Below are 248,136 nucleotides of genomic sequence, written 5' to 3'. Positions count from 1 at the left end.
AGCATTTTACACCACATGAATTTATAGAATATTTAGGATAATATTTACATTTATTACATTTGTTGCAAGTTTTTTTCAAAGGGTAAATGCATTGGAGCTATTAAACTCCACCATTACTTAGAACATTATATAAGACCATATACGTATCTTAAAGGGATAGTTTAACCAAAAATCTGTCATTTATATATGTTCATGCCATTTAAAACCTGTATAAGACTATCTTCTGTGCAACACACAAGAAGATATTTTGAGAAATGTCTCAGGGGTTTTGTGTCCATATAAGTCGATGGAGCCAGTGTTGTTCGGTTACCGTTCTTCAAATAATCTTCTTTTGTGTTCTGAAAAAGATAAAAAGGTTTAGAATGACATGATAGCGAGTAAACAATGAAAAAAAAACAGAAAAATGGATTTTCAACCAAAAACAAGGGACCAAAATATTGAAAAACATAGAAGCCTGTCATTAGGATAACGCTATTCCACAGACAAAGCATGAAGCATTGCGGACAGTGCTGTATGGATAATGTGTTTTCTAAAACACTTCCTTTTGTGTCCCAGATTGGTGTTTACTGAGAAGGCTGTGGAGATAATATGATTGGGCCAGACATTCTCTCTATCTAACAGTGCTGTGCTGGCTGATGTGGCCTGGAAACAGATGGAGCATCTGAGTCCATCATGTGTTTATGGTGGTGATTACCTTGAGTATCAGCCTGCAAGGCCACATTCAATTAGCCTTCAGCCTCAATAACGTGAGCAGTTCCTTCAGGAAACCTGTAGATATTTTACGCTCAGTCACAGGAAGTCACGGACATTATTTGATTGTTATGCTTATGGAAAGTGTTAGTAGCGCTGAAGATATTAAACCCATACCTCCAAGCAAGTTATTGCCATGTCCTTTAATCTAAATGTGGGTTAGATACAGCTATATTTAGCAAAAGAAGTCACTTTTTAACTAGGTAGTGTTGCAATTGGGTCATTTGTTGGTGGATAATAATGCACAATTTTCTCTACTGATACCGACTCAGCTCGTTTAGCCATTTTTAGTGTGCAGTTGCACCATGTGTTTTCACATTAGCTTCAAATGGCCTAAATTTAATTTAAAAATGTTATATCCCCTCTATCATTATGTGAAACCCAGGGCAACTTGTCAATCACCCGAAAAAAAGAATTCATGCATATTTTTGTGTGTCCATTATTTCATTTATTTTCTGCGGTGAACGATTGTGATGAATGACATTTATTTATATATTTGTTAAAAAGAGATGGCTATTTAATGAGAGAATCATCTTTCATTTGTCCAGTGTCTGAAGGTCTATAATAAGCTCCCTCGGCAGTCATTTAATGTCACAGCTTACCTGTGGGCAAATTGGGTTACGCCCCATTATGGAATGCAGTGACATTTAAAAAAAGAGTTAGGGGCAGAGACTCTAATGAGTTTAGTTTGGGGAAGTTGAAATGTCTGCCAGAAAAGTTGCATAACAGTTGAGTGATTCATTGTTGGTAAACAGTCAATTTTCAGTCAGATGTAAACCACTTTGTTGTCTCTATGCATCATTAGTGTAATGTGTTTTGGTTTCATTGGGTGAAATATCAAAATTTATGTTTGACCTTTCATATGCTGCATTTTTTGGGGGGGAATTATCGCAAGAATTACACAATAGCACACAAGCAAGTTATTTTGTACTGCATTTTAGGCTGGAAGTAATCTTTTTACAGAACAACAGTTCTCATACAAAAGTTAAATTGAGTAAGTTTTCGCTTTTCTAAAAAAATATATATGCATATTTTAAAGACAATAATGCCAGGAGTCTGATGCATAAACATTGCAATCACACATTTCAATGCCTGCACATATTGGAATTGGAATAGAAATAAACAACATATAAAATATGTATAATATATATAATACACTTTTGTCTGTGCATACACTGTAAAACTTTGCTGTAGTTTTTGCAGCAGGTTTGCAAGTAACTTACTGTAGATTTAATGTACAATTTTGTTTTGAGCATAAACTTACACACAAACTTACAGTGTATGCAAGATAAAATCAAAATCCCTCTTTGCATGCTTTAAAGATATAAAATAAAAAGTTATATAAAGATACATAAATAAAAATTGTATACAGTTATTTTTGTTATTTCTGCTATTGCTAATGGAAACAGCTTTAAAGTCTGAATAAAGTCAACAATTTTGTGCCACAGAGCAAAATGGAGACTGACATCCTCTATGGACCCCGCAAACAAAATGAAAGAAAAAAAGATGTCCCTTTGCTGTTATACTTAATGTTAAAAGGCCAGAACTAATGGTTGTAACTTTTGCCTCTCTGTGGTGTACTGGTGTAAATATTTTAAATAATTGGTGTCGCCTTAGAATAATATAAATAATTCATACTTTTTACAAAGCCACAATTGCCATCTATAATAGGACCCTCATGAGCTTGTGGTCTTCTTTATATAACAACCCATATTACAGCCTCGCCATTTCTTACAGAAACCAACTGAGAAATGCTGTCGTTCTAAATGTAAAATACTCTCAACTCAACTCAACTTTATTTATATAGCGCTTTTACAATTTTCATTGTTACAAAGCAGCTGTACATGAGACACATTGACTACAAGCAAAACAATCAAAGTTGTACCTGCAAAAACAAGAAAAGGTTGAAAACACAGAAGACAGACACACCCACACACAAAACACTCCACACACACAACACGCACACGCACCAACACACACACCCACACACAAAACACTCCACACACACCACACGCACCAACACACACAGACTCAGAGACACACACACACACAGATGCGCACGCACCAAACACGTACGTACACAGACAAGTACGCACACACACACACGCTCAGTGAGAGCACACATTTAGGATAAAGGAGAGAGAAGCACAGGTCAAATATAACAGATAATAAATTCCTATATGCAATATTAATTAAGTAAAACTTTAAGATTCTAAAGCAGCCCCCCCCGGTCAGGCAGTATGCAAACGGTGGCGAGGAACCCAAAACTCTAATCGAGAAAAAAAAACTCAGGAGAACCCAGGCCCAACCAGGGGATTCCAGTTTTGGGATTCCAAATACAGCAGTTTTAAGTGCGCCATGCAATCAAATACAACAACTGAGATGGAGCATACGGTGCCACATTAAGTTATCCACTTATCCATCTTAAGGAAAGCAAACGGGTCACCTTGAGGAATGCTTAGCAAAGGCCCTTGGAAACGCTTGGGGTTCTGTGATTTCCTCAAAGTAAAATTTGGAAGAGAGTTAACTGATTAATATGTATTTGGGTTTTGTTTTCATGTTTTATAAAAAGCCTGCAGGGTTTCATTCTTTGCCAATTACCCTATACAGAAAATGGACTACAAAAAAGCCTTGATGCCTTTATAATAATAACTGCATCACAAAAACAGTAATCGCTGATGAATGACGAGACGCATTAATAAAAGTATGTAGTGTAAAGAACAATCTTTTCTGTGATGCTTTCTGTAATGCATTTTACTCAGTTATCATAAAATATTCAAAGTTGGAATTAATGTTTGTTATATAGCATCTGTTTCCAAATGCAGTCTGTGTAAGTGTGCTCGGGAGACTCATTTGGTGCGGTTATACTGTTGTTTTGTAATGTATTCAATTTTGTTAAAGAAGATGCTTATTTTAGATCTAGCCCCATTTTCGTTTCCACATTATGCCAATTATCTACATTAGTTTGTTAGTGGAGACCACAAGTGCATATACTGTGGGGATGCAGACCATATTGCTCCCATAAGACCGCAGAATTAGCCATCGGTCTAAAAAGGATTGAGGCCATAAATAGGAGGATCAAGGGAATTATGCCCTGTAGTGTATTTAACAGCTTTAAAAGAATTGTTGGGTAAACACAGGAACTGTATTAAACCACATTGGAATACATTAAAGCAGTGGTCACCAACCCTGTTCCTGGAGATCGACCGTCCTGCAGACTGCAGCTCCAACCCTGCTTCAGCACACCTGTCTGTCATTATCAAGCAAACCTAAACACCTTGATTAGATAGTTCAGGTGTGTTTGATTGGGGTTAGAACTAAAATCTTCAGGACGGTCGATCTCCAGGAGCAGGGTTGGTGACCACTGCATTAAAGGGATAGTTCACCCAAAAGTGAAAATTCTCAACCTCATATAATTTCAATCCTGTATGACTACTTTCTTCTGCAGAACACAAAAGAAGATATTTTCAAGGATGTTGGTAAACAACATTGGCTCCATTGACTACTGTTTGGACACAAATCCAATGAGACGTTTTACAAAATATCTTCGTTTGTGTTAGGAAAGTCATACAGTTTTAATGACATGAGGTTTAATAAAAGAATGACAGAATTATATTTTTGGCTGAACTGTCCCTTTACGGGAAGAGTCAGTGTTATAATTTACGGGTTGAATTTTCGTCTCACTAGGCTGAAATAAAAAAATTGCAAAACATTATTTAATGTAGAAAAACTGCAATCTACTGCAATCTTTTTAGTTTTGCAATCTGAAAAACGTGTTGCCTGTATCATTACTCATCTTTTGCAAATACAATTGTGCAAGTTGTATTTGAAAACATGACAGGCTTTGGAAAGCTTTCTAGACAGAGAATAGTCAGAAAAATTGCGTTTGGAGTAAGGGTGATAAGATCCACAAGATTGTCACTTGTCATAAACCTTCAGCCTGTAACTTTAAGCCTATTTCTTTTCTCCAGAACAACGACTGTGTTGTGAAATTTTTACTGGCTGAGCAAAAGTCATGTTAGGACATGTCTGCTTCTGTGCTTTTACCACAACACTACAGCAGAAACTAAAGAACAGCTGGCCTCACCTTGATGATGTCTAAATAATGATAACATTCTGAGTTAAAGGAGGAGTGGTTGATTTGGAAAGGTACAAACTTTAGCCTGCTAGCACTGAAATTATAATCCCACCCTCTATGCGATTCGTCGTCCAAAGCCACGCCTCCTCCAAACACATGAATGTATTTCATAAATCCACGTGACGAATTACAAACTGAATCCATTGAATTCTTCTCGAAGCATGTACTTAACTGTCTAAAAGAAAGAGAGCAACCTTGGTTGTTTGCCTGACCCTTTGCCTGCCGGAGCTGTCTCCATCGTGTAAAAACTGAACCGATGTTAATTCCAGTTTTTCCTCTTTCATGATCCAGACGTTTTTTCGTCACTGCTTTTTCAAAAACCGACTTTCGTTTCGTAGATTTACTTGTTGTCGGTACAAAATACGTTGGATGAAAATGTACATATGACCAGTCACAGCGTTTGGCCAGAACGTTTTGATTGGGCGAATGTTTTTGGCCCTACGCCTTTCACAGACGATATATAATTATAACAATATTATTTGACCACTATACTTCTTGATTGCTATCAGGATGTAAAGATATTTACAACCAGCATGACAAAAAAAAAATTCTGGACAGGATCACATATTCTGTCTTTAAAACTGTGGGTGGAGTGAATTAGGCGATGATGATATAAGGTTAAATGAAATGTGACTTTGATATATTTTGATAGTCTTCAAAGTGATCATCGTCAATGATGTGCACACTAAAAGTAAGTAGATTGATTGGGTGCTATAACGGGCAAATCAGAACTGTCATTAAGTCGAGCTGCAGGACAGCGTGGACCGTTCAGCAGAAACATCCTCCAGACCCATGATAAATGACAGTGTGGTGATTTATCTTATAAAGTTCTGTTAGTTTATTCAAAATGACAACAGAGTAATATAAATGTTTTGCTTCAGCAGTGCATGTTATCACCTGCAGTGAAACAATCTTTTTTCCTTTTTACATTTTTTTAAAAGGGGGTGGCTATATAGTACCAAATAGCATTGTGTTGTTTTGTTGCTTATGTGTTTGTTACATGTCTGCTAGTTGTTTACTTTCTGGCTAAAGTCAAGTTTTGGAGTACCGTAAATTTCTCTCTCATAATTCCAGGATTAATAAATCAATGAGCCATGCAGCAACACAAATAATGAATTCAGCATATGACGGTAAAAAACAGCTGAAGTTTGGACCTAATGGGCCAAATGTAAATAAACACACAAATTCAGGCCAAATATAATAGTGGCACATTTAGCAGATGTGTTTTTATCTCTACCTTAAAACTCTTTAGGGTGTATCAAGGAAATCATTTAGGTCATGGGGTTCTGCTCTCTCACAAAAGGCTGGAAACCCCCTGTCCTAAATAATACAATGATGCTTTAACATTTCCCTTTACCCAGAATAGCAGGCTGTATAATTCATCTTTGTTAAGCGTTCCAACAGATCTTTATGAACTCATCTCCTCTACAAGCAGTAGCTCGCGTGGCTGCGATTGCGCTCCTCATTATTTGTGTCAGAGTATGTTAATATCAGTGTTTGCAATTATTAACATGTTCTGGTCATTTTTGTATATCTGCATGAAGATCCCCCGCCAAGTGCAGCTCTAAAACAGCATTTCACGGAACACCAGATGCCTTTGGTATTCCCCTCCTCAGGTTCAGAAATCCATCAAAGTGAGACTACTGTACCATAAAATGACCCAATTGGTAGGAGGCAGGGGAGATTTTCAGCAGGAGGCTGAAATCCACAAACTTGTGACAATCTCATTTGGATGCTTTACTGGAGAATGCTTCATGAGTGCTTCTGTGCATTTCTTTGGTATGAAGCTCTCAAAGATTAACTTTTGCTTCAAGGAAGAGGACGCAAAGACAAAAGGCTCAGCACAAAATCTAAAATGCTAATTTAGCAAATCTAATGAGCTGCAGTAAAAAAGTGAAGTAAAAGCAGTGGCTCTGTAAAATTAAGACATGCATTCCCATGTGCTGTATTAATAAAAACGTTAGATTGGTAGATTAAAGTATCAGCTTTGTCTCAGAAATAGAGACAACGTTTCTCTTAAAATAAATCTGCACCCTGCTAAGAGAATTTAAGAAAATACGATTTTTGTAATTTTCTTTAAGATTTTTAAATTAATAATACAGTATGAATACAGTAGACAGAGATATCAAATTAGTGTTAGGATAAAATGCATGATAAGATGCGTTTTAAATAATTTGGTACGTTAAAATTTCATTGAGTTTTATGGGTCATAAAACATTGAAATCTCCTCTAAAAAATGTAACATTTTCAAACCAGCTCAAATGTTCTTGTTTGTTGTTCTGCCTGAGCATTAGTTCACACGCTCACACAATGTAAAGAAAACGCATTTTTATCATTTAATCCTATGAGCTCTTTTCCCATAAACCAGACGTCTCATTGCATCGGTGTGCTGGACTTTGAGGGAAATTCCAGGAAGGTCACAGTCCTGATTAAAAAGTCAATGTTGGGGCATCGGGCCAGCAGGCCAGAACAAAACTGCCTTTGTGAGGTTAAACAGAATAAAAACTATAAAGGTATTGCACAGAACAAATCAACTGTTCCTATATGACACTTATAACTCTTGTTTCAGTTGCTGGAGACAAGCCCGTGATGTCGTCTGTTAAGCAATCCAGTGTTCTGGAACATTCAGTTCAAGCCCGTATCATCTGTTGGCAACAACTATGCCAAATTTAGGACAGAGAAGATTTTCAGGATGTTACTGGCAGGTATGTCACCATGTTTACCTCATTTACCTCATGATAGTGTATGTTTTTAAACGTTTGGTGTTTTAGTGGACAAAAAATGTAATCAATGACTTGTGTTCTTTATACACTGTCTGGACACTTAAAGATGTATGAATGCCATTGCATTAGATATTAAAATATTAAACCAAGTGGCAGTTGTTTAAAAGAAATCGAACACAACCACATTTTCAACCACGCATTTTACAAAAAAGATCATTTGTTGGCTTTAAATTAGATTAAAACTAATTTAATTGCATTAAAACAAATATTTTTTTCCCTGGTCGTTTAACATTTTAGAAAAATAGCCTGTAGTTATGTGTTGAAATACACCTGTTTACTTTGGACTTGAGGGGAAATTATTTCAAATGAGACTACTTAATAATGTCTACAGGTGCAACTTTGTTTTATATTTTTATTTTGTAATGCAATTACTTTTATAGATTAAGTGTGCCCTTATAGGGCCAGACATCACTTAAAGCGATAGTTCACAAAAAAAATGTTACAATTTATTCACCCTCATCTTGTTCAAAACATTTTTATGACTCTTTCTTCGGTGGAACACAAAAGAGATTTCGAGAAATGTCTCTGTGGTTTTGCGTCTATACAATGGAAGTCAATGTTGTTCTAAACCATGTTCTGTTTTTGCAGAGGAAAGTCATACAGGTTTGGAATGACATGAGGTGTAAATTTTAGGGTGAACTATCTCTTTAATTCTAAAAAAATCTAAAATATTAACTGTAACAAATAGCAAAAAATTTATGCAAAATTGTTACATTTAAACAAAGCACATATTTTACAGTAATTACTAAAACAGACAATTGTTTGTTTAAAACTGATTACACATCGGCCACAAACTGATATATTAGTATGACATTACTGAAAATATGCAAGTATTATGGTACGTAAATGCACAGCAGCAGAATTATTGATAAACGTTTTGTTTTTATCAGTAACAAATAATTTTCATAAGAAATAGGAACAGACTGCATCAATCCACTATTTTTCATTGATCTGAGATGGCCCTTTATATATTAAAGCATCTAACATCTGCCTCTCTAAATCTACAGGTGGTTCTCAGCCACAGTCGTCATACTCAGCAGAGGGCAATCTCAGCATCTTATATCTGAGCTTCAGTGATGAGTGATGTGTTGTTCTGTAACTTAATTAGAGGACACACAGTCTAAAGATTTTTTTTTCGTGAATGATTTTCTAATTCACTTTAGGAATGTGCAGAGGCATCCTGAGCCGTCAGACGGGACATTCCTCATTACTCAATACACCTGAGGAATCTGACAGGTCCTGTAATGAGATTCTCACTCTGTGGTTTTTCAGTCTCATACTAAACAGCACAGGGACCAGGTGAGTAACTCTGAACAAGGTAAACGGGATTAGGTTAATTTAATAAACATAGACGAGCATGACAGTTTCACAATTGTCCTGTTGGTGTTCTTTCGAACATGCTAAAATTATCAACCTGACTTAACAACCTGTTCTTATGACATGACCGTCAGTGGTTCCGGTTTTCATAAAATTACAGTATTGAACTGAAGCTCAAGATGACTTTATCTAAATACTTTATGGGATGGGGTGGAGTTTAATCCTAGTTTTGAAGCTAAAGCTATCAGTTTCTTTGAAGTTGAACCTCAGGTATTAAGATTCTTGATAGTTACTTTTCAAGGGAATTTTACCGAAACAGACATCTTGGTCTTTCTCTCATTTTTAGTCATAACACGTATCTGCGGCTCACCTTTATAGCAATATCACTCCTATCTACCACTTAGAAAAAAATGACATTTCTAAGATGAAGTTTGTTATATCAGTAGATGAATGAAAGTGAGCTTTGGGACGTTGCATTGAAGGCCGTGAGTTATTAGCCCAGCTAATAAGCCCCCGATCGTATCCACTGCATCAAACTACAAAGTGTGGAAAGTTTGATTCTGCGTCTGATAATAAATCGTGACTGTACTCAGTTTTGGATGAAAAAAGCTATTCTTTAAAGGGGACATGATGCACCACGCTTGAGTCTCTCCATCATTTTTGACATTCTGTCAAGGTTAAGGATTCTGTTTACGAGTCAACTTGTTAATGTCGCTGTTCTCATCGTTTTATTGCCAGCCACCGAATTCATAAAACTGGAGATAATGTTGGTAATTTGACAAGAATCAGACAGACATCAGTGTCTTTGCAGACTGGATATCAGAAGCCTCAGACAAGGAAATAATCTGTTTTTAATACATGAAACATTTTTATATCTGTGTGCACTGTACAGTACTTGATGAATTATATTTTAGTTTTATTTAACTGATAGGACAAAAATGGATTATTTATTTATTACATATATTACAGCCATCCAGTCGGGGGTGGATGTTGCAGGATGAGAGCAAGGATGAGGATAGTCATTTTAGAGGGAGTGAGGTATTTTTTATATTTTTAAAAATTTGGTTTCATTGAATATAACTGTAGAATGGCATTAAGAATAAACAAATAAATAGATCAATTGTTATAATTTAAATAATGTGCAATCATTCACAACAAGACTATGAATGTCGTTTGCACTGCAGGATTTTCAGAAACTTTGCATTTGCTCTTATTCAAAAAGATTACATTTTCTTGCACATGCTTCATGTTAATCACAGTAAAGATTCTCCAGAGTTCTTTACTCTTGAAACTTCTGTGTAAAAAGATCCATGTTTTTTAGGCCTCTCTTCAACAGGGTGGCAAGATGACCTATTGGCATATTCTCATTTATTTAATCTAAAAGGTGGCATAGCATTTAAAAAGCAAAAGGTTAATGGCATTAAAATGACTTCTTCGAACAGGTTATTGATTAAATGCTCATTAAACTTTGAATGTTTCCCGGCTGATGCAAATGTAATGCTCTAAGTTCTGCCTCGTAGCCAAATTCATCTTCACATCCTGGCCAGTCCAGCGGTTTTGTTGATTTAACCATTTACTACCTAACCATATCCTCCGTTTATTGGAAATACAATGAAAAATACAACCACGAACCACCCACAGTTAAGTGTGTGATTAATGCATGACAATTTGTTGAATGAAGACCTCTTGCAATATATATGAGTTCATTTTCAGTGAGATGCATGAAATATGGAGTTGTGCAGATCATCTTCAGCCTTGAGAAAAAAACACTGTGAGCTGACAGACAATTTACAGTAATTCATATTGCTTCATTTCAGTGTCAAGTTCAGTTATGTTTGCACTTTACAAAAAGGTCCCATTTGTTAACTACTTTAGTTAGGATGAACTCACAATGAACAATACTTCTGCATTTATTAATCTTGATTAATGTTAACAAAAGCAATTATGTTGTAACTTGTACCCAGAATTTGCTTAATCAGTTTTTTAGGGGGCCTGAGATGAAACAAGGGGGAGCAGTGTTAATCAGGCTCGTTACTTGCTGGACATTCCTGTAAAAATAATGTTCACCTTCAATCAAACCATCCTGATCTCACGGATATTCATAACTATTTTACGAGATGGCTAATTCGTACGTTGTGAATCGTACAAAATCGCGAGTTCACTTGAAGGTACAGTAGGTGTTTGGAGCTGGGCGGTAAGCTCAAGCAATGTTGTGGGCAAAAGACATGACATTGTGACTCACGCCCTACGTCTTTTTTATTCTGCCTGACTGAATAATCTCATTTGTATGTTGTGGTGGATTACACCCACTCCAGACACAGGGCTGGTTATTATTTCAGTGACAGCCAAAATAAACAGGATAGACTCAACAAGTAAATGCAGCACAGGCACTGATAGAGTGATCGGAATCAGAGTCTAGAGAATAGTTTAATGAATCTGAGCACACACACAAACCTGTGGGTGATATTTCCCCTGAAGATACTTCGGTGTAATGGTCTCACGCTTTCCAGAAGCATATTTCACATGAAATGACAAATGTAAAAGAAGTGCATTGCAGGTTTGCATATTATTTTCTTTGCCCTCGAAAACAAACCCTTACAGAAAAGACACATGAATTTCACATGTTTTTTACATGTTTTGCATATACATGTAATACAGTATGTTATCCCATGGGTTTTTACATGTTATCCCATGGGTTTCACGTGGGAATTCACATGGAATTCACACCAAAATGTTCCAAAAACACACATTTCACATGTGATCACATGTGTTTTTTGCACATGTGAACTTCGTGTGTCTTTTCTGTAAGGGAAATCAAATGCTTTTGGAATGAAAATAAAACCTTATGCTCCCTGAATGATAAATGCCATTTTTAGGTGACTTTTCTAGCATATACTGTAGGGTTTAGTACTGTATACTGCAGGTGATCAGTCTGTCTAATTTAAATGTACAGTGCTTGATAAATTTAAGGAATCTGTCAAAACTTGTACAATTTTATTGTAATTTATTAGGCAAATAACAAACTAAAACAACCAAATAGTCTGTATTTATGTTTTTATACCCCAATTTGAGTCAACACTGTCAAAAACTTCTCTCAGAAATCAGAAATGAATCAAGCATCACATTCAGCCATTATTTTCTATTTAGGATTGCAGGTAAATAACTGTAATTGGGCATCTGAATAAACAAATAATAAAGTGCTTTACAATTTTTTTCTGCTTTTCTTGTAAACCTGTAAATTCAAAAATTCATGAAAAACAACATCTATATTTTATCATTAGAAATACTGCTGTGACTAGCAAAGATCTGATAAATTCTGGCTGATATGGTCTCCCCTTTGGGAATATATAAAAGTACATACAATTGGGTGGAAGGAATAGTTCACCTTCAAAATGTAATGAAATGAAAATTCTGTCATCATTTACATGCCATCTTTTCATTTCAAATCTGCAGAACACAAAAGAAGGAACCCAGAAAACCCTTGGTCCCCATTGACTTGCATTGGTTTTGTGTCCATAAAATGAAGGTCAATGAGGACCACCAGTTTTTGGTTACCAACATTTTTCAAAATATCTTGAAAAGGTATAAAATCACACAGGTATAAAATGACAACAGGGTGAGTAAATGATGACAGATTGTTTTTATTTTGATGGTGAACTATTCCTTTTAGGACTGTAAATCACTCAATGCATTAGTAATGATAACTATAATAAACTAAACACCTGAAATTAGACAGTTTGTAGCTTCCTAAATATACAGTATAAAGCAAGCATATACAAATGATCCTCTGCCCTCATCTGTGCTTAAATGACTGAAAAGAGCAATTATGAAAGCTGACAGGCTCCAGAACTTGCAGGCACTTTAAAGTTGGGCTGAACGTTTTGGTCAATGGGTTTTGCAAGTATAAGAACTTTATGTGCCAAATTCATAATTGATTGCACAGAGGTTCATTTGACATGTTTAAATGGAAGCCTTAAATCTTGTGCAAGGTTCAAACATGGCAGATAAGCAATACCTAAGACCTTGATAAAAAGACTGAAAGCCAAAACACAAGAGAGGATGCAAGGTTTATGATGTGTCTTTGGTCAGTGTGATACGACTAATAAGAAACTATAAACTTTAAAGAGTGCATAAAGAAGCACATGCTTTGAAGCCAATTCTGAAGATTAGCAAAACGTATAAATTATTAAGGTGCAAATTCAGGTACAATGACATCATGTTTGCTGATATGTCTCTGCAGGACGAGGTTTTGGGAAGAGGACACGTGTGTAATGGGGTACATTGGCAAAGCAGTTAAAATGACTTACAGCCCCTTTAAGCAGCAATTCAGAAAGTGTCAGAATGTTATTTATTGACTCCAGATTGTTAAGTGAATATCTAAGTGCTGATGTTAAAATCCACATGCGCATAATGTTTTAGCAATTCCCATTTGGATAAATTGCCTTCAATGCCTTATAAAGTAGATCACCACATTTTCTCATCTTGCTTTGACTTGTCTGTCCTTTATAGAGACAGCCAAGAATGGAAATGGATATATCACAATCTAATGTTGGTATGATGCCATTGCAATTCATCCTTTCTGTTCATTATTTTCCGGTTTGGAACAAAAACAGTCTTGGTTGTCATAAGGCTACATTATATGTGAGTTGCATAAAAAGTAAAAAAAAGACTGTTTAATTGTATAAGGCATTTATGAAGAGTTGCATTTTCAAAGCTTGTGTAATGCTCTTCGACTCTTGAATTCAGATCCAAGTTTCAAGCTGCAGCACATCTGCAGTGACCTGTAGCAAAATTAGACCAGATAAATGGACTGTTGGACTGCGGGGCATACACAAGACATGTCTGCTGTCAGGCGCAGCAGTCATATTTTTGTGACAAAGTGTATTTTCCCCATTCCACTGTGCAGTTTTATCATAAACACAAAAACAAACAATCTTGGAATATGTTTTATTGTTTGTTGTTACTGATTATGGAACATGTTGAAATTAGTTTTCTATTTCTGGATGGACATCAAGAGATGGGAAGCTGTCTGATTCAATCTATTAACCTTTCACCACTTAAAATGTACAAGTAAATGAATACTGAGTATTGCTATTGGAGGAAAATCTTTGCTATTTCATAGCTCAGGGGATTTGATGGAGTTCGCATTTTCGATACATACTGCAAGATGTTGTTGTTTTTCTAAACTTGCTTACGTGAAATAAAAATAGAATCAAATGAGACATTTGTGAAAATAAATAGAGTATGTAGATGTCAAATTAATGTAAATTGTATAGGTAAAATAATCTGTATTTGGGTGAATTTGATGATAAAGTTGACATTGACATCTTCAACAATCTGAGCTCAGTTTGTGACATTGTTGAGGTCTCTCTTGAAACTTTAATGGGGACATTTGTGAGATTTCTGGGACTTTTTCTCAGGAGGAATATCTAACATAACAGGTGACTACAGCAAAAGTTTCCATTTGCTCTCCATTTAATCTCATTGATGTCTAAGTAAAATAATTGACATATTAAGAAGATCTCATCTGTGATTTTTCTTTTTTATGAGACTTCTATCATGCTATGCACTTCATTTGAATTAAATGCATAAAACAGTATATATACAGTATACTCTATATAGACATCATATAGACATCTTGGTGACACAGTCAGCTTTTTGTTGCAAGTGTTAAGTAACAACCCGGCAAATGTGCCAAATTTGTTAATAATAACAATATTATAGATAGATGCTTGTGGCAGGTGTATGAGGAAAAATAGGCGTCATTCACTACGTGCTTCTTTTTTAAATATATGCCCTTTATATTGTCTTTAAAACCTCCACAGACAAACACAGACATCATTTCTGAGTCGAGGACAGGTTCTATTTTAATAAGTGTCTCTGGAGACTTCAGACCAGGTGTCTTTTGATAGAAGGGTGTCACAGGAGCAGACGTTTTTAGAGTGTGTAGATGAATAAACACACTCCCATGAGCTGGGAAATCAAATCATGAGCGCATGCATTGTAATAATCTACTTATGGTGCATGGACATATTTTGCTACCCTTTGAACACATCACTTAATATTATCACAGCTGTTACTCTGCTGCTGTGATGCACCATTTACCTTCAATGCTGTGCATTATTATGGGATATGATGTATATGTATGGAGCTTGCTAATACATCATTTCTCAGAATACATTTTTTCATGACTGTCATATCTCTGTACTATACTATACTAAGTCAGAAAACTGAATAGCAAAGCAATGCAGCATTACATGTGTTTATAGAAAAATTACAACAAATTTGCAACAAAATAGTGTCATGAAATATTTGAAATTATGAATATACATGATATTCTGACTGAAAAGTATATAATTTAAAATAAAATATATTTACTGATCTAACTAATTTGTGAATCTATGTGACTCTATTTATCTGAAATATTTACATTGTATGATTTGGTTGGGTTTGGACACTTCCACAACAGTCTTACCCATGTCACTTGCATTATTCTGCTATTAGCCCTCTGCAGCTCGAAAGATTATAGCAAAAGTGTTTTTAAAGAGGCGTGTAATTGGCTATTTCCGGTGTATACAAATCTCCAGCCCAAGGGATGTTTTGACATCAATAACTGCTATGTTCCATCTGTGAAGACAGTGGGCAGTCTTTGCTGTTTTTCAGCACCGGTCTCATGCATGAGCAACCACCTGCACATGAGCTGTTGAATGTTTTCATGACAGTATCACATCCTGGCACATTTGGGTGCTGGTTCCATGTAGGCTTGAGGAAACACAAAGATGATGAAGCTTATCTGCAGTCATCGATGGAAAATCGACCCCGTTGGTGCCCTAAGTGAGCCTTAGAAAATTAGATTGCTGAAATGATATCATGAAAGCAGCCACAACGACTTCTGCTTGGCAGTACACCAAAGCTCCCGCAGATACGTATATTCCCAGTGGGCTTCAAGTATGGCATAGAAATGTCTTTAAAGACGGTATATTTTTGGCGGGGACAATGTGCAGCAAAAGAGACTGTGAGGTCATTTTTTATACACCTGTACATTTACGCCTGTATAGCATATACTGAAAAAGTAAAGCCTTTTAAATGTCATTATACTGTCAGAATTGTAGTCATAACTTACCAGTGCTTATATAGTGTTGGGTGTAACTAGTTACTAAGTAATTAGTTACTGTGATTTAATTACTTTTCCCTTGAATAAGTAAAGTAAGGAATTACTCAAATTTTTGTGTAATTTAATTACAGTTGATGTAAAATAAATACTATGTGTAATATGTGTGTGCAAAAGTGGAATTGACATCAAATTTCAAAGTCTAACTTTAAAATCCGTGCTTTAATGTATAATTCTCACATTTGTAATACTTTGGTCTGTTAACAATATTACTTGATGTAGCTTTATATTATTTATTTGAATGAATTAAAAGAGCCGCTTCATGTCTATCCTTGAATCACTTAACTAATCAATGTTCATATAGAATATAGAAAGTAATTAGTAATAAGTGATTAAATACTTTTTGGAGAGAGTAATTTGTACAGTAATCTAACTACGCTATTGAATATGTAATTAGTAACTACTAATTAATTACTTTTTCAGAGTAACTTGCCCAACACTGCTTATATGATCACTTTTAACCAACAGAAATCTATATTCATAAATTCTGTGTAATGCTGCATGTTAAAAATAGCGGCCTGGAATTTTTGTCCTGTAAAAAGGCTGACCCAGTTGTTTTTATATTCATACTTGAGTCATTACAAAATGAGGAAGTACCTTTACTTAAAGTCCCAGTGTGCTGTTTTACACCCGGGGGTGTTAGGGTCTCATATTTTATGTCGCAAAATACCAACATTGACTCACATTTAAGTCGTGTGCTTATAACCATTTTAACTTGTATTACAGCTGTGGGTTAGGTTAGATTCTTTTTTTCTTCCAGTTTCTGCCTCACCTAAAGATGTGGAATTTCTTCTGGGTTGTAAAAAAGGAAAAGAACCCCACCTGAAAAAGTTTAAATTCAGGCAACAGTCCAACAGATAACAAACCCATATACACTCCCACATCTTAAAGCCGTTATGTTGATCATTAGCAACACCACAACAACATTCCTTCCGTCTAACTAACCACACTTGTGTGTCCAAGCATCAGTGGTTTTGCTACAGTTAGCTGTGGGTAGGAGCAATGGTGAGGTGTGAAATTCTGAGGCACTTTGAGCAAACTGTGATCGCCTTATCAGTGAACCATTTTAATGGGATTTTCTGTTCTGCCCGCTAGTGCTGTTTTGCTCTTCGCTGTCTGTGTGTCTCAACTTCTGCTTACATGCAAAGTTTGTTCCTGGTGAGAGAGAAGATTAAAGCAAACAGCACACAGTTCACGCAGGGTCTCGGGCCCGCGGTATAAACAGGCATAGCCAACAGTATGTCTAAGTGACTTGAGGAGGCAAGAAATATGTTTAGAAGGTTCTCACGTTCTCCGTGTGTGCATATAAAGTGGTTGTTAAGCAGTAATGATAACATTTTGATTATTCCTCATTTGCAGATTTCTGCGTGACTGTGTTATTTAATTTAGTTTTACAAGATTAATGAACACCCAAACTGTTTGTTAGCAAGATAATGAAGTGCATTGTTAAGCCATCTTATGATAGGCAACCCATTTAAATACATCAAGTTTTCTAACAAAAATGTTTCTAAAACTATAGACCTGAACACCTAAAAAGTGTCTTTGCATGTTGTGTTGTTGTGCTTAAGGTTAATCTGAAGTTGAGCTATGAGACCAAATTGAGTCAGGAGCCAAGGAACATATTAGGTTAAATATTAACAAAATATTATTAAAGGATGAAATTTTAGGCAATGTATGCTTTCTTTCATGTGAGCTTTTTGTTTTCTATTGACTTTTTTGTTATTTTAATAAAACCCATATTCCCCGATATGCTAGTTTGCCTTTTTGCCATAATTGTGTCTAATAAATAGTTGAAAAAATAATAAGTTTGTGTTTTCTCTATTTTACACTTCATATTATGAGATATATTTAATCTAACCGGACGTGGCAATAAAATCAAATATTGTACTTCATTTTGTAAGCAAAGTATCAATTAATATGATTTTTTTGTTTATTATTTTGCATGCAATACACGCAGTGAATTCCAACAGATGGACAGATATTGGACCATCCGTTAAACTCGGCAGGACAGTACCGCGCGGGTCTCTAACAAGGAACATGGTTGCCATCTTCATAATACCACCTTGCAATATTGTCAACTGTTAAAAACACAATTTGTTCAATCATGCAATATGTTTAATACATGTTACAGTTTGGGGCCCCCAAGTGGTTGAAGGCCTCTGGGCAGATTCTTTCTTATCTTGTTGGTTATTTAGAGTTTGCAATGAATAGTGTCTCCTGAATACTTACTGACATTTTACATAACTGTGATATTTACTAGAGATTACTGTGAGCAACATGTGCACTATACAGTTTCTGTTCAGTTTTTTTGGTCAGGAGTACATGATATTTTGTTTAAATATCCTGCCCGCTTTGTAGATACTAGAATTGGGAACAATTAATTTAATGCTTAATCTACTTGGTTTGTATAGATGAAACACTGTTTATTCTCAAAATAACACACGTTATTGTTCATCAAATCCTACCGGTACATCAAAAGAGATGCGCTTAATTGGAAAAAAGAACAGGTTGTTTGATGTGCTTATTTAGCTTGCGTTGCATTAAAAAACCTTCGGCTTTACATCTGATGTTCATCGGCTCTCAATGAGCTCAGAAAGGATATAGAGAGACTGAAAATTATTCTGAATATTACAATAGATGTATAGACAGGACCACTGGCCTGAAATGAGCATTAATTTCCAATAAAGTATACATGTATGGGCTGTGATGAGGCTTTGGGTTATATATCGTAGTTTAACATATCTGTAAATCATAATCTTTATTTATTTGTAAGCCTTGGAAGTATTATTCTGTTTTAACTGATAATTGCCCATTTAAATCTATAGGTACTCCTGAAAAAGTGTATAATCAAATCTGTTTCTTTGTATTTATTGTTTTAATAATTCCATCCAAACATGCAAAACAAATCTTCTTACACATTCTTTACGAATCTTTACATTCACATGCACTCAGTGCTTTAGTTTCAGCCCATTTGTATTTTTTTAGTAAAGCTTTTTTATTTTTCCCAGGATTATCTAATGGCCTCCAAAAACCAGGGGTCTGAATGGTCTCTTTGAAGGAAAGAATTTCATGGCTTGCAGCAAGCTGATAACTGGGAAATGTTTCTCTGTCTTCATTGGAGAGACTCAATTATTTATAAAAGGCTTGTTGTGTAAAATGACTGAGATGGAATGATGGACTGATAGCTTTCAGATTGCTTAGATGATGATCTCTTTTCATCTGCACTTTTGTGAGAGATAAAGATCAGACCAACTCTGAATATAGGACATACAATTTGTTTTTAGTCATTTCAATTGAACCCTTGATGTTCATTCTATAGAGTGATATTCTTAATCTGCTAAAATAAGGTTATGTAACCAACAAACGACACAAAATTTAAGTGTTTAGCATTGATCCAAGTGCAGTTGTCCTTGATAGAGGAACTCCAGAAAATACAGTTTTGGGAAAACCTTTCAATTGTTTAAAGGGGTCTATGACAGGGTTAAAACGAATATTATCGTTTGTTTTAGATGTAATGCAATGTGTCTACACGATTTTAGGTTCAAAAACGCTGTATTTTCCACATTCCGTGCATGTTTGTATCTCCTCTTTGCCCCACCTCTGAAACGCGCAGATTTTTTACAAAACTCATGGCTCTGAAAACTGAGGTGTGCTATGATTGGCCAGTTAACCAGTGCGTAGTGATTGGTCGAATACTGCAAGCGTGTGATGGAAATGTAACGCCTCTTACCATATTTGGAACATCAGGTTCCAAAACAATTGTACTGAGGTACGCCCATCTTACTTGTGTATACCACGAACTGATGTAGATTTGTGGGGGTGTGGCAGGTCTGGGTGAGCATTCGCTTTTAGATAGAATGCATATTTTGTTCCGACACTTTAATTTTTGCAATTTTATGTGTCTTATACATGCATGGGCAACTTATAACACACCAAAGACACAGAAAAACAGGTATTCGCGCCATATGACCCCTTTAGGCATTTGTTTTGAATATAAATTTTTGCATTTCATGTCCATTCATTGTCAAGTTTCTGAGAACAATATTCAAAATTCCCCCTGAAAAGACAATGATTGGCATTTGAATGCCCTTTGCATCTTCTCTCCAAGATTTACCACTGAATATTGTAATCAGCGTGATTAAAGCAGAGTGTTGCTCTTGTAGGTTTTTTACAATGATTGTAACAAATCTACAGCCCCAGAATGTTATGTGCAATCTTTGCCTGCCCAAGCTAATGTTCAAAACCTCATTCACTGGAGAACTTGACTGATACTATGCAAAAAAAATCAGCTTGATTTCTTTGTGAGAGATTCTTTTGTGATACCAAGGCTGCAATTCTTATTCTCCATGGATGATCTCCTACCTGGGCATGTCCCACATCAGTTTATCATTGAGAGAGGATGGGAGGCCTTTTTATAATAAATCTGTGTGCCTATCACTTTGAAAGAAAAAGAAAAAGAAATATTTAATGTCTAATTTTTTAATGCATGCTTCCTAGATTACCAGATACATTTGAAAATATATCGAAAAAGACTTAACATAACATCAATGTGGTTGTTTACTGCAAAAATAAATTTACTTAAAGTGATACTTCACCCAAAAATGCTATGGGAGTCAATGGGCGTTGAGATCGGTTATAAGCATTATTCCAAACATCTTTCTCTGTGTTCATCAGAAAGAAGAAATTTATACACATTTGGAACAACCTGAAGGTGAGTAAATGATGACAGAATTTTCATTTTTGGGTGAAGTATCCCAATTCCACATAAACCCAAATGTCAGTATGGGTGACATGCTCTCCACAGTATTGTATAATTCCATTAAAAAAGTATTTACCGTAGTAAATATCAAAGTACACTGCCGTATTTTCCATGTGGGATCATGACACGTTGTGTGTTTACAAACAGGAGAGAGGCAGCAGTTGCAATAGCCCCCATCTGGCCCTTTAAACCCCCCAGCCGGTCGCGCGACTCCCGCGGCGGCATGTGAGTGGGCTGACGTCACGAAACTTTTCCAGCGGTCTGTGCGTGTGCGCGCGTGTCTGTGTGTGTGTGTGTGTGTGGATGATGAGAGAGTGCGAGTGTGGAAGACAGCGAGTGAGTCCACTGCTCAGGACGGGCAAAGGATTCTTGTTTTCGGTGAGTTAATCGGGCACATTTGCTTCATATTTCGCTGAACGAAAAGCGGACCGTTTTGCGCATCGCTTTTTTATAGAAACTGTAAGTCCTGAAAAGTGAGTGAGAAACGCGTATAAAAGTTTCTTTTGAAATTCTGTTGGCTGGGTTGCTCAAGTAGTTTCAGCCATGATGAAAACGACATCGGTTTGTTTACATTAACAGCTGTGAGGAATGTTACGGGCGTGATTTGTAACGATGGGATGCGGTGAGCAGGTTCTTTTTGCAACATGGATGCAACTGTTCTCGTCTGTCTGTCTGTCTTTGCTACTTTGAGATTTTTTAGGAAAGATTAACAAATGCATTTGTGGGTTGGATGGAGATGCATGTCTTAAAGCTTTGCTTAGGTTTAAATATGCAAAGTGAAGATAACCGACGAACCTGAAAACTGGTTGTGGCGTTTGATTGATACTATATCGCAGTTGCCAAGTTTTGATGAATTGGATGCAAACGGGGCTGTGTTTAATGCTTAACGTTTGTTTACAGCATCTCCGTTATTTTACGGTGTTTTATGCATGCAGTCATAATATTCTTTCGTATAGGATTTGATGACAGCCTATGGTTAGTTCAGTTTCTCATAGTTGAAAGCGTTTTTGGACATGTGGGAAGGACGCAGTGGCAAAGTCTGTCTATGCATACCTCTAGAGGCCATTTCCAGGCTGTAATCTGCATGACAATTCCTTATGAGCCAGTCAGATTTACAGTTCCGCTCCGAGAAAAGCAAATCTATCACTAATAAATTCTTCCTGCTGCGCATCCTCCGTGCATGTATACAGTGTATAGGAAGTAAATACATAATGTGTTTATACATACTGTATATTATAGATAAAGAATCCATTGTCTTATGGAAAGACACATACAGGTTGCATACAGGTGTGAAAGAGTTAGATTGGATTACCTGTGTTTAAACATTAGGGTTATTTCTGTTATGAAAAATGTCTCTATGTATGAACCTCATCCCTTTCTATGAATGTTTGTACATATGCAAATGATGTGTTGCTAGTCTAATGGAAAAACGTTATTGCTGTGTTCAGAGATGTTGCATCTGGTGCTTTGTTTAGCTGGTATGTGTAATGTTTCCTTTCAGCCTGCAGATTAATGTAACGTTTTATTGATATGAAACATAGGCTGTTTTTGTCACATAGGCTGATTAAATTGCATTAATGCCTGATGTATTTCGTTATTCAATAGAGACAATATTCCTTTTGATTTCATTTTCATCAAAGAAATGTAAATGGTATTTTGTGTTATACAGTCATTAAAGTGTACTCTGTAGTCATGTAGTAAGACAAAGTTTAAATGTGCAAGCTGTTTGTTTTCTGTGATTTGCTGATTTGCAAGTTTTATAGTTCTAGTTACAAAGTGAAGGTTATCCGTGATGCTGAAAACATACACATAGACACACTAAGAGACTGTTGCTAAATCGGTCAGAAGCACTCATAGAAGCGATAGTTTTCATATTAATATACGATACCCTAACCCCACCATCATAGAAACCTGTTGATTATTAGTTCCCTTTCTGTCGGTCTCTCGACGTTGTGTCGAGCCGACAGATGGGCTTCGTCCCTGAGAACCAATCGCTTCCGACTTCTTAGAAAAGGCCAATGAAATTGGCAAATGAAATTTGCATGCCGGACTCCGCCCCCGGATATCCGGGTATAAAAGGGAGACGGCGTGCCTCATTCATTCACCTTTTTGTTCTTCGGAGCCTTCGCTCATGATCAACAGACTTCGCTACAAGTAGCAACTACAAGACTGCCGGTTCTACGACGTGGTGCAGCGGACTACGACGTGGTGCAGTCCCTTCCTGTGGCAAATTCCCCTGGGCATCTCGGCGGTTCCAGAAGTGTTCGAGTTTTTTTATCTAAAAGAGCAAATTTCTCCAGCGTGGCATGTCCCGCTGTTCTCGTGGGTGCAACACACTCATCGAGGAGGGGGGCGGACACGATGTCTGCTTCCAGTACGCTGGGGCAGATGTTGTGGATACGTCCTGCCCGCACTGCGGGCGGTTGACGATTCAGACTTTGTGTTCCCACGGGACTCAGCCACCACCTCGTCTGCTTCCTGTTCCGTGACGGCAGGACTACGGCCCTGCCGCCCGCTACGGTGAGCAGCGAGGGTGATATGAGGATTACTGTGAGCGCTAATCCGTCAGCCACTGGCTCGCGGACCGTTCGCACCTCGTCTCGCTCGTCTGACCGTTCCCCATGAGATGGTCCCACCGTCTTGTTCCTCAACCACGTATCGGATACGGTACGTGATGATGAGATGTCTGTTGCAGCATCGGAGGGTGACTTACTGGCATCAGACTCCTACGATTCCTTGAAGCTCCCTCCCTCGGGGGGTCGAGCTCAGGAAGAAGCGGGAGTCAAAATGTCAGCCATGCTTTCCCGGGCCGCCGGCATTGGGTTGCGGTGCACCGCACTGCCTCTTCCAACGCTCGCGGTGGATACACGGTATCTCGGGCTTGAGAGCGGCTTCAAGCCGCACTCGCCCCCAGTGCCGTGTTCCCCCGGAAGTGCATGAGGAACCTAGTACGACCTGGAACGCTCCCCTTCGGCGCGTACACGTCAACTAGTTCCATCGCCCTTTCTTCCCTCGATGGTGGGGCAGCTAGAGGATACGTCGATGTCCCCCAGGGGCTCGACCTAGACTCCTGTCCAAAGCAAGTAGGCTTTTCGGCATCTGAGGTGTCGAGAGCTTACTCTGCTGCGGGCCAAGCTGTCCCCTCTCTCCACGCTATGGCCATCCTGCAGGTCCATCAGGCCAATGCGCAGAGAGAGCAATGCGTCGATCCGGGACGGTTCCTGACCCGTCCCAACAGCCCACTTCTAAGAGTTTTCTCTCTCTCTGGGCGTTTATCACAGCCGCTCTCACCCTCTACACGACGGTGTTCGGCAACTCGACGTTGCGTCACGGCGAGACCCAATGTCGAGGATAATCAGCAGCCTAAGCACTCTCAATCGACGGTGCGTTGTGCCACATCATCGTCTGGGTATTATCACAGCCGCTCTCACCATCTACACGACGGTGTTCGGCAACTCGACGTTGCGGCAAGACCCAATGTCGAGGATAATCATCAGCCTAAGCACTCTCATTCGATGGTGCGTTGTGCTACATCATCGCCAGGCAGGTAAAACTGCAGAGCCGATCTCCTCTCCGGGGGCCCCCCCACGGCGAGGGATCCGCACTGCCAGCCATCGAACCACCCCCGGGAGGTCGATGAAGCAGAACGTAGCCCTAGCCTCCCTGTCTCGGTCCCTGGGAGCCTGACAAGAGCTTCCCAAACCGTCACGGTGACTACGGGATACGGTCCGTCTCGGCTACGCGATCCAACTCCCCAGTCGCCCGCCCAAGTTTCGGGGCATCCTCTCAACCTCAGCAGAGGCAAGGATGCTCCCGTGCTTCGGGCCGAGGTCGCCACCCCTCTGGTGAGGAAGCGATCGTGCTCGTCCCTCTAGCCGAGATGTTCAACGGGTTTTAGAGCCCGTACTTCATCGTCCCAAAAAAAGCGGGGGTCGCTAGATCTGCGTACCCTGAACAGGCACCTACTCAAGCTGCCGTTCAGGATGCTCACGCAGAAGCGCATCCTGGCATCTATCAGATGTCAAGATGGATTCATGGCAATCGACCTGGAGGACGCTTACTCTCATGTCTCAATTCTCCCTCATCATCGCCCGTTCCTACTGTTCGCTTTTGAGGGTCAGGCATATTAGTGCAGAGTCCTCCCTTTCGGTCTGTCCCTGTCCGGCGGACAGCACAACTGCCATAGCGTATTCAACCGCCAGGGTGGCGTTCGCTCACGGCATCTAACACGACTCGCCCGATGCCTCCTCCTGTGGAGTCCGCAGGTGAGAAGATCCCTGTGAGCCACACATATCCCAGGCGACCCGAACCAGACAGCCGATGCGCTCGCTCGTCAGTTGATGCCTCGCGGAGAGTGGCGACTCCACCCACGCGCAGTCCAGCTCATTGGGTACAGTTCGGGCGGGCTCAGGTAGACCTGTTCGCCTCCCTGGACACCACCCATTGCCCGCTAGGGTACTCCCGTCCGAGCCCCCCCTCGGCACGGATGCTCTAGCGCACAGCTGGCTGTGGGACAAACGGAAGTACGCCTTCCCCCCAGTGAGCCTCATTGCACAGACTCTGTGCAAGGTCAGGGAAGAGGAGCATCAAGTGTACTAGTTGCGCCATACTGGCCCAACCAGACTTGGTTCTCGGAGCTAATGCTCTTGACGACAGCTCCCCCCTGACGAAGGACCTGTTTTCCCAGGGGAAGGGCACGTTATGGCATCCCAGGCCAGACCTCTGGAACCTCCATGTCTGGCCCCTGGATGAGATGAGGAGATCCTGAGTGGCCTACCCCCTGCGGCGGTTAGGACCATCACTCAGGCTAGGGCCCTGGCCACTAGGCGGCTATACCTGTAAGTGGTGCCTCTTCTCATCCTGGTGCTCTTCTCGAAGAGAAGACCCGCGGAGTTGCTCGATTGGGAACGTGCTGTCCTTCCAGAGACTCGAGAGTAATCTCTCCCCTTCCACACTGAACGTGTATGTAGCTGCTATTGCCGCTCATCACGACCCAGTTGCTGGTAAGTCTCTAGGACAGCACAACCTGATCAATTGGTTCCTAAGGGGTGCGGGGAGGCAGTGCCTCACCCGCGCTCAGTACCCTTTTGCGACCTTGATGCGGTCCTGGAGCCCCTCGGAGATGCCGCTCTTTCTCACCTCATGATGAAGACGGCTCTCCAGATGGCGCTCAAGAGGGTAGCGGACCTAAAAGCATTCTCCATGTCCACAGATTGCCTAGAACTCGGGCCAGGTGATTCTCACGCTATCCTGAGACCCCGGCCCGGCTAAGTTCCCACCACTCCCCCTACACCAGGTGGTGAACTTACAGGCGCTCCCCACCGGGGAGGAAGACCCAAGCCCATCCGGGTTTACAGCCACCGCGTAAAACTGGTATCGGCTCGAGTCTTGCAGGCATCAGGCAAGACTGGCGGTCAGTAGGGTGTACGCCTATGACAGTACCTTCCCCCCTTTCTCCTAAGGGGGTCAGCGTACTAACTAGCCTCCCTTCTTCCCCCACTGGGTGAAGAACAGGCACTCCATCCATCACTAAGCAAGCACCTCCTGCGGGCGGGCTGGGCAGAGCAGTCGTGAGAGGTCTCAGGCTCCTCAGAACTAAGGTGAATGAATGAGGCACACTTTTATACCTGGATATCCGGGGGCGGAGTCCGGCATGCAAATTTCATTCGCCAATTTCATTGGCCTTTTCTAAGAAGTCGGAAGCGATTGGTTCTCAGGGACGAACCCCATCTGTCGGCTCGACACAACGTCTCGTTCCCTCCATCAGGGAACTGAGGTTACATCCGTAACCAAGACGTTTTTTTTAATACAGAGGACCACTTCAGATGTGTTCACCAGTAAGTTGTTTACATGTTTCACTATATTAACTTCCCAGTTTTCCTGTATCTCAACTGGTAGAGCATGAAACCAGTAACGTCAATGTCGTAAGTTCAGTTCTCAAGGATTGTACATACTGATAAAGTCTAAAGCTTTATTGCACTCTAGCTGTCAGTTTTGATAAATGCGTCCGGTGCTTTTATAGAAGGAGTATTGAAATGGCATAAAGACTGTTCAACTTTTTGTCAGAGCCATCTTTATTCATGGCATAATAGTATTCTTCATTTCTTCATTTCAACTCATGTCATAGAGCGGGTTGAAAGGCATAATCAGGTCCATTTTCATTTCTGTCATCACTACATGTACAAAATGATGATTTGAACATCTCTTCATCTGTCCGATGTACTTCTTAAAGTAGCAAATTGCAAATGAGGTCTTCTACATGGAGAAGAATGAGGTAAATATCCAGTGACCTCATTGCTGGTACAGACAGTGAATTGTTTGAATATAATGGCTCTGTCATGAGCAGCATGAATCTTTGACATCGTTCTTTAATTACTTGACCTGCAGTTCAATGTCCAAAACTGTGGAAAGAATAGGTTAGAAATGCAACTAAGCATAAATGTTACAAGTATTGTAATCAACATGAAGTATGTATTGATAAAATCTAAGAGGGCTGCATATTATATAGAAGTTATTAAAATACTGTCTGCAAATCACAACACTCACCTGACTATGAAAAATCATGCACTAAAAATAAAACAAATGTTTTAAAAACTTGAATAAAGACATCACATGGGTATTTAAACCATCAAATCTGGATATCTGTGCTGTTAGAACAGTAAAAACCTTTGGTAAAAACATTTTTTTCATGGTAAGGTTGCCATTTTCATGGAATTGCCCACTTGTTCTTAAATAATGTTAATGTTTTCAAATATAATTTAATATATTTCAAATTTATTACAAACATTATTTTGTTGCCAATTGTATAGTGCATTATATAGCAAGTTTTCGCATACCGTTATTCTTCAGTATCCTGCAGCCTTAGGTAAGACTTTTTTGTCAGTTCTTTCAAACCAATCTTAAAGAAACGGTTCACTCAAAAAGAAAAACATATTCTGCCATAATTTATTTACTTTATGCCATTCCAAACCAAAATTTGAAGACATTTAAAGAATTTGTGAGTTCTAGCTCTCATTTTAAATATGGTGCTTTTAAACTGATTTGATGTCAATGACATGTAGTCACGAGACACGCGAGAACCAATGACATTTTACTGTATGTCCGGCACCTCCGAAGGTGTCATATTTGATTTTAGAGCTACTGACTTCATAAAACTTGGAATATTTCATATTATACTGACCACTTTTACAATGCTTCTTTTGTGACCGCCGTAGTCCCCATTTATTTTATTATCCTAGCCCACCTATACCATATATTGTTAGAAAATTCAGCAAAAAGACACTAGGCTGAATAATTTATGACAAAATTTTCATTTTGCTTGAACTCTTCCCTTTAGGATATTGCCACTGAAATCCATAAAACCACCTACTCTATAATGCCACAGGGTTAATGTTATTTTTATTTACACTTACTCTTAATCTTTTGGACTTTTACTGCGGTTCTCATACACTGACAGACATTTGTTTACACTGCATTTGTTCTATACAGTAAATCTGTCATATCGTAATTAGGTTGTTACCTTTGTTGACCTCAGAGGAAATACTCCCTTGAGGATATATTTATACTTGGCCAAGCATTATGGTCACTGAAGTGTTCTAATGTATTCCTATTATTGTGGCCCTTACCAAATGACTAAAGAGGTTTGAAGTTTCTACCCTGCAGCGTTAGGTTTTACTTAAGCACAACTTTGGGAGGCCATAAGACATTGCTCATAGGATATAAATCTTATTACATTGGTGGCTTCTAGGTACAGCCTTTATTTGGGATTCAGGATTTACACTTGGCTGACTACCATGGGCTGTTTATTATGTGATGCATCATTGTTTCTTGAAATACTGTGTTGTCTAAAAACATTGCTTTTTGAATTAGTTTTGTATTTTTTTCTTCTTGATTTAAAAAAGATAAAACCATACATTTCTCATCTGTGCTGTTCCTTGTTACTCAGGTGTGGTTTGGAGTGAATCAAGCATGCACTATTCTGTCTGTTTGTAAATCTTTCATCCATTGATTTTCCACTTGAATTGGAAAGCATTATTTTTGTTGACATTTCCAAAAGCGCAGCTAAGCATTCTCCAGCAGTCTGACATTGACCTTATAACTGTGAATGAAAACACAATAGCACAGCTCTTCATTTGAGTGCATCTACTTCCCCTTTTATACAATTAACAATAGACCAGTCTTTATTGTTTACAATTTAACCATAACTGGAAGAATGTTTTCAGATTAGTTAAAAAAAAAAAGTTTATAAAAAACTGTTTCATTAGCAGATTATGGGTTTGCCATTTCACGGCTGTCTCTTTAGTTAAATAAACAGCAATAAAATATTCAAGGTTCAGGATTTTTATTGTCATATGTACCTAGGCACAATTAATTTCTTATTTTGTTCTTTACCTCACGAGAACATAGGGTAAAAGGGCAACGGACATTATAAAAGGTAAATAAAAATGTAAGTAAAATTGCAATAAGAAGTCAAAATTAAAATGAACAAATGTTTGCAATAACAAGAAGTAGCTACAAGAAGGAACTTGGAATATTATCATTATTATTTCATATTATTACAAATGTTCAGTTTCAATAGTAGCACTGTATACAATTACATTAAAGCATTGCACAGATATCTTCCCCCTGACTTACAGTCCATTTATTGGTAAACTAATCAGTATGTGTTTCTTTCGGAATCAAACCCACAACCTTTGTTTTGTTAAAGCAGGGCTCTTAATGTGTGAGTAAAGTTTAGGTTCCCAGAATAATGCATTAGTATTCCAATGAAGCACAATCACTTTAAACTTCTTTTTACTGTATAGCCTATAGTTTTAGCATTGGGTTTGCCATTTGCATCGTTCAAATTGCAACGCAATACATCTAATTCCAGACGCTCTGACATTTCCACTGCACCTTTGGTCTTTATACTGTATCTAATTACCTTGATTTAAAGTTATTTATGTGGGGCCCTAATCAGTATGTGCCAAGCTGTCCCCTAGCTAGAACCATAAAAATCATTCTGATTCAACCCAATGAGATTTATTTTTCTTCATTACAGGGCTTGTCGCCACCGGGACTCGATTTGCACCGATTTTATGCAGCTGTTGATGGCTAGTCCTGAGATGTCAACATGAGGCAATTTACTTTCACTATTCTAATGTAGTGAAGAGTTGATGATGCACCTTAAGAAGCATTTCTTGTGAGCTGCATGTGTAGCGTGAGCTATCCGATATTTAATGTCTTATGTTATTCAGACAGGAGTAGGCCAGTTTTACAGGGTTTTTACTGGGCAAGGGCATGCGAACAAAAGGCAATTGCCTTTCAAACCATGTAATGTGACACATCACAACCCTGTTTCTCTAAAAGTTCATGCAATTTCATGTAATTATTCACCTCTGTTAAATGACTGATAATTCACACACCGCTGTGATTTTATCTGAGTGCTGCTTTAGTGGCACTTTTCTCAAAACAGTAAATCCATTATCATGTGTAATGTCACGCTTTTGCTGCAAAAGGCCAGGGGCCTCATTTATACAAAGCCTGTATGATTAGATTTGATCCTAAACTTCATGGGTTTAATTCTGTGTTAAAACCAGTCTGAAATTTTAAAAGCATGAACCAGGTTACTAAGTTTTCTGTGCTTATGCACCATGATATTTGAGATATACTTTCTAATGGAATATTTATGTATATATGCAAGTTATCTTCAAATTATGATAATGTGAATATAAAATAAATGGTCCATGAATTAATGTATTATTGATTATGAAAAATGATCACTAATTAGGTAACGTTTTTTGGAGGACTGCACATTCTTAAAGTTTGCTATGAATGGCCATATGTGCCTCATTAATGAAGAATATTTGTGTTCATTCTGTAGGTAAAGTATATGCATGTATTGATTTGCACATTATTTTAAGATGCTTTTAAGCAGAATGCACTTAAACATTTATCTTCTGTACAGAGACATTTTATTAATCATTTGTAGGAACATTTAGGAAATTATCGTACCTTCACAGTTTGAATAAATTTACACGCAAGTTTATAAATGAGGGCCCTGGTTCTATAAAAGCACCACAGAGCTATTTGCAAAATAAATTGTGCTTGCAGTTCTATTTCCGTTTTGTAATGGTTTACAGTGGTGACATGAATACGCACAGTCTCTAATTTACGTTTTTGAAAATGTCCTTTTAAATTGATCTTTTTGCCTGAGCATTCATGCAGAGTTGATTAAGGTGATGTTGATGAGTACAGAAATGAAATATGTGAAACTATCTACAGAGGGTAGGGAAGGGAATTTTTGCCTGAACATTAGCAGTGCAGACCCAGTTGGGGTGGTTCGTGGAAACTGTCTTAAAAATGAATTGGTGAAATAGTATGTTTTGAGAATATCACCACAGGTGATGACCTCCAGGAGACTAGTCCTCTGTGACAGATGAGGTTAACACCAGTCAGCGTGTGTGCAAAGATGCTGTGCTTCAGCTAGTGGTTGAAGACAGACTTTTTTTTCTTAAACCAGCTCTGTGGACTGGCAGGTTGAAATGGAATGCATAGAAACAGATTATATTTAATACATATACCGTAGAACATTTTATTAAATGCAAGAAATGAAAGTTTTTTTCAATGCAGTGAATAGTAAGCGAGGCATTCATGCTTTACAGAAGACACAAGAATACCATAGAAGTATCAGAGTAGTCCAATACTATTTGTGTACAATATTCCAATTCTCCTGAAGCCATGTGAAAGCTTTGTTGTGAGGAAAAGACCATAATTTTGGTCATTATTCACTGAAATCCACCATGCTTTTATGATGCATGATGCATTTTCTCAGCTTGAATGCCTCAGTCTCCATGCATTGTACAGTAATTGCATGACAACAAAACCAGTACAGTACCTCAAAATGTATTGCATTGTTTTCCACAAAAGAAGACATTTATACTGTTTTATTGAGCAGCATGGTGTGCATAAATAAGACAATTTCTTCATGCATGTTTCTCTAGAATCAGTGATGGTGTTGTCTATCCGTTTTCAACATATGAACAAATACATACATGTCTAATCTAACATAAGTCTGCTGTTGGCTGTTGCAGATCACTTTGTTCACCTTTTTGTTCAAAATGACACAAAAATTTGCCAAGGAATGTTTTTTGGTGTGTTCATATTTTTACCCTTATTAAATGGCCAAAAAGTCAATCAAACTTAGCGGCTTGTGTAGTATGTACTTTGTGCGAATAGCAACGTAAACGTCAGCAGTAATGTCTTTGTAGGTGTGTATCTTACTTGGGGCAAGAGAGTCTTAAATCTCTAGACACTCAAAGTTATTAGAATCATTCAACCCTGAACTTGAGCTGCTTTTACCTTCAGAGTCTTTCCCATGAGGCTGTATGTCATTCCTGACACATGATGTTGAAGTGTAGGACTGTGGTGTTGTTTCTATATCCTATCCTTAACCACTACTTAGAGACTCACCTGAGATTTACCTGCCTTTATCATAGACTGGTTGTTTGATTTAGATTTATTTGGCTTTGTTTTGGGGATGATCTTTAAAAGAAAAGCAACTTTTTTGGTGGCAGTTTTTTAAGAGAGATCATGGCAATATCTAGTTTTGTTAGTGTCTCTGTAAGATAGCCTTTTGCATCTGCTTTTCAGAACTATGCTATAATTAAGTCCAAACGCACACAATAGGCTATGACTACTGGATAATCACAGTGTTTATGCTCTGTGTGAATACCCTCTGTTTCACATTGTTTTTGACCTTTTGGGAAATTAGACCCAAATCCCACTGCGTTTTAGCAGATCTATCATGTTTCACCTTCAGGGGGTTTTAGTCATTAAAGGTGTTTTTTAATCATTTATAATACACTGTGACTTTGTGGCAATATCAAAATAGCAACATTAGTTTAGCTAATAGGGGAATGAACGGTCTGTTTGTCTGGTCAGTGGCAGATGGGGGAATATTTGGGAAAGTTCATTATTTTTAGCATTTAGTGATGCTAGTTGCGCGCACACTCACACACACACACACACACACACACACACACACACACAAAACACGGACATAAACAGAAAGCAATTAGAAAGACCTATCAACACTTGAGTGTTAAGGACCCTTCATACCAAGGACATTAACAATAACAATAAAGATTTCATTTTTTCTTTTTGGAAAGATCCATTTTTAAATCCATTCAAATTAAAGTGTATGCTCAGTAAAATGCCAAACGAGCAGAACCGAAAAGATTTTGAAGAGTGTTGGCAACCGGTACAACAACGGTACCCATTGACTTGCATTGGTTTTGTGTCCGAAGGGGTAACGCCATTGTTCATTTATTCTTCAAAATATCTTATTTTGTGTTCTGCGGAAGCAAGAAAGTCATACAAATTTGAAATGACAAAAGGCTGAGTAAAAGATGACAGAATTTTCTTTTATTGGTGATGTATTCCTTTAAAACTGATATATTGACTGATATTAAAGGGGTCATATGGCGGAAGTACGTGTTTTTCTGTGTCTTTGGTGTGTTATAAGTTGCCCATGCATGTATTAGACACGTAAAATTGCACAAATGAAAGTGTGGGAACAAAAGATGCATTCTATCTAAAAGCGAATGCTCAACCAGACTTGTCTGAAACGCCTCGCGTAACCACACCCCGTCGAATCTACGTAACTTCGTAACATGATTTGACTAAGACCGCCCAAATCTACACGTAGTTAAGGTGGGAGTAATTGTAAATCTCATTGTATCGCCTGTCAGTACAATTGCTTTGGAACCTGGTGTTCCAAATATGGTAAGAGGCGTTACATTTCCGTCACACGCTTGCAGTTTTCGTCCAATCACTACGCACTGGTGAACTGGCCAATCATAGCACACCTTGCTTTTCAGAGCGATGAGCTTTGTAAAAAATCAGCGCGTTTCAGAGAGGCGGGGCAAAGAGGAGAGAGATACAAACATGCACGGTATGTGGAAAATACAATGTTTTTTAAACTTTAAATGGTGTATACACATTGTGTTACATCTAAAACAAACAATAATATTCGTTTTAGCCGTGCAATATGACTCCTTTAAAACACACTCATATGGAAGTATGAATAAAGTTAAATTTATCATCAAATTTAAGACCACACACATTTTGTACTGGAATTTTCTGTATATAGTCTGACAGCAGTCAACCTGTTACTGCGCTTTCTCAGAGCCAGCGTGTTTAGTTCTGTATGGCCTTTTACCGACTTTGATACAGAGTGTATAGTATCAGAAAAACAGATCAGTTAACACGAATGGCATTCTTGTTTCTTTTATTGCAGTGTCAAGATAAAGAATCCCATCACCACCCACTGTTGCTTCTCCCTGCACTTCTGGCTTCCTCCAGTAACCTCAGCGTGCTCTCTGCTCTTTTGTTCTGCGAGCCAGGACATTTAGTGTACCTTGGTTGCCCTTTGCGAAGACAGGTTGGCAGTGTACTTTACAAATCAGCACACACTGCTGTGTGTTTGGATTTGTGTTCAAGTAATTTCAGTGGATGTGTAAATACGGCATACACAATTAAAGAGATAGTTCATTGTCTATCATTACTCATTCTCATGTTCTTCTAAACCTGTAAGACTTTTTGTACTGTGGAACACAAAAGAAGATGTAAAGCAGAATACTTGCGACTTAAAGTTCATTGCATGGATAAAATTGCAGTCAGGTTGTCTTCCATGGATGAACAGAAGTTGTACGTGCTTGGAATGGCATGATGGTGAGTAAATGACTAAAGTATTTTCATTTTTTGGTGAGCTATTCTTTAAGATTGAATCGTACATATGAATAGTATGTGACAGGACAAATACAGTTTTGTCTTTTTATCCTATTTGTCACATTTGTCCAGTATCTATTTTCTCGGTTTGTGTCATACTCTAATCCATTTGGAGAAAGATTTTATAGCAACACTGTGTTTGACTGAATTTAAAATGGTCTTAGGATCTCTTTCAATTTCTATAAAAAAATCAATTTCTTCCATTTGTTTGAGCCGTCAAACTGACCATTCTCTCAACCTGTGGTGTGAGTTGGTGCAGGGCTATCTGTTTGTCCAACTAATGGCAGTCAGAAGAGTGTAATTATTTTGCGATTCTGTTTAGTGCCGCTGATGAAAGAAAAAATTACACACTTCTTCACCTATAAGCATTTTCTTTCATTTTTTACAATTGAAAGAATTATGAAAGTTTTCTTGCAGTCATGCACTAATAAAATCAAGCGTTTAATCCTGAGAGATTTGTCTTAATTCCAGTCAAAAGATTTAAGTGATTCTGTGATGTGATTACATAATAAGTGTCTCGGTATTCTTTAATGCACAATAAACCCATTGCCCAAAAAAGCAGGATCAATGGTGTTCTCTGATAAATCCTGTTTTCCAACCAAATGATGTGACAGATTATTTAGATGATCCCACTAAGAATTTACTTGTATTTTTTTAACAAAATAAATTTCTCGTTTGAGTGTACCGACTTGAGTAATGGCATGTTATTGTTTTACATTTGTGCAGTGTGTACAGAGAAGTCTGCGTTTGTGAAGAAGGTGTGTATTTTTCAAATAAATCTATTACTAGAAGGGAAAACTGTTTTCTAGTTGCTGTCAGACTTATGATACTGGGACTCCATAGGAAGCTTACTTTCATAACTGAAATAATTATTTTCTGAGATTGCTGCAGTGCATCATGGGATTGTGTTTTCCCACAAAGGATACAAGTGATGCCATATAATGCAGAAATTTGGTGAAAACAACAATCATGCTCTCTACCCTTTGGAACCGTGTCAGGAGCACACCTATAAATTCTTTACAATGCTGCCCAAGAAAGATACTTGCTGAAAACAACTTTGAATATGAATTTGATGTTGTAGGATTTTTCTTTACTCTCTCAAAAACATTGTACGTTCCAGCCATTGTTTAAACACGCTAGTGTTGTGGACCAAATTTCTCCCACCAATGTCTCTTCGGTTGTAGTTGCACTCTAAATGTATTGACCTTGGTTGTTTTCTGCATCTACGGTAGACTCCCAGCAGCTGTGAGACATCTTGTCAACCAACCTTTTCTCTTGTGTGTTTTATAAGCTCTTTTCCTTTTTTCACTTATTGCCAGGCAGCGATGTCTCATTACAGGCCTCTTCATCTGTCAGAGCTCCACCAGTGTCTGATATAAAAGGCTCTGCATGATGTGTATCATTCTGTTCATGTGACCTTGTATAGCCCAACGTAACTCTTTAGCCCGGGCAACAGGGCATGGCTTCTCTCGGCTTACATGACCAGATTATTTTATGTATGTGGCAGCTCGATGATTTTCATACAGGCAATTGTGTTCTTAATCGTCAAATTGCTTTTTAGGACACTGTAGAAACAACATGATAAAATACACAAAATGTTCTGTATATGGTTACATTTATTGTTGATAGTAAACAGAACTTTGGCATTCAGAATAATATTTTTTCCTAAATTATTTACAGCATTATCCAGTATGTGCTCATTTAAAATAACCTTACAAGAAAACTATGAATACATCTAATTCAATCAGAATTGAATGTCAGAGCTGATCTTTTCAGTCAGTGTGTTTTTGTTCGCTTATACGTACATACATCTGCTTAAGTGCTAGTGGCGTATATGGCAAACACGACTCGAGTGCCTAGAGTTTTGTCCCTTCAAAGACGAAAGCAAACTCATCTCTGCTCATTTTGTACCAAATGGCATCCTTTATTTCTGTATGTCTAAGCACAGTCTCTGTATTTCTTGTTCTTATCCCTTGCTTGGCCATGTGATTTATGTATCGATTTCAGATTCATGCAGTTAGAGACCTTGTGTGCCCTGTAGTTTATACCAGAGCTTGCTGAGAAATGCATTAGGATAAAGGAGTCCGTCTCCCATGTTGTTTGTGGGCTTGTCCTGCATCTCACCCTGTATTCAGACCCTTTTAGTACATTTTCAGTGAGAGTCGCCGTATATAATTTAAAGCTGGTTATATGGAACATGGTGGCAGTTCTGTAATAACTCATAAGAAGTAACTGGGCTCTCTCTCTCGCTGCTATTACTGCTATTTACTACTTTGTCAGAGTTGACGCATTTATCTAAAAGGGACTTTGCAGTACGAGATGGACGGCACTCCTGGGGTGGCCTGTAGCACCATGGTGATGGTTTATTGATCATCTTTCGGGGGCTTTGAATCTGACTGCACCCCTAAGTCATGAGCTCAGATCTTTAACTGCCATGCCATACTATCTTAATGTTATCAGACCAGTTCTGCTTTTTGATATGTGGGTGGAAATGTTATCCAGAAATTAATGTTCATTAGAATGCTAAATCATATCACTATAGATATCCAATCCTCTTTGAAGTTCTACCTTAGGTTCTCACCAAAGTAATGTTCAAAGCATAGACACACGAAGACCTCCAATGATATTTTTGCAAAAAAATATGAATTATTTCTCACTAGTCACAGCCCCTAATTGATTTAATTTCTGCTGTAATTAATCTGAATTGAAGCTATCAGATCAATTAATTTCCTCAAGGAAATTAGGCTTTTCTAACTATATTAAAACCAGCATATTGTCAGTAATCAAACTGAGATATTAATGTTTGTGCAATTCTTTGCCTCGGAAATTTGGCTTGATAAAATAACCCCCTGTCAGTACAGATAAATGGGCGGTTGTAATGTATTACACTACATATTTTCCTTTTGAAAACAAGACCGTTTTCAACTATAGATATAGCTGTGTGTTTTGTCAGGACTGACTTTAGTAATGTGCTCATTTCTCCCCATATTTATTGGAGAAAATATGAGGGCTCTAAATATCGCAAGATTGATATACGCTGTACCATCACTGTCACAGAAAATGGCCATGGTTGTTTTTCAAAATGTATTTTTTGACACACAGTAACGCAAGATGAAGGATCAATGGGAGAACTGACCCTGCAATGTTCAAGCATCTCCGTTTTACTCTTCCTATCATCGTGTGAAGAAACGTCTAAACTAGGTAAATGTATAAACACCTAGTATGCGAATAGCAATAAAAAATTATGTTTTATATTCAGACAGAAGCAGGGACCTAATGTACAAAGACTTGCGTTGATTCCATACTAAAACATTGCTTACGGACAAAGCTGTAAATGTGCGTACGCACAAAAATACTCACGCCAGACATGAAGTTGGCGTGGAGGAACGCACATTCTCACGTTAATTTCACTGTTAGTACATCCGACCGTGAGCGTGAAAGCTGGCGTACGCAGCGTTGATACATGAGGCCCAAGGTGCTTCAGTTTAATGGAACTTACAATAATAGGAGACAAAAAATATTTATGTAAGTGTAAGGCAGAGATGAAAAAGATATAAAGCTAGAGTAGAGGTGATCATTTTGAGAAATTAGATTATGGGATGGGATTTTATTTGTGTATAAAGTTTTTTATGGGATGTGTCTTTGTTTTATGGTAATGGTTTTGTTTAGTGCCTGTGGAAGAGGGGATTTCAGATGAACTCAACTGATCAAGTGGAGGTTTTAAAGCTTTAACCATAAAGCAACAGACAACGTGAAGGTTCTAGAGTCGTACCACATAGAACTGTGTGACGAACAGAGTGTAATGTAATCCCTCTTTAGTCTTTAGTTTATGTTTTTGTCTCTTTTTCCTCTTTCATCTAGTGCAAGCATGTATACTTGTTTAAATGATCGACCTGTATGAATCTTAAACATCTCATGAGATAGAGAACACACAAAAAAATATTTTGGTACCCACCCATTCACTTCTATGGTATGTACATAAAACCAATGCATGTCAATGGGTACTGCCGTTGTTCGGTTACCAACGTTTTTCTTAATATCTTCTTTTGTGTTCTGCAGAAGAAAGAAAGTCATTTGAAACGACAAGAGGGTGAACAATCTCTAAAAAAATATGCTTAACACCAATGCTCAAATATGAATAATTTTCTAATGCCAAGATATTTAGGATTTGCCAGATGGTAAAGGTAAAACATTCTCTTTTAGAACATTTTTTTTGTGGTTTCAGTATTTTTGCTTTATAATTCCCACAAACCTTCATTCTTTCATTCATTATACATAAGAATATCCTCATTCTATGTGGAAAGAATCCATTTTCATCCCCGTCTCTTCTTACCTCGTGGTTTCTGCCGGCAGAGACACTCGCCCTCGCTGAAATGCTAAAATTCAGGTGCGGTTTAATCGATAATGTGAATGCTGTGGGTGTGAGTTTTCAGCCAGAGGTCTCGGCGTCTGCAGTTCAGAGTTGAGGTCTGATTAATTCCATTCTGCTGCTCTTGAAATACTGCTCAACTTAACTTGACTCAGTTGACACATGAAATCAATTATTCTAACTGGGTCAGGCAGTAATGAAGCCCCTGCCTCAGATTAAAACCCTCCTTCTTTCTTCTCGCACTGGAGTTAAAAGCTGTGAATTTTAAAGAACAATGACACAGAAGGGCCTTTTGGAGTGTTAAGGTTCAGACTGATTTGTTTCTTTCTCAGACTGAGACTGCATTTTTACAGAGTCTTCCATGCTGTTTTTCCTGGAGGGATGACTGTCTGGAAGTGCTGACCTAAGTTATTAACAAATATTTGTAACTGGTTTGTTAGATAGGAAGGATGTGTCTGGTTTTTGGACGACTGAATTCAGCAGTTTCCAGAATATTGTGTGTTGGGGTCTGTGTGGCTGGGTTTGAGAGTCTTTATCTGCCCATGACAGAACATTACAGCTCTTAAGCCCATTGCACATTGAGTCCGAAATTTGCGTCCGAAATTTCCGCACGTTATAAAATAAATACGACCTCACGTTGTGTCAATCACATTTAAACACTGCCTCCGATATTTTCATCCGTCATAAAAAAATTCGGACCGGGTTTGATTTTCTGCGTTTTCGCATCCATAGCAAGCATTCTGAGTGACCTTTTATAACAATTCAGAGACACTGTACAAACGAGAGGCAAATAAGAAAAAACGCATACGAAAATTTCGGACTGTATGTGCAAAGACCTTTATGGTTAAATGGCTTTACACATGTACTATCTAAGTGCTTAGAATAAGGACCTAGCTGTGTTTTAAAACAATAGCAGTTTCTAGCAAATAGCGCTTTCCCAATTCTTTGACTGATCAAATTTGTGACTGCTTCTACTTTAAGAGAAACATGTGGCCATTGTCATTCACTGAATCCATTAGTTCAGTTTTGAGCTTTAGAGGTCCAGCCTGTAATTTTTTGGAGGATCTATTGAGAGAAATGCAATATAATATACATGTCTTCAGATGAGTATAAAGACCTTACATAACGAAGCGTTATGTTTTTATTACCTTAGAATGAGCTATTTCTATCTACATACACCGTGGGTCCCCTTACATGCAATTCACCATGTTAGCCCTAAACGGACAAACTGCTCTACAGAGCGCGTTTCGTGAATACGTAGTGAAAATGTGAAGACATCTTATTCCTGTGTCAGCCACCGTAGTGCTTCGAAAGGAAGGGACGAGCGGTGGGATGAGTTGTTGGTTGCAATTCGCAACCTCACTGCTAGAAGTCGCTAAATTTCATACACCGGACCTTTAAGCCTTGTTCATTTAAAAGGGCTATAAGAAAATCTGCCTTTGGTCTTAATGACGGTTAGATTCTGTCCTCCCACAGGAAAATATTTTCAAGTGCCAGACGTTCTTTATAACATTTTAGAAGTGCTGACATCTTCAAGTTAAATGAACAAGGCTCTGAATGTTCTGCTTGTGTGTTTGAGGAGCTGTCAGACTACTTCATGGAAAGCAAACGAAGACAAAACGCCTGTCCTACGGTGTGGGCTTATTGCTGATGACAGCACAGAGATGAATTATTCTGGAGCACTTCTCAGGGCAGTACCTGTATCATAGTGAGGGTCTGTAACTTTTACACTGACATAGTCCCCGCAGTCACTCCTGCCAGTGTTTTATGAGCCTCCTTGACTTAAGTTGTATTTAAGCTTAGCCTCATTGCTGATCAGACTGGTCCATTGCTGATCCATTATCAGACTAATAATGGAAAATACGCTTTATAACATTATCACAAATCATGCAAAATACACTATCATATTCCCGTAGCAGTATAAAATAAACAGGTAGGATGAGTTTATAGCACAAAAAAAATGACGTAACATTGATGTGTGCATGCCTGGTAGGGTAATCTAACGGGTAGGATGAAATTTCAGGACACCTGCAACATTTCTCTACTGCATAAAAGCTTTATGGTTTATCTACGCGCTTTACCTGATGAAAGAAGTCACTGGTTTGTGCGCGTGGCGCGCCTGTGTGTGTGTGTGTACGCGTGCAGGTTTTTTTGGCACTTGTCGGGTCTGGAACGAATTCCCTCCCTGTCCGTATCCGCAGATTGATCGTCTGCGCAACGTTGCATGAAGTCAAACACAGCCGATATTATCGGATATCGTGATGATTTTTAAATCAATTATCAATTTTTTTTTTAAACACATCGCCCAGCCCTAGTGTACACGTGCCATTTATTCCATTAAGTCACCATTTTGGTCATATAACCTGTTTCGTTTTTGTACAGAATACAAGAGATTCCAAGTCTCTTGTTTAACACTTCTGTGAATTTCTAAAGAAAGCATAGTGGAAAACTACCATATTGTAGCTTTTAGTTTTCCAGGTAAAGAACTTCAAGTGAACTGAACTAAACTCAAATTTGGGTTAGTTTTTAAATTAGTTGAATGCTTTAAGCGTTCCTGCCTCCTACCCATGTGGTGAATTTAGTTGTTAACAGATGTGAGAATTTGAGCTTTTGTGGAGCGAATGAAAAAATGCCCAGTGTGGTCCCATTTAAAAACATTCCTCATGGTTCTCACGTTTATTCCGACATTTATTTCTACCTAATAAGTGAATGTTATGTTCTAAATAAAACACACAGGCACCACATATGTGTTTTACTTTAAGAAGACTAAGCATTTAACCTGTGTTAGTAATGTACAGTATAAATGAATACATATATACAGAAATATTTCTCCCCAAAAGTGTTCCATCAATTGAAATATATAGAGGCAAGAACATTTTTAATTCATATTTTCTAGATCCTTTGGAATGAACACTGATCTAGTTTGTAGTTGCCGATGTTTGTCTGAACCCCGGCTGCACTATTTCACTATTCTTTTACATGTGTTGTCTCCAGTGTTGTGGCACATAGCTGCAGTGCTTCTTTGCATTATTAACAGCATTAAACGTTCTTTGATTTGATATTTGGCTTTTATGTAGCATGATTTGTTCCAATATCTGAAGCAAAATGTGTTTTTCTGCACATTTGTCTCACGGGAAATACGTCTCATTCATCATCTTTTGTATATGACAAACTCTGACCTACATCTGACATCCAGTAAACAGAAGCTCTGGTGCACCTTCAGATTTCCAATTTTGTCGCTAAAGATGTGCGACATTTACATTGCTAGTCAATTTCTACCTTGGATATGTACATATCAAAATGACACATGATGTAAAATCATTTGATCTTTATGAAAATTGTTCTCATGTTTGCAACACGTGTTCTCTCTCTCTGTGGTTCCTCAGCAAACTACCACTAATTGGCAATTATGTGTTTTCAGTGTAGTGTTGATACATTCTGTATTACTCTCGTTAGTGTGAAACCAACACAACATACTGTATTCTCATCTGTCTAGACAGAAATGTGTGGTGTGAAGAGAGACTGGGTTAGACGTTGGTAGGTGTTCTGATACTCTTGGTCCTCTTGATCATGATCTATTGGCTCTGTAGCCACGGGTACATTCTGCTTGACGGTATGAGCTGGCTGTAATTCAGTTTCCACAGATATAGAGCAGAAGCCTCTGATTCCCTCACAGATGGACTGCAGTATATGACCCTGTAGGGCCAGGCCAAGTAGGTTATGATAGAATATGAGAGTACATTTTGACGCTACTGCAGCCACAATACATTTTTATATCCCAACTATTGTCAATACTTGTATTCTGTGACATCGCTGATGCATAAATGCAAAAAATATTGTTGTTCCTAAATAATAATATAAATATTACAGTACAATCATTTTAGGTGAAAAAAGATGTTTCACAATGCACTGCTCTAATTCTTCCTATATCGAACAAAATGATCAACGGACAGACTTTAATAACCATAATCTTGATATCATGTTAATACTCATATGATACACTCTTAAAAATAAAGGTGCTTAAAAGGTTCTTCACAGCGATGCCATAGAAGAACCAGTTTTGCTTCCACAAAGAACCATCTCTTTCTTACTTTTTTATAATCTGAAGAACTTTCTTTCGCCACAAAAACCCTTTTGTGAAACACAAAGGTTCTTGGGATGTTAAAGGTTCTTTATGGAACCATTTAAACAAAAAAGAACCCTTTGAAGCACCTTTATTTTTTTAACAGTGTAATATCATAAAAATTGAGCACCACTATCTGGTTGACACTCAAATGTAGTAATGTGTGATTTACTGGCAAAAAATAAACCAAATTAAAGATGCATTAAATAAATAAATTCAGTATAATTAAAAAAATTCAATAGACTTCACTATTTATATGTATAATATTATAGTATTATGAATTATTTTCAACTATTTGTGTAATGAAAACATTTCAAATAATGCTTTTTAAACTATGCATTTCAATCTCTGTGTCAGTCTAAACCTGGATTTCTAAGCATATATAACAAAATTTATAAATGTAAGATGTCAAGCATTTAATGTTGTATATCTACTTGAAGGCAATTTTAAAAGCCTAAGCGTTTCCTGATAGAAGTCGCGCCAGTGTCAGCTATTCAAAGCGAACACACAATAGGCTTCTATGAAGCGTGTGCTATTTCAGTTGAATGGATGGTGACTTCATTTCCAGCTAGCTTTGTGCTGAATGGTCAGCTCAATTTTCTCAGCAATCAGCTACAACAATTCATAAGTGTATTTTTGAGATTTTATCCTATATATCTCCGTTTAAGATCCTCTGGAGGTTGGAAACACCTTAAAGTAGGATCAGCTGGAGCTTTTGCTTATAGATCAACAAGTGAAAATGCCAAAATGATGTGTAAGTTTAGGTGAAGCACCTGGAAAAAGGAAAATATGACCTTACTGTAATACGTTAAACATTTATCTTTTGTGAAAGGTTTAATGACAAAACACAGGTACTTAGTGAAATATTTACCTGTTTTAGGCATATTTAAAGTCTATATAGAGAAACATATAAAGCAAAATAACTTTTTATAGAATTTGCACTACACAAAAAATAAATGGATATTTATTCGGATTATGTGTATAAAACAATAAAGATTTACATAAAACTGTAAGATCCACCTTGTGGAGCTTTTACTGTATTGGCTGTTATGTTGCAACTATGTTTTGCTCTCCAGGTCCCCACAGCTGTCATGTGACTGAAAACTATGAAAACATGCATGAGCTTTGGTCTGGTCACTCGCACCGGTGCGCCTAAATATCTTTTCACAGACTCGCACAGTCATTTTCAGAAACGGACACGTTGTACAAGCCTGCGGCAATATTGCTTCGGCTCGGAAGTGACATTTTCTTGCGAAGAGGTTACTGATTTATATCTCACAAGACTTGATGGCATTCTAGAGGAATGCTTTATTGAAATATCACCGTTTTCCATGGTATTCCTTAGTGGAAGTGAAAATAGAGACAGAAATACCGTACGAGTACAGAACTTTAAAGTTGGTGTGAAAATTTGTCATGTAGAAGCAACTGAGATATTAGAAATCTCATTATAGATCTTGTAGTTATTACTCTAAGCAATTAAATGAAACCTATGTACACTTAGTTTCTAAGATTGTTTAAACCCTTCAGAGCAGATTCGAGTTTGCCAGACTGAAAAAGAGGTTTTACATTTTGTTCAATATAAACCAGATTGCAGTGAACAGACAGTGGGTGATCTGGAGACAAACCCTCACCTCATAATAATATTAGTCTGTTGCTCTCTTAGATGCTATCATGTGCTGTCTGTGAAATCATAATTCATGCTTGTTTTGCAGCAAAGTGTTTCTAAATGACTAACTTGTGTGTGAAACAGCATGGGTCACTATTGAAACATATTTCAATAGTGTTTTTCTAATTTCAGAGACATTAGTAGACATTGACCTTTCAAACTGAATCATGGTGGTCGTCCTGGGGCTGGTTGCATAATCTGCTTAGACTAGTTTTAGAGGTTAGTCATCTAATTTTTTTCTTCAAGACTGGTCATACCTTCTTTAAATCAGTTACATAAAAAGGTAGATTGGGCTAGTTGAAATATGAAAAGTAAGACTGATTATTAGTCCTACTGATTGCTAGTCAGTGAGATTAGTTGTTAAAATGCTGTCTTAATTTAGCGGCTAAGTTTATGCAACTGGGCCCTGGTGAGCTACTTTAGAGCCCCATTAAATGTTGAGAACCATGTTTTCTTTGGTAATTTTCACCTTGACAACAAGCTCTGTTCTAGTTGTTGAATTGATTGCTACTGCTACTTGAATTAGCTTGAAATGCCAATAGCTGACCTAACAAACTTGTCTGCTTCTTGACCTTGGTGTCGTGATATTTTTAGATGGTGTGGTTCTTTTGTAATTATGGCTGATCGACACAATCATCATTAATGTCAGAAAACACTTCAGCCTTCACTTCAGGAGGATGTCTATGATGCCTTAAAACATGCCCTACGTAAATAGAATCCTCTGTTTCTTGCTCTCCATCATTTTATTATTAGAGTTATAATAATATCGTCGTTGTCGGGCGGAATCCTCGCATCGCCAAACCCATTATTTTTCAGGAAATTAAAAAAACTGCATATTTTTTGAGTTATTAAACATTGTATCGTTAAAATTGGTATTATACCTTATATTGCTATCATATACTGTTGTGTACCAACATTAACACAATATTTCCCCAAAGCCATGTTTAATCGGAGATACAAGGTTTATGACTTGGGAGCAGGGATATACGAGATTACGCTGTCATTGATAAGAATGGTACGGACACAGACGTCGCTGCTGCCAGCAGTGTTCATCAAAGGCTGCGGTCACGTTGAGCCTTTTGACAAGAGAGGAGGCTTTAAGAGCTATTGAAAGCTAATGATTGTGGTTACATACATCTTCCTAAACTCTATTTTAAAGGTTTAAGAACTATAAGTGATGTAATACAAAAAACGATGAGCTGACTAGGCTGTCTAATAGGCAGAAATTAGCCGAATCTGCTCGCAAACTTACCTTCGTGGCTCACGGGCTTCCTTCTGCACCGAAGCATTACAGCTATCGATTTTTAACAAAACAGACCTACTCAAATGTTTCTAACCGATCCCCTTTTCCGTCCGCCTTAAAACTCCGAACCGGACCGGCTGCGCACAGTGACACATTTCAAAAATTGCCGCCGGAACGGTGACGTAATCCGCTTCGATTTTGAAATGGCATGGCTTCTGGTGTCTTGTGACTGTTTGCGTCATAACGTTTGCCTACGTTATGTAATGGCATTGGCTGTCCCGCTCCAATTGATTCACACGCTAACCTTGAGTGTATACGGTTGAATGAAATGCGACTGGGTGCATTCCTGGAGCGCGATCATCGGTAATTAAAACCTTATGTGCTCATCACACAATGATATCATATGTGACCCTGGACAACAAAACCAGTCTTATGTGTCAATTTTTACATAATCTGAAAGCTGAATAAATAAGCTTTCTGTTGATGTATGAGTTGTTATAGGACAATATCTGGGCGAGATACAACCGTTTAAAACTCAGGAATCTGAGAGTGCAAAAAAATCAAAATATTGAGAAAATTACCTTTGAAGTTGTTAATCTGGGGCACTGTGGCAGGCCATCCACTCACAAAAATAAAGTTTTTATATATTTAAGGTAAGAAATTTACAAAATATCTTCATGGAACATGATCTTTACTTAATATCCTAATGATTTTGGGCATAAAAGAAAAATCGATCATTTTGACCCATACAATGTATTTTTGTCTTTTACTAAAAACGTTCCCGTGCTACTTAAGACTGGTTTTGTGATCCAGGGTCACATATGGTCATAAGATTCTGAATGTAACGTGACCTGTTTTTAATGCTTTTATACTGTTTTTGGTCAGTGTTTGCAATAAATACTCGCAGCTGACTTGTATTTGCTTGTTCCGTGTTTTACAGTATATGGTTGGGAAGTGGGCAGGTTTAGGTTTAGGGTGGGAGTGGGGTTAGGTGCTCTAAAGCCCATTGCACATTGAGTCCGAAATTTGCGTCCGAAATTTCCGAACGTTATATAATAAATACGACCTCATGTTGTGTCAATCACATTTACACACTGCCTCCGATATTATCGTCCGTCATAAAACAATTCGGACCAGGTTCGATTTTCTGCGTTTTTTGCATCCGTCAAGCATTTTTAGTGGCCTTTTATAACAATTCAGAGACACCGTACAAACCAGAGCCAAATACGAAAAAACGCATACGAAAATTTCGGACTGTATGTGCAAAGACCTTAACGTTTTTACTTGTGCATGTATCTGCTTCGTAACTTTTAATAAAACACATTAGAACTGAGAAAAAAAACATGCCTCTAGGAGACATTCCACTCGAAAGATGCAGCGATTTGTACCTGGAGCTACATATTTCATCAGATCTTTCAACAGATCTCATCCCCATTGACTCCCATAGTATTTATTTTCCCTACTATGGCAGTAAATGGGGGATGAGATCTGTTTGGTTACTGACATTCTTCCAAATATCTTTATTTGGAACAAAGGTTTGTAAATGATGACAGAATTTTCTTTTTTAGGTGAACTATCCTTTTAACTGTCAACATTTCTCTCTAATGTCAGCCAGGTGTATGTAATATTTTGACTGCTCCAGGAGTCAGGACCCCTTGAAGCATGTGGTCCAAACTGCAGAATAAGTACTTTTACCTCACGAAATGGAAAATGCCACAGTCTTAAAAGCATTGCTCTCCCCTCCCCGCGTCTTCCCACACAAGGTGGAGGGGGACGGTGATGGAAAGCAAAACAAATTTTTATATAATAAAGTAAAAGAATCCTTAAAAATATTCTCAGACCTGGTGTTGCCAATACTAACATGGCCCCACCCCACTTTACTTCTGCCTGGAAATGAGCAGAAAGCAGAGCTCTACTTTTTCTCTTTGCTCAGTATCAGTAAATGAGCTGAACATCTTTGTGTGTTTTTGCCAGTATCTTGGTCATCTGTGAATTGTGACATGTGGAATAAGGCTTAAGTGTCACATTTCAGTAAAGCATAATAACACGGCTAGCTGCCAAAACTCCACTGCCTTGCACTCGACCTTGCGCTGTGGCTGAAAGTATGAACCAGAATTTTTGTGGTTTGTCTTTTTTGTTTCTGTGGTGTCTTATTCTGTTAATGTCTCTATTTGAAAGACTGTCATCGCTGACCAAATTTTAATTTGGTAATTTTAATATATATTTTTTGGCCTTTTTGCCTTTATTATTTTCACAGTGCAGTGTGAATGAGGACAGAAAGCAAAGTGGGAGAACGAGGGGGGTGGGTCCAGGAAAGGACCTCGAGCTGGGACTCGAACTCGATGCGCAACCGGGCGACGTCAGAGCGCTAACCACAAGGCTATGTCATTTGAATATTTTTAATTTTAATGCAGCACTTATTTTATTTTCAATGAGCATTATTTTAGAACCATTAAGACCATTGTCCATTGTAGAAATATTTTTAATTTTTAATAACTCCGTTTGCAAAAAATGACTGCTGTGTTCATATTGCCATGTTCAATAAATGTGTATATTTGCATTTGCACTATTTCTACATCATAGTAGTTGTTGTACTGCTTTTAGTTGATAATAGTTTTAATTTGACAAAATTACAATAATGACAGTAATCGTTATGATAATGTTATATTATTATATTTTTTAAAAATACATTGTAATCATCTTAAAAATGTAAACTGATGATGCACTACAGTAATAAGAATCGCTTTTTTGTACAAAAAAATTCAACAAAAGAAAAATGCAAAACTCAAAAGTCAGAGAAGTATGTTTAATTTTATTTTTTTATTTCAAATCCATTTTCTTTGTCATGATTTTTATATGACCAGAACATATCTGCCCACAGTCTTAATGGACAGCATTTCAAAACATAAATGGACTAAACAACTATTTTACCCTCTAGTCATGACAACATATTACTATCATTCTGTCTCCTTTTCTCTCTTTCTGTTTTCTTCCCTGTTTTGTGTCACTCTTTAGACACGTTGTTGAGCTTTCAAACCCACCACTCCTCTCACTTCAGAATTGCACATAACCCCATCTGGCCCACAGCTGAAAGCTATTAAAGCTCTGCAAGAACTTCCTCTCCAGTATCCCAGTTTTGTGTGAGAGCGTACAAGTCGCCCCGGCTTTGCTTTTCACCTATCTTTCTGGGCTCATCATAAAGCGCTTTTTGCCGGCTCTCCCTTTCACCTAACTTTGGCAGAAGACACTGGTGGGTGTTCTGGAATCTACCCTCATTATTTGGTAAGAATGTTGGCCTTTTTTATGTAGAGAGGTCTGACAGAAAGGGCAGGAGTGTTTAGAGCCGGGCTCCGAGCTCAGTGCACAATAACAACTCATCCATGTGAGGAATGCAGAGAGTTGCATGAAAAAACATCTTTGTTTGCTATTTGAGTTCGGTCTGCAGGATTCTATAGAAAACAAAGGATTCATTTTGTTCTGTTTCTTTGTGGAGTTATGCTGGGGTAGTGAAGCATGTTGTTGTAAATGCTGGCTGAGTTGGCGCAGATATGGGTCATATCTGTGGAATTCTCATCAGCTTTGAACGGTCTTAATTTTTGTTTTTTTTGGGGGGGGGGTGCAGATGTTTAGTGGTTTGCATTTTTCTGTTCTTCCTCACTGCTGCATTCTTTGCTTACGTACGGTGCTTTTGAGCATTTGGAAATGCATTTTTGAACAGTGTGAGGCAACAATTATGAGACCATAGGCTAGTTTTTTTTTAAAGTTTTAAATAGCAAGATGTTTGATGTGTTTACTCTTTTAAGGAATATCTTTTCATTATACTTATTTCTATATTGAAAATATACAATATAATTTTCTATTATTGTTTAATAAACAAAATCTGTTTTGATTTATGTTTGCGTAGCTGAAAAGAATTGTTTTCATTTAAAAATTTGCTGTTACCTAGCATTTTTTTAATGTAACACGGTGTCTACACCGGACGCAACCGGTGCGACGCAACGCGACACGACGCATGGCTTGTTTTAATGGGATTTCCGCATCCAGTGTGGACAAAATTAAAAATTATAATGGGTTTTAATGCGTTCTATTGTCATCGCACCGTTCCGCGGCGTGTCAGGTGGAGACACGGTGTAAAGATAATTTTACAAAACAATTTATTTTTTACTATTGTTGTAGATTAAGTTTTTAATCCATGTGACATATATTCTCATATTTACTCAATAGCTCAATATTGTATCCGCAGTTGGCTATTCAAAGTGTTTTCACCTACACACAGTAAAACATGTTTTTCAGTTTCCCCTGAGACTTTTTTCATTTAAAGCCAGAAAGGGTCTAGACAACCTCAAACTTCCACAAAACCGAGGTGAACCCTGCCGCCCCACTCGGCGGTTATGAATAGCTGAGCTGGATTCTTAGACATACCTAAGCTAGGGTTCACATTGAGGATACTAAATATTATCAGCGGAACATTGCGGCTCAGCATAAAAGAAGGTCTCCGGCTCTTCCGTGGTGGGAAGACTGACCAACCAGGCAGTGATAAAGAAAGAACAAACACAGCTGCTGTCAGTCATGCAGGTGGACAGCACAGCCAGGTGTTTGCCCAGGTGTGACCGGCCAACATAATATAGCTTAGCAGATAAACTAGCCATCATACCCACAGGGCTTATTTTAGTTCTCAGTGGAAAGTTGTTTAAAACAACATATGATGCACTCTGTGGCTCTTTTCTTGTGAAGCTGTAGTGCACATGTGTGAGAGATCATTGGCCGTAAATAAATGTCAGCCTTTTTCAGAAGAATTTTTTGAAGTATGACAGAAGTCATGGTTCATGAAATCTTTCCACTTCTCGGTCTCCGCAGTTTGTTGGCGGCGGTAACGCGACACACTCGTGACAGCACCTGCTCAGTCAGAGATGACCGTCGTCCTCGTGGGTTTGACTCGGCACGGCTCTTTTGACAGCTCAATTGCCCATGAATAAAAACAGAAGTGTCATGTCTTTGACTTTTCTTTTTAGCCCCTTTTGCTCTTAGGGACAGTTCCTAAACTGTCAGTCTGAAATGCAAATGCATGTTTGCATTGCTTTTAAAGACACTTAAACTAAAAAATGGCAGTTTATCTCTATATTTTATTTTTTGTTTTTTTGTTGTAGGCTTGAATGAATTGTTAATAGGTTTAACTAACATACACTGGCACATAATTGTGAGTTATTAAAGTGAAGTAACAGAAGCACTTAACCATAAAATTAAGTAGTTTTATTTTGAATTTTGGGTTAGTAGTGTATTTTGCATGCATTTGAACTTTGAATGCTAGATACTAGTGAGTATGCACTAGTAAGTATGCCAGAATGGTGTTTCTGCACATTTTCCCTATCTTTTCCCAAAGGGGTTCACGAACCCCTGGCGGTTTGTGAGGGAATTACAGGGGGTTTGAAAATCGCAAAGGAATGTTACGGGTTTAATAATAACAGTAGTCATGTAAAATACCCCTGTTAGAAATGATAAAACAGATAAAAATGTTAAACATACAAATGTGCTATTACATTATTGAAATATTTATAAAAAATCTCAAGGGTACTTCTAGTAAATAATTGAAGGGGTTTAAAGGCTGAAGTATAGTTCCCTTTTTACGTGTATGCGAGGGACAGCGTACAGTCAAAATTCTGTACGCACGTACTGAACGCGCCCCGCCGGAATTTCGATACCTCGCGTACAAAGTACGCACAGGTCGCGCATGCGCATTCCATTTCTTGCAGTAATTAGTTTAACCACCAGGTGGCAAAAGTGTCCTGGGAGCATCGATTCAAGGTAGTAGAAGAAAACCTGACCCCTGTAGGCCCGGAGAGGTATTGCAATATGTCGCAATGGCGTCAATACCCGCACACGTACGAGTCGAAAGCAGTATACTTTGCATGCTCGCGCACAAGTGAAAAAAAAAGAAGTATGCCACATGCATAAGTGGTTTAGCTGTCAAAATAAAGTTTGAAAACCTCTGCTTTAGGGTCAGTAATTTTTTTCTACTTGTCGTTGTGCACAACTTTACAATGAATGTTTAGAAAGCTGTCCGGTTCACACCGATCTTGCAGTTATTCAGATTTTGATATGCACAACACACAACACAAGTGAATACAAAGACCTGCATTTGTGCAGCTGACTCAAACCCTGCGCGTTGCTAAGATATTGTCTTCATGTAAATAGTAGGGAGTAAATTAGGTTCAAATGTGTTTGTGGATTTTTGTCATGAAGCCATAAATTGCATTCTCCCATGCCAAGATGTCATCCTTGAGTACTATAATTGACTGCTTCCCTCCAGTGACATGCCACACCCTTCTCATGAAAACAAACCATATTATAGACATCACTTGTAACGCTGCATGTTTTGCAAGATGCTGTGCAGAAGATCTGATAAACCTTAAAGAACAGAACAGTGCTATGCAACTTGAAAAATATTGTTGCTAAGGAAAAAAGCAAGGGAGCTTAATTTCCAGAACAAAAAAGTATTGAATTGACAATGTTTATTGCTGTTAAGTTGTGTGCACACAATAAAACTGCCATGTTCTCTTATCGATTGCATTTCGCCATTAACATGGTTAGCGCCTCCAGAGGTTCTGTAAATATAAGTAGGTAGGATATGTAGTGACAAATCCCGGGCGGGAAATCCGTGCAAACTGCTCTTTTACACTCTTAGTTACAATTACAAACTTCCGTAATATGATGTATTTTGAAACAGCATATTTAAAAAGAAATAAATGTACTGTACACTGTGATTTTATCCATCAGGAATTGACTTGATCATAAAACTTGGTCTCAACGACAGAGAAAAGGCCTTAACGGATAATAAGTATTTGTGACATAAGCTAAAAAGAAAAGTCACTTCTGAAGCTCAAGTTATTACATTTTTGATGAAAGACTTTGAAGACAAACATTTTGCAATAACGTGCTCCAGCCAATCATGCACCGTAACACCAGAAACATGCATTAAGGTAAACAGGGTCATTTTGATTATTTCGATTTCATATTGCCTTTAAAATGAGTTTCCCTGAAGAGGAGTGCCTTTATGAAGAGTGATGAAAGGCAGTTGACATTGTCTTGGAAACATCAGTGAAACCAGTAATGCACGCACAGACCCCTCGGGGAGGTCTCGCTCTTGATCTCCTCTTTCTCTTCTTTCATCATCCATCGGCTGCTTTTCTTCGCTGTTGTAATAGTTCTGCCCATTGGGGTAAACGTTTGATTAGTCTGTGTCATTGCTTGTGTAAATCATTGGTTAAGCTTCTCCCTTGATGTGTGACATTTGCCTGAGAGGGAGGCTTAAGAACTCGCGGTATAGGGAAGTTCTTTTATATGAGTTTCCTTCTTTTTTTTTCTGTAGTGCCTTGTTTAACTTCACTATTGCTCACTGACTTGGGAAATGTACCGCAGTCTTTCAATCTGGAAAAATACACATTGAAATATTTGAACGAAAAGGTGAATTTTAAAAAGTGGTCGACTGCTAGAGGTTTTCAGATTAAAACAAAAGAGCAAGCTTCTAAAATGCCGATGTTCGTGTGATTAAAAGCAAACACAACAGAGTAAATTTATATATCCGCTTTCTTTCAAATAGGTAGAGGTGGCACATTCCAGGAAATCCCAGCTGAGACGGAGTGTTTTCAAGCATGAACCGGGCATTTAACAGGAAAAAAGGTGTGTATTTTACTGGCTCTCTATTTTTTTTGTGTCTTATTTAGTTCTTAAATATAACAGGCCTCTAAAACTCTTTAGATCCCATTTATATTGTGACTTATTAAAGCAGATCAAATCATCATCAAATGAAAACACTGAATTTACATGCATCCACATCGAGTTGCTGATGTATCTAAATAACTCCTTACATCTCTTTTTTGGCACTTTTAAATTGTCAAACTAGTGGTGCTAGTGCAAGTGCCAACCTTCATTTAAAATGCCAGAGTTTAATAACTTACCATTTTGGGGTTGTGCATTTCAAAAAGGTTAAAATGAAGGGAAAGAGAAGATGCTCTTGAAAAGAGGAGAGGACATAATGATAGTGGGCGGAGTTTGTCAGTTCTGATATGTTCTTATCTGCTTGTTCTGATCCTGAGGTAGTCAATGTTATATTATTGTTTATGAAAATCTTCAGTTACAAATTTGAATGTGTAAACCAGACATTCCTTTGTTTGTGTCCTTTTATCTCTGATTTTCATAATATATCAATGGCTGGAATCAGATCTGTTTGTTGTTTGTAACCGTACTGTGTTTATCACCACCTGTCCGGACCTTCTTTCCAAAATGAATTAATGGATTTTTGATGTAATAAACCCTATCGGCCGGTCCTGGCTCCCATATGGCAGGGAATGCGCCGGTGATATTTCTGTGTTAAAAACTGTCTCGCTTGCTTTGAAGATTTTGACTGTAAACACAAATGCCAACAAAAGCTTTCCATTCCCTGAAAGCCCTTGAAAGACATGATACTTCCTAGATGAATATGAAACATCTGAATATGAATTAGTTATTATTCTATCATTAACCCCAAAAATGTTGAAACCGGATTTCATAATGACTTAACGGAATAATCTTTCTAGCGCAGTACAGAGCAAAACTCTTGTGGCCACAACACATTTCATTCCACCGCCTAGCACGGATGTTCCAAGCGCCTCTAGTCTGGCACACAGGACAGTTTTGTTATAGGCCGTTGAGAACTCCAATAGCCCATCTGGCTGTAAGACAGCATTAAATTCTTCCACTGACACAAAAAGCTCTATCCAGGCTACTTATGAACAATACCGACATTTACCAAAGACAGTAATCATTTTACGACCATGCATTCATCAACCAGCAATGATTCTCAGAGAGGTCTAATGAAGTCTGACTAATGCTATCCTGCATTAAAAGTTAGGCGGTCGATTCGTCATTGCTCGGTCAGGTACTGTAAATGCTTCTCTCTCGTTATGTTTCTGATAAGCTCATAAATATTTTTCCTCCTGCAGAGTTCAGTAATGGCCATTTGCCTTAGGCTAATGAACTAGAAAAGGAAACCTTATCTCGAAGATGGTTGAGTGTTATTCCATATACTGTAGTCTATATAATGGATGAGGCAGACAGATACAGTAGAATTACAGTACTTGAGAGATCTTGATCCCAGTCGTGATCATTAGCTATTTCTAATACATTACATGAAAACAATAGCACAAGTCAGATGAGGTTAAAGATCTGCGCCCCATTTTATAGATGTAGTTTGAAACTTCATGAAGTAGCATTTTAAGAGGGTATGTTTAAATATCTGCAGTCTGTAACCTATGCATCTTTGGCGGTTTCTTGGTTTGAAACATAAAATTGCAGGTTACTTCATGTTTTTCTTCATGTTTCAAGTTGATTTATGAGTAACCTGTTTTGAAAACTCTTTAGTTTTCAACACTGATCTTTTATGTACTTGCTCAACCCTGCTGAAATAAAAACAATAGAACCCTGCCCGAAACACATTATGGAATGGATTTAATGGTTATGATGGGAACTGTATTGATTTTAATGGAAATTATAATGGGGTCTACTGGTATGTGATGGATTCTATTGGTGAGTTGTTATCTGGCAGATTAATCCTATTGGAATAAAGCATATAAGGCTAAACATACCCTAAAAAGTAATTTTGTAATGGTTTTAATGGAAAATAGCTAATCGATCATGATGGAAACCATTAGAATTTCTGTGATGGCTTCTTTCGGGTTTCTGTTCTTTCTTCAGTAGGGAATAACTGATTAATGTTGACCTTTTTTCATGCTTTAGACAAGACAGTAGAGATTGAGAGGAAAGCATGGGGTGAAGAACAGGGAATGGGATCGGCAAAGGACCTCGAGTCGGGATTTTAACTCGGGTCGCCAGAGGTGCAGTGGCACTATATGTCAGTGCGTTAACCACTAGGCTATTGGCACCGACGATTATGTTTATTTTAATAAAAGGGTTAATAAAACTGTAGCTTTGAATTACAAACGAATAAACAAATAAGAGATCTTTTAAACTTTTTTTATCAAGACAACTTTATAATGCTTTGGGTTATCTGTCTAAACATAAAGCTACAGGTTAAACTGCAGTTAGTCAACAGGTACACGCTGTTAGTTTCAGTATTAGATGGTTGTTCATCTACAAAGGCCACGGGGCAGAAAATGTTTGCGTGATGACAGAAATAATTGGAGCCATATCCTTTCCAGGCATACAGTATGCATCCAATTACCAGGCACAGAACATTAAATATAACAGTGCTTGTTATTTAGACAATAATAAAATCAGGTTTGAAGCCGCGCATGGTTTGCTTGGATAGGTCGGATGGCATGAAATATTTCCCACTTTTGAATAATGAATTACTGGTGTGATTTTTGTATTCTCCTTTTTTAAGATCTGAAATGATTGCCTTCAGTTAATTAGTTAGAATCTAACATTCCCAAAACACTTCGCGCAGTACCCTGTAAATAACCTCTGCAAACCTCTATCAGATTCTGCTTCCTAATTGCATATCGCAGCTCTTCTTGTTTATTTTTGTCCTGCTAAATGCTCAGAGAAATGTCTGATCGTGTCATCAGTGCAGTGCCGACGGCTCCGGGCTTTCATAATGCTTAGCTGGAGATGAAATGCCCCGCGTTTACAAGTAGAAATATTCATCTCTCTTTAATGAAAAATTGTCCGTGTGCTTAAAAGAACTTGCATTCAAAGCTTAATCTCCTTCAATTGAAATGCAACACAATGGCTTTGTGCCCAGAGCATTTCTTTACGGTTTGTAAAGAGTGGCACATAGTAACGGGGTTTTTGTAGTAGATCATTCTTATTGTATTCCTGACATAATGTCTTCTTATTACCATCCAAAGCTCAATGGATAAAATCAGTCAGGTGTAAAATTAGATACTGAGGTTACCGAGTCTCTTGAATTCATGCCGAAGCGCTCTGAAGCGTTTGTTAAGACGTTCTTCTTTGGTCTGAGTCATATTTATTATTTATTCACTAATCATTAGATTTTGGTAAACTACGTAATTCACCGCCCTTTTGGTTTGCTTTCAATAGCATCAATGGACCATTTTTAATTGTAGTTCTGGACTAGACATAGAGTTGAAGATTATTACTAAATAACTTCGTTTTCTTTAGGCAAGGTGTCCTTTTGTGTTCCACAGAAATTGAGTTTAAAATGATCCGTAGGATCTGTAAATATTAAATAATGATATTCTATATCATTTATTAATGTTTGGCATATTTTCATAAAGTAGGAGGTCTACCAGACTGTCAATTTTAAATAATACGACACTTTCATATATTCAGTGTTTTCTGGTGTAATTTTTGAATAGATATTAGATCTTTTGTTTCCACCTACGTATTCCTCAATTTGATTGTTTTCTCTTCCACAAATAAAGGAAGAAACATTTCTTGAGTCAGTTTTGATCAGCTACAACAACCAGAGGTCACTTCCAAGAAACGCTGACAATTCCGAGCGTGACATTTTGAGGTGTGCGCTCTTCATTTGACCTATGAATCACACGCACCCAGTGAGAAATTTCAACAGGCAGGTGCACTGTACCCTGACAGTCAGTGACACATTTTCAATAAGCAATGGATTCATGAAAATTACTGCGAGATAAGAATATACAAACTTCTTGTCTGGATCCTACCCAATTATCTTCAAAGACCAGGTATAAAAATCTTGCTACACCTAGACATGACAAATTTATACCGTAATTGCTGTGAATGCCTGAAATATGCTCTCTAACATTTAAAGTGATCCCTGTCTTTCCACGACCAATATTTCACTTAAAAAAATAATTTCATTTTACAGACCGGAATAAACTTTCACTGGGTTTTCATCTTCTAAAGATTTACGGTTAATTGCCGAGCGCTGGGTTTAATTAAAATCGACCGCTGCTCTCTTGAAATACCAGCCATGGTTTGACGTCCTCCGGGGTCTTGGGTTCGATCTTCTTGAGTTTTACTTGGACAAATGGGAGATTAATTGGTCATTGTTTTCTTGTAAATGGCTGAATGGCTGAAGTCCAGGATACCATTATATGACACTCTTTCAAAAGCTTCACATCTGTAGTACATTAAAGCGAGTTTTAAAGAGACAATTTGGAAAAAGACTGCGAAGAAGAATTTGAAGAGTTTTTTGAGAGCATTGATTTTTTTTCGATTTCATTTCTAACCGTAACCGAGCGCTTCGTTCCTGGCGATTAGGCTCACTGCTCTGTCCTAATTTGAGTGCTTTTAGATTTTTACCCTTGGGTTTCAGTCCATGGATTGAAAACAAGAAATGTCCTTCTTTTTTAGCACATTTTCTCCACAAATCTGATGTTCTTTTAACTTGTTGTCTTCTGCCTTTCGAAGAACAACATGGCCCATGTTTCAACGTTTAACAAGAAAACATCCTGCTGTGTCTGAAAACCTTTAAAGGGGTAGTTCACCCCAAAATAAAAATTCTGTCATCTTTATCTACTTTATCAAAATATCTTCTTCTGTATTCTGCAGAAGAAAGTAAGCCATACAGGTTTGAAAGTACAAGAGGGTAAGTAAATGATGACAGATTTTGTTGAGATTTGTGAACTATCCCTTTATACACTGCTTTCTGTGGCAGTATATGGACGTTCTTGTATAACATTCAGCTCCGATGGCATCACCTGTTTTGTGTGTCCTGTAAGGTGTATCTTTATAGATTATAAACCAATAAATGTCAGTCAATAGAAATATTTGGTTTTTATTGAAGATTATTTAATGGTCTCCAACCTGAATTTGTGACACTGCTTTTGAAAACCCAGCTAAAGGCTGAAATACGCTACACGACTTTATAAAATATAAAATGAAACAGAAAGGTTCGTTGGATGTTATAGTTTCTTTATGGAATTTAGATTAAAAGGTTCTTCTATGGCATCGTGAAGCATCTTTATTTTTAAGAGTGCACTTGCAGACTTTTTGAAAGTTTGCAGAAAAAAAACACACTACACGATAAAATCCGCAGACTGGCGCAGACTTTCTGCAACAAGTCCAGACAGAAAATCTGAGCAAAATTTTTGTAGTGTATTGCAGACATTATTTTTGTGAAATACGTATAAATATTATACTACGTATAAACACTTACGGGGAACACAGGCAACATGGCAAACATAGTCAAAGGCACACGACTGGGACCGCGAACAGAACACCAGTATACACACGTAATCCACGAACACAAGACAAAGAAACAAGAGGGTATTTAAAGGGAAGACAAACGAGGTATAATGACACAGGGCAGGTGTGGGTAATTAAACACTCAGGGGAAGATAACAAGGAAACGAGAGGAGTGGGGCCAATGACAAGACACTGGAGAGAAACGCATACCATTGCCAAAAGGACAATAATATGTTTCTCTCCACACATAACCAAAGGCTTTGCCATGGCTCTGCTACAGGACCAAGAAAAACATGACTAAGGAAGCAGAGCCATGACAGAAGCCCCCCCTTTAATGAGCACCTCCAGGTGCTCACCAAGGGGTAGACGGACGAGACAAGACAGACTGGGAGACAGACAGGACAAGACAAAACAAAGAAAACAAAATCAATGGCAGACAAGACAAAATAACAATGGGATTGGGGTGAGACAATAAAAATAACAAACATGGGAGGTGGGGTGGGGCCAAACTAGGGCCCATAGGGGGCAGTCCATGGGGGTGGGGAGAAGTCCCAGTCCCGGGCTGCGCTCGAGGGCGCGGAGTCCTGGGGGACTTAGGAGGAGACCTGGGGGGAACAGTCTTTGACCCTGGGGGTCTCCCCGTGGCCTGCTTGGCTGCCGGACTAGGGACCGGCTGGAACTGGCTTGACGCCGGCTGGAAGACCGGCTGGACAGGGCTTGACGCCGGCTGGAAGGCCGGCTGGACAGGGCTTGACGCCGGCTGGAAGGCCGGCTGGACAGGGCTTGACGCCGGCTGGAAGGCCGGCTGGACAGGGCTTGACGCCGGCTGGAAGGCCGGCTGGACAGGGCTTGACGCCGGCTGGAAGGCCGGCTGGACAGGGCTTGACGCCGGCTGGAGCCGGCTGGACGGGCTGGACGCCGGACTGGAGCCGGCTGGACTCCGGACTGGAGCCGGCTGGATCTACCGGACTGGACGCCGGCTGGATCACCGGACTGGACGCCGACTGGATCACCGGACTGGACGCCGGCTGGACACCGGACTGGACGCCGGCTGGACACCGGACTGGACGCCGGCTGGACACCGGACTGACGCCGGCTGGACACCGGACTGGATCGCCGGCTGGACCACCGGACTGGACGCCGGCTGCACCGGACTGGACCGGCTGGCACCGGACTGGACACAAGACTGGACACCGACTGGACACAGGACTGGACACCGGACTGGACACAGACTGGACACCGGACTGGACACAAGACTGGACACCGGACTGGACACAAGACTGGACACCGGACTGGACACAGGACTGGACACAGACTGGACACCGGACTGGATGGACCGGCTGCACGGACTGGACGCCGGCTGCACCGGACTGGGATGCCGGCTGCACCACCGGACTGGACGCCGGCTGCACCGGACTGGACGCCGGCTGCACCGGACTGGACGGCATGATGCACCGGACTGGACGCCGGCTGCACCGGACTGGACGCCGGCTTGATCACCGGCTGGGACTCGCCGGCTGCACCGGCTGGGTTGGAGTCCGCGCCCCCCTCCGCTGCCTCTTCTTCGTCAACCGAACGCAGGGCCTGTGGTCGGCTGCGAGGCAGCAGTGGAGGGCGTGGCTAGCTCCGCACCGGAGAGTCTGTAGACACCTCCCCGGACGCCCTCCTTCCTCGCTTGCCACGGAGGGTCGTGGACGGTGAGATGGATCGGCGGAGCTGGAGGTGGGCGGAGCTGAGTCCCCCAAGGTCACGGTGGCCAGGACGAGGTCTTCCGGGACAGTAGCCAGCGGAGAGGATACCCAGGATGGCGTAGTGGGCCCCTACCCATGGTTCGTCCCGGTTGACCACGTACCTGAGCATGTCACCAAAGTACAGGGGACTCAGCATCCTCATCTCGCTGGGCTTGAGGGGTTCGGTGAGACAGCTGTTAAAAATTACGGTAAGATCCTTCTCACCGAACCCTGTCTCTGCCGCCGCATCCAGGAAGGTACGGGCAAACTCCCGTACCCCCCTATCTCCCTGGCGAAGCCCGAACAATAACCGGGTCTGGCGGGCTCGCAGGGAACTGTCCATACCTGCTGGGTTCGTAGATGGCTGTTGGATTCTGTCACGGTTGGCAGTGCAAGAACCCAAGCGCAGGTAGGCAGTGACGGGGTTAACAAAACAAGACTTTAATAATAAATACAAAACACAAACCAAAAACCCACGATGGGGTGCAAAACAGAACAAGGAAAAGAACACGGAAACAAAACAAGAAATCAAAACAAAACACTTCCCATAAGAGGGCAAAAACTGAACTAAATCAAAAACGAGACACTACGTATAAACACTTACGGGGAACACAGGCAACATGGCAAACATAGTCAAAGGCACACAACTGGGACCGCGAACAGAACACCAGTATACACACGTAATCCACGAACACAAGACAAAGAAACAAGAGGGTATTTAAAGGGAAGACAAACGAGGTATAATGACACAGGGCAGGTGTGGGTAATTAAACACTCAGAGGAAGATAACAAGGAAACGAGAGGAGTGGGGCCAATGACAAGACACTGGAGAGAAACGCATACCATTGCATTGCCAAAAGGACAATAATATGTTTCTCTCCACACATAACCAAAGGCTTTGCCATGGCTCTGCTACAGGACCAAGAAAAACATGACTAAGGAAGCAGAGCCATGACACATTCTACATACACTCTTAAAAACTGTGTTTTTAAAGGTTCTTTGATGTCATAGAAGAACGTTTTGGTTCCATAAAGAACCTTTAACATCCCAAAAACCTTTGTGTTTCACAAAAGTTTTTTTGTGGCGAAAGAAGGTTCTTCAGATTATAAAAAAAGTAAGAAAGAGACGGTTCTTTAAAGAACATTTGACTGAATGGCTCTTTGTGGAACCAAAAATGGTTCTTCTATGGCATCACTGTGAAGAACCTTTTAAGCACCAGTGTAATGTAAAGAACATTCTGTGAAAATTAAAATTAAAAAAGTATTTAAAATGTCATCTTTAATACTGACTATCAAGCATTAAAATCAATGTTTAGGAAGCCAACCTCCAGTATTTGTGCAATAAAATGAAATGTAGTGTCAATAATGAATTTCAGAATTATGAATATAAATGTGAGTACTGTATTTTTAAATTTATCATACAATTTATATATATAGCTGTGGAAAAAATTAAGATACTGTTTGTTTATAGATATGCGTTTAGGTAAAATTATCATGTCTTTTACATTGCTGTTTGAATGACTCACTCCCGAGGTCTGGTTTTGTTGAGATTTAACAGACACTGGACTGAAGTGACCACAACACATCTAGAAATGCTGATTAAATGAAAATTTGGAATGCTCCATGGCTGTATATTTATTATATACACACTTAACCTATTTTTGTCATTTTCTTTGTCATTGTCTCAAACGGGGTCACATTTGATAATATTTGATTTTTGGAAAGTTGTGGTGCTTTGTAGCCCTGTCTAAAACCACTTTTCTTAGGAGGTACGTTTACACAAACCTGTATATGCTGTCTGTTAAGTCATTGACTTTCTGGGTAGGGAGGCAGCTGCTCTCGGGTACGGACGTGGCTTTGATGTGTCCTCCTCTGTTAATTAAGTGTTTGTTGATGCAGACAGCATCAGCAGGAGAGGTGGATGCTTTGACTCCTGTAGCTTGTTTGTCACAGTTAGAAATTACAGGTTTCTCTAAGTGGCCGTACAGGAAGAAGCATGAGTTGCCTCATGAGAGCAGACGGGGGTCAGATGTTATGGACGGAAGACACAATCTCAGTAATTTGCTTTTGACAGGTCTACAATGTAGCTTTATCTGTAAGATGTCTAGCTCATTCGTTTGAAATGGTTTTATTGAACAGTTATGTGAGGATTTAATGCCAATATGATTTGTCGTTTAAACACCTTTAGACAATGAGGCTCTGCACATTAACACATCAGCATCAGTTGTAGTTTTCTTTGCAGAATTTGGTGTGAGGTATAACACGTTTTCTTGACAGGTCTTGTTACCTTGATTCAAATGAATAGCAACTGATTATATATAGACTGTTTGTCAGAAAGCAGATTCCTCATTAAGATATTGCTCACTTCATAAAGCACCTTATTAGTTTAATAGTGTTCTGTCTCTTTCTAGATAAATCATGGATGCACACTCCAGAAGCCCTGGCCAAGCATTTTATAGCATACAATTCCAAGGTATGTGTCATGAACCTCTTGAGATTTTTCTTTATTATGCTGTCAATAACACATTTTCATTTAACCTAACACTGATTGTGCGCATATAGACCGCTATCAATAACGTGTTATACAGTGGTGCCTATAAAGTGATGTTCGGAGGACATATTTGCTTTTAATGACTCCTTGAATTCTCCTTAAAACTGAGTTTCACTTTATACTCCAAGCACAACTACAGAACATCCATCCATAAAAAAAAATAAAAATAAAAATTAATAAAATAATCTTAAATAAATAAATTATTTTTTATTTAAATCTTTAATGTATGAATTAAGGGTGAATGTATGTTATGTTATGTTATGTTATGTTATGTTATGTTATGTTATGTTATGTTATGTTATGTTATGTTATTAAAGCAATAAGCCCCAAGAAGCAGTGGGTTACAGTGCATTTTATAACAGCTAAGGGCGTTGTGGCACGACGTGAAGCGGAGTGCCTAAAACCCCGTAGCTGTTATAAAATGCACTGTAACCCACTGCTTCGCTGGGCTTATTGCTTTTATAAAACGGTTATTCCATATGCTTAGCAAGGTTTCATAAAATAAAGTAAATAAAATGATATTTAGGCTATGTGGTGCGGTCAGCCGTTATATATTGGGGTATTTTATAACGGCTTAGAACTCCGCTCAGCCAATCAGAATCAAGGACCAGAACTGACCGTTTTATATGTTGTTATGTTATGTTGTGTTGTGTTGTGTTGTGTTGTGTTGTGTTGTGTTGTGTTGTGTTGTGTTGTGTTGTGTTGTGTTGTGTTGTGTTGTGTTGTTCAACATCACTTTTGGCACTAAAGTTGTGGGCTCAAGAAGTATAATATTTTATTTTACATGTGGTGTTTCTCTTTTTTTTTTTTCAAGCAACATGGGTCCCCATTGACTTCCATTATAAACACAAAAAGACATTTCTCATGAGGGATCTTGAAGGTCCAGTGTATGAAGCATGAAGCATGTATGAAGTGTATGAAGCAAATCCCTTTTGAAGCACTACGGTGGCTGACACAGGTCAAAGATGTCATCACATTTTCGCTTCTTTGCTGAAGGAGATAACGTATTTTATGGACACGCTCCATAGAACAGTTTGTCCGTTAATTGCTACTGTAAAAACAATTCCATATAAAGGGACCCGCGGTGTATGTAGATAGAAATAGCTCATTCTGAGTTAATAATAACATAACGCTTCATTATGTAAGGTCTTCATACGTCTGAAGACATAGTAATGTATATTGCATTTCTGTCAATAGATCCTCCAAAAAATTACACATTGGACCTGTCATACTTATTATCAGAAATACTGTAAATAACTGAGACAGAGACGTCCTATCCCTAACACCACATCCGTTTTCATCCCACAAAACAATGAACTGGTTTGTGTCTCTTTTGCTATTCATCAACATCCTGTGAGAAGAGCATCACACATACTCTGTCATTGCTGTTTAACGCTCTGTTTCACCAGAGTGATGTGATCTTCTACTCTGAACTGAGAACCTGTCTGTGTCTGTGTGAGATGTCGTTCTAAATCCCTGACCAAAACACAACTCCTTAGATTTTCAGAACTTCTATCTGCATGGACTGCATCTGTAATTGAGAAAAGAATAGACAGAGAAAGTGAATTACAGAAAAAACTGGTGTTCTGCCAGCATAACGGGTGATAGATGAACAAAGGTTGGATGTCTATGACGAAAACCTCTCCGAACAGCCAGAGGGGCCGCAGTGATCAGAAATAAAAGACCCTGTACACGGTGTAATGTTGAGTATCTATCACTTCTGCCTCACTTGCTGTCCTACCGTGTTCGCTTGCCCTTGAGTGTGGACAGCATCGATCATATCTACGTGCTGCACAGCGGCACAGCCTGCAAATTTGGGACCCCCACTTTTTAAGAATTTAAACACTATATTTTAATATATTTTGCATTAAATTGTTATAAGAAAAGGTCTGCACTTCTATATGGCTAGCACCCAATGTTCTGTTTCAGCAAGGGCTGCTGGGTGAATGTTACTGTACACCACCTGATAAATATTCATGAGCCAAGCTGATAAGATTTATAATGTATTCCCCTAAAACCTTTCTGTGATTGTTCCAACTCTCCTTGTGCTAAATCACTCTGTAGAGGGCTTGTTTTTTACTCCAGATTTGAAATGAATGCAGACATTTTTCACTGAATAAATTTGTGACCATGTGGATATGAACTGCAAATATGTCAGGATGGAAAGTCAGATATGCCGTCTGTGAATCTTTATTGTGAAATTATTATATTGTTTTTTTTTTCCACATTACAACATTAATACATTGGCCACTAGAATAGAAGTCTAATAACAAGCTGTACACCATTACTGTATATTATGTTTTGAGACGTCAGAAGTGCATGCCAGCAGAACGTCTGAACAAAGCCTTGACCACATGGACTGCATAAAGGTTAATAGCACCATCTGTTGGAAATGAAATGTAGTGTTGTTTATTGCTTGTATTTCAAATAATCTCCAATGTGTTCCGGATTAAATGTTTTAGTGATCATAAAAAGCCTTTGAATGAGTGTGAATGAGGGTTTGAAATGATAATTAAACATACCATTTCAGAGTTTCTACACAATTGAAAGAAGAACCGGTGATGTTGATCTTCTCCCTTTATGTCCAGCGTAACAGAGCTCAGATGTTAATGATATACTTTTTTCAGAACTATGTCTGCTGTTTTCTAATTCTATATTCATTTACATTTAAAATGATTCTTTTTACAGTTTCTGGGGAAAACAGAGGTGGATCAACCCAAAGGTACAGAAGTTGTAAGGGATGCTGTCAGAAAGCTGAAGGTAATTTAATCTCGCTTGACATTAGTTGCACACGGAGGGTTCTTGTACCTGAAAACAGGAAGAGGGGTGTTATTATGTCCTGTTGGCACCCTCCAGCTGTTTCAGAGTTTCAATGGAGGATGACCTTATCCGAGACCTGTTTAATGATGCATGCAGGTGTTTTGTTCTTATCAGCTCTCCTCTTGATACAGTGTGAAGGACTTTGGTAAAATAGGACATGCTGTATCAAGTGATTTACATTTATTTAAAAGAATAATAATACAAAAAAATGAATATGTTGCATTGTGTAACATGTCTGCATCAGACTGAATTTGAATTTAGTAATCCAGGTAGGCTATTTAAAATGTAAAATGTAACTTTATTTTTGTTTATTATTTAACATTTGGCATTCAACAATGAACATAGTATTTAAATGGTGTGATGGGTGGATTTTCTGTAAAGCTGCTTTAAAACAATGCAACACTGTAAAAAGCACTAAATAAATAAACTTAACTTGAATTGAATTTTAGTTTGTCGAGATCATTTAACAAGTTTTGTTATTAGACAAGATTAATAAACATTGAATTTTGCTCCTTAAACATTTTTTACAAGTAGTACTATTAAACTTCTTTATATGTGTATAAGTAGTTGACAAATAAACTGTACATGTGTCCTATGGTGTGACAGCAAAAATTTAGAAATCAAAAAATATACCGTTTATATCATGTGACCCTGGACAACAAAACCTGTCTTAAGGGTAATTTTTTAAATTGTGATTTTTACATCATCTGAAAGCTGAATAAACAAGCTTTCTATTGATGTATGGTTTGTTAGGATAGGACGAAATTACAACTGAGATACAACCGTTTAAAACTGGAATCTGAGGGGGGCAAAAAATCAAAATATTGAGAAAATCGCATTTAAAGTTGTTAATCAGAGGTGCTGTAGCAGGCCATCCACTCCCAAAAATAAAGTTTTTATATATTTACGGTAGGAAATTTACAAAATATCCTCACGGAACATGATCTTTACTTAATATCCTAATGATTTTTGGCATAAAAGAAAAATCGCTAATTTTGACCCATACGATGTATTTTAGGCTTTTACTAAACATGTTCCTGCGCTTCTTAAGACTGGTTTTGTGATCCAGGGTCACATATTAATAATATTATTATTTATAATATAAAATAGAATTAAAGAGATATATCTCCATTGTTATTTTTTCTCCATTTATGCCGTCACATTACCCAAATCCAAATAATTAAAAGCATCTTTGTTAAGGTTTACTGTAGGTTTGGATTTTTGTTCATCTTCTTTCTTCTTGTTTCTTCTTTCGCTTGTTTTGTAGTTTCAGAGGCACATAAAAAAATCTGAAGGACAGAAGATCCCAAAAGTGGAATTACAGATCTCCATATATGGAGTGAAAATATTGGATCCTAAATCCAAAGTATGTACTGTACATATCCTAACAATTGTATTTACTATACAGATTGTGTCTCACATGAACCACTTTGTCTAATAAGATCCAGTTGAAGAGCTTGTGTTTTGTCAATGCCGTGTCAATATCCTGTTTTCCTCTTCACAGGAAGTACAATACAACTGTCAGCTGCACCGAATATCTTTCTGCGCAGATGACAAAACGGATAAACGGATATTCACGTTCATTTGCAAAGATTCAGAGTCCAACAAACATCTCTGCTATGTGTTTGACAGCGAAAAATGTGTAAGACAACAGATATCATCATACTTCTCGTACTCTATACTGTATAATGAAATCTGTGATTGTGTCTCTCTTAAAGGAACAATTCACCCAAAATGGAAAATTCTGTCTTATTTACTTACCTTCAAGTTGGTCCATATCTGTATACATTTCTTTATGATGAACGCAGAGAAATATATTTGGAGGAATGCTTGTAACTAAACAGTTCTTGGCCACCATTGACGACCATCGTAGGAAAAATGCTTTGTACATTTCTTTATTCTGTTGAACACAAAAGAAGATATTTTGATGAATGTGGGAAAGCAAACAGTTCTCGGACACTTTTGACTACCGTTGTAATTTTTCCTACTATGGAAGTCAATGGTGGCCAAGAACTGTTTGGTTACAAGCATTCCTCCAAATATCTTTCTCTGTGTTTATCAGAACAAAGAAATTGATGTCATTGTTATTTTGGGGTGAACTGTCCCTTTAACATGATTTTGTGAAGATGCAACTCAACCAATGATCACACATTTATCCGTGGATCGCAGGCGGAGGAGATCACTTTGACCATCGGCCAAGCGTTCGACTTGGCATACAAGAAGTTTCTGGAATCTGGTGGAAAAGATGTGGAAACAAGGAAGCAGATAGCAGGCCTCCAGAAAAGAGTGAGCATGATATACAGTTTACCCAAAATAGACTCCTGTATTCTGTACATGCTGAACAATAATTCAGAGGACTCACAAAACCTTTCAGATTGCACCTAATGAAGCCACATTTATCCTTACAGATTCAAGATCTTGAAGTTGAAAATTCAGAGTTGAAGACGCAGTTACACGTCTTAGAGGAGCAAATGATGATTGCTCAAGTCCCCCCTGTAAGCATTGCATATACACAACACCTCATTGCTGTATACAATTCTGTTTGTTATCTACATACAGTACAATATAAATAAATCATGCTTAAAGCTTTTTCTGGCTTAAGAAACAAACACTAAAACACTGCAATAGAGCTCTAGAAAAAGCCATCCTGACTGTCCCGATCTTTCCACAGCTTCTTCATATTAACTCTTCTAATGAGGCCTATATGCTTCAGAGACCGTCATCTCTGTTCTGGTGTCACAACGTGACGTCTTTCTCTTGTCTCGAAATCTCCTCTGTTACGCTAACGCCAATGAGCTCACCCGACTCTAACCTTTCCTCTGGTCTTCTGACACCTCCGCCTGCTAAAGCAGCTGACTCAAAGCCTCCCAGCGGAGTCAGTGTTCCTCACCCTCCTGTTAAGCACTCCTCTATTTACTTTTCTTCTGTTTGTTGATTGTTAGTGTCGGTGGTTTCTGCTAAGCACTGAGGTCATGGAGGTATCACAGGGCTTGTAGGGCAGCATGGTTTGGTTTTTCTGGTTAGAGTTTGTTCTGAACCTCTAACCCTAATGCCCGGTTTCAGACTAGTCCCAGACCAAAATGAAAGTTTGAGCTGTCTTAACTAAAAATAACTTGCCCAAACATATCTTAAAGCATGCAATTGCCATTGTTTTATCTCAAGATGCACACCAGTAATGTTTTTATCTAAGGCATTTTTTTGAAAAAAACTATATATATATATATCATAATTTACCTCCTGGATTAAGCTAAATCTTGTCTGTGAAACCGGGCCTAAATCTGTTAACCTCTACAACTCGGTTTGAAATGCTTAACTGATAATTTCAGCCTTAAGCCCATTGCACATTAAGTCCGAAATTTGTGTCCGAAATTTCCGCACGTCAAAAAATAAATACGACCTCACGTTGTGTCAATCACATTTACACACTGCCTCCGATATTTTCGTCCGTCATAAAAAAATTCGGACCGGGTTCGATTTTCTGCGTTTTCGCATCCGTAGCAAGCATTTTGAGTGACCTTTTATAACAATTCAGAGACACCGTACAAACCAGAGGCAAATACGAAAAAAACGCATACGAAAATTTCGGCCTGTATGTGCAAAGACCTTTAGGCTTGGTAAGCCTTTTTGTGAGGACAATTATATTTGATAACACTTTACAAAAAGGTTGTATTAAAAAATTTAAATAATGCATTAGTTATACATTAGCATGTATTAATCTTTGTTTGTTCATTTCAGCATTTACTAATACATTTTTTAAATTAAATGTCGAACTAGTTAACATTAGTTAATGCACAATGAAATAACATCAACAATTGTATTGACATTAACTGATATTAACAAAGATGAATACATTCATAAAAACAATATTGTTTATTGTTAGTTCATAGCATTTACTGTTAACAAACACAGCCTTATTGTGAACTGTTACCTTTATTTGAGGTTTGGAAATTTTGATCATACAGATCTCTTTGGGGGGCTAACCACGCAAGACACTTTCTTGTTATCCTCTGCACTGTTTTTTTAGTAAAGTAGTTTTATGTAAATGTGCTAGGTGAATGTCAAATGCTTTTCCTTTACATTGTCAACTACAAGGAAACAGGAAAGACTAAGAATTAGAATAATTAAACAATATTAATTGCATGTCTAAACGTATGTTTTGTGGTACCGATGTTTTAGTATGTAGCACTGCTAAACAGATGGATTTGTTTAAATCGGTTATGTTTTTGCAGGGAGACGGCATGTCCTCAAAGACGCCCACTGACATATTTGACATGGTTCCATTTTCTCCCGTGACCCCTCTGATTCCATTACCAGCAAGTAATGGCTCAGCCCCTCCGCCCCCAGCGAGGTCCACAGACATGAGTAAGTTGTTCCTGTTTTTTCCTCCACTGTAGGTTGCAAAATGTTGGCTCATGAGGCCACAAGATCAGGTTGTGTAGGAATGCATATTGTAGAAGTCTTTCGTATGCTGTAGATCAATGGGCTGTACAAGGAATGAGAGCTCACAGGTTCAGTCACGGGCTGTCACAGTTAAGGGGTAATGCACAGTCAGCCGGTCATTATTGCCAATGTAAACGTGTCATGGTGATCAGGGTCGTGATGCGAGGCGGAGAGTTCATACGGAAGGATTTAGTTTGCGATAATGACTGTACATTATACTGCATATTACACAGCTGCTTAGCAAAAAATATGGATATGACTATTTCTTTTGAGTTTTAATTATTTTACTATGTGAGAACTAAAGAGACAGAGGAGTCATGAGAGATGTGAAACTGGCACTAGTTACTTAAAGGTATAGTTCCCCCCAAAATGAAAATTCTGTCATCATTTACTCTGAGTAATAAATTATTCCTCAGAACACAAAAAAATATATTGTAAAGAATGCTGGTAATGGAACAACGGTGGTACCATTGCATTGGTTTTATCTTCACCATAGAAGTGAATGGGTGCCGCCATTGTTCGGTTACCAACATTCTACAAAAAAAAAAAAAATTGTTCTGCAGAAAAAGTCATACAATTTTGTAATGACATGAGGGTGAGTAAATGATGACAGATTTTTCATTTTTAGGTGATGAAAAATCTCTTTAAAATATCTTAATGAAAAGAAGTTAGACTTTTATATAAATGACAAATACACTATCGTTTTCTTATACTGTAAGATGTGTCGCAATGTTGTATTACTCGCAGTTGCCTTTTCTTCTTCAGGGAAAGACCTGTTCGGTGCCGAGCCGTTCGACCCGTTTACCTGCGGGGCAGCTGACTTCCCCCCTGACATCCAGTCTAAACTGGATGAGATGCAGGTGACTGAATTATTAGCAAATCGTCTGGTGTGAATGAGCAGCTAATGGAGCTGACGGTAGGCACTGCTGCAGTCAGTCTAGGAAACAATGTGATCATTAGATTTCACTTCGGGTTTGTTGCACCACTAAACCTCAAATCCCAGATTATTTTGTGAGGGGTGGCCCAGATTAGATTTATTTGATTTCATTTTAAACATGGTTTAACAAATCAGCAATGAAATCCTTCACCTGTGATTAGCTGCCATGATGAATTTATAACTGTAGCTAAACCGCATTTGTTTTGAATTACTAGATGTTAAAAATTTCAAAAAGAGTTGCTCAGTTTGCCAGTTACGTAAATATTTATATAACTTGCCAGTTTGTGTTTTGTAACCAACAACCTTTTTTCTTTTGTGCCTTTACTGCTTGCAGCGGCAGAGATGGTTTGTATTTTCCAACAATTTTTGTTCATTTCAGTCAGAATCTCTTGTGTCTATTTTGGCATACTTAAATGTTTGATGTGTCTCCAAAGTTAAATTATTTACAGCACATGCAACCGAGTGTCTTTCCTATTTACTTAGCAAATCTGTATTAAGGTTTATTTAGATGTGTATTTTAAATATATTCGAATGTATTTCACTCTTAGGCCATAGACTTGAAACATTACTTTTGTTGACATGAATGTGTAAGAAACTAAAAGCCACATTGCGTCGGACGATTTTAGTGCAAGAATATTGCAAGAAAACATTAATAATCTACATTAATAACTTTTCTGTGTACACAACATTTGATAAAACGGAACAATACTTTAAACTCTTACTTTAACACTGAGAAGACAAAACAATTTTTCTTCAATGACCGTTAGTGAAAACAAAGTTTGTGTAAAAATAGAAATAACTGGATACTAATAGTGCTCATTTGTCTTGGTTTGTTTTTCAGGAGGGGTTCAAAATGGGACTAACAGTAGAGGGCGCTGTCTTTTCCCTTGATCCTCTAGATGGTCGCTGCTGATGCCAAGATGACGTTTTTATCGCGTTCATGTTAAACCATTTGTATGAAAGTGCCAAACTCGGGTTTACAGTGAAGATGTCAACGTCTTTTTTCTTATGTATTTGCATTTGAACTTGGTTTACGAAAAGTATATTGAAAAATCTCAAGCGGTAGATCACTATTTTTGTAAGAACTGAGACAGTAATGTAGTTTTAACTCCCCTTGCTTGAACAGGCGTTGAAGGATGTAGAAAAGACGTCCGACTGCACACTCTGTTATCAATTTACACAAACAAAGCAGCATTTTTTAATAATCTGTATGGCAGAATGCAGCTATGTCTCGCATCAACTCATAAAACTTTCTCTCTCTGTCTGTCATTACTGATAGTTCCCTTTACATTATTTTGTATCTATATTTTTAACACGTAATACAGTATAGCATAATAATACAGGGGTTATTAAACTCGCTCCTTTTGTATTAAAAAAGATTAATGAAGATAAAGAAGTAAAATTGTGTTGTTTCTGTTTATTGCGATGGATTCATTAAAATGCAGTATTTTTTAACAAAACAGCAGTGCCGTAATTGCAGGACTGGATTATTTCCACATTAACGTGTACTTGTATTGCAGTTTATTTTGTAGTATATATTTTAGTATTCTCTTGCACAAGGAAGCACTTTGGAGGAGCTGTGTCTATGTATTATTGTCAATTCACTTTGTAAGCATTATTTTAGCCTTTGCTGTTGTAGCCATTAAAAGGAAACGGTACAGATGTAATGTGTAATTTGTTTTATAATATAAACCTTTACTTTCATCTCACAAAAAAACCCATTTGGTATGTTTTCTTTAACACATCTTCACCCACATGCCATAGTATTAGTCATTTGTTTCATTTGAATGTATATATTGCAATCTTAACAGTAAAATATTAATTCACTTATATATATATTTTAAACTGTTTTCACTTTTTTTTACTTCATTTTCCAGATACACTTGGATAAGTGATTGAATGCTTTTATTCACATCTCTGTCAAATACATGATCTTAAACATTAATACACAAACTTCAAATGATTTATCAATTATTATTCATCATTTCTTTTTCAAACGAACATTTTCTGGCTTTGGACTGCATGTGTTTCATTCATTTATCTTGTGTACTGGTCCCGCTGTACTGAACACCACTTCTTAGAGCATGTTATCCCATTCTTACATTCATTGTGCTGGAAAGATGTTGTTTTCCATCCTTTTGAACAAAATTTTGAACAGAAGTGTTTTCATGTTGTTGCACAAAGATTTGTCAAGTTTCAATCAGTGCATTTGTTGTAGAAACTTTTCCCTGTCTGGGTTACATCTATACAAATCATAATTTCATAACATTAGGATAAGACTCAAAAGCAACTTTTATGTAAAAAATACTATACTACTACTATACTAAACTAATCAGTAACTATTCTATAGACAGTAAAGTCACTATTTACAATAACCCTTTATCGTATTATAGCCTTTTTTCTTAATCAAATTATTTTTATAATATATACTTTAAACAGAAAGGACAAAAGTTAAACTAAAAAAAAGTTAAAGTAAAACTAGTATAATCCCAGTCGTTTCATTATTTACTCAAAAATGTAAACCCTTTAAAAAAAATTATTCAAAAGTTAGTAAACAAATCCTGCATAAATAAATCACTCTTGTTAACCAGCGTTTGTTGTCAACAAGTTTAGTCTGAAACATAAAGAGAATATAATAAAGCAAAGCAATACCTTACAAATGTTTTAAATGTGTCCAAAGCAGCAAATGATGCTATCCATTGTCATTTTATTGTGTAAAAAAGTATTTTCATGCCAAAAAAGCAAGAAATGAAACATAGGCATTTTTAAAAGAGGAATAAGGGGAAGGAATATAGCTTGATTCGATAAAATCAGAAATGATAATAGGCATGTTTAATTTTGCAAAGCAAATACAAGAGATTAGCTTTAAGACAAACCAAATGGCTTAAAAGAATTATAAATGCTAATCAGATAAAATAATAATCATAGAAAAAGTGCAAGAATGATAGGTTTTCCTGCATGCTTTGGAAAATATGACAACCTAAAGACTTCCAGAATTGATTCTCTATTTACCTGCACCTGCATTTCGCTACATTGTGCCTTAAAGCCATTAGAATGTAAAACTAACATTATAAAAAGAGGAAAAGCATTCCTCCAGCATTGTCCTGGTGTTTTCGTGTTTGAAATAGAAAAACAAATGCATCTTTTCATAATTGTAGTCTGAGATGGAGTTATTTTTATTGCCATTTTCTTACCCTACTATGTACCTTTTCATGGGAGAAATTCAATTCATACAGCTCCTTATCGGTATTCATGTACAACAAGTCTGTTGTCAGCTTTTGCCAGTTTATAGAAACGAGGTAGCTTGCACTTATGTATAAACGATTTCATCTTTAATTGTCAGTTAGGTTCAAAGCGTATTACAAGGTGAATGTACCAGGATACAAGTGTTTTTCAAAAGAAAAAAAATTAACTGAGTGCAACGTCCTCTATAGCACCATGTTTGTTTGGAAAAAACCAACATACTGTAACAAAAAACAAGCAAATGAAAATACATATTTTTTAATAACAACTAGTGTTGGTACAGTGTGAAGCATGATTACTTTTACTTTGAAGCAATGGCCATCACAATTTGAAACAGCAGTTGATGGATAGTCTTGTATCAAAAGAAAATCTTTTAAATTTAATTTCCTATTTCAAGGGATCAATCTGTATTAACCGTGTTGAGCTGTTGTTTTCTTGGAAGGCACAATAAATATCTTGCTACAGGGCCAGAAAAGTCCAATGTTCTGTATGTACAAGGCTGATCTTGTCAGCAGTCACTTTAAAAGTCTGAGGATTTTGCATCTCAACTCCTTGATTTATAAGAAGCAGACAGGCCCGACATCAATTCCAAACTCCTGATTTGAACCTCCAATGTCCACAGGTGCAATATCCACAATAGGTAACCGTGCTGTTTTCTGGGTCCTATATTCAAAAACTGTCTTGCCCCACTTACCATTCGCTTGCTGTGGAGAGAAGGACAGAAGTTGTTAGGTATGTATGGGTGCACTTCATTACTGTGAAAAGGCATTTTCGTGTTTGGTCTTTTAGAATAATTTGTGTCTGTGTAGCAGATCTAACCTGACTGTGTTTCAAAAAATAGTGAGCTGTAGCAGTCAGTAGCTTACTAGGTTTTGTGACTGAGCTTGTCTTCGCAAAAGATGTCTTTGTGTACTTACCGAGCAGCTGTCTTCAACCACAGTGTATCTAAAGCGGTTATTTCCCTCAGCTTTAAGCTCAACATCATTTGAACCTTTGAGGATCACTGCCTTCTTGAGGTTTCCAGTTGATTCATCCTTGTAGCCCACAGTGTTCTTGCAGTGGTAAGTGATGGTTTGTGAGGCTTCTTTAGAGAGCAGACGGATGAAAGTCATCTGAACTGTGACTGTGTTGGCTGGCTGGTCTTTGTTCCCGTACGTGAACTTAACACAAAAAAAAACACACAAACAAAGAAATAAATAACAGGCACTTCAGTTATACTTTGTTGTGATTCACAGAAATGTAGAAAACACTGAAAAAGCTGATTTGCTGGTCTCAGTTTGGTCTATCTGGTCTCCCAGCCTGGCCAAACTGGCTTTCAGCTGGTCTATCTGGTCGACCAGCCTGACTTTTTCGAAAACCAGCAATCCACACCAGACAAGCAGTGTTTTTGCAGGAAGAGTTTAAACCGTTAGCAATATATGAATAAATATGCTTACATAGATTCCACCATTCATGTTGGCTCCAAACCACACTGGTTTGCTTCCCGGGGAGCTCCACCATGTTTTTCGAGGGATGCTGGAGGGAATGGCAGAGATGCATGTCTCGCCTGTTTCCATATTGCAGTGTACTTTAATGGCATCCTCTGCACTGCCCTGGTTTGGATCCACCCAGTATTCACCTAAAATGAGGAGATGAAACATTTGAGGATGTCTGTACACCATGGATATTCTGGTAATATTAAGGTTAAACCTCAACGAGGATGTAGGAATGGTAGTACCATTGTAAACATACTCAATAAAGTATTGCAATGTTTGGCACATCTTCTGCTCTCTTTCTCTAATGTAATTTTAATCTTGTCATTCTTTTTGTAAACTTACCACTCTTCTTGTCAGGGTAGCATTGTTTCAAGTCCTCGCAAGTTCTGGCAGGATGTTTCTTGCTACCATCAGGGCTCTTCATACTGTCAATCTGGCTGCTCAGAGCCTTCAATGTCGCTTGAACTCCAGGGTCAGCCTGAAACACGGTAGTTGAGTTACTTTTGGGAAGAGCTTCATCCTCACTGAACTCTGGGGGTGGAATACCAGCATCATAATCTTGAGGCCCACCAAAGAGGTCTTCCATAGCTGCAATGGGAGGACCAGAAGGTCCAGGTGGGCCAGGAGGACCAGAATCTCCAGGAGGTCCCTAGTTATGAAAAGGTGACATAAATGAGTTGATGTCTTTGATTGTGTTGATTATGTGAGATGGCATTGCAGTTGCACTTACCTGTGGTCCCATGTCACCACTGGATCCTCTTGAACCAGGAGGTCCCATAGGTCCGTCTACTCCAATGTTCCCTTCCTTTCCTGGTGGTCCAAAGGGCCCAGGAGGTCCCTATAAAACAATTTAGTTGAAGTTAATTACATTTTAGTTCAGCTTGTTGTTAATCACTCACATTAACCAAGTTTAATGCGTACCCTTTGTCCACTTGGACCAATAATGCCTGGGGCTCCCTGTTCACCAGTTGTGCCCTAAAAAAATTATATAGAAGGTTAACAAAAAGCACTCTTATAATAATGCACACAATGATGTATGCTTCACATAATCTTTGTCTTTGAATTTGGAAGAAATATTTGTTAAAAACTTACAGGTGGTCCGGGAAGACCCTGTAAACCTGCAAATCCTCTATGACCCTTCTGTCCTCTTTCTCCATGGTCACCCAAATCTCCCTTATCACCTCTTGGTCCTTGTGGTCCCTTGAACAGATGATTTATTATTTTTATCAGCAACTTTAAGGTAAATTAAATATCTTAATTTGCTGTGATATTAAGTTATGATATGATATATATCTTACTGTGAGTCCTCGCTTTCCAGCAGGACCTGGGGGTCCTGAAGGTCCCCTTGAACCCTGTGCAAAACAAAAAACAAGGTTCTGTCTGCTTTCCATAGCATTCTAACACATAAGGACATGGAATTCAAATATGCTTACAGGCTCTCCACGTTTTCCTCCACCACCTGTAGCACCAACAGGACCAATAGGTCCAGTTAATCCCCGAGATCCAATCAAACCCTCTGGACCTGGATCTCCACGATCGCCCTTAAAACACAATAAACATCACTAGACTGACACAAAAGCTTTAATTTAATATTTGTTTGACCTTCTGTTTTTTGTCCTCACCCGTTCTCCTATGACACCTTCTTTTCCTGGTGGGCCATCAGATCCAGCGGGTCCCTAGTGATCCAAACGTAGCGTTATGTCAGGCAACTTCATTCTGTGCAATTGTAATTTTGTTGCAAATGTGTTAAAATGTATTTTACATCAGGTCCAGGATCACCACGGGGTCCGTTAGCTCCAGGCACCCCAACAGGGCCAGGGGGTCCTTTGTCTCCTGGAGCTCCTGATGTGCCCTGTTTTCCTGGAGGACCCTTCACGAGAAATTGAGAGCAGGTAAAATATAAGAGCTGGTAATAAATTATGTTTAGAACATGCACCAGAGAGGATAATAAAAAACATTATCTGATTCCATAATGTCATGAATACTAACTGCTGGTCCATGAAGTCCCGGCATTCCACGTTCACCTCTTTGACCAGGAAGGCCTACAATACCCCTCTGCCCTGTTGTCCCAGCAGGTCCTGGTGGACCGTCAGGGCCCTAAAGAAGAAACCGTTGGTTGAATTGTCTTTGTATTGTCTCTTAGTATTTTATGTAGGAAATGTCTGGTGTATTTACTGGTGGTCCATCTTCTCCAGAATCTCCTTTGTCTCCAGGGCTTCCAGCAGGACCAGGTTGACCTCTCTCTCCCTGTCGCCCAGGTGGTCCGTGATCTCCTCGAAGACCACGTGGACCTTCTTTTCCTGGGAGACCAATTGGACCCGGCTCACCAATAGGGCCCTAAGAGAACAAAGTCTGGTTTGAAAAGTGTTTTGATTTTTTTTCCTGATTTGTAATTGGGAATTCAGGAGTCCGTGCAACTTACCGTTGGACCAGGTGGGCCGACTCTTCCAGGTGATCCAGGGAAACCCGTTGGGCCCTAAACATTGAGTCAAATTAATGGGCTAGGTCTTAACACCTATATTATAGTAATGCCTTTTATTTTTATACTTACAGGTGCCCCTTGTGTTCCTCTTCCTCCCTTTGGCCCAGCCACACCAAATTTACCCTATAGTAAAATGTCAAAGGGTGATTATTAGCTCAAAAGAAATGCTCAGCTTCTCAGAATCAACAAAAATCTGATTTATCACAAATGTTTTCCCACCTGTGACCCTGGAGGACCAGCTAACCCTTGAGGGCCAGGAGATCCAGCATCACCCTTTTGTCCAGGCTCTCCTGGTGGTCCTTTCACACCAGGCTGACCATCAGGACCCTATTGTTTTGAAAGTATAACAGGTGCAGAGCAATAAAAATACAGTTACTCAGTGAACTAAAGTAAACTGTCTGTCACATTTGCCTCTTTAAATTGACAGATTTGTTGATTGCTTACAATTGGTCCAGGAAAGCCCACGGCGCCAATCGGCCCAGGTTCACCACGGGATCCCTAATGGTTCATTCAAATATGTGTCATTAAACAAAGTTATTTGTCATTAAATCATAATTACATCACTGTATTTAGGTATTGAATATCAACTCACTGGCATTGCTCTTGATCCATGAGGTCCGGGTGGTCCCTTAGGACCCGATTCTCCCTGTAAAAACATTACGTTCAAATTGTGTGGTTCTTATAAAGTAAACCATATAAAGTTGGGATAAATGTGTATGTACCTTTTCACCACTTGGACCAGGGGGTCCTGCAGGGCCAATTGGGCCTGTTAAACCCTACAAGAGTAAAACAAAATTAGAGATATTCACATCTGAGAGAAAGAGAGAGATAGTCCTTTTGTATGCTGCATCTGTGATTGGATCTGCATGAACAAGTCTGATGAATTGTTTTCAAGTTCAAATTCTGCTTCTTGTATTTACTCAATATTTAAATGTGTTCATTGCAACTTTTTTATCTACATTCTCCAAGTTCTAACATGTCAGCGCTGCTTGGCTCAAGTATTGAGGATGCTTTCTACCGACGTTTGGCAATCTAACCAAACTTTTTTAATGTATCTATGTTATTTACCCTTGCACCGTCACTTCCTGGAGTGCCCTCTGATCCTTTCTCACCCATAGCTCCCTAAAAATATGAAGAAGTTAGTTTAAAACCTACAGATGATGACTTGAATATCCATGCATATGCTGTGAAGTTATAGTTGCATTAATACTCACTCTGTCTCCTTTTGGACCAGGTGGCCCAGAGATCCCCCTTTCTCCTGGCATACCCTGCAGACCAGGAGGGCCTAGATCACCCACAGTACCCGGAGGTCCTGGGCTGCCCTATAATTCAAGAGACATAACATTTAAAAAGGAATTCTCTTACATTTTATTTGAATTATGTCATATTGGAATAAGAAATAAAAAATTGTGTTCCATTACAATTAGAGTTCTACGATCAATAAGATGCATTATGCATCTGTGATATTGGTATGTTGTTTATTGATGTGATGTTATTAACTACAGTTATTTTATAGTAAATACTGTAATTCTAAGATAATTGAAATTGAATAAGGCATAATTTTAGTTTTAGCTTAACAGACACTGCTTAGTTACGTACCTTCGGGCCATCTGGACCAGACGCTCCTGGAATACCTTTGACTCCAGGCAGACCATTAGACCCAAGCTCTCCTCTTTCTCCAGGAATTCCACGTTCACCCTGTTAAATGAGTCAGCTGACCATTACAGACCTGCCTTTCTTGATGACAACAAGAAGCGATTTAGTGCAAACACATACCCTTGGTCCAGTTTGGCCTACAGGGCCACCTTCTCCAGGTATGCCCTAAACAAAAGGTAACAAATGATCAGTATTGATTAACATTGGAAGATCATTTGACATCTGTCCGTTGTCTGTTTGTCTGCAAATTTTAAGTCTGACACACAATAAATTGTCTATAAAGTTGAAATGTTTGTACCTGATCGCCAGGTTTTCCTCCCTCTCCTGGAGCACCTGCTGGTCCTGGCAAACCCTGAGAAACAAGCAAAGAGACTGATGTTTATAAAGGGAAGTCCCAAAAAAGATCGATCTTCCAATGATCAAATAGTCAATATTAAATAACCTGGAAACCGTGCATTCCAGGAGGTCCCTGTTCACCTCTGTCACCTGCTGGACCCTGAAAAACAAGAAACAAAATCCAAATTAACATGTACTCATCTTATAGCACAACATTATTATAAGGAACTTTGATAGCAATGCAACACAAATGTATTGGTTTTGTAATTTGGAGACAATAAAGCATACTTACATGTGGACCTGGTGGTCCAGCTGGACCTACTTCTCCGTCTTTACCAGGTGGACCCTAAAAAAAAAGCCAAGGTTCTCTTTGATTTTTTTCTTTATTTTTTTTTCTGAAAATGTGCATTTGCAAAATGCTTGTGGGCATTTTCAATACATTGTTATGTGGTTACAAGGTTAACTTAACTTAAAGTTAGCTTAACTTAAATAATTAATCTCAAACTTTAAGGACTCTGTCCGGCTTGTAACTTCGAAAAGTAATAGGACAAATCTTACAATAAGATTTTAGGTATTATTTATATTGTTTTTGGTTGCTGTATGAGAAATAGCAAACTGTTTACTGAAAAATACATTATAGCCTAATTAAATTTTTTGTTACTCACCCTCTGTCCAGGTACTCCTGCAGATCCCTGTTCACCAGCCTTCCCTGCATCTCCCTAAATTGTTAGAATTTTGTGTTTAGGTGTTTAATCTCTAATCATGAATAATTAAAAAGTTATTCAATAGATCCTACTCACACTAAAACCCTTTGGACCAATTATCCCCATCTGTCCTGCTGGGCCTCTTGTTCCAGTTGACCCTGCAGGCCCTGGACGCCCGTCCTCACCTGGAGGACCCTGTAGAATGTAGTACACGTGTCATTACTTTTTTCCCTTTGAACTTGTGGACATGTTATTCCAAAAATGACTGAAAAATGTACCAGTGGTCCTGGCTTTCCTTCGGCCCCCTGCACTCCAGGTGTTCCTGTCAAACCCTAAACGAACGCAAAAGATTTAAGATATTAAAAGGCACTATGATAAATATACTTTTTAATTTTACATTTTTAATTCTTTTTTTACCCTTGCCCCTGGTAGACCAGGTTCCCCTGTTCTTCCTGGATCTCCAGTGGATCCTTTTGGTCCAGAAGTTCCTGTTATTCCACGGTCACCTTGTGCACCCTAATAATAAATGATAAATGTGAGCAAAATGTCATTATTTCAGTTACTTATTAAATCAAGAAATTACTTTGCTATTAAAGTCATTTTCTCATTACCTTCGGACCCTGTAAGCCATCCTGGCCAGGGAAACCACGGTTTCCAGGAGCCCCCTAAATTGGACAATAAAACCCATGAAGAATGAATGAGGTTTTATAGATTACATACGTTTCCATCTGCTGTTGCAAAGCTTTGACAGAAAAATTTGACTCACTCTCTCACCAACAGGTCCGGGTGGGCCAATAGAACCAGGATCTCCTCTTTGTCCACGTTTGCCCTCCTCTCCCTGAGGTCCAATCACACCTTGTGCTCCTGATGGACCCTACAAACAAATGCATTACATTACAAGGTTTGAGTTTTGATATTAAAGTTCTTTATAGTTCTTCACCCCTTTGGCCTTATATTAAAAATCTGTTCAAGCATCCTAACACGGCAACATTAATTTAACCCGTACCGTATATAATTTACTGGATGAATTGAGGATGTGATAAGTGTTTGTTTTATCATTTTGAAAATCCATTTAATCCCTTCAATCTTGTAACCAGGAACCTAAATAATATTTATAAGATATATAACTGTATAACTAAGATATATAAACTTACAAATTCGCCTTTAGGTCCAGCCTCCCCTTTAAATCCAAGAACACCAACATCTCCCTAGAGAAAACACCAAAAGGTTAGAGGTCAGATGGGTTTTGGAGATTCCGGTTTTCAAATGATTAGTTGATCTCACATTTTAATGCACAAATGTACATCTTTTACATTATGTGTTCTTTGCATTATTTAAACATAAATCCTCAAATCCAAAACCATAACTGAGATTCCATTAAGATGGCATTACCCCTTGACCTTTGATCCCAGGCTGTCCAGTGCTTCCCTGAGGTCCTGGTGGGCCAGGTGGACCAAGCAGACCAACAGGACCCTGAGGACCAGCATTTCCCTGGAACAAAATAACATTGTTTACTGCCAGCATTATTTACGCAAAATATTTTAGGCATTTTACATTTACATTTATTCATTTGGCAGATGCTTTTATCCAAAGTCACTTACAAGTAGGAGAGCATATAACATTTTGTCAACAGGCTAAACAGTACCATTAGTTTACAAATTTGGACTTTATTGTATGTAGTACACATTTTTTTAACATACCACTGGACCTTTGGTACCGGGACCACCATCAGTGCCCACTGTCCCCTGAAAGTGTAGAATCATACTCAATCAAGTTCATTAGGCATGATCCGAAATCCTAAATCACTGACGCACAAAAATAAAAACCATACGCTGTTGCCAGTTGGTCCAGATCTTCCTTGATGTCCTGTTTCTCCTCTTTGTCCCTGTGGTCCCTCCGGCCCCCTCACACCAGTGGGTCCTGGTTGACCCTGGACACCAATTATACTTTAATTAAAACATCTTGAGCGATGCTTCTGTAGTGTTAAAGTTCAGCTGAACTACTGTATGAATATGAAGGCATGCTTTGCATATAAATACTTAATATATAATTCATATAACGTATATACTGTACAGTACTGTATATAGATACCCACCTTCATACCTGGACTTCCAGGATACCCTGAAGCACCACTTAGTCCCAAAGGACCCTGCAATGGAAACAGTTTACATTTAGACATCACTGAGGTTTGCATTGGTTGGTACATTATTTCACACTTTATTATATTCAACAATTGGACCTTACCATTGGACCTGGTTTGCCAACATTTCCTTGTGCACCACGTGTACCCTGAAATACAAAAAAACTATAAATAATAGAAGTCAAAATACAATTGGAAGTTAACAGAAACTTTTTTAACTCACCGGTGTCCCAGCCGCCCCTGGACGTCCTCTTTCTCCTGACATTCCCCTGGGACCCTGCATTGAGTAATAGTTGATTTTAATTTATTTGTCAATAAGACTAGAAGTTATCTGGTTGCAATGTGAGAATGAAGATCATCTGTGCTTTTATATAAATTTGTATTATACACTAACCATAGGTCCAAGGGCACCCATTGCACCAGGCCCACCAGATTCACCCTAAAATAAATAATAAATCAATCAATATCATGCATTCAGATAATGTAATAGAAATTTTAAATGCATATAAAATGTTTGCTCATCAAAACTGACAGATAAGATTTAAAATGGCTACTAAATACTGATGCAGACTTCACAATGAAATGAAAATGAAAGACAAAAATGAACCTTTGATCCCAAAGCACCACGTTCACCTTTAAGACCAGCTGTACCTTGGTATCCCTAAACGATGAAAGAACATGATATGATCCTCCATCATTTCATTGGACCTTATAAAGTAGTCATGAAGTATTTTCTACATGAATAATTAAAATATACTTGTTGCCTACTTAAGCAAGGGCACAGTGTGTTGAATATTTGGTTGGTGCTTGGGCACAATAAAAGTGCAAATGAATAATTTATTGTTGAACATGATGATAAATCACTCACAAAACACCGCCTTCTTGTTTTGAAATGTGTAGCAAGGATTGCTTGCATAATAAATCTGCTGACTTGCAAAATATTATGTGGTACTTAAGTTGTTCTTTTTCGTTTGGTGGCAGGTGTTTCTTGCGCAAACTAAAGGGAAATTCAGTATTAAGGGAACAGCACCATTGAGAGGATGGTCCCCAGACCCATAAAATGAAAATCACACACTTGACAGGTGAGGCTGATGATATCAAGAGTGAAAATGTCTCTGTTTTTTGAGTTATATACTGTACAGTTCAGTCATAAAGTCTGATTTTACATTCTTTTCAATGAGGTCTGGAATATTTTCAATTTGTAAATCTTTAATGAGATGTATAAACAACTCACTCTGTGGCCCTTTAAGCCTGGAGGTCCCGGTGTCCCTGGAAACCCTCTTGATCCCTAAACACAAAATCAGACATCAGGGTGAATACAATCCCCATCCGATGACAAAAGCTGCTAATAAAGAACATGTCAGTTATTACCGGAGATCCAGGAAATCCCATTTCTCCAGCACTTCCTGGAGTTCCAGCTTCCCCCTGTGACAAAACAAACATTTCTGTTGAATTTTCCCAAATTTCTGCTTTTGGGAACCATAGAAACATTTGAGTATTTGAGTATTGAGGAGCTTGTATTTACTCACATCCTCACCGGGTTTCCCTAGAGGACCCTCCGGACCCCTCGGGCCAGAGCCACCCTGTGAAAGGAAAAACCGCAATTACCAAAAGATAATTAAAAACAGCAAAGATGCATTATGCAGATGGTGTGAAGCATGTCTGTACTTGAGTAATGAAATGCGATCCATACAGACACGAAAAGCTAAATTTGCATTATTGATGGGGGTAAATTGACTTCTAGTGATTCTCATGCTTGTCAATGATATGTGGTCCCATGCGGTGTATGAAATCTTTAAATAATGCGTATTAAAAGTTACTTAGGTTTTGATTTAAAAGTCCACCTGAGCAAAAAAAGTTTACTTTTGCTGATGTTTTTGTGCTGTATAATGAGTACAAACATCTAGTTAAGAATTGTCCTAAATAAGAAATTTTATATTATATATATTTATAATATTGTTTGGACATGCTGTAACATGTTTTAAACATTGTAATTTCATGCAGTAGTGTGTTACCACAACCTCATTTCGTGGGGATTCGTAGCTATTTTACAAGTTGGCTAATTCGTATGGATTTGTACAATGTGAAGCATACAAAAACGTACAATTAGGCCTACTAGAAAAAAGCGATACGGAAGCCCCACCCCTAACCTCGGCCCTAAACCTAACGTCACTGGCACGAAAGCAAATTGTACTAAAATGTACGAATGACTTCTTAAAGAGAATTTTTAAGTACATGTATAAAACCACTTCAATAACGTCATTGCTTTGAGAATGTGAATGGCGAGGGATGAGGTCTTCCTTTATTAAATGAGCCATGAAAGTTGCCTGCAGTATGTGAACAAGTGTTGGTCCTGGCTGATGTTTGGTTTGAAATAAAGAGCTTAGGGTAGACTCCAGTAATGTAATGTACTGCAGTAAAGTGTGTAGTTATGACAGGCAGTTCAATATGTTCACTCACCATTGGCCCTGGATCACCTACATCACCAGGAGGTCCTTGAGATCCTGCTGCCCCCTAAAGGAAAAAGGGAAAGCTTTAAAGCTGCTGGGAGGAATTTTAATTGAAATATCTGAAATGTATGTTTTTGTATATTTTGCATATCAAATAATAATACATACTGGTGCTCCATTTGGTCCAGGTGGTCCTCTTGCTCCTCCCTCCCCCTGTTAAAAAAAGTCACGGCTTCAGAAGCAATGTGCAATGTGGCACACCATAGCATCCAAAAGAAATGCAATACTCTGAATAATAGTATGCTCGGTTTAAGAAAAATGTTTTGTTGTTTTTGATGAATTACAGAATAAGCTTGTGTTAACGCTTACACGAGTTCCAGGCATCATGACATGTTGGGCTCCTGTTTTGTCATCAAATCCTCCAGCCATATGTGAGGCAAACTGGCCCTAAGTAACAGAAGACATTTTAAATACTTAAACAAAAGACCAGTTTAATTTATCATTGACGCTTGCCCATTTGCTAAACATGATGCATTTCACACAAAATCGGAAAAGACTTAAAAAATCTCTGCCATTTTTTGCTGTATAGCTGTATTGTATTTTAGTATTTTTTTTATCTCCGATAACTGTGTCTGGGTGAGACTTTTTTGGGCAGTGACCACCTGCATAATGTTTAAGGTTTTAAAAAGTTCAACCAACAGTATGTGACATGTAGGCATATTTATTCATTTGCTCTATTGTAGCTGCTGTGTTTTGTGAAATGCAATATGTCCGCTGCTTATTTTATTGTATTGTAACCTTTCTTTTAATTGGCCTGTTGTAAATTCATGAATCTGTCAATTTAACACCGAATCATGGTGATACTTACTCCTGGGGAATGTCCTTGTGGTCCGGGCTCTCCCGGATGTCCGGGAACACCAGGCTCTCCGTCAAATCCTGGGGGACCTTTCTGACCCTACATAAGACATTAAAATCTGATTAAGATTCCAATTACACAATGATTCACATCTCCAAGAACAATGCTGAATGCATGTGCATCGTCTTACAGGTCGACCCTTGGGTCCGCTGTCTCCTCTAAACCCTGGCGCTCCTGGAGGTCCCTGTAAAATCAAACATAACAAACCTTAATGCAAAAGAGATTTGATAGCGTTCACTCGTTAAACGATTCGGGGAAATACACAGAACGGTTCTCTGTCCCCATCTAGTGTCTGAAAGCACCTGAGCCGGCATGAAATTACAAATATTTAAAAACCTTTACAAAATATTTTTTAGGTCTTATGCTGCGTTTCAGACACCTCGGATTTAGGATATTTTCCATCTCAACCCGGAAATTATTTCTGGATATGGGCTGTTTTAATGTTACTAAAATACTTTGAATGTTTTTAAATACTTTAATGTTACTAAATGAAGAAGTTATTTTCCAGTTTGAGGTGGGTAATCTCCTCACTCCGACGTGTCTGGAACTCAACATTATTCCAGGAGGATGGTGTTTTATTGGTTCCCATCAGTCTGGTGTGGGCAGATGTCAGACTGGAAGAATTTCAAATGGTCTTCAATGCACCATTACAAACAATTTGAAATGATGTGCTGTATTAATTCACAATGATGGTCTCTACAGACTTTTGAAATCCCACATTTTTTATGTGTTTTCAGTCTTTCGACATAACAATTGAAAATGTTTGAATTGCGCAGCATTAAGTTTTATAGGCATTCCAGCTCAAACATGCACGTGCCAAGATCATGGGTTCCAAGATCATTCACACGTCAATAAAATACATTATACTTATTAGGAAGTCTTAAAAGCAAGCTTACCATTGATCCAGGACGACCTCTTATTCCAGTAATCTTAAATCAGATTAAAATAAGAATATTATAAGAAAATATGAATATTAATACACTTTAAACCAATAATACCAGATACCCCTTCTCATTTTCAATTATAACTTAAATGATAATTCAAACATACTGTTGGGACATCTCCGGGTTCTCCTTTTTGACCCTGAAAATATGAACAGTACAGTTACTGGGCTGATACATACAGTATACGTTTATTTAATATATTATTAGAATATATATAAAAAATATTGGCACGGCATATGTGTAAATATATTGTTTACCCTGGCAATTCTGCCTCCTGAAAATCGAAAATGGACAAAATAGCTGTTGTTAATATATGTACAGTATACATAATCAAGGTTAATGTGATTTTGTTTTGATCCAGAAGGATTTCACGATGGCTATTCTTACCTGGTCTGGGCTTGCCGGCTTCTCGTGCCCCACTCTGGCAAACAGGACAGCACTCTCCATCTGGAACCACTACCTTTTCACAGTTAGACACTTCATCACATTGCACCTCGTCGCACAAGATGGTCCCGCTGTCACAAACACAGATCTTGCATGGCTCAGGTTTCCAGATGTCTCTGTTTGAGTACACCTGCCCATTCTCTAAGCAGCTCAGCTCGTCCTCTACAGGGAAAAAAGGTAAAAAATATACAGTATTATGAAATAATATGACTGAAAATGACTGGAAAAGGTGATCCATGCTCTCCTGAAAAGGCTTTTGTGGGCAGACATGAGCTAATGCTTTCAAGGCAGTCTGATTCATAAATCCTGTTTCCAGCAAACCTCTGCATCCATTTACCTCACAGTCTGTCATTAAAACACTTTACAATAAACTATTTCCCAATAACATAAGCCAAAGGAGCCACTGTGTTAACAACTGTGGCAAACATCATGGATGTTAGAATTCAAGGTTGCACCTGTAGCACCAGGTGGCACCCTTGAGCTTTAACCATCTACCTTTATCAACCTTTTGGTTTGTCTACCTACCTTAACTTAAAATCTTCACCCTGAAAAGGGCCTTATTGAACTGCATATACAGTATATATATATATATATATATATATATATATATTATTTTACATTTATATTGATTCTGGGAAACTGATTAAAGGATACTACACCATAGCTGACAGCAAGAATTCTGAATCTGATCACAATACTGTAACAGACGTGCATGAATAAATTTCGTTTAAATGCGTGAAACTGATGCATTAGTCAAGTGAAGCTGATATATTTGTGACCTGAGGAAATGAAAGCATCGGGGATGTGTGCCAAGTAACCAGAATCAAATCTTTTCATGAACACATGGCTGATGTCAGCCTCATATTGTGGGGCTGTAGTTTCTTTGTAACTTTAAACAAAATTATATACATATACAGCTAGAATAAAAAACGTATAAGAATCAATGTAATTGACAATTGTATCTAGCAAGAGGGCAAATGTAAACATTTGACTTTTCATTGTTACAGTCAATATATTCAGTGACATAACATTCTTACATTTGACAGAAAACAAACTAAAATATAGTTGCAAGCAAGAATTACTAACCCACCTATGGCATTAATGTAACATGGTAACTTTACAAACAAAATTAGTTTAAAACCATGAACAGGATATATAGTACAATTACTTATAACTTTTGACCAATAGGTGGCACTTTCAACAACTTGTGTATGGTAATGTGCCAATGCTCCAAAGTGTTGACCAGACTGAAGATTGTCTGACCCAAATTTCTCTAAGATCTGATCAAATCTGTATAGGATGGGTTTGACAAACTGTATTTTATCCAAATGGCAGACATGCAATATGATGGTAAAGTTGAGTATCAATGCATTTTGCATGATCAAAGAAATCTACATCTGTTGAAATCGTAACATTAGGCCAAACTACAACACATATAACCTTTGAAATAGCAGTACAATACACATCTGAGGTAATAAAATGAATCACGAAGATTCTGACTCTTAGACAAGAGAACTGAGTGTTTCATAAAGATGTTCAAGCCATTATAGATCTATGGAACTGGTTTTTGTGGTTAACAAGTCACCCCTGAAAACCGTCCCATTAGGAGTGAGGGGAAAACTCAGTCTTTCCCCCGGTTTGCTAATTCATTGCATACGCTGCACTTTCTACAGCAATTCCCAAAATCCCCAGTGATGATGATGATAGCAAAGGCATGACTCTGTGTGGACTTATGACGTACATTTTCCAGCAGCCTTCTAGTCTGGCCTGACCTGACCGCACTGAACATGCTCAGAATTACTCTGTCAGCTCATGTCTGTGGTTCCTTCCCTCACGTTTCTCAAACCCAGACTTCTGTAGGAAGGTTCTAGGGGGTAGTTTATTCTTTATTTTTTACGTCCCCACAAATATACTGCATGGCGGGGAATTAACTGTGACATAAATCACATGAATTTTCCTTCGGTTTATGTGGAAATACTCATAACTTGCTGTGTTCAGGGGCTCTGTTGTTGGAACAAGTTTGTACGGGTTTGAAAATGACCTTATGGAAACAATGACTCATCCGAGTTTGTCTTTCCAACTGCGAGTATAGATGGGAATCTGTGGGAATGGGAATTCAATAAATGCGAGATTTTCATCTGAACATCGAACAATGTGAAAATGTGATCACGTTTATCTCAGGCCGCTGATGTCTGGAATCCCTTTTTTTCTGAAGGGAACATCTGTTTTTACAGTAAGGCAAGTAAAGTTACATTTTACCTCCAGGGAAACTTTAAAGGGGCTCCTTTCCTGCTTTTTAGGCGTTGACGTTCAACAACAGAAATAAATCCTGTCTGAAAGACCTCTGACCTCTCTTGTAATTAGCTGATGGAGTCCTCACACAGAACTGCCTCTTTTCGAGAAGAAGAATTTGTGTGAAAATGGGACGTGAGTGATTTGTAAACATTGTAATTGAGAGTGTCACTCCAGACAGATAAACCTCAAAGTGACTGTAAACCTATGATTAACTTAAGTCTTGACTCCCAGTGCTTGTGACTTTAGTGACGAGATAAACATGGATGATTTTCAAACGAACAGTCATAGCGGAACAACCTTTAAGGAGCAACCTCATTTGTACAAGGAAGCATTGGTTTCCTTTGGTTCGGACATGTCTTTTACCCTTTTTCAGGCCTGTGCTTTTGATGATATGCAGAGCTTTGCCAAAAGCTTTTTTTTTTGACTGAATAATTTGATTGCCACATCACCCTATACTCAGTAATAGCTGAGAATCACTGGCAGCATTCTAGTTGGAAACAAATGTAATATTTTAAGACATACACGGCAAAAAAACCTGCAAAAAAATTTCTTATGTTCTTTAGTAACATGTTTCTTAGTAAAAATAAAAAAAATCAAGAAACACTTGACAAAAAAATAGAAAAAGATTTTAACATGAATACGAATTTTAACATGAATTTAGTTTTACCTTTTTCTTAAGTACCTAATTTACGTTTATTTTCTTACCCCGTTGATGTATTTTTTTGCCTGTTTTAAACAAACGTACTTAATTCTAATACAGTTTTCATAAAACGATTAAACATACATTAAATCTCTTACGTAATTTTTCTTGTCACCTAAATGCATCTTTTGCTTCTTAAATGCATTCTTATTTTTAGATACTTGTACTAGAAAACAAGACAAAAATGCTTTGTAAGAAATTCATTTTTTTACAGTGTATATGCAGAAAATTAGGTCCGGAGGCATTTTCATGGATAAAATCCTCTACATTTTGAGGTGGAACCCTGTCCCCTCAGTTGCAATTCACTACCTGGACTCCGTCCCCCGACGTTCCCCCCATTTCCAGCCCTTCCCTATACTCAATCTTATTATTTAACCTATTTATTCTAACCTAATAAACATACCTCAAATAAGACATATTTACTTAGTATTAAATACATTTTTAATGACAAAGCAACACAAAACCATCTGTACGTCTACTTTTATGAGATTTTTTTGCACCATGTGCACAATAAAATATTTCCCATCAGTCTTCCTGGGACAAAATTATAAGGTTGGACCCCCAGCCCCCTACACTCAGCAGTGTACAGACTTGTTTAGTAGGCCCCCGTCATCACAGGGCCCGGGACAACGGCCATGCTCACAAATCCAGTCTTGTGAACTACATCGTGGTTTCACATTGTTGCACTTTTGTGCCACAGAACTACTTTCTCTTCTGTTTTTTTCCCATTGCTTTCACCACATGTCTGAGATATCATGTAATTCATGGTGTCATAAAACACTGGTCAGAGACTGAGCTTGCCTTTGCGGTATGTAGAGGGCAGAGAGAAATCCAGCCCTTACAATAAAAAGTATACTTTATATATAAATTAATTTTATTAAGCATACGTAAGCAAAGTTCAAGAATATTTTTAAGTATACTTTGTGAAGTACTAGTTGTAGTATACTTGTAACTAAGTGTTCTGTTTCTAAAAGTGGGCCACTTGTTTAGTTCATGGAATTTTAAGGATACTTTATGTGTAACGGTAGTAAATGTTGAGGACAGAACGTTTACAACTGTGGTTTTCTGAGAAGTACATAAAATAGTAAAAAATATATATTTTTAGTTTAAAATAATTATACAGTACATATAGCAAGTCAGTAAACACAAAGATGAAACAGTAATTTCTTTCTAAGCTTCCACAATAGAACGTGCAGGACTACATGTCAGCAGAAGCTCTTTATGAATTCAGTGTTTTTTTATGAAGAAAATAGAATGTGACCTTAAATGTAGACCCACAAATTCTAGATAGAGACAGAAAGAAAGATCACAAAGGCATCGCAAAGTATAAGGGATTAATGCTACTTCACACATTCCTCCTTTATATTTTTAAACATGCCAGGGGCTAGACACCTGTGTTTTTTCAGAGCGATTTAAAATTCAAGGAGTCACTATGGCTGAATTAATATTTACACATTCTGAACTCCTGCTCTTTCAAACAATATTAGTGTAAGTGTTCACATGCCGGAGAGCAAATGTTTCTTTTACTTGAAGTTTCAGAGAACAAGTTTCTCTAATAAGACCACTAAGAAGTCTCATTCTTGGCTGAGATTATCAAAATCTCATGACATGATATACTTATTGCTTGTTTGCCTGACCTTCTTTCATTTATATTAAAAAGTAAAGCAAGAGTAAAACTTGGTAAAGGAAGATTTGTGTTTTTAGCAGATCATTTTCAAGGCAAAAACCATTTTTTTCCAGGCTATGGATTTTTAATCTCATGCATCCTGTGTGGAACGATCCCACTCACTCTTTCCAGAGATTGGAAACATCCCACCCTCACGATTCTCTCTGTAGCTTGTTTCCTCCTCTCTGCTTTGTTAGGATGTTGTAAGAGCGCACACAGCTGGTCTGTCATGATTCTATCTTATTGTACACTGTGTTGGATAAAGAACCTCGAGGCATCAGCGAAGATCTTTAGTATAAACATTTACTTCATGTGACCCCACACAGCATCACTATAGTGAAGTCTTTCTTACCTTGTATTAATTTAAGACTTCAACCATCAGCTTTAACTGTTGTCATAAGTTGACTTGAAAGATAAAAGCTGGAAAAAAAGTTCCTTTTTGGGCATGAAAACATCCATCTACAACAAAAGAGCCATTTGGTTTAAATTAGTGATGGAATAAATTCTCAAAGGTCGGGTTTAGATCTTTCAATGAGATGAGCTATTGAGAATGTTCTTAGAGAAACAAGACTGCAGACTACTCCATCAAGTCTATAGATTGTTTTTTTTTTGCTTTTTCTAAGAAACAGTTCTTACAAGATTATACATTTTGGATATCAACTACCTGAAACATAACCCCCTGTGCAGGTTTATTTAGGCCCTTTCATAGACCCATAACTGTAACTGTGACCTTTGACCCCAGTATGGGAGAAACCTAATTACGAACTTAATAAAAAAAAAGAATAATACAACAGAACCTACCTCACATACTTACCTACAGAATAACCCCCCCCTTCTTTTGTTGCAAAACCTGTGAAGCACTTACCTGACTGGGTGATCCCTCGTGTGTGGCACATGGTTATTTACCCTCCTTATGATTGATAATCCTCTGCATGTAAAGCTGAAGTAATGAATATGTTGCTTTAAACTGATTTGTTACAACAAGACCCTGCTAGTTTATTGTTTAAAAAAGACTTCCTTATGTTCATAATGAAATGTTGTTTTCTTGTTCTTTGTATTTGCAATAATATGTCCTTTAGCACATTGTAAATCTAGTCAAAGCAATTCAATATGGGATAGTCCATAAGGAATGTAATGTGGGAACGTTGACATTGTGTAAGATCTTCCTATTTTCTGTCACAGAGGAAAACTGAATCTTTCCAAACTCGATTTAACAAATATGGGAACAGTAGTTCAGAGTCCTTCAAAGCAAATACATCTGTATCTCTTTTATATGATTTGGCTCAGCTTCCTCATACATCTCTCCTCTTCAGAGCTTTTGAATATTTCTCTGCACATTCATCTGCAGTTAGTCTACTGTATATAGGATCAGCCTCAGGGTTATTTAAAGGAGTAGTTCACCTTCAAAATGAAAATTATGTCATCATTTGCACGCCCTCTTGTCATTTCAAACCGGTATGACTTTCTGTCTTCTGCAGAACACAAAAGAAGATATTTAAAAAAATGTTGGTAACAGAACAACCCAGACCCCCATTCACAAGTGAATGGGGGGCTGTTAACGACATTCTTCAAAATATCTTCTTTTGTGTTCTGCACAAGAAAGAAATCATACAGGTTTGAAATGACAAGAGGGTGAGTAAATGATGACAGAAATTTCATTTTGAAGGTGAACTACTCCTTTAAGCACTTCTGTTCAATTGACTCATAATTACCCCAAAATACATCACAATCCAGCATGCATCCTGACGGAGAAGGTTAGTAGAGAAACTGATCTCAGTATCATTCCAAAGCCTTTTAACAACGTTTTTAGGATCAACATTATTATATTTATCAATTAGAACTCAAGTAAAACAAGAGTACAAAAAGGTTTTCTTTGAATAAACCGGTTTAGTGAGCTGTTAACCCAGTGAACCACTGTGCCGGTTATCAGTTCTAGTTATGAAACTAATTGTATATTTTATATTTATTTCACATTTATGTTTTAGAAATGTATTAATTGCTTGTTTGTTTGTTCCTCGAGATGAGTGTCACATCTATGTCTGTTTCCCTGTTTAGTTTTCTCCGTTTTTACCCTTGGCCTATATTTTGCCACGATACCTTACCTCCACCTCGCTTGTTGCACCCGCACCTGATGATCATTCCCTGGACACTATTTATACCCTGTGTTTTGTCTTGTTCTTTGTCTAGTATTAATGTCCTTTTGCGTATGTCTGATGCCCGGTCTGGATTTGCCTGCTTTTTGGGGTACCTGGTTCTCCCGGACTCTTTATTAAAGTCTGTATACTGGAACTTTGAGGTGTGCTCTCCTGTTTTTGACACGAAGTGTGACAATGAGACAGTACAATTATGCTTTGGTATGTTTTGGAGTAAAGGCTGTCAAACGATTAGTGGCATCCAGAATAAAAATTTGTGTGTACATATGTCTGTGTACTTTGCATATTCATTTTGTATTTTTGAACACAATAACATACGCATACATGTATATATATTTAGGAAATTACATATAAACGTTTATTCGTTTTTATATTTTTCTTTAATATATGCATGTTTGTGTATGTGTTAATAAATACAAAATGAATATGCACAGTACACAGACATATATTATGTAAACACAAACTTTTATTCTGGATGCGGTTAATCGCGATTGCGTAATATTCTGATGATGTACATAATGCAGTTTTTAAAACAAATTGTTTAAACCAAATTGCTTGGTGGTATAAGAAGAGACGGTATATGTTTTAACCATTACGAGACAGCAGGGAATGATATCATTGGTCAGACATTACTCCGCTTTCTCTCCAGAGGAAATGCCACTGTGAGAGATTTCCGTGCTGTGACCATACAAACGCCAGCTGACTTACAAGGTAAAAACCTTTTCGCTCAGTTTTCACGTTTTAAGCTGTCTGCACCAGGATCACATTTTAAGTGTTTCAAATTAACATTTACATTTACGCATTTGGCAGACGCTTTTATGCAAAGCGACTTACATTGCATTGTACTACACATTTGTTTCTGACTATGTGCAATCTCCTGGGATCGAACCCCATGCTCGCGCCATGCTCTAACCACTGAGCCACAGGAAATCAAATCAATTCAGTGCAATTTATCAAATGTCCCAACACTGTACGTGAGAGGACTCCCCTTATCAAAAAGTATACTTGAAGTTCATTTTTTAAAGTATACTTAAGAGTAAATTTAAGTATATTTCTGAGTAGTACATAAAGTATATTTCTAAGCAGAAGACTGAAAGTATACTTTCCTATTTTAAGTTTAAAAGAAGTATACTTATAGCGCTGCAATATAGACTCCATTTTCAGTAAAGCAGTGTGTGCAATAAAATGTGTTAAAAAAAGAGAGGAAGCATTTTTCATGCTGTTTGTTGCAATAAAACTATGAACAAGAGGAATTACAAGAAAAACTATGTTATTATGGCAACAGCTAAAATGCAATGGTGGGTCTACTAGTGTTGCAGCATTTTGTTTGTTCTCTGTAAACGCTGATTCACACAGATCCGACAAACGTTAAGTTAGAATGTTGCTGTTTGTTGGCATTTTGTTGGATCAGTGTGAATTACCCTTAATACTGCTTGTAATGTATATATGTACTGTATATGTAATGTATAATGTATAATATATATAACACTACAATTATGTGTTATATAGGATATTGTGAACCTAAATACAAATTGCGAATAAAACTTTTTAAATAGATCTTTTGAAGTTACTTAATCTGAAATGTGACTGCCGCATCACATTGTTTTAAAAGAGTAAATACAGTATTTTGTGATTTTTAAGGTCCTACTTTGGTTTATGGAGAGTCCAACAACAAGTTTACGTACATACAAGGTGTAAAAACACTTTCACTTTCTAATAACAGGCAGTTATTGTTATCTTACTTCTTGACTGACTCTCAAATGATTTGTTTGGCGATTCATCTGTCTAATCCCCTCCTTTATGTCAGCCCACTCTGATCTGATTGGTCAGATGGTCTAGTCTGCTGTGATTGGTCTACCGCAGTGTCGCAAATGGAACGTAGGCCACTAGGCGGGCATTACACGGAGTGACACAAATCTGACCCGGAACTAATATTAGAACGACAAATGACTCGTTTTTTCCCAAGCCAAGGACTTTGTTATTCGTTCACTTTCTGCTTTACAACTTCGTAGACTGCTTACATTACACAGTGCATGAAATGTAATTTTAAGGACATTGTAATAGTTACTCTTTAAACATTATTAGGATCAAACCTTACTCCACTCGTGACTCAATAAACAGTTCAGACAGTTCCATATATTGTGAACTGGGCTCACCCAGATGTCCTAGTTTTGACAGTCCCTTGAAAAGCATAGCGTTTTATACTATTCTCTTTCTCTGGAGAGGACTCCATTGCACACATGTAAGAAATTGTTTACACGCAATATTCTACCGAATAAACTGAATGCATCTTTTTGCTATCTTGAAGTTTCTAGTTCAAATGTTAATGCATTAAAAGTTCACTCAACTAAAAAACAACTTAATCTTTGACACACCACAAATATTTTGGTTGACCATCCAAATTCAGTTCAATCCCTTTTGTAGTTTGTATGACATCTGTTTCAATTTCTACACACTGTATTTATAATGGCGTGTCTGCTATCTGTTATGCGTTGGCAACAGTCTTAAGCAATGTTGAATTTATATAAATACCTGTTTTTAATATATCATCAATAGATGAGTAAACCACATTTCCTTACGTCCTGTTTTTCTCATGAAGTCCAAAAGTTGTAACATATTTCCAAAGACCTTTATTTAGAAATGATAGTTCAGACAGCCATCAATGACATTTTGGACCTGGCATTCATTGGAAGTCTATTGGATTTCCCTACCTTTTAATTCTCTGCAGGGCAGAAGCTGTAAATCCAATCTCCTCCCAACAAGCTGTCTAATTTGAGGATATTGCTCTTGTTTGTTCCACATGTTGGGCGAGCTAAAGTTTAAGGTTAGGGTTCAGTTCCGGATGACCTTTAACATCAGTATCAACAGCATCATCTTTACCTAGCATACTGTTGCTTTGAGAGGTTGTTTCCATATTCCACAGCTGCACCACAGAAGCAGAACATTGTATTACCCTTTTTCCAGATATCTGGCTGCTATGGGAATCCCTGGGCAGCGATATACCAGACAGGTGGACTAATAAAAATGAGGTTACAAGGGATGTGTTGGTACTGTTTAGTCTATATATTGGTGTTAGTCAAAAATCCCTTTTACTAATAACCCCCAAACTAATTGCTTCGGAGTTAAATTTCAATAATTGTTTTGGGAAACCACTTTAGTACAATCATAAATGCTTTATAGGCCAAATCCAGATTATCTCCAGAGCAATAAGAGCATCTGGGTGAATTTATGAAGCTTGCAACAACTTTCAAGAGGCGTTTTCTTTATTTTCTCCATTGCCAACCTATACATTCTCTACACAGTCACACTCTAAAAAAAATGGTGCTATATAGCACTAAAAGTGATTCTTTGCTCGTAATCATAGGGACACCACTTTTAGTGCTTTATAGAACCATATCTTGGTACTTCAGTGGTTCTTCAGAGGTTCTTTGGGGTGACCAAGGTGCTGTATACAGTGTATAGCATCGTTTCTGTATAAAGAATCTGTTAAGCCCCTGTATGGTTCTTCAGCCGTTCTATATAGCACCTCAGTCATCCCAAAGAACCGCTGAAGAACCACCGCACTAAAAGTGGTTCCCCTATGATTACGAGCCAAGAACCACTTTTAACTATATAGCACTATTATTTTTTTGAGTGTGCTTGGCATATCTTTAATCCTCCTTGCTTCCTGATCCTGTACGACTGTCAAAACGCATTTCTATGTTTTTCATTTTAATCTCTTATACCTGAAGGCTTGCTTTTATTAAGTGGACTTTTTTATAATAGGTTAATGTTTTATAATAGGTAATATGTAAAATATTTGCAAATATCCCAGTTCTCCATGTCCCCAAACCGTCTCTGTTCAAAAACACAGTGTGCCTTATATCAGCTTCACGACTTCCTCCAAAACCAAGTTTTCAACCAACGTTTGTTTTATTATTTTACAAATATTGCCAAAGCAACCAGTTTAACATCTGGAAGTCATCCCCCAGGCTTGCATTTGCTGACTGCCATAATTTACTTTATAAGTAGTTCCCATGGAGCCGTTTGAAGAGCACGCTAAACATTAAAATCCATTCTATAAATTGTTTATTTCATGGAGATACCGGGAACCATCTCTACAGGAGATCATGGATGCTATGGGTTGTATGGTAAAGTTTGTCTAGTTAAAGATAAAGTTTGTGAACAAGTCTCTCTCTCTTTCTCTCACCCCCTCCCCTTACTTGTGTCAGGACCAAAGAGGCATGTAATCAAGTCATAGCTCAAAAATGCAGCACATGTTTTCCATCAGCACATAGGCAGTGTGGATCTGGTCGAATGCACAATATTGGACGAAAAAGCCCCGTTTGCTGTATTAATTTGCGACTACAACTGAAACCAAAATGCCAAACATATAAATCTAGCACACAGAGACTACACAACATTAGGCTAAGTGAAAACAGCAGATTCACTGAATGATCTAATGCTAGAAATACAGTCTATGTATTGCTCAGACTGAATTGCCATGGCATTAAAAATCATTTGTGTGAATTGTTTAACTTGTACACATTATGCCAAAGGGTGAGGGTCTCTGAACTTACATGCATAGATCACATGACCAAATGAAGAACAGGAAAATTTTACTTGGACTTAATGTGGTATATTCATCTGTGTCAAATGACAGGGTGTGCCAGAAACTACATTTGAAAGTCTTTTTCCATTAGACCAAGACCGAACAATACTAGCAACCTAACCACTTTTGCCTAAAACTTCTTCATCACTTTGTTTTTCCAGAGTAATTCTTCTTTCTTCAAGCTACATAAATATTACTGTTGCAGCCAGACTACTTAAAAACAAACAGCTGCTTTGGGTTATACATGTAAGTTAGCTTGTAGCCAAACCCCATTTAATACCAGCCATTTTCTTATAAATTTCTAAAATTATCAAGCGAGAAACATTCATAAACATTACAGTCAGACTCGAGTTTTGACTTTATTACCCATTAAGAGAAAAAGCTTTTAGTGTTTTACTTTTCTTGCATTGACTCTAAAAAGTGCTGGGTTGTCTTTACCCAACCCTGAGTGGAATTAACCCAGCATTGGGTAATTTGTAACCCAGGAATATATACCCAGCACGTGCCAAAAACAACCTAGCACCTAGAGTGTAGTTTAACCAGATGGTGTGTACCATACGTGTCTTTTTGCAAAATGGTCTTTAAATAAAGCAAATTATAACAAACGACTTGAAATGACACCTTTTCCACGAAAGCAAAAACTTGAAATATATCGAAATAGGGCCTTGCATGGGGCCTGTTAAAACACGCAGACTCTTTACTTTTAACATGATAGAGTCCATTGCATGGTTTTTAGAGAAACAGAATATAAAAAGTAATTTTCACTTACTTAAATTTATTAGTACAGAACAGTTGTGCCCTTGTGGTTGCTTAAATAAAATATAAATTAAGATTTTATTTGCAAACACAGATGACTCTTTTTAAACATTTTCAAAAATCATGTTTTTATCGTGTTTTTTTTTTACTTAATTATTGTGAGTTATAACTTAATAAAAACAACCCAACTGCAGATATTAATTGGAATTCACAATAAAAAACATGATTTTTGAAAGTCTTCGAATAATGTCTTTAAAATGGAAATTTGTTATCACTGTTTTTATTTCAGTGTATCATGGATAAAGCTCTTATGAGGGAGCAATTTTTTACATTTACTTTTGCCACAAGGTGGCGCACTGCCTGTTAAACGCCAGCAATAGCATTAAATCCAAAAACACAAGTAAAACATGTTGTTCAGCTCAGCTGCATACCACGTATATACATATCAAAATCTGCAAATCTGCTAAACATACATCCAAATAAACCTGAAGAGAATTTGAGATCCGAGAAAAAAAAGTCCCCTTGTGACATCATTTAGGAAAAATATACGTCATGCTGTAAAACAGAGCATGAGGTAATAGTGCTCAGGTGTTCCTTAACTGAACTTTTTTTCTCTCTGCATGTTCAGAGTCAGTTCCTCCCTCTTGGTCACACATCTGGTGTGAATTAGGACGCAAGATGTGTTCTTTCAGAAGACATGTGAGCACAGAGCTAGAGTTAAAATCTATTCAGCAGATGTGAGAGGAGGTTTTGGTAGATAACAAATCTAAAATTGTGTGGATATAAACAAAGCCAAAAGCTAACAGTGCCCCTTTACCATCCACACACATCACAAGCCCACAAGTGACATCATTGGATCACATGGCATTGTTAGTTGTATGCAGGTACTTGTTGGTTAAAAATCACTAGAACATAGACATCATAAAAATATGCAACATCCATTTAACTAAAGGAATCGACCAATTAACCTCAAGCAATTGACTGGACGTTTAAGCAGCTTTACATGAGGTTTAAAGGGTTCAACTCAAAATCAAAATCTGTGAGAAATATGAATAATGCCTTCACACCAACAACAGAAAATCAGCTTAAGGATCACCACAATTAGCTTCTTGGAAAAAAACGAAATAACTTACCACCATTGTCCTCCTGGCATTTCACAAACTGCAAAAAAGCCACAGATAAAGCCAGAAACAGCACAGTCCTAGAAGGCACAAAGCTCATCGTGCCAAAGACATGAGCCGTTCCTATGTGCAAAATAAAGGGAAGAATAGGGGAGATAAGAGTCCAGGTTATCGCTGCACCATGAAGTCAGACTGAGGCTTTTCCTGCTCAGAGCAGCAGTCAGACCCAGCCCCACTCTCTACTGCCTCTTTTTTAACAGCCTGAAGAAAGAAGAATGCTGCCAACCCTCATTTTCCACCCCCTTTTGTTAGTGCATCGAGTCACAGACACCTCTGACTCGGCCGGACTTACATCCATGTTTACATGTCTGTTCCTTAGGTGTTTTGCGCTGTGCTAATATTTTGTTCTGTAACAATAATGCCTAAATATAACTAAGGTATTGTTCACTAATAACGTTAGAGTTAGTTCGGCTTTTTTGGTGTAGTTGCTAAGCAGGACAGTAAACCGGGTTTATGACGCTCGTAACTGCACTAGCTTTACTGTGGTTGCTGATGGCCTCTTTTTACAAGGAGGAGTTCACGTCCCATTTGTCTTGTGTTGAAGATGACAGATTTAAACTAGTGAGACAAAAATATGAGGGGAAAGGCTATGGTTAAAAAAATAAACAAACTTTCTGTTGTTCTGGGGGAGTTAAAATGCATTGTTGTCTACTCTTCATTGTCTCAAAAGATGACAGAAATCAACAAAACATTCTTATTGTTGGTCAGAAAAGATCTTCCACAGGCACATCCAGTTCTACAGTTTATTTCACATGCTCCACACATGGTTTTGTTTCTCTGAATTCCTTCATGAATACAAGTATTTACAGTATATAACAAAAAAAGATAACGATGATGCATGTGGTTTCAATGTTTTATCCGCCTCTATAGAAATGTCCAGGTTTGGATTTTCAAACAGTGATTCTTACCAAAAGAACTCAAAGCCCACAATCACTGAGACGAAACAGAATGAACAACTTGACTGAAAAAGCACTTTAAAGTGTTTAATTGTCCCTACTACCCATCCCAAATGTATGTGAATTTGTTTGGCAACAATGCAAAATTGTGAAGAGCGCTGTATCAATAAAATTGAAAAAATGAATAGATATCACATCATCTATTTCAAATGCTCTATCAACAGCAGAATTATGGGAGTGACTCTGGCTGTTTTATCCAATCAGAGAACACTCTGACATTAGGATGGATGAGATTTCTTTAAAGGGTGGAGTTTAAAGAAATGTGAAATAGATGGGGCGGTCTAATTTAGCGGAAGTTAGCAAAATGGTTGAAACAGCTTACAGCACATTTCATTATTATGATTGAATTTTGAATTATTCTAATTCTTAAAAATATAGATTGACAAAACTTTTCCTTCCCTTGTAACTACAGTATACCACTTTTCAATAATCCGTTAAATATTTTCAAATACATTTTTCAATTTAAGTATTAAGTATTCAGATTCTCTAGAGAACAGGGAACATTGTAAACGAGTTTTACAATAAAAATGTAGCTACTTAATTTGCTTCTTTCTACTCTCATTTCGTCGGAACATCTTTGGCACACAAAACAGTTCTGGGACACAGCTGATATTGTATTTGTATTACTCATTATTTAACTAATTCACAGTTGTTGCCAAACCGAGCTTGTAGTTAACCAGCATATTCATGAGGCAGTGGATTCTAAATGTCAAGTGGTGTGCGTAATGACAAAAGGTTTATTTTGTTTTAAATGTGAGACGAATGTTCACTTGCACTGAAAATATGAACTCTATTGCCGTTAATGAGAATATCATGTGTAAGGTGAACGAGAGGTATAGGGTTTTGGATTTGATTCTCCTCTATCCTCTCGTACTGTAAACCTATTTAAAACTTCTGATGGAAAGAGAGGAAACAGCTGTGAGCCATGTTCTTCAGCCACTCAAACTGATTTACTCTCCATCCCTAATGTTGGTATGACACAGAAGAGCGGAGCTCAAGAGGGGGCTGATCGAAAAACTTCTCTGCTTGTGAAGGCCAGCCCATAAATGGAGTGGCCAATACCCTGTCCAACGCCTTGTAACATTGCTCGCAAGAAATACCATTCTTACTCCAAGGACAGGAATTGGAGGCCTTTTTTACACTGCTACAATAGACTGCCAAGTTTTGGGTTATCTGACAATTTAGCCCAGAGGAAGGTAAAAGCTGTAGGGGCAGACATGAGTTATAGCCCTTTCCATGCTTGTCTCTGCTTATGTCTGGGTGTCTAAGCGCATGCGTCTGCTGGCATGGAAGAAATCTGTTCGATACTGCAAAGATTTACTGCGTTTAGCAAGTGAGGTTGAGAAATATCTGTCTATTGGAAACTGCAGATTCTGCTGTCATGCCCAGCAGCTACATGCTTTGTGATAAAAGGCATTGAGAATAGTGACAAATGCTGAACTCTTTATTGCCCCATGCACTTAAATACAATGAGTGATTTATTCAAAGGAATGCACGGAGAATAGCCAGATTCATACAGTCGTACAAGCACTGACTTGTATTTTTGCAACCCCCAAGTAAATAGACAGAAATACTGGAGATCTGACGGTGATTCTGGTGTTGTCAATCTTTACAGGAAGTCAAAGCCTTCGCATAGTAACTTAGATTTAGAAAACAATAACAAATTTTCCCTACTTTCTAGCTTTCAAAACGCAGCCTCGTTTTTTATTTCTGTTGATGGACCAGATGATTTGTGTGCACTATCATCAGTTTTATTATGCATTTCTTCAGAAAATGTTTTCACAATTTGATATCTAGGAAAGAAAACGAAAAAAAATGTAGTGTAAAATGGTATGGTATTACCTCAACACGAAATTAATTTACCCGAGCAAAATGTAGATTTTCCATAATGATTATACATTTTTCTTATCATTTTATTTATTTTACTGTAAATTGAAAACAATTTCCCAATGCGGTCACAACAATTTCACATTCAAAGACAGCATTTTAAAGATTTATTTTGACCTTGTATGAATTGCTTTATATATCACCCACTCACCTACATACAGTGTGATTGCTGTCTTTTGTGTACACGCTCGGTAAAAACTTCTGCGTATCTTGTACATTGTGTTTGAGTAGTAACACAAGTAAAACTTCTACGTATTTACAATTGCAATTAAGGCCAAACATTGCACTTTATTTTAAGTCTGATTAAAAACAAATACAAACAGAATAAAACTTGCTGGCTGAGACATGCTGGTGGTGCTGTTTGATCATGCTTTTGTCCCTCTGCGGTGCTCGCAGAGAATGCAAATCATTAGTAAGGTTGAGGTCTCCATGGAAACAGCTGCCAAATACAGCTATAAACCATTTTCCAGTCATTGCTTATATTCCAGTAGAAAATAAAGTTGTTCTCTTGGATTGCTGCGCCAGCAATGTAAACTGTTATTTCCCAAAACCTGTTTTGTGCACATACATTTGAAGTGAATATCGTACCTTTCCTCTTCTTTTGAAAACGCAAGTCTCATGTAAGTTCCACAAAGACTTCCTCCTTTGAAACGTCCCACATCGACACTAAGTGTTTCTGCACATGGTGGAGATCCCAAGACAAGACTGATGATTCTACTGTCAAATCTCAGATGCGTTTTCCTGCTAAAGTCATCTTTACACATCTGTATCCACTCAAGGCCCAAATAAGCAGAAATACAAAGGTAAAAACTGTTTAGCAAACGTGTTTCATAAAAATCTTCATTAGTGAACTTGATGTCTAGTTTAAATTGTTTGTGACAGAAACAAAGTGTTTGACTGTATAATTTGTAACCAAATCTCATTACCTCATTGCTGACTAACTGATAACTTTGATCTACTATTTTACAATTTCTTACAGGTCTCCAGGGTCTACAGTGAATTTCCTGAAACATGTTGCCACCGTATGTTGTCAAGGAAGCTCCTGTTATATGGTTTTCTGTTGTGTCCATGTGTGAACATTCTGCATGGCATGAGAGGAAGTTTCCACATTCATAGTTTTTGCCCTCAAAAATTCCTCGGTTTTTATTAAAAAAATATTGTTTGTTTCTCCCAACATCTAATCAACTTCAGCAAATGTAAACTTTTAAATGCTTAGATTTTTCCCATTGAACTCCTTTGAACTTGTAACAAACAATTGATGCAATCCATTAGGTATGAAATTGCTTTTGTTCACAGAATGTGATTAGATTTACATTAACCATTTTGTAAAAGTGCTTAAATGTGATAGAAGCTCTGTAGAAGATAGAAGATAGAAGTTATATTTATAAATATTTTTTATTTTCCACATGTTATCCATAGATAATATGGTTATTTAATAAATAAACCATTTTCCTTTCCATTTTCACTTTCATTTATGTGTCATATTGAACAGCTCCTTATTTTTATTTTTGTTTAATTCTTATTATTGTTTTTATTTTACTTGAGAATACTGTCTGCATGCCTAGCCTCAAGATGTATCAGTCTTGACCATCAAGCCAGGATAAAATCCCTATTTGCTTCTGCCCTTCAGCAATGTTTTAATGCTGACTAATACCCTCAGATGACCAAACAAATGGCTGTTTAAAAGGTCTCACTCTCAAAATATTCTGGATTTTCCCCCAAAATAAATAGGACACAAAGTTTGTTTTATAGGTCTGTTAAGAGCAATATACAGTAGATGAAATATAGATGTTTAGTACCCCGTTGTTTTCCCTCCCAGCTTAGTTAAATGCAATGCTAACCAAACTTATACATGAAAGACATCACTAGCATACTTTTTATACTGAAAACTTCATAAACGTCTTAGTAAAAGAAAAAGAGGGGAGGGGCTTGTTGAGGTTAGTGCTTCTAACTCATAAGCCACAAATGAAATTGCTTTTTTTTGGTCAGGGGAAATGAAATGCACCAATTGGAAAATGTTAGCAAATGCAAGAGAGGTCGGATACATGACTCACTGGTAAGATATCTTGAGGGGAGGATGGTGGTCTTCTGCTTAAATGTGGTGTTGAGGCATTTGTTTACTTTCCAGACATTTTGGCTGGGAGGCTCCGAAAGGGGAGCGCCGTGAACAGCGTGATTTTCCAGAGCTCCGTAAAACAGGGATAGGTGAGGTCAGGGGTGACTCTTCAAAATGGTTTTAGGATAGGAATACTCTCTGGGGGGCAGGAATACTCCAATGAACAAAATTCATTTTTTTTTTTTTTTACAGTTTTTGTCTCAGTCAATGATATAGGTGGTTTTGGAAGAATGTGTAATTTCCAAGGTGGACAAAATTGTGTGTCACACACACACAGGAGTTATGACTAACAGGTCAGTCCCAGAGCATAAACTATATTTTCTAAACCTTAACAAAGGAAATTTATGGCACATCCATATGGACCAACAGAAAAGGTGACCAGTTCAAGCTGTCTTGAGTTTCAACTATATTTCAGAGTATATTCCCATAGATTGAAATGCAATTAATTTTGACAAATATTTTTTGAGAAATTCCTGGGCTCATATTCTTCAACCAAACGATGACGGTGAAACTGATGATCCAAGTTAATAGTGAATCGAGCCTGGGTTAAGTCTATAATATCTGGAGAAATTTTGAATTCTCAAAATCAGAAGTACACAATCTGAATTGTGCATTTTTTTTCTTTGCACTTTTTAAATCAATAAATTTATATTTAATTTAAAATGTAATAATTATATTAATTTTAATATTAACATAATGCAACATAAAGCATGTGCACATTTTTCATTTTTCCTCCAAAAAGGTATTAATTTAAAAGTGTATTTCTTCATTACAATTGTGCAATTGATCATATTATAAAAGTAATTTGCTCATTAAAAAATATCGTTATGTAAAATACTAGGCAAGTTTCCACCTCCAGCACAGGCCACGCCCCTTACCCTCCCCCTCACCATTAACACCAGTATTGGAATGCCTGGCTGGCCTCTCTCTCCATGTCTCAAGAGGGGGTGGGGGGATGCGTGTGATTGATAACTGTTAAAAAGCAATAATAGCTGGTGATCGCCTGTGATAAATACCCCCTTGAGGAATACCAGCATTCGCTAGTTTTACGCGAGGAAAACTTGTCTTTAAATATGAGACTCCAGCAAAATGTTGGTTATGTCAGACAGCCTGATGTCACACTGTTGTTATTCTGACAACTTATGAATGATTATGACTCATGCTTGAACATTGTGCAAGTCTCTGCAAAGACAGTTGATTCGTTCAAAAATGTGTCAATATTTATTTCTTTTATGTTGCTGACTGATGGCAAGATAAAGATGAAGATAAAGATAACCCCAAGCAAGTTGACATTCGTATAGCCTTAGATAGCCAAGAATTGGATTATTATAATAAGGCTCTGCTCTTGCGCGTAAGAACACCTTTTAAATACGTTTTCTTTGCTAACAGTATGACATAACACAAGTGCGTTGGTACTTGCCCCCTTCACATGTTATCAAAACTCTCATTTAATTCCTGTACGACAAACGTTGTATCTGTGGTTCATTGCACCTTTTTATTACCTCAAGATAAAACGCACTCCTTCACCAAGGGTTCTTTAAGATGTGCGAATGCATGCTATATCAAGAAATTACATGTTTCTGTGTGTCTATGGATCAAAAGTTTAATTCCTAATCCTGGGAAAATGTACTGTTCTTCTCCTACTCCAATAAAAAGCACCATTGGTTAGTGGAACCATTGGAAAATTGAGAAGAGACACATGTTTCTGGTTTCTCTAAACTGCCTGCGCTTGGCACAAATTCATTTTCTTCACGGAAGTAGCAAGATATATTCAAAAACTCTTGTCCCATTTCCAGTATGTTTTGGAGAAAATTAAAGCGTCAGTTTTGTTGTTTGAAATGCAGTGGGAAATGCAAAAGTGGAGCAGTGGTTCAATAGTCCGGGGGGTTGTTGTTAAGGGAGTAGGGACTTTAGAGTGTGAAAGGGAAATGCTAAAGCCATGATGAATAGGATACGTATGACCTCAGAGCTCAAATCTGTTCTCCACATTGCCTTCCTTATTGAACTGTTTTCTGGAAGAAACGAAAACTTGAGGAAGTCTGTTTCTGTCATGTTTGAATACTAAATCATACAAACATACAGTATATCTGCATTGATCTTAAAGGACCCTAGTATAAATATCCATACCTATTTGATGTCAGTTTTGTTTAGAGCTTGTTTCAAAATGTATGACTTCTGTAGAACACACAAGGAAAATGTTTCAATAATGTGGTCATTTATTCCATGCAATTGCAATAATTGGGTACTGAGGTTTACATGCTTCAAAGACACCGAGATAATAATCTTCCCTTCCAGTGACCTCTTACCCTGAGAACCACTGCATCCATTCAATGATCTGAATGTGACCACGATAAAAAAACGAAATGAAATGCTTTCTATGCTATGCATAAAAAGAGAATAATTTTGAAACAGTGAAAGATGGACATTCTTTGATTTATGCTTTTATTTATTTTGGTGTACAATGCTTTTGTTAACATCTTGTTATTAAATAGTGAAATGTGTGAAGACCCTTCACAAACAGGAATAGTGAAAGACAGATTTGTGTCACTGCCGAATAAAGCACTGTATTTATTCAGATCCTCTTACATTTTTCTTGTCCATCCTACCGTGTTAACACGTCTGGTTAGATGTTTATTCAGGGGTTACGTCCGCATAAAGTGCAGACCTGTCAAACCTAAATGTGTGGACTTATATGGCTTACATGTGTTAAAATAAAACACTTGTAAACTATCAGTCGCCAACATGCTGTTGTTGTTTAAAAAAACAATAACGTGTTGCTAATCCTGAAGGATGTTGTAGAGCTACTTGGTGATCCAAGTTTCAAAACCTGAAAATACTGAAAACAAAAATGACAGATGGAAAAACTGCAAAACACACAAAGTTAAAAAATGGATGTATGGCCTTCTATCATTTTTGGAGAGACTGAATGGATTAAACATGTTCTCAGTGAAGTGGTATTGCCATTTGCTGTTCGAGGGTTCTCGAGGAGTGTGAACTCTTGGGATTGGAATTTGGCTTGACTTTATGCAGATGTTGTTTGTGCTGTTGTCAAATGTCGCTGTTCCTCTGGCTATTCTCTGTTCTCGGTGTGATGAGTCTTATCTTTCATTGCAAGCTATTTTCCTATGTCATGTCAACATTTTGTTTGTGACAAAATTTCATGCTTGCACGAAAACATACTGTATGTGCCTTTCATTTTGTAGCTATGATTCGTAGCTTTAAATCACGCGTTTTTTCTCCTCTTACAGACTTTGTGAAATTATTCTGATTCATTAAGGGTTGATTCATTTATTAAAATCTGCATTTGAAGTCAGCTCAGGTCTCCCGGGGCATGTTTGTACAGCCATAACACATTTGCAGTCTGACATGGCAACGTTCCCGAAAGGAAGCTTCTTTTTTTTCCACAGAAGGAAGAACTTTAGCAGCCTTCATAATGTACTTCGTTTCTTTGTGTTTCAGCATAGAGTTAAATGAGTATGTCATTGAAAATTGTGATTTTTCGTGAAAAAGATTTCATGAGAGGCTGCAATTCTTGATGCAGAGACATTGATGGTGAGCTATAATGCAGAGCATAGTAAATGCATTTTAGTGTCTGACAAAGGAGCTCTGTTAAATCAATGCAACTACTATAAAAGTCCCTTTATTGGCATTTTGTTGGATGGATTTGTAATCAGCACAAAACAGGCACCACGTTCTACACAGATGCGGAGTTGAATGTAAAGTAATGAGACTCGCATGGTTGATAAACTCATCCAACATTTTCTTTCATTTTTCTAAACAATAGGGAGACCAACAGCACCAAACTATGCCATGGGAAAATACTACACAGGGGTGATGTATTGCAGAAAACTGTTCCGGTGGTCTCGAAACAATACTCCTTAAAGACCTGTAATCTCCAAGCCCCAAGGGGATAACTACAGGATCCATCCCATAGGGTAGCCAATACTCAAATCACATAACAGACATCTGCCCATCAAAGCCCAACTTCAGAATCAAAGAGATAAAAGAATCATAACAAAGCTAAAATGTTAAGATGAAAAGCAGTTTTTATACTTTGGAAAAAGCAATTTTCCAAAATACAATTTACATTGCAATTAACAGCTGCAACATTTTTAACATCCTCCACCCCCCCTCTCTCTCTCCACTGTCTGGATCTGCTCTGAGTTTTGGCAAGGACATGGTTTACGTCATATTTTGGCATGCGGAGGGGTTAAGAGGGACTCAGGAGTTGTGCACACACTTGGTTTTGAAAACCAAGATTTGAGTTGAATCTTTGCTCAAGAATGTCAGCTCTCTGCGTGACTGGATGTGAATTAATATTTTATAGTTGTTTAGTGATTACTGCTTACATTGTCTCAGCATGCAATATTCCTCTATCAGATGTACCACAAAACAGGCAAATCATACTGTAATTTTGTTTTTACCAATTATCTCGTTCGAAAAACATGAAATGTTTTTCATGTTTATCTTCAAGTAACGGCTGATTATAGGTATGTCTTGTTTTTTCAGAAGTGGACCGTTGTGTTAGAGTGCCACCTAGAGATCTTAATGTTCATAGCAAGATAAACATGGCTGAAAATGAAAATTGAGGTTGGAACAAAAGTTGTGAAAATCTTTGTCTTTGTAAACCATGTGATCAAACACTTAATGCAACTTTTTCTTCATTTCTTGATAATGCATTTTGCATGACGGTCAAAAAATGATTTGAGTCCATTTTATTAACCGTTTATTTAGTGGTTTATTTAGTGGTGGAAATCATTGACCTCAGCCATGGTATACATTTCTTGTGCACCAGCTGCATAAAAATGTTTTTTTTTCTTTTTACAAATAAATGTTATAGTTCATCATGGTTATAAACATTGTACTCCTGTAATGATAAGATCCCATCCGCATCATTGTCATTCTTAAGGAACACGTCTGCTACAACATCATCAAAATAGGATTCGTCTTTCTGGGAATTCAACTTTTTTGCTTCCATTTTCAAGTATGTTTTAATCTGCAAATACAAAATGACAATATACGTTAATCAAGAGTAAATACAAGGCCTGGAAAAATGGTTGGTGTTTACAGATAGCCACTAATATTATAAAAAAGAATGTTTGTTATTATTATTATTGATCTCAGTTACCTCCTCTTTTGTGAGGACCTTGTTGTTGTCAGTGTCAATTTCACTGAAGGCTTCTATGCTGCGTGGTCCTCTGGTTATGTACAAAAGCTCCACCTCAAAGATCACCGTTGCATCTGCTGGTACAGGACCTATTGCACCATAGAAAAGTTTACTAACTTGAAATGAACAAAAAGGAAAACACTTAGTATTCTATTTCAATAAACACATTGGAAACTAATGTATTAACTAAGTATTTGCTTGTTATTGGTCAACCCTGCAGAAAAAAACAAAACAAAGTGTAATGATTTCCATTATAAACACCAGAAGGATTTAATGGTGTTATATTAGTTCCCATCCACCAGATAAATCCCACCGACACAATACCAGTAGAGACCCACAGAAACCGATAAAATTCCCCTTATACCTATTTAATGTACTAGAAGTTCTGTAAAGAGACAACGTTTACTTTCTCGTCGTGCTTCAGGAGGCGAGACTCACCTTTCCCATGCTCGCCGTACGCCAAAGAAGGGGGAATTGTAATTGTTCGCTTCTCACCAGGACACATGTCCCTCAATCCTAAATCGAGACCTTTAATAACAGATCCAACGCCCAACACAAACCAGTGCGGGTGACCAGTCTTTGTCGAACGACTACATGGGATTAAAACGAACAAACAGCGTTAAAATTAGTTTGATCAAACCAGGAACGATAACTAGCGTCCAAGCAACAGACGACAACGTTGCAGTTTCACAACGTAAACACGCGGGCCCTTTAAATTTGAATGGATTTTGATTGGCTGACAATGTTTCATCGTTCAGATGGAAAACAGTCGCTCTGGAAGTAATCCAAGCAACATCTGGAACTTTATTAGTATAGTTTTGATGTGGATTAAAAAAATGTTCATAGTTGTAGGCTACTTGGTGTAAAAACATATTTACTTTAGTTGTTATCATGAACTTTATTAATGTTAATTTATTAATATATGCAAAGAGATACGTATAATCTACTTTATAGCTAAAAAAATCAGAAGTCAAAGAAGCGAGTTTACCTGCAGTAGAACTGAGATCTATCTTTAGCGAGATATCCATCGTAATGCGCATTCAGCATGTCTCCTCTCTTGGCTTTCTGTGTGCAGTTTTCTGGAAGAAACGTGACCTCGATTTTAACTTCGTCATTTGCACGAAGGACAACAATGAAGGTACTGAGTGTTTGCAAAAACAAAATAAAACAAAACCACAATGTGGACCGCTGGGACATCTTGCACATCTGTCGGCGTGGCGTAGAAGGCAGGGCAGCTGACGCGGTGTAGCGCCGCCCTCTACTCAGTAGCTGACGCGGCGTGGCGCCGCCCACTACTCAGGTTTCGTCTTTAAAGTTTCTCGTTTGACTTTTCGGTACATCATTTGGGATGAACCTGTATTTGTCGTTTAATCTGAGCGAAAAATCGATTTGTTGCCTCAAATGGAGCATTTTAGTCATTCGGTCTACTTTAAACTGAAAAAAGCCCCCTAATCCAGAAAATGCACTTTAAAATGGTGTTTTAACATATCTGTGTGTCAGGAGTGTGTGTACAGAACCACCCTAGAATGATAAAAATCCACCCATTCAATTTTTTTTAAATCCCCAATAAACCTCAACTGTCCTCTTGAACGAGCTGTTGGCATCAGAACAAAGAAATTTATACAGATTTGGAACAACTCGAAGGTGAGTAAGTGATGACGGATTTTTTATTTTTGGGTAAACTATACCGTTTAATCAAACATGTTTAATTTTCAACTCCTAAAGTCTGTTTCTTCGTGATGTATAACATAGATGTAATGTGCTGTGTATATTTAATATGAAATAACATCAACCGCACAAACATTTTATGGTGCTGAAAACATGCTTTATTAAAACAATAATTCATAAAACTCAAGGAGGCTGAATATATGGGTAATACTACATAAATTAGTTGTAATAATTCAATGTGCAGGGTATTACATTCATATACTTTTTGTTCTTTGTATAGCACATGAAGGCTCTGTGGTACGTTGCTGGATGAATACCCTGACTACTACAAAGTGAGATTCTAATGCTAACACACACACACAAACACACAAAATATAACCTAGCAATCCTCCAAGAGTTGGCACAGCTTCTGCAGAGAAGCACTTGAATTGATTTTACAATGAATGGTCAGGTGATGTTACTTTCATAAAATCAGAATTCAAACGGTCCTTTGTCAGAAACCGTGCACAAACATTATCATGAGCTCATTGTGCAGGCCGCTCGCACATTGAGCATGTCATTAAATTAGCGGTATGACTTCGTCAGTCTGAGCACAAGGCCTAGTCATCTTGCTTACATGAGGGTAAATGCAAACAACATTCAAGGTCTTATGTTCAAGTCATAAATTCTTGTGTACTGCATTACTGCACGCACAGATGCACAGTGCATAACTTTGTCTCACAGATTTTAGTAAAACTTCAACAGGGAGCCTCTCTACCCGTTGAGGCAATCTTAAGACTTCAACTTACTGTTGAGGCACATAGTTTCGTTTCGTTTCAGGTTTAACAGGGTATTCGTTTCGTGCGAAACTTTCTCCTGTTAAACATTTAGTTCCATTTGTTTGTCATAAATAACAATGCATACATTTTCCATAACCGGTCATTTCGGCTATATACATTATGTACATGTCACAAAATGGTGCAGAACCTCTGGTCATAATTATCCAATATGGCACATTTCATAACAACTTTAGACTTCAGTCTAGTTTGGCATAAATTAATGTCAAGTTTGGTATAAAAATACTTAATATTTACAAGAACAGACATCTAGGTCTTTTTTCTCATTCTATAAATAGAAAGATGTTGAATGAGGGAAATGGGGTGAGGGTTGAATTAGTATTATATAATTTTTTACATAGATCGAATGCTGACATTAACAGTAGTGAAATCTAATCCAAACTCATTAGAAAGTTTCAAGGTGTATGCTCCAGCATCAGTCTCTTTCACGCCACTTATAACAAGAGTGGTGAGATCCTGAGAATTTTTGATCCGGAACCTTCCGCTCTCCTCCGTGCTGGACAGTGTTTTCCCTGAATGTAACCATTCTACGCATGGCGTTGGGTCTCCAGTGAAAGCACATGCTACAGTCAGGATCTTTCCGGACTCGATACTGATATTTTCAGGGGCAGCTTCGATCTTTGGTGGTGTACCTGTTTAGGACAGAAAAAATATATTTTACTGGTGTTATAGGTCTGCTGATGTTTTAAGGCGCTTTAAGTGCTTGATGCAAAGATGCACAGAGTGAGTGTCCATCTCACCTTTGAGGCCATGAGAAATTGCTCTGATAGATGACCCCTCAACATGCGAGTGACTGGACATTGCCATCATACTGCTGGTACTCATAGCCATTATACTGCTAGAGCTCATAGCCATCATCGCTTCAGACGACATGGAGGACATGCTAGATGCTGACATGCTCTCAAATTTAACATCAGACATGCTGGTGCTGGTGAAGGATGTCTCTTGCATTTTTGATTCGACATGCTTGGCAGAGAAGCTGCCCTGCATGCTGGTAACATCAGAGCTTTTCTCCATAATTATCATTTTGGCAGGTTCCTCAATTAGAGCTGTGAGAGCACAGTACAATACCATGTCATTCAAATAACTTCTTTCATAAAAAAGGTACAACAGGCAATTTTAACAGTGCAAATGTCCCCAAATGCCTGGTTTAAACACATGGCACAGTCAAAGTAAATTCTGTTGTAGATATTTGGTAACATTCACCAGACTTGCAGATTGTAGCTTAAACATTTATTTTCATTCAAGGCTAATCATAGAATATAGACTTATTTTGAAGTTTTTCTCAATGCAGTTATCTAACATTTCTTATACAAATGTTAGTTTTAATTTACTTTTATGTATATGATACAGCTCACACAGTAGCCTATATATACAGTAACACTGTAAGTATATTTATACATCGACACATCATGCTTTGTTATCATATATCATGGTAGTAGGTTAAGATTAAGATTCAAATCAAGTTAAACCAAGACAAAAAAACTAAGTGCAAATAAAAGGCAGTTGTATTATGAGAACGGTTAGGTTTTGTTAGTTTGATTTCAAACATTAATCATTTGTACATATTGTTTTAAATAAAGGGTTTTATCAACTAAGGTTTTCAACATGTTCAGTTTTAAATATTAAATAAATTCTAATGGTATAAATGGGGTTATTACTGTAACAATGTTAATTTGTTCTTAGGAATGGATAAATGGGGCTGTTAGTGTAACCGTGTTATTAGCACATTTTTGGGACTAGATAACAAAAACAACTTACTGAGGACATTTAGTGATGCTGTTGCGGAGCACTGTCCAAATTTGTTCTTTGCTTTAATTGTATATTTTCCACTGTCTTCAATGGCAGCATTGTGAATCTCAAGTTTGTACACATTCTTTGAGCGGCTTAATTTCATGTTTGATGTAATCAAAATCTGTAAGCATTAAAGGAAAAGTTTAATAGATTCCTATGAGAAACAAAAAAAAGAAAAATTCACACAGTTAGGCTACTCACCACTGCATTATCCTTGAGCCACTCAACTTCAGGTGATGGTTCACCAGTGATTTCACATGAGAATGTGACATCTTGTCCCTCATTAACATTCTGAGAGCGTGGTTGCACAAGGAAGCTTGGTGCATCAAAATGCATTTCACTGATGGTCATGTCAAACTGGCACTTCACCACACCGTGTTCAGTTTTGGCCTCACAAGTGAGAATTCCCTGGTCGTGGTGGCTGACACTTTTAATTGTCAATGTGTGATCATTGCTTGACAAGCCGTATCTGTAGTTTTCTGAACTTGAAAGCTCAAGTCCATTCAGGATCCATTTCACATCAGAGGCCCCTGGGATGCTTGCTCGTAGTGTGACAGTCTGACCTTTAGTCATTGTCATTTGGGTTTTGGATGCTTTAATTTCTCTAAAGGACTGCTCCTCCTCATAGGCAATTTCCTTTTTCACAATTTGATCTGTCAGCTCTGCTTTTGTTTCCATTGCAACTGCTGCTGTTTGTGCTGTACGTAAAAGAGTAATTATTTAATTTTACTGAAACAAAATTGCACACAATTCTGAAATATATTTCAAGAGCTTAATTTTAATACCTTTAACGGTAACGGTGCTGTTTGTAGTAACTGAGCCAGCAATGTTTTTGGCTGCACATGTGTATACTCCACTGTCGGTGACATCCGAGTCGTAGATTTCAAGATGTGCCAAACCATCCTCTTCAAAGATTTCATATTTTCCACCCTGAGAGAGAATCTGTGACCATTTTGAAAAGTGTTAAAACTCTTTTATACATCCATCCATCCATCTGAATATGTAAATGTGTTGATTAAGTATTTTACTTACCTTGCCATCCTTCATCCAGTTGATAACTGGTTTAGGCTCACCAGTAATTTTCACTGTGAGCTTTATAATAGAATCTGTGGAAGCTGAGATGTCTTTCAGTTCTGATGAGAAAATCGGTTTGGATGTCTTTTCTTTTGGAGTAGGTGACTTTACTGTGGGTGGAGACTTTACTCTCTGTGGAGATTTGATTGGCTCAGGTGATTTCATTCTCAGTGGAGACCTGATTCCCATCGGTGATTTTATACGGGGAGACTCTGGAGACTTCACTCTTGGAGGTGAAGCAACCACTTTTTGCACAGGTGTTGGTTTACGAACAGTCAGACTGAATTGTACCTCCTGTTTACCTTCAGGGTTCTCCACCACTACAGTGTAATAACCTCCATCCGACATTTCAACTTGGCTAATCTCAAAAGTGGATTTATATTCTACCGAGGTAATATGGTGACGATGAGATGACACAAGTACTCGTCCCTCTCGTTGCCATGTTACAGTGGGTGCGGGTTCACCATCAACATCACATGTGAATTTGACTGATTCTCCCTCTGATACTGTGACGGACTGTGGTTTAGTCAAAATTGTAGCTGGAAGAGTTGGCTTCTTTTTCTCAACCACCACTTCCTCTACTGTTGTTACTTCTGTAGCTTCAAGTCTTGTCTCAGATGTTTTCTCAACCACAACTTCCTCAACTCTGGTCACTTCCATAGCTTCAAGCTTGATCTCAGATGTTGCATACTCCTTAACAACTGTCTCCTTTGTCTCACTTTTAGTTTCCGATACTGCCACTTTTTCTGAAACTACCGTTTCTAATGCAGTTGCGGCTTTTGTAGAAACATGAAAAACATCTGTTTTTGTCATCTCAGGGACAAAGGGTGTTGGTGGCTCCTCATCTTTGCGCTGTGAGGCATATGCAGAAAATGCACCTTCAGAAACATCGAGAGTGGCATAGTCAGAAGCCTCTCCCTTTGCGTTTGAGCTGACAACACGGTAGGTGCCGCTGTCCTCTTCCTGACAGTCAATGATTTGAAGAGACAAAACTCCACTCATGTTGAACAAGCGGTACTTTCTGCTTTCTTCAATCTGCTGTCCATTGTGGTACCATTTAATCTGTGCTTCTGGTTTAGATTGAACATTTAGAGTAAATTTGGTGTTTTGACCAACTGGCACACGGTGTGAGCGCATTCTTACAGTCACTCGGGGAGCATGATCAAGGCTAAAAGGCTGCTGGCTCACAATTTCAAACTTCCTGTCTGTTTTTAAAGCTTTCTTTTTTGACTCGTACCTTGACATATAATCAACCTTTACTGACAGGTCTTGTGTAGAGGCTTTTTCAGATGAATCAAGGCTGGGGGAATGTGGACGTGCCTTTTCCAGGGAAGATGTTCTGACACTCACCACCTCTTTCTCAACCACAGCTGCAGAAAGCTTTTCAGACTTAGCACGAGTCACTTTAACATATCCAGAAGAAAATGAAGTAGGTATTTCAGTTGCTGCTCCCTCACTTATTGCTGGTACTGAAACTCTTGTTTTCTCTTTTCTTTTTCCCTTTGTTTTTTCCTCGAATTCTATTTGCTGCAGTCGGGTCTTATAGGATGTCAATCTTGTGGTGGTAGATACTGATCTAAGCAGTTCTTGATCCTCTTTTTCTTCATATAGTCTTTGCTTTTGTCTTGGAGGTCTGTATGTTGCCCTATCGTGACGCTGACGCAAGTCAACATAGCTTGGACCAGCCTCATATTTAGAGGGAATACGATAGGAGTCATATGTTGGAATTTCCTCTCCTTCCTCCTCATCATATGCAGCTCTCTTGGGTGATGGATGTTGCAATGCAGAGAGTTCGAAGCGTACAGGGCTGAGACTTGGTGGGGAAGCAGAGTAGCCTAATTCAAGTTCATCCTCCAGTTTAAGCCTTTCCTCTTCTGTTCTCTTCATTGACAGGTATTCATTTACTGGAAGAAGCAGTTCCTCATCAGAAAGGTCTCCAAGAGAACGTCTCCTAATTCTGTAGTATGCCTCCAGTTCTGGAGAAGGTGTGCGATGTCTTGCTGGTCTTACAGTCTCAAGGTCATCCTGGGAAACTGATGGAATATGCCATCTGGGCTTGTATTGATCTTTAATTCTTGGCAGGGGTACCTCATAGAACTGATCCCACCTCGAGAGCCGGATACGTTTAAGTCTTTTCTGAGGGAACTTTTCCATTGGCTCTGGGAACTCATACTGATCACGAAGCTTCTTGTACCACTTCAAATCAGAGAATGGCACAAAGTGTTTGATTTCCATGTCCTCCTCAAGAGCAGTAGGAGCAACAACACGGGGTGGAGGAACAACATATGGCATTCTTAATCTCTTTTCCTCTGCCCTCTTCCTTTTCTCCTCTTTCTCTTTGGCTTCTTCAGCTTCACTTTTTCCTTTGTTAGTAGTGATTGCTGGCTTGAACATAGTTGCAGCTTCTCTTAGTGCTTGCTGTGCTACTGGAGTAAGTGGGGTAACATCTGCTCCAGCAAGAATCTGAGTTAGTCTCACTTTCTTGTCCATTTCCTGCTGATCATAATCTGGCTTTTTCTTCTTTTCTTCCGCACTCTCAATCTCCTTCTTTACATGTGTCAACCGTTCAACCTTGAGTGTGGATTGGCAACTTGCAGATCCAGCTGAATTAGTTGCGATGACTCTGTATATGCCAGAATCCTCAGGAAGAGTATCTCTTACATGCAGGACATAGTAATCCAAGCCTTCATGGACAACTTCAATTTGTGGACCAAATGCCAAAGGCATGCCATCTTTCTCCCATTTCAATGAAGGATGGCCTGACACACGCATTTCAAAACGTACACTCTGGCCTTCTCTGCATCCCAGATTCGCGAGGAGACGTTTGAACATAGGTCTCAGAGTATTATCAGCAGGAGCAGGACGAGGAATCACTGTGAGACGAGCTTTGCAGCTGTCCTCACCAAATCTATTTCTTGCCACAACAGTGTATTCTGCATCGTCATCTGGATCGAGATTATGAATCACTAACTGATACAAGCCCTTGTCAGTGACAAAAGTGTATTTCTTGTCATCATCTCCTGGTACAATCTTTTGACCAGTTTTCAACCACATCACACGAGGTTCAGGATGTACTGTGATGGTGACACCAAAGCGCACATCTTCTCCAATGTAAGCTGTGCGGTTGCACAATGGCAAGGTAAATTCAGGAGGTCTTTGGAGTAATCTTGTTGTGTCAACTCTGCGTTTTACTTTCTTTACCACACGTGAAGTGAAAAACTCACGGTAGGATCTTACCCCTTTGACAAAGAGCTCAGCATAGGCACTGTCCTCACCATACTCATTGACAACCTTACATCTGTATGTTCCATCATCTGTTCTGATGATTCCCTTGATAGTTATGGTAGCAAGCCCATCTTCATAAGTAATTTCGTATCTGGAACTTTCTTCTAATTGTCTTACTCCACAGTACCATGTTACTTCAGTACTGCTATCATAATTGTCAATGTTACAAATGAATTTAATGTCATCGTCTTCATCTGCAAGACTGTGTTTAATCTGTCCTGCAACTGGACCATTTTCAAATGGTGCAATCTTCACTTTAGCAGCTGTTACTCCTCTCTGACCTCTGATAGCACCACCATTGGCAACACGAGCAGATGAGACAACAGTGTTCCATTCTTTCTTCACCATGGCTTGGTAATATCTCTTATGACGTGTAATTGTGATTGACTTAGTACTTAGCTCTTCTGTGTTCATTGTCAGCCAAGGATGATTCAAAGCCTCAGCAGCAGTCATGCGATGTTTACGCTCTTTGGTAAGGAGACGATCCACAAAGTCTAATGCCTCAACACTTACGTCCTTGAAGGATTCATCGTCAAAACTGTACTCAGCATTTGAAATGCTCTCAATCATTTGCTGATTAGTTTCAGCAGCAAATGGATTAAGTCCACTGAGAAGTACATAAACAAGAACACCAATGGACCACATATCTGTTACAGTGCTAACCATCTCATTTTGATGTATTTCTGGTGCTGCAAACTCAGCTGTTGTGTACTGAATTTTAATCTGCTCCCCGGGTGTAAGGTGTCTTGCTTGTCCAAGCTCAATGATCTTGACATTAGTTCCTCTTCTTGTGGTATACACTATATTTTCAGGCCTGATGTCAAAGTGGCCATAACTTTTGCTGTGGAGGAATTCAAGAGCCTCACACACTTGTCTGATGTAGCTAACAATTGCACGCTCATTGAGCTCAAAGTTGGCTGTACCAAGGCGCTCAAATACGTCTACACCAGATATGAACTCATAAATCATGACTAGCTCTTCAGGGCTGTCAAATGACTCATGGAGTAACAAAAAGTTCTTGTGGCGAGCCACATTCAACGTTGCAATTTCTTTCTTTACAAGTGCCTGATCTGCACCTCTTACTTTAACAAACTTAGCCATATAAGTCTTCTCAGAGCTGGTCTCAATACACCTGTGCACAATACCAAACTGTCCACGGCCAAGCTCTTCAGCAATCATGTACTTGTTGTGAAGATTTGTAGCCTCTGAATGAGGAGCTTTGCTCTTGGAAACAGGTCTGGTGTCATCTACTTCCTCATCATAGTTGAGAACTCTTGATTTATCCTCCTTTGTCACAACAGGTCCACTTGGCTCAGATGGTGCACTCTGACCAAATTTATTTTCAGCTATGACACGGAACTGATAACTGGTTTTTCCAAACAGATTGACAACAGTGTAGTGGGTGTCACGAGACTGACCAACACGAATCCACCTTTCTGCTGTGGTGGCACACTTTTCTATGATATAGTTTGTGACTCTACTGCCACCATCATTGGCAGGTGCTAACCAGTGAAGTGTTGCAGAATCTCTTGAGACATCACTGGCTGTGATGCCACGTGGTGGATCAGGTACATCTGCAACATCGAGCTCGACTCTTTGCTGGTCAATTCCAAATCTGTTTTTGGCACATACAATATAGAAACCAGCATCATTCCGTTCAACTCCATTCACGAATACAAGAGATGTAAATGATCTTGTGACGATTACTTGATAGTGTCCATTGTTATCAATAAGGTCTTGTCCTTTTTGCCAGGTAATAACTGGATCTGGTTTTCCACTGAATGGAATCTTAATGTTTACTACTTCACCACGAAGGGCAGGGATAGCCTCCTTTCCTTGTAGATTCTTGGGTAGGTGAATCTTAGCAGGGACTGAAAAACAGAGGAAGTCATGTTACAACTCTATAATCTTTCTTAAAACAAGATTGCATTTTTTGCTAAGTACAGTATTTAACAATTTTGGAAGCTTACCTTCAACATCTAGAGAAACAGTAGCAGAAATAGATCCACCCTGGTTTGTTGCTCTGATCTGATATACAGTTGAGTCTTCTGCATCACAGTCAGCAATAACAAGCTGATGGTAGCCACCCTTAAATTCTTGGATCTTGATTGTGGTGCTATCAGCCTGAATTTCTTTACCACGCTTGAACCATTTTATCACAGGCTTGGGTTGTCCTGTTATCTTGCAGACGAATGTTGCATTGCTTTTGAATTTCACACTCATGTTTCTGAGATCTTCCTTGAAGGCAGGGGCCCGTATTTCAATGTCGGTCTTAGGAATGACAGGGTCAGACACTTCACTGTAATCACTTTGTCCTCCAAGGTTTTCGCATTTTACCCGGAACTCATGCTCTACTCCTTCGGTTAGACCCTTGACAGAATAAACGGTCTGGTGGATTTCATCTGTTGTAACCAGAGCCCATTCACCCTTCTTTTTATCCCGTTTTTCAAGACAGTAGTTCTTAATTTTAGAGCCTCCATCACTGAGGGGTGGTTTCCAAGAGACAACACAGGAGTTTTTGGTGAGTCCAGAGACTACTGGCTTCAGTGGAGCTCCTGGTCTCTCTGTAAAACACAAAAGAGTTCATTAACACAAAAACATCTTACCAAATTATTGTTACCAGTTTACTGTTGTTTTTTCACTACTTACCTAGCTGACTCTTGATGAGGATAGCAGAAGGAGTCTCAAGTAAGTCACTGTTACCATAGCGGTTTTGTGCTGAAACACGGAAGTAGTATCCCTCATTTTCAACAAGGTTTGGAATTCTGCATGAAGTGCCTGTGATGGATGATGATACAAGTTCCCACTCTGCGTTTTCCTTGTCTTCACGTTTTTCTACAATATAATTTGTGATCATAGATCCTCCATCATCTTTAGGAGCTTTCCAGCTAATGATCACAGAATTCTTCAACAGAGCATCAAGAACAAGCGGACCTTCTGGCACAGCAGGTTTATCTGAAAACACAAAAAGATGTTAATTACTGTGCTCTCAACCACTACCATTTGAGATTTTTTTTAATTGTGAGCTAATTAATGGAGTAGTTTGAAAGCAAGTACCTAAGATTTCAACTTGAGTTACAGTATCAGCAGACCCGAAGTGGTTGTTGATCCTGATTCTGTACTTCCCTCCATGTACTCTGCGCTGTACATTCTTGAGAATCAAATGAGTGTAATGCTCTGTATTTTCAATTATGACATTCTCAGAGGGCTCCAGAGCTTTGGCTCCATAAAGCCACATGATCTTAGGCTGAGGTCGGCCAATGTAAACAGCATGAATGCGCACTGTGCTACCACATGTTGCAAAATATTTGTCTTTAAGTGGCACTGGGAACTGTGGTGCTGCTTCAAGAACCAGAGTTCCACTGGTCTCACATTCACCGGCTTCATTTACAGCCTTGCATGTGTACAGACCCTCATCTTCCTGTTGATCTGTTGAAACGGTCAGCGTATGGTTGCGGCCATCAGAGGTTGCGGCATATTTGCGACCTTCTTTGATTTCCTTTCCACCCTTGTACCATTTAATTTCTGGAACAGGCCTTCCAATGATCTGGCATTTGAGAGTTGCAGTCTGTCCAAGTTTGGCAGTCACTTCATCCATCTCTTTTCTAAGAGCTGGTTTAGCTCCAACTGAAAAAAAAAACAGGCAAAGTTGTAGGGAATGACTGCCTTCAGAAAATCACTAGGTATTGTTATGTTGACAAATTGAAATACGATTGTTTAACTGTACTTACTGCCCAGTTTAGTTTTGATGGCAGTTGCTGTTCTGCGTGGCCTGCTGATTCCGGTTTCATTTTCAGCAAATACTCTAAATTCATATTCTGTTGCCTCTTGTAGAGCGCCCTGGGTGTTCTCTTTGTCCTTTGTGCGCTCCTTATTGCATTTCTTCCAAGCGCTCTCTCCAGACTTTCTGTATTCAATCCAGTAACCAAGGACTGGTTTTCCACCATCACACTCTGGAGCCTCCCAGTGAATTGTAATGTAGTCTTTGGTTACAGTCACAACATCAATTTCTCCTGGCTGGCTTGGTTTATCTGGAAAAAAAACACAGCGCAATGAAATGTTTAAAAAGCAATGTTGATTAAAAAGCAACAATTTCTGCCTAATATAAATTAACACTAAGGTTATTAGAATGGGCCCATACCAAATGGATCTTTGCATATTACTGAGTCTGATGCCGGTCCTGGTTCACTCTGTCCAATCTCATTCACGACAATAACACGGAACTGATACTCAGCATCAGTAGTGAGTCCACTGAGGGTGTACATTATTGAGGTAATCTTTGTCTCATGACGAATCCACTTATCGGATGACACTTCTTTGTACTCAATGAAGTAACCAGTAATGCGAGATCCACCATCATCTTTGGGTTTAGTCCAAGCCAGAGCAGCAGAGCTCTTAGTAACATCCATGATTTCTGGTGGAGTACCTGAAGGCTCTGGTACACCTAGTGAATTAAAAACAGGGATACAAGTGCTGTTATGTTAAAAAAAAAACATGTGATGCTGACAGATTAAATTGACAAGTACTTACAAATTGGAGTCTTTGGTACAACTGGTTCCATTGATTTCAGAGAGTTGCTGATTCCAAACTGGTTCTCTGCAGTCACCTTAAAGTGGTATTCAACATTTTCTTGTAATCCTTTAACCACAAAGGATGTGTCAACCACTCGAGAGTCAACAGTGTACCAAGCTGCTTTTGATACTTCACGTCTCTCCACAATGTAGCCTATAATTTCAGAGGCACCATCATCTTTTGGAGGTTTCCAGCTAAGTCTTACAGAATGTGCTTGAATATCATCAATTCCAAGAGGGCCTTCGGGTGCAGATGAGCGGCCAATAACCTTAACCTTGATAGACACCATCTTTTTGCCACATTTGTTTTCCAGTTGGAGATTGTAAATGCCAGAATCAGACTTTTCAGCATCTTTAATTACAAGCTCAGTTCCGTCCTCATTGGAGGCAAGCATTGCACGGTTCGTCACCTCTGCTCCATCCTTGGTCCATTTGCAGGTAGGAGTAGGTTTGCCTTTAATAGGCACTGAAAGTTTGATGACTCCTCCAGATCTTACAACGAGAACATCTTTGTATTTTGCCTCAAGATCATAATTTGGAGGATCTGAAAATGATAAAATTTCTTATTAATTACATTTCTACACACATATGAGGTTCAAGGAACTAATGAGGAAATCATGAGAAGACCTTACCAAGCATCTCTGTTATGGTCACAACTCCTGGTACTTCAGCTGGTTCTCCTGGTCCTCCAGCATTGCAAGCCATGACACGGAATTTGAATTCCTCTCCTTGTGGCATTTGTGTCAATGTATATTCGCAGATCAGAGATGGTGTGGTGTTGCACTTTATCCAGGTTACTGAACCAACCTTTTGCAGCTCAATTAAATAGCCTGTAACCTTAGCACCACCCTCTTCATCTGGAGGACTCCAGGCCAAAGACACAGAAGATTTTGTGGTATCTGTGACTCTTGGGTTTTGAGGTGATCCAGGTGGATCTGAACGCAATTGTTTAATTGTCACTGATGCTATTAAATAATTTAAAACTGTCAGTTGGCAGAAAAATGCATTAATAGCACTGCTTTACTCACCAACTGGATCAGTTGCTACTGCTGCTTTAGAAAGAAGACTGGGTTTGCCAACACCACGAGCATTGATTGCTGTCACCCTGTGCTCATATTCCAAGCCTTCAATCAAACCAGTGGATCTGTATCTTGTCATTGTCACTGGATTTTTATTGGCACGAATCCACCTATCAGATCTGACCTCCTTGCGTTCAATAATATAGCCAGACACCTCCAATCCTCCATCCTCATCTGGCGGCTCCCAGGCAACAGTCATGCCATCACGTGAGACATCAAAGATGATAGGTCTGCCAGGTGGTCCCGGAATAGCTGTAACAATTTAGTATAGGGATTATTAGATTTTGTAATATGTAGAGACATGCAAAAAATATGTATTTAGTAATAATAAATAATCTAATGAAAAATATTTTTCCTTACATTTGGAGCTCTTGCACATTACAATTTCTGACTGCAAGTACTCCCCAGTGCCATATCGATTGGTTGCTGCAACACGGAACACATATTCATCGCCCTCTGTCAATCTATCAAACTTGAATGTTGGTCTGCTAACTGATTCAGACACAGGCACCCATCCTGGTCGATGAGCATCACGTTGTTCAACGACATAGTTAGAGACTGGGGCACCACCATCTCTTCTAGGCGGATCCCAGCTTATTGTGACTGCGACTGCATCAATTTCATCAAATCGAATGGGTCCTTGCGGTTCATCGGGTTTATCTGCAGAAAGAAAAAATAATAATTTTAATCATGTTAAGTCATTTTAGAATATCAGTCAATTTTTACACGGGGGAGATAAATATGAGTAGATTATTATGTAGGAATGAGTATTTACCAAGAATGATGACTTTGATGTTTTCAGTTGTCACTCCTGTAACGTTTTTTACTTCAAGAGTATACACTCCACTGTCATCAATGGTGGTGTTTAGAATAGTTATTTTTGAGGATTTTGCAGTTGACTTGATCTTAACACGCTCCTGTATTTTTACTCTATTGTCATTGAAGAACCAAGAGCAAACTGGTGGTGGTCTTCCTATGATTGGAAGGTCAAGCTCAAGAGGTTTGCCTGCCAAAACACTGATCATCTTTTGTGGAATAGTCGATAGGTCAATCTTTGGCATAACTGAAAGAGAAAAGAGACGGAGTTGAGACATAAAGATGGCATCTGGTGACTTGTAATATTGTTTTTACTGTTACCACTACTAGAGAATTGTATATAAAGTCGGCACACCAAAGCTCCAAAAATGTATTAATTAAAAGACTTTCACATGGCACTGTTGCAACTACTACAATACATACCTCTTTGTTCTTGAACTGCAACAGCGGTCACAATTTCTTTTGGCTCACCAGGACCTCTGCTGTTAACGGCACGTACCCTGAAGAGGTACTGCTCATTTTCATTCAGTGATACGATAGTGAACTCAAAGTCTGTAAGTTTCAAAGTAGTCACCTTCATCCACTTGTCAGTACCAGCCTTACAAGCCTCAACAATGTAGGCTATGATTCTGCTGCCTCCATCATGTAAAGGTTTCTCCCATGCAAGTGACACACTGGACTTGGTAACATCTACAACTTCAAGCTTGGCTGGTGGCAGTGGGACTTCACACACCAAAACAACATCACTTGTCTCGCAAGGTTCACCAACACCATATATATTTTCTGGTAAGACTCTGAAGTAATACATCATTCCCTCTGCCAGACCAGTAATTTTGTATGACGTCTTGCTGCATTTAGATGTAACAGATTTGTATGCTCTCATTGATGCTTCTCGCCTTTCAATGACATAATTGTTAACAGGTGCTCCACCATCAACCTCCGGTGCATCCCAAGTAATAAGGGCGGAATCCTTTGTAAGTTCTTTCATTTTAATAGGACCAGGTGGACCAGGCGTATCTGATAAAGAAAGCAGAAACAATTGCTGTCAATACACCACCTGATGGCATGTCATGTGCATTATAAATTTAATTAAATGGTTCGCTACAAATAGAGAAAATATACCATAGATTTTGACAAGAATGCTTGCATCCTTCTTTCCAGCTGAATTTGAGGCTTCAACTGTATATCTACCAGCATCGTAGCGGTGTACTTTATCAATAATGAGAGTTGTGGCAGTATTAGTGACTTCAATAAAGCCACGATTTTGGAGATCCACATCAGGCTTGCTCCAAGTGATAGTTGGTATTGGTCTTCCAGTAACAGTTACATGGAGGCGCAGGGAACTTCCTGCTCTCAGGCATATTGTCTTCAGCAGATCATCAGGCAGCTCAAGGTCAGGGATTTCTGGAATTACAAATTAATTAGAGAAGCCATTGACAGAGCTATTGGATATTTATTTTTCTTGCATTCACACATATCACCACTTATAGAAACAGAGTCCGTATGAACATACCAATTCTTTCTACTGGCTCTGTCTCTGCACATGGTTCACTGAAGTCACCCGTTCCGTTTACATTGACTGCTGCAACTCTGAAACAGTATTTCTTGCCAGCAGCAAGGCCTGTAACAGTGTGTTCAGTCACCCTGAGATTCTTTTCATGCACTTTTGTCCATTCTTCTGAACCAACTTCTTGCATCTCAAAAATGTAACCAATAACATCAGCTCCACCATCTTCAACAGGTCGTGTCCAGGCAAGACTAATGCTGTCATGGTGCGTGTCTGTAACACGTGGAATTGAGGGAGCATCTGGAGTGCCTAAAATGGTCATTTAACACGATCAGGTACATGTTTTGAATTACAGTAATAAAACATTCAAATATTAAAACTCTTTTAGGCTCTTCCAGGAACATACCTGTTGGTTCTCTACATACTGCATACATTGACACTTCACTCGGTTCACTATCACCAGCTGCATTCATGGCTGTAATACGGAACTGGTAAATGTTGCCTTCATGAAGACCAGTGACTTTGAAGGACGTGTCCTTGAGAAGAGTATCTCTGTTAACCTTGATCCATCTTACGCTCTTTCTTTCACGCATCTCAATTAAGTAGTTTGTGACTTCACTGCCACCATCGCTCTCAGGTTTCATCCATTCGATCGTTGCAAAGTCTTTTCCAACTACAAGGATTTCTGGTGCTCCAGGAGGTAATGGGACAGCTATAATTGGAAATCAAGATAAATGAATGGTAACATTGTAGGGTCCCATTGATCTAAGAGTTTATTATTGTTTCATTATTATGAAAGGACACTTCAGCCAAGAAACAAAATTTCCCCATGTTTTACTTACCCTCAAGACATCCTAACTGAATTTGACTTTCTTCTTGAAGAATAATGCAGTCGGAGTTGTAATACCACGTATCATTGTTTTTCCAAGTGGTAGAATGGGAGTGAATGGGGGGCAGTTTTTTGAAGCTCCAAAAAGTGCATCCATCGATCAAAGAACTGCTCGACACGGCTCCCTGGTCTTAACAAGGGTCTTCTGAAGCGAATCGATGCCTTTTTTTTAAAGAGAAATATCCATATTGACAATGCTATTACCGCTAATATCTAATTTGCATTATCCCTCGGCTGCACTTGAACCACCTGCAAATGACGGTGACGAAAGTTCCCGCACAGAGGAGACGGAATCCTATTGGAACAAAACGAAAAATGCTGAGTTCATCACTGGAACCTACGACACGCCTCCATCATTTGCCGGAAAAACAGGCCTCTGGTTCACGCGCAGCCAATTGGATAACACAAGTTAGACATTATCGTTACTAGCATTGTCAAGACCAGGGAGCCGTGTCGAGCAGTTCTTGGATCGATGGATGCACTTTTTGGAGCTTCAAAAAATTGTCCCCCATTCACTCCCATTCTACCGCTTGGAAGAAAAACGATACGTGGCATTATAACTCTGACTGCATTATTCTTCAAGAAGAAAGTCATATTCCTTGAGGGTGAGTAAAACATGGGGAAATTTTGTTTCTTGACTAAAGTATCTCTTTAAGTCATTATACTTACTGAATGAGTTTCTGGCAATGATGGGGTTAGACTGTACTGCCACACCAGCTCCATACTTGTTCACACCCCTCACACGGAAAATATATTCATTGTTCTTGAAAAGCCTTGTGCTGTTGCATGTTAGGGCTTTGCATTCAGCCTCCATGATAACCCAGTTTAGTCTGTTGGTGTCCCTTCTTTCAACAGTGTAATGTGTGATGGTGTCACCTCCATCTTCTAGTGGCTCTTTCCAAGACACTGTGCATTTGTCCTTAGATACATTGCTGACTGTGATCTCCTGACAAGGCCCAGGTGTATCTTAGAAAAAGAAGAGAGATTATAGTATGAATGAATTCACAAGGTATTTTAAGAACAAAGTTGTGTTTTGTTTTGTCTGCATATCTGAAATACTTACCAAGTACTTTAACATTGACCTCAGCGGTTTTGGTGCCACTTGCATTCTTTACTGTCAAAACATACTTTCCAGTGTCATCTCTGTCACAGAACTTGATGATTGCCAGTGCACGGGTACTAGAGTACTGGAGAGAGTATTTCTCGCACAGCTCTAGCTCTTGTGTACCCTTGGCCCAGGAAACCTTTGGTTCAGGTTTACCACCAACAGCAGCATCAAGTACCAGATCAGATCCAGCTCTGATTGTGACTGTGTCCACAAGGAGTTTGCTGTCCAACTCTGCTTTAGGAGGACCTACAAAATAGTTTAAATGTCATGAGTACTTTGAAGCACTAGAATATATTGTATGTCTTATGTGTATTGTAAAATAACCATGCACGATACATACTGTATTCTGCTTTGCAGGTGACAGGTCCTGTTGAAAGTGATGGTGTGCTGAGCACTCCATTAGCATTTTTGGCAATGACACGGAATTCATATTCCTCTCCTTCTCCCAGTGCAGTGACAGTGAAATTTGTGTCAGTAACATTAGTGTAGTTGCACTTGAGCCAACGACCCTCTCCAGTTAGAGTATATGGCTTTCTCTCAACAATGTAGCCTGTGATTGGGCTTCCACCATCATTCAGAGGCACAGACCATTTAATTGAGACTGTGGATCTTGATACACCCGTAACTTCAGATTTTCCTGGAGGATCTGTAGATAGGAATCAACCAAAAACTCATATCAGTACTTAAGAAATGCAAATTTAAACTACAATTTATCAAGTTTTGATTGCGATATACTCACCAACTGGATTTTGTGCCACAGCTCTTTTTGATGCTTCACTTGGTTTGCTGAGGCCAGCACTGTTCATTGCATACACTCTGAACTGGTATTCAAGACCCTCAACAAGACCTTCCACCTTGTAGTAGCATTCAAAGCATGGTATCTTGTTTTCTCTCACCCAGAGAATTGTATTACGCTCCTTCTTTTCAATCCAGTATCCAGAAACCTTGCTGCCACCATCATGGTATGGTTCCTCCCAACGAATACTCATGCTGTTGGCTGTTACAGAGAACACTTCTGGCTTCGTTGGAGGACCTGGAGGAACTGTGAGGAAAAAGGGGTGCAACAGAATTTAGCATGTGATATTTTATAGGAAATGTCAACAATGCCAAAGTATTATTGGCTAATACATACCAAATGGATGCTCCGCAACAATCGTCTCAGATTCTGTTGGTTTGCTCACACCAAATCGGTTTTCAGCACAGATGCGGAAAGTGTACTGCATGTATTTGGTCAGATGTGAAACATTGAGTGAAGTATGCTTTACACTTGAGTTGATAAGCTGCCAGGCAGTGGAGCCAGATTCACGCTTCTCAACAATGTAGTTTGTGATGTCCGTTCCACCATCATCCTCAGGTGGATTCCATGTCAGTACACATGACTCTGATGTAATTGAAGAAATCTCAATAAGGCCCTCTGGAGGGCTTGGTCTGCCAATGACATTGACATTAACAGTGAAGGTCTTTGATCCAGTGACATTTTCTAGAGTAAGGAAATAACTGCCTCCATCACCCCTCATACTTTCTTTAAGAGTGAGAATCGTTCTGGTTTTGGTAGTCTTAATTGATACCCTGTCAGTTTCTTTTAGCCTCATCTCTTCAAGCTTCCAGATTACCTTTGGAGCAGGTCTGCCACTAATTGGAACATCAATCTCGAATGAGTCACCAATCCTGCAAGTAATAAGTTGGTTGGTGATGCCACTGAGATCTGCAGTAGGTTCAATTCGTGGCTCTTTGATGATGACTGAGGAGAAGGCTTCTCTTGGCGAACTGAACCCAGCATCATTCTTAGCCTTGACATGGAATTCATACTCAGAATTCTCAATAAGGCCTTCAATAACAAGGGTTAAGTTTTTCGTTGTGCCACAAACAACCCATTTATCTGTGCCTTTAGCCTTTGATTCAACACAGTAGCCTATGATACGACTTCCTCCATCATGCTCTGGCTTGAGCCAGGCCAAGGTTGCTGTTGTGTCGGTGGTGTCAATGATATCAACTCTCTTTGGTGCAGCGGGTTCAGCTGTGGCAACAATTGGATCAGGCATTTCATACGCCTCACCAAGACCATATTGATTCTCAGCCATGACTTTGAAGAAATAAGGTACACCTTCCAGGAGATCAGAGATCCTCAAGCTTGTTTTACTGGTCTTGGGTGCTGCCTCTGTCCATGTACGACGGCTGGCCTCACGCTTCTCAACAACGTAATGATGAACACGTGCGCCACCATCATTAATAGGAGGTTCCCAAACAAGTGAGAGAGCACCTCTTGTAACTTCCTTGATGGAGAGAGTGCTGGGCATTCCAGGTGTATCCAATACTTTAACTGTTACAGTGATAGATTTACTGCCACTACTGTTCTCAAGTGTGAGAGTGTACTTGCCAGTATCATTTCTAGTGCAGTTCTCCAACATTAAAGCTGTGAATGTTTCAGTGATGGTAACATCTGCCATAACACCAAGTTCTCCATCTACTTTTGTCCAGGAAGCTGTGGGTGTTGGCTTTCCCTTAAAGCCAATACGGAGACAAACACTTCCTCCACTCTTCACAATATGTGTCTGTTTGAAGGTTGCATCAATATCAATTTCTGGTGCCAATAGTCTATCTACAGCTTGTACTGGCTCAGATATCTCTTTGGCTTCACCCTTTCCAACAGAATTGACTGCACAAATACGGAACTTGTACTCTGCACCAGTTTCCAAACCAGTGACTGTATATTTAGTAACAGCACAAAGATCTTCATTGACTCTGTTCCTTGTCTCTTCAGATCCCTTGCACATCTCAATAATGTAGCCATGGACTTCCATACCACCATCATAAGCAGGTCTGGTCCACTCCAAGCTAACAGATGTATTTGTAGTGTCAGTGACATTTACAATAGATGGGGCATCTGGTGTTTCAGTTGGCTCTGCACATTTAATTGGTAGTGAAATGTTGCTTGGTATTCCAGTTCCAGCATCATTCACAGCATACACACGGAATTCATACTCCACATTCTCAGTGAGATGAGTAACTCTGTGTGCAGCCTCAACAATGGGTTTTCTTGTTAAGACCTTCAGCCAACGACCAGTCTTCTTTTCACGTCTTTCCACAATGTAATATTTAATTGGGTTTCCACCATCATGTGTTGGAGGAGCCCAGTTGATTGTGATACTCTCTCCATCAACATCTGTTGCATCAGGAGTTCCAGGGGAATCTGGAACAGCTGCAGGGAATTTTTTTTACTGTACATAATTTGAACAAGACCAACAACAAAGAAATTATTATAAGCAATTTATTACTTACTGTATTGCAGCTGTGCAATCACAGGAGCAGATTCCAGTGGTCTACTAACACCAAACCTATTGACCGCAGAAACACGGAACTGGTACTCATTGGTCTTGATCAGCTTGGTGGCATTGTATGTGCATTTCAGGCACTCATCCGTAACAAGAGCCCATGAAATTTTAGAGGTTTCACGCTTCTCAACAATGTAATGTGTGACCTCAGAACAGCCATCATTCTCAGGTGGATTCCATGAAAGTGTAACTTTGCCTTCAGAGATATCTGAGAACATGACTGGTCCTACAGGTTCTCCCGGTGTATCTAAAAAACAAAGATAGAAGAAGCACAGGTTAACATTATTGATCTCAAGAAAATATTTTGATTATTTAGGTGGGGTGAAAAGATAAGTAACAAAAATGATTACCAAAAACATCAACTTTCATTGCTTCCTTCTTAGTTCCTGAGGGATTTGTGGCTTCCACAGTGTAAATACCACGGTGACTACGGTCAGCATCTCTGATAAAGAGGATGCTTGACCCAGAAATTGTTGTGATGTCAACCATTTTCTTGGTTAATTCAGTACCATCTCTGAACCAGGCAACCTTTGGTGTTGGTCTTCCAGTAATTGTTACTTTGAGTCTGATGTTTTCCCCTGCTTTAACAGAGACTCCCTCAAAGTACTCCTGGCCAAACTCAATGTTTGGAGCAACTGAAAGAGAATATTAAAAACTTTAAATGTACAGATCAACACTGCAACAATGCATCCGTATAATGTTGACCACTAAACCATGAGAAGCAATATAAATTGTGTGTACTCACAACTTTCATCTCTTATTACTACATATCCAGATGACTGAGAGGGTGGGCTCACTGTGCCAATAGCATTTCTTGCTATGACTCTAAACTCATAGCGTTCACCACAAGCGAGACCAGTCACTACAAATTCGGTGTCAGTGACATTTGAAAAGTTGCTCTTTAACCACCGTCCCTTGCCCTGCCGTTTCTCCACATTGTAAGCAACAATTTTGCTTCCACCATCCCGCTTGGGTGCTTCCCACTTGAGTTTAACTGATTCACTTGTCACATCAACATAGTCAGGGGTACCAGGAGGATCTGAAATGAATATAGATAATTTAGGGATTGTGAATGGGAACACATCCATTCTGTGTAAAAATAACACTTAAAGTTGAACTTACCAACTGGAGAAACAGCCATATTGAGTTTGCTTGCATCACTCATGCGACTGTATCCAGAATCATTCTGTGCATAGACTCTGAACTGGTACTCCAGACCTTCAATGAGACCAAGGACCCTGAACTCCTGTTCTTTCACCAAGATTGTGTTGACCTTTTGCCACATTATGCTGTTCTTCTCTTTCTTTTCAACATGGTAGCCAAGAATTGGACAACCTCCATCAAAAATGGGTGCATCCCACTGTATAGTCATCCCATCATTTGTGATATTGTAAACTACTGGCATGCCTGGTGGGCCTGGTGGTCGGAGCTCATGCTTGGCAATGACATTTTGTGAAACTAAAGGTTCACTTGCACCATATCTGTTCTCTGCATAAACTCTGAACTGATATTGAGTTCCCTTAATCAGATTAGGTACCTTAAATGTAGTTCCAATTACACTTGAACAAGCCATCTTCCAGTCTGTTTGAGAGGTGTTACGTTTTTCCACTGTATAGCAGGACATTTCTCCACCTCCATCATCATTTGGTTCATCCCACGATATTGTTATACTTTCTGCTCTGACCTCATCCAAACGGATGGGTCCAATAGGTTTAGAGGGTGGTCCAAGGGTAATAACCTGTATATGGAATGATTTTCTGGAGAATTTGTTGTCAAGAGTAAGTGTGTATTTACCACCATTCTCTTTCTCCACATTCTTTATCATTAATATGGCCTTGTTCTCAGTCTTCTTAAAGCGGACTTTTTCACTCTCCTTTAGTGGCAAGTTGTCCTTTAACCAAATAATAGTTGGCCTTGGTTTACCTCTATACGGCAATTCGATGTGAACATTGTGTCCTAAGCGCACACTAATTTGGCCATCAGGGTAATCATCAAGGTAAGCTTCTGGTGGAATAATGTAGTCCTTCACTTTAAGTGGCCCGATTTCAGTAAAGTCACTATTACCTTTCTCATTCTTTGAACAAACTCTGAAAAACATTTCAGTGAGTTCCTTTAGTTTTTTTATTTCAAATTCACAGTGTTTGCTTGTGCCAGCAGGAGCCCATTCCTCTTGACCTTGTTTCTTCTCAATGATGTAGTCTGTAATAATGCTACCACCATCATAATCTGGTTTGTTCCACTGTAGTGTTACTGATGTTTTCGTGGAATCTTTCATAGCAAAGTTTTTGATTGGACCTGGTGTCTCAGTGGCTTTAACTGGCTCTGCTGTTTCACATGGATCTCCAATTCCATTTTCATTTTCTGCTAATACACGGAAGAAGAAGGATGTCTTCTCAGAGAGCTCCTCAATTACATATGTAGTCTCTTTACATTTATTTGTCACACAAGTATATGTACGCTTTGATGAATCTCTCTTCTCAAAAACATAATTGGTGATTTCTGCTCCACCATCCTGTAGAGGGGGCTCCCAGCAAAGTGTAACTTTCCCACGAGTAACGTCTTTCAAGACCAGATTTCTACAAGCAGCTGGGGTGTCCTGTACTTTAACAGACACTGTTAAAGTCTTTGGTTCCCCTACACCATTCGATACGTGAATGGTATATTTACCAGTGTCGTTTCTAGTTACTTGTGTCATGAGAAGACATGACGAAGTGTCTGTGTTATGAATGACATATTTTGGATCATTATCAATGCTTTGGTCTTCTTTCTTCCAAGAGACACTTGGAGCAGGTCGGCCTTTAAGCGGGACCATAATTTCAACATCTTTACCAGCTTTCACAATGTAGTGAGTTCTCATTGCAATATCAGTGTCAACCTGGGCTTCCTCTGCAAAAATTAAAGCATGAAGTTAATAGGTTTATACTATTTTTACAAATTTTAAATACTATGGATGGAATATAATATGGACTATACAAAAAATATATTTCAAAACTTATACATACCAAGAATATCCTTGGCTTGGACTGGTTCCTCCATTTCTATTGGATCTCCTCTTCCAGCACAATTGACAGCAGATACACGGAAGTAGTAGTCAACATCTGGTTTAAGATCTGAAGCAACATACTCTGTTGTTCTTACTTCTCCCTTATGGCTAATTACTGTCCATTCCCCCTCTTCACCAATTTTTTTCTCAACAACATAGCTGATGATTTCACTGCCTCCATCATATTCTGGTTTTGACCATCCAAGTGTGATTGATGTTTTAGTTGAGTCAACAACCTTCAGCTTAGTTGGTTCATATGGTGGGTCTTTAGAGAAAGTAAAAAAAAATCAAATTGTATATCAAAACACAACACACTCAAAATAAAATGTATTTTTTTTAATAAACAATTAATAAAACCTATGTATATAATACATACCAACTGGATCAGCAGCTTTGTAGAAATCTGAAACATCTGAGTGTGGACCTTCTCCAGCCTTATTAATTGCACATACACGATACTGATATTCATTTCCTTCTGTAAGATGATGGACCTTTGCTTTGGCGTCAGCAATGGGGTCTTTAAACACCTTCACCCAGCGTAGACTCTTCTTATCACGTTTCTCTAAATAGTAGCCTGTAACCATGCTACCACCATCAACACCAGGTTTATCCCAAACAATCTGCATAGATGTTCTGGTGATATCTGTTGCTGTTGGTGTGGAAGGTTGTCCCGGAGTAACTGAAAAAGTAGCAGTGATTTAAAAACAGTGCAGTTGGATCATTTCTAATTGTACATTATCTGTTTTATCAAAACTATACATTTTACATTTGGTACTATACATTGGGTTAATTCTTGATATTCAAATGACTGTTTCCTTACCAAATGCATTTTTGGAAATAACAGGCTCAGATTCCAGAGGATCTCCAGCTCCAAATTTATTAACACCTCTCACACGGAAGACATATTCATTTCCTCTGGCCAATTTTTGTACAGTGACTGTACGTTGTTCCATTGCTTCAGAGACTGTGGACCAAACTACTCTACTCGTCTCTCGTTTTTCTACAGTATAATGAGTTACTTTGGAACCTCCATCATTGGCCACTGGCTCCCATGCTATTGTTATCTTGTCAGCAGTGACTGATTTGAATTCGATCTGCCCAGCTGGAGGTCCAGGTTTGTCTGTTTATGGAATGGGAATTTATATATACAGTATATATGAAAATAAAGAGGTGAACAGTGCATAAATTGTTTTATTTATGTTAAAATCATATTAGTTATATTGACTCAAATTATTACATACCTAAAATTTGTATTCTAATAGAAGCAGATGCTGTGCCAAACACATTCTTGATTTTGATTTCATAGGTTCCAGTATTGAGACGAGTAGAATCCTTAATGAGGATGGCGGATGAATCAGTTGTGTTCTCAATTGACAGCTGTGCACTTGACACTAATTCCTTTCCATCTTTAAGCCATTCAATAGCTGGCAAGGGTTTAGCAGTTATTCCCACTTTGATCTTAACTGATGCACCAGCTTTGTATTGCACAACATCCAAGTACTCCGGAGGAAGGTCAATAACTGGAGCACCTGAAAACAAAAGAAAAGGGTGTTATATTCTCGAAGGAGTATTGTTGTGCATATTAAACCAAGATGTCTAACGATGCAGAACCAACAGACTTACCAGAAATGTCAACACAAGTTGCTGGTCCTGCAATCAGAGATGGGTTGCTCATAGAGCCAACTGTGTTTTTCGCAAAGATCCTGAATTCATATGACTGATCCTGTGTCAGGCCTGACACAGTGAAGTTTGTATCAATGACATTGGTGTAGTTTGCCTTTGTCCACCTGCCATTTGGAGCATCTCTTCGTTCAACTATATACCCAGTGATTTTACTTCCGCCATCAAATGGAGGCTTCTGCCAAACAAGGCTAACTGAATTTTTGGTAACTTCAGAGATTCTCACATTTGCCGGTGGTTCTAAAATAAAAGATAAGAATTTAGTATTTGATCAAGTTCATATAACTAAGTACTTCACTTTGTAGATTTTTTTATTATTTGAACTTACCACAAGCGTCAATTGCTAGTACTTCTTCTGAAGTTTTGCTGAACTTTCCAATGCCAGCTGCATTTTCTGCAGCTGTCTTGAACTCGTAAATCATTCCAGGACATATATTTGACACTCTAATTTGAGTTGCAGGGATTGCTGTTTTGTTCACCTTCTGCCAAAGGATGCTGCTTCTTTCTTTCATTTGCACGTGGTATCCAAAGACAGGGTTTCCTCCATCTACCACAGGCTCATGCCAGCATATAGTAAGGCTTTCCCTTGATACAAAGCTAACCCATGGTGTTGATGGTGGTCCAGGGATAGCTAAAACATACAATAAACAGGCAGATGTTTAACAGAAATGTAGACAACTATGAACAATCACAAATGTGAAATTTCAGGTACTCACTGTATGGAAGCTTTACTGTAACTGCCTGGGAATCAATGTGGTCGCTGATGCCAAAGCGATTCTCAGCTTTTACCCTGAACTGGCATTCTTCTCCCTTTGTCAGTTTGGTTACTTTAATAGCATTTCTGGCAATTGTGGATGACACCTCTGTCCATGTTGGAGTACTTGTTTCACGTTTAAGAACAACATAGTTGGTAACAGGACTGCCACCATCATACAAAGGTGGGAGCCATTTGAGACACAAGCTTGTCTCTCCCACATCACTAACTTCTACAGGACTGACTGGAGGTCCTGGTCTATCTAGGACCAGGATGTTTACAAACATCTTGGTTGTTCCACTTGTGTTTGAGGCAACAATGTCATATCTTCCAGCATCACTTGCAATACTCTCCTTAAGGACGATATTAAGACTATCAGGTCTTACTTCAAAGCTAAATCGCTTTCCGCACCTAACTGGAACATTACCTCTCGCCATTGTGACCTTTGGCATTGGTCTGCCAGTGAGAGGAAGTTCAAAATTAAGATTCGATCCTGCTCTCACATAAACAGTGTTGTGTGGGAAGTTCTTCATATCAAACTCCGGTGCATCTGTAAATAGCAAAAAGAAAAAGAAAAAAGTAAGCTGATTATTAACATATATATGTTGGTTCCAAAATGAGATAACTCCGTTTTTTATTGTGCATTCCAATTAATGTCAATCAAACTGCAATTTTTTTATTTTTTATTTAAGACATAATTACTAAAATACAGCTAACTACCAAAATAAAAACATGATAACATAATAAAAAACATGATGAAAGGAATAGAATAGAAAGGATTGTAATGAATTAACACTTACCCAGCTGATCTTTTACAACCACAGGGATGATCATTTCTTTTGGTTCACTGAGTCCAGCATGATTCTCAGCACGAACTCTAAAGAAGTATTCTCCATTTTCTCTCAAGCCCTTAATGGTGTGGGTGTTAGTTTTTACAGTAGCACATTTAACCCATTTCTTTTGGCCCTTTTCAAGGGCATCAATTAGGTAACTGGTAATACGGCTTCCACCATCGTGTTCTGGTTTTGACCATGCTATGGTCACACTATCCTTTGTGACTGCAGTAACACCAAGTCTATCAGGTGGACTTGGTTTTTCTGTAGGTATAAAGTGTAAATTGATAACACTGAATAAATTAAGCAATTGTGAAACAGCCCTTATATTCAAAACTTGCAATAATCTTACCTGTAATCTTGGTTCCATCTTTAGTTTCAGTAGGTACGCCAACACCAAACTCATTTTCTCCAATAACTCGGAAGTAGTAGATTGCCCCTTCTTGTAAGTCTTCAACTTTGTATGTCAAACTGTGACAGTTGCTGGTTACGCATACCCAGGCCTTTTTGCTGGCTTCACGTTTCTCAACATGGTAAGCTTTGACAGCATCTCCTCCATCATTTTCTGGAGCTTCCCAAGTAACTGTAACAGAATCTTTTGTGACTTCTGTAATCTTTACATTAGTTGGTGATCCAGGGGAATCAAGGACTTTGACTACCATTGGCAGAGATGCAGTTCCAACACCATTGTCCAAATTAACAATGTATTGTCCAGAGTCATTTCTTGTTGCTTTCTCAATAGTAATAGATGTGCAGTTTTTAGTTGTTTCAACGCTTGCTCTTGCTTTAAGATCCACATCCTCTTTACTCCATGTAACGGAAGGTACTGGCTTTCCCTTAAATGGTGCTGTCAGAGTAAATGAATTGCCATGCTTGACAATTAAAGTCTTTCGCATTTCAATGTCAACATCAAACACAGGCTCCTCTTTTCTCTCTGTTGCTGCCTGTGGCTCGGAAATAGGTGACTGTTTGCTTACACCAATTTTGTTTATTGCTTTAACAGCAAACACATACTCTGCATCAGGTGTAAGACCAGAAACAGTGAATTCGTTGCTCTTTGTCATTTGAATAGCCACAACCCACTCCTCGTCCTCTGATTTCTTATATTCTACACTGTATCCAAGAATTGTTGCACCACCATCAGATGAAGGCTTTTTCCAGGCAATAGTAATTGAATTCTTTGTATAGTCCAGAATCTTAGGTTTAGTTGGTGGGGATGGTACTAGAAGTTCATCTTCAGCACGTGCTGAAGCAGACAGATCACTGGCTGGACTCAAACCTGCTACATTTTCAGCATAAACTCTAAATTCATATTCACATCCTCTTCTTACTTTTGATATCTCAGCTGTTAAGTCTGTCACAAGCTCTCTGTTTAAACGGACCCAGTGAAGACCAGATTTCTCTCGCCTTTCAATTATGTATCCAAGGATCTCACTGCCTCCATCAGAACAAGGCTTTGCCCAAGTAATAGTCATTGACTCACTGGTCACACTTATGATTTCAACATTAGTCGGAGCTGCTGGGATGGTGAATGGATCAGTAACTTTTACAATTTCACTTTCGAGTGCTTCACCAAGTCCAAACTTGTTGACAGCCATAACTCTGAATATATACTCATTTCCTTTCAGCAGTTTAGTGACCTTGAAAGTTGTAGTTTTGACCTCTCCGTGTACAAGTGTCCATGCCAGTCGGCTGGTCTCTCTTTTCTCAACAACATAATGTGTTATTTCAGCACCACCAATTTCTTGAGGTGGTCCCCATGACAATGTACACTTCTCTGCTGTGAGGCCTGTAACAGACAATGGACCTGCGGAAGGCCCTGGTTTATCAAGAATAACACAATTTACTGGTGTTGTGACACTTCCTGCCACATTTTGTAATGTCAAGGCGTATTGTCCAGAATCACTTCTCTTGCAGTCTTTAATTACTATCATAGTATTAGTATCTGTTCCAGTTATCTGAATTCTTGCCTTCTGTTCGATTTCATGTTCATTCTTTGACCAAGATGCCACTGGAAGTGGGCGTCCAGCAATATCAGCATTAATCTTCAGGGTTTCCCCTGCTTTTACTACCACAACATCTCGGAGTTTGACATCCATCATAATGCGTGGTGGATCAACATTATCTTTAACTGTAATAGGACCAGTGTTATCAGATGGCACACTGAATAGTCCAGCAGCGTTCTTTGCAATGACACGGAAATCATATTGCTCATCAAGCGTCAGGCTAGTAACATCAAAGTAGGTCTCTGCAACATTGGTAAAATTGCATCTTACCCAGCGCCCCTGTGGAAGATCTCTACGTTCAATTGTATAACCAGTAACTTTGGCACCACCATCATACTCAGGCTTTTCCCAAGAAAGAGATACAGAAGACTTGGTAATGCTAGTTACCACTGGCTGACCAGGAGGATCACAAGGATCTCGTGCAGCTATGGCCTCACTGGCTTTGCTTGCCTTGCCAATTCCAGCAATGTTTTCAGCATAGACCCTAAACTCATACATCATGCCTTCTTCAATACCAGTTACTTTAAATTCAGTGTCCTTGATGAGTGTTCTGTTCACTTTTGTCCATAGAATACTGGTTCTTTCCTTGCGTTCCAAATGATATCCAAGGACTGTGCTACCACCATCATTAACAGGTTCATTCCATGTAACCAACATGAAGACTTTGGTGGCATGAGCTACACGTGGTGTTGAAGGTGGGCCAGGCTGTTTGAATGTGTACTCTGCAGTAATGCCCGGCGAGTCAATTGGCTTACTCTTTCCATAACGGTTCACTGCATAGATACGGAACTGGTACTCAGAACCTTGTGTCAATCTAGGAACCTTAATTGATGTTCTGGCAACATTTGTTGAAACAATCTGCCACTCTGTTGTATTGGTATCTCTCTTCTCCACAATGTAATTGTTAATTGAGCATCCACCATCATACTCTGGTGGGGTCCATGACAATGTAATACTGTCAGAAGTCACAGCATCAACTTTTACTGAAGCTGGCGGACTTGGTTTATCCAGGACAACAACAGCGATATCGGTGGAGATGGTGCCTGCTGTATTAGCAAGTGTGAGTTCATATTTACCAACATGCTCAATGGCAGCTTCTTTGATTACAATTTTGCTTGACACTAGAGTGTTGATGATTGAAAGAGAGGTTGTTTGCCTCAGAAGAAGGCCATCCTTCTTCCATGAGACAACTGGCTTAGGTCTGCCTCTTACAGGAACTTCCACGGTAAGGTCATCTCCAGCTTTAACACTAAAAGTATTGAACAGCAGATGGACTGAGGGTTCAATTTCAATATCTTTAGCTACAACAGGCACGCCAAGTTCTTGGGGCTCACTCTTGCCTTTCTCATTTAGTGCAATAACTCTAAATGAGTATGTTTCATTAGGCGTGAGGTTGCTTACAGTGGCCTCTGGGACCTTAACTGTGCAGCTTACACCCCATTTGTCACTGCCCTTGTGTTGCATCTCTACGTTGTAGCAGATTATTTTGCTGCCTCCGTCATGGACAGGCTTCACCCAACAAAGTGTCACACTATTCTTTGTGACATCCACAAGATTTACTTTTCCTGGGGGCTTAGGCGGCTGTGCTACCTTAATAGGACTTTTTGTCTCTGCCATCATACCAAAGCCATACTCATTAACAGCACACACACGGAAGTAGAAAATGCCTCCCTCCTGCAATTCATCAGCTTTAAAGAAGGTTTTTGTGCAGTTGCTTGTGACAGTTGTATAAGCCTTCCTTGTAGATTCTCGCTTCTCAACAACGTAATTAGTTATTTTAACTCCACCATCTGTAAGGGGTGGCTCCCAACAGAGAGACACTGAGTCTTTCTTGACATCTTTCACTTCAAACTTCTGTGGAGCACTTGGTGTGTCAAGCACCCTGACATTGACAAATGCAGATTTTGTTCCACTCTTATTTTCAAGAGTCAAGACATATTTACCACTGTCAAATCTATTGACATGATCAATTACAAGCATGGTATATGAACCTGTGGACTCGATCTGGGCACGTTCGGTTAGAGCTCCATCCTCCTTTTCCCATTTGATAGATGGCTCAGGTCTACCTCGAATTGTAATGAAAAGGCGAAGGGATCCCCCTGCACGGACAGAGACAACCTTTCTGAGGTCAGCATCAAGTTCAATCTCAGGTGCTTCAATTTTTTCAGATGCAGTCACTGAGCCATGAACATCAGCAGGTTCACCAACTCCTTCAGAATTTATTGCACAGACTCTGAAGTTATACTCCGCATTCTCCTTCAGGTTTTCAACTGTGAGGCATGTTGCTTGTATACCAGCTGGAGGTGTGCATATGATCCAGTCCTCTGAAGAAACTTCTTTCATCTCAACAATGTAACCTTTAACATATGATCCACCATCAGTAGAAGGTTTTCTCCAAGATAAAGATATAGATGAGCTTGTGTGATTGGTCACTTTAGGATGATGAGGTGGACCTGGTGGAGTTGTGGCATTGATTGCTCTATAAAACAGAGACAAATCACTAAATTCTCCCATACCTGCTTCATTCTCAGCAGCAACACGGAACTCATAGAAATGTCCCTCTGACAGGCCGGTTACTTTGAAGTACAAATCAGTCAACTTCTGTCGGTTGCATTTTGTCCACCTCACACCATCTTTATCACGCTTCTCCAAGTGATAACCTGTAATTTCTGTTCCACCATCACTCTCAGGTGCATTCCATGATAAAGTCATTGAATCCTTTGTTGTCTCTCTTGCCTCCGGTGTTGATGGTGCACTTGGGGGCTTATATGGATTGCGTGCAATAACTGCCTCAGATTCCGATGGTTCACCGACTCCATATTTGTTGACAGCCATAACTCTAAAGATATACTCATCACCTGGCAGAAGTTTTGTCACCTTATAACTCACAGTTGGAATGTTGGAATCAACAACGGTCCATGACAGCCTGCTAGTTTCCCTTTTCTCAAGAATATAATGAGAGATATTGGCACCACCATTCTGAGAGGGCTCCGACCAGAACAGGTTACATTTATCAGACATGACACCAGTTATACGCAATGGTCCAGTTGGTGGACCTGGTCTGTCAAGAACTTTTACTGTTATTGGAACTGTTTTTGTTCCACCACTGTTACTCAATACAAGATCATAATGTCCACTATCTAATCTTGTACAGTCTTTGATTGTAATAGAAGCATATTTCTGGGTACTTTTTACTTCAATGCGCAGTGTCTTAAGCATTTCTTTTCCTTCTTTTAGCCACTGGATATCAGGTGTGGGTTTTCCATGGATATCTGCATCCAAAACTAAATGGTCTCCAGCATTGACAACAATAACATCGTTGTACTTGGGATCCATTGAAACGTTAGGAGGTTCGATTTCGTCTGTAGCAGTAATTGGTCCAGTGCTGTCAGAAGACTCACTGAAGACACCAGCTGCATTTCTTGCAATTACTCTAAATTCATACTGACTACCTACTGTCAAGCCTGTAATTGTAAATTCTGTTTCAATTACATTTGTAAAGTTTGCCCTCATCCATCGGCCCTCAGGCAAGTCTCTCCTTTCAACAATATATCCAGTCACTTTGCTGCCACCATCATATTGAGGCTTTGTCCACTGAATCGTAATGTAGTTCTTTGATATGGCCACAGCCTCAGGAGTACCTGGTGGATCACATGGGTCACGGGCAACAAAGCTGTCTGAAACTTTGCTTGCTCTGCCAATACCAACAATGTTTTCTGCATATACCCTAAATTCATATCCAATGCCTTCTTCAAGATTGCATATCTTGAATGTGGTATCAGTGATAAGAGTTTTGTTTAATTTTGTCCATAAAATACTTGTTCTTTCTTTGTTCTCAATGTGGTAACCAATTACTGAGCTACCACCATCATTAACTGGCTCATTCCACTCAATTACCATTTGGTCCTTAGTGGCAGACTTCACATTTGGTGTTCCAGGAGGCCCAGGGGTTTTGTAAGGATACTGTACAACAATTGACTTTGAGTCCAAGGGAGAACCTTTACCATATCTGTTTTCAGCAATGACTCTAAATTGATACTCAGCACCTGTTTTTAACTTGGTAATTTTCAGAGAAGTCCTTGCAACTGAGCCAGCAACAACCTGCCAAGTTGTTTCAGTAGTGTCTCGCTTTTCAACAATATAATGCTTTACTTGGCAGCCTCCTGTATACTCTGGTGGTTCCCATGAGATGGAAACAGAGTTATTGCTGACTTCATTTACTTTTACTGGTCCTGTGGGTGGACCAGGTTTATCAAGGATTATGATGCCAATATCTTCTGTAACTGCACAAACACTGTTAGTTGCTGCAACTGCATACTTTCCAAGGTCATCCTTACAGGCTTCAGTAATTTGTAGGATTGTAGATGTTGATGTGTTTGTAGTAGTAACTCTGGATGTTACTTTAAGTGACTGCTCATCCTTTGTCCAGGCGATCTTTGGTTTTGGACGTCCAAAAATTGGTATTTCAAGTTTGAAATCAGCTCCAGCTTTGATACTATATGTATTGAACTGCAACTTAAAGCTTGGCTCAATTGTGAGGTCATTGGCAATAACAGGAGCAGCAAGGGGCTTTGGTTCACTTTTTCCTTTCTCATTGTATGCCAGAACACGGAACATATATTCCTGACCAGCAGTAAGTCCAGTGACAGTTCCTTCACATGTCTTCACGTTTGTTGCTACACCCCATTTGTCAGTTCCTTTTGGCTGCATTTCAATCAAATAGCCACCAATCCTACTGCCACCATCATGCTCTGGTTTTTCCCAGGCCAGTGATGCGCTTCCTTTAGTCACATCAGTCAACATTACCTTCCCAACTGGCTGAGGTACTTCAGAGGCCTTTGAAGCAGTCTTTGTTTCTACTGGTAAACCAACACCATATTCATTTTCAGCCATTACTCTGAAGTAATACATGGCCCCTTCTGCAAGATTTTCCACCTTATAAGTTGTATTGCTGCACTTGGCTGTTACATTTGCATAAGCCTTTCTTGTGGATTCACGCTTGTCAACAACATAATTCTTGATCTTTGCACCTCCATCAATAAGTGGTGGTTCCCAAACAAGAGTGACAGAGTCTGTCTTGATATCTTTAACAACAAGGTTCAGTGGGGCTCCAGGAGTATCTAACACTTTGACTATAACAAAATCAGATACAGAGCCACTGCTGTTCTCCAAAGTTACAGCGTATTTTCCAGAGTCCCTTCTATCACAGGAGTCGATTGATAGCTGGGTGAAGTTAAGACCTTTTTCAACCACAGTCTTTTCTGACAGCTCACCTTCATCTTTAGTCCATTTCACATTTGGTATTGGCCTACCTTTAAACGGTACATTAATTCTAACTGATCCTCCAGCACGAACAACAATGCCTTTTCTCAGCTCTGAATCAAGGTGAATTTCAGAGACTTCTAGCTTGTCCTCAGGTTTGGCAGTACCTGGAATAGCAGAGGGTTCTCCAACACCCATTTTATTGATGGCACATATTTGAATCTTATATTCATGCTGTTCTGTTAACTTTGTAATTTCAAATTTGTTAACACGTAAGCCAGTAGGGGGGGTGCACATAACCCATTCCTCCTCTTCAGCTTTGCAGATCTCAACAATATATCCCTGAAGTTCACATCCACCATCATTAAGGGGTTTTCCCCATGCCACTGTAATCGAAGACTTTGTTGTATCAATAACATGTGCATTCACGGGTGGGCCGGGTTTGTATTTGGGATCACAAGCCTTGTAGTATGAAGTTGGCAAGCTTGGCTCTCCAATTCCAGCTGCATTTTCAGCAGATACTCTAAATTCATATTCATGATCCTCAATTAGCCCTTGCACTCTGAAACATACATCTGTGACTTTCTGTCTGTTGCATCTTGTCCATTTAATTCCAGATCTGTCTCTTTTCTCAATGATGTAACCAAGAATTTCACTTCCACCATCAGTATCTGGTGCATTCCAACAAACAGTCATAGAATCCCTCGCTATATTTGTTACCTCAATAATTTGTGGTGATCCAGGGTGACCAAATGGATCTTTCATAATTATGGATGGTGTGGTAAGTGGCTCACCAACACCGTAACTGTTGGCAGCCATGACACGGAATATATATTCATTACCTTCCAGGAGCTTTGTCACTTTGTATACTGTTGTTCTACAGTCATTACTGACCACAGTCCAAGCAAGGCGACTTGTCTCACGTCTCTCAATAATGTAATGAGTGATGGTGTTTCCTCCATCGTCTTGTGGAGCATGCCAAGATAGAGTGCATTTATTGCTGGAGACACCTGTGACATGAAGAGGCCCCTCTGGAGGACCTGGCTTATCAAGCACTTTCACTTGGAACGGAACAGTTTGTGAGCCAGCAATATTAGTGATCTGAAGAGTGTAGTTTCCACCATCTTGTCTGGTTGCATCTTTTACCATGATAAATGCTCTATTATCAGTATTCTTGATGTCACATCTAAGTGTGTTGTCAAGCTCCCTCTCATTCATAAACCACTGTATTGTGGGAACTGGCTTACCGTAGACGTCAGCATCAAGCTTAAATGCATCTCCAGCATTCACAATAAGTGCTTGTGTGTATTCTGGGTCAATTGAGAACTTTGGTGGCTCTACCTCATCTAATGCAGCAATAGGTCCACTGTTATAAGATGGTTTGCTGATAGTGCCAGCTGCATTTTTTGCAATTACCCTGAAGTCGTACTTGGCACCTTCTGTTAAGCTGGTGACAGTAAAATTGGTTTCAATGACATTTGTGAAGCTTGCTTTCATCCAGCGCCCCTCTGGGAGATCACGTTTCTCCACAGTATAACCAGTGATAACACTTCCACCATCATACTCTGGTTTTGTCCACTGGATGGTTATGGAAGTCTTACTGACATGGATAGATTCTGGGGTTCCAGGCGGATCACATGGATCACGTGCAACAAAGCCCTCAGAGATTTTACTACATCTGCCAATGCCAACAATATTTTCAGCATAAACTCTGAACTCATATTCAACACCCTCTTCTAAAGGAAAGGTTTTGAATCTTGTTTCTTGGATTAATGTCTTGTTTATCTTTGTCCAAATAATGCTGTTTCTCTCCTTCCTCTCAAGATGGTATGCAATAACGTTGCTACCTCCATCTGAAACTGGTTCATGCCATTCAACAATCATATGGTCCTTGGATAGGGATGACACAAAAGGAGTTCCTGGTGGTCCTGGTTCTCTGTAAGGATACTGGGCAACCACAGCAGAAGAGTCCAAAGCATAACTCTTGCCATACCTGTTTTGGGCAATGATTCTGAATTGATATTCAGCACCAGTCTTTAGTCGCGGTACCTTCAGTGTTGTTCTTGCTACTGATATGGCAACATTCTCCCATGTTGTGGTCGTTGTATCTCGTTTTTGCACAATGTAATTTGAAATAGGACAACCACCAGTAAACTTAGGAGGATCCCATGACAATTTAACACTTGACACAGTTATCTCATTAAATCGCACAGGACCAGTTGGCGGGCCAGGCTTATCAAGAGGGATGATTTCAATAGTGGCATCTTTCTGTCCGACAGTATTAGACACATTTATTCCATACATTCCACCATCTTCTCTTGCTGCTTCTTTAATGCTAAGAATAGTACGGTGCATTGTACTAGAAATGTTAACCCTTGTTGTGAATTTAAGGGCTGCACCATCCTTTGTCCATGTAATCTTTGGTTTTGGACGTCCAAAAATTGGAATTTCAACTTGGAGATCTTCTCCAACAAGAACACTGTAACTGCTGAATGCAGGTCTTACATCAGGCCCAAAGACAAGGTCCTTTGCTTGCACTGGGACAGCAAGTGTTCTTGGGTCACTCTTTCCTTTTTCATTGACAGCAATTACTCTAAAAGTGTACTCTTCTCCAGGGTTCAAATTACTAATCACAGCTTCTAATGTTTTTACATTGGCACAGCCAGACCATTTCTCATTACCCTTGACTTGCATTTCAACAAGATACTGAAGAATTCTACTGCCACCATCATGAATGGGCTTCTCCCAAGCAAGAGACACACTTGTTTTAGTAACATCTACAACACTTAATTTTCCAGGACACTGTGGCACCTCTGAAACCTTTATAGGATCTATAATATCTGCAGGTAACCCTACACCATGCTCATTTTCTGCAAGCACTCTGAAATAGTAACTGCAGCCCTCTTGAAGTGGTTCAATTTTCCATGAAACCTTGTGGCAGTTTGTCACAACAGCAGAGAATGCTTTTCTAGTGCTCTCACGCTTCTCAACAATGTAATTTTTTATCTTTGCACCACCGTCCATAGATGGAGGCTCCCATGTAAGAGTAACTGATTCCTTTTTAATTTCTTTCACTTTAAGTTGGAGTGGAGCACTTGGTGTGTCAAGGACTTTGACACTAATAGTTTCAGATTTTGCACCAGCAGAGTTTTCTGCAGTCACAGTGTATTTACCACTGTCTGCTCTGTTAATATGATCAATCACAAGATAAGTGTGACTGCTGGTCGTCTCAATCTGTGCCGTTTCCTTTATTTGTCCAGCATCCTTTTCCCATTTGATTTTTGGGGTTGGTCTTCCTCTGAAAGGAACGAACATCCTAAGAGAACCTCCAGCTTTAATGCGGACAAGCTTTCTAAACTCAGGATCAATATCAAGATCTGGTTCCTCAATTTTGTCCTCTGGCAGAATGGGCCCAGCAACATCAGCTTGATCCCCAACACCAACCTTGTTAACTGCACAAACCCTGAATTTATATTCCTGTTTTTCTTTTAAATTTTCTACAGTAAAGCGTGTCAGTTTAACACCTGTTGGTGGGGTACACATTGTCCATTCCTCAACAACTGCTGACTCCTCCACAGCCTTGCCTTCTTCTGGAGCTTTTACACCCTCTACAGCTGCTTTTACTTCACATGCTTCAACAATATATCCTTGGATTTCACAGCCACCATCATATATAGGCTTTCCCCATGCAAGTATAACAGTTGATTTAGTCATGTCTATCAGTTTTGGATTATTTGGTGGCCCTGGCTTAAATATAGGATCCACAGCTTTATAGAATACAGTTGCAGAACTTGTCTCACCAACCCCAGCAGCATTTTCAGCAGCGACTCTGAATTCATAAAGGTGGTTCTCAAGGAGTCCAGTAACCTTGAATGTAAGGTTAGTAACTGTGTGCATGTTGCATCTCGTCCACCTAACACCTTCTTTGTCATGTTTTTCAATAATATATCCAGTGATAGGTGTGCCACCATCATTTGTTGGGGCCTCCCAGGTTAAGACCATTGAATCTTTCTTGACTTCAGAGACTTCCACTCCTTTTGGTGCATCTGGAGGTGTGAATGGGTTCTTAATAATAACTGCACTTGACTGTAGTGGTTCACCAACGCCAAATTTGTTCACTGGGAAAACTCTGAAAATGTATTCATTTCCTTCTAGGAGTTTTGTTGCTTTAAGATTTTCAGCTTGTACTTTGGGCTCAACCACAGTCCATAGTAGTCGGCTAGTCTCTCTCTTTTCAACAATATAATGAGTGATCTTGCTGCCGCCATCCTGTTTAGGTGGTTTCCAAGCAAGAAAGCATTGCTCACTGGTAACACCAGCGATGGAGATAGGTCCCTCTGGTGGTCCAGGTTTATCTAGGACACTGACATTGACTTGGACAACTTTCTCACCACCTGGATTTCTTAGCAGTAGAGTATATTGACCTCCATCAGCAAGTTTGGCCTCTTTAACAGTGAGACAAGTAAAGCTCTCTGTGTTTTTAATTTCACGATGTATAGTGTTTCCAAGTTCCTGCTCACCCTTCATCCAGTGGATTGTAGGGGCTGGTTTTCCATGAACATCTGCATCAATCTTAAAGTTGTCTCCTGCATTTACTAAAATAGTCTGAGTGTACTCTGGATTTATGCTGATACGTGGTGGTTCTATCTCATCTTTTGCCACGATAGGCCCAGTGCTATATGAAGGATGACTGAAGACTCCAGCAGCATTTCTTGCAATGACACGGAACTCGTATTTCTGATCCTCTGTGAGACCAGTTGCAGTATACTCTGTCTCTATAACATTAGTGAAATTTGCTTTTATCCATCGTCCCTCAGGCAATTCCTTCTTCTCTACAATGTAGCCAGTGACTTTGCTTCCACCATCATACTCTGGCTTGGTCCATTCGATTGTAATTGAACTCTTAGTTATCTTAACTGCTTCAGGTGTTCCAGGAGGATCACAAGGATCTCTGGCAATGTAGCCTTCTGAGATTTTGCTAGCCTTCCCAATACCAACAATGTTCTCAGCATAAACTCTAAACTCATACTCCAGGCCTTCCTCAAGACCTGTGGTCTTGAAAGTTGTGTCTTGGATTAGACTTTTGTTCAATTTAATCCAAAGAATGCTATTTCTCTCTTTCCGTTCAAGGTGATATCCTAAAATGGTGCTTCCACCGTCAATGACAGGTTCATTCCACACCACCACCATACTATCCTTTGTGGAAGATTGTATAAAAGGTGTTCCAGGGGGCCCTGGTAGTTTGTAAGGGTACTGTGCAATAACACATTCAGACACAAGGAGAGAGCTTTTGCCATATCTGTTCTCTGCTGCAATTCTGAATTGATATTCAGAGCCTGTTTTGAGTCTTCCTGCTTTAATTTGAGTTCTTGCTAGATTTGCTGCAACAATCTTCCAATTAGTTGTGGATGTGTCTCTCTTTTCTACTATATAATTGTTAATTGTGCAGCCTCCATCATACTCTGGTGGCTTCCAGTAAATAGTAACACTGTCCGATGTTACATCTTCAACTTTAACAGGGCCTGTTGGTGGACCAGGTTTGTCAAGAACAACAATTCCAATATCCACTGTTGTCTCACCAGCTGTGTTTGATAGCTTAATGCTATATTGGCCAACATCATCTCTACAAGCCTCTTTGATTACTAGACTGAGCTGTGAATCGGTAGAAGAAAAGTTTACCCTGGTTGTTCGTTTAAGTGGAGCTGCTTCCTTCAGCCATGAAATGGTGGCCTTGGGACGAGCTATATATGGAACATCAATTGTTAAATCCTCTCCTGCCAGGACACTGAATGTTGAGAACAACAGCTTAGCAGATGGAACAATTACAAGGTCCTTTGCAATCACAGGCACACCAATTTGACGAGGATCACTGGTTCCCTTTTCATTCCTTGCAGAAACACGGAACATATACTCCTCACCAGGTACAAGTCCATTAATAACCGCTTCAGGTACCTTAACAATCACAGCTTGCGTCCATTTCTCAATGCCTTTACTTTGCATCTCAACAACATATGCAACCACTCTACTTCCTCCATCATGTTCTGGTTTCTCCCATGACAATGTGACACTTGTCTTTGTTACATCTTGAAGTGTAATCTTGCCCGGAGGAAGTGGCTTCTCAGACACTTTGACTGATTCACCAGTCTCAATAGGAAGACCAATGCCATATTCATTTTCTGCAAGAACTCTGAAATAATAGTTACACCCTTCTTGGAGTTGATCAATTGTGCAAGTAGTTTTTTGACAGAGGGCATTAACTGTAGCATATGCCTTTCTGGTTGCCTCACGCTTTTCAACAACATAATTCTTAATTTTTGAGCCACCATCATTTAGCGGAGGGTCCCACACAAGTGACACAGATTCTTTAGTGACCTTACTGATTTTTAGGTTTTGTGGTGCTCCAGGTGTGTCTAAAACTCTAACAATCACAGAAACTGTCTTTGTTCCAGAGCTGTTTTCCACAGTCAAACTGTATTTGCCACTGTCAAATCGATTCACATTTCCGACAACGAGTGATGTAAAGGAAGATGTAGTTTCAATAGTAGCTCTATCCAAAGGTTCATCATTCTCTCTTGACCATTTGGCCTCAGGTGTTGGTCTACCTCTAAATGGCACAAAAAGTCTCAGTGTATTGCAAGCTCTGATGTTTATAATCTTGCGAAGTTCAGCATCAAGATCAGCTTCTGGAGGTATGAGTCTCTCCTCTGCTTTGGGTGACCCAGGAACAGATCCTGCTTCTCCAATACCCTCACTATTTAGAGCTGACACATTGATTTTGTATTCCTGATTTTCTTTAAGATTTGTAATTGTAAACGATGTCCCCTTTACCCCTTCTTTAGGGGAGACAATTGTCCATTCTTCTTCCTCAATTCCAGGGAGACAGGTCTCAACAATGTACCCTGTGATTTCAGAACCACCATCATAAACTGGTTTGTTCCATGCAAGTGTGATGGAAGAACTTGTCGTGTCCAGGATTCTTGGGTTGCCAGGGGGCCCTGGTTTGAAAAGAGCGTCTGTGGCCTTCACAAATGGTGATGAAGGACTTGGTTCACTTATTCCTGCTGCATTTTCTGCAAAAACTCTGAATTCATATTCATGGCCTGGGACGAGGGCAGTAACCTTGAAATGCAGGTCAGTAACATTCTTTTTGTTACATTTAACCCAACGCAAACCAATCCTATCTCTCTTCTCAATGCGATAACTGGTAATTTCACTTCCACCATTGCTAGATGGTGCCCCCCAACAGAGGACCATTGAATCCTTGGTGACAGCTGTTATCTCAGGTGTTTGTGGAGGACTTGGTGGTAGATATGGGTTTTCTGCAATTGTTGCCTCAGACTCTAGAGGTTCTCCAATACCATACTTGTTAACAGCTATTACTCTGAAAATGTATTCATTTCCTTTAAGCAATTTTTTTACTTCATACTGGTTAACCTGTAAGCCTGATGCCACAACTGTCCAAGCAAGTCTGCTTGATTCACGTTTTTCAATAATATAATGTTCAATGTTTGCACCGCCATCATCTTCAGGTGGATTCCATGTGAGTGTGCATTTTTCTGCAGTAATACCTGAAACTGCCAGAGGTCCCCTAGGTGGTCCTGGTCTATCAAGAACCTTCACATTGAAGACATGCTTTGCAAAACCACCAACATTTGTTGCTGTCAGAACAAATTCACCACCATCCCTTCTAACAGAATCCTTGTTGATTAATCCTGCTGTAAGATCTGTCATTTTAATTTGTAGTTTGGATGTGCTTTCAACATCTTTTCCGTCTTTGGTCCAAACCATGGATGGTAATGGTTGGCCTGCAACATCAGCTTCAAGTTTGAAGGCGTCTCCAGCTTTGACAAGTACAACATCTTTAAATTTGACATCAACCATAATTCTTGGTTCTACAATGTCATCTTTGCAAATAATTGGATCTGATGACTCTGATGGATTACTAACAGCACCAGCAGAATTCCGTGCAAGTATACGGAATTCATAAGATGAATCTTGCGTTAGACCACTTACAGTGAAAGTGGTTTCAATAATATTTGTGAAGTTAGCTCGTATCCAGCGTCCAGCTGGAATGTCTCTCTTTTCTACAGTATATCCTGTAATCTTGAATCCACCATCATACTCTGGTTTTGTCCACTGAATAGTGATGGCATTTTTGGACACTTGGACAGGGACAGGTTGACCAGGTGGATCCACTGGATCAAGAGCAAGCATTGGTTCAGAAGCTTTGCTTGGTTTCCCAATTCCAGCTATGTTTTCAGCAATCACACGGAATTCATATGCAACACCATCCTCTAGACCAGTGGACATGAAAAGATTTCCAACCACAAGTGCCTTGCTAATCCTGTGCCAGATAATACTGTTCCTCTCTTTCCTCTCAACATGGTAACCAATGACTTCACTTCCACCATCAGAAACAGGCTCGTTCCAGCCAATTGTCATTTTATCCTTTGTGAAAGCAACAACGTTGGGTGTTCCTGGTGGCCCAGGCACCTTAAATGGATATGCAGCAACCACTGCCTCTGAGGTTATTGGAGGTCCTGTGCCATATCTATTTTTGGCCTTGACACGGAACTGGTACTCAACACCTGTTGTTAAACGTGTTGCTTTAAATGTTGTGCGAATGATCAATGAGGAAAGTTCTGTCCATGTCTGACTAGTAGTTTCCCTTATTTCAACTACATAGTTATTGATTGGCACTCCTCCATCATTTTCAGGAGTGTCCCATGAGAACTCAATGAACGTACGTGATATTTTGTCCAGTTTAATTGGCCCCTTTGGTGGTCCAGGCACATCATGCACTTTCACTGTTATGCTGTCTGTGACTGAACCAACTATGTTCTTTCCTGTCATTGAGTATGCTCCGCTGTCACTCCTTAAACATTCATTTATGATCAGGATAGTTGAGTTGGAGGTATTTTCAGTCATTGTCCGTTGTGTAACTTTGAGGGGTTGATTGTCTTTTTGCCACGAAACTGTTGGCTTAGGACGTCCATAAACAGGCACTTCAACCTTTATATTTTCACCAGCCTTGGCGATAACCATCTTCTGACAAACACCACGAAGATCAAATTCTGGCTCTGAACTTCGTTCTCTGATAACAACAGGCCTGCTTAAACGAGGCAGACTTCGGCCAGAACTGTTCACGGCCATTACACAGAACACATACTCTTCATTTTCATTAAGATTTTTTACAGTAAAGTCCAGAGTCTTAACAGTTGTAACATGGGCCCACTGATCTGTTCCTTTCTTTTGTGCCTCAACTACATAGCCAGTAACTCTACTTCCACCATCATGTTTTGGTTTTGTCCATGCAAGGTTGACGGAGTTCTTTGTGACATCAGTAAAAGTGACATTTTGTGGTGGTGTTGGTGCCTGAGATACTCTGATGGGGTCTGGGGTTTCAACTGCTTCACCAATGCCATACTCATTTTCAGCAGAAACTCTGAAATAGTATTCTAACCCCTCTCCTAAATCAGAAACTCTAACAGAGCACGTCGCACATTGGGTGATTACTGCAGCATATGCTTTCCGAGTAGACTCTCTTTTCTCAATTATGTAATTGGTAATCTTTGCACCTCCGTCAATAAGAGGCATTTCCCATTGCAAAGTGATGCTCTCTTTGTCAATTGCTGTCGGTTTTAGATTCAGAGGAGGTCCAGGAGAGTCCAACACTCTCACATTCACAGAGGCAGTCTTCGTTCCAGTAGCATTCTTCAATGTCAAGTCATATTTTCCTGCATCACGCCTATTGCAATCAGGTATGACCAATAAAGTGTATGATTCGGTATTATCAATGTTTGCACGAGTCCTCAGTGGTGCATCCTCTTTGGTCCAAGTCACTGTAGGTGTTGGACGACCTTTAATAGGAACAAATATACGAATGGAGGCACCTGCCCTAACAACTAATGTTCTCCTGAGTTCTACATCAAGTTCTAGATCAGGTACTTCTTCTCGTTCGATAATTTCAACAAGATCCTCAGTTTGCACTGGTTCACTAACACCCATTGCATTCACTGCACTAATTCTGAAGTGATACTTGGCTCCAGCATGCAAATCAGGCACAACAAACTCTGTGATCCTTAAAGTTGTAGCTGTGTCTTTCACCCATTCTTCTTCTCCCCCTTTTTTGTGTTCAACAAGGTATCCTGTGACTTCCATGCCACCATCACTAAGTGGTTTGCCCCAGTGCAATTCGGCTGTTGTTTTTGTTGTGTCAGTGACTCGAGGGTTGACTGGTGGTCCAGGAACATCTGGGAATTGATAGGATACATTTTAGGAACATCTATGTAATAATTGTAGCTGATAAAAAAAATCTATATACTTACCAGCGACAAGCTTGGTCCTCACAGGCAGTGAAGGCTCACTTGGCTCTCCAAAACCTGCCTTATTCTCAGCAGCTACTCTAAATTCATATTCAACTGCCTCTTTTAATCCTTTCACTTCAAAGTGGAGGTCTGTAATTGCTGTCTTTGATGCTCGTGTCCATCTCATACCCTTCTTTTCCTTCCTCTCCACCATGTAGCCTGTTATGTTACTGCCACCATCCTCAGATGGTCTTTTCCATGCAATGGTAACAGAATTTCCACCAACATTTTCTACCTCTGGTCTAGCTGGAGGGCCTGGAGGACCTGAAATAAAGCATATCTTTAATAGGAATTGTATTACATATATGTGTATATATCCAGCTGTGTTGTGCCACCCACAAAAGAAAAACAGAAAAAGACACATACCATAGCTATCAACCATTTTGACTGGCTCAGAATGGCAAGGATCACCAGCTCCAGAACTGTTGACAGCAGAAACACGGAAGATGTACTCATTTCCCTGGATAAGTTTATTGGCCACAAAGTGGCAGTCAATAACCTTTTCAGCAAGAATTGTCCAAAGTAGACGGCTTGTTTCTCTTTTCTCCAATGTGTAGTACTTAATTGGCGATCCACCATCCTCATGAGGTGGTGTCCATGTCAGAGTGACCTTTTCAGAAGAAACTCCACTTGCTTCAACTGGTCCTGGTGGCCCAGGAACATCCAAAACTGTCACTTTAACATTCTCCTCTTTGACACCAAATGGGTTACTTGCTGTAATTGTGTACTCTCCTGATTCCTTCCTACTTGCATACTTAATAGAAAGAGTAGAAGAGGATGGGGTAGTTTCTATTTGACAGACATCTGATGGCTTGAAGTATTTTCCACCCTTTGACCACACAGAGGTTGGTTGAGGTTTGCCCACAATGCTCGTTGCTGTGATGACAATGTTATCACCAGCTCTGACAGTAAGCCCCTCCTTAACTGTAGGATCAATAGTAATGGTTGGTGCCGCTGCAAAACAAACAGTGCATAGGTTAATCATTGCTAAGGTAAAAATGAAACTGAACATTATTACCTCAAGATACATACACTAGACAAACAAACTGAGGCTTACCATATTCATCAGTGCACATAAGGGTATCAGTTTGTTCCGAGGGTGGACTTAGTGATCCAGCAGCATTCTTGGCTCTGATTCTAAATTCATACTTGCAACCCTCCTGCAAGTCAGTTACAGTATATGCACAATCAACAACATTCACTGTGTTAGCCTTTACCCAGACCTTAGCCGGGAGATCACGTCTTTCAACAATGTATCCTGTAAGTCTGTGTCCACCATCATACTGAGGTTCGGTCCATTGAAGTGTTACAGTGCTTCTAGTGATGCTGATCACATCAGGTTTGCCAGGTGCATCTATAATGTTCAAGCAAATTATTAAAAATGAGCCCTAATTATTTTGGGGTAATTTATATTTATATAGTATGATATGTTAAGGCCTTTAAAAATGCCTTACTTACCTACTGGATCCAAGGCAACCAATGCCTCAGTTGGAAGACTTGGCTTTCCAACACCAGCCAAATTTATAGCCATAACTCTAAACTCATACTCTAGACCCTCAGTTAGACCAGTCACTTTGAAATCCCTCATCTTCAAGGGAGTTGGGTTTGCTCTTTTCCACAACATGCTATTTTTCTCCTTGAATTCAATATTGTAACCTGCAAGCGAAAATAGTTTTTATCTATCCAATAATTTGAGGGTTGATTTATTTATTGTTATTTTATTCCAACTAACTGTGAGCAATCTCCAAATTTTTTATTTTATTTCTGTACCTGTGATTGATGAGCCTCCAGTTTTCCTTGGATCAGACCATTCAAGTGTTGCTGAATCATGACGCATACTCATGACTTGTGGTGGAGGAGGTGAATCTGGTACATCTGATGAAGTAATTGTAAGTAAGAGAGTGAGATTGTTTTACTTTCATATTTATAAATTCATATTATTTATAATATTCAAATTATACTGACAAAAATGTTCTGAAATCCACTTACTGAATGGATGCTTGGCAATCATAGGCTCTGATTTGAGGCCCTCACCAATTCCATATTTGTTTTCGGCACTAACTCTAAAGATATACTCAGTACCCTCATGGAGACCTGCCACTCTGAAACTGTTTGTGTCCACAGCTGAGGACACGGTGACCCACATATTAGTAATGGAATCACGTTTCTCAAGAATGTAATTGGTAACTTCTGATCCGCCATCATCTTTAGGAGCACCCCATTTTAAGGTTGCACCATCTGCAGTCACTTCCTTGAACTTGATTGTTCCAGTTGGAATTCCTGGTTTACCAACAACTCTGACAAAAATGGTGGACTCTTTTGTTCCAGCAGTGTTGCGAAGAGTGATGGTGTATTTTGAGGCATCATTCCTCTGACAGTCACGAATCAAGAGAGTTGTATTTACAGCTGTAGATTCCACACACACTCTTCCTGTATCTGTGAGATTTTCCTCCTCTCCCTTCTTCCATGTGACTACAGGGACAGGTTTTCCACTGATAGGTATCTTGAGTCGAACATTGCTTCCCTCTTTTGCTATGTAGTTCAAATTCGGCAACTCTCTTAAGTCACAGCTTGGAAGAACTATAACAACAGAGAGAAATGGATAATCAACACATATGGAACACAATATGTGTGGTGGAAAACCGAAATCATTGTTACATGAATACAAAATTAAAATGCTCACCATTGACGTCTTTTGCAATCACAGCGAGTTCCTTCTCAGGGCCATCACCAGAATCATTTGTTGCTTTTACTCTGTATTTGTATTCCCTTCCTTCAATAAGATCTTTTGCACTGTATTGCATGTTCTTTGATCTGAGAAGCTCCTTCCATTTATCTTCACCATTAAGGACCTCAAGCACATATGCAATAATACGGCTACCTCCATCACTGATAGGCTTTTTCCATGAAAGGGTACAAGAATCCTTGGTTACCAGCAAGGTCTTAAAGTCCATAACTGGTCCAGGTTGCTCTGAAAGGCATTGTTCAGTTTATTTAAAATTAAATTAACATAATTGGTTGAATTAAATTCAAATAATGTAAAGTATCAAAAATGATTGTTACTCACCAGTTGCTCTCACAGCATCTGCAGTTTCACATGCCTCACCAATACCATATTCATTCTGAGCCATAACCCTGAAGCAATAAGATCTACCGGCTTCCAATCCGTCAATCTTAAAATATGTTTTGGTACAAGTGGATGAAACTGTTGACCATGCTTTCCTTTCTGCATCTCGTTTTTCAACAATGTAACCTTTAATCTCACTTCCACCATCAATGAGAGGTGCATCCCACAGGATGGAGGCACTGTCCTTCGATGTCTCTTTAACCATTAGATTCACTGGAGGTCCAGGGGTATCTGTTTAGTGTTAATAATATACTTTGGTTAACATCAAATATTAAAACATAAGCTATCTATATTAATAATTATATATATAACCTTTTTATATCACAGAACTCACCAAGGACCTTGACAATAACTGTGTACATCTTCATTCCGCTTACACTGTCAAGGTTCAGTATGTATTTGCCTGCATCGTATCTGTTTGCTTTCTCAACAAAAACTGATGTATCGCTGTCTGTGGTCTTGATTATAATTCCTTGTCTGTCCTTAATGTTGGTGTTCATTTTGGCCCAAGTGACCCTGGGGGATGGCCGACCCTTAATTTTGGCGTGAAGTTTCATTTTACTGCCAGCCATAAGGACCAAAGTGTCCTTTAGCTCTGGGTCAAGCTCAGCCTCAGGAGCAGCTAGAATTACACAGAAAAAAACAATACAGTATATATAATGATTATAATATGCATATAGTATACAGACTTGTTTTCTATGACCAGGCTTAATTTTATACATAAGTAATAGTTAACTCATCATCTATTTAAACTATGGAATTACATAATATAATCTTTTTATATTAAAATAACAAACTTTTTTAAATGAAATGTTTCATTTTGTAATTAAAATATATGAATTACTTTTTATATATGCCTTCAGATCAAAAGATTTTTAAGATCAGGAAAAACGTTTCAGTCAAGTGACCCTAAGCTTTTGAATGGTAATTCAAAACTACAATTAAAAAAATATATATTTTACCGAAAACATCCTTGGCAACATGTTTATCAGGAACTTCACAAGGCTGGCCGAATCCAACTTTGTTTACAGCAGTTACACGAAGTTGGTATTCAGAGTTCTCCAAGATTGCAGTGACAACATAATGTGTATCCTGAAGGTTTTTAGGCACATTGCATCTTATCCAGTCTGTAGCATTGGTTCTCTTGCATTCAACAAGGTATCCCAAAATTTCACTTCCACCATCGCTCACAGGCTTAGTCCAAGAAAGGTTAATGGTGCTGTTGGTGGTATCTGTGACCTTGGGAGAAACAGGTGGACCTGGAGGATCTGTGAGAAAGTATTATGAGGTAATGATAAATGCTCTTATCTAGTCACATACATGATATTGTAAATTACTTTTGATACTCACACAGGGGATCAAGTGCAGAGGCAGCAGTAGATGGTTCACTGGGTTTGCCAAGGCCAGCTTTATTGACAGTGATCACTCTAAACTCGTACTGCGTGCCCTCGGAGAGCTCTCCGACCTCAAGTGTTCTCTCCAACAATGGTTTTCTGTTGAGTTTGATCCAGTTGATTTCCTTGGTCACACGTATTTCAACCATATACCCAAGTATAGGGGACTTTCCATCATCAGATGGTTCCTTCCAGCTTACAGTCATATGCTCCTTAGTGATGTTTGTTATGACTGGTGGGTCACATGCTCCAGGAACAGCTATGAACAACAAAGTATATTACATGTAGAAATGCTCTATCCAAAAAATAAAAACACAAAGAACAAGATTAAAGTCTCACAGAAGGGATTCCTTGCAATGACAGGGTCTGATATGATGGCATCACCAGCACCATAGTGGTTCTCTGCACAAACACGGAACTGATATTCATGCCCCTCTATCAGTCTCTCCACTAGAATATCAGTTGTATTACCACTGATTTTAGCAGAGACCTGAGCCCAGTTAGCTCTGCTTGTCTCACGTTTATCAACAACATAATTTGTAATTGGAGAACCACCATCTGAGAGTGGAGCCGTCCAGCTCAACTTGATTCTATCTGAAAGGACCTCATCAAATTTGACAGAGACTGGTGGGCCAGGTGTATCTGTTTAACAGAAAAGCAATTATTATTTTATTGCAAAAAGGAGGGATGGCAATGCTGTATCTCATCTAATAAGTGCTATTTTGGATAAACATCTGAACATAATTTTACTCACCCAGTACTTTAAGTTGTATCTCTGCTGTTGTAGAACCACTTGCATTTTCTGCAAGAATTCCATAATTTCCGGTATTAAGTTTGGTAACTGCATCAATGCTTAGAGAGAAGAGATGTCTCTTTTGAGACATCTTAAAGTCTTTATCAGCTTTCAACACTTCTCCATCCTTGGTCCATGTAACCTTGGGCAGTGGTTTGCCATAAACCTCAGCCTCAAGACAAACATCTGATCCAGCCTTTACTGGTAACATCTTTTTCATCTGTATGGAAAGTTCTATTCTTGGAGGCACTGTAGACAAGCAAAAAAGACAACTACTTGTTACCAAACTATTTACAAAGTAAGGTCAAATCAATCACAAAAAGAAATATGCTTACCATTCTCTGCAGACACCAGTATGGGATCAGTGATTTCAGATGGTCTGCTAATGTTAACTGCAGTCTTGGCAATGACCCTAAACTGGTACTTGGCACCCTCTTCTAGCCCAGTTGCAGTGTACTCTTCACGTGGTACATTTTGACTGCTTGTGTTGCAACGTACCCAAGTGTCTTCTGGGACCCTTAAGGCCTCAACATAGTATCCGATTATCTTGCTTCCACCATCGTTCTTCGGTTTGGTCCAAACCAATGTTACTGTGTTCTTAGTTACATCAAGCACCTCTGGTTTTCCGGGAGCATCTATTTGATTGAATAGTCAAAATATTAAACATGAGTACATATTCAAAATAAAAACATGTATTTAGAAAAATGCACATTATCGTACGTGCACATACCAACAGTTGTTCTTGCTGTGATGAAATCTGTTTTCTTGCTAGGTTTACCCTGTCCAGCTCGGTTTATAGCAGACACTCTGAAAGTGTATTCCAAACCTTCAATTAGGCCAGCACAAGGATATTCAGTTGTGCGAACAACAGAATCATTAGCCTTAACCCAAAGAAGACTGTTCCTCTCTTTGCGTTCAATGTAGTATCCAGTAACAGGACTGCCACCATCTGACTCAGGTTTATCCCAAGCCACAAACATGCAGTCTTTGTTTACTTTGTTGATGCGGCAGTTCAAAGGTTCTCCAGGAATATCTAAAATAATTTCATAAAGACAGCATTATAAAGGCGTCATTATTACACACCACAAGATGCATGTCAAAAGACAATAATGTGCACAGAATTTTCATGCTTTATTTTAACTCACCAAAGGGAAATTTGGCAACCATCCTGTCAGACGTAAGTGGATCTGAAATACCAAATCTGTTCTCAGCACGGACACGGAAGACATATTCTTTTCCAGGAATAAGCTTTCCGATTCTGCAGCCAGTTTTGCCACAACTGGAAAGAGCAGTAACCCAGTCTCCCCTGCTTACATCACACTTTTCAACCACATAATTAGTGATATTGCTACCACCATCTTCAAGTGGTTTGTTCCAAGAGAGTGTGCAGGCATCAGAATCAATGTCACTGATCTCAAATGGTGGCACAGGTGGTCCAGGAATATCTGTGAAATAAGAATGTTTGGTTACAAATCAAATTACAATCTACCTTATTATTTGGGTGTTTGCGAAAATGATAAATTCTAACCTCTGATGACGATTTTCAAAATCTGGTCAACTTTGCCGGAGCTGTTCTCAGCAACAAGGCTGTATTGACCACTGTCATGTCTTGAAACATCTTTGATGATGAGCACACACATGTTCTGAGATTTATGTACAGCAAGACGGCTAGATGGGACTACATTATCTTCTCCCCGTTTCCACTGGCATGTAGGCGCTGGCTTTCCAGACACAAGAGCCTCGACTCTCAGCTTTGCTCCTGCCTTTGCAGTGACAAGCTCAGGCATAATGATCTTGGGTTCCACTATAAAAAAAACACACACAAATAAGATTCTTCTCAGTTTCTGTTTAAATTTGAATAATTCTATCAGTATGACGTTGATTCACCAACTTACTCATTTGTTCCTTAATCTCATAAGCTTCTCTTGTCTCTGTGGGCAGACTGGATCCCATGGAGTTTCTTGCTGCAACTCTGAAGCGATATATTCTTCCCTCCTTAAGTCCAACAACGGAAATGCTCAAGCCTTTCACAACAGCGTATGGTGTCCATTCCAGCTCCTTTTCTTTCTCCTTCTCTTCCTCAACCTCAGGTTCAGGTGCGGGTGGAGGCACAGGCTCTACAGCAGGTTCAGCTTCTCCCTCAACCTCGCCCTCAACCTTTACTGGTTCTTTGGGTGGTTTAGACATTGGAAGCTCAAGGTAGTCAATAATGTAACCATCAATTTTAGCTCCACCATCACAAAGTGGTTTTACCCACCCAACAGTTGCACTGTTCTTAGTAATCTCCAAAACATCAACCTTTTGTGGTGGGTCTGGTTGGCCTTTAGGAAGGAGACAAAATTATGCGTCAGGTTTACCTTTTTGGGAGGAGAAAAAAAAAACATTTTAAAACCTTTTAAAATAATTATGCACTTACTGATAGGATCAGAGGCCAGATAAGATTTTGGTGTAGCTTTCGGAACTCCAGGACCATATTCATTTACAGCTATTACTCTAAAGTAATACTCTGTTCCGGGGACAAGGTTAGTAACTTTAAATGTGGTATTTTCAACATTTGTTTTCACTGTTCCCCAAGTCTTGCGATCAATTTCTCGCTTCTCAACGATATAATGGGTGACGTTGCTGCCTCCATCATTGTCAGGTGGGGACCACGTAAGGTTGCAAGATGTCATTGTAATGTCAACAGCCTCAAGACCAACAACAGGTCCAGGTGTATCTGTTTTAAAAAATGAAGACATAATTAAATGACAAGTTGAATATTATAGTTATTAACACTGATTATTGCATTTAGAGCTTGCAAGACCTGGCTTACCAAGTACTTTGACATTCACAAATACTGCTTTCTCTCCAGCTGGACTGGATACAGTCAATGAATATTTGCCTGAATCATCACGGGTTGTTTCAGAGATAACTAGGAATGTCATAGTGTCAATGAGATCTACATGGCCCTTCTGGACGACATTGTCAATTCCCATTCTCCTCCATACAACCTTGGGAGGAGGTCTGCCTCTGATTGTTGCAACTAATCTTATTGGGCATCCAGCTCTAACAGTCAAACCCTTCTTAAGTTCTGCATCCAAAACAATGTCAGGAGTTTCTGATGGTTGCAAAAAAGAAAAACATGGAATTAGGAAGGAATGTTACAAGAAGAGTTCATAGAGTTGTCTCTTTTTTATGAAAACTTACCCAGGACTTCTCTTGGTGACACAGCTCCCTGGAGATTAGTTGGTTGACTCATGCCAATTTGATTTTGAGCAGAAACACGGAATTCATATTCAAACTTCTCATCAAGACTTGAGACTGTGTATTCTGTTCGGATCAGCTGGGCAGCAACATTGCACCTCTTCCAGCCTTCATCACTCTTCTTGCCTTTGACTCTCATCTCAACTACATATCCAATAAGAGGAGCACCTCCATCATATGTTGGCTTTGTCCATGAAAGAGTGATTAATGTTTTTGAGCTGTCAGCCACCTTTAAATTACCAACTGGGCCAGGAGGCTCTGCAAATAGATAAAAAATGATAGACGTTAAATATTTGGTACTGATATGCAAAATATGGTGATATGGCACTAATATGGTACCGATATATTTATGAAAGTAAATGACTGAACATACCAATTGGATCTCTTGCTGTGAGTGATCTAGATGGTTTGCTTGCATCACCAACTCCAATTTCATTTTCAGCCTTAACACGGAACTGGTAATTATGATTGGGCAAAAGCCCTGTAACAGTCATCTGTTGTCCTGCAATTGGGGACTTAGTAACCGGTGCCCAACGAACGGCATGCTCCTCTTTTTTCTCAAGAATATAACCAGTGATGGGCTTTCCACCATCATAATCAGGAGAGCACCACATTACAACCATTTCGTCTTTTGTAATTTTGGTCACTTCTGGAGTATATGGTGCACCTGGTCTGCTGAACTGGGTTCTTGCAATGAAGGACTCGGTTTCAACAGCAGGGCCAGCCCCCATTTTGTTCTCAGCTCTCACTCTGAATATATATTCATTTCCTTCAATAAGGCGAGTAACTTTAGCTGAATTAGTTATAACAGCAGCTGAATGAATTGACCATACCCCTCTCTTTGCCTCACATTTCTCTATGATGTAGTTATAGATCTCACACCCACCATCATCTTCTGGGATCTCCCATGTAAGCTTGCATCTGTCCACAGAAATATCTGAGACCTTCAGGTCTCTAACAGGACCTGGCCTGTCAAGAACATTTATTTTGGCTTCAGCAGAGCAGCTTCCTGCTGCATTTGTTGCAGTGATTATGTATTTTCCAGTATCTCCACGTTTAGAATTTGTGAGCAACAATTTTGTGAAGTTGGTGCCAGTTTCAATCTGCACTCTTGGGCTTTTGTGGATATCTCCAGTGTAATTCTCTTTGGACCATTTTATATCAGGCTGAGGTTTACCTTTAAGATCTGCCTCAATTGGAATGGACTCTCCAGCTTTTACAACAAGAGTTCCCTCCAGTTTGACTTTGAGCTCCGGCTGTACAAGTTCCTCCTTCACAAGAACTTCAGCTGTTGTCACCCAGTTACTCTCTCCGCCCTCATTCTTTGTTTGAACTCTAAACTGATAAATTTGGTTCTCAGTACATCTGTCAGCCATGAAATATGTTTCCTTTATGGCACCTTTGTGCAGTCTTTCCCATTCCTCTGCTTCTTTAGGTTTCTTTTCAACATGGTAAGCAAGGTTTCGGCTACCACCATCATTTTCCGGCTTCTTCCATTTGAGGAAGACAAATGTCTTACCGATTTCAGCAATTTGGAAGTTCTCTGGCTCACCAGGCTTATCTACTGGATCAACAGCAAGGACTGGTGTTTTCGTTTCAGTTGGAGGGCCAGCACCGATTTTATTCTCTGCACTTACACGGAAGAAATATTCACAATTTTCAACAAGTTGTGCTTTGACAAGTCGTTTGGTGCAGTCAGATGTAACAACTGTCCACCCTCTTTGGTTGGGCTGTCGGCACTCAATTATATAGTTGGTAATTTCAGTGCCACCATTATCCTCTGGATTTTCCCAAGACACCATACATGAGTCTTTAGTTGCATAAGCAACCTTCACATTTTGACAAGCTCCAGGAATATCAAGCACATTGACAATAATTGTAGCTTGTGCCTGACCACTGCTGTTTTTTGCCTGAATTGCATATTTTCCGTAATCAGCTCTAACAGCATTCTGAATGACCAGCTCTACAAGAGGGAAGTTATTGTTCATCTCAGTACGCTTATCTCTACCAAAGGCTCTTGCATCTTTAGTCCAAGTGATCTCAGGGTCAGGTCTGCCCTTGACACGGGTCACAAGGTTGATGATCTGCCCTGCTCTAACTGTAAGAAGGTCACGGCAAGCAACATCCACAGTTACTTCAGGGGGAACAAGGATGTCTTTTGCAAGCACAGTTTCTGTAAGTTCTCTTGGCTCACCATCTCCAGCCTTGTTAGAAGCTCTAATGCGAAATCTGTACTCTGTGCCTTCAATAAGTCCAGGTACTCTAAATGCACAGAACTTAATAAGATCCTTATGTATTTTGTCCCACTGTGCAGAACCCGATTTCTGGCATTCTACAACATAGCCTAGGATTGGACTGCCTCCATCTCTGGAAGGTTTGGTCCATACCAAATCTGCATATGACTTGCTCCAGTCCTTCAGCTTAATGTTACTTGGAGGCCCCGGCGGAGTAATTGGCCGTTTGGCTTTCACTGGGTCTGATGGATATGATGGTTCACTTACACCAGCAATATTTTCAGCAAAGATTCTAAATTCATAGCTGTTACCCTCAAACAGACCACAGACCCTGTATCTTGTATCTAAGACTGGTGTTTTATTGACACGGATCCATTTGCCAGTCATCTCCCTGCGCTCAACAATATAGCCACTCACAGGGCTTCCACCATCGGTTTCTGGTTCAGTCCATGAAATTGTTACAGCATTTTCTGTTATATCAGAACATGTGGGTTGGCCAGGAGGACCTGGTGGATCAAACATATGCTTAGCAACAGTGGGAGGACTTTCAAGGGCAGCACCAATGCCAATCTTGTTGTCAGCACGTATGCGCACAATATATTCACGTCCCTTCTCCAACCGTGGGACTTTGGCTTTTGTGCTTATGCTTCCAGAACTCACAACTGACCATGGTTCCCAAGGCTTCTTTACATCCTTCTTCTCAACAACGTAGTTCATCAAAGGTGTACCACCATCGTCTTTGGGTGCACGCCACTGGATTATCATATAATCAGGAGTAACCTCAAGGATATTTACTGGACCAACTGGAGCAGATGGAACATCGAGAACAGTGACATGCAAAGCAACTGACTTGCTGCCTGCAGGGTTTGCCACGGTGAGAACATACTCTCCACTGTCAGTCCTGACACACTCACTAATATTCAAAACAGTTGAGTTTCCTTCAGTATTGATCTTATATTTTCCCTCAGCTTTCAACTCATTTCCATCACTTTGCCACTTGGGTGTTGGAGTTGGGATTCCATGCATGATTGCTGGGAGAACAATTGTGGTGCCAGCCTTCACAACAAGACCTTCAATAAGTTTCACATCAACTTCAATAGTTGGAGCCACTGAAAAAGAAGTGGACATAATAAATATGATTATTTATTAATTATAACATTAAAAAATGACTAAAATGTAATGTATGTCTTACATGTTTTCTCCTGGCAAGTAATCGGTACACTGGTGTCTGGTCTGCTAATGCCTATCGCATTTTGAGATTTTACACGGAATCTGTAGGTTTTTCCCTCTGCAAGTCCAGTGACATGGCATTGAGGATTGCTGACAGTCTTGAAGCTGACCCAGTCGGTGGCACCTTCCTCCTGATATTCAACAATAAATCCAGTGATCTCACTTCCACCCGTGCGATCAGGCCACTCCCACTGAAGCCATACTTCGGTTTTGTCTACATCCACATGATGCAGATTCTTGGGTGGACCAGGGGGGTCTTTAGGTAAAAGAAACAAATGAATTAAAAAAGAATCAAATAGCCAAAAATCTAAAAATAAAATACATTTCATACTTACAAAGAGGATCAACTGCCTTGATGGGTTTTGTTGTTTCAATGAATGCACTTCTGCCAAACTGATTCTCAGCTGCCACTCTGAAGAGATACTGGATTCCTTCCATTAGATACATAGCCATGAGGCTATGCTTTTTAGAGGCAGCACAAACTGGAACCCAGCTGTCAGAGGCTACATCTTTCTTTTGTACAATATAGTGAGAGATAACAGCACCACCATCATCTTCTGGTTTTTGCCATGTCAGATAAGCTGACTCACTTGTCACTTCAGACAAAGTAAGATTCCTTGGAGGTCCAGGTTTATCTAGGTTTAGAGGAAAAACAGTCATCGGAGAACTACAATAGGTGTGTGTTGCTTTCATTTTATTTTAAAATGTTAAACATACCAAGAGTAAGAACAGTGCAGGTGGCAGATTTGGTTCCAGCTGCGTTTTGAATAGTGATGGTGTAATTGCCGCAGTCAGCACGGGTACATTTCTTAATGTGAAGTTTGCTTCCACTCGCTGCGACCTCAATGAGACAATGAGCAGGAACTTCACCATCATTCTTTTTCCAAGAAACAGTGGGAATCGGCATGCCCTTAATTTTGGCACTGAGTGTGATGTCCGTTCCAACCATGGCAAGGTGGTCACGTGCCATGTTACCATCTAACAGCAACTCTGGCTCCTCTGCATAAGCATTTAGATAAAAATATATATAGAAATATAGACATATACATTGTTCTTAAAATGTATGAATTTGACTAGGGATGCACCGATACCAGTATCGGTATCGGCCCGATACCAAGCTCATGTACTCGTACTCGTAATGACACACCGATACCAAAGACCGATACCTCACGTCACATACATAGAGCCCTATGATTTCCGCAATGGGGAAAACGCGGACGGAATCGAGGAATCCAGGCATTTCCTAACAAGAAATTAGCGCTGAACAGCTAACAGCTAACGTAACAGTTAACGAAATATTCAGATACTGTTTAAATATGTATTCTGCTTGTTTTGCGTTACCGTGTGTGAAAGAGTGTTGCGGTTGCGTGTACTGAATGCATTGTGCTTGTGGAGCTTTCAGCGCCAGCGTTTCACTGCATGAGGACACGAACATTTAAACAAACGCTCTTTGCGGCGTCCCATCAAAATAAAAGTCCGGTTGACTTAAAGTCCGGACTTCAACAGTCCGGTTGAAGTTATAATACACTCACAGTTTACCACACCACCCCCCTTAAATTTTTTATAATTTGACCACAGAATATATTGTTTACTTTAGTAAACTGAAGTAAATGTGCTAGTAAAATTGTGCTTCTAAAAATAGAACTTGATTAAAAAATAATACTTAAATTTAAGTTGACCTAAAAACAAAAGAAAAAAAAAGAAAATGTACCAGTAAGATACTGGTTTATTAACATTATTATACATTATACAGGCATCGGTTATAGGTATCAGTATTGGCGAGTACCAGAAAAAAAATTAAAAAATGGTATCGGTGCATCCCTAAATTTTACATAGCAAATTAGCAAAAGTTTTTAAAATGTATATATAAACATATATAAGTTTACAGCTACTTTTCAGTGCCACTATGCATTTTATGAATATGAAAAAGAAGACAAAAATTACCGAGTCTGTCATGAACTTTCACCGGTTCCTTGACATAAGCAGGGTCAGATTTTCCAGCTGCATTCACAGCCATAATTCTGAACCTGAACTCATCACCTTCTGGTAGATTTTTCACAACAAACTTAATATCGGGGCATGACTCAGGAGCGTCATTGGCTTGGATCCATTCGATTGCACCAGGCTTCTGATACTCAATTAAGTAACCAAAGATTTTGCCTTTACCATCGTGCCGTGGAACACGCCATGAAAGACTCACAGAATCTTTAGTCTTGTCAACAGTCTCAGGCAAAACAGGTGGGCTTGGTAGAACTATTAAAAGGTAAGTCAGTGTGGCAAAGTAAGTCAATAAAATATTCTATACTAATTTGTCATATGCATTAAGCAATAAAACAAAACAAAAAATGATAAAGACTTACCAATGGGATCCTTAGCAAGAATAGGCTTGGATGGAGGGCTAGGATCTCCAGTGCCCAATTCATTCTCTGCCATTACACGGAATTCATATTCACAGCCTTCGACAAGCTCTTGTACCCTGTACTGGGTTGCAGGGTAAATTGGATCTCTGGTCGCACGAGACCATCTCTTAGATGAGGGCTCCTTCTTCTCCAAGATATAGTTAGTGATGGGCTTTCCACCGTCACGAGGACGGTTCCAAATCACTAGTGCAGATTCATGGTACACATCTTTGACAATGGGCTGCTCAGGTGCCTCAGGTACCCCTGTAATTAGGTGACATCACAGCAAATTTACAAAAAATCCACAAATGTTTAAATTAATTTTGTACTGTGTTTTTACGTACTAAACAGATCTTTAGCTTTCATCTCCTCTGACTCCAGTGGGTCACTTATGCCATACATGTTCTCGGCACTAATTCTCATTACGTATTCACGTCCCTCTTGAAGCTTAGGTACTTTACAAGTGGTTTTTGTGTTGGCAGATGTTACAGTTGTCCACATGTCCCTGTTTACATCCCTCTTCTCAATGATGTAGTTAGAAATTTCACAACCACCATCATCAAGAGGTGGCTTCCAAGAAATGACCATGTGATCTCTGTGAACTTCCTCAAAGACCACTGGGCCCTCAGGAGGCAATGGCCGATCTTAAAAAACACACAATATTCACAGTTAGAATTGATTGCTTGTCATACTACAACCGTATGTTTTATTTTCAAGTTCAGTAAATAGGAAAGAAAAATTCAACATTCTTTCGATTTTCTGAGTTTGGAACAACATGATGTTGATGAAGTTTCATGAAATGTACCTTTAAGGGGACTTACCAACAACTGTAACATTACAAATGCCCTTACGAGCACCAGTGCAGTTTTCAACTGTCACACAGTATTTGCCACTGTGTTCTCGCTGAGCTTTGATAATACCCAAGGACATTGTGGTGAGAGTATTTTTGAACTGGATGTGGCTGTCTGCTTTCAATTCCTTATCATCTCTTGACCAAGTAACAGAAGGAGCTGGCTTTCCAGTGTAGCGGCCAACAAGTGCAAAACTTTCACTGACACGCACGATAACCTTGTCACGGAAGTCTAGTTCAATTGTAGGTGGTTCTGAAATTGGAAATAGAAACGTTTTAAACATCAGTACACAGCCTCCTAAAAACTGGTGAGTCACCAGTGACCCATAGGTTTATTTTATGTAAGGCTAGTTTAAATGTAAAATTAAAACGATTATTATCCAGAGGCTTCGGGACTCAGGATTTAATATCTGAATACCTCAAATATCTGTTTGAGCATAAAAAAGAAACTTGTGTAGGAAGTGAACATCAAAACATTCACGTGACCTTTTAAAGTCATGTTTTGTTCATATATTTGATGACCTTTTCAACGTTTAAGGCACTCATTTTGTATATTACTTTGAATAACTTTACCTTTTAGATAAAACTTATAGTGCATTCAAGTTATACAGTACAATTGACAGAACAATGTACTCAACCCAATAAAAATGGCTAATGTTTAATAGTTAAAAAAACGAAAACCTTCACTTACCAAGTTCATCTTTACATGTAATTGCCTTTGTAGGGAAGGACGGCTTGCCCGGGCCTATTTCATTCACTGCACTGACACGGAGCTCATAGCTGTCACCCTCACGGAGACCATCATACGTGAATCGTCGATCCATCAATTTGTCTTTGGTCAGTCTGACAAATTTGTCTTTTCCGATCATGCGAGCCTCAATAATGTAGGATGTCACCTCGGATCCTCCATCATTCTTAGGTGGTTTCCAAGTCACACTAATATAGTCTTTAGTAACGGCAGTCACCTCAAGCTCTTCTGGACGGGCTGGAACAGCTGGTCAATGAAGTCAAATGTTAATTAGCTTCAAATTTTAAGACTATGCACCCATAAGATTTTCAGCATCAGTGTTAGCCATTTTTAATTTAAAAAGCCAACAAACTTACTGATAGGATCTCTGACCACAATTTCGCATGCCGTTTGGCAGAACGGACCTACTCCAATTGCATTTTCAGCTGCAACCCTGAAGAAGTATGCCTTTTTTAGCACCAGATTGTTTACAATAGCATTTTGTCTGCCAGCTGTGTAGGAGCATGATGTCCAAGCCTTGCGCTCAGCTTCACGCTTCTCAATAACGTAGTTAGAGATAGCAGATCCACCATCATCCTCAGGGAAGAACCAGTTTAGCTTGCATGATTCACTGGTTAGATTCTCTGCAGTGAAAGGAACCCCCACTGGGCCGGGGACATCTGCGAAAAAGAAAATAAACTGTACCATACTGTTTCATAATTATTTATAGGCCTTATGTGTTACATTATCTAATGATACTCACCAAGTACATCAACAATAACAGATCTCTTCACCTCTCCTCCATCATTCTTGGCTGTTATTGTATAAACACCTTGTTGCTTCCTGGTGCATTCCTTGATTACCAATGAGCAGCTGATGGCAGTGGTTTCAACAACAGCTTCTGCCGGAACAGGTCCTTGATCTCTGTCCCATGTTATCACAGGTGGAGGTTGGCCAGACACATAAGCCAGGATACGAATAACACCTCCAGTATGAACAGTCATTCTCTCCTTTACTGAGACGTCTAGCTCAAGCACTGGGGTAACTGAAACAGCAAGTTTTGAACATCATTATGTGGCCAAAGAGTTCTCACAAAAGCAACTACAATCCACATGCTGAACCTTTGAGACTTACTAATCTGGTCCTTCATTTCAAGAGCATCTGCGATTTCGCCTGGTTCACTCAGACCAGCAGCATTAAATGCCAAAACTCTGAATTTATAAAATGCATTCGGTTTCAGTCCAGTTATCACAAATTTGGTTCCTCTAACCTCCTTGTCTTTAGCCTGAAACAAAATTAAGACATCTTGTAGTGTATAAAGATTACAGTGTTTACATTCTGGTAATATGCATAATAAGCAACAACCAACCTTGACCCACGCTCCTGTACCCTCCTCTTTGTATTCAACATAGTAACCCATTATCTTAGAACCGCCATCCTTCAGAGGTGGAATCCATTCCAGATCTACTGTAGATTTAGTCCAGTCGGTGACTTTGGGGGTTGGAGAAGAAGGAGGGGCTACAAGACAAAAATGGTCATACTGTGAGCCTAAAATAGACACTAAATTAGACATGCTATTGATTCCTACACTGTTATCATTCCTACCTATTGGATCTCTGGCAAACATTGGGTCAGATGGCTGACTTGGAGGTCCACAACCAGCGATGTTAATTGCTGTCACACGGAACAGATACTGAGATCCCTCAATGAGTCCTGTGACGGTGTGGGACACGCCGAGTGGCATGGGCCTGATCGGATCGCGAGTTATTCTGTTCCAGCGCTTAGATGTTGTTTCTTTACGTTCAAGCCAGTAGCCTGTGATTGGAGAACCTCCATCTGAGTCAGGCTCCTCCCAGTTCACAGTCATGGAGTCTATTGTGATGCTAGAAAGCGTGGGCTTTTCACATTGGCCAGGTGGCACTGCAAAAAAAGACAACATAAAATAATCAATGTTATCAAGTTAAACTCATTTAAAAATGTTACCAAACCACTCTAAAGTAGGTATACTCAATGGCTGTGATGAGAACGTACATAAAACATCTCTGGCTACTTCAGTTTCACTGTCCAGAGGATCACCAACACCATATTTGTTCTGAGCCCTGATTCGGAAAATATACTCATGGCCTGGCATCAGACCCTCAATGGTGTAGAATCGCTCTTTGGGTTCACTCGTGACAGGAATCCAAGTTTTCCTGTTGGGGACACGTCTCTCAATGGTGTAGTTTGTAATTTTGGAGCCACCATCATCTACAGGAGGCAGCCATGAAAGTGATATTTGTTCACCACGAATTTCCTCAAACTTTATTGGTGCAGATGGAGGGCCAGGACGTCCTGTTTGGAAGAAAAAAACAGCATTGTTTTTATACTAATGACAACATCTGTGTCTTCATGAAAATAAAATAAATAGTTGTGGCAGTTTACCTAGAACATTAAGCCTCATTTCCTTTGAAACTGTACCAAGGCTGTTGCTAGCAGTGAGAGTGTAGAGGCTAGTATCTGAGCGTTTGCCTTGCTGGATCAGCAGCGTACAGCTATCATCAGACACAAGCTTGTTGATGTGCTCATCGTACTCAATATCAACCTTGTTGTCACGCTTGTGTGGCGGAGCTTTCTGCCATGTGAGTGTTGGGAATGGACAGCCCTTAATCTTGGCAACAATATGAATATCTGTGTCCTGTTCAACCTCCATGAATTCTGGAAGTTCAATTGAAGGTGCCCCTACAAGTGAGAAATAAAAGATAAATTGGTACGCTGTTCACAACTGTCAAATTCACTGAATTATTTTCTGTATGCAACTTTATACGCACTGTTCTGGTCCTTAATAATGATGGGTCCGGCTGTGGAGGATGGTCTGCTTGCACCCGCCTCATTCACAGCCTTGACACGGAATTCATATTCTGCTCCCTGGTGGAGATCCTCCACTTTGAAAGTGGTGCCTTCAATATCACGGCGATTGCACTGTCTCCAGGACTCCTGTTGGTGTCCACTGCTGTCCCACCAAAGTCGTTCCACATTGTAGTGAGTCACAGGTGCTCCACCATCATTCCTCGGCGGCTTCCATGTCAGAGTCACAATGCCTTTGGAGACGTCAACGATTTTGACTCTTATGGGAGGATCGGGAGGATCTGCGGTGTACAATGTTTAGAACAATTAGGTAATACTGTCTTTGCCATTTTTAATGTGATTTAAAATGATTTACAAAGTAAACTTACAGATAGGATCCCTGGCTCTAGTTCGTTGAATTGTCTCAATATGGGGACCCAAACCGAAGCGATTCTCAGCTCGTATGCGGAACATATATTCTTGTCCCTCGAAGAGGTCAGGCACAACAAAGGACTGAGTCGCACAAGCTGGATTGACCTTTGTCCATGCCTTTCCCTCCACAGTCTTTTTCTCAATGAAGTAGCTCTTGATTCTGTCACCACCATCACAGTCTGGAGGCTTCCAAGTTAACCTACAAGTTCCACGTGTGATGTCACTGATTTTGAGGTCTTTAGGAGGTCCAGGCAAATCTAGACAAAAGCACCAGACATGAGAATGTAATATACTGCATACTTTTGTCTTGGTTATCTACGTATGATACTACTATGTCAGTTTTTGAGATTGTGAATGTAATCTACTTACCAAGCACATTCACACGCACTTTAACAACTTTGGTACCAGCTTGGTTGTTGGCAGTGATGATGTATCGTCCGGAGTGATTTAGTTTACACTCCGGGATTGTAACGATTGATTTTGTATCAGTGGACGAAATCTAAAATGTAAAAAATATTATTGCATACATGTGCATACATTGGACTAAAAAGTGTTTTAAAATATATGCATAGTCCTACCTCTGAATCCTCAGGGAGGGTGTGGCGCTCATCCTTTTTCTCTGTTGGGGCAGTTCCATCAAAGTCCCATGTGACATTTGGAATAGGTTTACCTGAGACAGTGGCTGGAATCTTGATGGTCGTTCCAGCACAACAATTCAGAAGCTCCTGAGCTGTGACCTCCAGGGTTATGATAGGTTCCTCTGTAAAAATGTACAGAAACACTGTTTTTAATCCACAAATACCAAAAAGTGCATTTAATTTATACATGTGTTATATATTATTCTACATTATATATCATCACAGCATGTACCAAAAGCACGTACCCAGAATGTCCTGTACAATGATATCAGCAGTTCTCGGACTTGGCTCGGATTCACCAGTAGCGTTGACAGCAACAATTCTGAACCTGCATTTCTTATTCTCTTTAAGCCCTGACACAGTGTATGCATTGGTGAGGATGAGCTTCTCTGGTGTATTTATTCTTCTCCACTCAAGTGACCCTTCATCTTGAACTTCAACGATGTAACCCTTTACTGGACTACCTCCATCTTTTTCGGGTGGGGTCCAGGAAAGAGTCACGCTGCTTGTGGTTTTGTCTGTTACTACAGGTGCTGCAGGTTGACTTGTAGGGTCTATAATATGTAACATTTAGGCATTAAACATTTTGCTCATAAGAATGAATAAAGGCATGGTATCAAAACAGAAACCATTACTTACTTATTGGGTCAAGTGCAAAAACACACTCAGTTGCCTCGCTTGGAGGTCCAACCCCAGCTGCATTCTGAGCCATTACACGGAACTTGTACTCGGCACCCTCGATGAGGTGGAGTATGTTGTATTCCAGACCCTTGACTGCTGGTTTTGTTACTGGAGCCCTGTTAACACGACTCCAGTAAACAGCTCCCCTCTCTCTCTTTTCAAGCCAATAGCCCTGAATGGTTGAGCCACCGTTGTCTTTGGGAGGCTCCCACGTCACCAGCATGGATGAGCGAGTGTGTCCAATAATCCTTGGCCTCTGGGGTGGACCAGGAAGACCAAATGGATCTTTGAGGACAACCTTTTCTGATTCACAACCGTCACTGACTCCATATTTGTTCTCTGCTTTGATCTGGAACTGGTATGTACCATAGGCTTCCAGTTTGTACACCTTCAGAAGAGTAAATCATGAAAAATTTAGAGAATATGTAAGCGCATAAATCATTATTAATATATATTAAAATGTAACTATATTAACCCCATAGCGTCTGTCAATGACACAGCATGTTAGTTGTTCCCAGTCAGACTTCTTTTTGCTGGCATCCCTCTTCTCAATAATGTAGTTGAGAAGTTCACTTCCACCATTGTCCTCTGGAGCATCCCAGGTAAGGTAGCAAGACTCAGCTTTGATGTCAGAGACCACAATGTTCCTTGGTGGCAGTGGGCGATCTGTAGAAATAAGCATAGTTAGGACAACTCCACCAGTTACTCCACCAAAGTAATGTGACAAATGATGTCTAGATTGTAATGAGACTGTTTAACTGTATGAAACTGAACTAAGTGCAGTTAATAACTTATACTTTTCCAGACATCATAACATTTTTTTGTTCTGTGAGTGTTACAAATGTACACAGTTTTGTATTCATACAGGCTGTCTTTAAAGAAGAAACAGCTGAAAGAGAGCTCAGCAATCTATAATAATATAAAATATTTATTATAAAGAGTAAAATAAGAGGTCTTACCCAAGATATCCACTCTGATTGTGCGCTGACCTGTTCCACGGATATTTGTGGCAGTCAGCTTGTAAAAGCCTGTGTCTTGTCTTACAGTTTCAGGAATGCCAATTTTGGTATTGATAGTTTGCCTGTTAATCTCTTCTGATTCCAGTGTCATTGTCTCAGTGGGCGCATCAATAACTACTCCATTCTTTGTCCACTCAAAGGTAGGCAAAGGCAGACCAAGAATTTCAGCAGGAATTTCAATTGCTGCTCCCTTCTTAACAACTATGGCATCACTCTTAAAGAACTTCAACCACTTAATAATTGGTACATCTAAAAAAGATTAAACAAAAAACTTTAGACATGTATTGTAACAATAAACTGCATTTTCACACTTCTATATTATAAATGGAAGTTATACATACGCTCGTCATCCTGAATATTAACATTAATTGGTTTGGATGGTTCTCCGTCACCAATCTCATTGACAGCTTTCACTCTGAAATCATATATCAAGTTCTCAGACAAACTTTCCAGTGTGATGGTGCAGTCTTTGCAGATTTGGCGGTTGGCAACATCAAATTCTGTGCTGTCTTGTCTCATCTTTTCAACATAGTAGCCTCTGATTGGAGAACCACCATCGCTACGAGGAGGTTGCCAAGTCAGAGTGATGGTGCTCTTGGTTCTTTCTGTGTAGTGCAGTTTCTCAGGGGCAGATGGAACTCCTGAAATTTTAAAACAGTGTTTATAGGTTTTGTAGGAACATTAAAACAAGTAACATTACCTATAATAAACAAATGTATTCTCAGGTATAAGATACTACATAAATAAACATTGTGTTACCTTTGGGATCCACTGCTAAAACAGGTCCAAGTTCAACAGGAGCACCGAGGCCAACCTTGTTCCTTGCAATCACACGGAACATATATTCTTCGCCATCAAGAAGACCAACAATGTCACACTTGCAAACGGCAACCTCCAGTGGTTGTCTATAAATGTGCATTTTGGCATCTTTTCTCTCAACAACATAGCCCATTACGTCACTTCCACCATTATCGAGAGGATCTGACCACGTAAGTGAAATCATCTTCTTGCTGACATGAACTGTCTTAAGATCAACCACTGGTCCAGGAACATCTTTTACACAAAAGAGATAAAACAATATCAGTATTTAAAAAATAAAAGATGAAAGCATTTTTAAACACCTTACAATTTTTTTACTTACCCATCACATCAACCTTAACAGAGGCTGACTTTGCTCCACTGGGGTTGGTTCCTGTGATCTGGTATTGGCCATGGTCAGATCTCAAAGCATTTTTGATGCTTAAAATGCTGTTCTTTCCTTCTGTGTCAATAACTACACGTTCTTTGTCTGGTTCAGCCTCATCCTTTGTCCACTTCAGTTCTGGTATAGGTCGTCCAGTAACAAAAGCCGGTAGACGCAGTGTTTCACCAGCTCTGATGATGACTCCATTCCTCACAGAGATATTAAAGTCAACCACTGGAGCCTCTGTAGAGGAAACGCATATTTGAAATTTGATTAAAATTATCCAATCATCCAAAAAAAATGCATTATGCACAAAAGCATAATATGTTTCTTACCCTCAGGTTCTTTGGCTTGAACAGGCTCAGTCATGCCTGGAGCTCCATGACCGGCATCATTCACAGCAAACACACGAAGATTATAATCGGCTCCCTCAGTCAATCCAGTTATAGTGAACTTCCGGTCCTTGCATCTGCTCTCAGTACAGCGGACCCATTCCTTCTCTCCGACCAAACAGCGCTCAACATGATATCCAAGGATATCTCCACCGCCGTTGTACAATGGAGGCACCCAAGAAATATCGATAGTTGTATTAGTGACATCAACAATTTTGGGTACGGGTGGACCAGGTGGCACTGCAAACATATTTTCAGAAGTAGAAATTAATTATTTTAGAAATTATTTTCAGTTCAGTTTATCTGCATGTTCAATACTTACAAATTGCATCCATTGCAGTCTGAGGATCAGTTGGTACACTGAATTCTCCCGGGCCAGCAAGATTCTCAGCACAGACTCTAAAGACATAAACAAGGCCCTCCATGAGACCCTCAACCTTGACCGCCAGTGAACTGAGAAGGTTGCGGTTCACTCTGGTCCAATATTTGCTGTTAACTTCACGTCTCTCAACCCAGTAGCCCAGGATAGGGCTACCGTTGTCCTTTGGCTCATGCCAGCTGAGGGCAACTGAGCTGGAAGTGACCTCTCCAATTCTTGGCATGTTTGGAGCATCAGGTGGTTCTGCAAAACATTAATTAGATAATTTGAAATCAATTATAATGTATGGTAGCTATTATGTATGAAGCATATTTACAAATGTTTTTGATTTGTTCATACCAAATTGATTCTTTGCAATGAGTGGTTCTGAGTAGCATGGCGGTCCACAGCCGTACTTGTTTTCAGCAGTGACTCTAAAGATGTACTCCTTTCCTTCAATAAGCTTGGTTACAGGGTAATTGTACCCTTTGTGGGTTGAAGTTACAGTTACCCAACCAATGTCATCGGTAGTGTTGTCTTTCTTTTCTAATATGTAGTTGATGATCTCGCTGCCACCATCATCAAGGGGTGCATCCCACGTGCAAGTGACTGAGATGTTCTTTATGTCTTCGAATCCGAAGTTGACAGGAGGGCCGGGCTTATCTGTAGGTTGCAACAGAAATGTTCAGACATCCTTTTGTTCCTCAAAAAAAGAATATGCTTATGGAGACACCCACAGCAGTTCAGAAAGTAACTTACCGAGAACATTGACGTCGCAAGATGCAGTCGCGACACCATGGGTGTTCTCAATTCTGATAGTGAACTTTCCATGATCAGTCCTGATGGCATCACGTACCATCAATGCAGTCTCACCCCTCTTGCTCTGGTCGAATGACAGGCGATCTAATAGTGGAGGATGGAACTCCTCTTCGGGTTCAGGCTCAGTGATCTTCGTCTTCTTTTTCTTCTTTACAGTGAAATCTGGTTTCTTCTTAACTGGCTCCTGTCTGACATTCTCATCATTTCTGAGCCATGTAACCGTTGGGTAGGGAGATCCGGATATGTAGGCATCCACTTTGATCTCCTCTCCCTTTTTAATGCTGAGACCAGAGGCAACGCGGGGATGGAGTGATACCTTTGGTGGTTCTGAACAAGTGAAAAAAGTTTTATTACATTCACTCTTTAAATTCATAATTAAAATGTAACTGATTTACATTGTGTCTTTAACATACCAACAGGATCAGCAGCCTTAATGAGTGGTGTACTGCGTGATGGGTCACTTGCTCCAGCAATGTTCTCCGCACGGACACGGAACTGGTATTCTTTTCCTTCTGTCAAGCCAGTGACAGTGTAGGAGAAACCAGGTACAAGGTTTGGAACGCATCTTTCGAATCTATCACCATCTTTTTCTATCTTCTCAATGATGTAGCCTGTGATTGGACATCCGCCATCATATGGTGGTGCCATCCAGGTAACAGTGGTGGAATTTGAGGTGGGATTGTGTGCTTCAACCTCAACTGGTGGGTCTGGATGTTCTGTGACATTTTATAGCACAAATAATGAAAATAAGCAGATTATTATTAACTATTTACATTAACTATACATGAAGTTGGGAAATGTGCACAAATAAAATAGCTACACTTACGTTTCTGTTCTTCTGTTATCACAGAATTGCGGAGCTCGACATACTCCCCACTACCAATCTTGTTAACAGCTTTTACTCTGAAGCAATATTCATAGTTAAGCATAAGATCTTTGACCACAAAGTTTAAAATGTTGTCTCCAGACATCACAGGCAAATATGTCTTCTTCTGTGCCTCTCTCCTCTCCAAAATATAGTGCAAGATTGGGCTACCACCATCACTCTCTGGAGGCTCCCAAGAAATTTTACAAGAGTTCTTGGTAACCTCACTGGCAGAGATATCTTTACATTGTCCAGGCAGGCCTTTAAATAGAAAAAAGTAATGAGGCATTGTAATACATTTTCGAACAATATGTATGAACAGTGTGACACTAAGACCAGATAATATAGTTTACTTACCAATCACTTTTATGTTTATTGTGCCAGTAACTGAACCCAAAGTGTTCTCAAGAGCGACAGTGTATGTGCCAGCATCCTCATGTTTACACCTGAGAAGCTCCAGATGAACGTGATTGAGTTCACATGTCAATGTGAGCCTGTCTTCAGTCTTTAGTTCAGTGTCACCCTTTTTCCAGACCATTGATGGTTTTGGTATTGCCCGGTATGGGATCTTTAAGTCCAGCTTTTCACCCTCAACAATCACAATGTCCTGGGTCTCAACATCTATGCTTGGCTTACCTTTTGAAATATAAAACAAATGTATTACATTTCAAACAAGTCATATTATTAATCAGTCACATACTGTACTGAACAACTCAACAAACTTACAGTCAGGGTCTTTGGCAAAGATGCTGTCAGAAATCTCAGATGGATCACTGACTCCAATCGCATTAATGGCACGAACTCGCAGAACATATTGTTTTTCAGGAATGATGCCTTCCTCAGCCATAAATCTCAGCTCTTTGACAGGGCGAGCATTGATCCTCATCCATTTTTCAGTTCCAGCTTCAGACAGCTCAACATGGTAGCCAGTGACCGGACTTCCTCCATTCTTTTCTGGAGCTTTCCAGGTAATGTTGATGTGCTCTCTGCTGGCATCAACGATCTTGACATCAGTTGGAGGAGAAGGAACGCCTAAAGAAGAAAAACAAACACTGCGTTTATATCTGTCAATACTACACCAGTAGTATGTATTACATGCAATGGAATTATGCGTTAAATACATACTTATAGGATCTTCAATCGTCATAATATCAGTAGGTTCACTTGGGTGGCCAACTCCAGCTTCATTCTCAGCACGGACCTGGAACTGCACTTCAGAGCCTTCATCAACATCGGTCACCCTGTACTTGCATTCAGGGCCGGATGTCTTTCCAGACTTTATCCAGCGAGTACCAACTTTCTCTTTCTTCTCAATGACATACCTTCAAAAGGAATGTCTCAGTCATGTTTCCGCCTTAAACACATTATAAAAACATCACATGCAAATTCAACATTTTGGGCATACTTGGTAATGGGTCTTCCACCATCATTGTTGGGTGCCTCCCACTTCAGGTCAACATGTCTCTTGGAAACTTCAACAACACTCAAAATGTAAGGAGGTCCAGGTGTTGCTAAAAAGAAGAAGACATTACATCAACATGTCTCAAATGCATTAAATTACTTTACAAATTAAACTACTATTAAAAGGTGCTTTGTTTTTACTGATGTAACGACAATGCAGTAGAGTAACTTACTGAAAGTATCTTTAGCCAGAACAGAGTCCTCAAGCTCACAGAACTCCCCAATACCAGCTGCATTTTCAGCTGCGACACGGAACACATACAGAGAACCTTCATTCAATGGAGTCACAGTATACTTGGTGTCTTTCACTGTGGTGTCCACAGTCTGCCAGGCCCTGCGTCTGACATCTCTTTTCTCAACAACATAATTGGTGATTGGAGAACCACCGTGACTCTCTGGCTCTGTCCACTTCAGGTCACAGTTGATCTTGGTTATGTTAACCACCTCAAGCCAGCGTGGAGCAGATGGGGGATCTATTTAAAGAGAATAACAATTTATATTAATGTTTATAAAGCAATAGGACATGAAACGTTGAAAACTTTACTTCAGTTAACACTCACAAAGTCTCTCTTTACAGATAACAGGGTCACTTGCGTCACTGGCTTCACTCTCGCCAGCAACATTGACGGCTTTGACTCTGAACGAATACTCCTGCTTTTCCATCAGGCCCTTCAGTAAGTGTTCTGTTGATGGCACATCCTCAGCAACACGAACCCATTCTTCAGTTCCACTTTTTAGAAGCTCAATGATGTAGGACTCAATCTTTGCACCACCATCGTGCTCAGGCCGGGTCCACTGCAGATGTGCAGTAGTCTTGCCAATGTCTTTAATGAAAGGCTTTCCGGGAGCCCAAGGAGGATCTAAAACAACAACATTTGAGATTTATAACTGTAATTATTATTAATTTATTTGCCTTAACATTCAATAAATAAACAGTGACATACCAATCGGATCTTTAATCAAAACTGGTTCGGTCTCAGCACTTGGCTTTCCTGGTCCTGCAAGATTCTCAGCCAAAACTCTAAACTTGTACTTCTTCTTAGTTTGCAAACCTTTTACCCTGAAAAATAAACATTTAACATTTAATTTGACACTTGAAAGTCATTGTTCCTGTTTTACAGTACATTTCAAACGGCAATGCACTGAAAAACAATGAACCAACCTACCTGAATGTTGTGTCCTTTATCGGTAGCTTGTTACACCTGATCCATTTGTCAGTTTCTGGATCAAACCTCTCAACCCAGTACCCAGTAATGGGACTTCCACCATCTTCATCAGGTTCATACCAAATTAGAGTTACAGCATCCTTTGTGATATCAGAAGACTGAACCCTGCTTGGAGACCCAGGAGTGTCTAAGTGACAAAGAAAAACGATAAGTCATCTTGCAAACAAAACAATAACACCATGAATTATAAAGTAAAGTTTATGCTGACCAAATGAATACTTGGCAATAATAGGTACATGCTCGGCTGGAGTGCCTATGCCATACTGGTTCTCAGCAGACACTCTGAAGACATATTCCTTCATAGGCACCAGCTTGGAGGCTTTGAAAGCTGTTTGCTTGATGGTGGCAGACAGTTTCTGCCACTCTTCCTTATCTGTGGGTCTCATCTCTACAATGTAGTTGGTGACAGGTGAGCCACCATCATCTCTAGGGGCGTTCCAGGCAAGACAGCATGACTCGTTTGTGATTTCAGAGATATCGAAAGCAGCTGGGGGGCCTGGTTTATCTGGTTTTCAACATCAAGACATAATTACAATTAACATTGTGCACTGTAATGTTAGAGCATTATGCTAAAATGAAACAACATGTGGAAAACAGTATACCAAGAATGTTGACGTCAACAGTGGCTGTTGCCCGCCCGCTGGTGTTGACTGCCTCAATGATGTAGGTGGATGTATCCGATCTGGTTGTGTTAGCGATGGAAAGCGTTGAATGGCCAGGTTTTGTGTCAATGGTAACTCTATCATCAGGTCTCAGGACGAGGTCAGCCTTTGTCCATTTGACCCTCGGATCTGGTTTGCCAAGCACATCTGCAGGCAGGTCAATCTTAGTGCCGGCTCTGGCAGTCAAGCCAGCCAAGAGCTTCACGTCAAGCTGGATCTCTGGTGGCTCTGTAAAATACAATACACAACGTGGATTAAGTGGATGGATGCTGGCTATCAATGAATGATTGCTGTAAGTGGCTCTAGATTGCTAACCTTTTGGATCTACAGCAAGGATCTCATCAGTAGCCTTGCATGGTCGGCTAGCTCCGAGTCTATTCACTGCTCTGACACGGTAGGCGTACCACTGACCTTCAATAAGACAAGTGACCTGGAACCTGGAATATGTATGATGATGCAGGTTACAGATGTGTTAAAATAATGACAAAACAAAATGGTTTATATGTTGTGGCGCGGACACTCACTTCAGTTCAGGAATGGGATCTCCACAGGCCTCCCATTTGTCAGTGCCACGCTGGCACTTGTCAACAATGTAGCCCTTAACAGGAGCGCCACCGTCATATCTGGGAGGTTCCCAGAGGAGGAAGATACTCTTTGCTGATTTGTCTCTCCATTTCAGGTTCTCAGGTGGATCAGGCACAGCTGTGTTTCAAAGTATTTGTATTTATCATTTGGTTCTTTGATTTTATAATCTCAAACAGACAGACTTCTAAAATAAGATGATTCTGAATCATAAAAATAAAACAGTTAAACTACTGACATATTTCACTTGTTATGACTTACTGGCTGGGGAGGACACATTCACAGGTTCATCAATGTATGCTGGCTCTCCTTGTCCACATTTGTTGCAAGCAATGACGCTGAACAAATATTCCTTGCCCTGAATGACATCTGTGACAGTGTACTCCAGGTCCTGTATACCTGACATCACCTGAAAAGAGTGTTGTTATTTAAACTCGCATGGTACACTAAGTGCATGTAGATGAGCTATTAAACCAATCAAAGAACAACTCACCTTGACCCAGGTCTTACGGGAGACCTCACGTTTCTCAATATTGTACCCAGTTACAGCACTGCCTCCATCATGTTCAGGTCCCTCCCACATTAGATGCACGTGATGTCTGGTCACCTCTGCGACTTTGAAGTCTTTGGGTGCACTTGGGCATGCTGTAAATAAGATGCAAATAAAGAGATTGCACTGTGAATCATTGTGCAAATGGCAGGATGTACAGCATAAAATGGTATCATGAAAGTTTACCTACCAATAACATTGACTTCAATCTCTCCAGTAACAGACGTCACGTCATTCTCCAGTTGTAAGGTGTAGGTTCCTCTGTCTGGACGCACGCTTGGAGCAACAACCAGTTCGGTGTATGTGGGTTTCGTGACCATGGAAACACGTTCACCTGCGACGAGTTCTTTATCACCGAATGTCCACTTGGGTGTGGGCACAGGATATCCTGTAATGGGGACTCGGATTTGAAGAGCATTGGGGACGATGACCTCCAGGCCGTTTTTGAATCCACTGAGATCCATAGTAGGACCCACTAAGACAATATAAAAATCAACAATTTTTATATAATGTATACATTGTATAATGTCTTTAAGGTACGGTTTATGGTTTATGCCCACCGTGAGGATCATCAGCCCAGAGTGGCCCAAGGGTATCAGCTGGGTCAGACACTCCAGCAGCATTTTCTGCACATACTCTATAGTGATACTTCTGACCAAACTTTAGTCCAGAAACCTTAATGAAAGAAACATGCAGTTTTAATAAATGAATAGAAACAATTTATACTGCTGAAAAAAACAAAAATGAGTTGGCTTTAAAGGGTTTTGGTTTGTTTTTTGTTTGGCCAGCTAGAACCATCTTGGTTAGGCCGGGAACTTAACTTTTCACTAATATACTACATAGTATTATCACAGATATTAAAATTACATACCCTGTAATAAAGGTCTGGGCAAAGCCTAGCGTTACATCTCAACCACTTGTCAGTACCATCTTGACACTTCTCAATGATGTAGCCCGTAATCATGCTGCCTCCATTGTTCATGGGTGTTTCCCATGACAACTGAACAGAGTCTTTGGTCTGATTTGTGTGGTTGAAGTTCAGAGGTGGACTAGGTCTCTCTATATTAGGATAAAAAGTTAAAATCTTTCTCATTACATATGTGTGACATTCAGTATCGTAACAATTTAAAAAAGGCAGTAAGCCAGCACATGAATATACTAAACCACTACTAACCAATGGGATCCATAATCTTCACTGGATCTGTGGCAGCGCTTGGCTGACCAACTCCAGCCTTGTTTTCAGCCCTGACCCTGAAGATGTATTCCTTGTTCTCAACAACGTCATTAAGTGTGGCTGTGTGATCTTCAGCTTTCACAACCATGGCGGCCTCCCATTTCACAGCGGTGCGGTCACGGAGCTCAATGATGTAAGCTGTGATCTCAGATCCTCCATCGGACACAGGTGGTTCCCAGGAAACTGTTGCACCAAACCTATTGACAACTCCAACCCTGACATTCTGAGGTGCATCGGGCACGTCTGTTAGGGGAAGAATACATTTTAATTATTGCCAACACAAAGTAAGGCGAGTTGTTGCTATTGTTATACCAGACAAAAGTAATGCTCACCAAATTTGTTCTTGGCTTGAACTGGTTTGTCTGTGATAACAGGCTCTCCATTTCCAACTCTATTGCGAGCACATACACGGAAGAGATACATGTTGTCCCTCTGCAATCCGCAAACGCAGTACTCTGGGATGTCAGCACGGTCTGTGGCCACTGTCCAAGTCTTGCGTTTGATGTCACGCCTCTCAACTACATAAGCCAAAATCTTGCTTCCACCATCGCTTTCTGGTTCCTCCCAGGCAAGGCTGACCTCACCATCAGCGGTGTCAACAACCTGCAGATTCTTCACAGGTCCAGGAACATCTAAAATTAAATTTTTTATTATTAAACATGTAGAACTGTTCAAATATTTGTAAATAAATCTTGCTGGGTTTCCAACTCACCAATAACATCTAGATTTATGAAAGCCTCTCCTGTTCCATGTTTGTTTTTGATGACAACCTTGTAACGTCCCTTGTCTGACTTCTTAGGGTCTTTAAGCCTATACTCAGTCCGATCATTGTCTATGTCGATGTTCTGGGTAGGTAGGCTGGTGTCTTCATAAAACCATTCAGCCTCGGCACGAGGATAAGCATCGTAGGGAACGGTCATGACGAAAGGCTTTCCAGCGTCTGTTACGAGGTTCTGATCTGTGGTCTTAATCTTTGGCACAGCTGTGAGGAAAAGTAAAGCACGTCACTGAAAATATTCTCTTGTATGAAAAAACAAACGCATTGATGCACATTATCATACCTGCAAGCTCAAGCTTGGCTCTGGCATCCTTGTCTTTGGCAACTATTTTGTATTCTCCTTGATCACGGGGCCTGATCTCACAGACCTGCAGTCGGTGAACTTTGCCTTCACTGATCATCTGGTATTTGTCACCCTGGACGATGATCATGTTATTCCTCATCCACCTGACCTCAACTCTGTCCTTATTCAGTTCAGCCTCAAACACAATATCTGAGCCTGGTGGCTCAAAGACATCTGTGGGTTGCCTGACAATTTCCACTGGAACCTCTGTTGAAGAAAAAATCATGAGCATTTCTAATCATTTTATGTTTTAAATTTTTATATTTTACACCTCTCAGGCATGTCCCATAAACTGTGTTCATATAGTGCTGTCAATCGATTAAAAAAATTAATCACAATTAATCACACATAACATTAATGTTTTAAAATATACTTTTACATTCTAATAATTTCACATTTAATCTTCAAATTAATGTAGAAACAACAGATTTCTTTAACAGCATCATTTTATGAAAGCCAACATTCTGATATTAGTACTGTAATTTTAGTTACATATTAGTACTGTAAAAAACGCTATCATGTCTAACAGATAGGATATATACAGAAATTGAATAGAAGTTCTCAAACTCTTAAACAGTCTTTAATGCTAAATTGAAAATTAAATACAGAAGAATTCTCATTAAAGCTACAAAACACATTGAATTCCTCTTTTCTTTTGTTCTTTGATTAACATTAGTAACAGGAGTCACAGCAGTAGGTTTAAGAATGCGGCCCCTTAAGAACTGTATCTTTATGCAGATGACGCCACTCCCATTTTCACAACTCTTTGCGTTCATTTAAATTTTGCTTAAGAAAATGCTAGACAAAACGGGCTTTCTGTCATAATCTTGTGTGGTTTTATTCATTCAAGCAAGAAAGAGAACTTAATACTTAGTCTGACAGATTCTGACAGAGATTCACTAACGCAGCCTTTAGCCCGTGACTGTATACACCAGTCTGGACTAGATTTTTTAGGGCTTCAGCTTCTTCTTAAACTGAATTCGATTTAAAATAAAAATAGTTTATACTATAAGTTATGAGTTATGTTCAATTATAAAAAAATTCACAATGTGCCCTTGTTGTACAAACAAAATAAAATAAAAAACAACAGAGAGAAAATACCATAACATGACTACTGTATAAGTGTCTGTTAAGCGTCTATAAAATAATATTCTGAAATCTAAAATCCTGTTCAAAAATAATAATACCTTCAACAAAGAGACGTGCCCTTGATCTTCGATCTTCCACTCCACAGGCATATTCACATTCATCATCTGGTCTGCACTCTTTGATTATAAGCTTGCATTCCTTTCCATCTTTTTCCATATGATATCTAAAGATGATGAGCATTAGCAAAGCTTTTCAGAATCAAAAAAAGGTTTTAACTTATATTTTTTAAATCCAAAAATCACCTTGGTCCTTCTCTGATTTCACGTCCATTCCTGTACCATTTAACCTGGGCCTTTTCTTTTGACAGTTTGCACACAAACTCAGCATCCTCAAACTCAGTGATGGTTTGATCTTGGAGCTGAGCGGTGAAGTCAGTGGGTGCCTCGCTGATGATCAGCTCTGCAGAAGATTTATCAGCTCCGGCGACTACAGTGTATTCACCCTCGTCTGCAAGGGTGCAGTCTTTAATGGTCAGAGTGTGTTTGTCTTTGTCCACGCGATACACAATACGTTTGCTGAAAGTGATCTCCTGACCGGCCTTCATCCACTGAACTGTCACATTGGGTCTGTTCACCTTGCAGGTAAAAGTGATGGTCTTCTTTTCTTCAATTTCACAGTCCTCTATTGGCTCAATGATTCTGAGTGCTTCCTCTGCCGATATAAAGAAAAAGTAGTGAAAGATGTGCACAAGTATTTTGTACATATTCTTTTGATCTACAGTATATATGAGGAAGGATATAACATACTTTATGATTCTAAGTTTAACAAATGACGGCGTAAGAGGCTAATAACAAAGACTTACCCAGCACACTGATGTCAGCTGTGCACTTAGCCTGTTCTCCACGTTGGTTTGTGAGTGTGATTGTGTAACTGGCTTCATCTGACTTCCCTGCAGCTTTGATTCTCAGCGAGAACACTGTGTCCCTCTGAACCATGATAAACTTGCTGCTCTCAAACATGGTCTCGTTGTTCTTCAGCCATTTGGCTTTAGCACCATCAGAGTTAACCTCACAGTTGAGAACGATCTCTTGTCCTTCCTTAACTTGGATATTTTTGATTGGAGTGATTATCCTAAGTTTTTCTGATGAGGAAAGTCAAAAGTAGGCATTTTAGTCCAATTAAATTTGACAATTGAAAAGCGAACATTTTACCTTAAACAGTAACTTACCAATGACCACCAAGTCTGCTGAAGCTTTGACTGAACCAATATGAGCCGTGAATGCACCCTCATCTTTAAGCTCACAGTTCTTGACAATGAGTGCTCTTCTCTTGCCATCACTAACAATTTCATACTTGTCATCGGTTGTAAGCTCGGTGTCTCCTCTGAACCATTTGACTTCAAATGTTTCTTTGGACACCGAGCAAGTAAACTCAGCCTTCTCGCCCTCAACGGCCTCCTGGTTTTGGGGTCTTGCGATGAACTCAGCTGCCATTTCTAGAGCATCAAAAGGACATTGTTTAGGCAAATCAATATGATTGAACTATTAACTGCTGGTCAAAGTTTATTTTAACATCAATTTTGAAAGAAACCTAAACCAAAAGCTTACCACTTATCTTCAGAGTCGCTGTTGTCTCTGAAGAAGGCAGTTTGCAATAGTATTCTCCAGCATCTTCCATACGGAGGTCCTGGATAATGAGAATTCTCTTTCGTCCATCTAAAATGTGTTCATATCTACCACCCTCGGGTATCTCTTGGTCACCCTTGTACCACATGACATCCACACCAGCTTTGGAGACCTCGCAAATCAACTTAATGCTGTCTGTTTCAGTGCCCTCAACGTTGGTCAGGTTCTTTGTGAATTTAGCTTCCTCCTCTGCACGGTAAGAGCAGTTTTCATTCATTTCTGTATTTCAGCATTAGCTCCAAAAGAATTACTGAAAGAAAACTCACCGACAACAGTCAGCATTCCAGAGGATTTAGATGTTCTTGCGTCACATTCATATTCAGCCTCATCATCAAAGACTGCCTTGCTTATAATGAGAATACGCTGTAATCCCTTAGCGATGAGCTCATATTTCTTGCCTTTTTTGATCTCACTACCATCTTTGAACCAGCGGACCTGTGCACACAAATAATTATGAGTTCATCTATTCAGTCCAAACAGACATCTACAGAGGAAAAAAGTTGTACATACCTTTGCATTTTCACGGGACACTTCGCATTCAAATTTAGCAAATTCCTTCTCCTTAACCTCAACGTCATGAAGAGGCTTAGTGAATTCAACAAATGGAGCTGAAAAAAGACATACATGTGATTACACAAATATTGTAAAAGCAATCTTAGTTGGTTTTAAACATTGACGGACTGTAATTTTACTAACGTTCAACATTCAGGAAAGCAGATGTTTTGAAGTCCTTTGCATCACAGGTATATGTCTTGGAGTCTTCAAGGCTACAGTCCTTGATGATTAGTCTTCTTATACGTCCTTCTGCCACCATCTCATACTTCTTGGTTTTACGAATCTCCTGTCCATCTCTGAACCACTTGACATCAGCTTTCTCCCTGGACAATTCACACTCCAGAATGGCAGTGGCTTCTTCCTCAACAGTCTGGTCCTCCAAGGGCTTGGTGAACTCAACTGGTGGCTCTGTAATGTGTTTATATTATAAATTCCAAATTATAATTTATATAAATTATAAACATAATACCCCTCTTAACGGACAAAACCAACATCTAACATAAGCAGAAAATATATTATATAATTGGGAAACATGTATTAATGCTATAGGGATGCAATATTACACTGTTCTCACCGTTTACAGTAAGTTTGGCCTGGGTCACAAAATCCTTTGCTGTAAGTTTCACTTCTCCAGCTTCTGTCATCATGACATCTCTCAGGGTGAGAGAATGCAGTCTACCTTCAGCTCTAGTAACCACCTGGTAAAAATGCATTTTTGTTGTTTTAACAAATATTTTTGTTACAAATAATTTACAATTACATTTATGTAGATGCTTTTATCCAAAGTGACCTTTGGTGCATTCATGGCATTTTATAAATATGTTTATATCTAATTATATTTATATCTAGTTAATAAAATACCAACTTTTGTTATAAAACGTACTCCGTTACTAATGTAACCTCGGTTCCCTGAGATATGGGAACGAGTACTGCGTAGCAGGATGCTATGGGAAAACTCCTTTTTCTCCGATGACTGAAGCTTTTTAATAATGCAGTGAATACTGCACGGCCATTGGTTCGTACAAAGAAAAAATTTGAACCAATGGCAGCGAAGCTGAAAAGACCTATGGTGATGGAGCCCGCCAAAATGGTTGAGACTTATGGCTATATAAGCAGCACGTTCCCTATCGATACTTCACTTGTACTGCGTAGCAGGACGCTATGGGGAACCAGTATAATCCCGCCATGCTTCAAGAGGAACTACTAACACCAACCTACCCCGGAGCCCGAGGCTAGGGGGCCAAGTATGGAGCAGGGGAGTCTTGCGGGAGCGGACAGGGCCAAGCTAAGAGGTGGCCCAGTCCGGTTAATCGTCCCGAATGACAGTGTTGCTTGGTGCCAGAGCGGTTTGAAGGCAACCGCCAGACTGGCAACATAGAGTGAGCCCGTTAAGCAGAAAGGAACTCTCAGTTTCAACCAGTACTGAAGCGGCCGCATGCAAAGGATGCCTAACTGCAGTACCGGAGATACTAAGACCCGGTATCTTCTGAAACGCCGAGTCGAGTCGAAAACCGCTCCCAGGAACGAAACCCGTTGGCTGGGAGACAGAGCACTCTTGGCAAAGTTGATCCTGAGCCCCAGGCATTCTAAATGGCTGAGGAGAAGGGACCTGTGGGACCGTAGCTTGTCCTCTGACTGCGCTATAATGAGCCAGTTGTCGAGGTAGTTCAGAACGCGGATTCCCTTCTGCCTGAGAGGGGATAAAGCCGCGTCCATGCACTTCGTGAAAGTGCGAGGAGCCAGGGACATCCCAAATGGAAGGACCGTGTATAGATATGCTACCCCCTCGCAGGCGAATCTCAAGAATCGTCTGTGATAGGGGGCTATCTGGATGTGGAAGTACAAATCTGTCAGATCCAGGGAGAAAAAACAGTCCCCTGGGCATATTGCGAGAGGATCTGCTTCAGGGTAATCATTCTGAATGGCCGTTTCATAAGGGCGCGGTTCAGGTATCTAAGATCAAGGATGGGACGGAGACCGCCATCCTTTGGGCACGAGGAAGTAGCGGCTGTAGAAGCCAGACTCGGTTTGATCTGGGGGAACCGGTTCTATGGCTACTTTTCTAAGTAAATTTCTCACCTCGGTGCGCAGAACGTGCGCATCTGCACTCTGCACCCGGGTGGGAATCAAGGCCTGCCAGGCCTTTGCCCGTGTGGCAAGGGGTTGTATACTTTGGGGAGATACACCGCCTAGTGGGGGCTTGACTCCCATGGTAAGTGGAATGCTGCTCTTTCTTTGAAAGTGTTTGTGTTTTATTAAGTTTTCCGCTAGTTTTCCGGTTGGTTGTGTGGGCGCTAGTAGAACATGCTCCTAGTAGAACGGGTCCATCATTCACAACAGGGTAGATAAACACATTTTCTCCAGCACCCGGAACTGAACGGGGCGCTTGGGCGCACAAAAGAGCTCGTTTGGAGGGTGGTCCAGCCGCAGCGAGACCTTCCTATCTCTCATCTGAGTCTCAGGAAGGCACCTGAGGTGCCGGGTCCAGCGTTATCTTAGGCCGGGGTCTGGAGGGTGATGGAAACGCTTAGCCGAGCGAGAGCGTTGATGGGTTTCTGGTTTCGACGCTGTCTGGGAAAGCAGGGGGTGTGGCATTCACGGGCTGCTGAGTCGGCGCTGGCTTCGGGCGAGAGGACGAGGCCCTGGAGCCGGGTCTCTTTGGCAGGAAGTGCTTCATGTTCTGAGATGATTTCTGCGCAGCAGTGAAATGTTCCGCAAAGCCCTCCACCGTGGCACCAAAGGGCCCTTGTACTTGACCTTGTCCGCATCCTTGATCTCCGTGAGTGTAAGCCATAAGTGGCGCTCGATCTCTATGAGTGTAAGCCATAAGTGGCGCTCGAGCACCATGATACTGGCCATGGACCTGCCTATCGCCTGGGCCATGGCTTTAGTGGCGCTCAGCGTGAGATCGGTCGCGCTACGCAGCTCTCTGAAGGACGCGGGGTCGGGTCCAGACTCATCCATCCCTTGGAGGAGTTTGGCCTGGTAGACCTGAAGGACCGCCATCGAATGAAGCGCCGAAGCCACTTGGCCAGCCGACGAGAATACGCGGCCAGCGAGGGCCAAAGTCATTCTGCACGGCTTAGATGGGTGGGTCACTTTCGCTGTCCATCCAACTCATCGGCCACTCACTCATCGAGGGGAGGCACCCTCTCGTATCCTTTTTCCTCTGTGCCGTCGACCGTAGTGAGAGCAGAGGAAGTGGAGGGTCGTAGACTGGCCGAATAGCGCCATGACCTGGTAAGTTCTTCGCGAACTTCCGGTAAGAATGGTTAAGCTCGCTGGTAAGGGGTCTGACGGTGCCCTGGCAGGAAACATTCATCGAGGCGGCTGCGAGCGGGTTCTTCCAGAGAGGACCACTCCAAGGCCCAGCTCCTCCACAACATTGGTCAGGACCCGAAAAAGCTTGGAGTCTAACAACATGCTGTTGTCCTCATCGAATTCGCTTCCGCCAAACAAGACCAGATCGTAGGGATATCCGAGGGACGCTGGTAAGGCTGGGAGAAGCGGACAGGTGAAGGCTCTCTGTGCAGAGAAGGCGAGGCATGCGAGGACGGTGTGAGCTCGCTTTTCCCCGAGCACTTAGATTCTCTACTCCACTGTTTTTTCCTCACAGGATCCTGTGGGAAAGAAAACGGGAGGGCGCGAGGGGCGGAATAGCTCTCTGAAAAGAAAGCGATCCGCAAGCACAGAGAGGAGAGACTCATGCTCTCGCAATGAGGGCATTCCGTCTCTTTAAGTGCGTCCTCAGCGTGGGAAAACCCCAAGCATGAGACGCACTCACTGTGACCATCAGCGGCGTGTAGGAAGACCCCACACAAGTGACAGGGATGGCGCGGCATTTGAAACAACGCCGTAGGAAATACTGTAGCTCGAAAATTTTTATTTTAGTGATCGCTGTATGGTGGCACGGAAAAAGACCGGCACTGCTGAAGACAGCGAGTCCGCTGAGCAGGGGGGTCCAATCCGCTGCGAAGGCTTTTCAACAGCGAAGCAATCAGTCTCGAGTAGCGAAGGTAGAATTGTCGCTGAAGGAGAAGAAATCTGAGGACCCTACATCGCCATAGGTCCGTTTACTTTATACGAACCAATGGCCGTGCAGTATTTACTGCGTTATTAAAAAGCTTCAGTGATCGGAGAAAAAGTAGTTGTCACATAGCGTCCTGCTACGCAGTACGAGTGAAGTATCGATAGGGAACAACTTTGTTTTTGCTACTTTTGGAGCAAATGTAAATAACTGTAAGAAGAAAAGAAAATTCAAACACATATTTTCTAGCTACCTGTTCGGATTGTTACAACAAATGTATTAGTTGTATATAGTTAATGGAAGCTATAGTTTATGGTAAAATATATCTCACTGTATTTTTGATTTACAGATGTCATAATTTACATTCAAGTACAGTAGAGCCCACAAACTGATAAATGTACGTTAAAGTCACTGTGGATAAATACACCTGCCGAATGCATAAACGTATACAGTATACACACACAACATATTTAACAACTGTCTATCAGAAATTAGAAATACAGAGAAAAATATATTTTACCTTTAACTACATTTATGTCAAAATGCTTAGAAAGAGCACTACACTAACACTTCAACAGCATTCAACAGTGTTAAAAATAACCAGAGGGGCGCTTGCAGGGCAGAATGTCTCAGTTGTTATCTCAAAACCTTGAGCAAGTGCTGTTGGACATCCTTATATGCAGAAAACATTTATATAAAGGGTAACAACTTATAATAGTACATTCATTTGTTAATACATTGGATATCATAAACAGTCAGCTATTTATTATTTATTTGGTTTTTGGTAATGTTACATATACAAAGATTTTTATTAGCTCACCAAAAAACACCAAAAATAGTATTACATATAGAGTACATTCGATAATGTGCTTGTATATTTAACTAACAGTTCATATTCATTTTCACATCTGTCTAAATCAGTGAGGCACATTAAAAACTTGAAAGCTTGAAATTATATTAAATTGCTGATTAAAGACTACAGTTCTGGTCTTACTTTGTCACGAAGCAAAGCAAATGTATAGTGAACGGAGTCTTACCCTGTCACTTGGTTCCATCTTTGTTGAGCCAACAATCCATTCGACAGGAATATCCTCGTATGAGAGCTCACAGTCAAAGGTTGCGGTCTCTCCAGCCGTAACAGTGATATCCCGAAGAGGTCGCAGAAGGCCGATTGTGCGTGCTTTAGCGTCACAGAAAGCCATTCTCAATAACACCAAGAAACAATTCTACTAAAAGTTCTAAAAGCACTTTGTACTAAAGCACAAAGCACAATAGTAAAACCTTCCCAAGAAAAACATCCCATCTCCAGCTTATCACAAAGGGCCCTGCATCATTAGCATATTGATATTTCTGGTACAGTAAGTGGTCAGACTAAGAGGCACGTTTCAGGTCTGCCAATCACCCCCACCCTCTCCTGATAAGGTATGTGCTTTCTAAAAAAACACCTTACGTCCTGATTGGCTACTGACAAAGCCCTGCCATGTTATCTGTTTCTGTCACTCAATATGTCTGTTACCCAACAAAAAAAATGATATGGGACTATATATTTCTAATTCAATATTCTGTTTGTCATTTAATCTAAACTTTATGAATGGTATCACAATGAAAACTGCTTCAGTTTTGTGTTGGCCTATTTCTAGATGTCCTTCTCACCTTTAACTCTGAGCTGAGCAGAGGATTTAGCATTAGCAGCACTGAAGTCCACGCTGCCAGCCATGTCCATGCGGACATTGTAAAGTATAAGCATGTGCTTGGTTCCCTCCTCCTTAATTTCACAGTCCTTATGAGTGGAATAAACAAAGCACAATAATTGTGATTAAATAGGAAACATTTAAAAATGAATCCGTAACAATGTGCATTAGATGAAACCCTTACCGCAGACTGGTGCAGAGCCTCTCCTTTGAGTTTCCAGTTACCATGAACATCCTCCTCAGAGATTTCGGTCTCAAAGCGAGCAGTCTCAGTCTCTGTGACCTCCACACTGTACAGTGGACGGACAGTCTTGATATCACGTTCTGCAGAGGACAGGACAAGAGAGGGGAAACTAAGATATAGTACCATGTATTTTTGTTCCTTTTCTTGAAATGTACTGGCAGTAGAGGAGATGCACACCTTCAATGTTAAGTTTGGCTGCTGTTTTGTCAGAGCTGCAGTCGCACACATATTCGCCAGTATTGTCCTTCTCTGCCTTTCTGACAATCAGGATGCGTTTCTTTCCTTCAGCTTTGATAAGGATGTTCTTAGAGGGAATGATCTCCTTGCCGTCTTTGAACCATTTCACCTCGGAAGCAGATTTGCTCACTTCACACATCAGGACCACCTCATCCTTTTCAACAGCAGTGTAGTCCTGTAACTTGGTGGTGAAGTAAGTATCTCCCTCTGTTTATTTTCAAGATCACATTAGGTTGATTCCATCATTTATTATTTTTGTATGTAGCTGAGTGTCTATGAAAATGTTAAACACTTACCAAGTACAGTGAGCATTGCCTCACATGTTTTTCCAAGAGCCTCGACTTTGATGAGAGAAGTGTCATCAATAGAGACCTCTTTGAAGGAAAGTGTGTGGATCTTTCCATCCTCGGACATGTGCACGACTTTGCTTGGATGTAGACGAACATCATTCTTGTTCCAGGTGACCTGTACCTTCTCATGAGAGAGTTCAATTCTGAACTCGGCTGTCTCACGCTCTTTAACTGTGACGTCTTTGATAGGTCTCACAAACTCAAGACGGATGCCTGAGTGACGAAACAAATGCAATGAGAAAAGGTTCAAGAGAAAAGAAGTACATCACACATTGCATGATTTCATCAACAATACGTTACCCTGAATAACAAGTTTGCTGGATGCTCTTTTGTCCTCAGCCTCAAAAATGTACTTTGCCTCATCCTCATAGGCTGCAGATCTGATCACCAGAGTGTGTCTTATTCCTTCCGTCAAGATTTCAAATTTCTCATCAGTCTGCAACTCCTGAGATCCCTTCAGCCAGCGGAAGGACTTTGCCACTCTCGACAACTCGATTTCAAATCTTGCCTCATCTTTCTCGAAGATGTGCACGTCGCTCATGGGTGCAACAAAAGTGATAGGCAACTCTATAATACAGAAATATGAAAATCTGAGCCCATTTCAAGACAGGCACAAAACAATTAAGTGAAAAAAAGAATATACCTTTGACTTGAAGATTGGCAGTACACTTAGCATTTGCTCCTTGGAAGACAACCTCTCCTGTTTGGGAAACTTTGCAGTTGTAGAGTGTCAATGTGTGTTTTGCACCATCTTCAATGATCTCAATGTCCTGTTAAAGAGAACTTGCCAATTAAAGACATGAAGACCAACATGTTATGATAAATAGGATGTATTGATAAAATGTTTCTCACAGGTGAAGGAGACAGGACTTCATCCTTCAGTTTCCATTGGCCATGAACATCATCTTCAGAGATTTCCACTTCAAAACGAGCAGTCTCACCATCAAAGAGCTCAACGCCGTACATGGGACGCACCACTTTGATGTCACGAGCTGGAATAAGACAACAAAGACACTCGTCAGACACCTGAATGAAAGGAAATTTTCAAGCAAAATCAATATAACCTTGAGTACTGACCTTCAATGTTCATGTTTGAAGTAGTCTTGTTTATTCCACAGTCACAAACATACAATCCTTTGTCTTTTGCTTCTATTTTCTTAATACTGAGTATTCTTCGTTTGCCCTCAGTCTTTATAGTGACCATCTTGGAGGATTTAATTTCAATTTCATTGTGGAACCATTTCACAGGAACATCTCTGCTCAGTTCGCAGTCGAGCGTGACCTCGTCTTTCTCAACTGCGGTGTAATCTTGCAGTTTGATGACGAAGTATGCATCACCCTCTGTAGAAAGAAGTTTTTGTGTTAAAACTGTAAAGGAGCAAAGATGCAACAGGAAATAGTCTTCACAAGGTGTTCCGTTTTAGAGCAAAAATGAGACCACAGTTTTTTCACTTAAAGTGGAAATTATTTAAGACAATAACTTATGCAACTGATCAAGTAAATGATGTAATGATGGAAGATTTACCTACGACCATCAGCTTAGCCGTTGTGGATATTCCTTTAGCCTCAGCTTTAATTTGGCAAGTATCATCTAGAGTTACATCCTTAATTTCTAACGTATGTTTCTTTCCCACCATGCTGGTGAACACGGTTCTGCTCGGATGCACTTTTATTTCATTTTTATACCATGTGACATCTACGTTCTCATGAGAAAGCTCAAGGTCAAATAGAGCGGTTTGACCTTCCTTCACAGTTTGGTCCTTTAATACTGAGATGAAGTTCAGCCTCATACCTATGACATTTGTGCAGTGCATAACAAATTGACTGCGGGCGCATTCAAAGAGTATACTACAAAAGAGTATACTACAACATAAATTTTAAATAATTAGCTGTTACTGAACACAGAATTAAGTGAGTTTATTAGCACATTTGTTATTTACTTAGTTGTCATTTATATGTATTATTTAGCCTATTTGTTAGACTACACATTAATAAACACCCAAGTTAATTTTTATAAGAAAACAATTTGTCCACGACTTCAACAACCAAGATGATAACCAAGACTTACCCTCTACCATCAGATTTGCTTTTGACGTTTTTCCCAAGACTTCAATACTGTATTTTCCCTCATCCTCAAATTCACAGTTATTTATTATCAGTATGTGTTTCTTTCCGTCATCAATGATTTCGTATTTATATCCTTGTGTAACGATATCAGAACCCTTAAACCAAATCACTTTAGGCACATCCTTAGTGATGGAGCACTCAAACTTTGCCTGTTTCTTTTCATGCACTGAAACGTCCTTCAATGGGACTGTGAAGTCCATTTCAATCTCTGGTAGGTGTGAATGAACAGTGTCCTTCGTGTGTCATTAATTTGCATATATATTTATTTGAATTGCACTTAAGAAAACCATCCATTGTTCTCTTACCTTTCACTGTGAGCATAGCACTTGTCACAGCGTTCAGAGCTTGGTATGTAACTTCACCAGCCTGGTCAAGCTGCACATTTTTGATAGTAAGGAATCGTTTTGTTCTCTCAGATCTGATGTCACATGTCTGAAATGAAAGCAGATAATAAATCGCCGTTCTAAAACATCAGATTTGAAAATTTGGAAAGATATAACTAGGCTGTATATCTACTTTAAATTACTGTATGATTAGCCTGTATGTAAAAAAGCTACATTTAAATAGCTTCCTCAAGACTGCAATTTGACTTGCAGTTATTTTGTACTTTAAGGATCTGAATGCGTATTTACTTCCCCCAAAATGACAAATAATATTACAAATAAATCTTGAATGAGGCCTTACCGGGGATCTTGTTAGAACCTGTCCCTGAAGTTTCCATTCTCCAACCACATCATCCTCTGAAATTTCTGTCTCAAAGTTGGCCTCCATTTTCTCAACCACCTCCACGCTAGCAAGAGGCTTCAAGATCTCTGCTTCACGTTCTGAACAGAAGAATGCATTATATGCAACAACGTCAGATGGCAATGTAAGCAAAAATCAAGTTCTCGGTTTACTAGTTCAAACCTCCAAGTGTCAGTTTTGCTGCATATCTGCGGGCTTCGACCTCCACAGAGTACTCGGCAATATCTTCAGGCTGGGCATTCTTGATTGTAAGAGTGATTTCTTTGCCTTCCTTCTTCACTTCGGCCTTGCCCGTAGGGTCAGGGATGGGAATTTCCTCATCACCTTTGAACCACTTCCAGTTGGGAGTGTCCTTAAAGAGCTCACCCTTAAATGTAGCTGAGGCCTTGGGTTTGACATGCTGATCCCTCAAAGGTTTGACCAACCAGTCTCTAACGATTTCTGTTAAAGACATACATGCATACATTCACAACAGGTCTGCATTCACAATAGTCAGATATAGAGTTTTTGTCAAATAAAACATCATACCAATAATCTTGACATTGGTTTGAGTTTTTATGTTTTCACACTCGCATGTGTAAACACCGGCATCATCATCATTTGAGTCCTGGATTGTGATGGCCTGCTGCAGGCCAATAACATTTATCGTCATTTTGCCTGGGATTGATTTGATCTCTTTTCCATTCTTCTTCCAGACCACTTCCCTGTCCTTGTTCAACTCACAGGTCAGGTACATTGGCTGGCCCTTGATCACAGATGTCTCTTCTTCCAGATTCTTTGTGAATTTCACAGGCAATTCTGTTGTTAAAACAAATGATATTGAAAAATGAATATTTGTACATAATTAAAACTAGCACTGTAATTTAGCAATTGGTGTCTTAAATACATAGGTTTGCACATATAGTATGCATGTTCAAGAGTACATATGTGTATGTAAAATATATAAAAATGATCACTAAGTAATGTTACTTCCAAAGCTGTCAAAAAAAGAATAACCAATACCTTCGACAATAAGTTTAGCTGTTGAGGTCTTCTCCTTGTTGCCAAGTTTTGCAACACAAGTGTACTCTCCAGTGTCAGAAAGCTGTACATCAATGATTTGCAGTTTGCGGTCTTTGCCATCAGAGGTAAATTTGTGTTTTGGACTCTCCCTTAGATTACTTCCATCTTTCATCCAGGTGGTGACAGCAGTAGATGGAGAGATCTGGCACTCGAATACAGCCGAGGACCCAATGGACTCAGCCTCCTGCAACACAATGTTCTGGAGCTCCTTCACAAACTTCAGAGGTACGGCTTTGAGCTGGAACCCAAAAGGCGATTCACCTGGAGGTTTGTCACCTCCACCACCAGGTTTGAGTCCTCTACCCCTTCCGCCATCACCAGGAGAAGGAGTTTGTCTTGCTACAATATAAGAGGAAAAATGGTTTGTTCATACAAAATAAAAAAATGAGTCTCATCTTGGTCCATTGATCCACTGAGTTGTACATTTACATTTATGCATTTGGCAGATGCTTTAATCCAAAGCGACTTACACTGCATTATCCTATCCTATGTCCCTGTTTCTAAGTATGTACAGTACATACAGTAGCTTTAGAAAAACAACAAATGCACAACGAAACATGATGAGTATATACAATATATTTATATAATGAACTTACGTTTTAGTCCTCTGCCTCTTCCTGCAGCTGGCTCGTCCTTAGGTTTTCCATCTGTTTAAGATATTAGTATTATCTAGTAAGCAAAAGCTTGAAATTGTAATGTAAATTTCAGAAATCCTCAACTTAAATATAACTATTATTGGTATTATACAAGGGACAAGATGAAAACAAACATTTGAGTGAATTAATGAAACATAAAAACAAGACTAAACAAAATCCAAGGACAAACAGATGAGATGGACAAACCGATACAGAAGGGCAGAAACTGGACTCAACTGATACAAGACAATTTATCAAGAGGTGTTTGACAAATGAAGAATGGATCAACAGTGAAAAACAAACAACATGAAACACTCATATAAGAATAAAGATGTTAAAGGGTAATTGAGGTGATATTATTGGGAGTTAGATGTTTTGAAGAAGCCATGAGATACCAATGGAGATACCTCTTTTGTCACCCATTCCTGGGGTTTCAACAGCCCCATCTTCCAAGAGGTCATCAAAGTTCTCGGACCCATAGCTGTCCCGAGGAGTAAGTTCCCATCCCCAAGTTTCTTCTTCTTCATCCTCATGTTTCACTTCTTCCTCACGCTCAGATACTTCAACCTCTTGCTGTGTGGGAATCTTTTGTAAATGCAGAGCACTAGGGGACATCTCTTTCATCACCTCTCTTATTTCTTCACTTTTCTGAGTAGTTGTTTCTTCTTTGGGTGAGATTTTCTTTTGGACCTTTTTCAGAGTAACAGACTCAATTGAATCCTTGGGGGAAAGCTTTTTGGGTAATTTGGCACTAGGCTTTCTTTCCATTGGAATGGACTCAGTTGGTTTAGGTTTGGAAATGTCAGCTTTTGGAGAAAGAGCCTTTTTCAGCTCTCCAGGTTCTAGCGATATTTCTTCTTTCTCCATTTTCTTTGGAGGAGAGGCAATCTTTTTGGAGATTGCTGGCTTCTCTTCTTTCAGACTTGTTTTAGTCAATAGAAGACTGGGTTTATCTACCTTTGGTGAAGGAGTTTTCTTAGCTTCTACAGGTTTTAACGCAACCTCCTCTTTTTTTGAATCTTCCTTTGGAATAATTCCACGTTTTTTAATTGGTGCCTTCTCTTCTTCCTTTGGTGTGTCTTCTGTTGTCTTTGCTGTGCTAGTTACAGTCTTCATGGGGACATCTGGCTTCTCAACATGTTCAGGTTCTTTAGATGCTTTCTGAGTTTGTTCTGGTCTCTTCACCTGGATGTCAGTGTCCTTTGGGATACCAGACATTTCTAGACGCTTAATGTCTTCAGGCTTCTTTGTTTGTTCTCGAGGAATCTTTTCAGCAGATACATGAGCTTTGGAAAATGGTTTCAGTTGAACATTTTCTGACTCATCTGCCTGTGGTGTAATTTTACCAGATTTCTTTATAAATTTCTTAGGCTCTTTTGAGATTTCATCCTTAGCCACTGCATCCACCTTATGTTCCTTTTTCAATGAGACCATAGTTCCTTTCTCTCTCCCGTCTACCTCAGAAACAATCTCTGCTTTACCTTTCGCTTCATACACTTCTGTCTTTTCTCCTTCCTCTTCATATGTTCTCTCTTTTATTGTAGCCGTTTCATAGTACCAAGTATCTTCAGTGACTTCACAACTGCTGGTGATCTTAACTTCAGTGACAGCCTTTGAAAACACCATCTCTTCTCCAACAATTTCAGCTTTCTCAGTTTTACGGAGAAGAGGTCCTGCTCCCATTGGTGATTCCTCTCGCTCAATCTTGCTAACTTTCTTAAGTGATATAACTTCATGTTCTTCCTCATGCTCTTTTGATTTTCTAGTCACTTTCTTCGTGGCCTGTGTTTCCATTCTTTCCTCTTCCTTCAAGAGAATTTTACTCTTTTGTTTAAGAAGTGCTTGTGTGGTGCTAGTTGTTTCTGAGGCAACAAATGTCACATTAATCACATAACAAAGACATTACATTTAGCAGGACATGAGACAGTTCACATATCACACACATTACACAGCAGGGCTATAGCCAAAAACATCATAATGTAAAGTGGTTGAACTAAGATATGATAAACACTAAGTCTCATTATTACTACCAAACAAACTGTAGTGAACAGCATAATTGTTTAAAAACATAAAACATGATAAAAACGTTTGACCCCAAACTGTACTGATTAAACTACCATGTAAATCATAGTTGTTTAAAATAATGATAACTTAACGTAACTATAAAGTAACATGCTTCGATAAAAGGAATGAAACAAACACGAAACAAGCAGACACAAAATTACAAGATGCAAGAATAACATTGAATGTATATGTTGGGAGAATAATGATATTATTAATAATAATAATAAGAAGAAGAAGAATACAAATAAACATACCTTTTGGAGCAGGTCCAGGAGCAGCAACGGGGCCTTTGTCTGCATCTGTTTCAGAAATCATTTTAGATTAAAAACATAACACACATACATGAGATAAATTATGGTTCCTAAGTACAAAAGTTAATAATATATATAATTCATCTTTCTACTTCCATTATAAATGTACAATAACTGTACATTCGTTTAAAAAGTGAAGTGAAAGAGTAGACACCTCTCATCTGTATATCGTATTAAGAAACATAAAAATATTGAGACTGTCAGAAGGGGTTAATAGGATTTTACAGAATATAGACAAACATTTAACTTAAGGGACAAGACAAGATTTAAAAGATTCTTCAAAGACATAAAATAACAGCTAAACAATCATACATATCACTGACAAACACTCTACCTGTAGGAGGAGAGATTTTAGGTTCAAGTGGCGCTGCTGTTTGCTTTGGGGCTTCAGGAGATGGTGTCTTTGCAACAGTTGGCTCTTTAAATAAAACAGTACCACAGTCTCAACCACACGTAGTGAAGACAAATGTGGAATAAGTTGTTATTGTTGTACATTTACAGCACAATGAACATTTAAAGATAACCATGAAAGAAGAAATAATTACAAGCAAAGAATGACACATCCTATTAAAAAGACCAGCAAACTCAGTTTTTTATCTCAGTTTTGCTTTCAATACCTTTAGAAGGCAAACTTTTCTGTTCAACTGGAGCCACAGTTGGCTTTGGTGCCTCAGGAGATGGTTTCTTTTCAACCGTGGGCTCTTTAAATAAAACAATATAATTGTCACAACCACATGAAGAATGTTATCTGACTGGACAAGATGAACACAGAAAAGATGGACTGACAAAGCAAACAATCATACACCATACCAAAGATAAACTAAAAATATATTCTTCCCATGTATACCTTTAGAAGGAGGCAGTACTTTCTGTTCAACTAGAGCCACAGTTGGCTTTGGAGCTTCGGGAACTGGCTTCTTTTCAACAGCTGGTTCTTTAAATAAGATAATGTCATAGTCACAACCAAAACTGGTGTTAGAAGAACATTTCTAAAGACGATCACAAATGATGACACATTAAAACAAACACAAACAACACTAAAGAATGACTTGTATGCAAGCAAATCCTTCTTGCTGTATACCTTTGGAAGGAGGCAATATTTTCTGTTCAACTGGAGCCACAGTTAGTTTTGGCGCTTCAGGTTTCTTTTCAACAATGGGCTCTTTGAATAAAATAATGCCATAGTCACAACCAAAATGAACCAATGCGTATATGGAACAAGTTGTTACTGAACTGGTCATTCAAAATGTAAAGATGAAAAGAGAAAAATATGGCAAGTAAGATGATATCATAGTCAAAGTATAAAAGAAAACAATGCATCTGATTTATATGCTAGCTAATATTTCTTGCTATGTACCTTTAAGAGGCAACATTTTCTTTTCAACTGAAGTCACAGTTGGTTTTGATGCTTCTGGAACTGGTTTCTTTTCGATGGTGGGCTCTTTAAATAAGATGACACAATAGTCACAATATTATTGGTGACTACAAAAGATACACTTAAAAACAACGTATCTGATTTATATGCCAGCAAATCTTTCTTGCTGTATACCTTTGGAAGACAATGTTTTCTGTTCATCTGGAGCCACAGTTGGTTTTGGTGCTTCAGGCACTGGTTTCTTTTCAACAGTTGGCTCTTTAAAACAAAAGATCATGCCATGGTCACAAATGTGGATTAACTTGTTATTTGACTGGACTATTAAGATTTAAAGAGATTTAAGAGAAAAAGATGGATTAACAAAGAAAACAATCGCACCACATAAGACAAACAGTACACATCTGAACAATTGGTTTTCTTCGTATACCTTTTGAACGAGGTACAATTTTCTGTTCAACTGAAGCCACGTTCGGCTTTGGTGCTTCAGGCACTGGTTTATTTTCAACAGCTGGCACTTTAAATAAAAAACGCCACAGTCACAATCAAAATGAACCAAGTCATGTATGAAACAAGATGTTACTGGACTGGACAGTAAACATTTAAAGATGAAAAGAGACAGAGATGGATTGACAACGCAAACAATCACATCACATAAGACTGACATATAGACCAGAAAATTGTTCTTCCAGTATGGCTTTGTATACCTTTGGAAGGAGGCAATATTTTCTGTTCAACTGGAGTCACAGTTGGTTTCGGTGCTTCAGGAGCTGGTTTCTTTTCAACCGTAGGCTCTTTAAATGAGACAACGCCATAGTCACAATATAAAAGGTGACCATAAAAACATTTATCTGATCTACAGTATATACCAGCAAGCCTTGCTTGCTGTATACCTTTAGAATGCAATATTTTCTTTTCAACTGGAGCCACTGTTGGTTTTGGTACTTCAGGAACTGGTTTCTTTTTGACAGTGGGCTCTTTAAATAAGATGACACCATAGTCACAATATAATCGTGACCACAAATAAATGCATCTGACATATACTGTATATCAGCAGATATTTCTTGCTGTATACCTTTAGGAGGAGCCAGTATTTTCTGTTCAACTGGAGCCATGGTTGGCTTGGATGCAACGGGTTCAGGTTCCTTCACTGATTCTGGTTCTTGAAAAAAGTAACCCAAGGTTACAATCAAGGTATAGAAGATTTGAAGATGAACATACAAACACAATGCACATGATCACACAAGGAACTAGATGCTGAATCCAAATGTCAGTTCAGTTCGTCCAGTCTTCATTTTTTGTACCTTTTGTAGAAGAAATAAATTCTAACACAGCCTGCGTCTTCTCATATGATTAAGAAGTATTACACATTTAAGATATAAAATATAATGACAAAGAAAGGTTATCACAGTTGCCTTTTCGGCAAATACCTAAAGACAAGCAAGCAACATTCAAGAAAAGATATATGCTGCAATATACCAGCTAAGGCATATGCTGAAGATTGCAAGATTTACCTTTTTCATGCACTTCCTCTAGTTTAGTTGCAATATCTTTTGCTTTAACTATTGGTGTAATTTCAGCTGATATCAGCTGAGGAGGTTCTGTCTGTGATCTCTTGATTTCTTGAACAGACTCCTGAGAGTGAGCAAGCTCATCTTTTTTCCTCTGCATGGTTACCTCCTTTTCAGGAGTGACATGTGTCTTCTGAGCGGAATTATACTTGATTGCATATTTTTCATTTCGCATAATTTCTTGCCTTTCCAGAGATATCTCACTGTTAGGTGCCACCACATCTTCTGTGGGCCGTTCATCTCTTTTTTCAACACAAGATGTCAGCAATTTCCTCTCAAAGCGCAATTCTTCTTTTGACTGTTTCAGTTCAGTCATCTTTATAGCTGGGGTTTGTTCTGGCTTCCGGGAGACCTCTGTTTCAATTATCTTCATATCTTCAGCAGTTGATTCTCTAATGTGATGACCCACAATTTCTTGAGCGTCCTTAAGTGTATGAGAAATGCCACTACTCTTCTCCACAATTTCGTCCCTCAAACATATTTCTTCCATCATGCAAATCTTTTGCATTGCCTGGGTAACCTCCACTGTAAGGGGAATTTGCTCAGTTCTCTTCGAAGCTGAAAAGACTTTAAAGACGAAAGATTTTCAAGATTGCACCACATAACGTGGCAAGAGTTTTTAACAAAACAGGCACACATATATAGAAGCAAGTTAAAAAACAAGTGTTCTTTTAGAAAAGATCATGCAACAGGAACATGTTTTCTATCTATCAGCTAAATTTGACTGCACCGCTTATCATGGTATTAATAATTAATTTGTAAATATCTGTTTAGTTATTTTCTAAGGGCAGATAAAGTTATGTAGAGATTCAAATTGACTTTGTATCACACCAACACAGTGCATACCTTTGACTGAGGGCATCTCAGTCTCCCGCTTAGCCATTGGTTTTTTCTCAGGTGGTACTTCTGCAGGCTTTACTTCAGCCACTTTGTAAAAGTATATCAGACAGAGATAGCACATTAAGTAAACACAAAGAACAAAGACATAAGAAAAATAAGATCGGCTGACAAATGTAAGAGATTGTACTGTTTATCCCCATAAATGCAGGGTATTTTAAGGGCTGTATTTGTCTTACACAGCTTTATTATCTGGATACCTTTCTTTGAATAAGCCTCCTTTTTGTGAGTAAATGGTGCAGGTTCACTAGGTTTTGGGGTTGGTTTCATCTTTGGTGGCTCTTGCTTTTTAGCTTGTTCTGCTTCTCGGGACTCTGAAGGTTTGGGCAAAGACTCTACTTTTCTGTCAGACTCAACTTTGGAAACCTCTTGGGAAGGTGGCTTTCTTGTGGGTTCCTGTATAATCTCCAGTAGAGCCGATGTGACTTCTGGTTTAGTAACTGGCTCTGGAGTGTAAGTTTGCTGACTAGCTGGCTCTACACTTGATGGCTTGGAGAAAAAGGCTTTAGTTTTTTCTTGTATTGGCGCAGAGACTTCTTTCCTCAATGGCTCTGTCTTTGGTGGCACAGATGCAACAAGTGCAGGCTCCGGTTTTCTATCTACATTTACTTTTGTAGCATTTGCTTCCTTCATCTCCAAAGAAGCTTCAGAGGAACACACATGTAGTTATACAGTGTATTAATTTAAGCAAAGTCATGCATTTTGTTAAAGGCCCATATAATATAAAGAGTTATTTAAGAGCACAAAAATGACAAACTTCAAGAGCACCAGTTTTGGTGACAAAGACAACAAACACAAATGACACAGGTTTAAGATAACCCACAAATCTGTAAGATTTAAGGAATACCCCCTCCCCACATTCACATGACAAACACACATGTATATACTGTAGATAGACACTAACAAGACACTGAAAACACAATACACACAATAATCACACACAATACCTTTAACAGAGGGTGCTTCAACTTTCTTTGTAACTGCAGGCTTAAGTTCAGTGTTGGGTTTGGCCTCATGCTTTGGTGTAGCTTTTGGCTCCGGCTTGGTCTCAGGCTGTGGCAGAACTTTTGGTTCAGGCTTGGGCTCAGGTTTTTGTGCAGCTTTCGACTCAGGCTGTGGAATAACTTTTGGCTCAGGCTTGGGTTGAGGTTTTGGTTCAGGCTTAGCCACAACCACTGGAGTCTCTTTGGGTTCTGCCGGCACCTGAGGCTTAGTCTCTGATGCTGTAGGTTTTAGAACATCGGTTTCCAAAAGGATATTGACAACATAAACACAAGACATTTAAACACTGTGTGCATCACAGATAGACAGTATATTAAGAAATGTTCAAAACATTAAAAACATATTTAGAAGAATATAAGACATAGGAGTAAACTGCAGACTACAGTTTCACATAAGACATGTATTTTAAACTCATTACAAACAACATTTGAAAGAGACATATTGAATACAGAACTTATGTTAGACAATAAACACTCTGAACACATAGTGTTGACAATACCTTTGGCTGGGGGTTGTTCTTTTTGTTCAGTCACTTTCAGAGAGGGCACTTTCTCCTCAACTGGTTTCTTGACTTCAGGTTCTTTGAAATATGATGGCAATACAATTCAGTCATGATTTATGTGTTCCCAAACAAATTACTACACGTACAGCAAGTGCACAAATACAGACACATCTGGTAATATACAAACATCAGACAGAAAAACAGAAGAACAAGGTTAGACTGGAGCAACGCCATGTAAATACCTTTCTCAGGAACCAGCGTAATCTGTACGAAGGTCGTAGCAGGTGTCTCTTCTGGTTGCTTCATAACTTCAAGGACTTAAAAGACATCAGTTTTATTAGAATATAACCTTCTAAGCTTATGCAAGTTTACGTACCAAAGCGTCCATGCTTTTAGCATGATTGCAAAAGCATTACAAGAAAACATTCATGTACAGCACAATGTAACACATGGTAATTATACAATGGACACAAATTCACAATGACATACAATATTAGACAAATTAAACACAGACAAGAGACAAACCAAAGATGTTTTTGGTTCAGCACGGACAAGTGTTTGGCTTGGCGTATAGGTGTTAAAAGATCTCTGGCTTCAAAAAGCAGTTATATAAACAGATTGCTTTCATTGAATACCTTTCATTGGCACCTCTTTCGTTTTCTCCACTACAGTCTTTGTAACGGTCTCCTCAATGGGTTTCTTCACCTCTGTAGAAAACAAGAACATTTTTAGCTATTTTTAGGATTATTGAATGACACGGGATGGACTGTAATGAAAACGTGAAAATTATACACACTTTAGACCGAATGTTAAATGCTGTATAATTTTTAATTCACTTTAATAAAAGTGCTAGATGAATACATAAAAATGTAAATATTATTTAAAAAAAAGAGAATTAAAATGAAGATGAGTGATGAGAAAGAGATGACAAAGACGAAAACAAACGCACACATACACAGACACACACACACAGAATAAAAACAAGACGAGCAAAATGTTATGCTCTTAAATAAAGACACCAAGACTATTAACCCCACTGTACCTTGCAGTGAAGAGAATTTATAAGTAACACTCTCCTCTTGGACTGTCCAGCTCTGATACTCTATCATACAACAATAAAATAGTTTTAAAATTTTCGAATTAAAAGGAAAACATTTCAGAAGAAACTTCAGAAATGAGAAAGAAAGAAAAGGGAGAGAAAGAGAGAGAGAGAGAGAGAGAGAGAGAGAGAGAGAGAGGGAGAGGGAGAGGGAGAGAAAGAGAGAAAGAAAGAAAGAAAGAAAGAAAGAAAGAAAGAAAGAAAGAAAGAAAGAAAGAAAGAAAGAAAGAAAGAAAGAAAAAGAAAGAAAGATGACTGAGTAAATGAACGAATGAATGAATTACAGGATTAATGTGATGTTAGACAGTGAGGCTCTTATTTGGTAATATTAGTCGACATGGCATTTTGGATAGTGAAAGTTTAGTTTATTAAGGCATTAGGTGTATTACATTCTACCAGTAAAAGTGAAAAAAACACTCATTATTGGAATTTTTCAAATAATACCTGTCACTTCAGACTTTTCTTCATAATGAAATTCAGAGGTTTCATCTTTACGCAGAAGGAAACTTGATTATTATAAGTGAAGTTTCTTCTATTAATTTGTTTGTTTAACTTTGCTTGTCTTACCCTTAAAACTGATCACAGATGACACATCAGGCACGTGTATTGATGTATCTGGAACATCTGGGCATGTTAAGATTAATTTTAATGTACTTGTCAATTGATTGATTTAAATAAAGAATATGTTTTCATGTTATTAGTTCTGTTTACAGTTTGCACAAGTTTTAAATGAAATTAGTTGGAATGGGGGGTTAATCCTCAAATCCCACATGTGACAACTTACCAAAGGAACGTGTTCTTAATTCAATTTCTGGAAAAGAAGGTAAAAGATATTTACTCTCGACTAAGCTCTACTAAACAAACACCTGTGCGATGATCCTTTACTATAACATTTGTACCTTTGCCTGACAGATAAAGCTCCGCTGTACTTTTAGTTTCACCGACAGGCTCCAGTCGTGCAATCACAGAGTACACGCCTAAAAGATTTTCAGTCAAGTTAATGGAGTTTTAACTTCTTTCACTCTATATTTATACTGAGCTTCTGTGACTACTTAAATGTACACACCTTCATCCTCAGATGTTACATTACGGATGATCATAAAGTGTCTTCGTCCTTCACATCTGAAGGTATATTTCGGGCTCTCTTTAAGTTCCCATGCGTCTTTATACCAGGTGACGACCGCATTGTCAAAAGCCAACTCGCACTCAAAAGTGGCCGACTGGCGTTCATTCACCACAATATTCTGAATGCGCTTGGTGAACTGAATTTGATCGGCTACAAATAATATAAAAGGATTGAAATCATTAATTGTCTTAAAATTCATCTCATGGTTTTCAAAAAGAAAAGGAAAAATAGGCCAAGAAAAGAAATACGGACATTTAGACACACACTATACAACTACTAAACAAGTTTAAAGAATAAAAGAGTAACAATCACAATATCAAAGAGGTTAGTAGTGCCTTTACAAAGCGAGGTAAACTTGGGTATGAGTGGGCAACCTGTGTAGCAATGTAAACAAATGCTGTACAATATAAATCAGGTAGTAGATTAATGCAATGGAACAGTTCCACATTTATTAAAGACCGTAGGTTGGTAATTTCAATAAAAAAATAAAGTTGACTTACCCATTACTGTCAATCTTGCACTGGATATATGTGGCCCGCAAACAACCCGATAATTTCCCTGGTCGCTGCTCTGACAGTTTTTGATCTTCAAGATGTGACGATCACCCACAATCTGAACGTTGTATTTATCACTAGTTTCTAGCTTCTTTGTATCTTTATACCAAGACAGTGCAATCTCTGGATAGTTGATTTTAATCTCACACTCAAACACTCCATCTTTGTTAACTTGAGTTGACTGGTCCTTGATGTCTTTAACTAGAGTCACAGGCTGCAAAAACAATTTTATACATTTAATTGATCAATACGTTGCTGGTGCCAATATGATATCAATATTACACTGAAAATCTACTACTTCTCAAGAAAGGAACATACTTCAGTGTGTTCCATTCTGCTCTGCAAATCAGACACAAGCTTTGCCAAATCTTCATCATATTCTCGCCCAAATTCACTTCCCTGATTAAAAAAAAACATGGGCATTGATTAAAGCTACTTGTTGTGGATTTGTATCCTGATAGGAATCAAGAAAACAAAAGCTTTGGAACATCTATTTAGATAAAGACTTGAAAAATATCTACCGTTCTTCCACTTTCTTGTTCTTTTTCCCTCTTCAGTATCTCAATGGCTTGAAGGATACCTCTGTAATCTGTGATTCCATACATGCGAGCGTATTTCTCATACTCTTTTGGGTCTACATTTCTTAGCAACTCAACAATGTCAATGTCTTTGTCCTCTTTTGGACTTTTCTGCTTTGATGGAGTCCTGAGCGCAACAAAAGAGAGTTCAATGTTATAATCATTCTGAGGATAAAGCCCCAAATAAGATAAATCCAAATACCACACTCACTTCTTCAGTTTGACCATCTCTGGTCCAGCCTCTTTCTTCCCATCAACATTCAAGTCTGTGCTGCACTCAATTTCTCCATGTTTGTTTGAAGCAACACATCTGTACTGACCGGAGTCAGATTTGGTCACCTCTTTGATCTCCAGCTTGGCCTCTTGGCCCTTTTGCTGAATGTGGATGCGACCACCGTGAGTCATCTGCCTCCATTTGCCCTTCATCCATTTCACGTTGGGAATGGGATCCCCACCAACTTTAGCAATGAAGGTAGCTGTGCCCTCTGTAATCCAGAATATGATGTGATGTCATGAAACCTAACATGCTCAAAATGGCATGTATATACTGTTTAATGGAAAGTGGTAACTTACTCTCAACGATATGAAAGCTCTTGGGCTCCTCAATAAAGAACAAGTTGTCCAGTTTTTTAACTGCATGAGGTTCTGTGGGGGCTGTTGGCACTGGGGGAGCACCAGATTTTTCTGATTGACACAGGCAGTGGAAATGAATCAAATTGAATTTTTTAAATCAAATCGAATCAAATATTTTATCCAAAAAGCACTGATCCATAGTTACTTAAGAATGAATAGCAAACAAATGGGTTAAAAAGGTTGATCAAAATCACACACAAAATATTACAGCTCAGTAGTGCACTATGAATAATAGAAAATTGTGTTAAATTAAAAAATTAGCACTAGTATATATGGCATAAAGCAAACAAGAGCAAGACCAAGACCAAGACGAATAACAAGAACAAGAACAAGAACAAGAACAAGAGCAAGAGCAAGAGCAAGATAATAAAACCGTAGATTCACATATTAGTTCATACTTCTCCGAAATGTGCATATGATAGCAACTAAATTAAGAGTGATTGTATAAAAGAGAATTGTACATTAAAGATTGTGTCATTACCTTTGATTGTGACTTTAGCTTTGGTGAATTCACTTCCGGCGTCATTAGTTGCCTTGCACAGATAGTCTCCTGCATCTGTTTTGGATGCCTTGTTTATCTCCAGGTTGGCTGTGCCATCCACAAATGTGATCTTGGTGTTAGCAGAGGATGTGACTTCCCTTCTGTCCTTCATCCACTGAATATTCAGAGGAGATGAGCCACAGACATGGCAGCTAAGGATTAGCCCTTCCTCCTCATTGATTGTCATGGGTTTGAGGGGAATGTCAAAAGATGGAAGCATTTTTTGCTCTAGATGTTAAAAAATGGAAACAGTCTTTTCAATTAAATATGTTTACAGTATTCAATACAAAATACCTCAAAAAGAACATTACCAGCAAAATAATACAAAGAAGAAACGCATCAAGAATAGAAAAATAGAAAGTCAAATCATGCAAAAGGCAAAACTGTCTACCTGTGATATTAACCTCCACCTGGAAGGAGGCAGAGCCAGCTTCATTAGAAGCAGTGCACATGTAAATACCGCTTTCTGTGGCTTTGGCATTCTTGATGCACATCACAGCCATGTTGCTCTTGATGAAAATGTCATAGATGTCAGAGGTGAAGATCTCACTGTTATCTTTGTACCAGCTTACGGACAGAGGCTGTGACCCAGACACTCGACCCTCAAGCTTCACCGATTTTCCTTCACTATCCTCAACGTGCTCTGAGGGTTTCTTAGTGAAGGTTGGTGGAATTTTACGTTCTGAAAAGGAAACACATTACACACACACATGACAATCATTCACGTTGCATGCGAGATACACAATGCATTTCACAAACAGTTGAGTTGAAAATTTGTTTTACAACCAGTTTCTCTATTAGCATGGCAAGACTAGCGTCTGCCTCAACTGTCTTCACAATAGCCAGGCGTGCAGTTTTATCCACATTTGATATTTTGTTTATTTCATATTACGATTTTGGCGATTCTTTGACGAAACAATCTTCCAGTGTTCCTGCTCTGATCTAACATCTAAAGTGAAATGATATAAATAAAAGATGGAGGCCCTCTTAGGTTTACAGTAGAGAAGCACACTAAAGGATTTTATAGCGTATTAAAATGTGCTTATTAGACTATTTAATGTTTGTTAAATCGTCTACTGTGTAAGCTGTACAATTCATTAAGCATTTTAGCTTTAATGCATAGGCCTATTCTCCAAAATGCTTTGGATTGGTAATGCGTAATGCACCAGTGCTGTTTTGAAGCTCACTAAATACTCTTAATGTCTTTTAGAAATAGGTCTTTTAGAAATAGCATTATCCTTTTAAGTCAAACCATCTGGCTATCCTTTGCTGTTTTGAATGCTAGTGATTTTCTTTTTAAATACTCAAATATGCTCACTGTAGCTGAACTGTACAACAACATCAAACCAGTCAAATCAACTTCAAATCAACTTCTATCCAATGCTAAGAAGCTTTAATTCATACTAACCGGAGACTGTGGTTACTTGGGCATGACAGATATCAGTTCCATAGGAGTTGGACACCTCACAAGAGTATTTGCCTGGAGTGTCTTGGTTGCAATCATGTAGACATTCCAAAGAACAAGTGTTTCCAGCAACTTTAGTGTTGTATCTATAAGAGGCATAGACTTGTTTGCCATCCTTGTACCAGGTGAAAAAGAGTTTTGGAGCTCCAGTAAATGTGCACTCAAGCTTCACCTTTTCGTCCATGGCAATTTCTATATCTTTAAGCTTCTGTTCAAACCTGGCTGGTTCTGAGAAGAAGAAATCAACTAAATTAAATTGGGACAGCCATGTCAATCAACTTCTTCACAAACTGAACAGCCTCAGATCCATTCAAATTACTTTCTGTACGACGACAAGAACTGCACGTATAAAGCCAAAACATCACCCATGCGGAATGCTGCTTTAAAATGATTCTACTCCTCAACGTTGACTTAAGTCAAACCATTTCCCCACAAAACAAGCAAAAAGTAACATGCCATTCCTCCCTGTAGCCCCTAAAACGTACCACACATCAATTCAGATTTGAAATAAAACAAAAGCCACTACATTGGACGTGCAAAATATCAGCATCACACCCATATTGATTTCTAACAAAAAATGACAGCATCCCAGATGACATGCTCTTCAACGCTGCAATATCAAACAATCTATTTTGCATGGGTAATCAATCCATGGGTAAGGAACTTTAAAAGACAGGCAGACAAGAGTCCGGTACTATTTAACAATTCTTTGAAGCTTTCCTGAAGTATTTTCCTGAATCTTTTTGTTGTATTTGAAGTAGACACTCCAAAATACAGAAGTTTGATTCTTCTTTGATATTGTAATGACTTAAAGCAGTGGTTCTCAAACTGTGGTACGCGTTCCACTAGTGGTACTTGAAGAGACCCCTGGTAGTACGTGACACCACAGAAAATTAAAAACTCTTTACAATTTGTGTTTTAAATACAATGTTAAATGTTTAATACATGATCGATAAATACAGAATACATCTTAGTATATCTGCAATTTTAATATAGCTGTATGAATTATAGTTTATTTATCATTGGTCTATGTAACTCGTGACAGGCAGCTCAAACACAGAGCGGGAGCAGACAGGCGCTTGTGAGTCACTCACTCTCTCTATTCCAATGAGCTGCGTGAAAATGAAGCTTCTTATGTATTTCTTCACTTCAACGGCTGTTTAAAGTGGCAATCTGTAAGTTTTTTGATTAAAAATTAACTAAAACCAATTAATGAGCAAGTACACAAAAGAACAGTGTTTAAAACTATGTCATTACTCATGCTGGATTCACCACGGAAAGCTTGTAATAATGGTTTGTAATTTTCCATGTCGGGTCGTGTTTCTCCAGAAATCCTTATTTGGTGTCTTTCGTCTATGCGTCATTTCGTATAATTAATAAAACAATAGAATTGGAGGACGAGGTATAAAGATAAAAATTCACAGCTCTACTATTAGTATGAGTGTTTATTTGTGTGATTTTCTATGGCGGTCATTAGGTGGTACTTCGAACAACTAATTTTATTAAAGGTGGGACTTTAATAAAGTTTGAGAACCACTGACTTAAAACATAAAGAGGTTTGCAATCACACATTATTAAACATAACAGACCAAAATTTAATTCATTATTCACTCTCAAATCAAATTAAATCAATGATGAATTATTATGTCTACAACCAAGTAAATCAGTTTTTAAGTTGTTGTGAACAACATCTTAAATTTTACTCTCTTCATAATATAAAGAGATTGCATAGTTGCAGAAAACTTAATTAATTCATGACTTTGTGTCTTTTTTGGAGCATACAAAGTTTGATTTGCATTGTCTTCTACTGTATGGAACAATGTCCCAGACCTCTTCAAAATATCTTCTGTTCCGCAGAGGAATGTTAAACAAGTTTGGTGTTGCAAAAGTGTAAGGAAAAGATTTATGGTGAACCATCCCATTAATATACATACTATCACTTTGATACAAATATCACTTTGACCACTCCAACCAATGCTCCTCATTTAAAACCAGATGTAAGACAATTCCATCCTTCCTAGAGACATGCATCAACAGGGCATGATGCAAATTTACGAACCTGTTACTGCGGTCACATTAGCATGACAAATGTCTGTTCCGTACACATTTGAGACCTCACAAGAGTATGATCCAGTGGTTTCCGCCGTACACAAATGTAAACATTTCAAGACACAAGAGTTCTTTGTCATTTTGGTGGTGTATCGATAGGACGCGTAGAGCTGTTTTCCATCTTTGTACCAAGTGACAAAGATTTTCTGGGATCCGGCGAATATACACTCAAGTCTCAGCATTTGGCTCATTGGGATGGAAATGTCGCTCAGTTTCTTCACAAAGCGGACAGGCTCTCGTGCTGTGAGGAACAGTATATCTATGGGTTACAGTATATCGCTATAAATGGGAAAATTTGAGATTTACAAAGTTGCTGACTGTTGCATTAGAACATTGTTATGCAGTCAAGATACAATAACTTAAATTATTTAAAATATTAAATAATTATAATAATAATAATAAAAAATATCAGGATAACTAAAATCCATTTTAACACAGTGACCAATATCTTCTTGTAAGAATGTTAAAAATAGTTAAGAATACTGGTGTCTGTAACAGTAGAAATTTTCAAAACAGCTGCATTATCTGCAACATATCCTTCCATAGTAGAAAGATGTGTTTTCCTTTCTTCAGCTAAACTTTTTTCATTCAAGATCTTTTCAGTTTCTTCCAAACACTTTTTCTCTTCCGTTTCACCTTGTGGTCATCATATAAAATGGGGGTGGTTTCTTACAACGACATGGGGGTCTGACTCAAACAAGAATATCTTCAAAAGATCCAAAGTGTTGATTCTTCATCATTCTTCTAGCAATGACACATGGTTTCCCAAGATCAAATTGATGTTTTCTATGTAAATCTACCAGCAACCACTGTCAAGTTCAAGATATTCATTATTCCATAACAAGGAAAAACAAACAACCACAACAATGAGAACAAGAATCCAAAACAGGTGAACACATTAAACTTAGAAACAATTGTCACATGTTATGTGAAGACACTCTACCACCAAAAAATCTCACCATATAAAAAGTTGATATATTTTAAGATATTCATTGTTCACTACCAAAAACAACCGCAACAAGTAGAACGAGGAACTTTTAACCACTTAAGAAGTGAAGGTTACCACCTCAATTCCACACAAGTTTACCTACATCATCCGTAAATGCTGGAAGAAAGAATGAAAAGAAGGCTTCTGAACCAAAGAATCCTTTTGTACCAATCCATGGTCAAAGCCATGACAAAGAGAAAATATCAATAAAAATAAAGATATGTTGATCACCACACGCCTCAATGCAGTTGGTCCCAAAATATTTGGATAATACAACACAAAAACTTGTGGATTTATAGATTTGGTAAAACCACAAAGAGTTACCATTTGATGTTTAGGTGACAAAAATTCTCTTGATGTTACCACTATGTTACGTGAAAAAAATAAAATAATGTAAATAGCTGTGTGTATTCATCCTAATCAATTGCCTTTCTATGTTGCACTGGTGTTTTCATATTCTGTTAATTTTTTATGTTGATATTGCAGGTCAACTTTGATGAATGAAGCTTGATCAAATATGTCATGGCAGCAAGGGCAGCAGCTGGTCTGAAGCATTGTTAAGAGTTTTAGCTTGCCATTGTAGCCTGCGCTGCATGTTAGTAGCACACCTGTTAGTGCTGGGAACCTGCAGAAACGATTCTTCTCATCTTTCTCAAGCATACTGACCTCTTATCATACCAACTGATTTTGAGACGATTTTCCCAACTTCGTTTGACAAGCAATATTGGTACTCGCCAACATCTGAACTTTCAAAGGAACGCTTGTCCAAATGTTCAATTAAATCTTCAAAAATACTATGCGTTTTGTCTGAAGTGACAAATCTCTTACTCTTCAACACGTCCATTTCAAATGCGGCAGTACCAATGAGCTCACTTCCAAATAAAGCACAGGTCTCCACTACATCCAGCATTGGTAATTCTTTTGTGATGGAGTGGGATTCTGAGAATAAAAATTAAATGGATTTCATCAAAACCATAAACCGCTGTTTCTATCAATGGTTCTGAATGACTTGATAATGTATTCCTCAAGTCTGCTTGATAAGAACCGTCAAGAATGTTGTTGTCAACCTAGTATTGCTACCCTAACAACAAGCTTCATTTAAAGAAGCTCTCACAAGAATCCTTCAAAATTATTCGATTTTATTACTAAAATATGATATATTAAACCTCAAGAGACATGCTGAATAACCAGCATTTTTATAATCAGTCCCTTTTGAACAAACACATTTGCACAACACATTACAAACCAAGTAACACAGAACAAGAATTGCTTGGGACACAACACAATACTTACCTTAGTCCGTCTCAAATTGCTGCACCTACATTTCGAGCAAAGCAACTAAAACTATTTTTGTTGCTGGCAATCTTTGCAAACCCAAAATGTTATGAATCCTCCTTCCATGTGATTTTTATCCAGTTCACACATGAATTGATTTGCACTCAAGTAAAGATCAATAAATCTGAGCTTGTCTACATCACACCGTGAAACACATGAATATTTTAAAATAACATGTATTGCAAGTATATAGAGTTGTACGACATTGTTGAAGTTATATATAATTTTCAGAAAAGATAATCTAAGTATTTTAGCATCTTATAATATAGTAGATCTTTTTTCACATCAATCCATCTAAAGACCTGAACCACTTTTATCATTTAATCATCTTTTTAATTTGCAATATATGATGCATACAATAATTGTTATTGTTTTTGAGAGCACAAAAGAATTCAAAATTAAACACATTTATCAGTGTTTAGCGGTCTGTTCACTGTAATGGTGAAAAGTCATGTCGGTCTTCTAGATAACTGAAAGCAAAGCATATAAAAACAAATGTTCACTCACCAGTGATTTTCAGGTTAGCAGTGCAGCTGTCACTACCGTGCTTGTTGGAGACATGGCAGCTGTATTCTCCAGCGTCTGCCTTTGTTGGGTTCAGAAGCTCCAAGGATGAGGTGCTAAGCTTGCTGATGATCCTGTATTTGTCACCCTGTTTGATTTCTGAGTCAGACATAAACCACTTGAAGGTCACATTGGGTGCGTCTTCAATCTCACACTCAAACTTCACTGGGCTGCCAATGTTGCTGTCCATGTCGATTATCTTCCTCTTGAAAACTGGAGGCACTGAAATTTGCAATAATACAAAGAAATACGAAAAATTAATACACTGACATCAACATTAAGTCTGCTTTGAGTGATAAGTAAATGTGCATGAGAACTGGATAGAGAAAATGGTCCTGGGGTGACTGGGGAAAAATAATGTCATTATGTTAGAAAAGGAGTGATGAAGAACCACACATGACATGGTCATGCTTAAAGAGCTTAGAAGATGGAAAAAGTGCTATTATATTATAAGAAGGTGGTAGAGTTTAGCACACGTAACTTATGCATTTATATAAAAAAGGTGAAGTGATGACAATGTTGCAGGTGTCCGCTGGTTAATAAGTGATGGTTCAACTGTTAAGAATGAGATATCTCATCTAAGATGCCAAAATATCCACAAAGGTCCAACCTCTTGAGACCACAGTGAGCCTTGATGACGATGACGTCTTGCCAGCTTCACTCACAGCCTCGCAGGTATATTCACCATCATGTTTCTCTTTGGTAACTTTGTAGATGACTAGTGTGTATGTGTCATTGTCCTTCAAACATTTGAACTCCTTGCCAGATTTGATCAATATTCTATTAAGAAGCCAGTTAACACTTTTAACATGCTTTATTCTAACAGACAATGTAACTTTGTTATTTTCCTCCACAGTAACGTCTTTTAATGGCATCTCAAACAAGACTTCTTTTGTCTTCTTTTGCTCTGATGTTTCTTTTACCAAAATCTCCTCTGTTATAAACTCCTGTCTTTTATCTGCTTGAATGTGGATATCCATAGACTGATCGACGACAACCTGTCTGGTAGAAGCCCCAATTGTAATACCCTCAACATCTCTATCATAACATTTGACTGACTTGTACTGAATTTCTTTGCTTTCAGTCTTTGTAAAACTTTGGATCTCCATTTTGGATTCCACAGCTTTCTGAGCCACAAGATGCTTTGATTCCTGAATATCAGCTTGCTTTTTAGCTACTGTTGTTTGGAAAGAGACTTTGGCTTCTGTTTGCAGAGCAGCAGACTGCTTTTTAGGTGTTTCAAACGCTTCTACATTTTCTGTTGAAACTGCAGACAACAATGGAGCTGAAGAAGCTCTGCTAACCTGTAATCGGCCAGGTCGGTCAAGTGGCATGGGGCCTGGCTGTTCAGAACTCAAGATAGGTTGCTCTTGATGAAGTATAGAGTAGAAGGCAGCAAGAAGCTCATTTTTAAGAACAGCCACCTGAGGGTATTCTCCCTCAAAGGCAATTGTGATTTCTAAGGTTGGACCTGTTGACGTAACTAAATATGTGAACATTGCATACTTTGGTTCCTGACGCACTTTGACCTCCCTCACTTCTACAGCTTCTAAACTTCCAACTACATCTGCCAAAATTAACGGTTGATCACGAGCCACAGCAAACTGAAGTGTGGTTTTCAACTGTTGTTTGATGTCCAAACTGTGTACTTTCGGTGCAGGAATAACAAAGGTGAGTTCCTTTGGAAGAGTCTTGCATTCCTGCGATTCAGTTATTGAAACAGGTTCTGTTGGGTGAGTTGTAATGTGTATTTGTGTAGCTTCTGATCTGGTAATGCTCTGAGACTTTTCACCCATCATAGTGTGTTTTTCCTCCATTATTACGGCCTGTCTTACAGACTGACCCTCTTGAATTCGAACGGCAAAGTCTTCCTGGGCGGCCTCAAGAGCAACACAACTTTCTGTTGATATGTCTTTCTCCTCTATGTGAAAAGACTGAACTGGTACTCTAGGCTCTACACCTGTTCCACAAGTAAACTTTTCAACTCCATTGAAACTGTCTGCAAGACCCTCCTCTAAAGAATGACATTCAGAAACAGACGCTGCATGCATGTTGTCCCAGCACTCCTCTTTCTGTACAAGTGCACATTGCTGTTTGACATCACTGGTTATCGGGCTTTCTTTTGAAAGAGGCACAGGTTGCGAGACTACCTGAAGAATGTTTAAGGGTCTAGATTCTGTTTTGTGCTCAACCTTGAACCCTTCTACTGTCACGTCTAGATCTTTGGCATAATCTGCAGTAAGTTCCAATTTCTCTTCTTTGGTAGCTACATACCTCCGGGCTTTTTCTTGTCTTTGGGTGGCTGTCTGTCTTTCTTGCTTTTCAACTGAAAGTAAGCATTCTTTATGTAAAGTAGCTTCTGACTGTACAGAATAAAGATGTAGTCCAGTTGGACGCTCTATCTTAGGCTTTAAGAGCACTGAACTATCTGTGGATGCAAACTGCGACAACTGTTCACAAGAAATAGTTTTCTGTTCTTCAGAGGCCACTGCATGCAAGACAAGCAGGATTTTACTTTCAACCACTTTCTCTATTTCTGGTTTCTCGCTAGTAAATTTGCCCTCAAATTGAAGAGTATGTTGGTCACTGATCAGTTGTAAATGAAGCACCTCATTTTCTTCTTTCTGTGAATGGACTGAAATTGGATCCTCTATAACTGGTATTCCAGTGGTTTGGTCGGCTTGAAGCGTGATCTTTTCTTCAGAAATCAGAGCTGACTTTACTAGTGAATCTTTAGAAAGCTGAGCACTTTCCTCAACTGGTCTAGGGATTTCAAAGGGGTTCTCCTTTAAAAGCGTGTGCTTCGTCTCACTTACAGACGTAAGCACTGGTTTGAATTGTTCCTTTTCTGCTAAACATTCAGTGGACTCTACAGATGACAGCTCAGAAGTATGAGCCTCTGCAAGTGTTACATTCTCAGATGATATTGTGGAATATAGTAACTTAACCCCTTCAGTAACCCTGTAGCTTCTTTCCTCCTCAGGACTTTGAATTTTTCTGTATTCCTCTTTAAGAGTTGGCAATTTAGTTTCAACTTGAGCACCGCTAACAACTATCTTTGGCTCTGATGTTATATGCATCTCCTCTGTTTGCATTTTAATAGCCTCAGCTTTTACTATGGTAAATGGTGTAGGACTCTCTGAAACGGCAGACATGCGTTTTGAAGACGCCTGAACACTCGGCTCAAGCTCTTTCACCTCTGGACTTAAAATACGATCGCAGTGCTGCTCTGTAAAGCCTTGGCTTTCTTGAACAGCGGAGGTCATTGCAGCCATGTGGAGCTGTTTTAGAGGAGTTGCCACCGCTGGCTTTGGTTGGGCAGGGGTAACCGTTACTCCCTCCTGTACGTAGTGAGATTGCAACAACGCAGCCTGCCGTGTTATCTGCTCCACATGCGCTGTGGCTGCAGTTACATCTAAAGCATGCAAGACGTCTGTCTGTTCACTTGTAATAGTTTGCCTATCCTCGGTACCAATGGTGTAAATCATCTGGTGTTCTTCTTTAAGACTAGCTCTGACTTGTTCAGGGAGGCTCACGCTTAAAAAATGAGATTCAGTGGCTTCTTCCGTACTAAGAACTTTATAATTTCTCTGCTTCTGTGTAGTTGTTTGCTCTTGGGGAAGTGATGGTAAAACTGTCTCTAATAATACAATGAGATCAGCACTACAGGATGTTTCTCCAAGGGGATTAGATGCCCTGCAAGTATAAAGGCCACTGTCGCTTTGTTGAGTACCCAATATCTTTAAATAGCCTGAGCCATCTGTATTGTTTACAATTATACAGTACTTACTAGGTTGCATATGAATGACACCTTTGTACCATTGAACATCATGAAGTGAGGTCCCTGCAACTGTGTATTCAAAGAGAGCATGACCCCCAACATTACACCGCACAGATTCAATTGCTTTGATAAAATATGGAGGCTGCCCAAGAGTTTCTTCTTGCTTTTTGGTGTCTTGCACTTTTACATGAAGATAGGACGTACACGTTGACTTTCCAAATCGGTTGCTGGCTGTGCAAGAATACTCTCCCTCCAACTCCTTTGTAACCTTGGTTATGACAAGAGTATGTTTTTCTTTCTCATGGATAAATGTATAAACAGATGAGGATTTTATGAACTGGCCATCGTGGTACCAATGAATATCTGGTTTGGGAAATCCAGACACCAGCACGGTAAATTTTGCAGTGTTACCAACAGTTGCGATTGCCGAAGAGAATTTGGTGACAAAGACTGGCTTTTCTTGCTTTTTCTCGAATGACAATTTAGACTCTGGCTGAAGTTCAAATGTTTTGCTTTGTTCTTGTAAAAGAAGACTTGTTGTGTAAGAGTCCTCCTCAGTTGATATAGTCGATGTAGAAAATGCTGAACAAAAAGTGGTTCCATACAGTTATTTCAAAGTCCTTTTTATTATAGGACTATACAGTGTTCATAATGAGTAATGTATAACAATTCTATAAGATAATAAAAAAATTATACATTTCTAAATAAAAATAAAGAAATGTTACACAGAAAACGTAAATGAACAAAACATTACACCTTTTCATTAAAAAAAAGATTAAATTTACCTTTAATTTCCTCTTCATTACGGGGCTCTTCTTCCACGTTGGACACTGGAAAAAGACCAACACGTATTAGAAGTGTGACAACAATGTGCTTTCTTGGTAATATTTTTTGTTAACTGTGCTTCTTATTATTTTATGTTCTCCATTTTCTCCTTCAAACAATAAAAATGGACCACATCTCCCTTGTGAAAACACCTATGATAGGTGTCCAAATGCAGTCGCTGTCAGCCTCTTATAGACATACATTTTTTTCTTTATTTTTGGGCGAGAGAGATGCCACATTCTTTTGTCCCCTCTCTTTCTATTTATAAGAGTGGGCATGTATAAGTGAAGAATTTAAATGTGTGCCCATGGCTAAAATTAAAGGTGGTAAAGACCAAAGCATGCAGTTGCCAACCTGTCTGAGTGCTGCATGTTTTGTCTCCTGCAGCACTGATAACTTTGCAAGAATTTGTGCCCCCTTGCCCAGAACCATTCTTTACATTTAAGCAGCACAAGGGCCCATCATGTTTCAAGGAGTATGACCTTGGCTCCTCATTGATCAACTGCTTGTATAGCCATACAATGAATGGAGAGGGGCTTCCTTTGATTACATAACAAGGAAAAACACTCTTCTTTGGTTTGGCAAGAAATTCTGGGGACAGTTTCAGAAGGAACTCTGGCTCAATAGCATCGTACATGTCATGGTCCAACAAAGGTATAACATCAGGAAAGTAATGTCGGCTTATCTGCCACTTTGATGCCAGGTCTCCAACATTCTGTAAAGACTCCTGCTTTTCCTGCTCAGAGGCCTTTTTACTTTGTTCATTTTCAGTTTTAGAAGATTTACTGATAGAATCGGAGGGTACGGGGGTTTCGTTGGGATTTGCTTCTTTAGCTGAGTGAGAATAAAGTTAGGGAAATGTATTAGGGATTATTCAGTAATTCAGCATGATATTTTAGCATTATAAGAGAAAAAAAGGGTTAGTAGGATTGAAGGATGATGTTAGGCCAGGCGTGTAAAGGATTACACTATTTACAGTTTAAATATTATTACATGGGATATTACATTGTAAATTTAATTAAAAATTAAAGCTTGTTATAACCACATGGAACATATTTCAGATTAAAAAACACCAGCAGGAAGCGGATGGAATGAAATGAGCATCAGACAGAGATATAAACAAAATCTATAACCACCTTCTACTGTGAGCCGTGCGGAAGTTTGACTCTCGCCATTTCTATTTTTAACAGTACAGCAGTAATTTCCCTGGTCTCCAAGCTGGACATTGAGTATGACGAGAGATATGACCCCTCCTTCGTTAAAATACTGCACCCTTTCTGTATCTGCGATTGTCCTTCCATTATGATTCCATACAATTTGAGTAAACGGCTGTCCGCTGAAGGAACAGTCGAACTGAGCCACGTCGCCCAGATTTACATTGATGTCACTCATTTTGAGGGTCAACACAGGGCTCGTCGAATATTCTTCCACAGAGGTCACTTGTTGGACCTCTATGCTTTTAACAGATGTAGAGGACATCATCACCGTAGACACACTTTCGAAAGTTTGCATAGTGGAAGAATGAATCTCGCTCATGGTCTGGGAGGTGAACATCTCTGAACGAGTTATTCCGGAGCTCGAAACACTTTGCCTACCTACTGTTCTCACACTGAGATCTGAGCGATAAAAAGAATAACATCAGACGTTAAAAAATCTCATATTGCCATTAACAGCTTAAAAGATCATCATCATTGTAGCGGCAGGTGAGTGAGAGATGGCAGAGTTTCATTGGTGAGGTCTCACAATGATGATGGCAGGCAAAACGTGGCTTCGATTTCTATTGTTATTTATATGACTTTTCTGTGAGAAAAAACACTTTACTTTAAATAAATAAATAAGAGCTTTGTGATCTGTTGTTAGTCTTCTCAATGAAAAAGATGCAGTTTTCTTTCGTATGTTGCACTTGGATGTTTATGCGGTTTGGAGCAAATGTAAAAGCATTTTATGCTTTTGACATGCACAACAAATAAGGATGGTTTCTGTTTTTGGTCAGTTGATGGATGGTTGTGCAATAGTGTCGACAATGCTAATGTGAACCCTACAGAAAATATTGTTTTTTTTCCGTGCATATTTTGAGTCAAACTAAGCTATATGATAAGCGACAAGCTTTGCTGATATTCATCATGCATATTAGTCTTTAGTTTGACACGTAAAATATTTATTAGGCAAAATAACAAGCCAAAAAGCCAAACGGGTTGTTTGACATTGAAAAGATGATGTTGAAGAGAAAGTGGGACTAAAACATTCACAGCACATACCATTGACTGTCAAAACTCCAGAGCAAGAAACCATTCCTCCAGTATTGCGTGCGACACACGTATATTCTCCTGCATCGGTAGTATAAGGTCTGGAAATCTCGAGCTGGCAGGTATCGTCAAACTGAGACATTCTGAAGTTGTCTGACTGCACTATTTCTTTATCCCTAAAGTACCAGGTGATCTTCATATCTGCGAGAGCGAAACAAACCTTGGTTAACTTTAAAAGAAAAGAACAGACACTTAGGAACATTCTTAAATATTTTCTTTTCCCCAATAGTTACAATGACAAGCCTTACCATCTCCAGAGACACGGCAGTGGAATTTGGCTGATTCTCCTTCTTCAACAGAATTATCTTGAAGTGATGTAATGATTAATGGCGGAGATGCTGGACCTACAGTGTCTGGAGAAACCACTTCTGAAACTGTTAAGAAATGACATGCGTTATGTTAAAAAAACATAAATTATATGACGGAATGTCAAACCAGCAGTTTCTCAAGTGTAATAATAAGCTTACCTTCCACATTGAGTGTGGCAGAGCTTGTGGCTACTCCATAATCATTCTTAGCTTCACAGTTGTACTGCGCTGCGTCTTCTGGGAAGACCTCGATGAGCAACAATATGTGCTCATCACCTTCCCTCAGGAACTTGCACTTGAACCCAGAGGACAGGGCCTGAGAGTTCTTGTACCAGGATACCTGAGGCTGAGGGATTCCTGTCACCTCCACGGAGAAACGTGCAGGTTTTCCGGCCTCGACAGAGAGAGGCTGCATGTGCCTGATGATCTGAGGAGGCTCAGGGACTAGATCAAATGAAGATATATGAGTCCAACACAATCAAAATACAATAAATGATTTAAGCTATAAACAGAATAATAGTAAACTCATCAAAACTACGAAGTAGGAAAATTGTAACTGTGGAAATTATGTTATAAAATTATAAATCAAAACTATGTTTTTTTTAGCATCTTGAAAGATGACACCCTTTGACTAGAATTTGCAAAATCAATCTCTCTGCATTTTATCATTCAGCTTCTTTTGAGAATTGAAGGAGTTCACAATCCATTCATGGCTCCTTTTCTTCATTGTTTGATCATCCATTTAAAAATCGTTTTTAGTAAAAAAAATTGGCACAATTATATTTTTGTTTACTAACATAATTTCAGACATTTAAGCATACATCTTGAGATGAAAACATTTTCAAGATCATTAGAAACATTTCAGTGAAGCGTTTCCAAACTTTTGACTCATACTGTATCTGTAAAAAAATATTAAATTGAGCTTTTGTTTAAATTGAAATAAAATATAAGAACTGTTCAGAAAAGCTCACTCACTCTTGACATGTAGATTGACAGAGCTCCTGTTCTTTCCCGCAATAAAAGTATATTCGCCAGCATCGCTTCTGTAGGTTTCAGTAATTGTCAAGCGATGTGTTTTCCTAACAGTCACATAGCTGAATCTCTCCTCAAAAGACTCAATTTCAACACCATTTTTCATCCAGCGGGCTTCAATCTCATCCTCATTTACTTCAAACTCAAATGTAGCTCTTTGTTTTTCAACCACCTAGAACACGGCAAAAAAGAGGAAAGAAGTGGTGCCCATGTAACGGTTTCATCATGAAAGAAAAAAATCAATTAAAAAAAGACAAAAGATAATTACAGTAATGTCCTTCTCAGCAGGTTCAGAGATCTGAACATCCTTGCCCTCCACTGTGAGTGTTGCCTTTGAAACACTTCCACCGGCAACCACAGAATACTCGCCGGCATCAGATATGCGTATTGTCTGAATCATCAGTCGCTGTATGGTTTTGTCAGTGGAGGTCTTGAACCTAAAATGTTTGGAAAGTTAGATATTATGGATACAATTAAGAGCTTTCAAATGATCTGAATTATAAATAACATTAAGACTAAAGACATGCCTGTCAGACATTTCAAGTTCCTGGCCATCCTTCATCCACATCACTTGGACATTTGGCTCAGAGAGCTCGCATTCAAAGATAGCCTTCTTCTTCTCGGTTACCTTGATGTCTTTAATGTGCTTGGTGAATTCAATTACACGAGCTGAAGAGCACAGATACAGTTCAGAATTGTAAAGTCATGACATTATAAACTAGTACCAAAAAGGCAGCCGTGAACATAAAACTAACCGTCAACAAAGAGGTTTGCTGATGTTTCGGCAGATCCTGCAACAAACTTGTACTCCCCAACATCCCCAAAGTGAACGTTGCGAATTGTGAGAGTGTGCGTGAGTTGTTTGCAGCGAGTTTGGCATCTATCGCTGGAACGGATTTCAACTCCATTTTTTAGCCATTTGTAGGTGATGCTTTCATAGTTGACAGTCACCTCAAACGTAACAGTGTCTTTTTCTTTGGCATTTAGATCCTGAAGCTCGGATGTGACGATAATTGCTGTAAGATTTAAAAATACATGTGTGAAATGGAGCACATTTCAGACTGGGGAAAAATTGGACAATTACTCACTGTTAACAGTCAGGGTAGCAGAGACAAGGTCATTTCCACACACAAATGTGTATTCTGCAACGTCCTTTTGATTGCTGTTCATAACCTTCAACTGATGCAGTTTGCCCTGCACCACAATTCCAAACTTCTCGCTCATCTCAATCTCTTTCCCATTCTTCATCCAGACTGATGGAACATTAAAATGTGAAACCTCACACTCAAATGTGGCCACGTGGGTCTCTGGAACCTCAATGTTCTTCAGTGGTTTCGTGACCCTCAAAGCTGAATGTATGCAGCAATAAAGCATATTCAGAACACCAAATTTCATACATAAATAACACTATAAAATAAACTTGTCCATTTACTTACATTCAACGTGAAGATGCGCACTGCACTGCAAATGTCCGAACATGGCAACAAATTCTCCTGCCATATGGTCTTCAACACTCTGAATGACAAGTTTGTGGGCCTTCCTCTCAGACAGTATTTGGATGTTTGAACTTGGCTTGAGCTCCTGATTATTGAACATCCACTGGACCGGAATGTCATCATGGGATAAGCTCAGCTCAAAAGAGGCTGTGGCACCCAACAGTGATGTTGCATCCTTAGGTTTTTTCACAATTTTGATAGCTATAAAACGTAAAATAATATTGAAATACATCAAATAAGATACATGCAGATACATGCAGATACACTTTAATAATTGTAAGTAAACACAAATGACAGAGAATTTAAAACATACTTTCAACATTCAGTCTCGCATTAGGGGAGAGCTTTCCAAGTTTGAATCCATAGACTGATTCATCTTGGGTGTTGCAGTTCTTGATCTTCAGGGTGTGCATCATGCCTTCCACTGTTATCTCATATTTATCACTGGGAACAATTTCAATTCCATTCTTGATCCACTGGGATCCTTTGACATCTAAATGGGTGAGTTCAAGACTGAACACTGCCTCCTGGGTCTCAGTAACGGTTTGGTTCTTCATTGTCTTCTTGATTTTAACAGCTTGGATAAAATTATATTTGAAATAACATAAGAATGAAATTACAATAACTTCAGAGGCATCAGAAAACAACTCAAAATAAATTTAGCTAAATTTACCTTCAACTTTCAAGTTAGCGGATGTCTTGGAGTTTGCCACCTGGTATGTGTACTCTCCAACATCCTGTGGTCTAGTGATGACGATGACTAGGCGTCTGACAGCACCATCACTTTCACTCCTGACATTATCACTGAAGTCAACAGGATGGCCATCTTTAAGCCATTTGCCTTCTGTATTAGGATTAGCAACTTCACACTCCAGCTCTGCAGTCTGGGATTCTGCTACAGTTACATCATGAAGTGGCCTGTTTATAGCACCACCTAGTGGATAAGAGAAACATTACAGCTTTGACAAAATTCACCTGTTGTGCAGGATTAAATATTGTTATTAAAATGCAACCTGAATATCTACGTACCTGATACGATAAGCTTTGCTCTGGATTCCTTCTCACCAGCCATAAAGACGTACTCTCCCTCCTCGTCCTTCATGGCGTTCAAAACAGTGAGGCTGTGGTGTGTACCTTTGGACTGGATCTTGTACTTTGCCCCTGATTTTAAAGGTTGATTCTTGAAAGTCCAAAGAGCATCAATGCCAGGGTGGGATACCTCTGCCTCGAAGGTGACATTCTGAGTCTCAGTGCAAACACAGTCCTCCATGTGCTTAACAATACTGATTTCTATTAAAACAACACATAACAATGGCATCGTTAGCAATTATTTTTAAAGCAATAAAGTATAAAATTACACAGTTAAAATACACAAGCCTTAAGAATACAGCACGAAACAATCATAAGTGATACGCACTCTGGACAGAAAGTGTACAAGTTGAGTCCACTTTGCCAACGATCAGTTTATATTGTCCTTCATCTGAAGCATAGGTCCTGCTTATGGCCAGTCTCTGTTTAGATCCTTTGACAACCATCTGGACTCTATCACTTGCTGTCAATAGCTTGTCATTGTGGTACCATTTTATTGAACTTATATCAGGGGCAGAGATTTTAGCCTCAAGGACAGCTTTAGTTCCTTCCACCGTGGACACATCCTTAAGTGGTGCCAAGAAGCCGATGGCTGTGTAAGACAAAAAATGATTAATAACAGTCCATAAAAATAAAAAAATTGCATGAGAATTTATTGAACGTGGGTTTAATGGTAATGAGATGGCTCACTCTGAATTGTCAATTTTCCAGATGTAGAAATGTCCTGAGCAGGAACGACAAATGAGTAGATCCCAGCATCATCCTTGCTGGCATCTTCAATGAGAAGCTTATGGGTGACTTTGTCGATGACCATGTGAATCTTACTGGAAGCAGAGATGTCCTGACCATTTTTCATCCATGAGCCTTCCACATTTTCCTGAGAGAATCTCACCTCAAGCTGGGCAATATCACCCTCACAGATCGTCAGGTCAGAAAGACCTTGCATCAAAGTAACAGGGCGCACTAACACAAACACACACACACACACACACACACACACACACACACACACACACACACACACACACACACACACACACAAAGATGTTTAATGACCTTTGCATTATAACAAACAACTATTAAAAACAACTATAAAGTTTAAACTCTAAAATAAGCAAGTCACAGTTTGAAACAGAATGTCTACTCACATTTCATCTTAAGGGAGGCACTTGTCTTAAGATCTCCCACTTTGAAGGTGTATTTTCCTTGGTCCTCCTTCTTAACATCTTTGACAGAAAGACTGTGGCGACCGCGACGTGCGGACACAACGTATTTGAGACTAGGAGTAATTTCTTTGTTCTCAAAATACCAGGTGCCTTCAGCATCCTCACGGGATAAAGCGCATTCAAACTCTCCGGAGTATGTCTCAGGGACTTCTGTATTCTCAAGGTTCTTTAAAATTTCAAGTGGTGCACCTGCATGACAGATCACATTTTACATATAATCAATGTTTAAAACACTCTAAAAGTGTTTGAAAGATTTTAACTGATGGACAGGAAGATAAAAACAAACCTTCAACGTAAAGTGTGGCAGTAGTTCTTATTTGGTCATCGTCAATAACAACACAACTGTACTCTGCTTCATCCTTCATTTCAATCACCAGCACAGATAGGAAATGCACCTTTCTGTCAGAGTGCATTCTGTATTTGTCACCAGAGAAAATTTCTGCATTGTTTTTAAGCCATTTGACCTTGATGAATGGCTCATTTGTCTCGCATTCAAAGGTCACCATGGTGTCCTTCTCTTTGGCGTTTTGATCTTCTAGTTCTTCTGTGAATGACACTACTTGCTTGGCTAAAAGAAAATGCAAAAATGTGAATTAATGAGGGTCATTTATACCATATACAGAATATGAAACAAATAAGACATTTTTTTTTTACCTTGAACCAGCAAGAAGGCATGGCTTGAGGTCTCGCCAGCAACATTCATGGCTTTGACCATTACACTTGCAGAGTCCTCAGCTGAGACATTCAAGATCACTAATTCACAAACTTGGTCCTCTGGCCAGAACCAGTAAATCCGGTCTGTTTTCTCCAGTATGATACCATTCTTGAACCACTGACACTCTGGATCTGGTTTACCGGTGATTCTACAACAGAAGTGTACTTCATCTCCCAGGCAAACTGTCTGGCTCTGGATCCTTTCAGTGATCTTTGGAGCCTCCATGCTTGGAGAAAGCACAATTCTCTCTGGTTTGAATTTGGGGATGGTGAGTTTCTGTTCCTCCTCTTTAGTAATTTCAGCATCAGGCCCCAGTTCTTTGTTACGATGAAGAAGTTCTTCTTTTGTCTTCTTCAGCATACCCTCATAAGACTCGTCCTTCTTGCGAGACTTGAGCTCAACTGCAGTTATTGCTTCATAGTAGCCTTCCTGGGTCCTACGTTTAAACTTGCTTCTTAGTTCCTCTGTCTCTTCTGTTAGTTTCTCATGGATCACTCTCTCAGTTTTCCTCAGCTTAACCACTTCCTTGGGTTCTTTGGAGGGTTCGGATGACTTCTCAGCTTTGACAACCTCAAAGGAGACTCTGCCATGCTCTTGTGTCGGTGCAGGTGCAGGAGTTTTGTTCTCAGGAGCACGGCGCAAGATTGACCTGAAGTCCTCCCTCTGCTGAATCTCAAATTTGACAACATATTCAACTGCACCTTCAGGGTTTTCAGCCACAACTTTAACATCTCCCGAATCATAGGACTTGGTGTCTACGATTTCCAAATAGTGGATACCATCGTATTGTAGTCTGAATCTTTTGCTCTTGCGGATGAGAAGTCCATTGAGGTACCAGTTGACTTTTGGGGTCGGGTAGCCTGTCACCCTAGTGCGGAATTTAGCAGTTTCTCCCTCCATAACTCTTACTGGCTCTGGAAGCAGGACAATCTCTGGTTTAGTCTTCTCAAAAACATCATCTCCGGTGACTCCTGAGGGGCCACCCTCATGAGCAATGCGTTCGATTTCATCGATTCTTTGTCCTCTCCTTCCTTCTGGCAACTGGCTCTCCTCCACCAGACTCTTCTCGTCCTTCACAATCAGCGTTGCAGAGGTCTGGTCAACACCAAACTTGTTAGTGGCTCTGCAAGTGATGATACCACTGTCCCTGGAATAAGCAGCTTCATAGTCAAGACTACAATAGCCAAACTCATTGACCATACGGAGTCTGTTAGCAGCTGCAAGCGGCTTGCCGTCATGCAGCCACTCAACAATCATGGTTGGGTCACCAATAGGGGTCAGTCTACACTCAAAGTGTGCAGGTCCAAATCGCTTCAGTCTAACTGAGGTCAGCTTCTTTTTGAAGTGTGGCTTCTGTTGCTTCTCTTTGTCATAGAGATCACCCTCTTCCCATTGTTCCTGGCCGTAGCGAAGATGCAGTGGCTCCAACTCTGGTGCAGCAATTTCTTTGGCCTTGTAAGTTCCCTTGGGAATGACCAGCTTTTTCTCAGGCTGAGGTTGGACAGCGTCCACCTCCACATTGACTCTGCAGCGAGTGGTATCTCTGCCAGCTTTGTTAATGGCAGTAGCTGTGTACCAGGCGCTGTCAGATCCTGAGCTTGAGGGAATCTTAAAACAAGCCTCCCCTCTACCACCCTCAACCCTAATAAACAAAAAAAAGTTTCATTGCAATAAGGTGAAAATGGAAAAGCAAACAAAATCTGAAAAGAAAGTTAATTATTATCATAACTTACTTGATGTTTGGGTGTTTGTGCGGGGAGATGATGTCACTGTTCTTCAGCCAGACAATATCAGGAATAGGATTGCCAATGGCTTTAACAGCCAGCTCAACCAAAGTACCCTCTTTAACGCTGATGTTTCTTAGCTTCTCAACAAACTGGGGTCTCACCAAGTTTTCCTTGGCTGCAATCAAAAACCGTGTACAAACGTTATTTAATGCAGTTTGCTTTAAATGACAAAGTCTATTTTAGAAACATAACACATTATACCTTCAACTGTAAGAGTGATGGATACAGAAGTTTTTCCAGCTCTGTTCTGAGCAACAACAGTCCACTCTCCAGAATCATGAGGCATGGCAGGAATCACAATCATCGACTGAGTTCCATCCTCCTTTATCACAATCTTGTGGGTGTAGTCGTTAACCACTTGTTGTCCTGTAATACAAATTTAAAGACATAAATGTACAGTCATCATTATAACACAATATTGCATTGGAAATGCACATATCCACCAAGCCTCTGCAACCCAAATCACTTACCGTTGTGGAACCAGTAGGTGTCAGGCATAGGTCTTCCTACTACTTTAAGATCAAATCGTGCAGTCTGTCCCTCAGAGCACTTGAAGGATGATGGCTTCTGTACAAACACAGGCTTGTACAGTCTTTCCAGCTGGGCCTCATCTGTGTCATCAAGTCTACGAGCAGGTGAGCGCCCAGGTGAACGACTTGTAGAACGTGGTGAAGTGGACCTGAAAAATGTTATTGTTTGGAATAGATTTAGATTCAGATGCTATTTTCAGGGGTCAAATTTCAAACCAATGGCATTTTCTGAATGTTCTGATCAGCAGGAACCTACCGGATTCTTTGAACTGCTCCTGGTTGAGGATAAAGTGTCTGTGCTGGTCCAGTTGGCTCAACAGAGAGTTTTCCAGAGCTGACAGCATTACCCTTTATATTACTGACCAAAGCAGTGTAGACACCCTCATCTTCTGGCAGCACTACAGGAAGACGCAGACTGGCTCTACCATCCTGCAGAACCTCCATCTGATAGCGGCCTCCATGTGCAATGCGTTTGCCATCTTTGTACCAGGTAATCTACATATCCAAACAGATTACACTCTTAGAACATAGAAGCCTGGAGGATAAACATGATGAGTGTTGTTGATCTTGATGTCTATATAACACATTTTAAATGACATTGTACCTTAGGGAGTGGGGTTCCTGTCATCCTGCAATGGAAAGTTGCACTCATACCCTCCCTGAGTCTGTAACTTTTAACTGGGGTATTAAATACTGGTGAAACAGGATCATGCTCAGAAATGCTCATATCCATCTGCTCTCCATCCTCAGTCACCAACTCCTGGTAGGTAATCTTGAGTAGACGGAATTCGATTTCTTGAATACATCTCTGCTCAAAGTTAGATATTTGGAACTCCTGTGAAAAACAGGAGGGATGTTAGGTCCAATTTTTTTTACAATATAAATAAATATTTACTGGATGATGTATTCATTTAATAATTTCTTTACTCTTGGCATTTAGGACTTTTTACGGATGCCATTGTGTAAAAATGTACATTTTCCCATCCCATCACTTATCATACCTGCTCTGAGATGAAGGAGTGCATCATCTGGGACTGTTGAGCCATCCTCCTCTGCATGATCATCTCTTTCTCAGTCACACTCTCAATAACAGTAGGTACATCTGCCACTTTTGGCTCCTCTACTGTAGTGATGACTTCTGTCCTATAAGTCTCGTCCTGTTTCTTCATATAGGCCTCATATGCCTCTGCAAAAAGAAGCACATGTGATTTACATGATCCATGTATAGTATTGCCACAGTATTATAAAAATCTATCTTAAACCAACCTTCTTCCAGCAGAAAGGCTGAGGCAGAAATCTCTCCAATTGGGTTCCTGACAAAGATGGTGTACTCTCCAGCATCATCGGGGAACGTCATAGAGATCTCCAGCTTGCAGGCCCCGGTGTCTTTATTGTAGGCCACTCTGTACCTGGAGGAACAAATGAAAATATGATGAAGCTGTGTCAGTAAACATTCAAATCAAAAAGCTTAAGCATTAAACATACCTATATCCAGTGGTGAGTGGGATCCCACTCTTCTTCCAGTAAATATGAGGCTTGGGGCTGCCTCCGATCTGGCACTCAAAGACTACACTGTCTCCCTCCACAAGCTTCTGCACTGTGGGTTTCTTCACAAAGAATGGGGTAACGCCTCCTCCAGCCTCCACAGACTCGGAGACGGCACTAATTTCAGACATGGTCTCCTCTCTGGCTTCAAACCTGTTTATTAAACACATTTTCTTATGAATGACATATTTACCAAATAATTGCAAAAATACACAAAATGTATTAAAGCACAAAGAAAATGTTCTTTAACTTCATTAAAATTGATTTGTTTACATTTATACTGTTAGTATATGCTTCTATTTAAACTTAGCAATTTATACTATACATAGAGAATATACAATCAGTGGAAGTCACACCCATGACTTTGCCTTTTCTAAAACCATAATCATATTTTGCTTCTTTTTTATGACTACAACAGTATTATTGTAGTCATAAATCACAAATTACAACAGTATTATTTTTTTATTGTTTATTTATAACAATACGACTGTCTTCAACTTACTGTCTTTCCTGAGCTGCCATTTCAACATGTTCAGAGACCGTAGTAAAATCCTCTCGGCTGTCAATGTCTTCTGAAACTGAAGATGAAACAGTACAAATACGTTTATGATGTAACCGATCACACCTTTTTAAGACAATTTGTTTAATAATAATCTATTACCTTTGACCAGCAGGTAGCAGGAGGTGCTGATGGTTCCAGCCTCACTGGTCGCAGTGCATGTGAAGCGGCCACTATCTTCAGCAAACGCCTCGCGGATCACCAAATGGGCAAAATTGCTTTCATAAGTGATCTGAAAATCAATGGAGTTCTCGATTCTGTAATCCTCTCTTAACCACATAATGGCTGGTGTGGGGTGACCTGAAATCTGGCACTCCAAAGTCACACACTCTCCCTCAGTGACAGTCACGTTCTTCAATCCCTGGACAAAATCACAACAGGATTTTAAAATATAATATGTTTTGTCCTCTAAATATTTGTACATATTTATTTAAATATTGACAAAGAAGGTAAGATATTGTCGCTGTCTTTCTGAAACCTCAGAGGTCCAAATTCCCTGTTTTTCAGGAAATGTAAAGAACGCTGTACTTTTAAAATGATTAAATAATGTTTTGTCAAAGTTGACAAGCACCTTTTAATACTTTTCATTGTTTGGATATTTGCAAAACCCAATGACAAACATAAAGGGTGACTATAATAATAATGATTTATGGCACAAATAAAAATCACGAAATATGGAGAAAAAGGTTTTAGAAGGGCAGCAGCGATATGAAGCTATAAATACTCACAGCCACAATAGTTGGTGGCATCACTTGCTCCTTTGTGTAGGATGGGATTGCTGCAGTCTCAACAATCTAGAAAGGAAAAATAAAAATGATGATTATTAAATAAAAAAATCAGGTTGTGGGGTTGAGATACTGTAGAGTGGATTCATTTTGTATATGATAACAGTGACAAGACAAGAAGACGGTGAAGATGGTAGATGATCTTTTGATGATCTGAAGTAGATGGCAATGCTTTCTGTTTACTTTATTACATAACATGTACATTAATCCATACGAGGCTCAATTAGGTCAATAAATATTTAGATGGTACACCCAATAAAATAGTTTTGTCAGGCCAACAGTACACCAATTCTTGGCATCCCTGTTTTATCATTCTATAATAAGACCACATGACCCCTGCTATCTTTAGAGCCCAGCATCTGTGCACATCCATCACAGTCAGTTTAAATACACCAGCTAAATCACCCTCGATATTTGGTCAACACTCCACATGAATACATTCACCAAGTTCAATTAACCTGTCATTGATCAGGTTTGTTTTGCATGCTGTAGAACATCAAGATGTGCTTTGTAATTTTTCTAAACCTACTTCCACATTTTACTGTCGCAAAAATACTGTACCTAAATTAGATCATTGTATAGTGGTAAGCATGAAAAGTGACAGGCATACAGTGAATCCCTTATACAACAAGTACAGTTGCACCATTTTGTTTTTAATTTATTCTCTATGAACACAAACACATTTGCAATCTTAATCGGTACAAAGGCTTTCTAAAGATAAAAAAACATGATAGAGATAAAAAATACATGTTTTGTACAAACAGTAGTCAAATAACCCAATAGCACTCAGTGCTGTATTCAGATGAGAACATTTGTGAACTTGTGTATTGCCATCTGAGTAAACGTGTATTGCCATTTGTTATGTGAATCAGATAATCCACGAGATGTCAGGTTGGTGAAACTTGCAGAGCAAGCATGCAAAATGGAGTGTGTCATTTGAAATGACCATTAAAGGTGTGAAAACAAAATGGTGTAAAGTGCATCTGTTAATGCTGTGATGGGTGTGTGTGGTCTCCCTTTCATCTTCACCTGTTAGATTTTTTTCTCAAGTTATTTAGAGCATCTGTAACAGATTGCATACAATCTGCCTATAATTAATCATTAACAAATAATTTAATAAGTCTCGTTGAAAATCTTAAGGGCAATTGTTAGGGTTAAATTATCATTCCTGAAAATTAATCTTGCATATTTTCTGTTTGTGTTAAGAGAAATCTCATGCAAGATATTTGTAATGTGAACAAAATTGTTCATGTAAAAAACTTATCTTGATTAATGATGTTTGAATATTCAAACCTATGAGCAGTATCAAAATAAATGGACAAAATCTTCCAACAACCTGCTCTGGGGTTAATTTGGCTCTGAATTTATAAGGGGAATAAAGTCACAGTGTGGCTTATGACTGTGAGCTCTTTAGTCTTAAACAGATCCGAACCCCCTGTTGAGACCAAAATTTGAAAGAACGCTTTTTAAATGACTAATTTTGTAGTTTGTCAATTTATTACTAAAAAGTAAACAATAAATAAACAGTCACAGTCTATGAACATTTAACCTTAAGGTTGTATTTGTTAACATTAGCTAACATAAACTAATAATTAATCATACTTCTACAGCATTATTAAATTTAGTTCATGTTATTTTTAGCATTCACTAATACATTTTTTTAAATCAAAAGTTAACATCAATTAATGCACAATGAACTAATATAAACCATAATATTGGCATTAACTGACATAAACAAAGATTAATATGTTGAAAACTACATTGCCAATTGTGAGTTCATGTAAGCTAATGCACATCAAATGTTAACATGTACAAGTCATTTTCATTTAACATTATTATTACAAAATGCCAAGTTTTACCCACTAGAGGTCACTGTAACCTACCTCTTTAACAGCGACTCCGCCAGCTTGTTGCTGCAAAGTGAAAGAACCTTCCCATTGCTGCTCCTTGTGGGAAAATGTAGAAGAGGTCTGGACATATGAGGTGCCAGTAGTCATGCTGGTATAACTGGACTCTCCCACATAACCCTCCTGCTTCCATGGAGGAAGAACATCAGCACCCTGTGATACTTGTCTGTTGGTGGTGATTGGAGACTTTACTGGTCTGATTGGGGACACAGACAGTCTTGAAGGGGAAGCAGGTCTAAAAGTAGAATATGCACAAGATATGAAAAGGTGTTTTAATCATTAGGCATTGTATAAACTGACACAATTATATATAACCTCATCTATGCATTTTACATGAAGTTGGTAGCATTTAGTGCAACAAGCATTTATGCAATAATAAAAACAGGTGTTTAAATTTTTACCTGTGAGGTGTCTGACTGGGGGCTTTAACAGATCTCACAGGGGAAGGGGACTGATGGCGAGTAGCTGTGACCTTTGGCGCCGATGGTGTCGGCTTTGGTGGCACACGAGGAGGTGCTTTGTGAGCCAAATCACCATCTTCTATCTGCATTTCCATCATGGCTGTGGACTCAAAAGAGGCCTCCATTGTCTGTATAGGACAGATTAAGAGTTAATGTGTGACAATCATTTAACTTAACAGTCATCTATCTGCTTCATGTGTAAATTTGTCAGCATGTTGGTTACCTTTTCAACTCTAGTCTGTGAAATCTGAGAGCCTGACACGATAGTCTTGGTCTTCTTAGCAGGCACTGCAAGCTCCTCACCTGAAATTAGACCAAAAAATATTTTAAAAAAGCAAAATTTCATATTGGAAATAAAACAGAAGAGCACCAAAACATATCACACCTTGAACCAGAAGCTCGGCAGTCGAGCTAGCACGTCCACTGCTGTTAGATGCATTGACAGAATAAGTTCCTGAATCTTCCGGGAAAGCTTCAGCGATCAGCAAACTGTAAAGGTCTCCTTCTTGAACAATCTGAAAGTCAGCAGAGCTTTGAATCTCAGCTCCCTCTCTGTAGAACTTCACCACAGGTGTAGGGATTCCTGTCACTCGAACATCCAGTCTCACTTTGCTTCCTTGTCTCACGGTCACACTCTGTAGTCTCTGAATAAAGGTTGGTGGCGCAGTTTCCGCTTTGAGAAGAAAAGAAGAAAAATACATTTGTTTGACATTATAGCTCTAAAAAGAAAAGAAAAGAAAAGAAAAGAACGGTTTCTGTGGTGATAGCTACCTGTAACCAGCAGTTCAGCTGTGCTAGTGGCTTGTCCAGCGCCATTGGTGGCTCTGACAGAAAATCTTCCGCTGTGTGCGGCTGTCACGGCGGGGATCATCAGAACAGCGCGGCCATCGCTGAACGAGATCTGAGCGCCGGGCAGAGCGGCAGCAGTAAGAACCTGACCATCACGAAACCAGCTCACCTCTGGAACTGGATTACCTGTGACAAAACATTCAGATGCATTCTTTGTCAGCACTCATTTATAATTCAGTAGGCAAACGATGTGTTGTTTAATATCAAGATGAACAAAGTCTCTTACCACTAACTTGAGCCTCGAACGTTGCAGCACTACCCTCAAGTGCCACAACGCTCTGAAGCGGCTGTGTAAATGTTGGAGCTTGTGTTGACATGATAGAAGGCGCCCTATAAAGGAAAAAATCCAAGTAGTGAATTTTACATTGCAGTCACATTGATACAAGTATAAGTAACAGAGAAATTCTGTAACATTATAGGTTGTTAAATGACAAACTAGGTGGGTGTTAAAGACAAAACTGAATAATCACTATCCCACTCGACCCCCCATTCACACCTGGCTATCAGCAGCCTGTCATTTGTGAGATCAGGACAGCTTTGAATGCAAAGGTGTTGAGTGTCAAGTCAAGCACCCAATTAAACAGCTTCAACGTGTGAGAGGAGCAACTGTGAGCTTACTAGATGCAACTATACAGGCCATGATATTTTCCAGGCCCAAAATATCTACAGGATTTCCAGATGTATTTTACATGATCGCAGATTGTTGGCTAAAAGCACACTAGGCACAATATAAGACTTTTAACAGGCTTGCTCTCACTTTAAATCAACATTTGATATGTAATCCTGCCATGTGATTCCTCACGACAACCATTCACACACACCAGAGCAGACCTGATCTAAATCAGTGCTTCTCAACCAGAGCGATGAGGCCCACCAGGGGCCTTAAAATAAACTCCTAAAACATATGGTTTCAAATGTGACAAAACAGGCATTAAAATAAGCTCAAACAACCAGTTATGCCAAGCTCTGTAATATTGTTTAGGTAGAAACAGTTAGTTTTGGTTTAAATGTTATTCTGGACAATTATCTGACTAAATGTAAATCATTCGCTGCTTTTTGCATTAGCTAAGAAGTAATGTGAGAAATAAAATCAGTAAAAATCACATACATCAGTAAAAAATGATTTGCAATGGTATTAATGTCAATAGCATCAAACATGTTTAAAATTTAAAGAAACAACTAATTTTCTACATCTTACTTAACTTAAAGGTTGGTTACAATTGATTAAAACACAAAGAAAGGGCACAAAAAATGTTTAAATACTTTTGCTAATATTTAATATCTAGGCTTTGAAAATATGTATTACTTAATCTTACCACAGCCTAAGTAAAAGGTTTCTAGTAATAGTCAATAATCCATGTTTATACAAACACAAAAGCCCAATTTCTGTATACAAAATTTCCAAGTAGCCTAAACCATATACTGTCGGAATACGTATATCAGCAATGTGTAGTTCCAGCACTACAGAAATCCAAAAATAGATTTTCATATCACAGAGATCACATACAGTATAAAAACTGTAATATATCAGTCTGACTTCTACATAAATGTATATTACAAAAAGCATGAAAGAAAATAAAGTGCTTTTGAGAAATAAAAAAAGAAACAAGGTTAGGCCATCTGTATCATCAACCATATGGCAGGCTCCAACAGGTGAGAGTGAACCACACGGTTCATAACATAAACTCAATTTACACAATCAAAAGCTTTGCTATATGTCAACAACCAACCCAATAACTTGAAAATATCTAATTCAAACCAAATGCTATCATGTATGAAGGCTGATATTCAATAGGACAGAAAAGGCAGTCTCCAAAAATAATCTGTCCCTTGTTTGATTGACAGACACCATGTGGCACATAGCTGGAGGTGCAACTGATATCTCTGCTGCTGATTCCCTTAAAAAGACATCACGGCCCAGCTGAGGCACCACTCTAATGCTATCACAGGCTATTCTTGGCTGTTCTGAAATCATTGCACCATTTAATAACGCTTCAAGGTATAATGTTTAATAAACTTCCTGAAAAGCAACACAAATTGACTCAACTCTTATCATGCTTCCACAATCTCAACAAAATAGCACATAGTGGCTATTAGCACTTTAACTTAGCTTAAAAAAAAGTGCAAGCACACATCACAACCAGCTCATGTAAATATGTGTTTTAATGTAGTAAATGTCACTTACTTGAACCACAAGGCTGCCTACACTTGATGGGACTGTGCCCAGGTGACTACCGCCTCAGCAACAATCCTCTTATGCAAAATGATTCCAGAAAATCCAAGGTGAGAACGGTTGGGCCCCGTAATAACCCAAAAACAAAACTACACAGGGTCTAAACCATGTAGTTTTGCTTTTTCCTTGCAATCCCTACACCCGAGGCAAGGCTGGGAATGCTCCAACTGCTCAGAACTACTAACATAGTTGTTTTAGTTTATATACCTCAAGCCTAGTCTGCATCATCACTTCCAGGCCACTCCCAATTGGCCGCAGCGCACAAAGCATCATGGGAAAGTGATGCATTTTATGGAGCTTCGCACCTGTTTCTCAGTGGTCTCCTTCAACACATGAAGTTAATACTAGCACGATATGCTTTAGCCTCACTTTGGAGCTTTGAGTTTGCAGATTTATATTTCAAACAAGTAACTTGTTACATTTAGTGTGCATTTAATAACATGGCGTGCTTAAAACTTTTATGGCAGACTTTAACCTGTTGATGACCAAAAGGAGAGACTGGCTGTCCCTGTCACTCAAAAGGGAGGGCAAAGCAACCCCCACTGAAAGACACCAGTATACTGCAAACAGTCTGTATCCCTGTTTTTTTCCAAACGTTACTATCTTCATTCATCATTAGCTTTTTAGATTAACATTATTTTTAATCAGTGCCATTCTTTCAGGGATATAAAGGCTCATACAAGCAAAAAATCACTGGTTATAAAAGACGGGATCCTGTTTAGTAGTGCTATTTTCAACATCAACACTGGGTTTAGGTGCTTAGTACATTTATAAGTCCATTTTTTTACCTCTCTGTCCAAATTACAAATTAGTCATAAGGCTTTTATGTCATATGAAAACAGGATAATAATGTTAAATGACATCAACGAATCCTAGCAGAATCTAAAACATGTTATAAGAGAATCCTTTAAAGTACACAATTATTTTAAAAAAGTGTTTCGCTTTCGTTTTTATAAAGTTTCTTTATAAAGTTTAACATGCTGAATACGAAAATCTCCTTTTTTTAACTTCGACGGTACTCACGAAAAAATATATAGGCCTATATTTTCAAACATTTATACATTTCGGTATTATTACTCGTATGCAGAAATTACAAGGTACTGGCATAACACTGATATCAAAACAACAGTTTAACATAACAGTTACTAAAAATGAGAAGTGTACATTTGATCGGTTTGTCTTTTATGACTAATACTGTCCTCATGAACCAAGTTCCAGAGTCACCCATCAGCGCTTCATCTCACCTTCCCTGTGCTACAGAAATTTCTAGAATTTTCTTACCGTTGGAAAATAAATGTTAAAATATGTAAAAATTTGTACAGTTTTTGTTTATTTGCAACATACCGATATATCGTAATAAATTATATAAGCTCAAAATTTACTTGAGCTGAATATACTGTACACTAAAACATTGATGCTACATGAAAATAAACATTACAATAATTAGCACCACAGAATTGTATAAGAACTATAATAATGTCGGGTGAAACAACAATTTGTTACACTGGTATTATTAGAAAATTGTAAGCATGTATAATATTTTCACACCTCTCATTGCTTCAAAAATACATAATAGACATTACAGATAGATAAATGTAATGTATTTTACATTATGAAAAGAAATATAATTTTACCTGAGCCTCAGGCTTTTG

At 39.2% G+C, this 248,136-nt stretch overlaps 4 protein-coding genes and 1 long non-coding RNA gene across 12 annotated transcripts; 2 read left to right on the top strand and 3 right to left on the bottom strand.

The window, feature by feature from the left end:
- The first annotated feature begins 7,298 nt into the window (after positions 1–7,298).
- LOC130556075 (uncharacterized) lies at positions 7,299–15,130 on the top strand. The gene is made up of 3 exons (XR_008963175.1): positions 7,299–7,376; positions 7,458–7,593; positions 8,835–15,130. It is a non-coding gene; the product is annotated as an uncharacterized LOC130556075 (long non-coding RNA).
- A 6,029-nt stretch (positions 15,131–21,159) lies between these two features.
- Positions 21,160–73,463, top strand: gulp1a (GULP PTB domain containing engulfment adaptor 1a). 8 transcript variants are annotated; one of them, XM_057336756.1, is made up of 13 exons: positions 21,160–21,296; positions 53,687–53,766; positions 63,352–63,413; positions 66,180–66,251; positions 67,579–67,677; positions 67,816–67,953; positions 68,481–68,597; positions 68,720–68,806; positions 68,983–69,207; positions 70,541–70,673; positions 71,517–71,611; positions 72,023–72,033; positions 72,530–73,461. In XM_057336756.1, the coding sequence occupies exons 2-13, from the start codon at positions 53,739–53,741 to the stop codon at positions 72,549–72,551; spliced, it is 1,089 nt and encodes a 362-aa protein (XP_057192739.1). In that variant the 5' UTR covers positions 21,160–21,296; positions 53,687–53,738; the 3' UTR covers positions 72,552–73,461. The 8 variants fall into 8 exon arrangements, with proteins under 8 accessions (XP_057192739.1, XP_057192740.1, XP_057192736.1 ...); XM_057336753.1 differs by lacking the exon at positions 72,023–72,033 and adding an exon at positions 29,959–30,035 and having other exon boundaries at positions 21,161–21,296; positions 72,530–73,459; XM_057336757.1 differs by lacking the exon at positions 72,023–72,033 and having other exon boundaries at positions 71,517–71,667; positions 72,530–73,463.
- A 105-nt stretch (positions 73,464–73,568) lies between these two features.
- On the bottom strand, positions 73,569–102,015 carry col5a2a (collagen, type V, alpha 2a). The gene is made up of 54 exons (XM_057336749.1): positions 101,773–102,015; positions 88,422–88,640; positions 88,292–88,308; positions 88,141–88,173; positions 87,987–88,019; positions 87,221–87,274; positions 87,043–87,129; positions 86,544–86,621; positions 86,343–86,387; positions 86,185–86,238; positions 85,254–85,307; positions 85,096–85,149; positions 84,959–85,012; positions 84,332–84,385; positions 84,119–84,163; positions 83,948–84,001; positions 83,829–83,873; positions 83,680–83,733; positions 83,416–83,514; positions 83,285–83,329; positions 82,977–83,075; positions 82,739–82,792; positions 82,351–82,458; positions 82,196–82,249; positions 82,002–82,100; positions 81,863–81,916; positions 81,681–81,779; positions 81,546–81,599; positions 81,173–81,226; positions 80,987–81,040; positions 80,843–80,896; positions 80,665–80,709; positions 80,488–80,586; positions 80,103–80,210; positions 79,957–80,010; positions 79,611–79,664; positions 79,481–79,534; positions 79,333–79,386; positions 79,108–79,215; positions 78,958–79,011; positions 78,829–78,882; positions 78,582–78,743; positions 78,396–78,503; positions 78,169–78,276; positions 78,029–78,082; positions 77,840–77,947; positions 77,705–77,758; positions 77,499–77,606; positions 77,328–77,381; positions 77,137–77,244; positions 76,749–77,055; positions 76,368–76,549; positions 75,849–76,091; positions 73,569–75,635 (listed from the first exon to the last, which is right to left on the bottom strand). The coding sequence occupies exons 1-54, from the start codon at positions 101,858–101,860 to the stop codon at positions 75,489–75,491; spliced, it is 4,476 nt and encodes a 1,491-aa protein (XP_057192732.1). The 5' UTR covers positions 101,861–102,015; the 3' UTR covers positions 73,569–75,488.
- Positions 102,016–111,488: 9,473 nt separating this feature from the next.
- Positions 111,489–113,175, bottom strand: fkbp7 (FKBP prolyl isomerase 7). Its single transcript, XM_057336763.1, has 4 exons — positions 112,935–113,175; positions 112,385–112,536; positions 111,908–112,035; positions 111,489–111,775 (listed from the first exon to the last, which is right to left on the bottom strand). Exons 1-4 carry the CDS (start codon positions 113,150–113,152, stop codon positions 111,614–111,616), a joined length of 660 nt encoding a protein of 219 aa, XP_057192746.1. The 5' UTR covers positions 113,153–113,175; the 3' UTR covers positions 111,489–111,613.
- A 472-nt stretch (positions 113,176–113,647) lies between these two features.
- On the bottom strand, positions 113,648–246,624 carry ttn.1 (titin, tandem duplicate 1). Its single transcript, XM_057336724.1, has 213 exons — positions 246,437–246,624; positions 244,478–244,581; positions 244,174–244,377; positions 243,788–244,075; positions 243,626–243,705; positions 243,343–243,530; positions 242,918–243,176; positions 240,978–241,043; positions 240,352–240,610; positions 240,193–240,268; positions 239,631–239,843; positions 239,412–239,554; positions 239,147–239,331; positions 238,750–238,980; positions 238,402–238,640; positions 238,086–238,294; positions 237,817–237,981; positions 237,562–237,730; positions 235,768–237,470; positions 235,400–235,681; positions 235,036–235,302; positions 234,578–234,850; positions 234,216–234,479; positions 233,828–234,088; positions 233,472–233,732; positions 233,112–233,375; positions 232,739–232,999; positions 232,391–232,651; positions 232,058–232,318; positions 231,830–231,971; positions 231,571–231,739; positions 231,246–231,474; positions 230,430–230,714; positions 230,211–230,336; positions 229,915–230,103; positions 228,793–229,272; positions 228,011–228,490; positions 227,617–227,661; positions 223,661–227,413; positions 222,994–223,272; positions 221,818–222,090; positions 217,998–218,282; positions 216,981–217,271; positions 216,530–216,817; positions 215,989–216,099; positions 215,627–215,900; positions 215,359–215,542; positions 215,156–215,236; positions 214,784–215,051; positions 214,224–214,433; positions 214,057–214,134; positions 213,942–213,968; positions 213,725–213,781; positions 213,602–213,646; positions 213,101–213,160; positions 212,694–212,765; positions 212,301–212,375; positions 212,056–212,136; positions 211,502–211,777; positions 210,755–211,198; positions 210,504–210,584; positions 209,601–210,224; positions 209,162–209,248; positions 208,980–209,063; positions 208,794–208,880; positions 208,517–208,603; positions 208,264–208,347; positions 208,072–208,155; positions 207,796–207,876; positions 207,562–207,648; positions 207,332–207,415; positions 207,049–207,132; positions 206,658–206,702; positions 204,747–206,201; positions 204,301–204,351; positions 203,645–204,043; positions 203,171–203,440; positions 202,805–203,083; positions 202,583–202,722; positions 202,204–202,330; positions 201,840–202,106; positions 201,297–201,563; positions 200,849–201,112; positions 200,624–200,763; positions 200,415–200,541; positions 200,072–200,338; positions 199,718–199,984; positions 199,362–199,628; positions 199,125–199,264; positions 198,903–199,029; positions 198,287–198,429; positions 193,797–193,920; positions 193,364–193,630; positions 193,178–193,275; positions 192,934–193,102; positions 192,590–192,856; positions 192,211–192,477; positions 191,845–192,123; positions 191,285–191,693; positions 191,081–191,205; positions 189,834–190,100; positions 189,485–189,754; positions 189,105–189,404; positions 188,713–189,015; positions 188,410–188,597; positions 188,099–188,213; positions 187,729–188,013; positions 187,482–187,633; positions 187,250–187,397; positions 186,931–187,108; positions 186,722–186,843; positions 186,347–186,634; positions 185,953–186,249; positions 185,685–185,871; positions 185,463–185,578; positions 185,079–185,378; positions 184,692–184,991; positions 184,463–184,568; positions 184,183–184,379; positions 183,784–184,089; positions 183,415–183,693; positions 183,019–183,318; positions 182,606–182,908; positions 182,133–182,519; positions 181,734–182,036; positions 181,338–181,637; positions 180,959–181,255; positions 180,582–180,866; positions 180,200–180,493; positions 179,782–180,081; positions 179,381–179,689; positions 178,897–179,087; positions 178,380–178,809; positions 177,986–178,294; positions 177,681–177,862; positions 177,472–177,601; positions 177,060–177,359; positions 176,655–176,972; positions 176,269–176,565; positions 175,879–176,178; positions 175,453–175,767; positions 175,217–175,365; positions 174,982–175,132; positions 174,611–174,892; positions 174,225–174,527; positions 173,812–174,114; positions 173,092–173,373; positions 172,615–172,914; positions 172,232–172,534; positions 171,816–172,124; positions 170,589–170,870; positions 170,207–170,506; positions 169,834–170,127; positions 166,781–169,750; positions 166,351–166,665; positions 165,977–166,261; positions 165,581–165,880; positions 165,060–165,485; positions 164,693–164,968; positions 164,310–164,609; positions 163,895–164,197; positions 163,500–163,799; positions 163,126–163,413; positions 162,711–163,013; positions 162,328–162,630; positions 161,940–162,245; positions 161,312–161,599; positions 160,918–161,208; positions 160,534–160,821; positions 159,840–160,430; positions 159,621–159,725; positions 159,309–159,506; positions 158,908–159,204; positions 158,217–158,804; positions 157,812–158,114; positions 140,568–157,736; positions 140,183–140,479; positions 139,345–139,932; positions 138,957–139,259; positions 138,572–138,868; positions 138,190–138,477; positions 137,769–138,068; positions 137,325–137,627; positions 136,908–137,213; positions 135,028–136,791; positions 134,651–134,944; positions 134,256–134,540; positions 133,853–134,152; positions 131,706–133,772; positions 131,313–131,615; positions 130,914–131,219; positions 130,529–130,819; positions 130,135–130,431; positions 128,983–129,288; positions 128,583–128,885; positions 128,192–128,473; positions 127,493–128,086; positions 127,029–127,316; positions 126,614–126,913; positions 126,203–126,505; positions 125,807–126,109; positions 125,134–125,718; positions 124,745–125,047; positions 124,335–124,634; positions 123,661–124,230; positions 123,253–123,558; positions 122,574–123,167; positions 117,277–122,474; positions 117,030–117,186; positions 116,446–116,942; positions 116,212–116,365; positions 115,191–115,499; positions 113,648–115,082 (listed from the first exon to the last, which is right to left on the bottom strand). The coding sequence occupies exons 2-213, from the start codon at positions 244,566–244,568 to the stop codon at positions 114,784–114,786; spliced, it is 86,826 nt and encodes a 28,941-aa protein (XP_057192707.1). The 5' UTR covers positions 244,569–244,581; positions 246,437–246,624; the 3' UTR covers positions 113,648–114,783.
- Positions 246,625–248,136: the final 1,512 nt, after the last annotated feature.

Source organism: Triplophysa rosa, linkage group LG6 (genome assembly GCF_024868665.1).
Source record: "Triplophysa rosa linkage group LG6, Trosa_1v2, whole genome shotgun sequence".
Classification (NCBI taxonomy): domain Eukaryota; kingdom Metazoa; phylum Chordata; class Actinopteri; order Cypriniformes; family Nemacheilidae; genus Triplophysa; species Triplophysa rosa.
Note: the sequence above shows the minus strand (reverse complement) of the source record. Positions and strands in the feature narration are given on the sequence as shown.

Bases quoted from the DNA above. Each gene is read 5' to 3' on its own strand.
- gulp1a (XM_057336753.1), top strand. From the start codon at position 53,739: ATGAACCGGGCATTTAACAGGAAAAAAG. The intron at 68,807-68,982 runs GTAAGCATTGCA...ATCTTTCCACAG, and splicing joins TGATTGCTCAAGTCCCCCCT to CTTCTTCATATTAACTCTTC. The intron at 71,612-72,529 runs GTGACTGAATTA...TTTGTTTTTCAG, and splicing joins CTAAACTGGATGAGATGCAG to GAGGGGTTCAAAATGGGACT.
- col5a2a (XM_057336749.1), bottom strand. From the start codon at position 101,860: ATGAGCTTTGTGCCTTCTAGGACTGTGCTGTTTCTGGCTTTATCTGTG. The intron at 85,013-85,095 runs GTAATAACTGAC...TTTTGTGTTTAG, and splicing joins TGGGATTTCCTGGATCTCCG to GGATCAAGAGGGTTTCCAGG. The intron at 82,793-82,976 runs GTAATGCCATCT...TGTTTTCTCTAG, and splicing joins CTGGGATCAAAGGTCAAGGG to GGAGATGTTGGTGTTCTTGG.
- fkbp7 (XM_057336763.1), bottom strand. From the start codon at position 113,152: ATGTGCAAGATGTCCCAGCGGTCCACATTGTGGTTTTGTTTTATTTTG. The intron at 112,537-112,934 runs GTAAACTCGCTT...AATCCCATGTAG, and splicing joins AGATCTCAGTTCTACTGCAG to TCGTTCGACAAAGACTGGTC. The intron at 112,036-112,384 runs GTGAGTCTCGCC...ATGGTGCAATAG, and splicing joins GTACGGCGAGCATGGGAAAG to GTCCTGTACCAGCAGATGCA.
- ttn.1 (XM_057336724.1), bottom strand. From the start codon at position 244,568: ATGTCAACACAAGCTCCAACATTTACACAGCCGCTTCAGAGCGTTGTG. The intron at 206,202-206,657 runs GTATGTTTATTT...TTGTTGCCTCAG, and splicing joins TCCTGGACCTGCTCCAAAAG to AAACAACTAGCACCACACAA. The intron at 128,087-128,191 runs GTATATTTTCTC...TTTCTTTATCAG, and splicing joins CATTCTTGTCAAAATCTATG to ATACGCCTGGTCCACCTGGT.